Below are 288,358 nucleotides of genomic sequence, written 5' to 3'. Positions count from 1 at the left end.
GAGGAAGAAGACGTTCATCTTGCACAAAAGGACTGAGAGGTGAATTGGTTCAGAAGAATCCTCATGTGTGGACATAGACACCCGAGAGCTTAAGCTAAACAAGATCCTGGAGGAACGAAGGATATTACTGTAAAATATAATCTAATGTTGCTTTTTCTTGTTTCATTTTCTATTGGTAGGTTGTCATTTGGAGTTTAACGTTTTGATGTGTTAAACTTGGACTTAAATTTTCTTGTTTGAGCATCTCTCTCAAGTGTGATCTTGGGTGAAGTTAATAGGATTTTTGTTACTGTTGTCTGAGTCTAGACTTACCTTTAGATATATGCCATGACATACTTTAGAAGCTGGTCTAATTTTTCGGGGTGTTTCTGCTTAGAACATTCCAAGTCTCTTGCATGGGGTTAGGACACAGGTACCTGCATCTGCAAAGCAGAGCATGGGAAAGGAGGAGCTGATGTGTATCGCATGTGTGTTTTATGCTGACTTGCAACGCAGTTAAGTTGCGCATCCACATCAAGAATTGCAATGTACTCCTGGAAAGTGTAGAACAAAACCAATGTAGTTACACAGATTCATTGCCTCTGAAGTATGTATGTGTCCTAATGTGTGGTTGTAGGCCAGTGGAAATGAACGCAAACGATTATGAATTTAAGAATTTCACACTTACGAGAGGGTTAGAGAAGTGAGTGTCTTCAGAGCTGGAATTCCTCTGCACCTCTGCTCAGCCAGGTAAGTTAAGATGTGGGCTGAGCTCAGGATGGGTCTGCTGCTCCATGTATTCTTGCAGCTGGACTCACATTTTGGTGCTTCAGTCCAGGGTCAGGGTTAGGGAGACAAAGTTTTCTGAGCAGGATTTCCAGTGGAATCCTCCCCTGCCGGGAGAGCAGGGGATGGGGGCTTGGCTCAGGAGGATGCTGTAGGTCAAAACATATCTGGAGCTAGACGAGCACTGTGCTCTGCTTTGGGATAAGGTTGAGGACTTTCGGAGATGGAATTGCATTGGAGTCTTGCCCAGTCCAGAGACCTGATGGTGCATTGTGGAGTTTAAGGGCTGATATTGCTGAAAATCATGTCACAGGAAAAATGTTCCTGTATGCGAATGCCCTGCTGTAAGAGAATGAGCAAACAGTTCATGCTTCTGACAAGATCCAAATTCACACTTAGACAGTTATTGTTCGTTATTTTAAAGATATTTTCTTTTCGAATCTGCAAGATAAGATGAGTATTTTATGCAACTCTAGGATTTATTTTTTTTTGTCAGCTGTCAGCGTGTTGAGTGATAGACCTTTATCACCTACTTAAGCCTGAAATTCTGCACTTATTTTTCATGTTACTTATTTTGGAAAACATAGTGAAGTGCTCTTCTCTTACTAGTTTAAATAAAGGAGAACAAATTGGCATTTGTAATAATCAAACAGACTGACTTAGGGTGGAATAGCAATTCATTCAGCACAAGCCAAAACCAGGAGATTTTAAAAAAAAAAGAGTCAGCATTACCATGTAATGAGAGAAATTATGCCAATTCATGAATGCAAGTCTTTTAAAAGAAAATTCTGCAAAACTTGGCCTGTATCACGTATTAGCCCCTGGCTGGTTTAATTTGTCTGGCACATACTCAACTCTGACACTAGGTGATCATATTACTCAAAAAAAAAAAAAGGGGGGGGGGGTATGATCTTCTGCACTTGTTTTTTTATATACGTACCCCTTCTGTGTCATAGAACAATATGCTGACAGATGGTACTTAGTCACATGTTATGTCTGTTGATTATATGCTTTGATCTAAAATTTATTTTGCTGCTCTTGGCAGCTGAGCTGTTTCTTAATCCATTGATAAAACCTGCTTAATAAGCACTTATAAAGACATTGACATCACCAGAAACAGACCATGTTGGTGAAATCATGACGTGATGCCTGTAAACCCAAAAGAAGCCTTGTATTCAAGGCTTCAAGCAAAATGCTTTTTTAGAAAAATAAGTCACAAGCAGTTTTATTCTTGCTTTGCATACTTAAGTCTGATGGATGCTTGTATTTGTTTCAAATGTATCAATAAGGAGAGGACAGTTCAAATAGCTGCTTTCTTATGAGGTATTTGTATCTTGCCATGCTGGAAGCTTCCTTTTCTCTGTGTTAGGACTATTTGAAACATTATTTGATCTCCCTTAATTATGTGTGTAAACATAATTTTGTTGTCATGAAACAGCTTTGAGAGCCATTACCTTGTCTTAGGGTGGCTTGCTGTGACTAAACAGAGTTGACAGTTTGCCATGAGAAGTGTAGGTAGCTAAAACATGACAGGTTTTTTGTTGTTGGTTTTTGGGGGCTTTTTCTTGGGGTTTTGTTTGTGTTTTGTTAGGGTTTTCTGCAAAAGGTAAAGCTTTCTGAGTTTTTTTTTTTAGTTTGAGTGTCCTTTTACTTATTAAATTCCTTTGGTAATGGCAGTGTGACTGATAGGAACCAGTTACAGTAATCTTAATATATAAACCTTGGGGGGGGGGGGAGTTATGAATTCGTGATATCTTGAGGACTTCACTGCATTAGCATTTTAGCAAAATCAAGTCTTTTCTACTAAGCTGCATGACCATCTCTGGCCATCTCATACTGTCACCAAGCTTCCCTAAGAGGGTCACGCAGTAGAGTTTCACTTGCCATCAGTTGGCTGTCAAGTCCATTCAATTATTAAGGCATATTTTGTCAGTGTGTAAGCGGTGTCTTCTGCCAGCTTTGGGAGCTTTCCAGTCTCGGAGGCCTGCAAGGCTGCAGTGTAGGAAAACTGATTTTTGTTTAGCGTTCACTTTGCCTGGGCAGCTTGCTTGATGGCCTGTGAAGGAGCCCTGGAGAGAGCCTCAGTAATTAATTTATACTAGGTGGGTAAAACTAAGTGACATGATAACATAAGAGGTTGTCTCCTCTTCAATGATCCATCCTCAAACAAAATACTGAAGATTCCCTACAGGGAAATTATGTTTATTTTAATGCAAGAAATGCAAATTAATGGAAAAAATGATTATGGACAGAATTCTGGAATATTTAATTCTGAATCTGGCCATAATAACACATTGAGTGTTGCTGCTCAGATTCGTATTGAGTTGTGTTCAGAATAGCTCTTCTTTCTTTTAAACTAAAGTGACAAAGAAGGTAGTTGTTATTTTCCTTTATTGCCCCTGTGACTGTTCATTTGAAAATAGGAGCAAAGTATTTTTATAAATTTTGCCCTACATGATTACTTAAGAGAAGTACTTAAAAGTACCTAGCTTCCTGTAATAATTTTTCTTTGATAAAATGGAATCTATTAAAATTCCTGAGCAGCAGATGTTAAAAATATGAGTTCAAATTTTAAAATTTAAGAAAAAAATTTAAAATGTACCATTTTTTCTTTCTTTTTGGTTTGGCACGGGAAAGGCTGATTTTAAAATATAGACTAGAGGACTACTAGTTAAACTGTAAAATACTGAGAAGCATGTTAAGGCATGACACTGTTGCACAGTTAACGATCATTTTTCTTTGGCTTGTTGCCTCTAGAGACATACTGAAAAGGGGGGGGGGTGAAGCAAGCAATTTAGAGCTTATACTTAAATACAGATAGGTTTAAAAAAGAAAAGGAAAAAAACAACCAAAAAACCCCCGAAACACAACAAACACAACCTTCCAGAAACTTCCCAGCCCCTGGAAATCCATAATAAAAATATTCCCAAAACACAAAATGCTGTTCTTAATCTGATATTTTTGCCTGCCAGACTTGGGGACATGTAAACTGCCAGACACACCATCTGTCACGCAGCCATTTTGGGGTTTGGCACTGCCAGGAATCTTTGCGCAGCTCAGAGAGGGTATAGCAAGGGGTGGATGAATGCCAGCATGGAATAATGTTTACTTGAATCTTGTTTTTTCTGGGAGGAGAAAAAGGAATTTTTATGTATGTATTAAGGGAAAAGGTAGTATGTATTTTATCTTGGGAAGCTCTCAACTAAAGGAAGAGAATGGACTTTGGGGGGGTTTTTGCTTTCTTTTGGAAGATTTTGGGCTTCTGCATGAGTTGGTGTGATGAACATGAGAGGAAAAAGCCCCACAGTTTAAACATACTCTTCGGGTATTTTTAAAAACTAGTTGTTAGTTGTGATAAATGTTCATCCTCTCTGTAGTGAATACTGTAAATGTCCGCTAGTTTGAATATTAACAAATCCGATATCTAACTTCTGACTGATGAATATACACGTTTAAGGGGTATAAGAAAGCGAGTATCTTGTGGAAGCATTTAATAGTTTCATACAGTCTTTCTCCCCCCCCCCCCTTAATTATAAGAGTATCCCAAAAAACAATAGGCTAGAGGAAAAGAGATTTTCTCCCCTCCCTGTCTGACACTGCCTCTATCAACCTCCCAGCTCTTCTTTCCCACTTTTTCCTGTTAGGACCCTTCTCCCACTTCTACTGGGATGCCTTCCCCACCCACGTACATACTAGGATCTTCAGTCATGCCTGTCCTCGCTCTCGTATACAAGAAATGTTCAGTTACGACTTCCACCTCTTTTCTTTCCCACAGATCTCCAAAAGCCTGGTGAGAGTCACTTACTGTTTCACAACATTTCTCCGTTCGAGTGACACTGCCCGCGTCCACTCTGCTTCCAGTTGCTGGTGGTGCAACACTGAATATTGCCACCCCTAGTTTAGGTTACAAAATTAAACTTTGTTTATGTTAACACGAGTCAGTTCTAGATATAGCAGAACGCACCTCCTCTCAGCTTTGATATTGCTATAATTCAATGTCCATGAAGTTAACATCATTGTTTAAAAGACTCCCCAGTGAGCCAATCCTCAGTTCACAGGCAAGGAATTACAGATTTCAGGGCTTCAGATGAGGCCAACTATGCAGTAGTTTCATGTGAAGGATCTTAATGAGAAGATGCAGTGGTAAATAAAGCAATCAATGCAGTAATTCTAGATTATCTAAAAATGTTTTTCTTGATGATGGTCCCACATTTATGGAGTTTTAAATGTTTTGATTTTAATGTTTTGTAACTAATTAGTTGTCACGGTTGATGTTCTGGTGTCTAAAAAAGATGGAAAAATTTTGAGATCGTGGTATAAAGGAGATTATTAGCTAAATGTTATTGTGAGCATTTTTACCCTTTGACACTGAGGTTATCATCTTGGATTGCACCACTGGAAGTCCTCTCACGTGATTGAGCCAATTTACTTTTCCAGAGTGCCTGCAGACTTAAAAATAGAATATCTTGTCTAGTACCATCTTCTGATCAGAAAATACTGTTTTACAGCTGTGAAGAAAAAGATGTTTAAAATTCAGATTAGAAACACATGTTCAGCTGGAGAGACTACTAGGATAAATTCAACAGCTGTGGATTTGCCATATATTTAGGACTATGGCCATGAAAACTTGAAGTAGTATTCCTGGTTTGGTTTTTTGTTTGGCTTGTTGTTTTGGGGTGTTTTCTAATTTCTTGTAGGTAAACAGATTTTAATAAAAGCTTTTGTTTGTGGGGCTTTCTTTCTCTTTACAACAATGATGACAAACGTGACAAGCTAACAGGAAAACTGGTTACAATGCGCGTGCTGAAGAGGAAGGCCTAGGCCAGGAGTCAAACATTCCACATCAGTCTGCAAGATTAAAGTGTTTGTAGTTTAACATTTTACACAGTTTTTATTGGAGTCTATCCAGAAATTTGTATGCAAAGAATTATTGCTCAATGAGATATTGTGTTGATACAATCTAGTATGTCGGGAAATTTCTGCTCTAGTATGTTCATGTGCCAAGTATGATACCTTTTGGGAATAATAAAATAAATGACGTATTTGGGCCACAAAAGATAAGTGGACAGCAGCAGCAGTTTTCTATAATTTTGTAAACAACACAGTTTCTGTATCCCTAATCAGAGGCGATTCACATTTTTGCTAGTTTGTGCTAATGTTGTAATGCAAAAAGCTGAAACCATAAACCATCCTTCAGTGTCTGGAAAATAATCCTCCTCTTAAGAAGAGGGAGTCTCTTAATGTATGCATACTTGGGCTATCTATACTCCAAAATGTGATTCTGCAAATGTGGCACTAAGTAGCACTTTCTCCCTAAGCAGTTCAGGTACCACTGTGAAATTTGCTTTGTGGATGTTGTCTGCAAAATTGGGGTCTGGCTGCATGGCAAGTCCAGCGTAAAAGCTAAGGTCTGGATGGCTTCACCACATTCATCACCTGTAAATGCTGGAACCAGTTTCTTTTCAGAGCAGGGACTGCTTTTTTCCCTTAATGTTCAGGAACTACTGTGTGTACACTACTCAGCTGCAAACTGAGTAACTCCTGGTTTACACAGTATTTCCAAAAGTATTCTAGCACATTGTTGTAATGCTACTCAGAGCAGCACTAAATCAGAATAGTTTATCTGATAATTAACTAGAGCCAGCTTTAGTTGACAAGAGAAAATGATACCCGGTATACAGGAGCTAGTGTGCTCTGGTAGCTAACGCATTCCATTTTAAATCTGCTCTTCCCTGTATCTTGTATATTTTCTACTGTATAAATGGTGTTTTGGGGTTTGGTGGTGGACACTTGTTTCTCAGTCTCATTCACCTCCCAGAGCTCTTGCAGCAGAGCTCTGCTTCTCATCATGACAAAGCTATTGAGACTTTATGGTGACAGTAACCCACTCCTACGGTAAGTGCAGCGTGCCTGGTAGTACAGAGATTATTTCATAAATATAATATAAACATTTCCATGACACAAAAAGCTAGTTTTTAAGCTAAGAGAGGAGGGGTCTCACCTTTCAAATAAAGTTTTGAGGCTGCAAATTCAGTTTTCTTAAGTAGCTGGATATGTGATATCTGGTATTTCAGTATTAACTTCAATGGGGACCTTTCAGTTAATTTAATTCACTTGTACTCTTCATAAATGTTTTTTATTTGGCAGTAAAACAATTGTAGGAACAAGGATTAGTCTGTGTGTTTTGTGAAGGGATTACACTTACCATTTATTGCATCTCATGTTTATGTTGGAATACCACTGACATTATGAAGTAAGTTGAAAAGGCTTAACTTTTAAAATGACAGCTGAAGTCTTAACACTGAAAGCTCTTTGATGATTAGAAGAAATGTTTTGTCTTGAGGAACAGTGATATGGGAAAAGAAAAAAGTGCTAGTGGGATTCAGGTCTCTGTCAACATTTTAATTACACAGCTCACAGTTTTTAGTCACTGTACTTAAGTCTTGGTTTGTGCATAGCTTTCATTTACTTCCGTTACATTACTTTGTAGTTGTTACCTATTGGGCAATGTCACACTAATGTAGTAGATAATAATGTTAGTACTACTTAAAAAAAGCAGGGCTTGTGGGATTTATTTCGCTTTTGGTTTGGTTGGTTTTTTTGTGGGGTTTTGGGGGGTGAGGTTGTTTTTTTTCTTTAAACAGTGAAGGAAAAAGTTTTCAAGGTAAATTCTTAGTAGTTGGCAGTCATATGATTATAAATGTTCTATCAAGTCCTGTGTAAACTCCTACTTCACCTATTCTGTTCCTGTGTAATGAGTTTTATTTTGTGTACCAGGTTGGTGATAGCTCTGTGTGTCATTGGTCCAATGATTGCATTTGTTGACATAAAATATTGGCTCACGTGCCTTGTGAGGAAAAGATAAATGGATAAGTGTCTCTTGGTTTCAAGGAAGGGCTAGCTCTGTTTTTATGGAGCTGGTGATAACGCTTACTTTTAACCTATTCAACACCTTTCTTAAAACGACCTACCAGCATACAGGTAGATGCTGTATCCGGCATGAAGCCCTCCGGCTGTTTTAAGAATCCCAGAAACAATTAACTAATCTGTCCATCTCTTAGGACACTGTTTTTAAGCAGGGGTAATATATACAAATATATTTATACATATGTACTTGTCAATCCTGCCTGCTTCATACCTTACAGTACTGAAAGGCTGGAAATACCCACATTTAAAGTCAGTAAATACACTGCTATTGTAAGTAACAAATACAGTTTTAGTAGCTTACCAACAGTTCAATGTAGTTGATTTACATACTGAACTCCACAGAAAATTTTATCTATTTATAAACAGGGTGTAAAGGTGCTGTTGCAGAAATCTGAGAGTGATGGAAACTAGTCAAAATTTGGAAGAAAAGGAAAATAATGATGTTTTACTTTCTTTAGTAGCTTAGGGAAGTCAGTCAATTTTGTCATTGCGATGACATGGGCACATACAACTTTCATTTTCACAGACTAGCTAGGGTTGCTTGTAGCACAATGCATTTTCTAATTCCTACTGTCCTTTGAACTGTGCATTTGCTTTTTTTCTTTCTTCATTTTCATTTTGATTGCCTTTTTTCCTCTGTTGTTTCTTCATTTTTAATGTGTTTCCTCCAACTTCCAGCCCAATTCTTTCTCCCTCAACTCTTCTTTTCACTTGTCACTCCCCTTTTTCTAACTTCATGTACTAGAAGTGTTGCTAGAGTAATGTAGAATTCCCAGAAAATAAGGGCTGATTTCTATCAGAGGATCTATTTCCTGCAAAATAATAATATTAAAAGTTCTAAAATGTGCTTTAAGGGTATAGAGTATACCACTCAAGTCACAAGGACCAGAAGATCAGTTCAGGAGATGGGGACATCTCTAATCTAGTTTTCTTTTGTGATATCCTGATGTGTTTCTGATGTGGAAGAGCTTCCTCTGCTTAAGCAAAACAGCTGCATAGGGAAGGAAACCACTTTGCCATAGCACAAGCGTTGCGGTCCTGCTGCTTTGGCTGTGCCAGGGCCTTGGAAAGCTGGTTCCAGTGAGGAGGTCAGCATACAGGCAGAGGCAGCGCCACCCCAAAAGCCATGCTTGGTGCCCACCCCTTCCAATCCATGTACCTCTTCAGCTGCCTCATGGTTGCTCTCAATTCCCTTCCCTCTTCCCGTTCCTGCCGGGTCACCGGGCTGGCCCTGGTCCCATATTCTCATGCAGGCTTGCTTCTGCTGCACAGAAGCCCTGAGATGATTCTGTTTATGTGTTGGTTGCTCAGTGGTTTATGTGAAATGAGTTACTGACCTTTCTGCTTCCTTGGAGGCAGCGATTACTTCACAGCTGACATTACATGGTGTAAATAACATAGCTGAGAGCTGTAGGAACTGAATGATTGAGCAGGAGAACTGAGCGAGCTTTCAGTTCAGCCCAGGGTGACGCAGCCAGTGCATGGGAACAGTTCTTTTGCCTTTCCTTCTCTTCAGTGCCACACAGAGGGGTTCTGCTGTTGGGGTGAGCAGCCTCGTACCTCGTTCGCCAGAGCGTGCAGTCAATACCAGCATGATCAAATACAATGTACCACCTCCTTGGTCTATAGATGGCATCATACAGCACTGCCACCAGGAAGGATATCTCCACCTGATATTATTTCATAGGCTTTGTTGCAGGATATTTCAATAAGAGGGATAATAATTGGTTTGGGCTGACTGTTTTAATATCCATTTTTGTTACGGACCGAATGACCAGCTACAATTTCCTGTCATTGCCTGTAGTTTCCCTTGGACTTACGCAAGCTCTTCTCAATTAGCCTGCCTTCTGAAGACTTTTCAGGAAACAAATCTGTTTATATGCATCTATCTATAGACAAGGAAAAGAACAAGTCAGATCTGTGAGGAACTGAAAACCAAAAAATCCTCCACACTCTTACCATAAAACGGCACTAACCCAACGTTTTGTGTAGTGCAAAACACTGCTGCTGCCATTTGTTACTAAATATTACAGAAGGATGCTGGAGGGGGTACAAACCCCAGATTTGGTTATTTTTCAATAGTAGATCTCAATAGTGTTTTTCTTGGCAATCATACTCATCCTCCTCTTTCAGATCATCTTTTTTTTGTCTTTAGACAAATATCTTTGCTGCTTCAACATACGGTTACTTATTCAGTGGGGTCTTCAGTGGGGTAAGAGTTAGCATTTCTTGCTACAGAAGTTGGTAACACTATTAAAACTTCCCTCAGTTATTCACTCTTATGAAAAAATGTTGCTCTATTTTTTTCCTACTATGAGGTTTTTCAATGATTCATTTCTCTTTGGAAGTATTATTGGGTTTGATCTCATACTTAATTTGCTCTCATTTCTCATAAGCTCAGAGCATGCTGAGAGCTTGCTGGTTTCAGAAATGTGCCAGTGTTAGTTTTGCATTTGGATTGGTTGCCGTTTACAAGCCAAATGCTAACAGAGGTGGATACTAGAGCCTCACTGTCGTCTTTTTGCAAAGAATGTTAATTTTGATGGTGGTATTTATGGGTATAGCGATACCAGGCCTATTTGTGTGCACAGCAGAGGTTAAACAAGTGATATGGGACAAGACCTTGGTGGAGTTATAAGGCCTTTTGAGAAAGGCTTCCAGCTCCTTTCAGGTCTTGACAAAGTTGCTCACCTGTGAAAGCTTTACCAGTAGAAACTTGTTGGAAGGAAAGCAGATCCAGGTGGCTATTGTGTAAATGTGGGGAGACCTTGTCTGAAACGTTGTTAAAGGGAGAGAAAATTAGAAGAGGGAAAGTAGATGTTTTAGCTTGTCCTCAGTTCTGGGGCTGTTTATACGTATATGAGAGAGTTGTCTGTGAGAAATTGAATACTGAGATAATTTCACACTTGTGACTAAATGAATTTAATTAAAGTTATTTATTGCTCTTTCTCCCTGCTCCCACAAACACTTACTCAGTATCTTTATGTGGCTGTTAAAGGGTCATTAGAGTAGAAAATAAAGCATATGTTTTATTCCCTTGACTATTGGGGGAAAAAATGGCTAGAATTAATAAAAATGCCGTGTTTCAGATGTGCCCCAAACCACAGGGGACATGTAAGTGCACACTGATGGGGAAGTGACTTCAACTTGTAACTGTCTGTTGGCTAGAGTTGTTTTTCCGTTCATTTTTATCATACATGTCTTGAAGAAACTTTTCTTATTACTGCATCTTTTTAGGATTTGTTGGAGAGATGACATGTACTTTCTTGCAGATTTTTCTTTTAAAAAAAAAACTACTTAATTTCCTCCCCCAGTAAAATTATTTTCCACGTGGGTGATCTTGGTTTCATTTTGAGCAAAATATGGGTTGCTATTTTGACTTATTCAAGGAAGTGTCTGTGTGCCCATATCACATCCCACACAAATACCCACATCAGTCTTAAGGCAGAATATCAGGCCTTACTTTCCAGAATCTCAGAATTAGATGATGATACTCCTTCGGTCCTAGTCACAAAGCTGAAATGATTTCAGAATTTCCATTACATTTGTGTTGTTGACAATTATTTTTCTCCCTGCAACATGGAGAATTTGGATATGAAAAGCTTAATTTCTAAAAATACCTTTGAATTTTTTATTTATTTTTTATTTTTGAGGGAACAAAAATTTGTAAGTAAATGAAAAAGGTATAAGAAACAATTATTATGATAGTTTTGGGTTTTTTTGGAAGTATACATTCTGAAGGCAGAGTTCAGTCAATGTCTTTTAGTAGCAAAGTAGTTTGCCTTTTCTACAAGTACAAGTCCCTCTTCTTGATGAGTTGTGGAATTATCTTTAGACAGCCATGGACTGTAAATGCCAGGTTACCATTCTCTGATTCGAGTTAAAACAGTAGCTTCCTTTCATGGATCTAGTCTTACTTTTTGTTCCTGCTTATCTTGCATGTTTTGTAAAGGGCAGGTGGTTGAGGAAAAGGAGGAACAGGTTAAACTGTGCTCAGTATCTACTGAATTTAAAAAAAATTACCCTTATCATTTAGATGAGTACAATTAAAACATGTTACCCTGCTTAGATTTCAACTGGTTTGGGTTGAGCCACACAATGCGTAGCTGCAATTGTGCTGAACTGTAGATATAATGTTCCCTGAGAATTCTAGTTTCAGGTCAATAACCTTGCCTCTGTACAGTATTTAAGAATTTCAATGCATGCTATTTCATTAGTCCTTGGTAAGGTGAAATCAATATGGGTTCTTGCACTTTTAAGCAATATACTGTATAAGAAACCATGCAAGGCAATCTCTTGGGGGGTTTCTTTTTTGTTGTCACATGAACTATACGTAACAAGAACCACAGAAAAAAACCCAGCTCTTCAAAGAGCATATTCACTAAAGTGCTCAGTATGATTCAGCATTGCCTTGAAGGCCAGGGCAAAAAATATCTTAAAAGTACGGGGGGAAAGAGGGAGGTATACAGAAGCATGATTGTACCCAGTCATTTGAGACAAATGTCAACAGCTTCACGCTATGCAAGTCAGGTATTTATGTCATAATGCTTATGTTAGGGAAAAAGAAGTGTTTTCTTTCAGGGTGAGGATGTATACAAGGTATAGAAGGATTAAATCACTGGCTACATTTACTATTAAAAAATAAATATAACAAGTACAACAAAACGAAGTGCTACTTACCCTATCTTATTTTTTGTATCCCATGGACGACAGTACTTCTGTCTGATGTTAAGATGAACCATGTAATTTGATTTATAGAAGCAAAGTGATCATAAACAAAACCATCTGCTGTTCATTGAACACTTCCAAAACCTTGTGTTTTAAGGAGGTGAAAAGTAGTTAACAGCAAGTAGAAGAGTGCTCTTTTGTCTGATAATTCTATTTCAGCAAACTCGGACACTGTCACTTGAGCAGAGAGAGAGAAAGCAGTTTTTACAGCTCTGAAAGGGTGTTTTAGTATGGTAGTAACTACTACAACTTTTTTTTTTATGAGAGAGATTTTGAATTCATTTTTCTTGTAATCCCAGCTATATTCATGCTATGCCCTTTGGATGGTTATTCTCCAACAGACAAATGTATGGCTTGCGTGTCTGAAGCAACTGTGAATTTTTGGCAACAGAGCTGTTTTTCTTGCATCAAGTGAGATATATTCAAACCAATGGCATACATTTAAAGATAGGTGGTGTGAGGTAGTGCTCTATAACTTCACTTGCTTCTGAGTAACTGGTGACTTCCCAATGTATATGAGGTATGGAGTCATGGGAGAGCTGTCCCTGCAGACCCATTCTTATGCCCTGGGCCGTGTAGGTTTTGGGTGTCTTCAATGCAGTAATTTCAATAAATGTGCGTGCATTCTGATCGTGGATCTGGTGTTCCAAAAAAGTGATATGAAAAAAGCCTGCTCCCAATTTCTTTGCACTGGACTAAATATCAAAAGGGATTTAAAGCAAAAAGAAGGGAATGATAATGTGAGTCTACAGGTGCAACACTTCAGATTGCATCTGTGATTCCCTGTCTAAAGTCACTGTCCTCTTGCTGCAAGTCTTTTCTATTTATTAATCTTCTGAGAAAATGCTTTTCCAGAGTTAATGCATGAGATCAAATCTGGAATAGTCATTAAATTTTATTTCAGTCAGTAAAAAGTCACTTCATATTTCAAAACTTACTCAGAGAGTTTAGGGAATAAAAAAATTCATTTGAATTTGCAGATTTGTTTTTGTGAAATGTTGGGAGGCAATCTGTGGAAGCTGGTACTGTCCTGGTTGGAAGAGCTCCATGAGCTAGGGCTTTGGCTCGTTCCCAGAAATGTTTTTCTATTTCTTGTATATGGACATATTTTAATCTACTCTCTTTATGTATTTTTTAAGATTAGTGAACTAACGTTCACCATCGTCTTTTTCCCTGGAGGTCACAAATAGTCTAGGTAGTTTCTCACAAAAATATTTTAGTTCTTCTCAAATAGCAAATTATATCCATATTAACATTCAGATCATGCTTCTGGTGTTTGTCAGTGTGTGGGGAAAACATGGGATCCATAAACAGATAATTGAGAAAATTGTACCCCATCTTTGATTTTGGAAAGTGGAGAATGAATGACTTAATTTCCCTTGTGAAACTTGTCAGTTCTGTAATGTAACTACTTTCCCTAAGTTACTCATACTACTTTGAGAAGAAAGATCAAGTAGGGACTTGAAAGAAGATTCAAATAGGACTTCAGTGACAAAAGCACCTCCCATCAGTATAAACAAGCACAAACTTTTGGTAATAAGATAATCGATATGACAGTCAAATGCAATGAATTGCAAATACAATTGATTGTAAAGTATAAACTTAAGTCAATCATTTCTGTTCAGATTTATGAATAACTTATCAGAAAGTCTTTCCATGTTTTTTATATTTAGGTTATTTAATTTGTGAAAGTGAGATGTATGAATTACTAATGTGTTCTTTAAGAAAGATAATTTTTTTCTGTGATGATTCCCATATCAATGGTTTGAAAGCAATCAAGATTATTGTGTTGCTCACATCATACTCTTCCTCTATGTACTTTCCTGGTTTTAGAATCTCTCACTATTTTCTCTGTTTAGCATTTCTAAATATTAAGTGGTTTTCCCAAACTGACTGCTGTAATCAATCTGAAATATTATTGTCTATATTGGAATGATATAAAACACCTTATATGTGTATTCCAAGTGCCTTGCAATGAAATTGGTCCTTTCATTGTGCTTGGCAAACATCAGAATGACTTTTCCCTGCAGACAGTCTTGATCGCAGAAGCTATAAAATCATGAACTCTCATAGCAATCCATTTACTGTTAATATTCTTCTTCTGGACAGCTGTATTTTGAAAAAACTGTCCTAGTAGGTGATAATGGGGAAGAAACAACCAACAAGTTCAGAATCAGCTGAAGTGTATTTAGAGACAGGCCAATTTTTAGGGGGAAAAAAGGAAAAAAAAGGATAAATTTTGGACAGGTTGGAAAATTAAAGGCAATGTGTGTGCATGGTGCATCTTTTGGGTTTTTGTTTGGTGCTTTTTCCCCTCTTTCATCAGAGACTCTGGATCTGAGCATTAGTTATGTTTATCCTTTAATCCTACTGTCTGGGTTTGCTTATGTAAGATTTATTATATAGCAAGGTTGGGTAGTTAAATTAAAAACAAAACTGACCCTCAGTCATTGCAAGAATACCTAGGAAGAGATGACTTTAGACAAGTTAAATTTATTCTCAATTAATTTTGTAAGAGTTTGGGCTCCACGTTTCCTGAGTCAACATGACACGGAAATTACTGCCAGTTGTATCTGCCTTTTTGCACTTAGCTCTCTAATGTATGAGCAGTAAAACGAGGAGGAAGAGCAGCTGCGTGCTTTTTCCATAAGTATTACCTTAAGATAGAAACTCACTTAATGACCGTGTTTCATTGTTCAATTAATTAAAATGCCATTATAATTGACTGTACTTACTACTGGCTGTGTACAAATCTCACCCAGTAGGATTTTTGTTGCTCTCTGGTAACCTTTACTTTACAGAAAATAATGAATAGATACCAGAAGCATAGGGCTTGGGTGAATGAACATGAAAACCATAATGTTGTGAGTGCCTCCACCTTTTTTTGGACACAAACCCAGTTTTAATAGGTATAAATTATATTAGGGATTGAATGTATTTACCTTTAAAATAATTGCTGATGTTGCAGCTTGTTCTGTTAGGGCACTGTAGTTTGAAGCTGGGTTCCTGGTGATTTTTGGCTTGGATTTTTCCTTTATTTGACAAATGTGCTGAAGCAGACTGGAAATAACCAGTTTGCCTAGTTGTCTGGACAGTGACTGAAGTAACAGTTGTGGAAATCACAGATGCTTTCGCTCAGTGTGCATTTTGTATTCTGTACTCATAAGGCAAGTATAGAAAAATTGTGGTGGGCTTGTTCTGATGTGCTGCTAGGAACTACAGATTAAATTCATCCTGGTTTAAAAGACCTACATAAGGTTTATTCATTTTTAAAATCCCACTTAAATTCTGTTTTAATGTCTTAAGTAGGAGTTAAATGATGTCTAGTACAGGCCCTTTGTAGAGAGGGTTAAAAATGACCCTATAGGTTACCAGAAACATAGTATTTTGCAATTTCATCAAGCAATGTGTAATGTTAGTCTATCAGTGGCCCTGAACTCCTATTTTGTGCAATCCTAACTGTATATTCTCTGAGTAAATAGTTTCCACTTCATCAAAAAAACTGAAGAAACTCAAATGGTTAAGTGACCTAGCTTAGGGTCTTAAACAATGGATATTGCTGGCTCCATATGTCCTCTGACTATTCCCTATGGCTCCCTACACATTTATTTCATTTTAAAATGTTTTGTTTCATTTTAAAATAAGTTTGGAGGGCTTTTGTTCTCTGCTTTTTTTTTTTTTGATCACTGCTTGTGAAACACATATGCAAGCAAAAGGCAAAGTAAGTTAAAAAACACTGCGGGAGAAATGCTGAAATCAAGGTTGTACAAAGTAACTTGTGTAAAAAAAAAAAAAAAACAAAAAACAAAAAAACAAAAAACCCCCCAAAAACCAAAACCTGCTTCAGCTCACTTGCTTTGATGCCTCTATCACTGATTGCATATTCATATAGTTGATCATGAAAAATCTAGGTGGAAATGCCAGTTTTCAGTTATTACGTCTTTAACAGCGATGCAGAGAGGTTAAACATCCTAGTGATGACTCTAAATCTGAGAGCAAAAATTTAGTGGAGTTCTGCAGTTGTTCTGGGCTGTCATATTAGTTGTATAGAGGAGACATAAGATTATCCTGAAAAAATGTTTTTATTAAAGTCATGTTTCTTTGCTCTGAGTGCAGCAGGTTTATGGAGCGATGTGGGTGTGTGGTCCTGTGGTTAGAACAGGAGAATACAAGTAGGACAGGAACTCTGACTCTGCACCAGCTCTGCCATTAACTCTCTCCGTGCGATCTTGGGCAAACCACAAAACCTCTGCTGTTCATTTTGCCCATTCATACTGGATAAAATGCTGATTTCAGAATGGGCCAAGAACCTTAATTAGCAGACATTTGATTTGCTTGAGATTCTTGGAGAAGAGATGCTATGGAAATTAAAAAAATATACATAATTACTCACCTGGACTACAAAGTTTTGCTAATAGCACAGTTACGCAGTGAAAGATACTGCATTCTCTTGCAGTGTCAAGAGTAGGTGGTTTTGGCTTTCAAAGGCCAGAGTAGTGTTTAATTTGCAGTTTTAAAAAATGAAATAACAAGTCACATCTGTACAGTGTATATCATTATCAACTATATTTAGGATAATATTGAGTATTTTTTGTCAGTTCACGGTTGGTTTATTACAAAGTAAGTCTAAATCCAATTCAGTGCTGTTCACGAGCTTTTTGAGGTGTGGTATGGGTTTTACTTAATTTCCCTCAGGCAAAATATTTATGTTACTTAATTATGTGTAATAATTTTCTATCTTTTTGTTCATCTTGGGAGCACTAACAAAAAAATCAGGACATAGTTTGTCAGAAGCAGCATGGACTGACAGAAGAAGATGGCAGGGGGCATGCAGGAAATGTTCTTTTGAGGTTTTGTATTCAGAGAGATTTGAATTGGAATATTCACTTTCTGCATCTGAAACCATTGCTGAAGTGATGAATCAAACTTGAGGCATAATTTAAGGAAGGATAGTTAACGCAATGCAACAGGCCTACTAGGAAGATTAGGATTTGGGGATCTCCAAAATAAAATAATGTCAGAGTAGGTAGGCTATTTCTTTTTCTCCATGAACTATTCTGCTGAAGTGGAAAAAAATACATTTAACCAAATGCTTATTTAGACATTACTTTGGTCAAAGCATAAAATAAGAGGAAGGCAAAGTCATTACATCAGCAGAGAGTGGATGAAATGTATTTCGTCTTTGCTAAATACAAATGTTGCATGCATGGGGAAAGGGTTGCTGATACAGATTATTAAAACATGATTGTAGAACATGTATTCTCCATGATTGCTGCTGCTAGTTAATGAGAAAGGTGTGTTGCTGGTTGTCTTATAAAATTGGGCTCTAAATCATTAAAGTTTAAAATTCACAGGAAGTCTAGCTTCTGTATGGGCTACCATTTGTAATACCTGTGTTTGCACCATGTGTAGCAATTGAAAGCAACTTGGAGTTAGAAGGATTGCACTCTATTACCTGTGTGACAACAGGAACCTACAGCTTCAATTAGTGGTCAAGCCACCATAGGAGGCATAGTACATTATCGTGTGTTTACTTGCAATAGAGTGTACTATGTTTTGCCCTGGGGAACTTAAAACTGAAAGATGGACTGACAAACCATGGGCAAGATAAGGTGTTTCAGGCATAGGTTGATATAAAATGCAGATGTGTTTGCAAGAATAAATTTGTTTTATTTTCTGTTTTGCTTTATCTTTTCAAGGGCAGTCATTCTACTGATGTTCAGGAGTTCTGGACCAGGACAAGCGGAGGAAGATGAGAGCGGGGATGTCAGGAAAAGCAAGCGTTGAGAGAGGTGAGCGTTTCATGAGCTCTTGTTGCCTGACATAGATGGCAGGGTCTTTTGCATTGCCCTGTCTAAATTAGCTAGACCAGTATCAGTTCCTCAAAAGATCTGACAGCAGCCATAGGGTAAGAAGGAGATCTGTGATTATCCAGACAGACTTGTCCAACATGAATAATTTTAAACCAGCTTGACTTTCTCTGGGAAAATGTAGCAGGTGGCACGGATAACAGAGATCTGGGCAATACCATGTAAAGTTTTTCATACCACCTTGCATGCTTATCAAGCAGCATCTCATTTGTTTTATGGACTTGCTGAGACGATTCTGAAATGCATATACTAGTTGGCTGGTAAAACATATTCAAGAAATTGCTGTCAGTGATCCTCTATCAGATGAGAAAGCTGTTTTGATGGCATTTATGCAGGATTTACACTTTTGGATGGAGTACAATTTACATGTTTTCCTTGCTGATAGGGATGGTAAAATAGAAAGGGTACATATTGCATTGGCAGGTAACACTACGCTACAACTAATTTGAAAAATGGGAATAGCTTTGAAAATTATGTAGTAAAATAATATTGAGAAAGTATAAGAAAATGAAGAAAAAGTGTCAAATTATGCACTTAAAAATAGTTATATGGTCATTCTATAGGGAAAAAATGCATTAAAAATTGCTAGGATTTCTAGTGGATTGTGATGCAAATAGTGGTCAACATGATTTATTGTAAAAATGACAAATGGGATGTTTGAGTAGATGTATCATTTGTAGCAGATGTAAAGTAGTCTTCCACTCCATTAAATGCTCTTATAGTTTCATCTGAACTACTGTTTTCTGTTATTAGCCTTCAGTGGCTAAAACAGTAGCAGGTTAAACATTAGGAAAGGTTTTGTTACCTCTAACAGCAGTGTGGTACCAGAATGGTTGCTGGGTTGTGGAGCTTCCACGGGAGATCTTCGGGAACTTGTTAGATCTTCATTAATTAGGTGTGAGTTGGCTGCACCTGAAAAGAAGGGGGGGGGGGGGGCGGGGGGGGGGGGGCAGCCCAGTTGAAATCTTAAACCTCTTTCAGCCCTGTTTTCTGTGATTCTGTGTATCATTCATATACACATATGAAAACCCAGCTTTTGAGTTCTCTTTATTATCCATTGTGCATCCTTAGCCCAGAGATTTGTGATTTTAGTGGGACATAAAGTGGGAATTCTGCTTGTGCTGCCAGAAGGCAATGAAATTTTGATGCTTCCATTCAGTAACATAGGCTCTTTTGAAGAATGGAATAACTATATGCCTTGGACAACTTATAAAAGTACTGACTCTGTATTTTACAAGCTGGATGCATATAATACATGGCTCAGTTCATTATGGTACACCAAGTTCATTTGTAGGTTCTGTTACACCTATGAACTTGCTAAGGGGCTCCTCCATGGCTCCAGTTCATTAACAGTCACAGCTTTGCTAGGGCGTGATGTTTGTTTGGGAGAAGCTGGAAGTGAACCAAAATCAAATCTAAAGTTGGGATTTTCTTAGTACAGTGAAACATGTTCCAGATAACTAAGATTTACTACATTTCGAGTGGATAGTTTTGTGTCTAATTCCTGTGGAAAGGGAAAGGAATTTTTTCTGAGATCTCAAGTGTAAATTTCCAGGTATTTGAACAAATACATTCAAATAAGTAGTAGCTTTAAACTGTAATTTCATGCCTTCTGGATCATCTAGATCATCCTGGAAAAGGTATGTAATTCAAAGAGCTACTTAAACAGTGGGAAGCTTTTGAGATGTTTTCACATGCTATCTGTGAGTTCAAACCAAGAAACTCGAGCAAAGATCTTTGTAGAAAAAGAATACAAGGAAGGCCAAAATCTGAAAAACTGGATGGATGATGTTTTGTGCCAGTGAAAGGCAACTGCTAAGAAATTGTGTTTAACATGAAGCCAAAAATTTTTCTCTAGTTGTGTGTCAGGTTTCTAGGTGGAGTTACATGAACCAGTTTGTCATTGGGTCCCTACTGTATTCTCCCAAGCTTCTTTATAATCCAGGCTATGAATTATAGATTATTCTATAGCCATTGTTTCAAAGAACTGCTTATCCCGTAATAATTACCTGCAAGCATGCTGATACATATTGACTTCTTAAAAAAAAAAGTGCATGGATATGACTTGAAGAAAGCAGATCTTTGAACTGCTTTCATTCAGGTTACATAAGGTAATATTTTGTTGCCTTATGTCAATTGCTAGGAAGCTTAGGATGATGCCATTTCCTAGGATTTAAATGATTAATTAGAAGCTTGGGTTGAGATATAAAATGAAATACTTGTACGAATATGGTCAGCTTTAATTTTGCTAATTGAAACTGTAATGGACTGCTATGTAAGGCCAGAAGTTCCCACTTCTAGCAAAAGTGGAAATGCAACTGGTATGCAACTCTTCAGCAAGAGATAAAACAAAACTTAATTGCTTAAATCATGCTTAAGTTACATTTTCAAAATATTTTGAAACCAGTGGACTGTTTCCATTTTCATTTTCATCGCAAGATTTGAAGATTTTTGAGTGGGTTTTTTTGTTCCTCTTATCCCTTTACTTCTGTTATATCTAATATGTATTTTAAAAGTCGAATTTAATCTTCTTTGTTATCACCATTGAAACTTCAGTAGAACTGAGTAATATCTGCAGTTTATGGTCTCGTAACAGAAAGGAGCACTTGCGTGGGGCCAGAGATCTAGACCTGAGAATATTCTTGCTTGTGATTGAATTGGGTATGTTCTCCCTCTAGATTACAGGACGCTGTAAAGCTGTGTGGGGCCATGGCATCCTGTGGTTGCACTTGGTACGGTGCCATGGCAGCCTCAATTTCCAGTACGGAAAGCCAAAGAAAAGCCAAGCAGGGGAAAAAAATCAATGAAGAAACCTTGCATACTTTATTGAGGCCTATTAAAGGGTGCAAAACACAGGAGCCTTATGTCATTTCCTGTGTGGTTACTTTCTAATGGGGAAAAAAAAAAACCAAACCCAAAGTTGAAAGACATGATATTTGATTTACTTTTATCTTTTTTTTTCATTTGGCCAGCAAAAACTTCTAGATCAAGGAATGTAACTTTCAAAGCAAGTATTTTACTGACTTTATTTTATTCTGGGGGGGGGGTGGTGGTGGTGCAGGGGGTGTCGTTATATACAAAACGTGATGGTTCTGGTCACAGGTTTTAGAGATGACCTATTCAAGCAAAATTTTGGATGAGTGAATAAGCACATTTTATGAATATGTACATGGAGAGCAGCAGCAAGGAACTGGATAAAAGAAACACTTTTGAGAATAAGCAAGTCTGAAGCCACAAAAGTCATAGCTATGCTGGTGAAGTAATCGTTTACCCCCCTGAGGACATTACCTTACACTGAGAGAGGATTTTGTGCTGCTAATGACTGCTGTAAGAGGTAACATCCTTTACGAGAGGTGGGGCTTGGCAGAGCTCTGAAGCAAAATCTCTGAGGCTGGGATCTCTGTTATACCACTTGTTCTGCATCTCTGGTGGGCTTTCTCTTACCCTGCTTAGAGCCCTGACATTGGTAGTGTAATTTGGATGTTGTATGTCCCATCTCCTCTGTGCTTTTGATGGTTGGGGCATTAGAACAAAGTGGTTTTCCCCTACAAAAGTAGGCACTGGTGGTGGTGGGAAATATTCCAAAATAGTTTTCTGTGACACAAACAAAGCTCCCTTTCCCTGCCTAGTATTTTAAGTGAAACACAGCCCTAGATGGGGGTGGGCAGATATTCTTATCATACTGAGGAAGGACAGCATGACAGCTTGAAAAGCACCACCATTCAGTCCTCTTTTTTTTTTTTTCCTTCTTTCCCTCAGCAATGAAGGCACCTAGACAAAGTTGGTTTTTGTTTTTGTTTTTTTACAATTATTAGTATTTTTTCAGTGCTAAGAGCTAACTTGAGATTCCAGGCAGGTGTAATTCAAATACAATATTAAACCATGCTAGAATATCTGTTCCAGAGTGCACCACTGTGCAGTTTAAATAACCACTGAGGTAACACACCAGATAGTCTACACTGCAGAAATACTGGTCATTTTTCAACAATAGTAGTTAATTTGGCTGAATAGTTTTTACCAAACTGCCCCAGAGAAATTATCATTAACAATTAAAATAACAATACTTCATGCTAGCAAAGACATTTTCAAATATCAAGAAGTTACTTAACCATCAATTATGCTTCATTAAGTGATTCTCGATGAATTCATCAGCTAAATTAAGCTTCATTAAGTGATTCTTGCAGTATCATTCAGACATGTTATAATTATTTCTCTTTTAAATACAGGGAAACTGAGGTAGACAATTCAGGTGGTTTGCTAATGGCCATGTACAGCATTTACTCTATAACCAAAATTGAAGGCTAGGTTCCTAGGGCTTCTCTTCTGGTATTAAAACCACTAGCCCTGATTTGATACCTGTTTGAAAAAAAAAAAAACAACCAAACCCCACGCCACAACAGACAAAAACCAAACGCGCACCACCACCGCTCTTCCCCAAAACCCAACCCCAAAAACACATTCCATCTTGTTTACAAAATCTTCAATTTGACTGTACTGGCTACCCAAACAATGTCTGAAAATTATTCCATTTAAATAAATATATTTTAGAAAGGGCTTTGATACCTGATAGAAATTAAACCAAGAAACTTTTGGTTTTCAGACCAAGTCTTATTAGTCATGGTTTTACCATTTGTAGGCTCTAGGGTGTAAGTATGTCTTACTGTTTCTTAGGCTGGAAATGCAACATCTCTTCTGTCAGGAATATTTCTGTGAAGTATGCATTTTGACCTTTCACAACTCATCACAGTAATGCATCCAATTTATCTGAAGATTTTCAAAATCCCAGTGGCTAGATGAAAGCACCCACCACAGAACTCACCTCTGCTTTAGCTGAATGACCTGCAGAACTGATAGTATGAAATAGCATCCTAAATTTGATTTCCCCTACCACCCTTTTCAGATTTTCAACTCGCTGTAAAAAGTGGCAGGACTGAACTTGTGCAAACAGGCTGATGTCTTTCTGAGTGTGGCTGAGAAGCAGAGGGAAAAGGATGAATAAAGTGCTTCTCTAGCTCTTGCATAACTGCATCAGACCCATTGGTATGTGCTTCCCCCAGTCCCTGAGCAAACTGGGGCAGAGGAGCAAAGCTGTGACTCTCTCACGGCTCAGCTAACAGGGCTAGTATTGCCTTCTGTACGTGACTTCGTCTTCAAGCAGAAAGAAACGTACTCCTTGCTGAGGCTGTATTTAAAAGCATAATTTAACCCATAAATGAAGGCCGATTCTGTCCTTATCTAGTGATTCATATTGTTGTTCTCTGGAGCAGGGGGAGGAAGCAGCCTTTCAAAGCCGAGTCATTTAATCTCAAAACTTTATTAAAAGTGTATAGGAATCAGATTCTTACTGTCATCTAGTTACCATGTCTTAGAGGACACCACAAGCGCAAGCAAGCGATGCTAGCTCGTGATATGTTGGTGGGTTTCATTGCTGCTGTTTAGCTGGACTACGTGACAGGCTGCAGTGAGTGCCGAGAACAGGTACCTCAGTACATGTAACAAATTATTTTGCATACAGTTGTTATTTTATATATAAGACAAATACTGAATGCTGTTTAGAAAATAATAATCTATAAGATTATTTCGTGGCAGAGGGTGAGTGGATGAATGTGAAGGTTGGAGTTTCCTTTGCTTTTTGACTAAGCAATGACTGTGGTGGTGTTCTTGTTCAGCTAATACATAACCACGACAGTCGTGACTTCGTTTTGAAGAGCAGAAAAACGGTAGGTGATTGTTTACTTAAAGCAAACTTTCTTAAACTCTTAATCTATTGCACATCTGGTAATGTAACACATTGCACTAATTCTGCCCTTCTACAATACATGGATATGTTAGACGCTGTGATTATCTGTAGGCTGTGTCCCTTCCTTTCCTGAGATAACTAGAGTTCTCTTTTGATAGAGTAATGGCTTCCCCTCTAGCATGTCACAAGTTGGTTTTCTTTACAAGGATTCTGTCTCTGAGCGTTCTTGCACATGTATATTCCACTGCTTGCAGTAACGGGTTGTGTGCTGAATGTCTCTAAACCAGCGATTTTCAGGGAGCAGCCCTTGCAGGGGCAGCGTGTACAGCCCTGGCTCCTCGGCGTGGAGGGGCAGTTCTGCTCCACCCTGCCCTTTCTTCTCACAGCCAGTGCTGCCAGCTGAGTCTTCCCGTGTTGCCTGAAGCTGAAGTTGTTCTTGTTCCAATTGTTTACATGTAAATAACTTATACACTTTGTTAATTAATGGAGTTGGTGTTGGGGGGAGATGACAAAACTCATCTTCTTCTGAGTGGGAAGGAATTTTATTTTTCTTGCAGCCCTAGGGTGTTTTATTTGATAGTCTCCAGTGCTGACACCTCCAGATTTTGAACACTGCCCTTCTTGCCAGAATGTTTTGCTTCGGCACTGATGAAGGTAAAGTATATCTGGAGAAGTGTATCGCTTTGAAAAAAAAGCTATCTGAAAGAAAATGAAATATTTGCAGGCTTTGTAGGCAAATTGCTGGATTGGTGGAAAGTGTTGATTGCTGAGGCCCCTACTGCAAAACATATGCACCCTATTTGAAAGATTGGATTTTTATAAGGAGAATCTCATGCATGCTTACCCTGAGAAGAGGTGTGAATCTCCTTTCTAATAGGGTGTTTAGGAGCTACAGTACCTAACAGCCTAAGCAAGCTTTGAGTATGAAAGTTGGTAGTTCGTAAGACTGGGGGGCAGGGGTGGGAAATCCAAGAAATCAACCTACAAGCTCTACAATCAACCTACAGCTAAGCTTCACACAGCCCCCTCAACTGTTAGTAGCAGCAAGTCCTTCAGGTACAGCTCATGGTGGGGTCCCTGCTGTCACAGCAGGACAAGACTGTGGCCACCCCAATGTCTGTCTGCCCCCAAGCCGTGGTCCCTGCAGCCACCCCTCCAACCAGGCTGCCTCCTGTGTTTGGATCCCAGCAGGCACACATATTCCATTAAGTCGTGTGTCTTGAGTTTTTTTCATCTTTTGCTCATTCTGTGCCCAAACAGAATCGGTATGGATATAAGTTGAAGGACTTGGTTCCTAGGTCTAAGCATCTCTGTTAGGCTTGATGACTTCTGGTCCTAATACGTACCTGCTATGGTCCACAACAGAGATGCTTCTCACTAGCACGTCTTTGTCAGCACTTGTTTTCCATGAAGGGAAGGACAAGCTCAAGTACTACAGAAAAACACATAAATTACTAGTATCCTTCTGTGTGAAGATATTCCAGACTTAACACTTGTATATTAATATGCCCACTTTAAATCTTGTAAAAAGGCATTTAGCAGACCTCAGGTCCTCTGACTTGTGTAGCTAAGAATTAAAACAGAGAATACTAAAGATCTGAGGTATTTCCTCACATCTGATATCAAACTTTATTACTGCAGCAAGTAAAAAGCAAAGATGGATGCAACTTTCTGATTTGAAAGGTGCAAACTGTTTCCAGACACAAGGAGCAAGGCTTTACGCTTCCTTAAGGTTTCTGGGATAATGCATAATGTGCTCCTAGAAAGGCAATGTGAACTTCAGCAACAGAGCCATCAGGACCAAGCCAGGAATATTGAAATCTGTAAGGGATGTCAGAGTTTTCAAAAAAAAAAAAAAAAAAATCCACCCCCCAAAAAGCAAACTGCACAGTGCACTTGTTCAGTCACACCGCTGCTTCAGTTGTCTTAATATTTTGAAGTAGCCTGCAGAAATGCAGATTATTAATTTTCTGTATTTCTTTGTTCACTGTGCTTCCACAGCATCTGACACTTGATCTTCAAAGGCTGTTGGACAGTGCTCTGATGTTAAGTGAAATCATGCTGCTTTCATTTTTATATTTCCACCATATACAGGGATCCCTCTTACAAGACTGTATGGTTTAAATTACTTGAGTATGCTTCAACTAGAATCTGTGACAGATGTTTCATAAGCTTCAAGAAGAGGGTGCTTTGCCTCCAAGAGACAAAATAGGTTGGTTTGCTGACCTGTCCTTGTTATCAGAAACCGGACATCTGAATTTTAAAATGAAGTTTCAATTGGTTTCCCCAGCATCCTTTCCTTGAGTCAATGATGTATCAAATCGATGATGTTGAGCTGTATTGCTGTGAACAAATAAGCTGCTAGAGGACTGTGGAAAAAACTTGGCAGATGTCCTAGTTTCTTTCCATTCTCTTTCTATTTTAGAAGGAATTAAGCAGCTGGTGTTTTCCATCTGACTAAAACTAGGCTTTTACACATACCTTTGCAGTGTAATTTTGACTTTATGAAAAGGGAATGAATTATTGTTGGCATGATTCTGGTTTCTGCTGTTAAAGCCAGGCTTGCAGGACCAAACTGAATCAAAACAACTTTTCTTTTAAATAGCTGCTTGAAAGTCCAGATTATGAAGTGGTACGTGGTATCGTTTAAATGCCTCAGAAATACTTGGAGAATGTTGCAAGAGCTGATTCAGATGCCCTTAAGTCTGACGGGTTGAGTTGGCTCTGCTGGAGGCCTTGAAGAGCTGTCAGTCCTTTAAATCTGACTGGATTGACTTGGAAGGCTGTGAAGATCATCCTTAAAAGGAAAATAAACAAAAATCTATTGTGGTTGAACTCTAAGGATGAATTCCTTCAACATATCTAGTTACAAATGCAGGTTCCTTCTTCCTTCACTACTTTTGAAGACTGTAGGTCTAAGCAGTTGGAGGCTAAGAGCAAAGCCTGTATTTTTTCTCCTGAATGACTGTGGGCATTTTTTGTGGCCCAGGTATTACAGCTGAGCTGTATTTCTTAATGATTTGAGAGTAAGCTTGGAGCATGCCACCTGCACAGAACTGTAACTTACCTAGTCATCAATGCATGTTTTATGAATAGGAATTCTTTCAATGCTTTAATTCCTAAGGAGTAGCAAGTAGTAAAGGCAGAATAATAAATATGTCTGCTCAAAGTTTACTTTTAGTTGAATGTATATTGAAAGAAGTAAACTGAAGAGGGATTATCAAGTACCGACTTTTGTGGTCTTAAAACATGCTAAAAGCAGAAGTGTGTGTGACACTTTAAAACCCTGATTCAGAAGAACAGGAAAGCTTTGCAGCTGGTCACACAGTGGGGTGTTGCTCTGTGCCCTCCATTTAAGCATTAGATACCCCTTAGAAAACAATGTCACTTGGCTTCTGCCCCCGCAACTGTGCGGGCTTTGTTATCTTATTACGTGACTTTTAAGGAAACGAAAGGCAAAAGAATGTTTGAAAGCCTCCTCAGTGCATCCCTAATGTTCTTTTGTAGCTTCACAGCTTCCCAAGGACAGGCAAACAAAGGCGTCCGTCCCCTCCCGAAGTGGTGGCCGGTGGTCGGGCTGCTGCCATCCCAGAGAGACCTGAACTCCCAGTGGCCAAGGGGATGGAGAGGGAAAACGCCAGAAACGTCAGTCCAGAAAAACCAATTGCCATCTTTCCTGCAGATAGGTGTGCGCACGTATGGGTGTGTTGGACGCTAGGCTTTGGTACCATTGAAACTATTTTAATTAAGTTTTTAAAACAAAACAACCCACCCCAAACTATAAATATTATCTACATGTCTTTAAAACCATATTCTAGTCTTTAGAATTAAAGGTATTGTGCATATTTGTGGGTGGGTGTTCTTATCCCCCCCCTCCGGCCTTAATGTTGATAGTATTTTTCATAAGTTTCTAATAAAGGTAGAAAAGTTTTGGTGTCTGTAAAGTATCTCACAAAAGCTAGAACTTTGTACCTTTGGCCTAGTAGATGGGAGCAAATGAAAATGCTTGTCTCATTGTCTAAACTAAATGAAGTACAAAAGTAAGCAGTTAAGAGTATGGAAAATGGAGGGTCTTTTTAAGTCTTTTCATTTTGATAAACCCATGTTAATGATATCAGAAAATATTGAGATTTTTATTATACAGCTAAGGTTCTGATTTGATTCTATTCACAGAATAATGTGTTCTGAGTAAGAAAACTCAGAACATAATTTTCATCACCTGTTTGCTCCTGTGTCTTGGAAAGTAATTGCCATTAATTTCAGGAAAGAGTTACCAACTTCAGTTTGTTCTCTTTCTCATAGAAAAATAAATGTAAGGATCATTTTGTGGACTTGTGGAAAATATGTCTCTGGTCAGATCCTGCATTTCAAGCTCAAGATTTCAGAGGCACTTTTGTATGAGGACTGTAGAATTTTGATCAGTGTTCAAAGCATGGCTATTAAAAAAAAAAAAAAATCTCCTACTTGCATACAAAGCTTATGTGCATTGATTTGTTGTCTTTTCTCCAAGTAGTTCATCTGTTTAAGTATCTTTCCAGAAACCGAGGTCTTTGATATTAAATGTTATTTGTTATACTTCTCCAAGTGCAAATAATTTATTTATAGAACACTTTCATGCAAAAAGATAGAAATTAGTATTAGATAGGTAGTGATTATTTTGATTTAAGTGCTTGGAGTTAATTCTAGTGAAGATAATGTAATCATTTTGGGGATGTTTTTAAACTAAGAATGGAAGACCAGACCCTGGCCTTAGCTCTAAAGAGGAAGAAAACATGTATTCATGACTGCATTTAATGTGTATAGTTTACATGAACAGTAATTATGGAGTGTGTCTATGAAAACTCCATCTCTTTATACCTGAGTAGAGAAGTCCTCTCTGTACAAAGCATTCCCATTCTTCACCTCTTTGAATTAAGTTAAGAACAGAAATCCTTATGCTGTGATTCGTATTTGATTAGAGCGCTGATGTGTGACCTCTGTTACCACTTTGGATTTTTCTTAAAGTCACAGTGGAGAAAACAGTATGACCTGAAAAACTTCATGAATTAGACAATCTTTCTCTGTTGTAGTCAGATGAAATAAATTAATATATCCTTCACATTCTAAGAGGTATGAGTCAATTTTAACCTAGTTCACTTTTTTAAAACTCTATTTATTACTGTAATTTCAAATCTGCCCTAGTTTTAAAAAGGCTCCATAACTCACTGTAAAGCTTGGCTTGGGACTGTTGTTTATTGCCTGGCAGTACACGTGCAATGTAGCATCAAGACATCTTTGTTATCAGCAGAAATTGGTATAGTCATGGCAAACCAGGCAGGACCTAGCAAACAAATACACCTGCACTTCTTGTTTCTCCTTTATGGAAAGGTGCTGTGCTTGTTAGCTGAGTGGTGTTCGTTGTACTAGGAGTGTCAGATAGAGACTATGTATATCTTAAAAGCAATCTCTTCAAGTAGGTTGTTAGTTCGTCACCACCATGGTATTCGTGTACTGTTAGAATGATAAAAGCTAACCCATCCTCACTCCTACATACTGCCTTCAGAGTGTTTGTCGTGCAGTCGTTAGAAGTTATTGTAAGTACATGCATCTGAGGGGGAGGGGTCACCAAAGGAAACCCATTTTTGGTCTCTTCCAATTCTTTGGCTGGGTTTCAGGCCTTCTCGGGAGGTAAATGGGATCTGTTCCTTCTGGAGCATCTGCAGTCAGTGCAGCCTGAGATGTTGGGTAAAGGACTCTCAAGAATAATGCTAGGTACCTCCCTGTCCCACTGCTTCCAGCAACTAAAAGGGGAGGAAGTATCTGACACTGGCAGAATCTGCTGTGATGTTGTGCTGAGAGGAACGGAGAAGAATCATTAGTCATTATTTTAATGACCTTTGGGCAGGAATGCATTTGATGTTCACCTGTGAACAGAGGACCCAAGATGTACTGAGGAGTATCTTGGAGCAGTATACCCACGTGACGTTATGGATACTAACATACCATAATATATTCTGAAATCTCACAGCAGTACCATTGAGGTAACTATCATCCTCTAGATACGTGAGCGTGCAGAGGAATAAATCAGAAATTAACCCCCTTTCTTCCACCTGGCTGTGTGGTTGATGTCAGCTTTTTCTTCCATGCGGTAGGGGAGCAGATGATGCTGTATCTGCTGCTGTTCTTCCTCCACAAACAAGCACAGGTGGGGTGAGGTGGGGATTGCCTTCATAGGTTAGCAATGTTGGACAGAAGGCAGGTTGTGAGTAGATAGACTGGTGGGGGAAGTGCAGCTCTATTCTTTCCACTGTAAACCTCTGCTCCTCTGAAGCTCAGTTCATTTCCTTGGCGTTGCCTTCAGCGACAGGACTGTAGGCCCTCAGCTACTGTAGAGCTGTAAGCAGGAACATACTTACTTGCATAGCTGCTCTTTGCAGCGTTACCATGAAAACTCTCTAAAATACAAAAGGCTTAAAAGACCTGCATGGGGTTTTATCAGTTTATCTTCATTCTGATGTGTCATTCATAATGACTGGTTTTAACACTGGTATATTGGGCTTCAAACATTCTCTTCCGTAGGCTACACGAGGAAAACATAAGTACAATAGCACCTATTGGTTTATCTTGCTATTGGTTCATATTCTTTCTGTGTCTGTGATGTATTTGCAGCAGAGATTTTTTTTTAATCCCTTCCAATCCCCACTGATAAGTTATGAAGGCTACAGCCAGTAACCCTTTGTTGTAATTGAAAGTGTCTGTGCCAATTCATTATTGATCTGCATGCAAAGATGTGAAACAACTTCCCTTCAGTGCTTGATTCCCCAAATTATACAATGTGAAACTAACTCCCTAGTTACCTGCAGAGGTGAAATGACTGTGTTATTCAGCTACAGAAATGTTGATTAGTATCCGAAGCATGTTTTTTAAACTAATGTTTGCTTGCAGATGATCAGTTGTGACACATTGTGACCTTCCTTAGGTAGAGTCAACAAATACTTCATACTACTGTTTATTAAATCCTCACTGGTCTACAACAAATGTGCCATTCATTTTCTTCAGTTAGTCATGGCTGGCCTGACAGTGGAGGGCTTTCACTCCTGTTTGTGTGGCCATCCCTTGTATATGACTGCTAAACAATGGTGCGCCAACTGCAGTAAATGATGTGATCAACTCATAGTCTCAGAGCCACCAACAAATATATAAATTTTTGCAAATATGTTAACGAACTCTTAACCTGTTAGTGAAGTTGCTGCAAACACCAGACTTATCTCCTAGCTTCTCTTACTTATGTTAAAGAAGGTTCTTTAATATGTAAAAATAACTGTAGTTATTACTAAGGATGCATAGATTATACAGTTAATGTTGTTAGTGTCTAAAAATCAGTTTCCTGTTTCATACTGACCTTTTGATACATCTCTGTATTCATGTATGCTATTTAATGCTCTATTGAGCAATGTGAAAATACCAGAATCATCCAATAATACAAATCACTCAGCAGTAGCATCCAGATCCTATTCACAGTTCACTGAAACCAGGCATTTCCTGGCTTGTTTTTGTTAACAGTTGTATGTGATGCTTTCAACTGCTAGATTACACCTCTTGCCATTTGTATTCAAGTGATACCTAAGAGAACACCAGACTTGGCAAACGTGGAAGAAAGATTCCAGAGCAATAGTAATGAAAAAAGTCTGTCTTATTTCATTTTCAGTTCATGAGGTGTTAGCACATGTTTCCTGGTGTTCTTGCTTATTGCCTTTTTCTGTGCTCCTCCAGATTCATAGGGTTTATTTCATATAGAGCCAGTAAGATTCAAATATCAAAATCAGCCACTATTTCTGGTTTTATTATTATTTCTCAGGAGTTAAAGCTTTCATTTTTTTATTGATCCTCAATCTTCTCTACAGTTGTTGAAATTCAAAGAATACTCATATCTATAGAAAATATTCGTTCTTTGAGTATTTGAGCAAAATGCTTGGGACCAGTTTGTGAAAACATCTCACAGCAATTAAAATGAGTCATAACCTAATTAAATGATTTCCTACTTCATTTCACACAGTCATGACCCTCATGACATCTCCGACTGTGACATCTCCATCGCTATTTCCATTTAACCTCAGCCAAGAATTTGGGACATTTGTCATAACGGAATAGCTAAAGCAGACTTTATCTATGTGATTCTTGCGACCATCAAGTCCCCTAGTGTCATGTTCCTGGTATGCCTAGAGGCACTTGATGTAAAGTAGATCTTTTATAATAATTAGGACAGCAGAAGAACAATATATGTACTGTGGTCTTACAAAGACGCCTTTCATTGGACTGTAATGTTGTAAATTTCACTATGCCCAAAGGGTTAAAAGTAGCTGTTTTCTACCCCAATAATAAATAATAATTTTAACAAGAAATTTCTTATAGATACATTTTATTGTGGAAGTTCTTAAAAATAAAAAATAAAAAACCCCAACCAACCAACCAAAAAAAAAAAAAACCCAACCAAAAAACCCAAACACTTTGTCAAGCTGTTTTTTAAATAGAATATTTTTATCAGACTTGGCAAAATTAGCAGAATGAATGTTTCAGAATTTGCATTAATGCTTTGCATATAACAGGCTTTTTGTTTCTTGTGTGTAATCTGGCGTTCTCTCTCTTATTCATTACTTTTGTTTTTCCCAGTTTCCTTCATTAGTTACAGCTATTTGTCACGTGTTTATTTCCAGAATCTGCAGAAATTCTAGGCCAAAATGTTATCTATCACTTTTTTTTTCCTAATGTCCATGTATTGTACAAGCATTTATTCCTACATATCCATTTTTTCCTTTCTTCACTCAAGGTGAAAAGAAGTTTTTTGCTTTTTGCTGGATGCTGTAGAGTTACAATGCTTCAGTTGAAGGGTATAGTGTTGAGTGTTCTCCTGGTGCTCTGAGCATGCCTCGGGGGCAGACTGCAGTGCTGACGAATCAGTCTTGGAAGATTTTTGGACTCTTGAGCTAAAATTTGGGGATGCTTTTGGAGAATGTTTCCTTAGGTTCTGGTCAGCTGCCTTTTTCATTACTTCTTTTTGGGGGCTGACAAACAACACACCATAAGAGGTTTTTTTTATTGTTTTGTTTTGGGTTTTTTTGTCTGAAAGCATATAACGTGTCCAATGTTTTTCCTTAAATGATGAAACTTCTCTTCCCTCTCCCCATTTTAAATTGTTGGGGACTTGTTTGACTCTTTCCCTCCAGTCACACAGTTTGAACACCGTGATATTATACCAGACTATCAGCTTGCTTGCAGCATTTTTCTAGGAGAAACTATAAATTATACTAGTGAAGCTAACTTTCTGTTTGCAAGGATGTTTTTTTCTTAATCGGAGTGCTTTAATTGGGAGAACGTTGATTTCACATACCTGCTAGTGCTGCAGATGTAAACACCTAGAATACAGGTGGGGTTTTTTTTTAACTGGCCTAGAAATGTTTTTGTGGGAAGATATCCAGTTCCTGGGTGTGAAGGGGTTCATTCAGTACAAAGAAGAAATTTGTGGTGGTGGTGTTCTATGACCGTAGAAAGACTGAGTAATTAGAGGAAACCTATGGATCCAGTAAGGAATCTGGGACAGCCTGCTGGTCTTAAATTATCTTGGCAGACCCCCATCTCTGTTCTTCTTTCTGTTCTCCCTATTGACAGCTCCCTGCTCTTTCAAGAAACTATATTATGATTGGATTCTATTAATTTCTTGCATCCTTTACTTTTTACAAGGTTTGTCTTTTCCCTGCGAGCATCTTAAATAGATGAAAAACATGATTATAAGCAGGAGATATTGTTTGAAAGTGATCCGATGTGAATGCATTTAAAATACCGCACATCAGTGTGTTTGTGTCGATGACTTCTGAGGCGTTACAAATAAGCGTTTTTGTGACAATGATGTAAATGCAAATAAATACATCCCTTGGGTTCAGAGGAGAGCTTATATGTAGAATGCTTTGCTCTTGTCCCTTCAGGATATCCTGCACCTTTTCCCCTGACATTTTGGTTACTTGGTGTTTATATGGCAAGGCTTGCAAAAACAAGGAATGGTGCAACAAGGAGCACGGATGACTGTATGCACGCAGGCTGCAGTGCATCTGTACATGGATGCAAGCCCTTCTCCCCTTCTGAAAGGGAGCTTGGTGCTTAGGGCTGTTTTGAAACATTGGCTTTCTATTTTGGAAACCCTCACATACAATTTGCTGTGTTTTGGAAAAGTAGGTATGCTAAATCTGGATGTGTAATATCTAAAATGCTTTGTAATTAATGCCTAATGATATAATTAATCAAAGCAGTTTGACAGCAAGATAAAATCAAGCACACTATGACCAAATGTTGATTTCTAGATGAGAGAGTTATTTGATGCTCCTAGTTTCGTCAGCTTTTAAAATTGGGGGGGGGAGGGAGTTGGAGTTTTCTGTTAATGCTTCAGATCTCTTTTAGAAGTACTTTTTTCAAGCAGGCTTGAACTACTCTGCTTTTGAATGCTAACTACTGGAAGTTGATCTTCATTATACTGTGCCTTTATTATACAGATTGTTCTAGGACTTGAATGTCAACTTAGTGTCCTGTGCAAGACATTTCTGTGTCTCTGTACCTGGTTTATTGTAGTAGTTGAAAGGACGGTTCTCTGTTTAAAATCCTTTCCAGTCCTCCTCTATTCAGAATCATCTTGTCCTTCTGCCATGTCAGATGGTAAGATTACAGTTCCCGGCCATTATTAAATGAAAAGTATTCAGACAAGTTGCGGACAGTCACCAAACAGAGGAACAATGAAATATCTGTTCCCTGGGTGGGAGCAAAGCAATTAATCCCCTTTCTTTTGTCAACTGGTGGAACGCACTAAGCTCTTGCAATTCACGTTTTCTGTTTTCTCCTTTGTTGCTCATCTTTTAAGTATAGCAAGAAAGAAGCTTGCTAGAGTGTTCAGCTACTGACCGTGTCATTCTAAGAGTGACTAATAAATCTTTTGAGCCTGTTAACATGTTTGGGTTTGGACATTAAAAAAAAGGTACTAAAAAGTATAAAAAAAAACCCAAATCTTTCTATTTTCTAGAATACAAATCATTGAAAGGAAAAGCACTGAAGCTATTGCAAGAGATTTGGTTATACTGACAATGAGATTTATCTTATTCAAAATGTGATATATTTTTTTTGTATCTTTATGGGCCTGAACGTGTATTCAGTAAGAACAATGATATTTTTGCCATTGACTTCAGTGGGAACAGATTAGTACCAGTAACTATTAGAGCAGTTATGTAGACTTCACGGTGTTACTAAACTAAAAGAAGTTCAGTGAGTGAAATATATTTCTGAAGTTTTTGAAAGCTTAAATTAAAAAAAATAATAATATCTCAGAATACGTGTATTTTGTTATGGCTGTTAAGCAGAGCTAAAGAATAAGCACCGAGTCCATTAGCGGTACTTAATCCTTCACCAGAATTTTTCAAAACAAATGGGAGAAAAGAAACACAATATATCCAAACAAAAGCTTTTCTGTTTTAAGCAGAACACTTTCTTGTTCTGAGCAGTTTGTGGCCTTCCTCACTGTAGTCATATCACTTAAATAGATTATGGCTAATGCAACGCTGAACTTATACTAATTAGCTGTCTTAATTTTACATTCAGCAAAGCTTATTAGCACAGAGAATAATCAGCCTGTGCAACTCGGTGCCCTCAGAGGTGCTCCCAGCAACCTCTAAGTAACCCGAGAGATGCTTTTCTTTTCCCCCTACAGGACCTACATAAGACTTAATGCAATTAACTCTGTGGGCTCAGGGCCCTCTGGGGCTGGGAGCTCCAAGGCTGCTTTAGCATGTGGGCAAAGCTCTTCTGGCACCCCTGCTCAGAGCCAGGCCGTGCTTCAGCGCCGGCGTATGAGGCACCCGGACGCTACGTCTCTCCATCTACCGGTCTTAAAAACGCTGTCGGTTTTCATGCTCCGACAGCTTTCGGTTTTCAGGTATTTTATCTTCAGAAAACCTCCTTTAGTGAGGTGCTGTTTCCTTTCAACGGAGGGGAAGGGAGGCGCGAAGAAAGGGCCGACGGGGCGCGTTGCAGAACCCCGAGGGCAGCCCCTCGCGCGGAGTGTGTGAGGGGACGCGGAGCTGGGCGAAGGAAGCCACGGGCCCGTTGGTCGGCATGCTCGGCCCTCGAGAGAGCCATTGGGGAGCACCGCGCCAGGGGTGTGTGTAAAACCACACCTCAGGGCGTGTGAGTGGGAGACGAGGAGCAGTCCCAGCTTTGAAGTCTCATCCAGAAAGCAGGTTACCCAGGTTTAGGTCCCTCCTTTGCCCGAGGGGATCCAAACCCACTGCTCCCACCTCCTTGTGGAGCTCCTTAATCTTTGTGCTACCGGCCGCTCTTGGGTGGCAGTTATCTCCACCCTGCTGCTGAAGCCGTGCCCGCGCGAGGTCCTCCCAAAAGCATCCGGACCGTTCCCTCCTCTCGTACCTTCAGCCAGTACCAGAAGCTGCCCTGTGTAGCCGCTCCTTGCTGTAGCCGACCGCAGCCTGCTGTGATGGAGGTGGTGGGTAAAGCTGGCCTAGGCCAGCCGTGTGCCAGCCTGTGAGGAGATGGAGCGTGGCAGCTGGGCACATCCACGTTGGGGGGAAAACACTGTTCGGTAGCAGCACGATATTGGAGGTGGTCCTTCAAGCATCTTTTGTGGACCGAAAAAAAGATGTGAAACAAATGGAACTCCCCCTCCCCCCACAAGGTTTCAAAAGATTAAACGTTTGTTGGGAAGTATCTATGCAAAGTTTTTTGGCATATTTATACGTATACCGATGTGGTTTTGATTACTGTGCGTTCCTTCAATTTCAAGTGGAACCCTACAATCTAAAGCTAATTAATGCCAGTATGAGAACGAAAAGGCATCTAGGGCTTTGTTGTTCTGATCACAAAGTTAATGCAGGTCTTAATACTGAATGCTTTGGATGGGACACTGGATGAAAATTTATGCCAGTACAACTTGCTAAACCATGACATTTAACTCGGCATTTATACATAATGTATTGCAGCTGTTCTGACTGATATTATGCACTTATTAAGCTTTTCATCTGGTTATCTGAGTGCTATACAAACAGTAATTTATTTGAACTTTCCTATGTCCTGAGAAATTTCAAACTGCAGCTTTTTAAGAAATGAAAGTAATAAAGTAGATTTTTTTCTAGCAAGTAGTTTGGTCATCTAACCTTAATGATACCCTAGCAAAGTTCTATTTTTGTTCATATTGAAAGAATTAAATATACAAAGAAATACATAGTTAGGGAAAGGGCTTTTCTTCCTTCACAACCATCCTCTTAAAAATCAGAAGTTAGCAGTTAATTGTGGAATAGTCTGTCTGATTTGTATTGGCAAAGGCCACGTATTTTTTCATACAAATTGCATCTAATTCACTACTGGGCCTATGAACGTGAATCTCAGCCTTTTCCCCAAGGTCGTGGGCGTGCAGAGTTACACAATAAATTGCTTAATAAAAAGAGTTGTTATGCCTTCTTGAGCTCTTCTTGCTGTTACTTCTCTCAACTCCTAGAAACTACTGTATAAAACTCAGTGATGTTTTGCATAGTCCTGTAAGTACAGCCTGTTTTCATGACTAGAGCTCATATGCAGAGCATGGATGCAAATGTTCAAAATGAAAATATGTTTTGATCATAAGATCAAAGTGTGTCTGATGTAGAGCAACTAAAGTAGCTGGTATGCAAAGTTACTGTCACATCCATCTCACCTAATGGCCAAAGACTGATTCCCTGCGTATGGTCAGGGAGGGGGAAGGCAGGCCTTGTTTTTATAGAAAACTGTGTAGGGAAGGAAGAGGCTTTGCCACCTTACTTTTTCCTTAGAGCTGAGTTTGATACTCTCAAGTGTGAGAAAAGGCTGTAAAGGTTTCTTGAAATGAATTGCTAAAAATGTATTAGGCTAGACTGCTGTGAAAAGATTGTAACCAACACAACTGGCTTGCATGTCCACCTGGTTTTTTTCAGCTCTGTGCTTTTCATGGGTCGCAAAATAGTGCACCCCGAAGATGCCAGTTCAACCTGTATTAGGTGAAAGAAGGAAGCCAGTTCCAGAGCCCAGGATATATCCAGCCACTAGCCACTTTTGTTTAAGCTACATAAATATTTAATTTTAAGCTACTGTGCTGAAATCAAACCAAGTTACAATTATAGATTAGTTTTATGGACCATGAATTCTACCTTGGATATATCCTAGAAATTGATTGGGAGTAGTGCCAGAAACAGCACTTTGCTACTAAGTTCTTTTTCGGTGAATCTTTGTGATTGTTTTAAGAGCTGCCACCTTTGTATCGTGTTGTAGTAAGCCAGCATTGTTCATCATGTGAAAAAAAGGTTCATAATTTTACAGTGCAGGAGGAAAAAAAAAAAATGTTTTTGGCTAATACCATAATCTGAACATCTAGAATAATTAGAGGATTTAATAATTCTCCTAAGCCTTGCTTTTCCCAAGGTGGTGTATTTGAGAAATTCTCACCAAGACATAATATATCATCCTTGTAGTTTCCTGTGGTTTCTTTCTCAACCCTTGTAGGAATGAAGTTGTAAGACTAAGTTGCAGACAGCACTACTCCAGGTCTATAGCTCAATTAAGTGCCTGGTAAATCGTTCAGTTATGCAGTTCTGTTCCTGGTTTAACAGTAGCAAAGCGGAGCTAAAAAGCATCTGACTGAATAACTAACATACTCCCATAAACGTGGAATCTCCTAAGGGGAGAGTCTCTATTCAGAAGAAGAAATATTGTTATGGGGCTTGTACTGTGCTGTTCCAAGGCCTTGAATGCCTGAAGAAACCCGGTGTTTTGGTCAAAGGAGTTCCCCCTCCTACTGCTCGCCTTCCCCCAGGAGCTGGCTGCCTGCCTCCTTCCCCCCTGCTCCCAGTCCCCCGAGGTCACTGGCACCCACTGGAGTCTGAACAAAATGCTGAGGGGACTGATGCCTTGTACTGAGGTCTGAAAAAGCAGGGGCAAAGGGAGAAAGGGAATATGCGTAGCAAGGAGAGAGAATGCAGATGAACGTGATTGTGTAGAGAAGATGCAGCCACATGAAGACAGCAGATGTTATCGCTGCTGGCATGGATACTGGGTGAGCGGATTGAGTTGTTAAGTATAGATTATATCTTGTAGCAATTCTCACGATTCCTAAAACATGTCAAAATTGCCTGCAACACAGTGGATGATTTATATAAAAGATTAATATATTTTGTTTGCCTAATAAGGGCCCTTGCCAAGACACTGCAGCTCCTCTGTGTCTTGCTTTGGCTTCCCTACAGAAACAAGATGGGGACGAGGGTAACTGTCACTGTGACACGCTTGTGATGGAATGGTTGGCCTGTTCAGCTGCTCCATGCTGGGAAGGGAGGAGGCAAAGTCCTTGGGCAAGCTGTGTTGGACGCTATCTAGCAGCAGCTCTCTTTTGTCGGAAAAGCCAGGACTTTTTTCAAGCACTGGAACAATTAGCTGATGAGGTGCCTAATAAGGAAGGAATATTTTGAAACACGTTAGAACTGCTACTGCAAATCCCACTCTGTAGTGCTTCTTTTCCACATTTCTTTCCTTGAATGCTGTCGTGCAGTTGCATAGGATGAGAGCAGTAAATGCCACAGTCAGCTGTTGGCTACTTCTTGCTTTACTGCTATCCAAACCCATTTCTTCCCTCATGGCTTTTCTTCTGCTTGCTTCCCAGAAAAAAAGTCATTTCTACACTCAACCTCAGTTCTCCTCTCAGCCAGAGGGAATGAAACACAGTCTGGATTTGGGCATGTCTGCTGTATAGTTTCACCCTGAGTTAATTGTTTGCTGTTTAGAAAGGCTAGTCTGGACACTGCCTGAATGTTTGTTTTCAGGCTATAAGTATTTGCTGCCTATGCTGAAGATGAGGATGTATGAATTTTCTGTATATACAAAATTGACTAGACTTTTGTATACGAATATGTGGTGACATGGTCTTGCCTCTTTTAACTTGCTGACATAAATTTTTGGCAGTTTTTTCTTCTGTGAAATATTTACTGGGCTAAGAGGGGTTTTGTGTGTTGTTTTTTTTTTTTAATGTTTCTAACAATCAGTTTTGCTAGAACGCCAACAGTAATGACTAAGATTCTTTTATTCCCTTTGCCAAATGATAGAAGAAAGGAATATTTATATCAGTGCCTTACATTTGTGTATAAGTGGATTTCTCCCCTCTAGATTGCTTTACCAGTGTAAGATTAATGTTAAGGCTTTCTGTAAGCATCTGTTTTCATGCAATCTTGCTCCATAAACATCTCAAAACTATCAGTGTAGCACATTTTGGGGATCTGAATGTGCATCTCTCCTTCCTACTTTCATGCAGTGTAGTGAAAACAGGACAAGAATGATGACAGAGGAAAAAATGGCACACTACATGGCATGATTCTGCAAAGTCAGATTACTGTTCAAATTCACTCTTTGTGTGGATGCATCTTTTCTCACAGTCACGAATATTAAAGCCCTTGAAATCGATGGAGTTATGGGTTCTAGCTCTTTTGCTGGGTAGGCTTATAGCACAAAATAATAAATACATAATAATTATTCCCCCCCTTGGCCAATATTTGAAGTATGAACCTCAGATATGAATTTGGTCTAGTTTGTATTACAGTTACCGATGGATTATTTTTATTCAGTGAAACCATACCAGATTCGTTTCTGCCAGTAGAAAAAGACTGGGCTGGACAGCAGAACAAAGACCTGTATTAGCCTGTTGAATTGGTATTCTTGGGTCCTCTAGCAGTGGATCTGTGAGTTAGTGTCAGAAGCATATGAATTTGGGTGGTAGCCCTGGTTGCATGTTCTGCCCCCCTATCTGCCAGCAAAGTGGGGCTGTTGTGGGGCTCTGTTACAGATTTTTACTTGTTCAAGGTGGATGGATCTGCCTACGCTGGCTGAAGCAATTCTGTTATCAGCACTGGCATTCTGTAATGTTAATTACAGTAGGTCAAAACCCTTGCAATCCTGAATGCAAGATTGCAGTGCTGAGGTTTTTTTCCTTGATCAAAGGCATTGATAGGTTTCCAGAGCTAGGCAGCCAGGTGCATTCAGGTGCAGTGTTGTTTCTTCCAGCTACCTTTGGATATGTCTCATGTTCTTAGCATCCTGGTGGAATAGTAGAGCTAAGCTTGTGCCTTTAGTAGTGACAGCTCTTGACTTGTGTGCTGTTCTGTGAAAGTAATTGGATGTGGGAGCACTTCCTAGAAAGCGGTCAGGAGCTGTGACAATTGGGTATTTTTCCTGCCTGCAAATTTGACATGAGCTGAGCATCAGCTAGGTCAGGCAGTTGGATTTGTGGAAATCTAGGCTTTCACAATAAATGTTTGTGATTGTCTTGCTCAGTTACTCTGTGGACCTGCTCAGATCTAGCACTGAGATGTGTATGCTCAGCAAGGAGACTACTACAGTGTTATGAATGAGAGCTTTTAAAAAACAGTTCAGTGGGACAGTGCTGACTTAATTCACTTCCTTCCCATATATTACTATGACCTAGAAAAGTTTGGCTTAGGAAAGATCCTAAATGTTTTCATGTTTGTCCTCAGTCTGTATTTTAATAAGAACTGGACACAATTCTTCAGAATTGCAAGAAGGTCACCGGTGGTAACTCTAGACAGGTTTCAATGTATGAAATTGCAAAAAATGTCAATGTAAAAGTTTTTTCTCCTGGTCTAAACCAATATGCTTCCCTTCTTATTAGTTTGCAACTTTAAGCATCAAAGGCGTAATGTTTGAATTATGTAGCAGGTCTACAATTTTCAAAAAGAGTCTAAGTGATTTTTGGACTGTTTTCACATGTGATTTTTCAAAAGCAAAAACCTCTTGGAGGACAGGTCTCACTGGAAGTCAAAGACACTTAAACCTGTACCTCTTCAGAAAGCGGGACTTGGGTTCCTAAGTTGAGGGGTGGCTTTCGGTGTCTTATCCACGCCCTCTCTCCCCTCAGCAAACCTCACTAAGGAAGCTCCTGTGGGCATACTCTGGGGTGGAGATGATGTTTGATTTGAAGTCAGTGACTGTCAGTCCTGCCAGACTGGTTGGCTTGCGCTAATCCTTTTTCAGAAACAGGGCCAAGCTTAGGCATGATATTCCAAATGGCGTGATGTTTGCTTAGAATCAAGAAAGATGGTTGAACGCAGTCGCTTGGGGACTGCTGTTCTATTGTTTTTTGAAATGAGTAATTGCTTCAGAGTGGAGGGGTATAGAGGATAATGCTATTTGCCAAAAAGAAAATTAGGCATGGGTGTGCCCAAGTGACAAGTGAGCAACAGACTTCTCAAACAGCATCGGAGATCGTCTCATTGTAGGCTTACATTTGTTTATGGATAGACTGCACGCAGATGTGAATGTATGATACCGATGAATGTCATGGAAATTTCAACGTTTGTACCTTGAGCTGGAATTTGACCCTTATTACTCCAAGTGAAACAGGCAATGGATTGTTCAGGTGCATTTCATATCCTGAAGGATTTTTAAAAAAACCAAACAAAACAACAGCAACAACTCCCCCCCTCCCCCCCAACTAAAACCAAACCAAACAAAAAACCCCACACAGGCAAAAATACATTTTTGGCCAATGCTAATGTACTAGAAGTTCTTTATATTTGAATGCTGAATGTAGTTGGATCTTTCAGATTTGGCACTTGTACATGTTTAGACTTGATTTGTCAGTGAACGTAATAATAGATTATTTAATTAAGAGTTATTTAAACTGAAGACTGATTACACACTGCTTACAAACATTCCACACTGAAATTAACCTAATTTTTCTCCTTAGTAATTTGAATTTGTACTTGTCCTTCATTGACATACTTTTTATCTACTGATGTCTAAATGATATTCATACTTTAAATATGGGATCAGGAAGAAAAAATTAAATCAACCTTAGTCATCTTGTGTTTAACTGAGTAGCTTATGAAAATGAGTTCTGAATTTCTGCAAGCATTATGCTATTGGAAGAATTTGTTGGGAATTGTGAGGTACTTCTGGAGCCTCTTCAATTTGAACTGTATGTTAATATGCAAAGAATTTCTTTACTTCTAAAGAAGTCTTGACTACCTGTCAACTTCAAAGCAAAGGAAAGAAATAAGACTTTTTTTATTAAGTGATCTCATCTTCTCATGATTGAGCAGGATTTTAGTTATTTTGTTCAATAATTGACTGTATCATGATCAATATGTATAGTTATATTAATGAGCATGTTCAGTTAATCAACATTCAAATACATTTATTGTATTTGCAGTTAATTTTTAAGAAAGATTTTGCAAGACTAATCTGTTTTAACTAGTGTCTCTGCCATAAAAGGAGGCACAATCAGAAACACAAGGCAGTAGGAAAAGGACATATGCATGTCATATACTAAATATCCATAAAGCCATATGAAATGTTGAAAGCAAGTTCCAATTGCACCATTTTCCCATGCCTTCCATTATTTGCTTTTTTCCATCTAGTAAGTAACTATTCAGGGCCTGCTCTTATTAAAGCTCATAATTCAATATCTAAAATACTTGATGACTTAGACAATAGGTTTGGTACTTTCCATTCTTGTGTTTGATATTATTTTGTTCATCAGCAATTTGAATAAAAATGGAAATTTCTCAGGTTAATTATATACTATGTGTCATGGCTACCTTCCCACATGCAAGCTTTTGGTGAGGGTCCAAACTGTTTGTAACTTGTAAAGCACTATTCACAGTGGGTTCCTAGACAACAGAACCAGCCACAATGTTCACTTGTATTATATAATAACTAGGGCTTTCATCTAGACAGATCAAAAGATACACGATAAAACATTTGGAGTTATTCCTTTTGAGCCCTAGTGAAAGATGCAATCTTTCTTTGTATTGAATTTTGGTGTAATAAAGTCTTTTGTGGCAATACAAATCTCCAAAGCAGTGCCCTTCAGTAACTTAAAAATATTCCATTTATATGTTTGGGGTTTTTTTTAAGTAAAGATGAGAACCTCAGGACTGAGGTCAGTTCAAATGGCTGTACTGGCAATAGTCTGTCTGAAGGAAATAATTTTGTCTTAGGTGCCGCAGCCACTGATACTGATTCTGATATTCCTCTTCACCTGAAATTGCCAGGTATGGGTGATGGCAAAGGAGAAAATTTCCACTTGGCTGCCATGTCGCAGGCAGAACAGCAATAGCTAGAGAGCTCAACTGAGAGGAAGCTGGGCAGGCTTCAGAGTGATACCTGCCCACTGGGTGAACCACATTTGTCAGGGCTGGTCTTCACACAGTGTTGTGCTTTTGCTAGATTGGTAAATTAAAATAGAACAGCCTTGTCTCAACTTTCCCAACCAACTCTGTTCTCCACAGAACATTTAAAACTTAATTTGCTTTTCATTGAGGCATGTTTTAGTGCACTGACTTGGCTGTTTTGATGAACAATGCAAGTATCCCAGTTTCTGATATCCTGTGATAGGTATCTGGAACATTAGGCCAAACTCCTGTTTGTGTTTCCACGGAGCTACTGAACACTTGTTGGTGTCATTTGAACTAATGACAAAGGTTGGACTTCTGTGATCAACAAATTGGAAAAAACTCTTCAGACTCATGATTTTGAGTAGTGTATAATATAAATATGCAATGGTAGTACATAGAGAAAAAGACAAATGATGGAGCTGAGGCCTTAAGTGAAACAGAAGCATCATTTTTTTTCCTGAGTCCTAAAACTATAGATTTGCTAAGTATACATAGCTAACAATATTGAAAAAAATTAGTTGGAAAATTTTACTTGTGGACAGATCTTCACAGTATGTGTGGTTCTCCTTGTTGAGAAATACATACAGATATCCAAGAGATGGAGAATGAAACAATGTTTATAGAAATAGCAGGTATTTATGCCACTAACATGTAAATGAATCAAAAATCTTCCTCAAACCATAAATTCTTCGAGTATAAAATTGTAGGCTTGAGACTATTAAGAAACATGGTTATGAAATGTAGTAGTCTAGTACAATCCTTTCTTAATACTCTTTGACGTCCTGTATTTCTTCAATAGCTTGAATAAGTCTCCACACGTTACCTGGTTATACGGCTCCCGTGGCAGTAAGGGGTGGAGAGGACTTTATACCTCGTCTGCTGTCTGTACCACATCAGAGGCTAGAAGTGTGGGTCTAGCAGAGAGGAAAACAGATTGGGAATCGGGAGAGTTGTCTTCTGTTCCCGTCTTTGTTACTAACGTGCTGCACACCCAATTCAAGTCACTGCAGCTTCTGTGCCTGTCATCTCAGCTGATGTCTGGCTTGTCCGTCTGTACTGTGATCTCATCAGAGCAAGGGCTGCCTTGTCCAGTGTCTTTTAAAAATACAGAGTATAATAACTTCCTGTCTTGTGTGGTCCTATTGCTATACAAATCCTAATAAGAATGGTATTACTTAGCTCTAACTGAAAATGTATAAATTAATCATTGGGTTCACTGGGTACATCTTCAGGGTTTCTAACTTGTCTCCTTTTACAAGCAGATTCTGATATTCTGGGCAAAACAGCGGAGCTTGTGCCCTTGGCAGAAGCTGGTGGTTTGGTTACCCATCTTTGAAACAGGAAAACATCCATTCTTCAGTTTTATAAGTAAAAGAAATCCCAAAATACCGGTGTGAAAGCAACTCGTCTGGAACGACTATGACTTAGCAGTTATAAGCCTTGAGTTGAAAGTGTGTGGCAGATGACTTCTGAACAGGCAGATATCTCTCACCCTTGTTATTTGCAAAGATGAAGCCAATTGCTAATGACTGGAGGAAAAGAAAAAGGCTTGGAAATTCTGTGGGGAAAAATATTGGAGGGAGGGGCAATGAGAGAGAAGTTAATAACGAACTATATGTTCTATAAAGGTAAACTATTCCTTTAGGCATACTAAAGCCATAGGACTTGATAATTATGGAGGTGGTTATGAAGGTAAAATGCAGAAAGGAGTGTAAGTACGGGTCCAATTAATATTGTCAAAACATGGTAATTGTGTTCATTAACTAGATTAAGTGATCTACTTGTGAATCACTTCAGTGACACATGATGAGAGACTTTAAACAACTGAAATTTAAATCTGGCTCAGTTGGCTTGTTTTAAACAAACTAGTTTGCAAAACTTACTTAGAAATGCCATTGCACAGGCTTTGCAAGCTGGCTTGTGTAAACTGGAGTAATAGGTCTGGATTTGCTTTTACCTTAAGCTTGCCTATTAAATTGAGGTAAATACTGGGTTTACTTTGTGCCACTGGTTTTGGCAAATCATGTAGGTAAACACTTAGAGCAACATGACAACATCCCGGATCATAAAACAGCAGCAAAGGCTTAATGTTCTAGGAAAGGAATGTATTGTGGAGAAACTCTGATGATATAAACTATGTATCATCTAGGGAAACACTCATTCCTTCATATTTACCAAGTGTAAGTTAAAAGTGAAGGAAAAAAACAACTTGAGAGTGACATTTCATCCTCAAATTCTCAACACTCTAGCCTATTGCAAATTCTGCAGTTGCTGGCCTTCACAGCTGAGTTAACAAAACCTCAGGAAAATCACAAGATTTTCACTGACCTCTCCTTCCTCCTGTTCACCTGGTGACAGTGTTGATGCCCTGTGAAGACACTGCGGCATGGATTCCCATCCCTCCCAGGCTGCTCTTTGTTGGATGGGGTTGTAGTGAAACACCTTAAAGCACAAGATGCACGGTGGTTATCGCAGACTCCGTTTTCTCCCCTGTTACAATGCAGGAGTTGATTTGTGCTGCCTGCTACTTTCCTATTGTCCAGGCCTCTTGCTGGTTTTTGTCCTTTCTTGTTCATTCCCTTCAGCTACCTCCTCTCCAGTTTGTGTGCCTTGGGCTCGGTTCTGTTCTCTTCTGACACGGTTTCATTCTCCGCAGTCTTGTCCCTGTCCATCCCCAATTCCTTTAGGCAGTGCAGAGGCAGGGAAGTTTTCCTTTCCCACCAGAACAGAAAGTGGCAACATCCATGCTTGTTACTACCCTGACTGGCTGACAAATCTCTCTAAGCCAGAATGCTGTTTTCTTACCTAACTGTACACCTGACAGGTAGGGAACAGGGGATACTGTTTTTAAAAATCCACACCCTGAAGTCAGTAAATACGTAAAAATTAATTCAAAATAGTCAGATGATCAGGTTATTCTGTTTCACATTGGAATCACCTGCTGAAGATCATTAGTTACCCCATCAGGGCTAAGAATAAGTAATTTACAATATACTGGCTTCAAACCTGCCTCTTCCTGTATTAGTCTAGGAAAGACATTTCTAATCAGCTCATTTCTGTAGATGGTGCACAGCTGTATGTACCGTTCTCTGTGTTACAGATACAGGACACCTGGAGCTGTGTGTGCTGTATCTTCCTTTGAAGGATGGCAAAATTCAAGTGCCTGACCCTTTATTATCTGGTCGGGGTAGTATTTTTTGAGACCAAGCAGAGAAAGTAGGAGACACAGAAAATGTGCAGGGACAGGATTATAAAAAAGATGACAATCCTGGCTTTAAGCTTTTAACCTACTGGCAATTCGTGAGTCATCTGGTCACTCGGAAAAGGAAACCTGTGGTAGAATTATGGAGAGACCTGACTGTGAGACAGTGAAGAGCAACTGTGAAAGAAAGGGAAACATAAAAAAGCTAGAAGTTTGCAGCTGAAAGCAAATAATTTGCTTCTATGTTGGTGGTAGGAAGAATAAGCACCAATGTTTTCAAAAGGTGATCCATGCCTCTCAATTTCTAAAGTCACTTTTTGTCTGTTCTTAAGATACGTCTATCAAGTGGAGATTCAGTGGAAAGCAGGAAAAAAAATATATTAGGCTACACTGATATTTAAATGCATAAACTAATAGCCTGATTACATCTGGAAAAAAAAATACACTGTAAGAGATTAAAATAAGGGGATTACATTACATTGAAACAGGGATTAAATATTTTTCCTAAAGGCTTTTAACACATTTTCCAAAGACCTGCTTATGAGCACAATTTGACTGATGAAAAGTATTTCTTTTGGAGATAATAGGCTAAATAATCACATAATTAAGCCATGTGAAGTGTAGTGCTAGTAAGCTGATGATAGTATGTTTCAGATATGTAAGAGCTCTTTCTATGAGTCAGGTTTTTTGGTTTTGGGGTGGTTTGTTTTTTTTTTTGTCTAGTAAACTCTGTAAAATGCCAAGACTGACTTTGCAGGATTGTGTTCTGAGATCACTCTGCACTGGTTTCACTGAGTGATTAAATAGGAAAGATGATTTGAAACCATTCAGAAAAGGGAAGCACACACACTTCAATGTTAGGGGAACTGAGGCACAGAAGAGTGAAATTGTTTAACATTTTCATTATAATGGTACCTAGAAGGCCTTGAATAGATTAGGCCTCCTTCAGCCAGATGGTGTACAATCACACAGTAAATATCTTCACCAAAAGCTTACGCTCCAAGGGAAATAAGATACCACTCATTACTCAAGTTAGTCTTCAAACCCGGAATAGAAACTGTATCCCCGTACCCCAATGCTCCACAGTAACGTGCCCCCCAGAATATCATCTGAGGAGATGTGCTCCCTCCTCATGTGAGAAGTACTTGCCTCGAATTAGGAGAAGAGGAAAATTCAGAAGGTAACTTGGAAACTTGTTTAAAGAAAAAAAAAGAAAAGAAAAAAAAGGGGAGGGGGGACACAAGGGAGTTGAGCAACAGTGCCATGAAACAGCTGGAGGGAGTATGTCCTTAATCCATATGACATGTTATTACATAAAGAACTACAAAAATACTGCTGAGATTGCCATGTACTACACAAATAATGAGGTTTTGCCAAGATGTAGAAATAAACTTTCTTTCTTCAGGTTTCCTACCAAGTAGGATCCTAATACTGAATCCGTGGAGTCCCACCAATTTGAACGAGACTATTCATGAAATTCAGAGCAGATGCTGATGAGTAGGGGAGGAGCAGGTTGGCAGGAAGGAGGAAAAAAGTTATTGGGAGGGAAACTTTTTTCATGGAACATCAATGGGTTTCTGGAACATTTTCAAAACTGAGGGAAGGGGATTTTGATAAAACTTCCCAAATAAAGCCTAAAGTGTAAACAAACTGATATGTAGGTAGTGTGTAAAGCCTGCAGAAGTTTTATTTTCAGGGTATATTTTAATGCCCTGGTAGAGTTAGTACTGCACACTCTAAGAAATCAATGGCCAACTCAGTAGTGTTATTCAGCATGTGAAAGGGTGTGACAATCCACGCTGCATGGAAGGTTCTGCTCTGATGCATTTACACAAGTAATGTATTAAATTATGCAAGCAGCATTTTTTAAAATACTATTTGACAATTCTGCTTGAAGATGTTTGGCTAATTTGCATATAGAGCCAAATTTTGCTTTGAGTTTATTAAATTTTCCCTTTCTGTTAAGCTTCCAAGTTCATTTAACAATGTGAGTTTGTATAAAAGAAGTAACATCCGTGTAGACTCCCTGCACTTTGCGATGCTCATTTCTTTAAACTCTGTACGCCAGCTCAGGAGCAATAATATCAAGTGACTTCAAAGGACAACTGCTTCCAACAATCTGCAATGGCTTGTATTTCAACTCTGTAACCAGCATAGCTCACCAGACCTGTTATTTTATTTCAAGGCCTGTGCTGCTCTTTTCATGTATTGAGCTACAGTCCCGGCTCAGTGCAAATGAAAGGTGGAGGGAGGAAAAAGCCCAAAGTCGTGTAGAAGTTGGAAGGGGAAGGAGGTCTGTGTGCATGTGTCTCCAGACATAGGCAAACAGACTATTTTTAAGGTAAACTTGGAAAATAATTTTTACACAAGCAGTCAATAATAAAGCTCGATGACATGTTTTCCTTCTCTCACACCCACTTGCTTCCCTTCTTTGACTGTATCTTGTCTGAAACCAAGACTGTAGGTTCTTTGGAAAAGGATCTGTCACTGTAAATCAACCAGACTCTCATTTGGCTGGCTACATGCTGCTTTAGAATGAATGGCAATAATTAATAGGTCATTCATTTTGCATGTCAGTGATGTTCATTACAGTAAAAGTATTTGCCTCTCCTCTTCCCTCCCCATTTAAGGCATCAAATGATATCCCTACAAAGTGCTTATTCGAACTGGCAGATCTCTTACATGTGTTAAGGACTAGAAATGTACTGAATTTGACACAGTCTCTTCATTCTGATAATATTGCTTGATAGCGGGTTTCTGAAACAAGGTCAAGGCTAAAGCTGGGCTACTTGACTCATTTTGGGTTTAATATAGGTGAGTGTAATTGATGGCAGTGAAACTTCAGCTCCAGCCTTAGCCTTCCACCAGAAACCTTCTCTTTAGACTATGAGTGTGGGGATATTTACAGCCTGAACTAAGCTTTTGCCAACATGCAAGTCAGCATGAGACAGTGCCCATTGCTGAAAGAATCAGTTCCACCTTTCCAAGTGCCTTCAATTTCTCATTTTTACCACCGTACCTTGTCATTGGCAGAAGCATTTGTGTGACTGTACATTGAGCTGCATCAGGGAGTCACCTAAATCAAAGCTCAACAATTTTTTTTTTTCTGATCTGGTTCACTATCTGGCCTACAAACTCTTGTATAGGCACAAAAGAAAGTGCCATGTAGGGTCAGAAAAAATGTGGCCAAGAGCAGCAAACAGACTTGTGTAGTAGTGCTTGATAATGCTTGTTTAAAGGGTGCCTGAAACTAAGGCCTGATTCTGCCTGATTATGTCTCCTGGACAAAACTCCCTTTGATTTCTGTAGGTATTGTGTCCGAGAAAGGCCTGGTGACCTTGGTCCTTGAGGGTTCCTTTGAGAAGCAGATACGGTGTTGAATAAGTAGGGCAATGCGATACTATACACAGATTTATCTTAAATACTTCATACTGCTGTTAGTTTTTTATTTAATTCATGGCTACCTATGTCTGCTTGTCTGGTCTTAGGATGAGAGAAAGATTAGACTGGACTTGACTCTGGAAGACAGAAGAGAATGATATAAAAAAAAAAAAAAGGCAGGTGTTGGTTGGAGCTTTCACCTCTCTCTTGGTGGTGCCGGAAGGCAAACTTCTGTCATAATGTTGGTCGGGTTTTTTAGTGCTGCTCGCTCTCTCTTCCATTCTTTCAGAACTGGAAAGGAGATAAAAATCCTGCCCTTCTACCTGTGATTCTGAATTGGCTCTCCTAACCCTTGGCTATGTGCCCAGCAAAACCTCAGAGCCAAATTCCCTGTCAAAGCCAAGCATCCTGTGGCTTGTCTCTATTATCTAAGTGAGGATATACAGGTCCGGAAGAAGATGGGAAGGGAGAAGTACCTGGTCCAATGCAAACAGTGACTTCTTCTTGTATACTAATGTTTTAATAATGGTTTGAGAGAGGGATTTGTGAAAGATGTTCGAATTCAGCCTGTGTGCAAGAACAAAAAGTGAGCCTGTTGCAACTGCATTTGTAACTGTTTAAATATCATATAAATATACCCACTTTTACCTGCACAATATAGGAACATATTCAAGTATGTGCTTGTAGGAAGTCACTGCAGCTCCCACCAAAACCTTGAGACTACAGTGCCACCTGCAGTGTTCTCACCCTTGTCCTCACGGGACAGGGGCCAGCAGCTCACCAGGGTCATGATCTACCACATCATACCTGGGGTACCGAGAGGCTAAGAGCAAGCACTGCATGGTGCCCTACAAGCGTGTCCCTCAGCGACCCAGAGCAAAAGCGGTTTTGTCCTGGTTTTAAGGCTTTTCCTAGCTGAGGGTGAGTAGGCAGACTTTGCTTTGCAACTTTTGAATTTCCTGGCTTCCTTCACCTTGTGCTTCACAAAATACCTGACGCCTATATCAATAGCATAACGATGTACGGCCTGTTGCAGCTTATTTCTAGAATGTGCTTGCTTTTTATTTGCTTGGTGTGGCTAATGGGAGAACTTACGTAAAGCAATTTCAGGTTTATTGCTTACATCAGTCACTGGAGAACCTATCAACACATACTTGCATCACCCACCCATTACACCCGGACTGGTTAATATGATGTGGGGCAACAACACGACTCCCCCACCCCCCAACTTATTCTTCAGCTCTAGTTCCATATAAATATTTTTAATTGCAGAGCGGGGTGAAATGCCTCACTCTGGACACGTGCCAACACTTCTAAATGCCACTACACTACCCCTGCAGTGACTAAATCTGAGGAAAGCACACCCTGTTACCAGTATCTGAGGGAGCCCCTCGCGCCATCAGAAGATGAGGGGACGATGCTGCCGTGAGACAGACTGGAGAGGTCTGACTTGGTGTGTCTTTCTACTCGCTTTGCAAGAGGGTAAATGGCACCACAAGGTAACACAACAAAATCCCAGACCTGACATATATGTATTTTTAATCACATTCAATTGGGAACGCTTATTTAGTCTTATTAAGAGTTTTATTAGCTCTAAAAATAGGTTCTTAAATATTTTCCAAGGTTGACTAAAATATGAAAAACAATTATATAATCAGTGTCTAAAATAAACCACAGTTTGTTATAACTGAGACCCATTCAGCGGAGTAACGTTTATCAAGAATGACAGCATGTAGGGACTTGTACAGCCTCAACAAATCCACAGCCGGTGTTTCTCTGACTGCTTTCAAACTGACCAGTTGCAGAGTCTAGTTGTCTGTTGTCCAACAGAACTTCTACCAGCAAGAACACTGCAAAAGAGCAGAACCCTGTCTTTGGGTGAGGAAGCTGTGAAGTTTTTATCGAAAATAACGAACTGGTCTATTCGTGTACCCCTTTTTTATATTTTCTTATTGTTAAATGAAAACTTTCATAAATAGCCTTACATAAATAATAATCTCAGAAGTTTTAAAAAGTTCACACCACCGGTTGGACCTGACTTAACATTCTCTGGTGTCCCACTGCTTTAACTGTTTCTGCAATTATTCTGGAATACAAGAATCCTTAACATCTCTTATTGTAAGAGCAAATCATATACTTTCAGTAAGAGTTAAGCTGCAGAGGAAGATTTGGCAGTGAAGTGAAATGCATGTTACAGCTGATGCCGTTTTTGTTTTTTTTATTGGAATAACTGGAAACGTTAAGCTGTAGTGCAGGTAGGGTTTGAGTCATGCTTTTATCATTGTATCTCTTGGCCTGAGATGAACTATATTATTAAAAACAGTAGCTCAAGCTGATTCTGTACTTTGTTTATCTACAACCAAGCTCAGCCAAATATCAGCTAGCCTAGTGGAAAAAAATGTAGTTGAAGGCTGTGTACATACAGGCACTGCTAATTACTTTCAATGACTGTCAAATGAACGTTGATACTAATAGATTTCTTAGTATGCCTTTAAACAAAGCACTCTTATCTATGCATAAGGAAAAGCACTACGCAGAGCAGAGTTAATACAACACCTTAATCTGTATGTTGATTTAGTTTGGTGGGGGGTTTTTTTGTGGTTTTTTTTTTTTTTAAAAAAAAGTGATTTATCACCCCTTTTCGTTGCTGAAAGGAACTGCACTACCTTCCAGAAGCTTGTGCCCTGGAAGCTCCCAGTGTCAGTTTCAGTAGTATTGACACCTCTTTTCCTCCGTAGCCTTTAAATGACCGGCAGCTTCAGTCTCGGTGACTTTTTGCCTGGAAAGGAGCCGGGTGTATTTGTAAATGACAGCCAGTATAACCCACCCTCTGACTTTGCAATGCCGAGAAACTGCGAAGGAGCTAACCGATGGGCCCTGCGGAGCGTGCCTCCTGGCCTTTTCCTGGCCAAGAGATTAGCCGGAGTAGCGGCCGCTGCGCTGGGGAGAGCGGGGGGGACCCGCGGGCTTAAAAGGCCGGGCGGGAAAACCTTCGGGGGGAAGCGGGCGGCGGGATTTAAGGAGCGAGCACTCCCCGACGTGCACGGAACGCAAACACGCCGCGGGTTTCTCTTCCTCAGGTGGAAGTACCGGCGAGCCAGCCTAAACGCTGCCCGCGGACGGCTAGTTAGAACAAGTTTAAGCTCGGGAGCGAAAATTAACAGGCTTCCTCCGTGCGGCTGCCTCCCGCACGGGGCGCGTTCGCGGCCGCCCCCCCCGGCAGCCTCGCTCCGCCCGCCCGGCTCCCGCCGAGCCCCGCACCGGCGGCCGGCTCGTCCCGGGGGGCGGCGGGCGGAGAGCGGGGACCGCGCCGCCCGTCACCGCGCCCGGTTTCGCGGCGAGAGCCGGGCCGGAGCCCGTCCCCTTATCCCTGGCGCTGCGGGGCCCGGCCGGGCGGGCGGGCGCTAGACGAGGGACTCGCAGACGGGCACCGAGTCCGAGTCCTGGCTGTGCATGGAGCTCAGCCCCGTGTCCGAGTCCTCGTCGTTGTCGGCGCGGTCCTTGCGCAGCGCCCGCGCCTGCTCCACCCAGCCGGCCGCGCCGCTCCCCCCCGCCGCCGCCGGGGCCGGGGCCGGCCGCCCCCCGCCCGCCGCCCCGCGCGGCTCGGCCGGCGCCTCCGCCACGTCCAGGGTGCCCAGCGTCTCCAGCAGGCGCTGGAGCTCCCGCTCCTTGTCCTCCCACGCCCGCTGCGTGTAGTCCAGGTCGGTTTTGACGGCCTCCAGGTCCGTGCTCAGCTTGAGGCCGATGTAGAGGCTGGTGCTGAGCTGGGTCTTCACCCGCTCGTGCTCCAGGTGCAGCTCGCCCTCGCCGCCGCCGCTGAGCTCCGTGGTGTCGCAGTCCGTCTCGGCCAGGCCGGGCGCCGCCGCCAGCGCCAGCTCCAGCTCCTCCCGCCGCCGCTTCATCCAGCGCTCGTTGAGCTCCTCCTGGATCTCGGCGGCCAGGTGCTCCAGCAGCTCCTCCTGCTGCGCCCGCTGCTCCTGCAGCCGCAGCACCTCCTCGCACTTCCTGGCGTAGTCCTCCTCGGGGCGGCCGGCGGCCCCGCCCGGCTCCCGGCCCGGCTCGGGCTCCCGCTCCCCGGCGGCGGCCCCCACCAGGTAGGTGTCCTGCACGTAGTTGACGCCGTGGCGCTTCATGCGGTCCAGGTGGATCTTGGCCTCGTAGCGGTCGATCTCGCGGTCCAGCTCGCGGAGCCGCTGGATCTGCTGCCGGATGGTGTGGTCCTGCGAGAGCACCAGGTGCACCAGCGTCTCCATCCTCTCCGCCGACGAGGCCTCCCGCGCCAGCGGCTGCTGCCGCTTCTTGTTGATCTTGGCCAGCTTGCGGAAGGCTTTCCTCACCACCCGCCGCTGCCGCTCCTGCGTGAGCGCCAGGCTGGCGCGGGCCGCCCCCAGGCCGTGGCCGGGGCGCTCCTTGCTGAGCACCACCCGCGCCTCGGCGCTGCGCGGCCCCGCGTTGGGCAGCGAGGCCTCGCTGCGCACCAGCACGAAGCGCACGTTCTCCTGCTCGTCGCCCCACGCCACCCAGAGCCGCAGGATCTTCGTCTTGTTGGGCAGGATCCGCTCGAAGCCGCGCCACTTCTCCACGATGCAGTAGGAGTGCGGCGGCCCCGACAGCATCCCGCCGCCGGGCTCGGGCGGCGCCGGCCGCTGCCGCCGGTGGTGGCTGTCCTCCAGCAGCACCCGCACCACGTCCGAGCAGGTGGTCCGCCGGGAGAGCCCGGAGATCAGCTTCTCCTCCTGGCAGATCCACACCGAGATCTTCCGCTCCTCGGGCTCCATCGGGGGCGGCTGCGGGCGGGCGGCCGGGGCCGCCGGCTCAGGGCTGGCCGGGCAGCCGCTCCATGGGGAGCGCTCCGGGGAGGCGCGGCGCCGCCCGCCCGCCCGGCTTCAGCATGGCCGGGATGCCTCCCCGCCCGCAGCACCCCGCCCGTGCGCTCCGCCGGCCGCTCCACCCCTTCCTGCCCGGTGCGGCGCGGAGCCCGCCGCCCGCCCGCCGCCGCCCGCGCTCTGCCGGCTGCCGCCGCCGCCGCCGCCCGGTTTTCCTCTGCCACCACGTGGGCGCCCCCCGCGGCTCACGCCCCGGCCGCCGGCCCGCGGGCAGCGCCGCCCCGGCGCTCCGCGCCGAAGTCCGCCGGCGCGGAGGCTTCGAGGCGGGCCGCCGTCGGCTGCGCGCCTTCCTCGCTGCCCTGCCTCCGCCGCGGAGGAGCGGCGTCGGGGGATCTTCCAAAGTGCCGAGGGACAGGCGCGAATCCTGGAGCTTCAAAGCGAAAGCCAGAACTAGTGAGGAATTTCCAGTTTTAGTAACTCATCCGCCTGTAATTAGGAAACTCATGTTTGTAAAGCACTTCGCAGGTGAAATATGCAAAGGACGGGAACGTCTGGGTGTTATTAAAATACTAGCTGGGCCAGATTTTAATGGGAGCTTGCTGCGCGCTTTGATGGGAACGGGAGCCGGCTCTGAGTGCGGATTAAAATGAGGAGATGTAAAAAATGGTAATAAAACGCAGGGTTGTGGCGCTGATTTGCACAGTGCGATTGCATCGCAGGGTTCATGGACCTGTGCTTTTCTACGCGGCTAACAAGTGTTGTGGCGGGTAGAGGGGGGAAACTCTCTAAAACCTGAAGGCTGGTCTGTACCTTCTGGGGGATTTTTAGACCCAATAAAATCGGCGTGCCGTGTGGAGAGGATTTTTGCCTGAATAAGGTTTGCGTTCCAGTCAGTGGAACAAAACGGGGCTATGGTGTTGCAGCCTAACTGCTGTAATTCCGCTGTTTGAAACAGCGAAGTTGGGGCACATAAAATAGCGAGTTAACAATTATGCAGCCTGACGTCCTCTTTTCCCCTAAAGTACGTGGGCTCAGCGTGGGCAGCTGCTGCCCTATCTTCTCCCGTGTTTGTGTGGAAGGACTAGTCCTGGGGGAAGAAAGCCTGCCTTCTGCTCTGGCTGCGTAAGGCAGCTAATTACGATGGTGGTTTCTGCCATGCAGCCTCCTGTCCCGTGAGGAAGTGGGCTGAGGGACCACCAAATGCCAGCATTCCTGTAGCTGAAGATCACACGGATTGCGTGCCCGCTGCTAACGTCCTTTTCCTGTATTATCTGCTAACGTCCTTTTCCTGTATTATTGCAGGTTAAACGATTCCAAACCGAGGTGGCCACTGCATGTTGCAATAAGGGCACGCAATAGAGAGGTGTTGGTAACAGGGCTGAATTTTGCTTCCTGACCCCAGCTGCCTTACGTTAAAGTTGCATATCCCCATCCAATGGTAAAGTCTGTCACTGCTCAAGTCATTTTGCTCTCGTGATGTGTCAGAAGCGCTAGATCGCTATGCTTTCTTTGTATAGAAGGAAGTGTTTGCTGATGGAATGTTATTCCTGAGGTACACAGTCTTTTTGTTCAGCATGTCGATTGTGCCTAAAAGCATCATTCATGCCAGGGCAGAGGAAGGTGGACCCAGCAATGGCAGTCCTGGAAGAGAACAAAATGGCTGTGGCAAAGGGGGTCCTAAGCACTCTGGGACAAACCCAACAACTCAAGCTGCCCCAGAACGATGGGGTGTTGGATAGGAATGGGATGTGCGATTCAGCTTTGCCACTGAAAGGCCCAAGATGAAAAAACTCAGGGAGAATAGGAAAAGAAAAGCCTTGTTGCTTTCATCAGGCTGGCAGAAACTTGGAAATTCCTTGTTGTCTTCTGCAGAATCAGGTGCAGCAGAAGGGTTAATGAGGCAGTGAGAAATTGTCTGACTCCTTTACTGGTGGTTCCTTGCGTTTCCCATTTAGTTTTGATCTCATTTTACATGTATTTCCTATGGGAATGTCTGTACCTACTTTGTTCTGGCAAAGAACAATACAGGAAGAGCAGGGTGTGATGTGAAGAGACATCTTATGCTCCCCACAGGTCAAGCTGCTCCAACTTGTCTGACTGCCTGTATCTATCCAGCATCCAAGCCTGGCTTTGTGCGATGAAATTGGGAGGTGATCGTTCTATCTTTCCTTGACCACATCTCTGTGTATGGAAAACTGGCTCTGCCTCCCCAGTGGAGCCCCCAAGGCAACATTGCCAGACAGAGAATGAAGATGTTGGCCGTTTTGTTGGAGATTAAGGAGACAAACACTTGACTTCGGTAGGATAAGCCTATCACATGAGTATGTATTCTGTGGTTAAAAAGCTGGCATTAGAAATTTACATTGTTAGATCTCAAGTTTAGCCCTCAGGAATTTTGTTTCAGGCTGTCTGCAAGACTCAGGAAACTGCCACCAAACCTTCAAAAGTTTGAGCGCTTAAGCACATAAGCATCTATCTGAATCAAAGTTTGGGCCTTGCTGTGCTGAATCCCAAAAGGCAACTGAATGCATGCAGCCCTTTGCCTTTCCTCCAAGGATCTTAAAGCATCCTGCAGAGGAGGGTAGTGTTGTTATCTCATTTTTACAGATAAGAATGCTGTGGCATAAAGGAGTCAAGTGCCTCGCCTAAGGTTATATAGCAAGGCAGCAGCAATGTCACAAAGCAAATCAGGTTCCTTCACTCCAGTGCCATTAGTCACTGAACTTAACTGCCTACTGCTCTGCCTCCTTCCTCTCCTTCTTTTAATTATTCCATGAGAAAGGGAGATGAGGAAGTATGCATAAGTTCAACAACTACAGCTGGTGATAAAATGAAAGTGCAGACTCAGCAGACAATATATACTCTATCTCCAATGAGACAATAGGAGGCAGTGGCATTACAGCCTACTTCAGACATCTCCTGCGTGGTGAAGGCAAATCTCCTTCAGTTGACTGCCTGCAAACTGCGAGCCTCACCAGTGACATGCTGAGAGGCTGTGTCATTAAAATATCAAATTGGAGGGAAGGACAGTTGGTCCTCTCTTCACTCCCTTCCCCACTGAGCAGTGATATATGAGGTCGTCTATAATTTCTGAAACAAGCATATCGCACAATTTAAAGCTCAAAATGTCATAAACGTGATCTTCTGTAATCCAGAGGCTGTTTCTGTCCTGTTGTATCAATGCACAGATGTCAGCGGGCTCCGCTTCTGAAGCGCAGACTTCTTGACAGAATGCTATCCAGAACACCACTGCGTGGCATGTATTTCTTTGATTTGTTTTATTAATTGCAAAAATTCAAAGTTGGTGATACTTTTAACGGCCGCCTAACCTCCAAAAGGAGATTTATCAGCTTAACATTTTAGGCTGTACTGAAAAGTCCAAGCCCAGGTATAGACTAGTTTATTTTTACCTGATGCAGAAGAATTACAAGGCCAAGTGATGGGAAATCAGCTGTATTCTGGTATTTCACATGAAGTTCTTTCTCTTCCTTCCTTTTTGTTGAGGTATGCAAGTAAATTACCAAGTCTTTTGTGATAAGAACAGCATTTCCCATTATAGGGTTGGATACTGAGGTGTCTGTTTCTTTTTTTATTCTTTTTTTTTTTTCCTTGAGCTGAGCTACCAGAATGAAACTGCAGCCTTGATATTTTTGATAAATAAAATGATGCAAGACTTTATCTTAAATAGTTTGAATCTAAAACAAATAAATAAAAATGTGTTTCCTGCTTCCATAGTTCGTACAGCAGGAAAGTGGAGGAAGTCTTAGAAAACTGTATTTGAAACACAAAATTAATTTATTTCAAAAGCATTTGAATGGAAAAAGTGTAAGGATATGGATTCAGGCTGTTTTTCTTTTTTTCCACAGTGAAGTTGCTTTTACTTTTTAGATCACGCTCAGGACAATTTACTTATTTTTCCTGAGGTTACAGTTCAAAAGAATACAGTCTAAGTGAGATGAGTAAAGGCAGGCTGCAACTGGTAATCTATTGAGCCATCACTGTCTGGAGAAGTTATTCTTTGCTGTGATGCTGAACAGCAATGCTCCTTTCCCGGCTCCTCTTCCTGTGTTTCTGTTAATCTTGTTTCGTGAGGTTTAGCTGTTGGTCCCTTCTACTTGTTGCTATCTAACGTTTGCCTCAGCAAACAGTGATGAAGTCCTAGGACATAACTTGACTGTTAACATTACAGACTTCTGCAATGCTTGCTTACCTTTACAGATATATGAATAGTGGAAGGGGCTACCTGAGCTTACAGGTCACTCTCTCACGGATGCTTTTTTCTTTTGTACCTAGTTTTTCCTGAAAGTATAAAGCTGAATAACCAAATCATGTTGTGAATAACCAAATAATCCCTAGTTAGCACACACAGAATGAAGCACTTGAAAAACTACCTCTCTATTAGCAGAAATATTCAGACTTTAGTCAAAACAGTTTGTAGACTTAGACTTTCATTTGAAAGAAAGTTGTTCAGTTTGAATCTGAACAGCTGTAGACATGACATAAAGCTTCTTACTTTCAGGTTTTTTGTTGAAGCCACTGAAGGAACTGGCTCTTTTGATAAAGGTGACGTGTAAGAAGAGTAATAAACTCTTGATCCACTTCCTTCAGTTTCTTGTGTCTGATGTGTACTGTCTTGCTTCTGAATGCCCCCTGTGCAACCAGTACAGCTGACATATACAATCTGGAGTAATTCTTTGCTTCACATCACAGGTGATACGTGCTTATGTGATCCACTTGGGAAGACTGTGGTGTGGTCTGTTTGAATAATAGCTGCTGATGCTGGGTTATACTGCTTTGACTACTTTATCCAACTTTGTCTTTTTTCATGTGCACACACCCAAACTACAAACAGGTGTGTCAGGAGGAAACCGTCTTCCAGTGAAATCAGTGGGGGCTGCATGGGTAAATCTCTCTGCAGTGCTTTGAAAATGCAGGTATGTCTATAGACTACCATTAAAGAAAATTATGATGACGTATATTCATATTACAGTACAGCCTGGAAGTCTTGATGTTCTAGATGTAATGTAAATGCATGGGAAGAGACTATCCCTGCCTCGAAGGCTTAACCAATGTCATGCAGCGTGTTAGGGGCACAGCAAAGATCAGTGCTTAGAATACCAATTTCCAACTTCTCATCTTTGAACAGAGTCTTTAACAACTTCATTTTGTTTGTTTGTTGTGTGCCTACAACTCTTAGGATGGAAAAGAATCCCTCTTCCTTTACACCTTATGTTTCAGGTTTTCCTTCCTTACCAAATGCTTTTTAGCGTAAATGAAGAACAAAAATAATTGAACAGAGCAGAAAACTTTTTTCCTGATAATGTGCATAATAGATATACAAAGCTTTGATTCTAAGTCAGTGGAGATGCACTAGTATGCTTTGGGTGAAAATATGAGAAAGATCAGACTCAAATGACAGCTATAATCTTCCTTCTCCAAAAAACGTTAAATGTATTTGAAAGTGGTTTAATACTACTCTAATAGCTTACTCTTAGCTTGAATACTCAGTCTTCATTGATCAAAAAAGGAATCAAGAATTAGGTATAGTGACATTCCTTTCCTCAGCAGACATCCTCAGTGCAAATATGACAATTTTAATTACTTGGCACTTGTAGCTGCTTTGCTTTTACATTAAACAGTCCTCTTATCCCTTGAGAAAATGTCTGAGGCTCTCATGGTGATTGTTTCTTCCGTTTTGACCATTAAGCTCAAAACAGATGTACTAGATCATTCATTATCTTATTGAGATTTATAAGGAAGGCTTTTAACTACTTTAGAGCCAAAATATTCTTGCTGATTTTTTTTTCCCTACTAACTCGTGAATATCAATTAGAATATATATTCTCTTCTTCCTGAATAAGCAAGCACTGTGGCCTCAGTAACACAGGTGATGCAGAGTTTCCCATATAGGCACTCAGATGGCCTCTTTTGCAGGCCAATTTTGTATGTGTGGAAGGGGCTTGAGCTTTCTGGCCTTAATGGGGGTGATGGTTAGTGAAAAGTTCTTCTGTTGCTTTTTCTGCACAGGCCAGGTAGAGGAGCTGCTCTCTGTCTGCTGGGATCAATGACAAAACTCTTGACAGGTTTCACTGGGAGCTGGCCCTAGAGTGCTGATAGCTGGAAACGTTAGTTAGGCATGAAGGAAACATCTGTTTTCATGCTGGCAACATGAGTAACGTGGTTCCTCAACGTAACTGCCGTGAAGAAAGAGGCCCCAGATCAACCTTGGCGTTGCGTTTTGGCAAGCGTGTCCAACTCATGTGCTCACAGGTATGCTGTATGTACTACGTTTCTGTAAGGCAATTCTTGAAGGTACAAAGAGAGGGTTTGAATTTAATTACATATTGTTTGAGCTGGAGAACAGTTAGTGACGTACTTTCCTGTCTGTGACTATGAAGTGTGTATTCTCATTCTACCACCCTAAAAACACATTAACTCAGAAATTTGTAAGAATCAGAAGTTTTGTGTGCAAGCATAGGCATTGTCTAGATATTGTATATGGAACTCAAAACTGTTTAGATTTAGTCACATCCTTTTCTCCAGTGAAATACATTGCAGGGAGCTTTCTAAAAGTGTCAGAAAGCACCCTGAAATGAGAGATGATAATATCAGGATGTATTATTGCAGTAAGGTGTTTTGGCTGGTTAGAATGAGGACAACGGAATTCTCAGTGTTGGAATGAACAGAACGCTTAGTATTTCCAGTATTACCATGAAATTGTTTGAGTTTGAAGTCTGCCCTATAAAAGTACTTAACAGGCAATCCGTTTTACCTGTTCTATTTGTAGGATCAACAGTTGATTTCAGCTTTATAGCACAGACTTATATTCAGATAAGGGTTTAAATATGTAGCTGTGAATCCATATGTAAGAAGTGTAATTTACTTTTCAAGTATAATGAAATCCTTACTGAATTAAGACTGTGAGATTATTATATTCTCCAGCCTCATTCTGTCCAGTTGTGACCTTTCTAACTCTTTGCAGAAAACATTCCCAAAGCCTTACTTCTGAACTTCTGCATTATTACCTCAAGACATTTGTATCTTCGACCCCTTTCTAAACATTTTTCTTTTGTATTCTTGGTAGATCATCATAATACTAGCCTAACTTAAATCAAGCCTTTGTGAGTAGTTCAAGTGAGTAAATAAAATTCATAGATGAATAAATAAGGATGCTTTACAAATGATTTCAACAAAAGGTAATGCAAAAGGACTTAAAGAGAATATGAAGCTGGATATAGACTGTGTATATTCACGTGGCCTCCGACCCCATTCTGACATTAACAGTGGCAGCTGGATTAGGTCCAGAGGCCAGAAGTCTCTTTAGAAAGCAAGATGATTTCAATGATGCTGTTCTTTCCCTTGAGCAAACACGTCCTGGATGGGTTCCATGGACAGAAAATAAAATGACATGCAACTGAAGCTGGTGGAAAAATTTGAGTGGTAATAGGCAATGTGAGAAAGGAACCTAGGTTAAAGTGATGTGGAAAAAGCCCTGGAGTTGGGTGCATGTACTAGGGAAATAGGGTGTGTTACACTTTGAAGCATGGCTTTCCTGAGAGTCCCAGGAAGATGGTGTGATCTAAGGAAATGCTCAGTTTCCCTCAGGATGGCCCAGCACAGGCCTGAAAAATAACATTGTAGGAGATACCTGAAATGTTTAGCACTTGTTATGTTGCTATTAAAAAAAAAATATGTTTTTGCTTTATCCTTTTCCTCGGCTTAATAAAGTAGCATGATCCCTAGCTTAGCCGTAAGTTTTAAATTGTAAGAAAAGCAATGGAGAGATGACAGCAAGTGCAGTGCAAGGAAAATAAGAAAAGAAAAATTCGGGGGATGTCAAGAAAATCAGTCAGATCTGGCAGTTTCTAGAGTTTTGTTTTAAAGGAAGTGACAGCAACACTGATAAAAACAAGAATTGACACAGCACTGTAAAATATAGTGAATGATCCTGGCAGAAATGGGGACTGTATCTAGAGCCTCTGTCTGTGTAGTGGCAACCAAGTTTTTAGAAGGCCTAAATCCTCGCAAAACCACGCAGGTATTACACGCAACAAATGAAAAGGCTGATTATTAGTGTGTCTGCCCTTCTGTATAATGCTGTGCTTTTCGCACAAGAGATTTTTCAGGTTAGCTTACAAATTGAAAACTGTATGAAAAGTGAGATTGTATCTGCCTCATTTACTTGTCACTCAGGAAAGAATGATACTCCATCCATCATCAGCTCCCTGTCCTGCAGTGGGCCGCGGCATTGTAATCCTTATTGTAAAGAGCCTCCAGTCTTATCCTTTACTTTATAAACAATACTCAGGAAGTCTCATGGGGCTTCTGAGGTGGGTGTAGATTCTGCTGCAGCTGATGACTCTGGATGCCTTGCATGCATTTCTACTGAGTGCTTGTAAAGTCAGTTGTCAAAAGCTGACTATTCAGTGGGAAAAGTAACACCAGCAGGCCATGTTTACAGTGTTTCCTGTTGACTGGCCATTAATGACCGAAGAGTCATAATTTTTTAATGATTTAATATTTACCAACTGAAAAGGCTGCTATTGTAATGGAGCATATATATTTTACATCTAGTGAGGGCTTGAGACTTATGTATCACTAATTAGTACATATAATAATAAATAAAGTTAATTTAGGTGGTTTTTATATGCAGAAAACAAATTAGTCTCTTACTTCTACTAGGAATATTCATCATAAATCAGATTTTTAGTAGCTTAAAGTCAATTAACTTCTTAAAGCTATGATGACTTACGTCAGCCTAAGACTTGGTCCAGACAGCTTTTTGAAGCTGTATTACCTACAGTTTCTTGTTGTAATTCATAGCAACCTTTGAATCCTATGTACTTTGTTTTAGCAAGGAAACTTAACTTGATTTCATTTATCAAGATAAAATGCACTTTTAACTCTAAAACTTTGTCAGCTACTTGTTTTTAGGTAGAAAACACTGTAGAAACTGATACTATTTGAACTGAAAAAAAATTTAACTACATATTTCAAATCCCACATTGTTATGACAAGTCCTCTATTCTTTTCAGTATTTTATTCCTCCATTTCATTTCTGTCCTGCTTGTACCAGCATCAGTCACTGGTTTTGTCAGTGTTTCTCAACACAAATATGAGGAAGAAAAGACAATCTTTGAACATGAAAAGTTAAGTGACTTTTCTCCATGGACTTTCAGCACTCTTGACAGCTTGAGGTCTATTTTTCCTGAGCAGCTTGTCAGTATTTAGCATACTACTCATAGACACAGCCTCAGACTTGTCAAGTTGCTTACTGCTTATAGCTCCGTGTCTTGGGTATCCACTCTCCTAACATGCTTCTTGGCCACTGCTATGCATGATCTAGCTCCACTGAACCACTCCTACTCTGGACTATAAAAGCTGCTATATAAAAATAACAAAGCAAATCAATCAATTAAAAAAAAGGAAAACTGAACCCATCACCGTGTTTTTTTTTTTAAAAAAGAAAAAAAAGAGGAGAAGAAGACAAGGGAAGCCTCACATATTTGGCAGAAACCCTAAGATTAGTAGCATAGAAGCAGTGTCAGGAGTGAAAAATAGACCTTATTGAAAATCCCAGGAGAATTACCTTCTGAGTGAAGGCTTCATCCAGAGAGAGATCTTGGGTTGCTGCTGCAGGCTTCAAGGAAAGCTGGAGATGCTCAGAGCTGTATGGCACAATCTTTCAACGTTCATAGCCTAGGAAAAGTTCAGGTCTCATCTTTCCCTTGTTAGAATATATGCTTACTCATACTGCAGCCCAAGTTAGTGGTATGAAGCCTTTTGGCTAAAAGTTGAAAGGAAGCTGAGATCCTGTATCAGGGTGTTGATAGTGAGGTTCTTAAAATACACCAGACTAAATCCTGAGCAGTGGAGCCTACCTGCAGCTCAGTGCTCTCGTGTAACACAATGATCGGTGTGATAGAAATGTCTAGATATCCGCAAAATTCTCAGCATCTTTAATGAGAGTGGATTTGTACAAAAACTTCTAATCCAAGGATTGAAATGAAACCTGAGTGCAGAATTTGTTGAGGTAATTTCCCCAAACTTTCTCTTACATATAGTTTTCTTTATTCATAGGGCTAATGGTGGTTTCCAAATGGCAGGTTGGAGGCCTTCAGGTGAATAGAGCTCTGGAAAGGTCACAGCCAGGGCCAGGGTCCTGTCAGGCTGGTTAACTGCATAGGCACATAGTTAGAGATATATACCCTTGAGGAGTGGGACTAGCTAAAGTTATGCTGGGGGAAGAGAACAACTACACTTCTGTTTCACAGAGAGAGAACAAGGATGCAGAAATAGACCAGACAAGTTTGAAAATATACTAGCTCTGGATTTTGAAAGCCAGCTTTTCAGTCGTGGAGTTGCCTGAGTTTGGGGGGTGTTGAGCTGGCAGTCCCAGCCCAGGGCACAGGGGCTCGGCTTTGTGCCCTGAAGCCAGAGGTGCCATCTCCTGCCCTACTGCTGCCCTCACTGCACCACCACCAGCCATGAGAAGCTGGTGCAAGCCAAGTAATGATGAGGCAGTGACTCCCACAATTACTCCTTTGGGTCCGATTGCCCTTTAGTGCCCTATTTCCATGATGCTGTAGCATCTTCCATAGCTGATGCACCACGGTTGTCCAGCCTGCAGCCAGGTGTGGCTGGCTGTGTTTGAAATCTGAGTTTGTTTGATGCGTGGGGGGTGGTGTGAGCAGGATGCAGGATGAATATGGATGTGTAATGGAATTGACTTGAGTTCTCTCTAGCATTATTTGGCTCCTGCCTCTCTTTTCCTTTTCAATCAGTACAGTAGAAAATTCTTTTGAAGGGAGATAATTTTACAAAGTGCTGAGTTCTGTGTTCCAGAGCCTCTGGCATTCAGCAGGAGACTTGCAGGCTTTTAATCTGTCTTCTGTGTTCCTATATTAAAGGAAATGTTTTCAAAGTGATTTGAGCAAGTTACTTGTGTGAAACCTGTTAACAAATAATAGGATATACGCGTGTAACAGTTACTTCGCTTTCAAAGTTTGCCCTTAGGAGCAGAAAAGATTTCTCATTGCTAAAAAAACTTCATTTCTTTAAAAGAAAAGAAAAGAAAGGCTCTGGTATGTGATTTTTCATTCCTGTCTCTCTTCTGCTGGCTTTAATCATGCAAACCTCCCACCAAGGTCAAGGGGAGTTCTGGCTGATTTATAGACTACAGGGACTGGAAAGTTGATGCAGATTTAGGGACTGTCTTCATAGGACTGAGGGACGCAGTGGAGGCAAGAAGTAAATCTCAAAGCCAGGAACGTCCTCAATCATTTCCCCTTCATCAATGTTTCACTCCTTGAGAGAGAAGATCCCCACTATTTGAAGGGAGAATTCTTTAAGAGAGCCTGCCCACATGATTGCAGCATTTTCCTGTCAAAAGATCTGATCTTGTAACCGTGTATTTGGGCTGGTGAATGCTCCCATTTCCCAGTGGGTTGGAGAATGCTGAAGTAATTAAGTCCCACAGACAGTTTTGATGGGCTGTAGTCAAGGTGAAAAGTGTACCATAAGTATGCATGTAGGATGTTGCTTCTTACAATTTCAGTTTTGCTAAGAAATGAGATTTCTTCAACATTTTATATAAACTGAAAATAGACAAAATTGCAGCTATGACAAACTGTTAAGCTGTGCAATAGTTTCTATCCATGAGGTGTGTTGCGGCAAACCCAAGGTTGTACCTCTTTTGCTGAAAGGTTAGCCACCTCCTATTACTGAAGAGCAGCTGATAGGCACTGATTTGTTCCCATGCAAAGCAGCAGTTCACAGCCTTCATGGTCTGCAGTGTCCAAGACGACACTAGGACCGGCATTTCCAGGTGAGAATGCAGGGCATGAGTGGGCCAGGGTATTTGGGAAAGGAAAGAGCAAAACAGGCTGGGAGTAATGCGAGCAGTATGAATTTCGGGACGAAAGGATTCCTGGCTTGGAATATTAGGTGAAATGAGAAGCACAAGGATCTGGGTATGCAGCGTGAGGTAAATATTGAGAAAACATGGGAAGGTAGTGCACAGAGAGCTAAAGTTGTAAGTGGTGGAGAGTGGAGGATATGTGATGGGACAGTCATGAAGCAGCAGCCTTATTTGTATCCATAAAAAGTATGGCCCACTAGCAGACCACTGGGATAAAACATCTCATTATTTGGTTTCATTTATCGTTACTTCCCATCAGGAGTAATTGAGCAAAAATACCTTTTTTATGATGACTCTGCTGCTCTGCTCTGCAGTCTCAAGAGTCAGTGTCTTGAGCTGATATCCGTTGTAGACCAAATATCTCCAGCCTGGTATATGAAACCCTGGACTTCTGTACTCATTCAGTGCATTTTTGGGCATCAAGTGCCTGAGAACTTCTTAGGTAGTCACAGCTTTTAGCTAAGATTTTACTGATATTTGGTACTGTGCTGGTTTTGGCTGGGACAGAGTTAATTGTCTTCATAGCAGCTGGTATGGGGCTATGATTTGGATTTGTGGTGAAAACAGTGTTGATAACAGAAGGATGTTTTTGTTATTGCCGAGCAGTGCTTGCACAGAGCCAAGGCCTTTTCTGCCTCTCACCCCACCCCACCAGCGAGCAGGCTGGGGGGGCACAAGGAGTTGGGAGGGGACACAGCTGGACAGCTGACCCCGACTGACCCAAGGGATATTCCAGACCATAGGATGTCATGCTCAGCATATAAAGCTGGGGGAAGAAGGAGGAACAGGGGGATGTTTGGAGTGATGGCGTTTGCCCAAGTAACAGTTAGGTGTGATGGAGCCCTGCTTTCCTGGAGATGGCTGAACACCGGCCTGCCAATGGGAAGTGGTGAATGAATTCCTTATTTTGCTTTGCTTGTGCCCACAGCTTTTGCTTCGCCTATTAAACTGTCTTTATCTCAACCCACGAGTTTTCTCACTTTTACCCTTCTGATTCTCTCCCCCATCCCACTGGGGGGGAGCGAGCGAGCGAGCAGCTGTGTGGGGCTTAGTTGCCAGCTGGGGTTAAACCATGACAGGTACTTAGCAGTATCTCATTTGTTCTGTATAGTGTAAATCTGCAGGACTATGGCCAATCTTAAAGCACTGCAATTTTGAGTCCTCTTTAATTTCCTTAAGCTGGTGGAAACCTCTCTAGAGATACAGTAGCAGGGAGCAACCATGATCAAGTGGGGCGCAGAATGTGTTTGCTATTCTGCCTCGTTCTTCTGTTCTGAGAAACTCTCTCTGCTTCCCTTACCTGTCAGTACTTAGCAGCATGCTCCGCTCTGGTTTTGTCTCATGTTATAGCAGGAAAGGCTGAGGTCAGATATTTGGCTGTGTCAAGAGCAATGTGGCAGAGCTTAGAGGAGTTGTGTGTGTGAAAGAGATGGCCATTCAGGGAGCAAACAGTTTGCTGTCTGCTCAGTACAATGTGATGCTGTTTCTGTGATTTTGGTATTATTGTAAGAGAAAAGTGAAGGGCCCACAAAGAAAAAGAAAAAAAAAAAAACCTGGGCGAGAAAGGCATATTGCTAATAACATTACTCCTTGGGAATTCAGACTATGATCTTTTGCTAAGTGGGGTGTATGCTTTTGCATGACTTATTTGACCCTTCCAGTTGGATTTGCCCAATTACATCTCTAGCAATAAAATGTGGCAATGTAACTTACCACTCCTCCCTGCTGGAAAGAAAAGCCCACTGCTGATTTTCTTATTTCACATTCCATCAGTACCTCTGCAACCACCCCGTTTTCTGTAGAAGTCATCTTTCTGCAAGTATTTTTGATCATTAGAGCTCCTTCTAATTTGAACAGCTGCTCACACTGGTTGGGCTAGGATTTAGGCCCACAGTGAAGTAATAGGATCTCCTTCCTAACAGACACTGGAGGGAAGGATTTCCCCCTTCCTCCCTTCCACTCTGTTTGACCTGGCACCTGCATCCCCCTTACTCTGCTCTGCATTGTTCAGCTCCTCTTTGACTTCAAGTGTCAAAACAAGTTCACGCAGTGTTGGAGAAAATGATGTCGCTCCATGACTTCTAGATGACACTGACCTCCTGCTGAGCCTGCTCCAAAGCCCAGTGCCGTCACTGAGGGTCTGCTGGTGGCTGGGTCTGCTCGATAACCCTCCTGCCGCTACGGAATTAACACATAAATTCTGAGGTCTGCGTTTCAAAGTCTATGAAATGTTTTGAATTGTGTATCCCAGGCTGTACTGGAATGGTTCCAAATGTGCCTTACTCCCACGAATTTCCCAGTTGTCTCCCAGCTGGGCCTCGGGCGACCTCCTAGCACCACACCAGCGTGGGTGGCATCAGCACGTCTGCTCCCCGGGGCGGTGGGCACCGTCTCCGGTCGCTGCTGTTCTCCAGCCGCTGCCCTCCACCGCTCGCCAACCGGTACTTCTGACCTTCTACTCGGAGGGGACGGCGCCAACTTGGTGAAACGCATTCCGTGCAGAGCTGTATGGGAGCTGCCCTCCCGGGAGGTGCGGGCCGTGGTGCCCCACAAAGCTTTACCTCGGTCACCGTCCTTTTGATGCTACGGATCTCCTCAGCAGCTCGGCTCCCTCACCGCCTGCCGCGTCGCTCGCCCACCGCCTGGGGGCGGCTCCCGCCGCCTTCCCGCTCCTGCCAGCCTGCGGCCGGGGCCGGGGCCGGGGCCGGGGCCGTGCGTGGGGCAGCCCGCAAGCCGCGGCGGCGGGCCCCGGGCCGAGCGACCCGAAGGCGCTGCGGGCGCCCCGGCTCCTTGCCCCGGCGCTCGCCGGTCTCTGCCGCCCCCTGCCGGCGCGCGGCCGCGGCCGTTGGGGAGCCGTTGGGGAGCCGTTGGGGCGGGCGCGCGCCGGTCACCTCAGGGCTGGGCGCCGAGGGTCGCCGCCGGCCGGGCGGGCGGCGGGGCGGCCGCGGTCCGGGCTTGGCTTGCCCCGCGCTTGGCTTGCCCCCGGCTTTCCCGAAGGAATCGTGATGTGGCTGAAGCGGCCGGCGGGAGCGGTTTTGCCGGGATTCGGGCGGCAGCCGGGAAGGCCTCGGCGGCCCCAGCGCCAAGGTGCCTTGGTCCTCACCGCTGCTTCTGCGTGGCGCTCGCTCTCACTCGGGTAAAGAGCGGTCGATCTCCTCCTTAATGTCAGGGTGCGCCGTTTCAGACTGCCCGGCAGAAAAGCCTCCTGCCTATCTACACCCTTGCCCGGGATGCTATGGTTTACCTTAGTGTGCGTTTTGCCTACTTCTGCACGGCCAGAGCACAGGCTGCCGGCTTTGCGTGCAGCTGAGCCTGCGTAAATCTGAATCTTTACAGCAATTACAGGCTGTGCAAGAACAACAGGAAAAATGGTTTCCTGATGTGACATTTTCCCCGCAGAATGTTTTTTTCTAGCAGATTCCCCAAATCTTCTTGGGATGCTGAGTCCTTGACTTCATTTTCAGGTGCTGAGAAAGGCAGAGAATTTGGCCAATAACCAAGGAAAGAGAAGACTTGACGAGAACGGCTCCTGCTTGTGCTGTGAGGTTGTGGAAGAGTTCCAGAGCCAGTCACAGGGCCCCAACAGGGATCATGCTGGCTTGGGAGGCTCGCTCTTATGGTAGAGTTTTCCTCTGTAACCCAGCCTGGAAAAAGCTATGCTAGTCAAAAGCTACATTTTGTCTTCAGTGTATCTTCACTTTACTGAAAAGAAACCTTTAGTACAAACCACATCATTTTCTGGTGTCAGATAATAGTTTGGTAAGCTAGCACAAGAGTTAACTAAAAAAGCATAGTCTGCACATTTTGATCTGAACTCTTACCTCTTTACCAAAGATGTTGTGGTTTAACCCCAGCTGGCAACTAAGCCCCACACAGCTGCTCGCTCACTCACCCACTGGTGATGATGGGGGGACAGAATGGGAAGGGTAAAAGTGAGAAAACTTGTGGGTTGAGATAAAGACAGTTTAGTAGGTAAAGCAAAAGCCATGTGCACAAGCAAAGCAAAATAAGGAATTCATTCACCACTTCCCATCAGCAGGCCGGTGTTCAGCCATCTCCAGGAAAGCAGGGCTCCATCACACTTAACTGTTACTTGGGAAGACAAACGCCATCACTCCAAACATCCCCCTGTTCCTCCTTCTTCCCCCAGCTTTATATGCTGAGCATGACGTCCTATGGTCTGGAATATCCCTTGGGTCAGTCGGGGTCAGCTGTCCCAGCTGTGTCCCCTCCCAACTCCTTGTGCCCCCCCAGCCTCCTCACTAGTGGGGTGGGGTAAGAGGCAGAAAAGGCCTTGGCTCTGTGCAAGCACTGCTCGGCAATAACAAAAACATTCCTGTATTACCAACACTGTTGTCATGGTTTAACCCCAGCCAGCAGCTAAGCACCATGCAGCCGCTAGCTCACTCCCCCCCCAACCAGTGGGATGGGAGAGAGAATTGGGAAAAAAGAAGTAAAACTCGTGGGTTGAGATAAGAACAGTTTAATAAAACAGAAAGGAAGAAAATAACAATAATAAAATGACAATAATAGTAAAAAGGGTTGGAATACACAAAACAAAGGATGCACTATGCAGTTGCTCACCACTCGCTGACCGATGCCCAATTAGTTCCCGAGCAGTGATCGACCCAGGCCAACTCCCCCCAGTTTATATACTGGGCATGACATCACATGGTATGGAATATCCCTTTAGCCAGTTTGGGTCAGCAGTCCCGGCTGTGTCCCCTCCCAACTTCTTGTGCCCCTCCAGCCTTCTTGCTGGCTGGGCGTGAGAAGCTGAAAAATCCTTGACTTAGTTTAAACACTATTTGGCAACAACTGAAAACATCAGTGTGTTGTCAACATTCTTCTCATACTGAACCCAAAACATAGCACTATACCAGCTACTAGGAAGAAAATTAACTCTATCCCAGCTGAAACCAGAACTGTTTTCAGCACAAATCCAAACCATAGCCTCATACTAGCTACTGTGAAGAAAGTTAACACTCTCCCAGCCAAAAACAGCACAGAAGTTTATTCTGAGACCTTGTAAAGGTGGGTAACTGACTACAGGGCTGCATGTAACAAGGAAAGGTCATTACAGCACTGTAGCCCAGCTCTGCCAGATCTCAGCACCAGGGTCCAACCATACGCAGCAAATCAGCACATAGCACACACTGGCAGTAGATAGATTTGCACAAATTTTACTGGTAATGAAATTAAATTAAATTAAATGGAATGTAAAAAGGGGAAAACTAATTAAGTGTGGTAAATATGATTGCAAGAGAGAATTCATTCATGAAAGTAGTGAGGCAAATTTATTTCTCATTTACAGTAATTTACCTTGTGTTTTGTGAGGGTAAGTTCAGTTGCAGACTGCTTTGATGGTAAGCTGATTCTCGTTTAGCAAGGTGTCACCTTTAAATCAAAGTAGGCTCTTGAAATTAGTGAATTACATATTTAAATTAAGGATGTGATCAAATATTTTGACAGGAAGCCAATTTTTATAGTTTTCTGTTCAGCATCAGTGGGCATTTTCTATGTGTTGAAACTGAACTCTATGCTTCTTCTAGCTCATGATGGTCTAAGGAAGAGATTTTACTCTCCTAATCGAATCTCTTACTTCTGAAGGTGTTGTGATCATTTCCCTGCATTAGCCTTCAAACCCATTTGTGCCGGGAGCTGGATGATAAGAGTCATCTTGCAGTCAAAACTCAAGTTTTGGAAAGGAGGAGTGCCTAAAGAGGCATTTATATGGCATGGGCAAAGGGGTCATAAAGTGTCTTTCACGGTAATATCTGCACTTCGTGAGTTTTGCACAATCAGCCTCCAACTGTTTGGTTTTCTTCCCTCCATCTGCAGCTGGACCTCAAATACTGTGTTCAGTTTTGGGCCCCTCACTACAAGAAAGACATTGAGGGGCTAGAGTGTGTCCGAAGAAGAGCAACAAAGCTGATGAAGGGTCTAGAGCACAACTCTTACGAGGAGCAGCTGAGGGAACTGGGTTTGTTTAGTCTGAAGAAAAGGAGGCTGAGGGGAGACCTTATCCCTCTCTACAACTGCCTGAAAGGAGGTTGTAGCGAGGTAGGGGTTGGTGTCTTTTCCCAAGTAACAAGTGATAGGGTAAGAGGAAATGGCCTCAAGTTGCACCAGGGGAGGTTTAGATTGGATATTTGGAAAAATTTCTTCACTGAAAGGGTTATTAAGCATTGGAATAAGCTGCCCAGGGAAGTGGTTGAGTCACCATTCCTGGAGGAATTTAGAAGACCTGTAGATCTGGCACTTAGGGACATGGTTTAGTGATGGACTTGGCAGTGTGAGGTTAACGGTTGGACTCAATGATGTTAAAGGTCTTTTCCAACCTAAATGATTCTATGATTCCATTATTCTTAAAAATTGACCATAGTAACTTATTAAGGCCAGAGGTGGACTTTAGCTACAGTAGTAATCAACAGCTCTAACATCAGAATGTCAAAGAACGCTGTTATTCATACTTCTTAGCCTGTCTGATATCTATTATAGGGGCAATCATTTTTATGTAGCTCCAAGTTCAGTGTCCCTAAGGAGTCCTATATAATGGGATTCAAAAGAAGTTTTAAGATTTCTCCCTCATACAGTATACTTGTGTTAAAGCTGGGTGTAGCAAAGTGCTATTAGGATGCTTCTTAGAAGTATTTAATAGAGAAACATTAGAAAAATCTTTTTTTTGTTGTTACAGAGCAGGTAAGGTTTTCCACCATTCCTTACTCCTCCTTCAAATCAAATGCAACTTTCTAAATACCCCTATTTAGGGTCTTAGCTCAGAAAGCAACATGTATTGAAACCTGCAAAGATGTATGAAGTGGGTTACTGTCTGCAATCAATGACTTGTACTCTAATACCCCTCCCAAATACTGGAATTTTTCTCTCACATTCATTATAAATGGTGTAGATCATTTCCTTCAGGCACATTGACTTTCATCTACCTCCAAATCCATCTTATTTTGTGGCAGTATATAACAATTGCCAGTGGACTCAGTGTCAAATAAAATTTGCTTCTCATATTTCATATGTTGTTGTAGAGAAACACAGAACTGAGCAAATTTTGTGGTAACGATTTAGGTGTAGTACTCCACATGGTCAGGGAGCACCCCTTTCTTTAACTGGCCCTTTTACTGCCTTGTACTTCTGTTGATTTTATTTAGATTTTCTAAATAAATCAGGCACTAGCAGTCCCTGTGGCGCACCATCAGACTCTCTCACCTCCTCTAACACATTGCTGCTGATCATTATCCTTTGTTTATAGAGCTTCTGCCAATTTTCCATCCTGTGACTGCTTATGTCTGAGGCAGTTTGAACCAAGTACAACAGGGAGCTGCTGTAACAAATGCCTTAATAAAATCCCTAAAGCAAAACCCCATCGTACTCTTTGCATCTACTAATTTTGCAATCCAGTAGATGTGAAGTTTGTGCAACAAGATTTCTTTGCAAGCGCACATTGTTTATTGCTCAGATCTGCAGTCTTTGCTAGATGATTTGTAAATTTTGGCTCTAGGTATTGTTGATATTTTACAGGTGTCTGAAGTAATTGCGAGGACTAGTCGTGCTGTACTTGCTTTATTCCTCTGTGGCACATACTGCAGTGCCAGTAATTTCTTTAGTGAATATTCCGATGAGATTCACAGCAATGTACTTCAGGGCTGGTGGAGTTTTTAGGAACTGACGTTAACGTGAGGTCAGAATTTCATCCCCTGGTGCATAAGTATTTATTTCTCATATATTTTACAGTATATTTGACCTGAAAGAGCTTTGTATTTGAGGCAGAACTCCCACACTGTTGTGCCTACGGTCTTATCAGCAGTTCTGATTCACTGGTTTTGTTGGTTACTCTGTTGGGTGTTTTTTCGTTACTATTTTACAAATGGCCGGGTATAAGCAAAACAAACTTAATAGTGAGACACATAGGCAACAAAAATCCCTGCTGTTATTCCATGATCCCCCCCCACTCTGAGAGCTTCAATTATTTAATAGTATTTAGGCTTATGTACTGCTTTTCATCTTGAAGCACCTTATAAACTTTAACTAATTAATTCCTCTTACTGGTAAGCAATCTTTTTTTTTTTTCCCTCTTCCCAACCCCTGCTTCCCTCCACCCATCAAGACACACAGATCAATCTCTAGACCCTTCACTACAATTGGAGCTGGAGTGACTAAGCAGTCAAAATAATTGCATCGCAGGTTTACCAATCTGCTCTCCCAAAAAAGCCACCTGCCCTTTTCTTGGTATTCAAGGCACGAAGGTTACAAGACTGAGAAAAGTTGGCTTAGTGTCACTAGAGAAAAGTCTAATAAGCACAGACCCTGGGAGCTGGTTCTCTCTCTTTAATGACAAAGAAGCAAAAGATTTCAGCATGAGTTTTGGAAGTTCCAGCTGCCATTAAGAATATGTGTATTTTAAAATGTTGAAAAATGTATCAGTCAAGAACGTACATGGAGGCATCTTGTAAAAGACTGATCATCTTCTGTTAGATTGAATGATTTGGTTGATCAGGGTGTTTGTTTTGGGAAGACTTTGATACTTTATCCCCATATCAAATACACCTGTATGAAATACACACATGCGTTATCTCTTCAGTTCCCTGCATTAGGTATTACAAAGGCAGAGCTTCCCCCTTAGAAACAATCACATCTTTGCTTTCAATTCAGATAACAGTGAGTGGCAATATGACCAGCAGGAGGAGGATAACTGACTGATGGTGTGGCCTCCAGGTACCAGCTGGGTGTCTTTGGTGTCAGTATAGTGCTTGTTCACAGGCTCTCATTAAATACAGACATCACACTAGGTAAGAATACCAGCATATAGAACATAGCAGGATACTAAGAACTGAATAGTGCTACGCAGTGTATGTATTTTTATTATGCAACATGTATTTGATCACACTGAGTAAATTACACCATAGAAGGTAGAATTAGATTAAGCTTTATTTTACATAAAAAATCTTAATGCAGTGAAATGTTAACTTGAGAGACAAATTCCACCTTCATGCAGGCAATCATAATTCCATGCAAATGAATGGCTCAGGTTGTGTCTTAAGGCAGATGCAGCTTCATCGTGGCTGAATTGATACTGCTGCACATCAATGTAGAATTCCCTGTTCTGTTTTTTTTAAGTAGAAATTTGGCATTGCTAAATTAAACTTGCATAACAATAACTTCTCCTTTCTTTAAAAAAAAATAAATCAGTTTTGTCATAAAAGAGCTAACTATCCTAAAGGAAAAATATTTCCTATGTGTTTGTTCTGACATTTCACTTTATCAGAGCTGGAGCTGGGGATTCCTGTTTCCCACTCTTTCTGTAAGATGACATCAACAGCAGTATGTCGTAGCTAGGGATGCCTGTGATGCAACTGCTTCTGTGCATTTTGAGCAGGCACCTCGGCAGTGCAAGTTAGGGAAGAGAGTAGGAGCACCATTGCTATGAGATGTGATGGAAATGTTTCCTAATTGGAATATTTCAGAATTCTTTTTTGTTTTCTCACCAAGGTCAAACAAGCTAACTTTTTCACAGTGCCAACATTTGCCTTAAAATAAAACATTCTTAACCAGCTCTGCCTAAAAACCCTTTGAAGATCCCAATTTCAAGCCCAGTAGTGCAGTGATATTTTTGCGTGACACTTCCTGTATGTGAGGAAGCATTTGGGTGTTTAAAATGTGAGCAGCTGGCTGCTGTACTACGGTTATCACCTGTATTGTGCAAGGCCAGAGATAACTCAGTGTCAAGACTGAAATAAGACAGCCTCCTCCCTCACCTGCTGTGCAGTGCCAATATGTTAAGTAAATGTTTGACAGTAGGGTGATTTTATGTCATTTAAACCTTCAGGACAGCAGTGAGTGGTGGTTAACTGGTCTTCAGGTAATTCTTGTTGCAAAACCCAGCAGTGGCTGGGGTGTGACTTTTCCCACTAGAAAGGAGTCAAACACAGCAGTGGCAGTTGTGCTTTAGCTGTGTCCTACTGAGGGACAGCACTCAGCGTCCCCGTAACATCCAGAGCAAGGCTAAGGCAGAGAGCCCTCTAGAAGAGAAGGAGGAATTTCAGTTGTTCCTCCAGCAGTTTCCCATATGTAGGTGTGAAAAGCCATGAGGGACATGATCCTTTTATCCCTTCATTCAAAACTATCCAGCCAGCAAAAGATGCTGAAGAGGCTGTCCAGGTTTCAGCATCATCAGGACCCTTCAGAAGTAACTTAGGTAGCGACAGCAGCAGAAGTGGGCAGTTACTAAACCTGCTCTGGAGTTTGGAACTCTATTCATGTAGCTGCCTTCAAGGTATGGGTGGGGGCCCCAGAGTGAGGGCACACCTTTGCCCTTTGCATAAGCAGCCTCTGCTCCACTCTCCCACCAGCTGCCTCACCACCATTCAGCTTCTTACCAGATCTCTCTCTTTCCTGCCAGAATTTGCTGCTCAGCTGATAGGACATTCCAGTTTATCTGGGCAAATCACCTTTTTTTCCCCTTCTCTTGAGATACAGACAACCTGATAGAGACCTGATCTCCATGTAGTACAATCTTCTATCCTGTTGCAGTCCAAGTGAGAAATCAAACCAGTGGGATCGATCCAGCTGGGCAGTCCTGAGTAAATTAGGGAGGAGATTAGCTAACTGAGTTATTGAATGAGGCTGATGGGGGGATTAAAGCATACCCTCTCCAGAAGCGAGTACTAGGGTTTTTTTGTCAGAGATACTGCTAGTAATCTCTGCACTATTTTGAAATGTAATTTTCTTCCTTAGGAGGTGAATATTGGCAGAAATTAGTGGTTTGTGGAGTTTTTGTTTTCTGTCGGATTTTTTGAGAGGGGGGAGGTTAAGCAAAATCTCAATGGTTGCAGCTGCAAATTTGGACCTTCACTTTGTTCACATCTGAAAAACATAGCAGAATTAGGAAAGGAGGGTTCAAAACCAACCCAATTACAAAAAAGACTATGTTCATAGATCAGACCAGAAGAGACAATTCTAACCATAGATTTCAGCTTCCCATTTAAGCAGATCATGAGAGTTCAATATCTTAATTTATTTGAACAAAAGCATCTCTTTTAGAAAAGGAAACCAATTTTGAATTTAAAATTTGTAATAAGGAAAAGTCCATCATAAATCTTGGTATGCTTTTCCAAAGGTTTATACTTTCTTTTGAAAAATGTAACGTATTTCTAGTGTGAATATCATAGAGTTTTGGTTCTTATCATTAGATCTCTTTATATTTCTTGTTATCTTCATATGAGAAACTAAAGAATTTTTTCTCAGCCCTTTTAATCATTCTCACAGCTCTCCACTGTCTTTTCGTCAGTATATCTGCTGAATTTTCTTCACTTCTTAACACTGGAACTAGGTACCATACAGTTGCTGTAGTAATACCAAATGTAGTAGTAATATACTTCTAGGCAAGGTTCCTCCACCTCAACATCCAGGCATTGCATTCACTCTTTTGCCCCACTGTAACAGCTTGTATTTAACTAATTGTCCATTACACACCAAGCTATTTTCACTGCTTCTTAGAATGAAGTCTTCTGTCTTGGACTCAACCAGTAAAAGTCTTGGATAGTACAACCATGTTCCAACAGCTAATATTAAGTTAGATTTAACCGTGAGCCAAATTTTTCTCTGCAATACCTCAGGCATGCTGACTGTAAAGTATTTGGAAGCTCCGGGTGCAGTGCCTCTACAGTTCCAGGCCGGCAAATTGCTCATGAACAGGTCACCTGTGCAGAGCTGTACAGATGAGCCAAAAGCCCAAGACAGACATCATCTGACCAGTCTGTCTGTGCACTTTATCCTGGCATATGCGTGTTTGCAGTGGCCACTTTGCCAGGTACCGCAAGCCAGGAAACTAAGTATCTAGAAAAGCAGACGGTTGCTATGAAAATGAAAGAAGCATGTGTCCTGTTTGACATTTCAGGTCAGATTTAGGATTTCACAGTCAAGTAAGAAAATGCAATATCGTATGAGATGTCCAGCAAACCATACTATGGACCGACCATACAGTCATTTTAAACTGAGGGTCCAGCGTGTAGGAGCATGCATGCTGTGCTCACTGCTTTGTGCTATTGACTGTCATTGTCACTACCTCAGAAAAATATAGCACTGCATCACAGTCATTAAGCAAGAACTCTTTCTGACATGTCTTTTACTATTAATTCCAGGAACAGAGCAATGACTAGCTAATACATTCTTTCAACGCCCCCACTCGACAAGCAGGAATCATTTCCATTTTAGAAACAAAGACACTGAGGTAGATAGGCAGGCTGCAGCATGTCAAAGGATGTCGCCCACTGAAAACCTGCAGCATCTCAGGGTTAGAAACCAGGAACGTCCTTTTAACCGTTCTCTCTATGTGCTCCCCCCGACAATTTGCAGAGGGGACAGGGTATTTTACCATGAGGTCCAAATCTGAGGATTTAACTACACCTAAGCAGACATACGAAATGAGTATGCTGAAGTGTGTTGCTGGAGAGGTCTGAGTGGGCAGTAGCAGGAGTAGCCCCAGAGTTACACGGGACTGAACGCAGTGTTGCGTGGAGCTTTGATGGTGTTTTAGTAGGCTTTCTGTTCCCAACTTGATTGATTCCTGTATGCATAAACAGTGGGAGGACAGACCTCAGGCATTTGGAGAGTTTAATAAAGTAAATTCTTAACTGTTTGTTTGTTTGTTTTGAACATTAGGCATATCTGTGTGCGGGTGTTGGGAGCTTTTCATAACTTCTTAATGCCATTGAAGTTTTCTGTGTCAGTACATTTTGGCCAGCTCAGAGAACTTCCTGTCTTTCAGCACAGAGAAAAAGGTGGAAAACTTTTCTCTGAAAAAACATTAAAACACCATCTTGGGCCAGTGCCTTCATTGAGTCCTGAAGTAGCCACAGGGCTCAGCTGAGTTCCCCTCACTGTCCTTCCCTTTATGGTTCAAGGGTTTTCATGGCCTCTACTGTATCAGAAATGTTGCTGGAGGTGGGAGGGGAGAACTCTCAGCTCCAGCACTTCGACTGAAGAGCCTCCGAAAAGTTTTCAGAGGATGACAGCTAATAAGCCAAACTTTGAACCTAAATGCAGACGTTTACCACATGGCTCCTGCTGAGTACAGACTCTGGAATTTGGCATTGCTGCCTTGGGCTCTCCAGGATTTCAACAGATGTAGTGCATTGATTTAATGTTTAAAAGGGAACCCTGCTGTGGCTTCCACAGCTTGTTTCATCGCTTTAGAAATCAAGCAGTAACATACAAACAATACAAGCAATTTTGTGTTATAAACAACATCCAATGTTTAGGGAATTGGGATTAAAATAAAACGTCTTCAAGACTTTTGGCATTCCCCTGTCCTCCATCTGGAGATTATTTTCTTTTTCCAGACTCTTCCCATTTTTGTCTATTTCTGAATTTTCAGTATTTTCCTTGTAAGTTGGAAATATCTTCAATTTGCACTTTTTTTTAACCACACACTTACCTTGACAGGGCTTGTTGTTTGCCCCAGATAGTTCAGAGCTAATAAAAAGGCTAACTTCACACATATGACAGCACAGTGTTTGTGCAATGAGCACACCACAGTGCTCGGTGTATTGTACAATACTCATATGCAATAAGACACAGAGCCCACAATAAGATCATTCCTGTGTTAACATCCATGCTTTTGTTTATACATACTTGGGACCTGATGCTTATACTAGGCTCTCTCAGTTTGTATGTGGTATGGGGAGGAGGTCATCATGCTTCTGAAAACACTTCTAGAAACATAACAGAGCAGAGATTTGCTAGATCTTTTACCATTTGCTTTCAAGGATTTGCTTTCAGAAGCATTCAAAGGAATCTGCAGAAATAAATCCAGATTCCTTTACTTCTACTGCTGTGTCATTGACATGATTACACCTCCAAAGAAAAATAGTAGAGCTAGAAAAGAGAAGGGCAGATAGGGTAGTAAAAGATACGGACCACCTTCTGTGTTGAGCGTGACATGAAGTTTTGTTGAGCATTACATGAGGTTTTTAGCTTAGAAAAAGACAACTGAGTGCGGATGAGATAGAAAAGTATAAAAATCACGCATGGAGTAGAGAATGTGACTAGGAAAGAATAATTTACCATTTCTCATAGTTCAAAAAATAGGTGGCAAATCTGAAAGAAATTAAGAGATACTTCTCCAAACACAATGTAGGTACACTATAAGCCTTACTGCCAGAAGGTGTTGTTAATGCCAAAAGTTCACCTGGATTCAGGCTAGACCTGTTCACGGGAGTAAACCCCACCAAAAGCTATTAAACATAAAAGGTACCATCTCCGGTTCTGGAAATTATTACCCTGTGTATCTTTGAAAGCTGAAAGAGTTTGTCAGGGAAAAAGTGCTATACGCTTCTTCCATTCTCTTACTCTTCCATCTGCCATTCAGCACTGTGGAGACAGAATACTGGGCTGTATCCTGCTGTGAAGTTCAGCTATTGTTATGTTTCTAGTCTAAAACTTCGTTTCCTTCAACTTAGCTTCTTTTCTCTTTTGTTCCTGCAGTTTCTATCACTCTTCAGTTTTTCCATCTACCAAGCCATACTTTTTGCTGCCTTTACTACCTCTGCTATTTTCTACTTTAAGTCATCTTCAGAAATTAATTTGTTTGACCTCCAGCAGATCTTTTACCTTGAGACCTAGAAAAGAGTTTAGCAGCTTGACACCCATCTACATTTTCTAGTTATCAATGATCTGGGGGTCTAAGAATGAATTATCTCAAAGAGCACTTGGAGTATTCACTCCCTGAAAAAGAAGTTTTGTTTAAGGAGTCTCTATCCAATTACCAAAGAAGTGTAATATGCAAGAATTTGGTTGTTGCTACTATTTTACTTGTTCCAGTGCTTGTTAAATTTTTATGCCTTTAGGTGAGGGGTGATTTTTAAAAAGCGAGGTGTTGTGGCTGCAATATTGGGCACAGTGGGGATCATGAAAAATGCCAGATGGAACAAAATTATTCTGATTTTTGATCCACAAAGAGCCTAACTGTCAGTCATGCTGAGCATCCAGCAGCTCCCATTGAAATCAGTGGCCCCAGGCCAATCCTGCTAGAACTGCTTAGTTTAGTTCGCTGGATTGACATTACTGCTGAACCTGCCTTGCACCACATCTGAGCTTTAAGAATACAGAGAGAGATGATAGTGTCAATAAAATAAGGAGATGCAAAGAAACCTCGGGAAAAGGCGAGAGAAGGATGCCCCATTGTTCCTTCCTTTTTCTTTTGAAGCTCCTTTGCATTTTTCATTCAAGTGCTGAGTGTCTTTTCTGTTTACCACTGCTCTACTCTGTCAGCTGTATTTTGATTTAGTAGGACCTGGCAGGAAACATAACTGATTTGGAAATATAAATTTGCATCTCAGGTAGTAGCAGTCTAACGTCATACTTGCTGAATCCTTTGCCTGTTTTGTAGCACATTCTTATGTCAGATTATGGGGGAAAAAAATCATTGTGATCATACTTGGTTGTGGTACACTGGAGGGCATGGCTACAAGCAGCGGAGCAGTTCCTAAAAATACACTTAGGATTCACTCATTAAGTTTATTCAGGGGATTATTTAGTCTTCTATTTTGGTTTAGAGTATTTTTCAGGTGGCAGTTTGGTTTTATTTTGAAGTACATCAAAGCTCCAAATCAAAACACACCTGAAATTGAAATAGCAAACTTCAGACCCAAATGTAAGATTATTTGGATGTTTGTATCCATGTCTGGATTTAGCCCACTCTTGAGAACAGTGGAGCTGTGATGCAGATTCAAAGTCCAAAAAACCTAATCATTTTATTTCAGTGTATCTCTGTATTAAAATAGCAAAATAATTACTGATATGTTTAGAAGAATAAGCATAAATACTCTGTTGAAGGTGGTCTGTTGCTCTATCTGGATGAAGATAAACTGCAGAACAGAAAGATTCTTTCAAAAGGTTCACAAGCAATGGAGGATACATAAACTTCAAAGAATGAGGATGAGATAACAGAGAAGAAGGAAACAAGGAAAATAACAAGGGACCTGAAAACTTTGGTCACTGTGTCTTGTGGATATAATTCTTTTTCTATTTTTATGGATGGACTCCAAAGTATTAACAGGTTCAGCTGGCTATTAACAGAAATGTAATCATATGCTCACCTGTGAACAGAGGGACATAAGTCTGCAATTCACTTGAAGCATACCATGAACAGAATGCTTTCTTTGAAAACCGATCTTTTAGCATAAGCTGGTTTGAATTCTGCCATCTACATGGTAAGACCCTTACCTGAGATGATACCATAATTCCATGGAAATCTTGCAAAAGCATTAAAGTGGTGGATTATGCTTTCAGAATGTTAGATTGTGCCTTTCCATATTTAAATTGCTTACAAACATTCTGTTCAAGCTTCTAGCAACACCTTTCAGTCTGGCCTGCAATGCATTTAGGTTTGTGATGTATTAGTCTCCTATTTTGTGTTGCATAGAATGGTGATAGCTGGGAGAAAAGAAAAATGGTAGCAGGAATAGGAATGGGAAGCTGGAAGTGAGTGCTAGGAGCATTGCAGGTGTTTTCCCATGTGCAGTCTGTGGGAGAGGCTAAGGCTGTTAATAATGGCTGTGGATAGTTATTATTGTCAAAGATAAGCAATTAAGCCTGGACTGCCCAACATCTCGGCCCCATACATAAACCGTATGTGGAGGTCCAAGAAGTTTAATTGCTGCTTTGCACCATATCCACAAATGTCAGTTACATGCCTCCTGCCATATGGCAGAGCTGCATGGTAGTGCACTGTCTGAAGATTTACAAATGCGCTGCCAGCCCAGGTGCGTGTTTTCTGTGTGCTAGAGATGAGGCAGTTGTGTCAGGAGAAGGCTGGCCAGTAAAGCCAGCAGATGGGCTTGTCCTTGGAGTAAATCAAGCAATGAAGCCAGGTGGCTGAGAATCCCCAGCTGGCCACCTGTAGCTAGGGAAGGCCTGTCTGGAGGAGCCAAACTTGAAGCTTTATCCCTGAGTTTTCGGAGGTTTATATGTAGCTCCATGAGAGACAAAAGGGAAAACAAATGGGAATTAGCATGATAGCAGGCTAATATTTTGCCAGGCTGTTTGCTTTGCTTTTTGATGTCACATAACATCATGAACAATTTCTCCAGATGGTCAGGCCTCCTTCCAGCTGTCCTTTGAGGGTGGACTATAGGAGAACAGGATCTTCCGGCAAGTAATTGCAGCATAGGAAGCCTATACTGGAATCTCCTAACTGTCCATTTGCAGTTTTTAACTGCCAAACTTGAACAGACTACTCTGAGTTTGCTTGTACCAATTTGCAGCTTGGTGGCCAAGTTCAGCTTGGTCTTTAGCCAGTGATTACTCCAGGATAACCATTTGCCTTAGCTTTTTGTCAGCCTTCCTCTGTGGCCTGGAAAAGGTAGTCAGTGCAAACTGTTATTGTCACAAAGTTGTTAATGAGCTTTTACTCCAGTGGGAGGCACTAAAAAGGTGTGTTTTCACCTAACTTTAGTAAGTGCATCTACAGATGAAACGCAGATGAGAGGAGATCTGTGAGAGAATGAGTGGTTGCTTAAGCCAATTTACAATACTGATAGCTGGCAGATAAAGAGATGACTTGTTCAGGACTAGTCTTTGTGTTATATCAGTTTGGATTTTATTTTTCTACAGCAAACAAGCAATTTACACTACCAGGTAGTTTTTCCTTTTGTGGGAGACATGATGCAGCCTTTTCACTAGGTGGCCTGTGTTTTGAACATTCAGAACAATTACTTGGGGTTTTTTATGACTCTTAGCTAGCTAAATGTTTCTATATATAATAATCCATCCCTCCGGCCTCCAGGAGTGGCTGTTGCCAGTGCAAAGCCAGGCACAAATCCTGAAGAGAGGAAACAAAATAAGTTCTCTGTACTGTATGCATGTATGAACCCTGAACTTTGCAAGTATTGTGAACTCTTCACACGGTCAAGTAAATGTGCTGTCTCCTTTTAAATGCTCCAGCCATATTGGTTGCATTGACATACTATACTTTGACTATTGCTCTGGCTGATGCTTGCTCTTAGCGCTGAGTCTAGAGCTTGGAAGATGTACTCACCAATAAACTGGCTGCTGTCCAGTGAAGGGGGGTTATTTGTGTCTGCCTGCATGTGGTTATTTGTCTCTGTAAGTGTGCACTCTATTCGGTGCTGACAATTCCCACAGTTTTATGATAGGGCTCAATATTTAGCACTGGCCTAAGAGCCAGACCTGGGGCATTGTGTGAGATGTGTAGAGGTCTTATGATTATAAATATGAAAAGGGGTGTTTTCCATTCTCTTGAGTACAGTGGATTGGAAACACCAAAAGGTAAAAGCAAAATTCCTTGAAATTGTTCTTTTTAAAAATTCTCTCACATGATTTTTGGGTGCGTGACATGGTTTCTTGCTGCCTGAAGTTGACAATACTGCATTCATCTGTTTTCAGTGAAACCGTGGTCAAGTCAGCGTCTGCCTTGGCAATGCCTGCAGCTCTGAGCTCCATTACGTGCTGATGCATCACAGATTTAGCAGCACAATGTTACTTGATGGTGCTTTCTGCTCACTGGCTTGGGAAATGGCTTGCACTAACCTGATCATACATCAACTGCAGCTCATGCTCAACAAAAGTGATGCTACTGGATGCAGTGGCTTTTGGGGCAGAAAAGCACTAACGCAGGGAGATGCCTCCCGCCAGTTGACCTGGCTGATGAAGCACAACCGCACTTCCAGGGAGTTTGTTAACTGCCTCTCGTGGCAGTGTAATTTGTACCAGGTGCCAGGAGGACGAGAGCTGAGAAAGGTGGCCAGCGGGTATGGTGTCTTGTGTAATAAAGATAGCGAGCACTTAAAAACAGGTCTTTCAGCCACACAGGGAGGTTTTTACTCTCATGAGGGGAGATAGAGAAGCTATTAACCTGCCAGCAGATTCACAGGTTTGAGCCCTGAAGGATCCACAGGGATAATCTAATCTGATTTCCTGTATAATATAAACTGTGGAATTTCCCTGGCTTAATTCCTGCTTCGTGCTCACCCTGTACGTCAACGAGAACACGTTTATCAGAGAGGTGCCCGACTGCAATTTAAACGTCTCCAGCGACGGCAGCGCCCTCGCAGACCCCGACCCACGGCCGTCCGCCGAGGGGCAGGCGTGGGGCAGCGCCGAAGGAGGGAGCCGGGGGTGACCGGCCCTCTCGCCAAGCAGCCCCGCCGCAGGACCCCAGGGCTGTGCGTACCGGGCTTTGGTGCACGCCCGCCCCCGAAGCAGTGCGGGGAGCCGCCGGGCAGCCCCCGGCAGCCGCCGCCGGCCCGGGGCCGCGGGGGCCGCTGGGTGTCGCTGCGGGGCCGCGGAGCTGCGGGCGCCGGGCGGCTGCCTCCGCTCCGCTCCGCTCCGCTCCGCTCCCCTCCCCTCCCGCGGGGCGGTCGGCAGCCACGCCGAACCCCTCCGCCAGCCCACGGGGGCAGTACCTGTCGGGAGTGGGCGTTACGCGCCACAGGGAACTAATGCGAAGCGCTGCGCAGAGTTTGCGTGGTCCGGTTGGGGGGGGGGACACGCAGGTTCTGCTCTCCGTTTTAACAGGAAATTCAGAAACTACCTCTTTGTTTACCACCTTATCAGAAGCTTTTGATGTGACGTTTCTCCCAGTGACATAATTTTAAATTGAAAGTCCGACCGCTTTTCAGTCCGAATCACTGGGGTGGTAGTTATCCACCATCCCTATGATACTGGGCAGCATGAGACAAGCTAATAACCTGATGAGGATGGGGAGCACAGGCTTCCCAGGCTGACTGCATTCGTTCCCAGAAGGTTTTTCCAGATGAGAGTAGCAGTTAAACAAATGTTTGTCTAAAAAGACGTGCCGTGTCCTTGGTGGTGAAAATCGGGCTGCAGAGGGAGCTAGTCTCCTCCGTATGCCCTTTCCCTCTCAGTTGCTGTGATCCCTTCAGGTTGTTAATGCCACAGAGACAGGACTGCTGAAAATCCAGTTTCTCCTGAATATATCTTGTGTTGTTCCCCAACGTGACTGTTTTCCAGGCCAAGTTTGAGGATTGAGGCTGTTTGTCTGGGATTTCATTACAACAGAGTGGGTGAAACAGTAGTTTTGAGCGACGAGCCAGTCAGCCAGAGGTATTGGCTGAGCACTGCATATGTGTGCACCAACACCACAGTACAGGTCTAGAGGGTCTGATGCAGCGTAGGACGTATTGGACAGCTGCTGCACAGATGGTGAGTGCTTGCAGAGTAAATATGATGCAGTCAGAACTAGTCAGACTTACCGCACATGCTCATATTTCTGCACGGAAATACAGCAACTCAGGGATCCGCTGAGGACCACGGTGACAAATTAGTTTGAGGATCATAGAGCTAGTATAGCTCAGCCCTTTGGTCATCTCTGGGCAGCCCACGTACGGCAGAGATTTGCAGTTGTAAAGCCAGTTGTACTCAAAGTGCTCTCCGCACTCGTGGTTGTTGCTTCGCCTTTTGCTCCTGCAACATGGTAGTAGCAACTTAAGTCCCTTGACTTAGAGTATGGCTACTCCACAGCCCCAGTTTGAAGCAATGTGTTTTCTTCACTAGCTCTTAAAAAACAAAAGGAGCATAAAGCGAAGAAAACCGCTCTCAGCTGGGCAGCTCTCAAGCTGCTCTCTTACGGGAGGTGGTGGTGGCTGCCAACTCCATGTCCTAGTCTGGTTTTGCATCTCGTGGTCTGATCAAGCAGAAATCTGGGCAGGACAGAGTGTGTATCAACTCCCACCTCATGGCAGGAGGTAGCACTTAGTTTTCATCTGGCTTTGGTTGCTTGGCCCCTGACTGCGTGCCTGTATACAAAATGTTTTTAATCTATGTGGATTTGGATTCCTCTTCACCATGGAAACACATAAAATTTCAAGTGAGCAAAGACTGATAATGCCAGCAGTAGGGAATAAGATGCAAAGATTTTGACCCCCGTGTCCTCAGTTTGGTGGATGCTGTTACTGTTTGATGAGTTTTCTGTGGCCCATGTGAAATGATTCAGTGCTGTAAGGTTAGCTCCTACTTCATCTTCCACTCTGCAGCCAGCAGGCAGTTGCAAGGCAGTATGCTGGGATCGGTATCATCTCTTTATTTCTGGGGCATGTTGAGCAGAAGTGATTTGCCAGTGGTCACACAGATAGTCAGTGGCAGAGGCGAGAGTAGATCTCTGTATCTTAGCCCTAGTCTGGTGCTGTAGCTACCAGACTCTGCTCGTCTCATGGCTCTGCACAGGTAAGCACGGCTACAACCTGTGCCAGGATTTCAAAATCTTCCTCCATATTTTTCCTGCATAAGCAAGCTGATAGAACCTCTTTTCCATTTTGTCTCAGTCCCATGGCCAGGAAAACATAATTTTGCTTTGTCCTTTTTAACCCCCATTTAAACTTTTGCTTAACAGAGTTGAAAAAATAATCTATTTGTCACTATTTATCATAATCTAGTTATCTGTTTATGTCTATTATAACTATTGAAAGCAAAGGTTCTAATGAAAAAGTAAAAGTTTTAGAAATAGTTTGTTTCTGGCTGTGGTATTAAATATACGTGAATAGAAACCCAAATGCAAAGGGCACAAGGAGTTGAAATGGGAGTCCATCTCCATCATGTTTTTAAATTAAACATATTTCTCTGCATGCCCCAGGCTTTGGCTGATGGGTAGGGTTTCAGTAACAGAAAGTCTGCTCAGCACAGCTAGAAGCACTCACGGCACCAGGAATCCTCGGCGCCTGGAGGTGGGGGAGAGCGCTTCTGGCACCAGACTGCTCCCCAGCAAAGGGAGAATGCTGTACTGGATCTGCACCACGCACTGTACTGAAACAAAGCCTCTCAGCATCTGTGGCAGGAAAGTCACCAATTGCCATATGTCACTCTGCTGTGCATATGTTAAATGGGCCCAACCAATCGCATTTGCACATTCTCTGTGTGACTTGTTGTCCCACACAATGAGTGCCCTGTTGTCACCAGCGCTAATGCTATGCAATCTGCTTTGCCGTAGTGCAGCAGGCAGCTCGCCTTTTCCTATCGTAGCACATTTTGCCACATAAGCGTGGCCCTGGTATCGCCGGATGCTTTGCAATCTGTTGCTCTGCCGAGTGCAAGCCCTGCTGTCATGTTTGCTGCAGCCTGTTGGGCTACAAAGGAGCAGGCGGGCTGCGGGCAGGGACACGCTCTGCTCAGCTGCCGTCTCAGAGCTGTACAGCCCCTGTACGGTGTCTGGGCTACTTGGCAAGAATCAGTCACATAGCAGGAGTGACGGGTGCTGGTAACAAGCTTCTCAGCTCTATTGTCCATAACTAATCATTCCTGTCCCTTAATGATTTTTACTTGTATTTGCTTGGTGCATAACAAGCACATCCCAGACTGCAACTCAGTCTGACTTGCACAAAGGGAAGAAATGGGATACTTTCTTACGTTACTCGAAGCACTTCTTACACAAACAGCTGATACAGGCAAGGTAGAATAGTGGCCCAATGCTTTGCAAAGAAACAGAGCTCATTGCGAGAGTTTCTTCAGAAACTCTTTGTGTACCACCTTTGAATTCAAGTCTAGGAGACCTATAAGGCTTTCATGCTGTGAACTTCACTGAAACAAATCTTTCAGTGGCACAGCCTTGCTATGGATTGCAGGCTGAACTTTTGCTCAGAGGAGCCCCAGGAAAATAAATACATGCTTCTGAAGTATTCACATACCATAAAGGCCTTCTGCGGGATACAGTTAATGATGCTAGGCCACCTGTTGACCAGTGAAGGTGTGATAAAGTATTGAAAAGCTTGTGCTTTCAGATGTAGCACCAAACCCACTAGTATCCATTTGGAGATTGTACTCTGTAGAATAATGTGTATATATGTGGAACCTAAATTAAGGCTGGGAGGACAGTTTTAATTTAGGCATGCCCTAAGACTAGGTGCTTGGTTCCCAGACTGTAATTCCTTATTGTAGCTTTTCTCAATGCAAAGGAGTTGGCCCTCTTGCCTGTAGTGTCTTTTGACATACAACTTGTATAAAGTCAGAAAAAAGCCCTGATTTAGCAGTGTAATTTTATAACATTCACACATCTGTTTCCACCAAGGGCTTTGAAGCCCAGTAAAATGGATAAGATAGAAAAGGAAAAAAAGAGACAAAGAAAAAAAACCCGCCTGTAGAAATATGATTAATGCCCAGACCTGTCTGTACTTGTTAAAATGTGCTAGAATGACAATGTTAACAGCTTGGCCAAACATCAGAAAATCACTACTTCATCTGACGCTATTAGCTGAGTTATTCAGTAAAGGCAGAGCTAGAAAAAATAGTGATGCCTCCCTGGGCCTCAGGGTGGAGCGGCAGAGAGATCTCACACGCATGACTAAGAGATGTTAATGAGAGTCTGGCCCCTTACGCAAGCTGCCCCACGCTGCTGCCACCCTGTCTTGAGTGGCCTGGTACCACTGGGCCTGGAAAGCTTTCTGTATCTCACCAGTCAGTAATTTGGAAGGTGTGTAACAGGAGGGGGCCTTCCTGGGCAGCGCTTCAGAAAGAGACAAAATGCCACTTTATATTTCGCTTGTAAGACTATGTTCAGGCTGCACAAGAAATACCCAGGGTGAGTCGCCAGCCACCCCGAGAATGGCTGTGTGCCTGATAGTCGCTTTCAAATGTCCCACTTCCCTGAGGGTGGGATTTTTAAACAGGAACACAAATCCCCATCAGTTTTTGTGGTACAACTCGGACAGTTGTATTTCTACAGCATTGACACCAACAGCGGGATCTGTCTTTTTGGTGTTTATCTTTGCCTGTTCAAAGGCACGCCTTTGGGGTGTGAAAGAGTTGATATTTGGATTTGTGCCTCACAGTTCTAAAATACTGTGCACTGCCTTCGGATTACAGGCCCCATCATGTCTGCCTTCCAGTGAGGCACGACTCTCACCTGCCTGCCTGAGAGAGGGGGAGATCTGCTGGGTTGTGTCTGTGCTAAATCCTGTCTAGCCAAGTGTCCTACCCTGAGCAAAGAGTGACGCAGAAGAGGGAGTCTGTGATAAGGCCAGAGGTGCTTTATACTGCAGCTTCGCATTTCCTGGAAATGTCTCTAGAAATAAAGGACAGTGCTTTAAACAGCACTTGCCGTAGGCTTGTACTTCATTATGTTCTTCATGCAAGGACACATTGAAATTCAGTTCAAAGAGAGAAGGAAACCCATTTTGCAGTAACCAGAGATCAGATTATTTGGTAAGCACAAAAGCCTTTTGAGTAATAACTTTTCTATGGAGAGTCAGATGTTTTCTATATGCTTAGTAGTCTTAGTTTCCCTTGAACTGTGTAATTCAATTGAGGTGCCTCAGCTTTTAAACCATCTCATGCCAATGTATCACAGCACAGCTGTATTCCTGGACTGGCAAAGTCACCGAACATCTCTTGCAAGGCCAGTAGCTACCACATTTGGCCTTGATCTTCTTCGGAGGGATACAAGGATAGTCTGACTGACTAAAATCCAATTCGGTCTCCTCCAGTGACCTATGTTCAACAGTAGCTGGAAGCAAGGCTGGAAGTAAATTGGTGCTTTAAATTTCCATTTGTACTACTCTAGAAGTACATAGAGGTCTCCAGGATAGACAGGGGGCTCTGTTATTTTATGTGTCCTGTGATATAGGATATCATATAGGCCAGGCGATAGAGAATTCAGATCCAAGCCAAGAGAATATATGGCTTACTCTATTGGCAGTGATGCAAAGAAGTACAGAGAAATAAGCAATTGACCTGAAATAGAACTAAAAATTAGAGGGGTTTTTTTTAAATGTTAACTTTGCTGTCTCAGCAGAAGCCAAGAAGCCAATATGTTATGGTAACGGGTACAGTTTTCTTTCTTTTCAGCAGAGCTGAATGTTTAGTTGCTTTAGCAACTGAAAGTGACAGGTAGGATGCTGCTGGTACAGGGAGAGCTTTGGAAGAGAATGGAAAAGACAATGCATTACAGTTGCTTATATTTTAGTAGTTCCCTAAAAATACATATAGACTGAGGTAGTAGATACAAGCTATTCCCAAGTACCGAACTGTGCTGCTGAACCAGACCATAGAGAGAAAGGGGAGGAGGATGAAGATGTATTTTTTTGTGGTAGTTGTTGAGGTGGGTCAAATCTTTCCAACCTTGGTGCCTAATTTATGTTGATGAATAATTTTCTACATTATGCATTCAGACTGTGTGCTAGAGAAGACTGAGAAAACCAAATATCTTACCAAATCCTGCTCACCTTGTGCTGAGGGTCCCACTCGATATTCTGTTAATTAGGCAGGAAGGGATCAGCACATCTCCAAAGGAGACTCAGAAGGAGTTGCTGTTCATAGTTATTCATGATGAATGCTGCAGCTGTTCTTTTTGAACACAGATCCAGAAAGTAGAAGGGAGACAACCTTCAAGATTTACAGCAGATCAGAGGAAGGTCAGTGGCTGGCAGGAATATGGGAGGGGGGAAGAAAGGTGAGAAGTTTCTGTTAAAAAACAACAGTGACCCCCTCTGCCTGCAGGTCACCAGCATCTTTAAATTGGTAGTTCTTTTCTCTTGTGCTAATTAGTAGGGGCTACAGTGGAAGTGCATATTCTGTCAGCTTAAATTCAGTTAGTCAAGAAGGTAGACTGTGCCTTTTAGGTATTCTTTTAGGGTAAACTCTTCTCATTAGGCACAATATATTATCTAGGGATCCATCCTTCACTCACTTGAGATAGTGGAAAATTTCCTGTGTCCCAGCTGGGATCACAAGTGCATCCAGAAAGATGAAGAACAGAGGCCTGTGGCTTTCCAGGATATCCTAGCATTGAGTGCACACATAAACAGAGCACACTGGACAGATGGGTCATGATTTGTTTGCACTACCTATATGTCCTATATATCTCTATGTTTCTTATTTATCTTTATATATATTTATTAATTCAAAGACCATTTACAATGATTCCCTTTATTTAAACATCCTTTAGATTCTATCTGGTTGTTTGTGCCTCCAGGAAAATCAATCTGTGTAGGGTACAGAGCACAACTGTAATAAAGGAGAAAGAAATAAAATAGACAGTGAAATATGACATGGTCTCTCCAGAAGGGAAAGTAGAAGCCTCAAGCCAAAGTCCAAAGGTTACGTACTGTGGTAATGGTCTTATCTAACCTGGTTATACCTAGTACTTGCAGGTAAACAGATTGAGACATGCTGCAGTCATGAAATGACAACAGCAAAGCCTGATGAGTCTCACTGCCACCCCATGCTCTACATTAGATTGCATTGCAGCAGCAAGCACCAGAATCCTTCAAGGTCTAGTTGTTGTCTTAGGGCCGTATCCTTCTCTTGGGCATGCCCAAAGATTTGGGCCACTTCAGCGGAGGGTCTGAGGGGAAAATCTGGAATATGCGTGAGCCTCCTGGGCTCCTGGCTGAGGGACTTTTTCAGATGTTCAGATCACAAAGTGATACTTCATATAAGCACAAACCCCAACTCTGTTATCATATGGAGGCTCAAATCCAGTTATTGTAGGGATTGATAAAATCTTGAAATGAGAAGGAGTAAGAATGAATGTTTGTTTTAAAGACATTTGGGGTTGTATCTTGGGCTGTATCTTGGTCAGACTTTCAAGCTTTTTTGTTCACTTGCTGGCAGAGAAGTTTCTACTCTTTTGCCTCTTACCATGGCTTCTCTGTATGACTGGCATTTCCTATACGATGTGGGGCTGTGCACACTCTCAGTACTGAGGCTGTTTCCTAGTTGTCAGCAGAGCTGAGCAGCACATACTCTGAGCCCAGAGTCCCAGCTTCTCATCAGGTACTTTTCTAATGGCTGAACAGTATCTTTGTGTTTAACCTTTGAATAGGATGTTTAAATATTATACATAATTCCTCTTTTTCTGTTTGTTAAAGAAACTGGACACACCACCTCCCCCCCCCCCCCCCCCCCCCTTACATGATTACATGCCTGTTGTCTGGGGACTACAAGGGTAACAAACCATCCACACTGCACAAATCTCTAAATTATATTGTGCAGGTATCAGTGTCCATAGATCTCCTTTGTAATCGTGACCATCTCTTACGCATAAATACTTGTCTGTCTTGTTAACAGGCAGCCGAAAATGAGCTCCAGATGACGAGTTGTTTTTTCAGCCATGAGCGTGTGTTTGGAGAGCTGTTAGTCTTACCACTTCCCTGTTCCCTCTGTTTTGCAGACACAAGCACACCACACTGCCTCCTACCACCACACACTCTTCTAGCAAGGAAGAGCTGGTTGCTGGAGCTGACAGACCACTTCACAGGTCCATACTGTGCAGCTCTATCTCCATAGCTTTTATCTCCTTGCTCCCCTCGACGTCCCATCTGCCTCCCTCGCAGGGAACCGGTGGGCAGCCCTGATCCTGAACTCTCCACCTCCTCCCAGATCTTTCTTATCTGTAAATCTGTCTACTGCTGCATCCACAGCTTTCCCATGCATTTCACAGGCACACCCGAGAAAGCCTAATTTGTGCAGTAACTTCTGAAGTTGGCAATGCTCACTCGCAACTACCCACCAATTGAATATGCAGAGCTCTGCACCTGTTCTTTCAGTATTTCAGGGACTGTCTGATGTTATTCTCCCCTTCCACCACTCAGTGGTTTCCTACCAGGTTATTGGCCATATTCTTATTAATTCATATCAATGAGCATGCTGTATGCTTTCCTCAGTCTGGTTCTCTGGGTTCATTTCTCTTTCCTTTTATACTTTTCCAGCTGCCTCCAGTTGATTAACACTGACTTTTGTCTCTGCTCTTTTAAGTATCTGACCAGAGGTGGTGGAAAAGCCTTCTCCTCTGCAGTTTCTGAAGTGATCTTTAACCTATCTCCTGCTTCATCAGCTGCATCTTCAAATCGTGGCTAATGCTTCCTTTCCGTTAGTATTCAGGTACCTTCAAACTAACTTTCTCCACTGTGCTTGTACCTATTCCCTTGGTGCTACAGTTTGCAGGGGTAGACAGTTCTCTTCCCACCTCCTCCTGAGCTGAGAAACCACACTGGCCTAGAGCAGGGCACATGGAGAGAGCCTGCCTGACCGCCCGTGGCCACCCTGTTTGTCTCCTCTCAGTGGCTCTTGAGCCCTTAGACTTGCTCTCTTGGAGTGGCCGTTACCTTTGTATCACTTCCAGCACTGATGTTCTTAATGGGAAGATGTTTTGTTTGCGTGGAAAAAAATGCTAAGCTGATGCCATAGTTGTGTCTGAGTGCTCTGCATGCCCTGCAGTGCCTCACCCACAGTAAAGAGGAATTGTGAGCCTGGTGATCCTAGTCTCAAGTAATAGCCTTTCAGAGAAGGGAGCAGTTGCAGAAAAATTCTGCAAAAATGGGGGGTCTCAGATCTCGAGACCCCCTGTTCATGTGTTAGTTCACTGCCCACATGACATTGCGTCCTTTTGTTGGCTGGGAGATGGGTGAAAGAGGGCAGGAAAGCCAAAAGGTTTGGAGTTTGCTTGTTACTGCACTACATCTACCTGCTCCTTCACGCTTATCCAGAGCCTATCACTGGAGAGTCTTGGGGCACCTCCCAAACATTACTCACCACCACCTCCCTCAAAAGAGGAGATCATTGGAGGAGATAGGGGAGCATGAACCCTGCTGAGACTAGTGTTCTGTCTCCCACATTATTGCTGTAAACTCTGGAGGTGAACTGCACTGTTGAGTTTCCACCCATCATGATGTTCTGATGATAAAGCTTAGACTAAACCCTATTAAAAATACAATACAGTAATAGTAAAACCAATACTTATATTAAGCCATAAAATTTTCTGTGCTGTGGAATGGTGTAATATGTGTGCAATGTGGTTGAATCTAGTACTTCATTGCCTGAGTTTGTCATATGTGGGTTCAGTTTAAAACTAATGGAAAGGCCAAACATCATGAAGACACAGGTATTCCCCACCTCCATCCCCTTCATTTAATGCAGAGCTGCATCAAAAAGGAAGTGTTCTCATAGTGTACTGAAGGGAACAGTTATAACCTGAATGCTGTTCTTGTACATTTTGCCAAGTATGATGCTCACTAGGAAGTTCAACATCACAGGTGAAAGGATAAGAAACGGCAAGTATCTTGGAAAAAAAAATTCTCTGATAACACTGTAGAGAGCATATGATCTTAGCAGAAAGGATTTTTTAGAAGTCTGGAAAAAAACCTTATTCTTTGGGCTCTGCCAACGAAAAAAACTGAGAAGGATCTTTAAATATGGCTAATAAACTTACATGCTTGGGGCAGGAAAAAAAAATCAGTTTGTAGTTTGTTAATCCACTGGCAAAGTCAGTTGCACATACAGGTCAGTGCTCTGTTCAAACAGAGAGTAAGTCTGAAAGCTGCTGCCATATTCTGTCTTTGCTGAGGGTCCAGAAAGCAAAGTATTAAGGTGCATTGCAAGGTAAGCATGAGTAGTGAACTAATCCCCTCTTTGAACTCTGTAAGTAAGAGAAATGAAAAGGGTCATGTACATATTAATCATGGCTCCTGTACCATTTGCTCTGATGGCCCCAACCACCATCCTTAGTGGGATGTTGACTTTACGAGAATTAGGGAAATCTATAATGCCTAAGGCTCCAAAACTGCTCCGTGCGTGTGGACATCTCTAACAGCTGATAAAGATATTTGGAAGCAGACCTGAAAAAAATTTTTTTTTTTTTTTTGGCTTTCTGCTCCAATTTAATAACATCAAGGTTACCTGTTTATGCTCTCGCCTCTAGGATAGAGTGAGGGGCATGGAAAGCAACATTTTTGAAATTCATCAGCCTAAACCTATAGTGGACTCTGTGCACGCACCCAAACCCACACATATGTGGAAGGAAGCTACCAGTGTTGCATAAATTGAGACCAGTCACTTGCACTCAAGTGTCTGCTCAGCTGATTGTTTCAGATACTCTTCTGGCTGTTGCTCATGCTCACTCCCTCTTGCTTGCTTTCTCTTTTCCAACCAAAACCAAGCTGACAGCTCTTCATCTATCAGGGAGACTACAGGGTGCCTTGGTGCTGAGATTTTGGGGCTTTATCGATTCTCCACAGTGAGGCACACAAGAATGGAGGTCTGCAGCAGCCCTTTCCCTTAAGCTTTAAGAGGATCTGTCCCAAAACTGGAAAGGGCCACTAAGAAGCAATACAGGAGGGGAAAGAAAAAAAAAAACAACAAAGGAGCCAATTCTATTCACTGACCTAGAAGGTGCTATTTGTCTGTTTTGTTTGTTTTGTTGTAGCCTTTTTCTTAGTCTTAGTTCTCCCTCCTTCTTCTGATGGACTTTGTTCTTGTTGGTCTTCAAATGTTCCTTTTCCTTTCTTTCTATTTTCTCCTGTCCTCAGCTTTTCATTTTCTTTGAAAAGCAATACCCTGCTACTCATTTTTTGACAGTCACTTGCACTCTGGGTTTCTACGATTTTCCTTTTCCCTCCACTCCTAGCACAGTCTCTCTACCAACTCCCTTTTGCCCTTCCCACCTTCACCAGGTTTCTAGTGTCTCCAGCACAGCTCTAGCTCTCACAAAACAACAGCAATCATATAACAATTTACAGCCATTAACCAATTAAGTGTCACACGTCTCTACAAGGTAGGTAATTATTTATGAACATTGCTAAGCTACTGCTGTTTGGTGTAACAGATTGTTCAGCTCTTTCTGCTCAAAGGGTTCGAGACAACAATAGTAAGGCTGCAAAAGGTCATGGTTGGGATGAACAGCTAGAGCTGTGTGGGGGAACTACAGACATCTGCTAACATACCACTTAGCTCTGAACCCTCCTTTTACCCTTGGGTTTCTGAGCATTAAATATGTTCTGTATTTGTAGTGTCAAATAGGCTGCATCTTAAAAAAAAAAAAAAAAATCCACAGAAAAGTCCATGGCCCACTTAGAGCTCACCATTCTACGCTTCATAAAATGGCACGGAGTAACTGGTCTGTCTTCTTTGTTCCCTGCCCATGCTGCCGTGTTCGCATAAACCAGACTGTGCTTAGTCAGGGAGAGGCCATTGCTTCTGCTGAAGGCAGCTCGGTAATAAACTAATGGTGTGACATTACATGGGGACTCCCAACCTGAAATGCTGCATGACGTTTTTCCCAAAGGTGGAAGATTTATGGGTTTTAACTTAAATTAATTAAGCAGCAGAACCTTAATTAAGAAGCAGGTTGCTTCTGAAACAGCTAACCCACTTCAAAGGGCTGAAGCTGTATACTTAATGGGGAACAAAGAAGAGAAAACAGGGTCAAAACAGACCATATCTGTGCGTTGTTCTCAACCCATTCATCTTGCACATGGGGGGTGCTCTGCTGGCATTTTAAAAATGGCAGTGGAACATCTGCCACCCAAAAGGAGAACTGGGGTGTGTGGGAGGGGCATGTGGTTTATTCAAAAGCCACTGCTCCCCTTTTGAAGCAGAAGATGAGCCAGATGTATTTTTTTTTCTCTGCCAAGTCCTGCTCCTGTTCCCATTGATTTCAGTTGATCCCAGATATCCCTCTTATTCTTTTTCTTCTTTTTTTCCCTAGCTAGGTGGTTTCACTTTATGAATGCAGCAGGCAAGTTGTTCCTGTTTCATTCTCTCATCGTACCAGATATAGCTGCTAGCTGAGGGGCAAGTGGTTTAAGAAAAACAAGAAATCAGTCTCTTGAAAAATGTCACATTTTTAGGACCTCAGTTCCCACAGAGCTCAGTGTCCTGGAAGAAACACCTCAACCTCAGATAACTACTGTGTTCCTCAGTCAGTTCTAGTTACCAAGTAAGTCATGTATTTGATACCAATTATTATGTAAGATTTTGAATTGTTCATCCCTGCTTCTGGAATAAAGGGGGTTGGGTAGCTTTCCCAATTAAAACAGTGTGGTTTAAATGATATTTCAAAAAAATCCATCACTGTTTCTTAGGAAGACACACAAGCTAGAGGTAGTCACCTTTCTTGCAGATAAAATGCCAGAACGCATATGGACTTGTTGTTGAACACGGGTTCCAGATGTGCCAGCCTTGAGTGCCATCCCTACAGGTTTTTGTAAATCCTGCTGGATGTCCATTGCACGTTTAAGTAGGTACACAGATATTGCTGCAAATCGGGCCTTGTGCTACTTTGGAAACCACTTTTGAAAGTTGCAGTCAACATTAAAAAGAGATTGATGTAAGAGATTAAGATAAATGCACAAAACACTTTCATTTTCTTTATTTTCAATCGATACTGTATGAATACAAAGTTTCTAGAAAGCTACAAAAATTCTACCACTTTATCAAGAAGGCATCAAAATGTGTCACTTTGCAAAGACATGAAAACACCTGCAGTAACCGACACAAAAATAGCATTTTTAGAGTGATGAAATAATTGCACTTAACTGTCATGGATATTAAAGTTATCACACATATGTACCGCGAAAGCTAGAATACATTTTTTTTCTTTACAAAGCACTTTATAAAAAAATTCTCTGCACACAAAACCTATAATTTTCATATTACTATCATACTAAAGATAAATTCACTTTAAAGCCAACACTTAAAACATTTTAAACAAAAAAAGGTACCAGTACCTACACACAGACAATAACAAATACAAGAATACTGTACTGCCAAGAGGTTTGACTGAAACTCCTTTTGAAAGCTTCTGCAAATATGTTAAGAAAACATTGGAGAACATTCACTTTTTTTCAAAGAGCCTTCCCTCACTGTCTAACCTAGAGGTACTTTATCATCAAAAGGTAAGTTCTACATCAAAAGTTACCAGCAGCAGTACAATATTAAAGTAACCACTGACCATATATGAATATGCTTAAGTCACAAACCCATTTTATACACATTACACAAATAAACATAAAGTGAGAATTCCATTAAGTCATTTACAAATGTGAACAAATGCACATGGCAAAAAAACCCCAAAACAAAACAAAAACCCAACCTGTTTTACATAAAATGTACTGAAGAATTAAAGGCTATTCAGGTTTTCAATGTTATAAAATTCTTTTGTCTTTTTTTTTTTCAGGCACATATTGTATTTTTTGTCTGCAGTCATGAGCCTGAATCAGAGGCCCATAAAACAAAACAAAAACAAAAACACGTATTCTGTAAGGAGGTAACAGGGATCCATCTCCTTTTAGTCAACCGAGTGCATTTAAGATTTAATTTACACACTAATACTAATTACATGATCTTGGCAAGAATGACCTGAAAAGTTAAAAGATAAAGATGTCCAAAGTGTTTCTTGTACTTTGACTTATCCAGCCTCAATCTTTATAGGGGGCTAAATATCTCGTTATGAAAGATAAGAGGGGGAAAAGAGATCATCCTGAGAAAAGTACAAAACCAGACTCTATTATACACATCTGCTGTGTGACCGGGTACGTGTATCAGTATGGGTCAAGTAAAGAGTAGACAAAAGGTTTCAGCATGACTGATTGAGTGATTCAGGAAAACTATACGGGGAACTGCTTCAGAAAGCAAGTATGCCCTAGGACTTGCAGTGGAAAAATAAATAGATATGGATTAGTACGTCAAATGTTGTATCTGCCTTGAACTGGCCAGTTACATTCAACATTAATGTACACCCTTCATTATTTCCAATAGCCTATACGGTGGAGGTTTCCATGGAAGAAGCTACTGCCAAACTTAATGAGCTGTAGCTGTGGTAGAAAGGTAAAGTGAGAAACAGGCATTATATCTGCAATTCCTTCAAAATAGTGGTGCAGTACCTAAATAAAATCGTTTTGGAATTCAAGTAAGTAAAACTACATTTGTTAGCAGTAATTTTTAACAGCCCCAAATGGTACCGTTATGCTTATTTTAATATTTTTAATGAGACAGAAGTGTAGTTTGTCACAAATATTGGCTAGTACAGCTGAAACGTTTGGTAATAACTGAAAATATATGCTCTACTTGTGGGGCGAAAGTGTCTTTGCCCTACCTCAGTCTCATTGAGTTCAACAGGATTACTTGTCTTATAGAGGTAAGTGAGATTTAGACCTTGAAGGAATAACAAAAATAATATTTTAGAGACAGGGAACTTGAATTATCACAATATTTACCACACAGTGTCACAATATTTCTATATATAAAAAGTTAATCTTAGTTTTCATCAAATACTTTAAAAATCAAGTTAAAATTGTATACACAACTATATAATCCCTCTGACAGCTTTTGGTTTTGCTGATATTTGTTCTTTCTAACATAATTTTCTTAAAGTCTTGCTCCTCTTCCCATCAATTGTAGTTGTAGTGTACAGTATGGCCCCCGTTCACAGAAGGTATCAAATAAAGACACTTTAGTAAGAGGAGCTAATTTTTTTTTCCAAGACATCATGCGGGAGAAAAACAAAACAAAACAACCCTGTGTTTTGAATAGTGCTGGCCAGAGTTTCTCTAACAGCACCTTCATCCACAACGCTCACACTCAACATTTCAATGCTTAAAAACACACAATTGCATTTACCCTAGCTATTCTCCGTTCTCTGTTTTCATCTTTTTTTATGCATCAGACTTTCAGCATGCACAACTTTGTAAACAAAATCTTCTGTCTAAACAAAAAATCTTCACAGATACCGAAATATTATTAGGAGAACAATAAAGTCACATTTGTCCACTGTCTGAAATTCTGCAGTATATGGATCTCTCATTATGCAGATGCACGACTGGATGAAGAGAATATAAATGCAAATCATTTTCATTTTTATATCACAGACAAATCAGTTGCTGGTTTGCAATGCTGTCAGAAATGGCAAACAGTAGATTATTCTTCAGCAGGTTGATCATTAGCAAAATTACTTTGCTATAAATGGTGCTCTTTTGTGAATGGAGGCCTGTAGATTCAACTTATTCCAATAAACCAAAGGCATTACGGTGATAACTAAATATTTTTGGTCTCTCTACAAATTGTCATTATGGCAGCACTTTTCTAAGCTGGAATTTCAAACCAAAGGCACTTTCATGCTAGAGTGCAGAAGAGTCACAATTAATTATTTGGTCATGAAATTTAAAAAGGCAGCATTTATTAATACAATTCACTTTTCACGGAGAACTAAGAATCTGTAACCTTTCCTTTTGGTATAGGCGTTTAACTGCGTAGTAATGGGACTGACTTGTACAGAAGGTTGGTTTAGACCAAGCAGTGAAAGAGCGTTTCTGTGGGAAAAAATACAGATATTCTTAAAAATGGAACCAATTAATAAAACAACATATAAAATTTATGTTAAGAGGCTAAAGGTACTTCTAATATAATGCTAAGGCACTGCATATTGTAATGCTTTGGCAGCTCTCAATTAAAAGGTTCCTACAAAAAATAACAGTAACAAGATAAGTACTTCCAGCTTACAAAAGAGCTCACAGTTTACAGGCAGCCTGTTAGACTACACACCCCACACTGAACAGTTGAAAGATTAAGGCTTTTAAGAATTAACATATACAGGGTATGGATCATTTACAGAAGTGTAAAGAAAAGACGATGGAAGTAGTTTCCCTAATATTACGTATGTGAACACCAATAAACATTGTGACTTTTTATACCCTATAGTTATGGCATATGTAGTGTGCCAGATTCTATTAAAAAACTGTACCTGGTTTTGCAAATTGACTTACATACTTTATATGCCTCAAAGAATTTGCTTGTTATTAAAAAAAAAAAAAAATCACCAAAACCACAATTCAAACCCTAAATAAAAAACAACTTTAGAACAAAATAAAACAAAAAAGTAGTTTTTGACTTGTAACACCAAGTGCTTAGAATAAAGGGCTACCATTAGGCTGTTACAATGCAGTGCTTTTTCTGATGTGATTGTTAGTGTTAAAAATGAGTGTTAAAAGAGACCTTACCATGGACACGTTTCTCTGTTCAGTTCACGGAATATAAACCGAAAGATCATCAGCCCTAATATCCACAAGCAGGGAACAGCTAGACATCACAGCAATCATCCACCCACTAGAGTTAGATCAGAGGCAGGCTAAGGAATTTATGCAGTTGCCCTTTCCCTCGGTAATGTTCGTATCATCCTCTAACCTGAGTCCTCACCAGTGTTAAGTATGAAGATGGTCTGACGCAGGCGTACAGCAACCCGCTACCTCGTCTAGGCTATATTCTGGTTTAGGTAATTAAACAATGGGCAATTCTAACAGCAAGTACTATGCAGAAATATAATATTAAAAAAATAAGACTGGCTTTTTTGAAGACTACAGCACTGTGCCTGGGAGTAAAGTCTAGACTTAAATTGTGCATGGGTGCATATTGATAAAGGGCAGGGAGAAGGGACCTGACGTGTGTTAACTTCTTTGATTCAGGATTGCAGAAGACCTTCCCAAGAACACTCTTTGCCGATACCTCATGACTGATCTTTAAGGTGGCTTGTGCTTGGCTGGGCAGCCCTCAGCCTTTCAGACAAAGGTTTCACGTGAGAACCCACTACTGGCCCAGCACCTGCTGAAACAACTGCTGCTCGGGCGACTGAGGGGCAGTGCTGGCTGTGCAGCAGAAGAAAAGAAACCGAGCAACACTCTCTGGTTTGGCCAGGAGGAATGAGACTACTTCTCTCACAAGTGTGTACCTCAGACAATCGCACCCACATCCATGGTTCGAACCCTTATAGTATTAAAATATCTCCAGCTGTACTTCACTTCCTGGAGTCTTCCCTGAATATATCAGAAGGATGAATACTACCACATCCAGATGCAAAAGGACATCGGACCCCACGTGGTATGTATGCATTTGTTCCATATAGGGTCTTCGCCAGTCGGAACTGGAGAGACAACTGGGAGAGGTGTAAGAGCACCATGATAAAGAGGAAAAGGAGAAAAAAAAAATCTCCAGTTTCCAGTCTTCTTTGCCTGATGTTGGTTGTGATTTTCTAGCATCTCATAGATATTAAAGCTGTTGATCCTTTCAAAGATGTACGTATTCTTCTTTCAAACACATTAGTCTTTTGCTCTCAGTTTACGAATTACTCGATGCTGTTGCAATGTCAGTTGTTTCCATTCATCTGTTAATTTCAGAGTTGTAAGTTTTTCGCTCAACTTATTAGAAAACATAGTTGTCCATATAAAATATAACTGCACACACAAGACTACATATAATGCAAGTCTAAATCTTCAGTATTTACCTACTTATTGCAAAATGAGCCATCTTTTTCATTAAATAATCAAATTTTCATATTAGTACAATACAACTTTATACTCTTAAAATACACTAGATATGTTAGGGATAAGGGATGATGTTTTCTTTCTCTGCAATACCTGTTTGAAAGTTTAATGGATTAGAAGATTAGTTTTAGCGTTGAGAAAAAAATACAAAATTTGCCTAATTTTAGGACCTCTCTGTTTCTATCAGGCATTTCTTAAGGCTATATTTTTCATTTGGTTTCAAACAGAAAAATGTTTCATTTTAAAAAATAATTTAGTGAATTACATTCGTCCATATCTTCCACCCTAATTAGTTACAAAGATAATTCTATAAAGATTATTAACTTTGTGTACTCATTTACAGTTATAGCTAAAGATTCATTTCAATTTCACTTGCATTGTAAAACAAGTATTTCATGTTGGAAAAAAACCCAAAATAAATTCTTATAAATGCTGTCAGTTTTTCCCCATGGCAAATGCTCTGTCATACATTTTTCTATCAGAATTAAAAATAGGCCTCCACAGACAGAGGCGTTAGGTTCTTAAATACAGTCTTGCCAAAGAACTGCGGTTTACAAATTTGAAGAACACTTAGTTTTAGAAATAATTTTTACAACTGTACCAGAATTTCACAGCTACAATTATATATGAACACATTAAAAATGACTTCACTAAAACAGGATTTAGAAAAATGTGGGTGAAAGTTGGGCCAGAGGCACTGCCACTTAGTGTTGAGGTTTACAGTCTGTGTTTTGATAAAGAAGTGAAATGAAGTGTATATATAAATAACTGCTCAGTCCTTTACAAGCCTGTAGATATGATGCTGTGCTCCATGTTCGCTGTTCGACACTTCAAATACACAAGCCATGCAGAGCAGGGTTTCTTGTGTATCCCTGTTTGTTACAACCTGTTTGAGGGGAAGGAAGAGGTAGACAATATATTACAAACTAGGAAACACTCGAGCCGAGACAAGAAATGACTGGCTTAATTTAGACAATCTTTAGATGTGACTGTTTGAAACGTGTGTCCTCTTGCTCTCTCTTTGGCAATTTAAACTGAGCTCTGTGACTATGCTCACACACTGTGCTCTGGGGCTGTAGCTCCTGGCAGATGGCACTGAGATTCATCCCACCCTGGCTGCTTGACCATGAGCCGCCATCATGTGGTCTTGGCTTAGCTTTCCTCAACCTGAGTCCCGCGTCAGCCAAGGGAAACGGGCGCACCCTTGTCACCTTGTGTTCACTTGCCAAAAGGCAGCTGAACGGGGAGCACGTGGCTCTGTGCTCGCAGGCTTACCTCTTCCCTGTACCGCCAGCCCTTGGTCGTGCCCGAATCCTACGGTAGCAGCAGCAGTGTGTGGCTCTAAATGCTTGGCTGAGATGCCACTGCAAGGGCACGGTGAAAGCGAGCTGGGTAACTGGGTGAAACTGGCTTCAAGGCCACTTTGTGGCCCATTCTTCGTGCTTTAGGTCACCTGTTGGGTGTACCCATTACTGCATGCTTTCCTGGCCCAAGAACTAATTAACACCACTGACATTTGCAGTATTATAACTGACATCTCAGTAAGAACACATTAGATTAATGGGATGGTTCAAAGTTACTGCCTCAGGCTCCTACAAACACCAAATAGAGACTTGTACAAAAAAAAGAAGCAAGCTGAATTTTTGGAAGGTAACAAAGACGTTTGTTCATGTTCTCAGCCAGCTTAGCCTTTTCATCCTTAGCGTCTATAGTGCACAATTCAAAGAGCATTACTCTGAAGTCAGTGGGATGATTTGTTTAGTAAGCAACATGACTAAGGGATTCGGAAACTGGTTCTAAATATTACAAGTTAAGCAAGCCACACAAAGCCTGAGAGTATTTTAGAAATGGAAAAAATAAAAAGTGAGTCCATACCAATAAAATTGTAAAATTTTCCAACACACTGTTCATCATGTATTTCTCTGGTAAATGCTTCAGCTTGTGTATGAAGTTGATCATATATTCACACATTGGAGAGCGATTTATTCTGTACACAAATCGGCCATTCTCAAACCTTGCATATTCAGTCTAAAAAAAAAAAAGAGAGCATTTAGAATAAAATAATTCAGAAACAGCAAAAAAATGAATACTAAATCTGTTTTTTTTCTTTCTTTGTGTAGACAGAAAAAAGAGAAAATGGCTCTTGGACACACACACGCCTACTTGCTAACTCCCTGCCTGAGCTATACAGTGCCTTGCTAAAAATTCGAGGGCCCTTAATTATTAAAAGTTGTAATATCACTACTTGTTCTCTAACCTGTGAATTAAAAGACTGAACAGATGATGATTACACAAAGGTAAGTCCAAGTCAAGTAAAAATGAATTAAGCAGAAAACTTTGTGGTAAGATGATTTTACAGTAGTTTCAAGGCAACTGTCTGCAAAGGGAACAGCAAAAACAACCTTATATATTTATGCATAAATATACACATATAAACATACCTATATATTTGCATGATTTAATATGCAAAGACTATTGTCTTGTGCAAAAGAAAGACACAAGACTACAGTCAGAAGAAAACCAGACTGATTTAGATTGCAGGAGCTAATGAGGGGCTGAAGGAGGGTAAGGCTGTGACTCTTGGACTCCTGCTACCCAGCTACCAATTGCTCGAATGAGCTACTCAGCGGCTCATGGGGTTTTTTGGCTTTCTCTAAGCTTGGAATAATGGAAATGATGGAAAACTTTTTTATGGTTGCCATGCACAGAAAACATATTTAGTATAAGAAGGACATGAAGTGACCAGGATATCTATAAATGCTCAACCTGCAGCTCTCGGCTAAAAGTCTCGTACAAAACCTGTATTGCAGATAACAGATGTGGGTGTGGGGCTTAGTACACAGAAGACAAGTTAAATAGCTGCAGTACCATTGTACAATAAATCAACTAGCTACCTGACCACGCCATAGAGTTCTGTGCTTAGAAAAGAAAGGGTAAAAAATAAATAAAGGTCCTTGCATATTAAGAAAACATGCAACTTTGTATTCAAAAGCTGCTGGTGACCAGGGAAGGCATGCCTTTCTGCGTGTAATACAAGATAAAATAAGCACGGGTATAGACGAAACATAGGACACCATCATTGGCTTGAAAATGTTTTAAAAAATCGAGATGCTAGAGGGTAGCTTGTCACTGTAGTATGGTTCCAAACAGGCTACGTGGCTGGCCGAGTGTTTGGAAATGGGAGCACAAGCATTTTGCTTCAGCTCTTTTCTTTTTCTGCCAGGTGATGGAGGAGGCAGCACTGACGTCAGCTGCAGGTTCCCCACGGAAGGGTGCCACAGGCAGGGGGAAGGAGGGTCTCCAAAGCAACAGGCGACTGACTGTAGTGTCACCAGTCACATGGTGATTTAAAATGAACCCAAACACTGCTGGGAAGAAAAATACTCCTTCAGAAAGGATTACAGGAAGGAAGGAAAAGCCAGACAAGAGCAAAGTGAAGACAAGAGAGCGAAAGCCTAAGAAAATGAAAGACAACCAAAGAATCATCCCACATATACCATCACAACACCCACCTCTACTTTTTCTACTACTTGCTTTCCAAACGAGCAGACTTTGGTGGAACAGGTGATTGTCATGTTTTCTGAGCTCTCGTACTGACTAGTGACTCCGTAAAATGCTCCTGTATCATCTTGAATGTTGCAGTTTAAGTCAGCCTGTTGGGAAAAAGTAATAGATGTTGAAGATCTTATTTTTCATTTGACAATGTCAGTAGCATAAGCTGTAATTAGCTCACCATTCTTTTCAGAAATAAGGGAGAGCAGGGGGAGTTTTATAGTGACAACAGTGACAGTGGAAAAAGTCTGTCAGGAAGTACCTGCCTAATTAATTGTTGCAGTAAAAACATTAGGGAAGCAGCAATTTCTTCAAATTTTAAACAACAAAAGACAGCCCAGTATTTTTCTGGGCTACAGGTGATGTTCTTGTCTGGCAGACAGCTGATGCAGTCTCTGGAGCAAAGGGAATGATCACCTGCAAGGAGCCTGGCTCCAGAGCTCATTCCTCGAGAGGAAACCTGCCCTGCAGCCTCGAATTCAACCAAGCCATCCTGCTCCTGAGGGGCCATGGTTCACTTTCTCCTTCTCCTTTCTGAAAGCAATGAAATCCTCACGGCAAAGGGAGACAGCTGCACAACACGGGAATCGATATCTGATAAGAGTCTGTCAAGCCATATGGCCCTGATTCAGCAAAATACTTGACTGCACGGAGCTATATGGCACAACTCACAGGCTTCACGTGAGCTGTGTGCGCACTGAGCTGTGCCTACAGCACCAATAAAATATTCCTGGAAGTATTTGATTTCTTTTGGTATTTCTGTGCAACCTGAATAACTATCCGGCTGCCTTTGATATCTAGCAACAGAGATTGAGACTTGCAGGATCAAATGAGGAACAGTGCTACCTTTAATTATTTATATCCAAATCCAAGTCCTGTGCACAGCATGATTAATTTGGCTACAAAGCAAGAGCACAGGTCACATGCTGAATCCAGCCTCCCCAGGCCTGCAGCAGCACTGAAGCTGTTCTGCCACTGTGCTCTTTGTCATCATGAATCCATTTTCAAAAGCCCTCAACTTAAAAGAGCACTAATATGGATACAGGCAGAGTCTAGGGATATCCACAGCTGGATTTGTTGATTCAGGCATTAGCTCTGCTAACATCTTTGGTGCCCAGAGTGGGCAGGGTTTTCTTTTTATGTGGAAATAGCTGATCAGCTACTGCAGCGTAACATCTAAGAATCGCTTGAATTTTTAACTTACTGTGAGACAAGCATTTTAGCAGGGAAATGCACTTTTGAAGCTGTTTCACTTGCAAGTCTAGCTCTGCTTGTTTTTATTGCTAATATAGAAGTGTAACACAAAAATTTTGACATATACCTTTGTGTCTACCTTGAGACTTTTTAAAAACCCAGTTTACAGGTATGTTTATTTACTAGTTAGTGTGGAACATTTATAATCCTGCCTTCACTATAGTTCAGGCCATTTGTAACTGCTATTTAATTTTTAACTAGGCAACACCTCATTAATTCTACTCAGTGTCTACAGTCCTTATTTGTGGTACAACATTCTGAGGCAATATGCTGATAATAGCACATACTGAGCTAGCTTGTGGTACGGAGAAGACATAGGTCTGAGATTACTTCAGGCTGGCTTTGGTAAATTAATCAGTGGAGAAGTCTCCCGAGGTTTACACACAGTAACACAAACAGCCCTATAGTCACGTATTTTGCATAACAGAAAGAAATCCTATCGCTATTACACCTTGTTTCTTGCACATGTTTTGCATGAGGTCAGCAGTTAATGTTTAATGTACATCTAAAGCAGTGTGTTCACAGTGAGCTTTAAGAAACTGTTCTGAGCTAATAGTAAATAAGCAATTTGCCATCACAGCTGGCTTGCAATTGAAACATGAACAAACATCTAAACATGACAAACTGTAGCAGCCATCAGCCATGCCACAGCTGCTCCATCGGAATTTCTGAAGAATAGGGATTTCTGAGAAAACAATTGCATTGTTGTTAATAATGTTAATAACAATGTTGCTAGTAATAACGTTGTTAATAATAATAACAACAACAATAACAATAATAGCAATCTCTTAAAAAGTGGTTATTCCTGCTGCTACCACAATTACAATTTTACTATCAAAACATTTTCTTTTTTCTTTTTCTTTTCAGATATGGGCAAAATATTTAAGAAATCTTAACTAAAATGCTCCTCACCATTTCATGTTGTCAAAAGAGTCAACCATATAGACCTTACATTTCAAGCTGCAATAACAACTGTTTATAGTTAAAAGAAAGAATAACTTTTTATCTGCTGCCTTCTGATTCTGAAGCCCACTGAAGAAAATACTAATTGTTGTATTTACATGCTGACATTTAACCTGGAAAAGTAACACATGTGGCCATCTGGCACCCTGTTGATCACTCCCACAGCTCTTCCAGCTCTTGCTGAAATCACCACGAGTCCTGTGTACACAAAAAATACAGGCTGGGGACCTGATGTTTGAATGAGGAACACTTGAAATTATCACTCAAATGTCATGATTTACTCTTATGCAATCACAACATTGTTGCAAAAGTCCTGTGATGATAATATAGACATGAATTATCTTTATTTGCTCTTTGATTTTTTTGAGTCTAGCACACAATAAAGGTGTTTTCAAGGAAGGACAGAATTTTCCTTTTAAACAACAGTTTTCATGTTCAACTAATTACAGACTGCTGAGAACTGAACCTTTAAGACTTCTCCAAAAAGTGTAACACCAACATAAAAAACCCAAGAGTTGGCAATGGCAGATACTCTTAAATGAAGGCTTCACCAAAGCCTCTTCTAATACTGAAAGAATTTTGTCTGTTCTTGCATACTAAAACAAGTCCTTCCCCTCAATCTGGGTTCAAACTTTTTCATTAGAAGCTGAGTACATGAACACTAGGGAGGAGTGCATATCATTGCGAAGAGGGGATTGTCACATCAAGGAAGTATTCTGAACCAGGTATTGAAAGTTTTGTTCCATGCTGAATATCTTTAGAAAAGAAGGAAGGACTATCACTGCTGGTAAAATACAAATCTTTGGTTCAAAAATGATGGTGAAGGACTTGGTAATTATATTGTTATGGCTTACATAGTAAGGGGTTTGTCTAAACACATACACCTGAAAGCAAAATTCTATTTCTTGAACTGATGAAAGTGGGTCACAATTAAAATTCAGGGTTGGGTTGTTTTTGTTGGGTTTTTTTTCCTCAAAAAGGTTATAAGGCTACAAAAAAAAAAAAAAAAGGCTGTGCTAAAAATGGGCACTGATCTGGCTATAAGAGTTGTAGCTGTAGCTTTGAGCAGGAATAAGGTGATGTGTTACCCCGGTATTCAGTTTTAGCAGGCTCCTTACTACAGTATTGATTCCAGGTTTTGTGTCTACATTTTAGAAAGGATGTTGGAAAACTGGAAAGTGTTCAGAAAAGAGTTACAAGAATGATTTCAGGTCTGGAAAACATCCTTTGTAGTGAATGACTAATGAAACTCCATCTACTTACTTTTTCCAAGGGAAGTTTTTCCACGACTTTGTCATAGCCTACAAGTTGCTACATGGGGAAGCGTCTTCTGATTGATAGATTAAATCTTGCAGAAAAGGACATTAAAAGTCAGAAAGCTAAAGCTAAAGCTATGCAAAAGCTAAATGAGAAAGAAGGCAGAGGCTGGTAACCTTGATGGCAATGAAATGCTGGCATAATTTTCAAATGTGGTGGAATCACCATTACTTGGGGTAATGTAAGTATCTAACTAACAAACAGTGATGCTCTAGTTCAAGTAGGCTTATTGTGCAGAGGCAGACATTACTTAGTGAGGTTCACTGCCTATATTACAGAAGAGGCAAGACTAGCTAAATCTAATAATAGCAAAATTGAAATATAGGAATTTATCTTATTAACCTCAATTAACCCTCTCCTTATAATTTCCTTTTTCAATGATCCCTGTGAAAAACATGACACCAGTCAAGCTTCTGGAGCGCTGTGCTTGCAGCCTCTCATGCTGCAACCAGCTCGGTCTCATTATTTCCTTGGTACTCTGTCGGTAGCTGTTCTCTTGCATTTCAGACTCAGATTGCAAGTCTTTCTGGGCTATAAATCAGCTTTCCCTTCTGTACAGCTTCTCATGCAACTATGCTCTGACCCATGGCTCCAGGAATTAGGGTTGATAAGCACTGTTGTAGCATATACAGATAAATAACCTTTTGAATGGTAATTTCAAATATATTGGCTTGATTTCAAATATTATGGTGTTTCAAATATTATGGTATGACCACACGTGATGAACAGGAATCCATTTACTCATTGAGTTTTAAAATACAAGATCAATACAATTTAGGAAAAAAAAACCCCAACAACTTAAAAACACAAATGGAGTTTGTTTTTTTTTTCCTTTCCAGAGTAAAACTCTAATTTTGATTTATTGCTAAGACCTGAGATTTATATTAGCTGAATGCATTTGGAGGCGGGAGAGGCACTCAGTTTTCTGGCACCATATCTACAGCGGTTGTGTAAGAGCATGATTAATTCATTAATAAAGCATAGCTTGTCAATGGGTAGCACCGAAAATATTACGTATTAAGAGCACCAAGTGTTCGACATGCTGCACAGAGAACCCTCTGCCAGTGTGCCAGAGCAAGCACCAAACCAGAGCTGGCTGCAACCAAAATAAAGAATAAAAATAAATTTAAAAAAAAAATCTTCACATTCACTTCAGAAGAGCTCTCAGGGTCTGTGTTAAAGGTGGGGGACAGAGGGTAAAGTGCTTGTGTAATAATAACAGCTTTGGCTAACAAAAAAGCAACTCCAGCAAAAAGTGCTGAGAAGTGTCTAAATCCTTCCTGCTGAGTAGAAGGAAAACAGCACCTACTGGAAACAGTGGGATTTGGGGAGGGCCAGACCAATTTACACTGGCATTCGGTAGTTAACATTAAGCACATAAGGTCACTTATTAACAACATATAGGTTTTAACAACTGCTGACTGCAGGGAGGTGTGTTACTCATATGACCGCATCATGCCTCCCCTCCTCCTCTCCAAAGAGTGATCAAAGAGCAGAGATTCCAAATTGTGAAGCAATTTTTTCCAACGGGAGCATCTGGGTTGCTGGCATGTTTCACCGCGCGTTACACTGCAGCTCAGGAATCGCGTCCAGGTCTGCCACATGGTTGGGCTTGTGACGGACAGGCCAAGCTGCTCCGGCTTCCCAGCTGCTCGGCCCCTTCCACTCATTATCCAGCCTCAAGCGCTAATGCCCTCGCATCAATTTGTGAAGGGGTCCTCCACAAGCGCCACGGGAGCCCCCTGCGCCGAGAGGGTTGCGATGGGGAAAAGAAAATGGATGTCTGCTTTCTTCCATATCTAATTTGTTTTGCATACATTTGCATGCTGGCCATAGACCCATTCACATTACGGATCCCATTTGTGAGTTGCAGATCATTTGCCAGTCAAAGCTGGCGAGTGTGCATGTGTGTCTGTGTGTGTGGAGGGAAATCCAAGATTCTAGATTATGCCATATAAATTACATGTAAAAATAGAAAAAAAAAAAAAAAAAAGGCAGTAGCCACAATTGTGTGTGCGTGAATGAAGGGCACAAAGAATCTCTGCACCTTTTAAGACGGCTGGAGGCACATGGGGATAAATTCAGGAGGGGGTGGGAGGAGACCACAGGCGCAAGCCATTTCTGAACACTGATTACATGCGTAAATTGTTTTGTTTCAGTGTATCACAAAGAGAAGGAGCATTATTTTTCATGCCACAGCTGTTTTGAATAAGAATAGGAATAAACTTAACTATCCTCCTCATGTTACTTACCACTAATTATGGCATATATTTACATTTATAAAACAGTGAAATTTTGGGGGACATAATTTAATGCCCCTTTATTGTGTAGATTCCTTTATTTCCATCCCACATTTGAATTTCAAAAATGTTTAGAACTTCAAAGCATCTTTAAAAGCTTGCCCTAATTATAATATGCATTACTTTCTAAAACTCCTAGTTTGCATTGCAGATTCCTGCAAATAGAGGCATTCATTTTAAACATCAATTAATATCATCCGTGCATCTTCAGATGAGTTTGGGTCTTTATTTCAGAGTTGCACTGAGCTCTGACTAAGCTTTCCTCAGTTTGAAGAATAGTTCAAGCTACTGCAAACATTTAAAATTAAGCCAGTGATCAGATCAGTAGAAAGCCCGACAGCCCAATATTAATTTCTATCAGCTGTTTTTTCCCCGTGGCACTAGTGAGAAAACATCCCTCCTCCTTTCAGATGTATTTGCTTCCCATATCTGTTGCTGTAGCTGCAGAAGTCAGAGATCAGGTTGGCACAGAGCGTTTGGCAGTGTCAGAAACACAGAATCCACGGCCGCATTATTGCAAGGTGTGCTTACACCAGCACTAAGGATCCCAGCGGAGGCATGGACCCGCTGCACGATACTGTAGGTTACTTGGAAAAAAGTCAAACAAAAAGAGAATCCCTGCCTCAGCATTTGCAATCGGGCGTTGAGGCAAAATATGAGAGAGGAATAACTACCTAAACCTGAAGAATTTAACCTGGGCTGCAGTGGACAGATATGCACTGCTGAATTAACGTTAAAAGTGCTCCTAGTAGTGAAAAGTGTTTGCAGGATGAACTAGCGCTAGACAGGGGCAAGTCACAGAGCTAGCAGGGGCGTAAGGGGGGACACAGAGTTGTGCCTTCCTAGAGCAATTCCCTTGCCGGAGTCAACGGAGATGCATGGGATCATAACAGCAGAGTCCAAATGAAGGTGTTACTTGGGAGACGTGGCTGGGAGAGGCTGGATACAAAAGGGAGGTGGTGTGAGGGGGGCAGATGTACCACCAGCCTCCTGCAGGAGAAAGCAGAGAGCCAGGGGAGGCAGAGCACTGGGCAATCAGCACTGCGGGCCAAGAAGGCTAGGCCAGCGATAATGTTTTAGGCAGACATTTTGGGGTAAAGCTGGAGGTGCAATCTATCATTTAGTTTGAACTCTTTCAGGAGGCCTAAGTGTGTTATTTAGTATTAGATAATTTAAGAATAGTAGTGAGCGATCAGTGGGGATAACATTAGATATCAATATGAGTGGAACGTCAACCAACAAAAGAAACCAATAGAGGCAACGTGTGTTCGCTTTGCTTTTAGATAGGCTAATCAGAACTTCAAAGACCAGAAAACTTCAGGGCTTTTCTCAAGTCACAAAAACAGTTTAAGTACAAACTAACCAACCCGCATGTTGACCTTACTGAGATTAAGATTAGATGGCATGAATCATACCTGATTGTTTTACATAGATTGGGTTTATTTTGCTAGTGACTAAGGCAACAGAAGCAGGACGGTGCACTCAACCTGCACCCAGGGAAAGGTTTCATTTGCAGATATTCTGCAGCCTTGTCTGAATTCCGCGTCAGTATTCTAGGAAATAACTTTTACCTTTATTTAAGAGCATTTATTTTTGTTTTCATTTTATATCCCTGTAATCTCCGGTTTCATATCACTGTCACACAAATTTCCTGTGCCATATTGTTAGCATGTTGGTCCTTATTTACTCATTGTACTGAGTGCACAACATACCAAGTAAAGCTCTTTCTATCTATTACTGTAAAAGCCTGTCTCTGGGGTGACTTCCCTGAACTCTCTGGTTCCCAGTGACTACCTGGGATAAACAGAAGAAAAGAGTCACTGCATTCAAGGTGCAAGACACGGACCAGGAAATTGCTTTGCAGGGCTGCAAGGTTCGTTGGTTGAGGTGGTGTAAAAGGAGAAGTCTCTTCCTTTTATACCTCCTGCACTGTTAGGTAGGAAGAGGCCCAAAAGTGTGACGTCCAGGTGTGTCACCAGGACTGAGGCCAGAAGCTCATCCATTCCCAGCATCAGGCTGTATTTCACAGGAGATACCATCTATATGAACCAATAAATCTCTGCAAAGCAAAGCAACACTATGCTTTGTACTCCATACCTGTGATGCTTTGCAAAGTCAACTCCACAATTGCCAAATGTCTTCTTGCAAGATCTCAGACCTTCCCCTCCCACTTTTTTGTAATCAAACCTTATTATCACAGGGAAAACCATGCTGCTGGAAGCCTCAAGCAGAACTAAATGGTAAAGAGCAAGAGGAGTAATCTTTCTGGTTACCAGAGCTAAGCCACTTTCTGCCTTAGTCATCCTCAATGCAAGTGCTCGTCTCTGGTCTTCCTGTTTCCCATCTTTCCTTTCCACACTAGACCTAATGTCTAAACAAAATACCCTTTAGGCTGCCTCCAGCAATGTGCCGACGTCTCTTTAAATCCATTTACAGGCTCACCATCCCTTCTGGCATCAAATCCTCACCTTCACTTTCAAGCTTCCACATGCCATGACACCTGCCTGCTTTCCTTCTCTGGTTTCCCTTGACTTCTTTCACTCATAGTCCCTGGTTTTCTTTTGTTGATTCTCCTTACAGCGCTTTTTCACCTGTACTTATTTGCCCAACATAAATTCATATTCCTCTTTTACTCACGTTACAATCAAATTCCAACAAAACGTGGACTGCCACTAGACACTGATGCTAGGATGCACTAGCTTACAGCGCTGAGCAAACTGTCAATGGTTAAATGATAATGAAGAGAGAAGACAACAAAAGGATGGGAAGGGGGAAATGGTTAAATAAAGGGTGAGAGAGAGTATTGTGAGTAAGCAATAACTACGCAACATGAACAGAACCTGGGAGAAGTTGTACTTTCAGGGTAGAAGGAGGTAGCGGATGATAAGGAGAGAGTGGATACTGATTCAGAAGTGGATACTTTTAATTTAAAAGAAAAGAACAAGAATACAGGAATTAATCTGTTTTCATCTTAATAAACTTGAAGTTACTAATAGGGTCAAAAGGATTGTCAGCAACCTTTGCCAGCTTTACAATGGTAATGTATGGCTGTTTAGAACAGTTTCTCAACACTCCCCATGAAAATGGGAACAGCATCCTTTTTTTCTGAAGAAATGTCCTGTTGGGGGAAAAGAAATTACGACAGTGAGCTGACAGTTTAGGATCTAATTCTCATGACTAATTACACATCCACCTTCTGTTTTTCCCATACATATTTCTAGATGGGGAGCAGTGGTGTGAAGTTTTTTCCTAGAAGGGCATTCATCGTGACTCTCGCTGCACCCAAACACTGTTCCTGGCACCTTCCCTCTGCCTCACTCACTCGATTAGAGAGAAAATCCACTGGCCTATTTTAAGGTCATGTCTTAGGAAGGCATTCTCACCACATTTTTAACGTATAATTCAGAAGGATGTTAGCACTGCATGTTTTTTAATCTCTAAGTTCATACAACACAAAATTGTATTAAAAGACCATTATGTTGGAAGGCACAGTAAGGTTAGGAAATGTTGGATTGAAGTTGCCTGCACGTCCTGACTGCTGAACTGAATCATGATACAGTCTTTAGCTACACGACTGCACACTCGCCCTCTGAGCAACTATACAATCTTTCTTTGTCTTCACTATTCAGTGTGGCCCGGTCCCTATTTCCTGCACACTACTCAAAACCTGTGCTGAACAGTTATTAGTTTTATAAAGGTTTTCTTCATGGCATTATCTTGATGCTTTATAAAGAGCCATGAGTTTGATTTCTCAGTGACCATCTGAGGTGAAGGGATGGTATCACCCCCACATTACAGATGGGGAACTGAGGCAAGAGTGTTAAAGGTGTGCAGTGCTTGTAGGAGATCAAGCAAAGAAGGCTGGCACTTGAATTTTCAAAGTCGTGAGTACAACACAGACCTTAGTGATCCAAAGAAGATCTCTACTGGCTTTAGATATGTCTTTGAGCATTCAGCACACCTGAAAATTGGTTTCCACATTAAGAAAAAGCAGAACATACAATACATCAATGACTGTATCACAAATTTCTGCTGCTTTCATGTCTAATATAAAGTCTGAGGCTTGTCATTCTCTATGGAAACTGAGAACAGGCAAGTGAGGTGACCTTCATTTTTGCCAGTGGGTTTCACAAGTATTTATTATGCAAAGTGGATTGGTGAGATGATGGTCCTCAGTTCAAGCCCAAGTTTTGCAAGGAAATGTATTTAGTGGTCACAGACCCTTAACCTCCAAGTTCTATTCCTCTGCAGCCAGATTTCTTCTGCCCTGACACTTGTCCTGTTCCCACCTCTCACATACCTATTTCTGCTGTATGCCTTCATCCCTATGTTTCCTCACAGGCTCCTTATTTCAAATGCTCCCTCTTCCCACTGCCTCCCTCTTTTTGACCCTACATTTTCACCTGCCTTTTCCAGGCTCCTGGTGGCTGCTGTGTTTCAGCTCCCAGTTCTCTGCTGCCTCCTGTTCCTGGCCTCTTTGCTCAGCCAGCCCTCAAATGCTTGGTCTACAGCTCCCATTCCCTGTTTTAAGCACCATGAATTTCTCAATGGATTTCTTCTGCAGTCCAGCATAGCTCCTGCTCAGTGGTTTATCCCTTCTACACCCAGATTTGAGAAAAGAGTCTCCCTCATTCCCAGTTTCCAGTTCCAAATGTGGTGCTACAGAAAGTCTTGGCAAGATAGGAAGTCTGGGGTAGGTACAAGGTGGAGAGTATTTCAGGTCACATCATAGATAAACTTTAACTGAAAGCAATAAACACCAGGAAATCTGATCATAAGCAGTGATTCCAGATCAACCTTTTCTGCTTTCAGCCTCAACCTGTCCACCCTGTAATTAAACCCTGAATATGCCCCTTTCACTGAGGTTCTAAAAGACAAATTTAAAATGTTTAGATGATAACTGTTGCTATGAAAAGAAGTATACCACAAAAAACACCCCAACAAAGTAATGAGTAGAAAAAGCTTTAGTATAAGCATAAGGTCCAGCCTGGAGATTTGATGATCCTTTTGTATGAACCTTTAGCACTACTAACATGAGATTTTGTAAATACAATAAGAAAAATCTGATGTATCAATTAAATTTCTCACAACTAGATCAGTATACCACATCTCAGCCTCCCATTCAAATTCTTTTTTCACTCTTGCTCACAACTGATATGAACAGATACAACTTTTGGAGCAGAGTCCCATGGCTGACTAACAAAAAGGCAAGAGGAAAGCAGATGTGCTCGAGGAACCAAAAAAATGTTTAAGAAAAAGCCTGGAACCCTCCCAGGCTCACAGTTGTCCTGCCGCACACTCGGTTCAAATCCTACTTGGTCCTATCTGCATAAGTGCGGATCAATCGGATCAGTCCCGATTGCGGGACTGAGACTTGTACTATTTGCATTTGGCAAAAGTTCAGCATTTTAAACACTTAAAAAGCAGTCTCCATTTCTGCCGCTTCCCCATTTTTCCTGGGACCACTAGATGGCAGTTCCCCATTTACAAACGAGGCCTCTCGTTACCTGTTTGCTCCTGCCCAGCAGCTGTGCCAAGCACAGTTGAGGCACGCATCTGCCTCTGCGTGTCATCTGCAACACAGACTTCTGGTGGAGCTGTCAGCTAGAGGGGCTCTGGGCCAACGTCCTACCTGAAGGATATACAGCTTTGCACTTTTAAATGAGGACAGGAGAAATTTCCACAAGCACCCCAAAGGGTGCTAAACACTAAACACAGGCCTTATCGACAAGAGAGTTCTTCACGTCGTGTCTTACTCACCCAGAATTTTACGAGGAAGAAAGCGTTTTGGGGCCCCTTCCCAAACAGTTCCTTTAGACCGCCCTTCTTTTCAGGGAATTTGTCATAAATCTGACGAATGTCCACCGATTCAAGCAATGGGTCACTGTAAGAATGGTTAGCGTGTCCAATGTGTACGAAGAGGTGTTTATTGTACTGCAAGAAAGAAACAGGAAAATCAGTGCTGTACAAAAAGAACAGAGGTTCCTTATGGCACGGGTCTGCATGTGTTCCTGCGGAGGGTAGCGCGCTTTGATGGATTAAATGACTCGCACATTACTCCTGGGACTATGATTTTCTGCAGTATGATTTCCATGAACAACTTTAGTGATTGTGTCATAGCCTCTTGTGAACAAGGGTCAACATCAAAAAACCTGTGTCCCTGCTGCAAACCACAAAACATGGTCATCTTCAAGGGAGTAATTTACACTGAAAGAACCAGCGGCAGCACAGTAATAAAAGAGACCTTAGCAGAGCATAATAAGATGAACATGATCATGAGGAAAGCCCATTTCTGCTTCTTTAAACCATGCCTTTTAATGTCCCATATCCTCAGAGACTGAATTTCTGCTAGTGCCACTGAGCCCACACATATACACCTCCTGTTTGTCTATTTAAAAAATCCCAAACCTCTATCTATAGCATATGCTAATGCCACTTAACTAAAAGAGATGGAAGGGATTTTCTTTTAACTAACTCCCAAATGACAATAATGAGAAGGCCAGTTACTCTGTGTTGCTGTTACTATAGAACTGGTGCTCACTGTATGTCCTCCAGTATTTTGACCCATGTAATATTAAAGAGCCAAACTTTTACCACTTCCTTTGGGAGCTAGCTCTATAGATGACCATCTCTGCCAAAACACATTCAGCTTTAATTTCCTATTGCTTAACTTCATCCCATCGCACCTCATTATAATCACGGGAATCACCTCAGCAACCCCTTTCCTGCCTGGGGGAAATCCTTGGCCCAGTGAAGTCCACAGCAGCCCCCTACTGAGTCCAACACGGTCTTTTAGGGGCTGCCATTTCTCCAAGACGAGAGCACCTTTCAGCACCTGAAATAAAAGCGGAAGGACGAGCCCCCAGGACGCTCTGCCAGTCAATCAGCAGCTCATAGTGTCATGTGAGCAGAGTGAAGGAGCTCAAGAGTTGCAGGATTAAACACTGGGGGTTTTAACCATGCAGATCACAAAACATTTTGCTAACTCAATTAAAGGAGAGCTGATATGCAGTCAACAAACACTAGAAAACCCTGTCGTATTGAACAGATGCTGTATATAAGGGGCAATTCCCAAAAGCTAAGCACAAATAAAATATTTAAAACCCCAAAGCAGACTTCATTTAAGCTATTTTGTTTACTATATACCTGCCGAATGAACAAATTGAAATGACAAATCTAAATTAATTGGACATCCACTCAGAGCCTTCCTTTGGTGTATGCAGTGTCTTCCCCAGCAGATGTCCAAAACTCTGGGGAAAAGGAAATGGACTGGCTAGATTTCTGCACTTACGAAATAACATTGAAATCTATTTAAAAATCATCTAGCACAGTGAAATCTGAATTTAGAATCAAAGAACACTCATCTGTGTATGGGGCCAAAAATGAGATATGGTCCATGCTTTTTACAGGGTTGTATTTCTGTCATAATTTTGTGGAAGGAAAAAGGAAAGCGTAACACTTTATTAAGGTATTTGCACAAGCAAGTCCCAGTCTGAGAGCACCGGTTATATGGATTTTCCTTGCAGCCCTCTTTCAAAATAATGCCATCCCAGCTTCTTCTGTGCACAAGTGGAGAACTTACCCAGCCTTTAGCTAGTGCATGTGGAGCCCAAAAGGGGCACAGCTGATCCAGAGAAGCTGTTTCTACCCTGAAGAAGAAAACAAGCATGGCAGAGAAATAAACGGGCGGTGGGGAGCTGAATGCATGCATACAGGAGTGAGTGTGCCCACAAACGTGTGCCAGCTAGCCCTCACCCAGCACTGGTTTAGCTTGCACACTGATCACTTACACACGATACAGGAAATCACTGTACTGGTTAGCAACTATGAGTGCCTACCATAACAGGGTCCATGGTAAGATTTAGCGTGTTTCTTTACCCAGTAGTGGTAAAAGTGGACTAAGGAGGCATTTTAACATGCCAAAACAAACAAAACAAACAAATGCAAATATGAGAAAGCACCATGGCTCCAACTTTTGGGTTTTTGACACTGTTGTCACTTATTTAGTTCGCAGTACTGTGAGTAAATAACTAAAAGTCACGCTGAACATTTCTTACGTATCTTGCTGCCTACTGAAAAACTTAGATCTCAGTAAAATGTATCAGTGCCCCATATACCTGGGAACTGCCAGGAATGCAAGAAAGGGAATCCAGAAACCTGCTCCTGTTGCTTTCCTAAGCTACCAGGGGTGAAGTACAGGAGGACAGAGCATGGGCTGGGTCACGGAACGTGGCTATTGACGGAAGCTTGTCTGCTATCAGGCAAACATCTCCATTTCTCAAGGAGAACGATGAGAATTCTCCAGTAGAGGTAAGCACTTCAGCCTTCTCTGAAAAATTAAACAAAAACATTTCCCTTCCCCCAGCACCCCTGTAGCCTGCTTAGGACTGCCCAGCAGTTGTGCTCTCCCTGGAGATGTGAGGAGCCCCAAAGCATCTCTCTGCTCTCACTCCTGCAGCGTAAGGGCTTGAAAAACCATCCCCATCATTAGTGACCAGGTTATTATTTATTTTGGGATTGTTTCCTCTCAGTCTCCTCTGCTGGAGTTGTTCCAGGTTGTACAAATAACCACATTTTTATAGGAACAGAACTGAGGGTTCAGGTTCTCCTGTGCCCAGGAAAGTGTCCTCCCTAAGAGTGTCTCTCTCCTAGGCCCAAAGGTGGCTGTGGAGTGAAGGAGGAGGGGAAAGCTGTATTTTACAGTTTGGCAACTGCAAATTCCCAAGACAATTCACACACTGTACCTTATTCTGCAAACCAGGAAAACATACAAATTGCTCAGTATCCAACTTCAGTAAAAGCAAACACATTTATAGGAACATGGAGCATGAAGTCTTAATACTGTTTAAATATAAAAGCAAAGTTAAAGGCAGCTGTAAAGCTACCACAGTTGTCTGTGGAGCTCGCCAAAGTACCAGATGCTGCTGCAGCAAAATTTCCGAGTGGGTACAGTAGGACAGATGGTATGACATCACCTGACAACATTCTTAGGACAGAAATGTTTATTTTGATATTGCAATGTGTGATTATTTTCTCCTTATGTTGCTGCAATTCCTATGCTAAGTACAATCATTACTAACCTAATTAGATATGGCATATTTCTATGAACTAACAAATGATAATATAATATTCGGAGCAGGGTAAGTGGATACTGAAATGATCCCTATCGTTTTTATACAAACATACTCCATGACAGGAATTTATGCACAGATAAAAGCAAAGAAGCTAAGTTTTATGCCTATATTTTTGAACCCATTAGTGTCTGAAAAGCTTAAAAACATCCTCGTTATACTGAGAATTCACAGTTATTTTAGACTGAGTATTCCAGAGTCATTGAAGTACATTAGGTGCTGAGGAATTTACTCATGCTACAGCATTTGAAGGATTTGCATCTGACATTGGGGTACTAACGTGCTTCAGATGCTGTAAACTATCATAGGGCAAATCCTGTATTTTGAGACGATAAAAGCTACATAAAAATACAAAGAACAATTTCAGCTACGTCTTCAGCGTCTGCATTACACAACATGCCCTGGAGATGGCCGCCTCTTACTGAGCTCCTTTCCTTAAAAAAATTCTAACTATCCAAAGAATGCAGTAAAGCCATGAAATATGACTGTTGTCAAATAATACCACGAGAAAAATTATAATCCACTTAGGAATTTAAAAGAACCAAGACAAATTGCCAATGGCAGGGGATGCAAGCATTTAAGCTGGTGCAGAACAAAGACAAACCACCTACATTTGTTTTATCAGCCAGCATATATATTTGTCACAGCTCCTCACCAATTTTGCACTTATATTCTAAGGCAACAGTCTTCCCAATCCATGAAATGCAGGTTTGCTCTCTCTGCCACATCTCTGTGTTCCACACACCTGTGGAGCTAACGCCAAGCCTTGGCAAGCCCGTATAGGACAAAGTTTTTTATTAAACAGTGGCGGCCAAGACGCAGATGGCAGTGAAGCCAACCCTCTCACGCTCCTGGCACAGGCGAGCTGGCCGTGCCGAGCTGCGGGGGTACCCGCTGCATCGCTGCTCCTGTCCGTCGGGGCTGCAAGGCCCTACATAACCCTAGTGAGAGGAACGCGGGGGCTGAGTGGGTCCCCGGGCCCTGCCGAGGCTGGGTGACATGGACGCGGAGCGAGCTGGAAGGCAGGTGGGCTGAGAGAGGGCCCGCAGCAGCTCCTTCTGCAGGGATGACCTGCACAGCCATGATTTAACAGTCCCCCCACGTCCCCCCCGGATCTGCAAACACCCCTGGCCCCACAGTGGACCTCGCGCACTCGTGGGACGGTTGAGCAGGACGGGGAGGGGGCAGCACCCCGCCGCCTCGTCTGCCCTGCATGGCCTAATAACAGCACCTTGCTAGCTGGGCTGCTTCAGGAGATCTGTAGGTTCCTGCAATTTTCAAGCGCAACAACCACAAGGGTGAGGCCATCGATATTGCTACCTGCAGCGACAAATCCTTACGATAAAATACCATGGGGAGAGGCTGGCAACTCGGACGAATTGTCGTCTTGCGTGCTGCAGGTCTTCTCTCCCCCTGACACAGAGGGACAGCCTCTTGGCTCTCTTTGGACTGAATATATTCTGTACTGGAGGTCACAAGGACTACCGCCGCAGCTCAGAGGGACAGGTGAGTGGAGGCAGGTGGGACAGCCTGAGCTTTCGCTGAAATGAGAGAAAAAAGCACTGCTCCAGTGCCTGGCACCGTGCAGTGATTCCCTCTGTACCTCCACAGACCAGTCCAACCCATCTTTTAAAAATGTACCGCTGCCTGTGCAGCAACTGCCCTTTTGGAGGAAAAAGGAGCCAGCTGGGGTGGACTGATTAAAAACCAATCACTAGTATATCAGCAGTCTGCATGCAGCTCTAACCTGTACCCTACCCAGCCTCAGCTCTGCTGTCTCTCTGTATCTTGTAAATCTGACACTCTTTAATTTCCTGCTGATGTAAGAAAATCACTTGGTCTGCCAACAATTTTTCTTATTTTTACCAAAACACTAGTAACTGCACATTTCATTCCTGTTGCTGTTGTCCTCCACTGAAGCAGATTGGGAGTTATATTTATAGCATTTTAATGCTATAACTGGAGTCTGTACCGACTCCTGTTACTAAGGTTTTTAACACTTCCATGTGAAATGTTAATCGAACTTTCTGTGTTTGTATGCTACGATACAACTGCCTGGTCAACCTAGTCTTTCAAGGACCTCCACCCATTTCAGACTCCTGCCTGGGTCTGCTGAGGGACTGAATCAGGCAGGAATGCGAAGCAGAAGGAGATCTTTGGCTACTTTTTGGTTGCAGAAATGGGGAGGTAGGTGACAAGCGAGGGCAGTTCCCAGCCCTGACACGTTAATGTTGCCCAGCACTTCCCAGCTACTGCCACAGGAGTCCCAGTGTGAAACTGGGACTTGCTGGTTGGGCAAGGTGCTCACACAATTTCAGTGGCTTTCCTGCAACAGTGAAGATGCGTCCTTCAGTTCTGGCCTGTCTGATTTGAGACCCTGCAGTCCCAATTCCAGAAGTGCTGAGTGCTCAGATGGGAAAATTGTGCCTGAATATAGGAAGCTCTCAATAATGCTAAGTACTCTGCAAAATCAGGCTCATGACAAATCAAAGGGGACCCTCAAAATCAGCGGCCCATTCATTCTTTTGCACCTGAAGTTCTTGGTTTGTCAGATGTGAGTAATAATCCTCCTTCATCTAAAAAATGACTGCACCAATACATCTGCGAAATGCAAATGGGAAGAATTAGTAATTCTGTTTGGAAGAGAGGTTAGACAGTGCACAGCGAGCAGGGCACGGGGCCACGTGTTTCAGCAACAGAAGAAAACAAACTACTGAATAGTTACTGATCGAAGAAAGGCCATCTCCATCTACACTGAACGACGCAGGAACAAACACGTAAGCACGTAATTAACCGCTGCACTGTAGAGCAGACGCACGAGGACGTTTCCCAACTTCTGAGAGCTTGACTTTGCAGCCCAGCTAAACAATTTTGGGGTGGGTGTAGGGCGGGGGAAGCTGCAGCGGAACGAGACGGGAAAATGGGGGGCAGAGGCGCGGCCAGGAGCACGGCCCCTCGGGGCCAGGGCGAGGGTTCGGCGGGCAGGCAGGGCAGGCGGTGCGGGGGAGACCCACCGCGCTGCTGGTGCCAGCCCAACCCACGCGTCGCCCCGCTCCTCCTCCTCCTCCTCCTCCTCCTCCCCATGGGAACAGCACTGCGCTGGGCAAGGCCGTGGGAGGCAGAGGGCCCCCCACTGTGATGACAGACCCCCCCCGCCCCAGTTTTATGGCTCTCCCGGGCTCATCGCAGGGGCTGGGTGTCCGGGCTCTGCTCCAGCTACCCCACAACCTCACCCACTCGCTCCTTCCCTCCTCCGCGGTGCCGCGTTTCCCTGGTCAGGCCCGGTGCCCTGGTGAACGTCGGGTAGCTACCCCTACCCTGGGGGTCTTCTGGGGGTCTTCAGCGCCGGGGCTTCGTGACACGGCAGGCCTGGGGCACCGGCCGCGGCGCAGGGCCTGGCAGAGGGAGCTGCCATCGCTGCCAGCGGCCCCCTTCGGTTATGCAAAACCAGCACTTTTAATTTCGCTGGGAAATTCCCAGCAGCAGCGGTGGGGTTTGGGAAAAGGGAGAGAGCGTGCGGGAAGGCAGCAGCGAGGGCACAGTCAGGCCCCGCAGCCTTTCCACCCATCCTCGGCGCTTAACTTCGAGGAACAAACTGCGCTCAGTCTCTCTTACCCACTCCACGGCGTTTTCACCCCGGGGCCCTCTCTTGCAGAGCCCGTGTCCTGACCCTGCGACGGGGCTGGGGGAGCAGGCCCAGGCCCCCTGCCACATCGCCATGGGGTCCCCTGGGAACGCTGCCAGCCGGGGGGTCTGCTGTGAGGCCACGCTTTCAGGATTGGAGCCCGTGTCAATACTGGACCCCCTTGAAGTGGTTTCTTGGCACTTTGAACTACGGACACCTGAATACGAACGTTTTACAGAGTACGACATTCGCTTCCCAGCGCCAGCGCAGAGCTCTCCAGCACTGCAAAATAAACGGCCCTGGCAATTAGTTAAACTTTGTCCAATTTCAGATTAAAACGACCTCAAATGCTGAGTCTGCCACTCCAAGACACTCATCCCAATGTGGGTTTGCTTCCTCGTCCTTTCCCATGACAAAGACCCTAAACCAAGGACTTCCTTAGACTGAAATGCCGAACTGCTCGTTACACTGTTTACAGCGAACACGGAAAGGGTAAGCAATGCTTGTAACAATGGATATTGTTCAAAGATGGAGGGCTTCTTTTGAAAAGATCTCATTTATTTTTCATCACTTAGGTGGTTTGATTAACTTTGGTGAATTTTACTGCATTTGGCTAATGATAGCAGGCTGTTTTTATGGCCCTTGAGCAATTGCTTTCACTTTCTGGTTCTCAGGCACAATTCTCCCTGGGCTCACAAAGCCCTTTTACAACAACAATAAAATCTGAATTAAAACATAAAGAATATTTTATTTCTTTACCACTCTTTAAAATACATTTTGAAATTTGGACCTAACACAATCTGACAGTTTGGTTAGTTGGATTAATACTGAAAATGCCGATCAGTCATGTTCTTTATAGCCCTATATAGATATTTTAGATGTAAAGCTGTCTGAAGAGCTCACAGTAGAAATGAACGTGGCAGCAAGAGTGAGAAAACTCGAAGAGGAAAAGAAGAAAGGGCTTTTTTTTTTGTTGGGTGGTGGCAGGGTTTTTTTCCTGATTGGAAAGCTAGCTTGAATATATATATTAGAAAAAATAAAATACTTGGAATTATTATCATTTCAGTGTTACAGTCTTTGTATTTTATAGCTACTTGTGTAACAGTCAATTGCTTAGATCCCTTCTAATCTGCTTGCATACTCAGTTTATATCTGTTAGGGAACTTGGGATTACTTCGTTTAAGCATTTGTCCTGAGCTTTCACAGAACCACTACAGTAAAAATGGAAAGCCCCCATTAAGGAAAACCTGTCTGAAAGCAACAGATGGGTACATAAACTTGTTAATCTGTTGAGAATATAGTTATATATGGTAGGCAATAATTAAAGGTAACTAAAATGCTGGTGCTTGGACCTACACGGGCAGCTTCTATGCACCATTTAGGAATTGTACTTGAGCACAAAATGCCACAAAAGGAAAATACAGCTTGACATTTGTAAACTGAATTGATTTTCATGTAAAAGGAGAAGCAATTTTACCCATCCTTAACTGCAGAGTCAGTATTCCAAGATTTTGCAACTGTGCCATCTTACATCTCCCAGACTATCTTCTGCCATGCAGAGTTACAGTGAGGGTTGCTTATTGTTTCCTTTCTATATTTTTTCTTTAGTTAATGGAACAATTTTGTGGCTAGGCAAGGGAAAAAAAGTCAACAGCCCTCCACAAGTGACAGGACTCTAAGGAGCACATTTTCGACCCACCAGAATGCCCACTCTAAATTAACATAACTGCCTGACATTGAGGGGCTTTTGTACTTTTAAACACCAATTGCCATTGGAAGAACCCCAGAAATGTTTAAGGCCCCACTCCTACAATGAATTCCCTGTGGGTGGACCTTTATGCCCATGCACAGCCCCATTGAAGTCGCTGGAAGTCGCCATGGGCAGGCAGACCTCAATTTCTAATTGCTGTACAGGAATATAGACTGCAAGGGGCCTCCCAAGATCATCAAGTCCCAGGCCCAGGTGCCATGTCAAATAAGCCTTTTTCAATAAACTTCCAGGTTACATTTTAAGGTGGAATTGGTCTATTTGCCCCCACTACTATGAGGCTTTCTGACCTGGTTTTGGGTTGGGGGGGAGAGGGAGGAAGGGACATCTTTTTTTTAATAAAATGTTGGAAACACATTTGATCAAAATAATACTTCATGTCATTTTCTGTAAATAGTCAGAAGTGTAATGAACATATAACTATCTTTTTTCAGAAGATACATGAGAACTCTTACATGGCTCTCATGTACCAGTGTATACATATATTCATCTCTGAGGTCAGCAAAGGCACAAAGGCATACAGGAGATGCTGCAACCACAGCACATGCCTACACGACTTCATATGCAAATTGTGCAAAACACACATCTTCCCTGGCTTGCTGATTTTGTTATTTAAAAAGTAATAAAACCCCATCTTTTCTATGCTGCTCAAACCATATCTGCAATAAAATATTGCAGTAACACAAAGAAAGATGTACAAAACCACAGGTAGAATTCACATTTTCTTCAACAGCACTAAATGAGGCTGGGGGCTGGCTCCCATCTCCAGGGAGGACTTTTGGTGCTTGCTGGAAAAGTCTGTGCACCGGAGACAGGGAAGGCTGGCAGGAGGCAGGGCCCCTCAGAGTTGTCCCTGCAGACAGGCATGCACCAGTGCCTCACCAGCAAACATCCTTCTGCGTTTGCCCTGGGAACTGGTCGCACTGCCTTGGGGTTTTTTCCTACGCCCTTGTTTAAGATCCAAATAATCAAATTTACTTAATCTGATCTAAACAATGCCTCCCCTTCTCCTGACTCCCTTTTGCTGGGCAGGGGTGGTGACATCCTTGCCCATGGGGGCTCATTCCTCGGCTCCCCACAGCGCCTGCCCAGCTGGTCCAGGCTGTCCCCACGCAGCCCTTGCACAGTGCTGCCCCACTGCGCTTGCAGCGTGGGTGTAAGGAATGATCTAAATTGGGATTAATGCATGACTGGGAATTGACTTTTCTTCGTGTCTCATTTCTGCAATGTTACAGCACGCGAGTAATTGGTTTTTTTTAAAACCAGTCTGGGTAGTTTGATGCTCTTGCTTCTCTAGTAAACCTCCTGCATAAATGCTCTGCATTTATAAGGTGGGTTTCTCAGCAGTATGCTCACAAGCTGGGACAAGTTCCGGTGGGCCGTGCTGCACCCTCAGGAATTCCAAATAATACTAGTTTACTCCAAAAAAGGCTTTACAGTATTTACGGGGCTATCCTGGGTAACCGTGTTTCTATTCAGGCCTCCACTCTCTCTCTGCAATGCAAGTGGATGTGTTGCATTCCCCGGAGCCTGCACCTGCCTGAAAAATGAGAGCCCCAACACGTCCCCATGCCACCGGCCCACACAACGTGTGTGAGCACAACTGGCTCCGAGCTGTGCCACCATGGCAGAGTGGGACCCGCAGCTCTTTCCCCTGCCAAAGCAGCATCTTCTCATTTTTGGTCTGTCAGTCGTGTTGCAAATATATTCAGGTCACTCAGCTGGTTTCATGTCACAGACACCAGTAGTGTGACGGGCAACCACATGTTATCTGTTAAGAGCGTACTTGGTTCGAGGGAGATTTTTCTTAGAGGGAAAGACGTAAGAGTTACTTAGTTGCTGAAATCTCATTCACTCTCTTTTACATAAAGCCATGCAGATACACCAAAGCTCTATACCATATAAGCCCATGGGTTTTGCAAATAGTTTTGCGTTATAAAAATCTATGGAAAAAGGATAATTAGGTGGTATACTAGCAAAACAGTAAATCAAAGCACACTGAAATGCCATTTCATTCACATACAGCACAGTAACGCTGAGCGTTACATGGCCACATCCTGTTTTCCTGATAACCTCGAGGCACACACATAACATCCTGGTGCGCAGCAATCTGGATATGGCAGAGCCCATAAATCAGCAGGATATGTTACATGGGGTCAGCGAGCCAAGGACTCTGAAAGCTGCGTATTGATAAGGCTGCCTGATGAGAAAACCTGGATGTTGTGTTTCTGCATCGGAAATACAAACCGCCGTCTGGATGAACCCGGGGCTGGGGATGGAGAAGGCGTTCCAGCTGTGGATTAGTCTGGAGGACACTAAGATGAAGCTTTAGCCCACCAGAGCCAGGACTGCTGGGGGAGCGTGGGAATCAGGGCCATGGGAAGGCAGAGGGATTCCAGGGAAACCATGCAGTACCTAACAGTCAGGTAAGTGCTGAGATAACCGTACCTGCTGCCAAACATTTCCTCCCTCAAAGTTAATTCAACCTGGCAAAACATGACATTTAGCAAACCAACACACTGCCACATATTTAGTATATGAATAGCTGAGATATGGTATATTTTCATTGCAATGTTTCTCCGCCAGGAGCATTCCTCTGTTGTAAGGTTTCTGGGCTATGTCTCCAATCTCCATCACGCAGGGTAAACACTCCCTGGATAACACCCCTGGCCAGAGCCCATAAATGCTATGGTTTCCATTGCTGAATTATAAAGAGCAAGTGATAGCTTCTCTCTGTTCCAAGCTACTGTATTTTACCAGGAATCTGAACAAGAATGGCCCATCTATATCAACCATTCATGACAGTATTTGCTTTTCAGAAATTATCTCAGTAAAAATTCTCAGGTTCAAGCTGAAAGAAGCTCTTTTGATTTATTTGCGATGCAGTAGAAACAGTGCTAGGCTACTAACAAATGTTCTTGGTAAATATATGATGATTAATATCAAGGTTCAAGGCTTACTGGAGTAAATGAAACATTACAGCCAACTTCATAGACTACCCTTGCAGGTATAATATGCAGACTAAAAATCAAAACAAAACAAAAAGCTTCCTGGGGGAAAAAAAAAAAAAAAAAAAAGAAAAATCCAAACCTCAGATTGGACCATAGACACAATGAAAGATCAAGGAAGACTGAATGATTGGACATTCAGATAGGTAACCTCAATTAAAAAGAAAAAAAAAAAAAGTGATACAGTTAAACAGTACATGCTTGGCAGGCTGGAACCAAAAGAGACAATCCTGATGCTCAGATGCTCTCCCAAATGTCAGATATTTAAGATAATATGCATAGTTTCTATGCAAGTCCTTAATTTTGTTTCTGTTAGGAAATAGATTAGGCTTTAACTTTAAGTACTGAATTATTGCCAAAAACACGACGCAATTTGGTACAACTGCTAAACTAGGTCAACAGTGAGACAGGCGCCATAGTGAACCACGCCTGCTTTTAGAGAGGCCTCTCACTTCTGCAAATGGGGAAAAAGAGGGCAAGAAAGAAAAATATAGTACTACAGTGAAAGGAATATTACACTGAGCAGTAACGAATACAGAAACACCAAGTGTATTCCATCAGGTTTAACCCTAGAAAGCATCCTCAAAGGGTGGGGAGCAATGGAGAAAAGTGGAAGATTAGCGGGCTCGAGGGCAACACTTACTGATTCGGGATCCCTCTGCTGTTCAAGGAAAGCCGAAAACTCCACCAGCCTGAGCTTGGTCGTACCAATCGATCGGCCCTGCCACGCAGGGACTGAGGGAGCTGGAGCTGACGTAGGCTCAAAGCCTAAAAGAAAGGAACCGTTTTCATGAAGAAGTTGACAATTTCTCAGTTTATGTTTTCTGAATTAAATATAATCAGGAATTATGCATGTAGCCATTGGATGTTTATATTAATTTCAGCAAATAATGAATTCAGAATGAATTTGAAAAACACAGAACAATATGTAGCAAAAGAGGTCCCAACCCAGCAAGCTAATAATGGTGCAAATAAAAGATCTACTTCTTTGCTTCCTTGGGGCTGTAACTCACTGTAGAATTTTTGTTTAAATTATATACTAGATTATAGAGATTTATAAAGACTTCACGTAGACTTACAGCTGACCCTTCATTGGAAACTGGCAGCAAGACGCAGGAGGTATTACTGCCTTGGGAGTCAAGAGAACTGGCCTCCATTTCTGGTTCCTAATGTGCCACATGTTACAAGTAAATCACCTCTCTTTTTGCCTTTTTCTTCTGCCACTCTCAATTCCCCTCTCCTATTTAGTGTATAAGGTTTCCAAGGCAGGGACTGTCTCTTACTATGTATTTGTACATCGGGTCTTTGACTTCTTTTGGAGCTTTTAGGCAGCATTATATTACAGATAATAATAAATAATTACTGTAGAGGGCTGAATCATACCCTAAAAAGAAAAAGAAGGTTTTAAATTGGTAATAAAGAGGGAATGACATGATCTAGAGAGAGAAGGGATGTTAACCACCATCTCTAACTCACCTCAAGAGAAGGAACAAACGCTATCTCTTGCTCCTCATCATGGAAAATTAGATGAGAAGGAAACAAAACAGTAAAGGAAGAAGGGAAAGGCAGCAGCTCGAAGACAAAACTGATCTTCGGAAAGATGCAGGTGCAAGGAAGGCAGAGGAGAGGCACCAAAGGTTAGACAACAAAGATAATCCTGAACTAGGCTGAGAATCAGGAAGAGGTCACAGGTAGCATGTGTCCATATCCCATAATGGGAGTACGGTACCTGACTCCAGCCCTCAAAGTTAGGCAATGAAGGTGTGAGGCTTGTATGAAATAGGGAATTACAAACATGACTGGTTAGACATGAACAGGAATTCTAATGAAGTTGTCCTGGTTTCAGCTGGGATAGAGTTAATTTTCTTCCTAGTAGCTGGTATAGTGCTATGTTTTGAGTTAGGTATGAGAAGAATGTTGATAACACACTGATGTTTTCTGTTGTTGCTAAGTAATATTTAGTCTAAAGTCAAGGATTTTTCAGCTTCTCATGCCCAGCCAGCAAGAAGGCTGGCGGGGCACAAGAAGTTGGGAGGGGACACAGCCAGGACAGCTGACCCAAACTGGCCAAAGGGGAATTCCAGACCATGTGATGTCATGCCCAGTATATAAACTGGGGGGAGTAGGGCTGGGGGCATCGCTGCTCAGGGAGTAACTGGGCGTTGGTCGGTGGGTGGTGAGCAATTGCATTGTGCATCACTTGCATATTCCAAACCTTTTATTACTACTATTGTAATTTTATTAGTGTTACCATTATCATTATTAGTTTCTTCTTTTCTGTTCTATTAAACTGTTCTTATCTCAACCCCGAGTTTTACTTCTTTTTTCCAGTTCTCTCCCCCATCCCACTGCCGGGGCGGGGGGGGGAGTGAGTGAGCAGCTGCATGGTGTTTAGTTGCTGCTGGGGTTAAACCACACCAGAATTAAAAACTCATGCATGAGTTTTGACTGATTTAGAAATACCAATAATCCCACTCTGAAAGAAAACATGGAAGAATAAAAGAAGACAATTCAAAATGCCTACCTTAGAAAACAATGTTAAAAATTAGGAATATCAGGGAAAAGGAAATAATCAGAGATGCAGAAGGATAACCTTAGTTTTAAGCATTAAATAGCAGCAAGTTAGAAAAATCATAAAAAACTGGGTAAGAGTCAGAAAAATGCAGTTCAAACAGAGTCAGAAGCATGGTGTCTTTCGGCAAGGGAGACGTAAAATTAGTTACCATCTGCAAAGAAATAATGATCTTTCCTGAAATTAGCCATGAAACCAACTTGGGGAAAGGAGTAGGGAAGTAGCCATGGGAAAGGCTTGATCAGTTTGAGCAATAGCAGTCAGAATAAACTTTAGGTACTTATCAAAGTGGTATCAGCCAGAGCAGGATCTTCAGGAGGGGGAAGAGTTATCAACAACCAGATACACAGAGATGTTCTATACTTAAGGCTAAACATATATGGTTTTGGAAGAGTTTTTAGCCTCAGTTTAAAATAAATTAAGCCTTATTCTCATTACAGATGGAAGCAAGATTTAGCTGTTAAAAAAGAAATATGCATCCTGTTACTCATTTTTTACAAAGCATTTTCCTACAATATCAAATGCTGACTGGAGATCACATATCACAACTGCTTGCATATGTATTAGTGTTTCCTACCTAAAATGTGAAACAATCCCCCCAAAACCCCAAACCCAATGATTTGCCCTCATATATAATCAGTTAATAGGACATTGGGACTGGTGTTTGGTTTGGCTACAGGGAGTGTTAGATATGGAGTAGTGGCTCTGTCCATCTCGGGAATTAATATGTTACATGCAGTACACAATTCAAGTGTTTTTAAAGGACAGTATAAATGGAAGAATTACCTGAAATGGGAGCTGTGACCGATGGCTGTATAGGATAGGCCTGCTGAACGAATGGCTTTACACTGGAATAAAGAATTACACAAAAATCATACACCATGCCATCCACAGTAAATTCCAGTCACATAGTATAAGAAAATACATGGCTAATGACCTTTACCCACAAACATATCTCTTCCTTGCATAGAATATTTAACAGACAGACAGTAAAGAGGTAATAGAGAGAGAGAGGGTTGAGAATTACACCCAACATCTTAAAGAGAGGAGCTCATCCACACTCAGTCACAGAGCAGGAAACCTGACCTGCCTGTTGCAAGTGTCGCAGCAGACATGGATGGTGATTGCTTTGACTCCCAGTAAATCCAGAGGAAGCTGAACTACAGGAGCACAAAGACTCCCATGGACTTCAAGGGAATAAGGTGGGAAGAAGCTGAAGAATAAGGCTGGGAAACATTGCTCCAGAGACCACTGCAGGGCTGAAAATGTAACACCTGACAGAGGGGCAAAGGCTTCCTTCTCTGGATGGTGCTGCTGCTACCATGGTGCCAAAGGGCAGTAACCCTACTGACCACCAATGGGCCTCATGCAGTCATCTCCTGCTCTGCAGGAAAATATGTCCCCCTTGCCTCCAGTATTGCTTATATAGTTAAAAGAGGATGGGAGTATTCGTGCTGGAAACTTATTCACAGGCAAAACCTTACCAGCTGCTTCCCTGGCATTATCATTGCATCTCACCACACAATGGGAGAATAAGGAGTGTGCCTATTAGGTATTCAGCCTCAGCTTTGAGGTCTGGAATCCCTTATAACTTTTCGAATGTGAGTTCATATCACTATAAAGGCTCTTCCTTTCTCTACAACTATTTTTTCCTCCTTTTTAGAAAAAATTTCAAGTTCGTGCCTCATTGATACCCTCTGGCAGCAAAGTGCACAAGCCATCCCCACACTGCATATAGAAGCCTATTTTAATTTTCAGACTTACTCTTGTGAGGATCCAGGCTGCCCCGTTTGAATCATGCCCGGCCAAAACTGAAAGAAGGAAAACAAACAAACAGACCCACAATTGTTTTCTCTGTTGAAAGGTTTTGGATATTTCTGAACAAGCATGATTCCTTTTGCAAACACGAGTGAAAGCATTAATCCATTCATTCAGCCTTAGTTTTCTACTGAACATTGTTAGAGAATACAGGGATTTTTTTGGGACTCGGCTAACAACTTACCCCAGGTGCCCCAGGAAATGTAGGACGGGGAATTCCTGGCAGGCCCAGCTTGTTGTGAATAGCAGTAGCTGAGACTATCTGAGCTGATGACATTGCTGCCATGTGCTGGAGTGCTTTGTCCTTTGCTGTCTGATCCTTTAATATGACAATTACATGGAGTCTTAAAACATTTGGCACAACAAATGATGTTAAATAACTGCAGCTACAAGCACATAACTAAAAACTTAAAAAGCCACACAGAAAATGCAAAAATAGCAAACCATGCAGGAAAAAAAAAATACAGCACGGAGGCTAACACTCAAACTACCTCAAGGCAAAACCTCCTCTCAGACATGCATGGTAGACCTGAATTCTCACAGTCTGCTCTGCCAAGACGCAGGAAGCTCTGGGAGAGCAAACTACTGCCCACTTGTTTATCTGGGCAAATTCTGCTGATTTTAAGTCAGGCTGGACTAAACACGGTCTGCTGCTAAGGCTCTGCCTGCAGGACAGGGAGCACTGAGATTTGAGCTCTATCATTTAGATCTAAGAGAAGTTTGCCTTTCGTATTGCACTGTAAAATGAGAACACAGAACTGCGACTGACTTGCAAACAATGACAGATTTTTCTTCATGCTTACAGGTTTAGAAAATTTTGGGTTCTCTTTTACGACAAGTATTTTAAAAGTTACATCACAAAAATGTAAATAACATTTTAAACTTCCAATTGTGGTATTTTACAGATTTACAGTGTTCCCAAAGAAAACAATCAGCTATAAAATTTCTGCTGTTTTCAAGCATACAGGAACAAGTTTAGGAAAGGATGGGTTGTTATTGATTACTTGTATTAGAGCAGCGCTTGGAGTCCTAGTCACTGCCAATCACGTATGATCACAGAATAGAAACGGAAAGCCTCTTAATGCAACAGAGTTAATTAAGTGGATACCTTAGATCAGGTAAAATAGGTAAACAACAGACCATTACTATCTGGTAAAGTGGGGTTCCTCATCCAGAAGTACTGTATTAATAAGTGCTGATATTTAGGTACGTGACTTAGAATGAAGGAACACAAGCAGTATTAGGCAAGGATTTGGGGGGCTTTTCTCTGGTTTATTTTACAAGCAAAGTAGCAAGCATGCTGGCAAGAGATGCATGCTCTTATACATGATATATGACTTTGCACATATGCTCCCTCTAAAGCTTGTATGTAGTAGTACTATAGGTGAGCAGTTTCTTCCTTTGAATAGCTCCTTTAGAAACAGCACAGGCTGAAAGTACAGGAAAAGCTAGCCAAAAATTCTGCCAAGCACAGCTAAGGTACATAATACTTGGTTTAGTTAAAATACTTACCATGCTTGTTACCTGGATACAACAACAAACAGTTTATTAAAATGCTTGTGTAGAATAGCAGATTCTTAGCAAAATACGAACAAAATAGTAAGAGACAAAGGAAGAGCAGTTTGCTCAACATTAAATATCAGCTTTAAACAAATGCATTATTTTCACCTAGGGACTGATTCATTAAAAGGGGAAAAAAAAAAAGGATAAAAACCTAACACCAAAACACTGGGGGGAAATAACCCCCACCTCCCTGTGTGAAAGCTGCAGATACTGAAAGAAGGGGATTGTTGCTGAGCTTGTTTCCCTGAGCTGCGCACAGAGCCCCTGCGGGTGCCTCTGCGGGATGCAGCGCAGGAGAGCGGCAGGTGGAGCAGGGGAGTAGCTGCTCCGGCAGCGTCCCCCCTTCTGCACCTTGCAGGATGCGAGTCCGAAGCGCAGCCTGCTGCGGTGCTGCCTGCAGCAGCATTAACACCTGCGCGCTCACCTGCCCTGCCTCCCGCACAGCAGCACTGGACGCTGCTCTCTGACCTGTCTAAGCCTCGGGACTGCCTTGCGGTGCACCTACAGAGCAGGTTCTGTCCCGTTGCTGCGCGGTGGGCGGGAGGCGGGGGACGTGGTATCTCCATCAGCGTGTGAACAAAACTTGGTCGTTTCTCCAATTTTTAGCTTTCCCATATAACCACAACCAATTCACTGGGTAAGAGCTGGAAGTCAGCTCTGGCTTTCCCGGCTGCTGGCACTCACCTCTGCCTGCCCCAGAGTAGGAGGGTGTGCACCGGAGGTTTGTGCATGGCATGTTTTGCTGGCTGCCTTTGGATGTCTGCAGACCACTGGGCTAAAAAATGCTTTGGTGGGTGTTAGGAGGTGGCAGTATTCTGAGATTCATGCAGCTCTCCAGAAAGCCGACCCCTCTACCATCCTGTACAGTAAGAAGGACCCTCCATCACGAAAACATGACGATGAGATGTCTTTAAGCAATATGGAGATGCTAGCACCACCACACTTTTCTGTTTCTTTTCCCCTCATTTTTTGTTAGCTGAGCTGGCTTGGAAATGCCAAACCATGCAAGTCTCACATGCAGTCTGCTGAATCATAACAAAAACAAACATACAGGGGATTGATATCCTGTGTGTGAAATGCCTGATTCAAGAGACGTGTGTGCCTCTGGGTCCTAGTAACCTTCAAAACTACGCAAGTGCTGCCTTTGTGACTACCTCGCTATTCTCCAGAACTGCTGCGGCAGCACTACAGCCTCCTCTCCTGCACTGCCTCCTGGCTGCAACCAGCCGTGCCAGTGCCACCACGTGAAGGTGCAGCCAGTGCCTGTGCTCCTGCCAAGTTCCCAAACTCATACTGTTCTTCTGCTATAATGGCCTTACTGTTAGGTGGATCTAAACCAAGGGAGACTTTAAAAGTAAAAGCTTTGTTAGGGATATGAAAGTCCATACCTGGGAGTTGCATGAGCCCGCGGTAAATTATATATCTATGACATAGTTCATCTTGCCTCACTTTAGCCATCTAAAGTCTCCAGTCTAAGGCAGCTGGCTAACCCCCTGCTACTGTTAGTGCAGTAAGCACCTACAGGAGACAATGTATTTCTCCCTTACCAGGCATCAAAACCAGCTGGAGCTCCCCACTTTCTGTAATGTTATTGCTGTCCAAGGACTAGAATAGGAACCTGGACACCCAACTTCTACATAGCAACAGTTATGGCAGGTAAATCCCACCACAACAGATGAACTAAAAAAAAATTTTTGAAGATTTACACTTCCTTCAAGACCTTCTGTTCACAGAAGGAGGGATATCTCGATTGTCCTGTAGTGCTCTTAGCCACCGTTAGCCGTGAGTCTGATGATCCTGAATTTTAGAAACAGTGACAGGGATTTTTGGAGGGAGAAAGCATCTTTTGTTTCGTGACATGAGAAGGGATGTGCCTTCCTTCTTGCCAATTGCTGCTTTTTACCCTCGAATGTTCTGCATTTTGTGGTGGCCATTCATCTTATCCTCTTTGACCAATTACATTTTCAGGAGGATAGAGAGAAAGCAAAAATGTTTTGGACAACAGCTCAGAAATACAGCACTTGCAATAGGGCTAGTCTTGAGGAGTTTCAACAACTCCTACAAAATTTCCCAATGGCAACAAATCTGCCAGCTTCACTGGACATCAACAGACTCAGGCCAACACACATCAATGGGAAGTTTCACCTGTTGTAGGCATAGGAACCTCTGCATAACTGGAAGATCAGTTCCTCTCGAAGTAACTAACTTCACATTCAAACATGAAAGAAATCAATTTCAAAATCAAATACAAATACATAAGAGGTCCTGACTTCCACTGGCAAAAGAGCACCTTCAGCTCCAGGAACGTTTTGGAGAGCTGAAAGTGGTGGCCTATGCTTCTATAAGCAGGCAGACTCTATAGTCTCCAAAAACAAGTCGGAAAAGCACATTTTAAAGCTATTTATTTAAATTGAAATATTAGCTTGCCTGCAACTTAAAAAAACCAAGTATCTGTTGGGGTGTTTTTCCATCGTAATGGAGAGCGCTCGTAACCAGGAGGGAATGAGTCTTTCTACCTATCACTGCAACGCAGCCACTTCTGGGATGAAACTTGGTAACTGATTAATAACACACAATGGTATTACATCACAGTTTAGGCAGCAAGAGAAGTAATATATCCAATTAAAACGGCAGGGGTAATTTAAACAGGCAGATTACAGTAATTACCCAGGTTGGAATTTGGCCAGGACAAATGGGTTAACACCCCTACTCTAAACAGGAACGTTGTGGTATTTTTAATGACTGCAAATAGTTAAGACTTTGATTTCCTATCTTATCCAAGAGAGAAAGGGTTTGGTTTTGCTCTCACTTGTGCTGCCGCGTAAAACTAGAAGAAATCCTTTTGGGTCAATGAGGTTTACGCTGATGTACGTAAAGTAAAAGTTTGTCCCAGTGTGCTGCAGTCCCGTGCTGAGGTTCGGCAGAGGCTTGGGGGGACAGTATCTCCTACTGAATCATTAAATCCTGCTGGAGCTTAAGGTATTTGTTGGTTAGGTCCCATCTGGCCTTGACCTGGCTTGACCCTACTTAATTTATGAGCTCTGATGGGATTGCTGCTGCCCAGGAATGACACTGTAGTAAGTAACAGACTGCACTCTTACGACTGCTGCCTTCCCCTCCCTTTATAAAAGTCTTCTCTGCTGTGGTACGTAATTAATAATGAATGTTACCAAGGTGGATTTAGAGTACAATCAGGGGAAATTTGGTCTAGTTCCACTAAACCCCTAAAATATCATCACTGATGATGGAGATGGTAATGGAGATCAGGATCTACCTCATGGTTTAGCTGACTGCTTCTGGCTGCAGTTGCAAACACTTTGGTTTTGGAAGGTGTAAGCACTAAGAATCTAATGCAAGGAGACTATATAACTTTTAATGAATCAGGCCCTTGAGGTTTACTTTTCACCCATTAGTTTTGGAATGCAAAATACATAGTTAAATTAGATAATAATAATTCCCCAGTATCATCCAATTATAAAACTTAATATCTATAAAAGCCCCACATGAAACAGGATTTCAACATGACAAGCACAAAAGGATTTGTGCTTGACTTTCTTTTAATCCAACATAAACAGAAGAATAATTCAATCAATCAGTTCAAACAAGTTCTACAGCAAAAAATAAAAACTGTTATCCTAGAATGATAAATGGGCCTTTGAATACCATGTTATCTATGACTTTGGGAGAAAAAAATCTAAGACAGTATGAGGAAAAGTAAGCACAACAGAACACAGTATTAATTCAAGAAGCCCTATACCTGTACCAATATTTTAAAATACAAAACTTTTCTTGTAAGGGGAAAAAAAAATGACATAAGAGAAGAAACAACAATTTGCTGACAAAATGGATATGACAGTAACACTAACATAAAATAGATCCCTAATAAGCAATTTTGCAGATGTTATTTCTGTTCAGATCTTGTATTGATTCAAATAACCTTTGCAATAATTAGCTGTAGCTCAAAAAAGATAAACAAATCATGAAAATATACAATTGTTCTGGACAAAAGATAGAGAGCACTTCACTGTTTCTAGCCCTGATCTCCAATTTGCTTATTATTAGAGAAGACAGGAGTAAATACAAAAGCTGGCTATTTCAGCCAGGCAATAGCTAATGCCAAGAAGAGAATGCGCATTCAAAGCTGTCCCAACTTGCTGCCTAATGAGTAGCAATTAATCCATCTTATTGTATTTCAAAATGCTGAAGACTCCATTCACATCAAAGGAAATTTTTCAAGGCTTTTATCATTGTTCATTTAAAAAGTATAGAGCTATCTTTAGCATTTTATAATTGACAACAATATTTTCTTTTTATCCCTCAATGCGGAATGTAGAATAATGGATTTTAAAACATGTAATACATGTGAACTGTAGGCATTTTAATGTTTCTTTTTGTCTCTGTCTAATTAATCTTGCACTATGAAAAAATATCTGAAATGAAAGTCTAAGATAGATGTATATCCTGCTGTGAAGACCTTTACTCTCTATTTATGCAAAACTTCCAATCCATCTTTTCTCCTGAATGGACAGAAGTGACTTTGGCTCCCTGTCAGTGCAAAGGTGGGAAATGCTGCAACCTAACACTATGGACTGGTGTATTTGACACAGAAATACAACATTAGAGCGTAAAAATTCTGCTTTGCCTCCTCCAGTCTCTGCCTGAGAGGAAACGTCGTGAAGAGCAGGCGCCTTTCAGATCTGTCTCCAAGAACAGCTTTAGCTCAGCCTCTCTTTCCATTTTCATGAGATGAAATTTCTCTAACTTCAGGAAGATTTTCATAACCTCAGAAAATTAAGATTAAAATCTCTAAAATAGGAGTATTTTCCTGCTGTAACAAGAATTAAAATGTACAACATCCCTGGAAGGGCTGATGAGACATTGTCTACTGGTGGTCTTGAAATGCAGCAATAGCATTTGTGGGCAAAACTTCTCTTTCTTGCTGGCTAAGGACCCATCCGTCCAGAGCGACTGTAGGCACTTATCATCAAAGAAAAGGGACTTCGCTGGACCAGGCAGACTTTATGGCACACAGGTGAGATTTCAGTCTATTAGGTAAGCTTCAGTAATACTCTGTCCAATGCCATGGGTGCAGATAGCTCTGAAATCCTTCCATCCGTTTGGATTTTTGCAGAAGACAAACACAAGAAGATTCACCCAAGTCCTCTCCTCACCATGAGCAGGATTCAGACCAAGGTGAGACAGAAAGATCTCTTGGTATAAAACAAACTCAGCAGGTACTTAGGGAACAAGAGTTACTTGTTATACCCTTCGTCAAAGTAAGAGACCAGGAACTGAGGTCAACAGGACTGATCGGCCACATCCCAAAAGATTGATAAGAAAAGGCGCTACAAAGAAAACCGCTAGCAATGAATGTCAGCTGGGGGACAAGAGTCTCCGCGCCATGCCCCTGCAATCTTCAAGAGCCTGCCTGTGATTATTTCAGCTAAAGCAGCACTGGCACACAGGGAAAGATCAGCTTCTCTGCAATACCCTGCCCCGTGTACACGTGGGAGGCAGGCAGAGAGGATGTCTGGTGGCAAAGAGAAAGAAACACGGGAGATGGAGATGGCCTTGGGTCAGAGCTGACTGAACTTGTAGCTGCGGACTGGCATGAGGGATCTCTGCATTAATCCACAGAGTGCTTTCCCCTCATGCTGTAGATAGGAAACTTGACATCAGATGCATGTGGGTTTTTTAAGTAGTAACTGCTCCCCTGGATACCACCAATCACAGGTTTTACAGAGCAATTGAAAGTGCTAGCTCATTTGTTAAAAGGGTGAGATTGTCCCAGGGTGGAAGCAGTGCCTCCCTTGGCCGTCATCTTCTTCGTGGTCACCCCTTCACCAGGAAACACGGGCAGCACCCGCTCCAGGAGAACAACGGCCCGAGGAGGCTGATGGGGCAGTCCAGGCTGCTGCCAAAATAGCCCCTGTTGAAACAACGGGCACGCGTAGATGCCAAAATGTATTCGCCTTTTCTTCCTTTCACATCAGTGATGTCCTTTTCAGGCAGTTTTCAAAGGACACTAGACCGTACAGATGGTTCAGCACAGGAATAAGAAAAACGAGCAGTAGCACTAACAAAATGTCTGGAGGAGCAAGTTTCCATCTTGGGTCCAAAACCAGTGGCTTCTCTCACTTCCAGGGAGCAATTGCAGCTCCCCAGCAGGAAAAGCGAGGACGCTCTTTCTCATACAGGCTGCTCCCTTTCGGCACCTTCTTGCATCAAAGTTTCATCTCTTCCGTGTGGGGAGAAAAAGGTCTGTGGGAGGCTGCAAGTTCTCCAGAAGGGGCCTGTGCAAGGGGGCAGATGTCGTGCCATGGCACCTCGCTCGCTGACGCCAAGAATGGCAAGAAAAAGGGGAGGGAGATGGGGAGAGCCCGGCTCCTCCGCCCTTCCTGGGCACCCCTCAGGCCGGGGCCCAGCCACCGGGGCAGTGTCGGGGCTCCTGGGGGAGCTAATCCTGGGGGCAGGAGGAGCAGACTGGGACCCGCTGGCCAGCAGGACCCGCTGGGGAAGGGCTGGGGCGGCTCCTGCTGTCAGTGGTGCCTGGAGGGCAGCAAGGCCAGGGGCCTTGTCACCTCTGTCACCAGCGTGCACTCTGTCCTCGCCACGGAGCTGTAGAGAGTCGAAGAAAATGTCCCTGCGGAGTGTTGGGGGCATGGAGGTGGGAGACTCTTCCTGAAGCGATCAATTCCTTGCACCGAAATGGCAGGTCCCCCACCTTCTACTTGGCTCTGGGGGAGCTGCAACCCACTGACAGGTGGGAAGGGGCAGCAAGGCCTGAAGCCCTTACAAAATATTTTGTTGCCCTAATAGATCTTTCCTCCTTCCGACAACTCCTTAAAATGAAAAATCCCTCTGGATCTCTATTTACTGCAAATGGCATCTAGGCTAGAGGTCTCAGATATTATTAGGGTTTAGCTAGCTTCTTTTTTCTTTGGAAAGCTTCAGTAAAAATCAGACAGCAGGTGCAGTACTTAAAAATATTTTTTGCTCTGTAAGTATCTTCATAATTTTAAGCTAATTTGGGCATTTGGAAAGGGAAATATTTTAGAACAGTAAATCCAATATTTTTGTTAGGCTTCTAGGCCTGTGTTTTGGTGTCTAAGTGGGCTTCCAGGTTTTTGTAGCCCTGAGTGTTCACCAGTCCTATAAACCTCCGAGAGCTGCTGGTGCTGAGCACCTCTGAAAGTAAGGCCACCTATTTACATACTTAATTTTAGGCATCAAGGATCGACAATTTAAGCTTAAAATGCTACATATCTCTGTATTATTGCACCCTCGGTTAAAAAGCAGTATGTTTAAGTTGTCTTAGTTGTTCTCTATGAACCCCAACTGCTCAGCCAGTGCAGCTAAAAAGCCAGCCACCAACAGCCATACAAGCTTGCCAGCATGCTGCCCACTGCGGACGAAAAACCCAGTGCTTCTGTCAAGGAGGCCTGTTACAAAGCCAGGCTGTTATTTATACGCTGCAGTTCCAGGATCGTGGTAAGCATCCGCAGTGCTCACCGCTTAGTATTGTGAAATTACTTTCTGAAACAATTTGCTTTTCAGCTAGAACAAAAACGTGATTTGTTCTCATCTGGAAAAAAAAAAGAAATCGACAAAAAGAAAAAAGGAGGGAAGTAGAAGATTTACAAGTTCCTTCGCGTTTTATTAAAAAGAAAAAAATCAACAGCAAAAACTGCAAAACCCCCTCTTCCACTTTTAAGTAATGTGAAAACAAAACAAAAAGGGTCCCAAGATCTCTGCTGGAAAACTTGAAAAAACAAGCAATCCAAGAAACCCCTATTAAGCATTTCCAAGAGTTTCTTTTTAGCCTTAGAATATATTTTATGGAAAGCAGGGAAAACAGGGACATGTACAATTCATCACGTCAGATTAAGCAAACATACTTAATATTCCCTGAACAGGACTCTGACTGACGCTCTCCAAAGATTAAATGTCAATATTTTACTTTAAAAAATAAAATTTCAGGGAATCTTGTAAATAGTACGTAACTTGAGGTGATACTAGACTGTACTCTAGAAACACCTTATAGTTAAATAATCTTGATAAGCTGTGCTCTCTGCACTTGGAATAAATGATCTGTTTTAAGTATTCTTGATAGCATTTCAAAAGCACAGACAAAAAACATTTGGGAATGGAAAACAATCACCCCAATTACCCCTCTGGAAAAAGCAAAAAAGAAAAAGCATCTACACAACTGCACAAAAACCCAGTGTATTTAAATACACTCCTAGCACTCAAACGTTAAAAAAAAATAATAATAAAATAGACTAACGGGTTAAAAATCAGGTTTAGGTGCCGAGCTGTTACAAAGAGTAGTTCACTTTGCATTTGGACAGTGTTAAAACGATGTTTTTAATGTGGATGCTAGTGCAGAAACCGGAGATTAAACACAAAGAGACGCAGACAGCTACCACATGCAGGAAAACGAGGTTACAGGCACGGCAGCACCAGGCGCTCGCCCATCACCGCGGGGAGGAGGAAGGGACAGGCATAGCAACCACAAGCCCAAAAGCAGAAAAGCGCATACCTTCAGCTTGGAATGAAAATCACGAGATTTCCTTCTGGCAAGAACCTGAATGTGACTAGACACCTGCAGGGTAGGGGAAGGGAGGAAACAAAGGAAAAGCCTGTAACCATGGAGATGAAAAGCCCCCTACAACTGGGCAAGCCAAACGTACCTTAATGGCGGCTTGAATTTCTCGAACTTTCTTTCTTGCTAAGACCTGTATGTGACTAGACACCTACATTGTTCAGGTTTATAGGGAAAAAAAAAACAACAAACAAAAGAAAAACAAAAAGCAAATCAAATTTAAAATGTCTATTTTTTTCTTAAAAAAAAAAAACAAAAAACTTTTCTGAGGGGAGGAAGTTATTTGCATCTTCAGTAAGCTCTGCTGTTAAAGTTACCACATTCCCAGCCAGATACCAAGCTCTTAGCACTGAGGCTTAACAATACAGGTCATCACTGCAGTGACTTGATTAAGGAAAAAAAAAAGAAAAAAAGAAGTGTAACCCACCAGGTTGTACATTCAGCTACAAGATAGAAGACACAGTTCGCAGTTGGATGCAGCCCACGTGCTTTGGTACAATCCCATCTGTGGCCAGGCCCTGTGCTCTTGCCCAGGGACCCGACAGGATTTCTACCCCATCTGCTGGGGAGGCAGATGCCCACTCTGACCATTTGCCACTAGGCTCGAGACATAACTTGGCACCGAGAAGTTTTATCCATTATTTATTGTGTTCTGCAGCTCCAATGAGGAGCCTCATGCTGCGTTTTGACCCCACTGAAATGCTTTAAATTCTGGCACAAACAATAAAATACTGGCACAACACAGGTCCCTGAACCTGTGCTGACTTCTTCAGTAATCTCAGCTTCAAGTCTGCCCACAAAATATTCATGTAAGTGGGGACCAGTAACTTGACATCAGCTTGAGTCATGTCCAGGTTTGGCCCATCGTGATTACATTTTGGTTAGAAATTTGTGTAAATCCAGTCCTGCACTAGACCAGTTATTGGTCAGAAGTTGTTGCCTGTGCAGTGAAGGGTCTGGGCCCAGATTCACATTGCTGTTTACTCAGGCACATGCTTAAATCCATGCTATTGATGATGAGGGTTTAATGATGCTGCCCAGCATCGCTCGGTAGTGCTCAGCATCCTATAGGCCTCTGTGTGAAGGTTGCAAACCTGCAGCAATGGTAAAAACTGCTAAAGAGAAATGTCTTATTCTTGTTTGGCCCAGGGCATACCATATCAGGTGTTGTATATTTTTCCTAAGTTAGTTACAATTAACAAAGCTTGATTTCCTCCCTCTATAAGATTGTTTCATGACAATAGTACCAAAAAGCCTGTATTTTTAGTAGGGAGGCAAACAGTAATGCATAAATGAGCACAGCCCCTGAAAGCCACCTTCAGAGACTTCCTCAGACTGCAGCTCAGGAACCAGTTTGCAGTAATTGAGAGTTATACTATTGCTTACTAAGCAATTTTGTAGTCAAACACGTAGACCAAGTTTTCACATGTGTTCATTTGTTTTGCTTTCAGTGGGATATTAGTGGTGTTAAAGGTTATACAAGAAGCGCAATCGTAATGTTTAATTGCTCCAGCTGAAACTCAAAAGTAACGACAATCAAACTTTTCTAAACACAAGGTCTAAAGTGATTTATGAATCGCTATAGAGGGGTGTACAAGTATGGAGGCAGAACACTGCCATATGTAAGCCATCACAGCCCTCTTGGTTTCACCACAACTCTACCAGCACATGCTGGCCAAGGATCTAGCCCCAAGGTCTGCATTTTGAATCCTGATGCAATTTTAAGATCCCAGCATTACCCATGATTCTTGGAGCTTGCATGGGCATAGCAGGGCAGAACTTGGGACTTTGTCTTTTGTTTCAGATTTCTTTGCCAATCTTTTGTTTGTTCCTTCTCCATGTGCTGCAGTTTCTCTCCTTTCTCATGTCTTTTTTCATCCCTCGTACATATGTTTTCTTCTTAACTGACAAAGGACACAACCCAGCGCAAAATATCACCCAGTTCAGGCCATCTTTGTGTGTGCCGACTCAGTGTCACCTTTCCCAGCACTACAAAACATGCGTAGCATGCAAGTGTACGAGTCTCTGCCTTCCCCTTTGTCACGCACGTAGATGGGGAGAAGGGGAATCACGCACTTGATGTTAGAGAAAGTGAGGGCACTCTGCGATTTGCAAAGCATTTTGAAAAAGTGCAAGGGTTTAGTAACCACTGCATAAACTATACAGAGCGTGTGCCTTCTGTGAGGCTGCTCATCACCGTGGATATTCTAAATTAAAGGATTTAGTCATATAAGATAAGTTAATGGTTATGTGATAATCATCTGAAAAAGACTTAAGACTGGTTAGAGGTTTATTCTGACCCTTTGATGAATGAAATCTTACCATGGCCACAGACCAGGAGCCTGAAGGCTCTTAGGGGAATTTTTTTATTATTTTTTCATCCTGTAGCAAGTACTGCCCGTGAGCTGAGAGCATGATTACAATCAGTCATGCTAGATAGTTTTTATTTATTTACCTCTCATATCCAATGATCATAACCTCTATTACATAGGCAAATTAGCTGGACTTTTAGAAGTTCCATTATTCATCATATCAAAATAATCATTATATTCTGTAATTGTCCTTATAGAGAAATAAGGCACAATACTTTATGCTTCTGCTTCAACTTTTGGAATTATTTTTTCTCCAAATACGGAGGATAACAGCTTCATGTACACATAGGTTAACAAAAAATACATCCTCAAACCACCACTGAAATGATGCACAGCATAAAAAAACGGAGTTTTAAATATTTTCTAAACAGCTTGTATTTAATCTGAACAGTGAAGTCAATACATCATCTCATCAGAGCTGAAGCACAGACAGCCACTGCAGCCAAAATGCCATGTTTTGTCATTCACTGACATGCATACTTCCCCACTGGGTTATTTTACCTGCTTCCTGGTCCGTGTCTTCCCTGTTCTAAGTTTGATGTATCTGGCTATCAATTCATTCCTACCTGAAACAAAGAAAAAATCATCATAAGGGACAAGCAGCACCACATCCATAAACACCATCAAAATACCACATTTAAACATATGAGCTCCATGCGTATGAGGCTTATGTTTTCTTACACCTACTCCACTTTTCCTTTGCAAACTATTTATCTGTATTTCTCATTGTTCATCGGTATTTCTCTTCCCTCTCTTTAACAGACATCGTATGTGCCACACGAACTATGCAGAGGGCTACGGGTTCAGTGTTTTCCCACTGAAGTCCTGGAGCTGTTTGCAGGCAGAGAGGCACCTCCTTGGTCAGTGGCGGTGCCCAGGGTGATCTCTCCCTGGAGAACACTGGCGGCTGACACAAGGTCTGGGCTCCTCCAGCTTTGCTTCTGACTGCGCCGGGTGGTGTTTGCCCCCCCTGCCCCCCCTGGACCCCTCCTGGGAGAAGCAGCTGCTCTTGAGAAGGTCGTGTGCCACTCGAGCCGAAGTGCCAGTGACCCAGATGTTATGGTTTCGCATCAGCTTTTCTCCAAGTTTTAACTCTACGAGGAGGACAGCAAAATCTATCCTTCCTGCCAGGAAGCACTCTGCCTCCTCCACTGATGGAAATCACTGTCTCAGTTCAGCAGGTTATCAATCATACCCCTAACTCTACGCACAAGAGTGGTCACCCTGCGCTGCCTAAGTTCCTGCTGCAGTGGGACCGATCAACACGGTGGTTTGTTATTCAGAGCTCTATTTCTCTTGGAAATGTATAGTATTTCCAAGTTTCTAAAATGGCTATTTGACTCTTCTTCAGTCACACATTATGCTACCTAATACAAACTAACATTTTCTTTCCATATAATTTCCTTCCTAAATATTGCTGACATGGAAGATAACACAGTTTTATGTGGTGCCCTGTTTATTTTCACTGCATATTATGTTACTTCTCCATGAGTTGTAATAACTTAAATATACTTGTTCAACAAGTCCTAAGTTATGGAGTCATTTGCATTCAGCACAGGGGATAAGCAGCCTGTGTGTAGAAAATGAGAAAACTGATTTAGCATCAAGCTGAAAATGGGGAGGTTAAGAAAATAACTTGTCACCCACCAAGTTATTTTAAAGTGGATGAGCACATATCTGGGGAGTGCAGAAAGTTGTATCAGCCAGGGACTCAAAGTCTTTCAGTTTGACGTTGTGGGGGAGAGACGGGGAAGTTTTGAAGTAGCCTGCCTATGTCTGAAGGGCATTTGGTGACTGGAAGATTGAACACAGTTAGTCAAACTAGACCTTCCTTTTCCTTTTTTCTTCTGTCTCCCCCTCTGAGCCTTATTTTACACCCTTTGCATCAAATGTCTCATGGTTCCTGTCTCTTCCATGGATTGTTTGCTAAATGGGTGCTAGAATATGAAATATCAATGTACTTCAATGTAGAGCTGTGTTTTCTCTGATTCCCTTTTTGTTTTGGTCTGGACTGTGCACCAGGTTTCCCACAACGTGCCGCTGTAATGGCAACGTGAGGTTTGTAACTCTTCAGCAGGTCTCTTCAGGACAAACTTTTCTGCAAATATTTCTGCACACAAATGAGGGATTTCCGTATGCAAACAGAGCAGCTAGTTACCTAATTTCATGCAAAGACCTTGTCTTTTGGCTGGACAGAAGTTCTGCAGCCTGTTGTGCCCACAAGGTACTTGCCATTTGCAGTGAACAAGAGCCTTTGTGTTCATGGGGTGAACCAGGGAATGCTCAGACTTTGTATCTCTCTATTCTCATGTTCTTTCTCATAATCCAAACAGTTCACTTCAAAAATGGAGAATTAGTTTTCGTAGCGGTGGCTGTCCCCCTATGTCCTTATGCTGTAACAGCAGCTACCTCATAGTGATAGGACTGCAAATTCACTTGCAGGTGTTGGGCATGGACATAAATGGAGCTGCTCTGCTCTTCATTAATATTAGATGGAAAAGTTCTACAGTGGAAAAGTATCATACAGTTTGGGAAAAGGAACCGACAGAGAGGTTGAGAGCCTGAGGCCATGGCAATGAGAAGGGAGAGGAAAAGGTATACAACAATGGCACATCATACTAAATGTGCTTTGGACAAGAGTTGTCCAAAACCTTCTTGCTTGGTACTTTTCATGCCTCTGTAGTGTCCCTTTAATGAGTACTGGGTAGCAGACAGTAGAGAGGTTCACAAAAATTAAAAGCAAACCAGGAAGATGCATTTCAGCACCTGCCACTGGGGAGCCCAAAGGGGTGGTGGCCTGCAAGAGCAGCCCTCTGCAATCCGGTGAGAATCAGAGAGCACCATATTCCTGCAATCACTGGTATGACAGGTGGTATGAACATTTTCATATTTCTAAATGCACATTTTGATTTAATTGGGGAATGTCCCCCCTCCAGAAAGTACCTTCTTTGCATATCTTTAAGCATGTGCATACATTAAGCACCCAGAATAGTTTTTTGGTGCAAAAAGCATTGTCTTTATCAGCAGGCGGTGAGTCTGAATGGTCAACGACTCTGTAAGGTGATGTGAAGGATGCGTTGCCATCTCTTGTCCCTCTGTCTGTACTGAAGGTGTTTCCGATACACGGTCACAGGGCCGGCCACTCCAGCCATCCCTTGCCCATTAAGGCAGTCCTATGCAACCCTCTGCCGTAGCTGAGGAAGGAAGAGTTAAACCTTCTTACGGTTTCACAGTTTTCTTCCCAGTCAAGAGAGCTAAAAAACTATTTTTAAAGGAAAGCTCAGATTCTCAGGCAGCCACTTGACAGGAAAAGAAGCTTTATAAAAAACACCAAGCACTGAAAGTCTAGACTGTATTGTTCAAAATACCCGTCAAGTGCTGTCTCCAGTTGAGCCCCAGTCCACCCATGAAGTGCTTTAGCTTGAATCAAGGTGGGGTTTCTCTAGCTGCTATCTAGCCTGGCAGGGGTACGACTAACAAGATTGTGGGTTTGCAAAGTGATTGCTTCCCCTTAAGGTGACGTCTAGCTGGAGCCTAGCTTGAGAAGAGTCAACAGGGTGGAATAATTTGACTTAACTTACAGGGAGGAAGAACTCTACAAAGAGCCATGCAACGAGTCTGAGGCAACAGCCTTAGGTTTTCCTTAGGGCCACATTTTCAACACAGCAAAGAAACATGCATCGGGTTTAGCCAGAGCAGGAGATACTGTAGCCTCATGAGGCTCACTAAATACCTTCTGTCCAGCCACAGTGATCTGAAAAGACATAAATTCTTTTCTTGGACTACCAAAAAGCCGTAAACAGAAACATATGCACTGCTTGACATATACAAGATAGACATCCCCAATTAAAATTTTACAGCCTTTATGTTATCTACCAAACATTGGTGCTCTTCTTTACCAACTCTGACAGAACTACCAGAAAAGATCTTATCTCCCAATCAGCTAAGGCCCAGAGAGGATTTTAAAGAAAGGAAGTCTTAATAATCCTAAAAACACCTTTTCCCGTTCTTGGGAATGGGAAGAGTCTGAAACAAAAGGAGGCTCAAGGAACTTCTTTAACTGGCCATTAGAAACCTTAGGGTGAAAAATGGTCATTAATAAATAGATCTGTTTTTTCTCTAAGAAGAGCTCAGCTGTGGAAATACTTTCCATACACACCCTCCTTCTCTCTCCCTGTCATATATATCTGGGAAATTGCCTGCCAGAAGAGAAGAGGTCAGGTTTATGAACTGTAAATGTTCAGCTCCTTCTTCTTGTCATCCGTTATGACAGTCTCCTACTTCGAATATTTTGGTTCAGGTATCAAAGAGAGATGTGGGGAGGTGCCCGGTCAGATAAAACATCTTCACAGCACAGGAATCTTTTCCAAGGATCTTGAAAATATCAGGAGAGGACCACAACAAATATTTTATATAGGCTTCTCTTGTTGTTTTTTTTTCCCTTTTATGTTCAGGCTTTATCTGTCATGCCCTTCTGTACCGTCAGTGCAATTGCAAACTATAAGTCTCCCTGGACTGATGCTGAGGAAGAGGCACTTTACACAACAGAACATCTTTTTTAATCGTGGCAGAAAGTAAAAAGGGGGTTCAGCTAGAAAACAGTACAGATGCTAGAAAACCTGTGAGGCTTCGTGGGGTGCCAAAACCTCACTGTGACCCCTCCGGGGGAATGGCTGGGCCCCCAGGGCAGCCCTGCTCCTGCCAACCAGTGGGACACAAGGTCCCTCCACCTTCCCAAACTACTGCCCCATCCCTGAGGAGCGTCAGCCTAAACAAAGGAGTGTGCGGTGATCCCGGACACCTCACAGCCAGCACGTAGGACTGACGTTTCTGCTCTTCTTGTTCAAAATAAGTAGAAGCAGCTGCAAAGTGGGGAGGCTCCCACCCGCCTCTCCCCAGGGGAGGCAGTTGTTGCTCTAACAGAGGGCCCTTGTGCGGGGAAGCCTCCCCCACTAAAGTTATTTCCAAAACCAGCTTAAAGCGGCCGACCGTCAGCCCCCGCAAAGGTCTCCACAGGGCTCCCGGGTGCCACCCTTGGTGCTGAGGGTGGGTTTGGCCCCACTCACCCAGCATAGGCACTCACCCGAAGGTGAAAGTCACCCCTTGGATGAGGAGGGCATAACCGGCAACCCCTTCGTGGGCCAAAAACGGCACCACCACCTCTGCACAGGAGCCACCAGGCCTCCACAGGCAGCTCTACCGGGACCCACGTGGCTGTGGACAAGCCCCCAGCCACGACAGGTCCCTTTCCCCGGGTCCCAGCCACAGGCATCGCTGCTCAAACCCAGTCCCCGCCAGGAAAGGGGCAGTGAGCTGGTGCATCATGTCCCTGGTGAGCCGCTGCGTGGCGGGCGGGCGTCTTTATTTAGAACATTAATGACACAAATTAACCCTCCGCCCTCCAAGCTCCCAGTAATAGGCACCATCCGAATGTGATAAAAATAGGCAAGTGTGGGAAATCAAGCTGGTTAACAATTTGAAAATGAACAGCTAATTTTAAAGTTTTCATACTCAGCAAAATAATTCAAGTAATGACCAAGTAGAAAAGCCTATTCTTTTCAGATAATGGCGTATTATGAATTTCTCCAAATTCTGCGAGACTGCGGCTCAAAAGAGGTATTCCACATCCTGAGTGCAAAGTCTGGGGACCGACTGCACAACCATTTTATCTCCAAAGTTATGCTCACGGCCATATTTTCACCATGGCAAAGCTTTTCAGCTGGTTTTGGTAAACTCTATTTCTGGTCGCCTCTGCTTGAAGCCGCTATGACGGCCTGGTGATTGCAAAGTGCTGGCCCAGGAGCCAAATTTGGAGAGCCAGCTGGAATTTTGCTTGATGAGGAGCCTGCTGACGAGCTCACCGTACCTCAAGGCGAGCGCTCTCCTGGGACAGCCCCTGTGAACGGCACTGAGCCCTTTGTCTCGCCGCAGAGTACGGGCCGGATCCGGATCCCACCCGCCGTCATGGGGGTCTGTGCGTGGACATCGTCAGCAGGGACAGGCTGGTTTGAACGCTTTCCTCCACCAGAAGGTGGCCGTGGGGCCCTTGGGCGGCCGGGCTTGCAGCCCGTGGAGGAAGAGCCGCTCCACCGTGGCGCTCGGCCCCGGCGGTTTTCTGCTCCGTTTTGCCGGCAGAATATCCGGCGTTGGGAGAGCTCGCCTAAAATTTGCTGGTGCCGCTTTCTGAAGACGCTTTAAAGCTAAATTGGCTAACAAAAAGCCTCTTGTAGATAAAAGAGCTCTGCAAGTCAACAACTGGCTAAGCAGTTTAAACCCCTAAGTAAGGCATCCTCTATTTAAACGTTATAGGCAAATCTAATTTAAGCTTTTAAAAATATTATGGGCAGGTGTTTAAGTCGTCCGCACACTGGGTTTTGCGAGAGCTTCGGAGGGGGCTGGGCGGTGCTTCCCAGGCGGGCAGCATTTTGTTCAGACAAGCTTTCTGCAGAAGGCCACGTGACATAGGCCAAATAAACAGCATCTGGGGATTTTCAATTACAGACCTTCACCCAGCATGCCTGCACTGTAATCTCTACCAGATGAGGCTCAGGCCTCACTATTTTCAATAATTCACACACTGTGTACACATAACATGACAATAAGGGCATTCATGCAACCGCCTGATTCGCACATCAAAGCTCCCAAATGGCCAGCTGTAAGCATGCTTACTGCTGAATAATTCATTCTTTTCACAGGCTTGAAAAAACGCTCAGCGGGAGTTGGCAAGCTTGTGTTCTTTCCTGTGTGGTATGCTAAACTCAAATTTTGAAAGAGGTACAGCCCCACTAAAAAGAGTCAGAGATCCAACTATTTAAATGTGCATTTGCGAGCTTTCGGATGGCTGCTCACAAAAAAAAAAAAAAAAAAAAAAAGAAGCGATACATTTCCAAGTGGGTAGTGGAGATAAGATGAAATAGCCTACATGATTTCTGAGGCAGGTGTTTAATAGAAATAAAATGATAAAACTGTTTTCCAGATGGTAAAATATTTTTTACACATATTATTCCTCGCTATATATCTCAGATATACCAGAGGCATAATAGTTAACAAGTTCAGCAAACTTGAAATTTCCACATACTTAGCATAAATTTTCTACTGTATGGCAAAGAGGGTTTTAGTTAAGATTAACACATATGAAAAAGGCAAACACAGAAACACCAGAGTTAATTTTGTAACTCCTATTTACTGTTCTCACAGATATGGGTAGAATACTAATTTCTAGATGATATTTTAACAACTCCAAATTTGCAGCTGTGTCTCTGAACATTTAGCTTGCAACTGGTGAGTGTTCCAGATTTTGAAAATACTTTGGCTTTACACAACAGAAGCATAATTTCTTTAAGGAAAAAAAAAGGGGGGCGGAGAGAGGGAAAAGAAGGGGCTGCTTCATAATATCAAGTTTTCTTGACTGTCAATCAATGCCAGAACCAGCAGGATCAACTAGTCGTGACCTCTCCTTATAGCAAACACATGCTGCTTACCAGCTGTGGACTGTGTTTTTTACACCCTTTTCTCTATCATTCAGAATGGCTTCCTCCTAATCACAATAATCCCAAAAGTGCTAAAACATATCAATCGTCCTTTAAGCCCTGCCTACAAAAGGCCAGCCGTCCGGCCTTTATGGGCTTGTCCAACAGCAGCTGATACTTCATTCAACTACAAATCCAATTTAGCAGTTACAAGAGGTTTAGCATCACTGGAAAAATATTGGTGTTGATCCTGCACTCTTAAGTCAGCAAATATTCCTTTGCCATATTGTTTAGCTTTTTCTGCCATATTTACACTTCTGCTGGATTTCCCTGAATGACTTCAACAACAGCATTTAACCTCTGAACTGGTAATATTTACAGTTGATCAAACAGTGATTTTTATAATATGTTTACAACAATTACAGAAACAGAAGCCTATTTGTATTCCAACTGTTACGATTCTGAAAAAAACCCCAACCAACAACCCTAAAAACAAACACAGTCATTTCATTCAAAACCATAGAGCACACTTTATGTATTAGTTATGCAGGATGTTATTTATTATAGCCCTTTGGGCAAGTTCATGGCAATTCTTTCACTTATGTATTTTTAATTGCCAAGTGAGCCAATGCAAATACTCCCTTGATCCCCCTCCACTTTTCTTTTCTTTTCTTTTCTTTTCTTTTCTTTTCTTTTCTTTTCTTTTCTTTTCTTTTCTTTTCTTTTCTTTTCTTTTCTTTTCTTTTCTTTTCTTTTTCTTTTTTTCCTCTTTAAACAGCAGTATATGTAATGCCTTAAAGTAAAGAGGGGAGACCCTATCTAGGGAATTTACTATTCCCTAGCCCAAATCTGCAGATCTGTGGGACCGCTCAGTTTAGTCAGCCTTTAATAATGGAAGATAAGGCAGGAGATAGCTTCTCCGGCCCTGTGGAAGAGAATGGGAGCTGCTTTTCACTTGCTTTGTAGCGAAAATAATCAGCATAACCTGCATCAAGCACAGGATTTCCATCTCCCTGCATGGGCACTTGTCGGAGGGCCGGGGCCACCCAGCTCACCCACAGCCAAGGATGGACGCAGGTCCCCACAGTCTCCCAGGGAATGGGGTGCGGGCAAAAAAAAAAAAATCGAGTGTCTTAGACCTGCTGGACCTTGATGCTTAACTCTGCACCAAGTCCTTCAAGAGCCAAGGCTCTGGGTCTGTATTTAGGTAGGGGCCATGCACAAAAGTGGCCATCCCGGACAGGACCAGGAGGAGACAAAGACCTCAGGGCTGCTAAAATGGGTTATAAAGGCTGCCCGAGTGGGGTGTGTGTGTATGCAGACACACACACGCAAGATTACAATAAGCCACTTAAGTATTATTATACACAAATTAACTGCTTGCAAAGTGTACTGTAACTGGGTTGCCCAAGAGGACAGGGAAAAGAAAAGATCCAGGAAACAAAATAACCAAAATAATCCCTTCAGATGCTAATGAGCGAACAATTACAATGACTCATTGAAGTTATATCATAATGATACTTCTAAAGAAAAGAACTTTTTGTGTATTGTATTAAAAACAACAACAATAAAATGATCCCAGATTGAAGCAATACCACAATTTAATTTATACAGCAAAAGGGAAGTGACCTAATAGTAGCACGGAAAGACATTCTCCTCATGTCAAGTCTTAACATATTGGGTTTTTATCCCAGCTTCAGTTTTAAAGAAAACAATGAAAAAGATCCATAGACACATCTGGTTCAAAAGTCTTCATTGACACTAATGTAATGCATTAGATTCTGTTTGGCAGGTCTTCATACTGGAAAATACTCCACATAAGCAATGTTTATTAATTTTCTTCTTCTGAGTTTTTAAAAACACAGACAGAACATATTTCAAAGAGAGAGGAATGATCCAGAGATCTCTCTGAATATTCATTAATTAATATTTTGTCAGTGTCAGTTGTCTCAACAAAAGAAGGTTTTACAATTTACTCTAAGCCGCATTTAATTAAAATTTATGTAACAAAAATACATGGAATTTTTTTGCTCCCTTGTAATTACATTATTTTCTACTTACTATAAACTGTATTTTACTGCAACCAAAAAAGCATTTGAAAACAAACAGCAATTTTTAGGCTTCAGAATATACAAAGAAATCCCCATAGGACAAAAATCCCCAAACTTGACCTTTGCCATCTCTCTGGATCAGCTACAGATGTTTAGTAGATTATACAAAAACCTAGATGTCCTTAATCTGACATTCTTTTTTTTTTTCCCTGCTATGATAGGAACTCTTAGTAACCTATCTGCGAAGACGCCGTGCAGCTTCCACGTGTGTATGTAATTGCTGTGTTGTTTTCCAAGGTAGTTGCAATTTTTCAGCGACATGAGCAGTTCAGAAAGAAGACTCTCACCCAGCACTACTGACAGAAAGTCTGATTTGGACAGGAATCCTTCAAATACACAGACAATGGGCTGGCTGACCTGTCATGCATGATGGATGAGTTAAGGGGATTAAAACCACTATTTGCATTAGAATACATAAAAATTAGCAAAATAGAATTTCTCAGTAGGTGGCTTCAGTTCTGTTTGTTCTCTTAGGCAAAATGAAGTTCATTTTTAAAGGAATTGTCATTGTTTAAGTAATGCTCAATTGCAGAGGAGAAATTTTGGATGCCGGCTTGCTTTCTATTGTTTATTCTTTAAGAAATCCACTTTATCACTACAACAGTATCCTTTTTCCCCCATGTTTAATTTTAAAACATTACACAACAACTACAATGTTCTAACTGCTTTAAACTGTATGTATGTCTAATGCGTACATGTTTCTGAGCTGCATATACCCCAAAAAGTGCTTTGAGTTCAGAAAGAGATGATCAAAAAGACCAAAAAATTACTTTAAATTGTGTATTGATGCTTCACTAAGGTTCTGAGTATGAGCCTGTGACTCAAAAACTGTAAGAGGCAGATGCTTGAAATACTGCATGTTTCTTTTGACTAGATTCATATTGCATACAGTGATGGTACTTAAAAGACTCAGCTGCACAAAGTAACATAACGAAAGACTTGCCTTACGGAATAGCATTATATAGTTTATACAGTATAACTTTGAAAGAAATCTGTATGAACAAGTCATGCACACAAGTAGGCAAACAGATGTAGAAACTCCAGAAACATCCATGGACCACCTCCCCTTGCTCCTGCAGAGAGCAACCGAGATTTGTCTGTCAAACAAGAGTTGTAAAAGTAATGGAGGTCCCCCTCTTTGCAAGGCTCACATGTCCAATTTGCAGACAGCAAGCAGCCTGCAGAAAATCCAGCACATTTTAGAAAAACATGTCTGTGTACTGTCAAATATGTTTTTGAAATCCTTGCCCGTTTTAATGGTGGACTGCTGTCAGACTGGTGATATATTTCACTGTGCCCCATAGCAGCATTAACAGAAAGCAAAGCTGAGGCATTAAGGAGGTAAATTTCTTCCACTGATGACATTACAAACGGGAAAAGCTGTGACATGATTTCTCAACTCAGCATTTACTATAATGAGATTTTAAGAGAGCAGGTCACTTCTCTCGCTCAGTGATGGGGGTTCTGGCCAGACCCCGAGGCTGTCTAAAACAAGTGAATGGCAGAGCCTGCAGCCGGGGATGGGGTCCCACCATACGGCTCCCGGGGAGGGGGCGTTCATCTGCAGGCGAGGGAGGACCCCATGAGCTGCCTTCATTTTCAGCTCCACAGACCCTGCACTGGCATTCATGCAGCTCTTTGCAAAAACTGTTTATTTAGCTTATGAATTATTTGGTGTCTGTGTCCCATGCAGTTAAGATGCTTTATTTTCACAGCAGGTGCAAAGAGGTATTTAAATTTGCATTATGTCCAGGGTATTTGGACTCAGTTTGTGTTAGATGACAGCTTCTGACAGCAGATGGGCCAAGTGGAGAAACGTTTGACCGGCATATGAAAGAGCCTGGGATACATCCAACACTAACCTTGGTTTCCAAGTTATTTCACAAGCACAAAGTAACATTTTGTGGAGATTTTATAGCTAACAATGTCATTCTAGCTACAGTACAATAAATATTTTGCTCCAATTATGAACCCACAAGAGAGACCCACAACATACTTGAGCTACAGGGTAAGTCATTTCTTACAAACCCAGTCTCAAAACACGCTTAAAATTGGGGCTCCTTTAACTCTTTTTTTAGCCTAAAGAAAGACCTGTCCGTGCTTCCAGATGTGATACGAACCTGTCCAGATCAGTTGCCCAGTCCTGCCTCTCTGCTGATCCCACCTGGGTCACTGACGTTTGAGCTAAAGCGGAGGAGAACAATATCCCTGCAGTTTTGAAGGATCCCCAGGACACCAGCCCGAGGGGAAAAAAAGAAAACTTAATGTCATCCTGAAGTCAGGTATGAGAACACAACAGGCTGTTAAAGAATGGAAGGTAGCGCTACTTATTCTGAAGCTCAGCTACAAGAGACAGCAATTAAGAGCTGAGTAATTAAATAATACTGTACCATAATGTATTTTGTTTAAATTTGGAAGTGTTCCTCATAACCTACTCATTCATCAAAGTGAAAAATGCCTGCCTGACTCTTCCTGTCCCTCTGCCCCAGACTCCACGGCCTCCAGCAGCTCCAGCAGCCACAGTACATCCCAAGCAGTGTAAATACCATGTTGCTGATTTCATTATCACTGAAAACATCCATCTGTGCCTTTCAAAGTCTGCAGGATTATCTTGGAGAATCATAAGAAAATTCTGTTTCATGCATCCACCAAATGCATTAGAGTCCTAACATTTGTAATTTTCGTTATAAATTATTTCACTTAAAGTGGTTGCTTTTGATGATGGGAGGGCTCCTTTAAAAATAATTTTTAAGGGGTAGGACATGCCAGAGAATCAAAAGAAAATTACAGTTATTTATAATCTTTTTACCATGTATTTGTTTCTATAGTAAATCACTACTTTCTCTTGCTTCCCAGCTCATGCCTTTATTTTACATAACATTTATCCAAAAAGCATACATTTGGAAACCTTTTCTTTGTTTGTTTTGGATAAATGAGTAATGGAGTACAGACACGGTTTCATGCATAATTCTTAATCCCACTTTCTTTAGGCCTGATGCAGTAGGAGAGAAGCTTTACAGTCAGGTTGTTTTGTGGCTGAGTACTGTTGACGTGGGACTGGGAGAGAAGACCAGGCTTCCAGCCGCAGCTCTGCGGTGTTTTGTTGTTGAGTCCCTATGCTCTCTTCACAGTTTTTGCCTGTTATAGAGGTTAGTTCTCTAAAAATCATGGTGAAAAAGGTGTCTGAAAGATCAATCCCACTTTCTACCTGATGCGCCTCCCCTCTACCCACGTCCATGCCAGCACATTTATCATACTGAACAGCCTCAGCTGCCAGTGGCTTCTAGTCCTGACAGCAACAACGGACACTTCACAAGGAGCAGAAGGACTTTGCTTCTCAGGTCCAACATGCCTCACTGGGGGCTGCGGGCCCAGCGCTGGCATTAGGACAAGGATGGGGGGGGACGACATGTCCCAGCGCAGTCCCCACCACTAACATCACTAGACCCACGAGGGGTGCACTGGCAGGAGCTGTGAGCGTGGCAGCCTCATGCAGCAAAGAAGGAAAGTTTAAATACACACAGATGTGGAATTGCATTCAACATTTATTAATGTCACTTAGAGATTTCTACCCCTACCAAGCTCGCAGTTTGCTCATGTGACTTTATCATCTGTTTAGTCTAACCTGCTGATATGGTAATCTGTTGTCTCCGGCGCATAAAATTATTTCATTTTTCTTTTGAACGATGGCTCTTTATGCACTTTTCTCTCCTCTCTTTCAATGTGCGTGCTCTCTCCCTCTCCCCTCTCGCCCCCGCCAACAGTAAGGACAAGTAATACCAATCCTTCCCCTTCCTCAGTTGTTTCCAGGATAATCCTCCATCCCATATTGGTTCAGCTTTAAAGATCACTGCCCTTCTGCCCAGCCCATACCATACAGACTCAACCCTAATGAACACACACACTATCACAATCCACGGGAGGTTATTTTGCAGGCGTTACTTTCTAATGGGCAAAGCCCTGAACGAGACTCCTGCATCTTACTTCTACCTTGGCCAGTGGCTGGAGGGATGCATCTTGACACAGGGAGAACTGCGGTATCGAGTGAGGGAGTGGTCCTGAGCTTCACCGGTGCGCAGCTGAGACCAACAAATGAAAAAGGGTTTTAAAGTGTTAAATACTGTATAGTTGGTTTCAACCTTCTGATACTGGCATGTATTCAGATGAGTCCCTTGGTAAAAGGTTATTTCAGATCAGTGGCAATGCGATCAGTGTCCCCCTTCTTGATTCACAAGTTTCTGTCTATGCAAGCACAGAAACAGTCGTCTGCTGCTTTGCTAAAACACAGGCAGTATACAGAGTACTATACTGTACCTAAACTTCTGCCAAGTCCACCTGGCAGCAAATTTCTTAGTTTTACAAACCTCCAAGCACTCTACTATATTTTGATCTTTTTATAGTATATGTATTGGTCATGAAGGCATTTTCACTGAGGCAACTGGCAAATCCACCCTGAACCTGGCAATCACACCAGTATCAACATTTTAGCACACACTACGTTTTTGCTATTAAAAGCCATAAAGAAATGGTCATTGGGTCAGCCAAAGAAATTCTAAGGCATAACTATAACATATGCACGAAGAGATTAAATTAGTGCTGCAGAGACTTACCAAGAGTGCTCGCAAGAGGGACGTCCCTTTTATCTTTCATGAGATGCATATGAATATATCAGTACTCACCCCTCCAGACAATAAATTGAGCAATGCTGATTTTCTATAAGGACTGGTGAACTTGGTAGTGTTAGGCTAATAGTTGGATTTGATGATCTTAAGGATCTTTTCCAACCTAAATGATTCCATGATTCTATGACATAAGAACAAGAAGTAAAAATATACTTACCTCAGAGGCTAACAAATGTTTATATGAAGCTACTAAAAAGCTGAGATTTAAAACAACACATTCATTTAAAAGAAAATGAAAGGTTGTTTCGGGTATGGCTGATGCAGTTACATGTTTTCTGTTGGGGGAAATTTATAGCCACATTATTGCTGTCAAGGAGGGTAGTGAGCCACAAGGATTTCCAGATGCCATGTGTGAAGTTTCTCATTTCCCCTACTATACTAAAGTACATTATCACCCAAATGCAAACAAGCTTTAAAAAAGTATCTGTCATTAAAACATGTGTGGCCCCCTTGCTTGGACTTAAGAGATTTGGTTTTTTTCTTTTCCTTTCCTTTCTTTTTAAGCCAGATGGGAGACTGTGCTGCAGCACTCCCCAAGGGCCTAATACTGATCATACTGCTGTCGACAGTAATACTTCGGGCTGCATCCCCACTGCACACTGCACCCTGTCAGTGAGAAAACATGGCTCTGCCAAACAGTAACATTTCATTGTAGAAAGTCAGTCAAAGGAGTGGAAGAATCGCTGCCATGGCATTTCTCGGAACAGCTATGAAAGTGAAATCAGAGATTTCAAAGAAACACAGAAGATAAAAGGAAAAACATGTTCAAGTTTCTCCTGTACCTGTAAACACAACTTGTGGCACCAGCAGCCAGCTGAGGGACCTGTCCCGCTGTATGGACACCAGTGAGCAGCAGGGACAGTTTCCTGCAGAGGAGATCACCCTCACATCTGGCAGTGTGTTCGCGGAGATGGCAACCCCATGCCATAAGGGCATTCAAAGGCAAAGACCACTGCCAGGACAGCTTCTGCAAGCCTGAAGCAGAACGATCTCTCTTATGAATGTCTGGGATTGCTGTACGCTCAGGCGCGAGGCTTTCAAGTGGGAATGGGTGCAAAAGAATGCTTTGCAATTAACTACCTTTCCAGGTCTTACTAGAAGAATGGTAGGAGAATTAAAGCTAGAAAATCTTATAAGCAAACTTTTGTTCCCAACTGGGTTTGTTTTAAAAAAAAGGAAACACGGAATTTATGCAAAGGTCCAGCACAATAGTGCTGAAAAGATGATAGACATGGAACCACCAGAAGGCTGATGCTGTATAGTCCCCACTGATTTTTTTATTTACAGTGAAAGCCACAGTCTGAAAGCAGGAGTTTTGTTAAACGTTGTTAACTTGAATCTTTTGCTGAAGATGAAAACTAAATGGGAGATGTTGAGTCCAAAGCAGAGCTGTCCCTTCTGTCTCACATCTGGAAGCACACCAGCAACAAGATCTTGAGTGGGAGCAAGAAAAACAGTTTTGCTCAAAACCCAGAATGAAACAGAAAGTCTATTAAAGACACAGGGACATGCCAGCACCCCGCACTCCAGTTGGAGAACTTCCCCACTTCTACAGGGCCACGGGCACAGTGGCACCCGTTTCTGAGGTACGCTTAGCAGAATGAAGGCTGACGAGAGTACCATGCCAATGCCAACCAAAATGACTGTATACCAGTTTTATCACATAAGCTTTTGTCCATTATCTCAAGAAACAGTTTCCATGTCTTCAAATCTTTCTTATGGTCCTTCCAAAATTGGGTATATACAACATAAGCCTCAGATGTCAAAAAGACAGTCTTTGAAGCACTAAAGCAAATCTCTGAAACTATGTTTTCTTAATCACATCAGACACTTGGCTTGCGGTTATGCTATAGCATTTTCTGAAAGAAACATAGATCTGAGTAACAAAAATGGTCCCTCAGAAACTCTCATGCTCCACATTAATACTTCAGAAGAGAACAACTGAATCTCTGCTACGGCAACCATGGCAAATAACTGAAGACTCAAGTGCAGAGCGTGCACGCTTGATGAAACAGGAAACAACCAACACAATTATTTCCATAAACTTAAGACCGGTCAATAAGGACAAACCCCTTTTCAAATCTATAAAGGGCAAATCATTGCCTTGCTGTAGGATCATGACTGAAGATGAACTGCCTGAGTCTTCATGGCACACACTTCTAGCTAAAGAAACACATCCAGAGTGCCTACCACACCTGTCAGTGCTTGATACTCCAGTCTTGCTAAAAACCCAAGTTAATACATTGAAAACAAAAGTGTCATTACAGTGCTTTTAAAATGATCACTCTGGCTTCTCCTTCATCTTTTCATTTCTGCTAGATTAATTAAAGGCTTCAATTAAAACACAAGCCAATTTATAAAAGTTTTTAAAATTCAGTAACTCAGATCTTTCCATCGTAGTACTTATTTTCTATTGTAACATCTGCCGTTACAGCAGGCTTTTGTTTGCATCTTTTCCCATTCTTACCTGGACAAAGGGCTCTTTTTTATTCTCCAGATAAAAAAAAAAAAGTGAAGATGTCAGTCATTTCTATGTGCATAAGTAAGGTCTTTCAAGGGTGAATATGAACTAAGCAGCCTCAGCAGCTCTAAAAATTAGTTCACAAATTTTTATGCCTGAATTATTTGCTGATTCTCTGAGCACAGGAAATACTTTGACTTGTGTGTCTGAGAAAGTGAATATCCACAGAAATCAGATCTCAGTCTGTCTTCTTTCTGTACCTTCCCAGGCAAGAACCCCAAGGGCTTCTGCCTCCCTGTCAAGAGAGAGGTGTAAATATCCAGGTATTTGCATAAGAGAGAATGCAGTCAGACTCATCTACATCTACCAGGCAGGCACTTGGTGATGTACGTACACATGCTGTGGCAGGATCAAGGTCTCCCACTTGAAAATGCCTTAAAGAATCTTTGTCTCTGCCTTTGCTGAAGAGCTGCTGACTGTTATTCTCTGCCCATAGTCCATCCTGCCAGCTTAGCTCTTAAATTAAGAGTTGTCCTTCCGTTGCTGCCAACAGTAGGTTTGAACAAGTACTTCTGCGAGCAACAGAACCAAGGAGGCCTCGTTTCCTATGGCTCTGGGTCCCGACAATGAGCTTTTGCAAGGATCCTGTTGCCTCGCCTGCCAAGGGCTACACTCAGCCTTTCCCCAGCAAGATGCTCATAGGGTATCTCTCCCATCTACCCATTTTCCTGTTTTCAAGGAGCTTCTAAAGACGTTTCCTAAAGAGCATCACCTCTCTAGTTTGGTTAACATTGAGCAAACAATTTGCAAATGTGACTGGGGAGAATTGAGAGGCAGATATTTGTGGACTGCTTTGGAGCTGTGGAAAAAAGAAAAGTTCAAGAGAGAGAGTCCTGTTTCACTGTTGTATTCAAATTTGAATTTAAAGCTCAGATGCTTATGACATTTGAACATGATAGCAAACTGGGTGGAGAAAACTCATCTTGGCCATCTAGATCTTCTATCCTTGTAGTAAGTGGTAAAGATCACAGGAAAAGAACAACAGAGACCAAAGTGGATCAAGAAGTTTTCCTCTTCAAATACATTTTCTCTTCTAAACTTGTAGTTTCATGGCTGTGCGTGAGGACAGAAGGTAACAGAAACCTGGGATAAAGCTCTTTATGCCGGAGACATTAGTGGACAAAAATAACAAGTTCAGTCCCAGTTCCTACATCTGGTCTTTTATATAGCTGATGGTTCACATACTCAATACATACCTCTTACTAAAGTTGGATTTAAAATAGTTTAGGATTAAGCAGAAATTATTAATATTTTACAATGCCAAGATGTTTATGGGTGAAGAGATTGAGATAGTAAAACCGTTGACCTTATAACGTTAAATAAATGTTTACCTGGTTTTAGGAATGAGTAAATCGCACTGTTATATTAATTGTTGTAATTTATTCTAATTTGAGAAGCTTAAAACCAGTGTAAATTACATAAATTAGGCAAACTTAATCCCTGTGCTTAAGCACCCTTAAAGTCAGTCATGTTCCTTGGAATTTGAAAGGTTTAATTGAAGTTGTTGTCAGTGGCATCTTAAAGTGTGTATATAATGAAAACCTTGATTTTAAATACAGGGGTTTTTTAATTGCTGGCATAAAATAAAATACGCTTTAAAAAAAAATCCTGTTTTCTTTCATATAAATGCCTTTTCTTTTTCCTAAAATGCACGAAATAAAACCATCTAGCATTCAATACTGGGGTCAGTAGAAATCATTGGCAGGAAAGTTCAGCATTGCTTTCTACAACATGAAATCCAATATATCCAATAACAGATTACATTAAATTTGACCTAACCAGTGGGCAGAGTTCTTAGCAATAACAACCCTTTGCACAAAATCAGTATTTTGAAGGATCATAATCTTAAAGTGACCTATGGAAATATAACGCCTCTTGTATTCCCAAGAAGATTACACTAGACCAAAGGATGGTATATGCTTACATCCAATAAGGCAGAAATACCTATTGAGCCATGTAGGAACAGGCCTCAAGCATAAACACCCAACACTTTTTTTCAGGAACAAAGAAACTACACCACTTCATCTAAGAACAGTCTCATCCAAACGTAGTTCAGTCTGTAAGAACAGAGAAATGGACCCATTTCACAAGAAATGGACCCATTTCCAGAAGGCTTTCTTTGGTTAAGATTTTCCCATTTTTCCATTATCAACCCACTCAACCTACAACACAAATGCAGGTTTCAGTTCCAAAAAAAATACCAGCACGCTGAAGGCATCTGGGAGAGCAGTAAATTACTAGTAGATTGGAAAGATTGATTTGTGAAGAAGTTACAACAAAGTGGAGACATTGCAATCAGCATGTACATGGTGTAAAGGCCGAGTCTCCCAGCAATCTCTGAATGCCCTCAATTCCCACTAGCAGGCTGAAATCAGTGGGAGCTCAGGACATTCAACAATTCATAAAAATTAAAGCAGGGCAACAACTGGTTTTATTGTTTGTTCTTGGCAGTACCCTGTCAGAGCTAGACGCTGAAGGAATGCATGATCTACGTTGTGACAACTTTGCAATTTAGAAAGACTTAAGCAAAGGGAGAGGGTAGTGAAAAGGGGTGTAACAAGTGAATAAAGTGATCAAAACTGATGATGGCTGGCATTCTCTGTTAATACAGCAATCTCTGTATTACGGGTAGAGACTACTCCCAAAGCAGCTCAACCTACCTGTTATTGACATACTCATTTCCTACAAATCACAGTAAAAGTGCTTCTCGCGTGCTTCAGAAGGCCATAATCTAGAGGGCTGTGGGCATTGTACATGGAGAGGTTTGCGAGCCAGCTCCGGCACTACCCTACACTCAGGAGGGGAGCGCCCAGCAGGACGTACCCACTGCAGGTGGGAGTGGAAGGGGCTGATAAGTGCGAGGTGGGGAGAGCAGCACGGGGGGCCAGGGGCTGCTTTGTGGGCACAGACAAGCAGCGTGAAGGAGGACATCCGAGCTGCATAAAGACAGAAAAGAAGCAGAAAGAGATTTTTTGTTGACCTGATATGCGAGAACGTACACAGATGGATGATCTTAACAAAGCATAGTTTAAATATTAAGCGAGAAAATACCTTCCAGATTTAAAACAAGTGCCAAAGAATGTCCAATGTTGAGGCACTAAAAACTAAATTGGGCAATGCATTAGAAAATATACCAAGAGGAGGAACCTTCCACCAAGTCTTTTTTTTTTCCAGTGGATGTATATTTAATATTTTCTTCCTCTATAACCTAAAAATCTACACCTATAACAGAGCCCTAGGTGATAGGCCCACCATAACCATGCAATAGGCCTGCAACACAAATATTCCCAAACCAGCCCAAACTCAAACTCCTTACGGTACCAGTACTGTCATTTACTTCAAATCATACAGTTTAGTTTTATGTAGTCCTGCAATGAGCAGGGAGTTGGACTTGATGATCCTTATGGGTCCCTTCAAACTACAGATATCCTATGATTCTATGACTCTTTACAGTTACATCCCTCTAAACCTGAGAGTTTAATAGCCACACCCAGAAGGCACTCCTTGCTTATCTTTCTGGTTTTCTTACACAAAACAGAGAGTAAGAAAAGTAAGTGATAAATCACTGTATGATTCTTCTTCAAGAACAGCTGCAGCAAGTTAGTATTGTATTGACGTCACTTTTCTTGTTTATCTCACTTTTTCTAACAAAACACACTTTTTATTTAAGCACAGACTCTGCATTTCTTATACACCCGGAATATGCCAAAATACTTTCACTCCTTTTCTTTGAGGGAAAAATAAAATAATATAAGGACCTACTGCAAATACAAGAGGCTGTCCCACCTTTAACTTCCTTCTAACACTGAACACCAGGCTTAAAATTGTACCATATAAACACACAGAAGCTAAAACACCACGGGCAGCCCTTCCATCTACTTTGCTTTACACATTAAACCACGATTCAAACAGAGTCCATTAAGGCATCTAAATGTGACTTACCACGTGTGTTAATTGGGTGGGGGAAAAAAAAAGAAAACACAACCCTCGAATGTGGACATTTATGTATTCCCATTATTCAGACCCTCTTGATGCCACAATCTCCCACTTCTATAGTTTATAAATGTTTGATTTAAAATATAGCCATTTTATCATTTGTACCACATTTACCTCATCTTACCACTGTTCCGACTGGATGAGAAGCTAATGTAGCCTACACTGTCTGGTCAATTATTGCATGGACACCAGGGACCAATTAATGCCATCCATAAAAGCCTGAATCATTCTGTCAATTAACTAGAACTAACTATGTCATCAGATATATTACTGGTGAGCAAGTCTATTTGGTTGCAATACGTCTTGAAGGAGAGCAGTATCAAATGAATCACAATTGACTTGGACAACTGCTAGCATAATTTCAGAAGATGAAAAGACAAATGTGGTAGTTATTAGTGGTCCCCTGAGGAATTACGGCCAAGCAATTGTAATGTGCTAAGACTGTACTAGCAGGTGCCCACAGCACAAATCAGGCAGAGGGTTAAATCAATATTTTCAATTTCTTAGGATCAATCCAGTGTTTGAACAAGATGGAAACTTGTTAGTAATTGGCAGAATGTGTAAATGAAAAGTCAAACTTCTTATTATTTGTTAAAAAGGAATCAGTGCTCTGCATCATGCCCTTGGCACAAGGTAATGCTTTCATGATCCAGTTGCTTGGGCATTCACTAAAAATCTAGTAGTTCTTAAATTTTAATAGAGTGCAAAAGGTTACTTTAATACATGTTGAACGTTCAAGATCTTTAAAAATGATTGAAGTGTCAATAGGAAAGTTTTTGAGCTGTGACAACAGCATAGTTATTAATGATTAGTGCAAGAACCAGAAGAAACCTTGATTGCTTTGGAAAGTCTCACCAGGAATGCAGGTTGACATCTTTGGTACAACTTCACGTTTATTCTGTTTCATACAGAAGAACCTTAGGATCATTAAGTGATCCTTCACCAATTAAACAAGAAAGAAAAAAGTGACCTTACAAATTGATTTCATTTATCACTGCTGGAGTTAAAGATGCCTATAGCAAGACCTAAAGCATTGGCATCATATTCTTTGGTTTTAACACAAAGGTATCAAATGTACTCTTACATAATAGTATTGTTTTACAAAAAGAAGTCTCTAGCAACCCTGACAATCAGGGTTTGGATAATGCACTTAAATCTGAGTTAGGGAAACATACGCTTAAAATGACACCTTAGACAGGACACAGCCAAATCTCTGTGATTTGGAAGCAGAAAACTGGCAAGTAAGATTATTGTACCTGAAAAAAAACAGGTGATGACAGGGAAAGCTATTTCCATGATGCACACCCAACTCTTTAAGACCATTATTTCAAACAGATCAAAAACATGAATCATTTTTCGTGTTATAAAACTGAAGCTATTTTTATTAGGAAAACAAAAAGAAAGCCCTAAAGGTTAATTAAAAAGAGGAAACACACCAAAACACAGTTTTGAAACACATGTGCCTGAAGAAAGCACCTATGCTTCAAACATGAATACATTTCTCTATATGTTTGGCTGGTATAGGAATTCTTTGTATTGTCTTCAGTGTATGGACTTCAACTCATGGGCACAGACAAGCAAAGAGGTAGGTGAAGCTCCTTTCACAACTGCCAGGGATAAAAATATTGTTTTTAATGTTCTTTGTTGGCTGTTCTTCAATTGTGAAGATAACAATAATTACAATATTGGAAAAATGGTTCATCTGACTGGAGTGCCTTTCATGCAAAGGATCTCAGAGCACACTCAGCGCCAGAGCAAATGATCACTCAGCATATGGTCAACCTGTGAATTCACTGCTATAGAAAGTTACTAGCAGCACCTCTCTAGCTGCTATTTTTAAGTAATAGTTGCAGCCTTCACCAATACAGGCCAAAATAATAAAGGGCACTTGAACCTCAAGAAACTGAAAACCCTTTTAAAGCTTTACATTAAATGCTGCAGATGGAAGTAGGAGATATTTCTTCTTCTCAGCCTTTCCACTGGAAAACAAGGGTGCTGAGCCAAATGAAATTTAAAAAAGAAGAAATCATCAAAGTGGATTTCCCTGTTTCAGGGTTGGCCCAGCTAATCTATTATCAATGTCTAACTCACTGCCGCTTTGTCTGATTGCACAATAGGTTTGCCAAGAAGACCTTTTTCTTGATGTACATTTAACACAATATGGAGGGCGCTCCACACCACAGAGCATCGGGTCCAAAGTACATAGATATGCTATCAGTGTAAGACAAGTACGATGAAACTATGGGAATGCAAAACATTGCAGTACTTCCTACTAAATTGGCTGCTATTAATTACAAAAAAAATAAGAGAAAGAACTCATTATAGTAATGATATAGTTATTCTTTGAAGAATAATGCAGGGAAGATAAGCCCTTTAATCCAAGATACACAGGCAACAGACATTTTTCTTGCCTAACCCCTCTATCTATCGTGTGTTTTTGGCTCCCTGTACGCACCCTCAGGTGAAAACGATTAGCTGGCTTTGTGGAGGATACAGCGTACACGTACTTCCTTCTGTTGGACTGGGGGAGCTCAACGAACCTACAGCTTTAAGAAGCACAGCGAACAAGCACAATCATTTGAAACCAAGGTTCAGCAAACAGGAGACAATAAAATACGGAGTAACTTGAAACCAGCCCACGCACTGCCCAAGAGAAATCTCCAGCTTGTCTCACTCTCAGACACACCCTTGCAGCTCTTCTGGAAAGCCGTGCCCTGTTCACAAGACAAGGAGCTAATTGATTCAATCGTCTTCTGTATGCACAACTATAAAATAAAGTGCATAAAGAACAGTGCGGACATACAGCTCAGCTGACTGCATTAAAAGACTCTGCTGTCTAACAACGTGCTGATCACAGAACAAGCGCCGCAATTGTTCCAGCCAGACGCCACGGGACCAAGAATGCATAATTTCAGTACTTGTGTGTCCACCAGTAGGATATATTGGCAGCAGAATAGCAAACCAGCTTTAAGTTCAGCTATTGTTAACATTTGTCTCTACCATCTATGGTGTTACCGAGACAGTATAGAAGCGGGGCTGGTCCATCCTCCGCCACCAGCTCACGCACCTGCCAGAACACCTCCTCTCCTGGCACACAGCAACAGATTTTTGTCTTCAAAAAGTGGCATTTTTGTTCCATCTAGAAATTATATTAACTTCCTCTGCAACAGCCTTTGAATTAGGGTTTCCACAGTTGGACAGAAACTGGAGAAAACAAAGTCGATCTTTTCAGACTGAAGCTGGTGTACCACTCAGTACCTCCATTTGATTTCTTTCACAGCATGATTTATTTCACAGACTTTCTGGTTCTGACCCAGTAAAACTGACCAGGCTGGAGGGAAACTCTGACACTGGTTATATATGAAAGTTCCTGGCGGTGTGAGAGGAGGGTCGTCTGCCACAGAAACGTAAGGAGAATACCTCTGCTGTACTTGGCCCAAGGTAACGGATGTAAGGGCTCTACCATTTCAGTTCTTCTGAACTATATGCTTAAAAGCAAAACGGCATGAGGTACATTTCAAGCAGAGCAAGAAACGTGCTATCTTTGTATTCATGTGGCAATCTTTCTGCTAAGCAAAGGCATCAATCAATTCCACTAATGATGAAAGGGAGAAATTTTATGTCAGAGTCCATTCTGCAAACTCTGAATTCAAACACTATGCTTGGATTTCAAACATAACAGAACAAGCTATTAATTAAGAACGAGCTATATAAAATAAGTCTAAAACCACAAGGCTCATGACATCTTTGAAATGTTATTTTTTGATAATGATATGAAAAAATATTTAGAATATATACTTATTTTCTGTATCAAAAACTGTACTGAAAACTCTGAAAATCTAGGAAAAAAAATACAGCAGGAAATAATTCTAAGCCACTTTCCACACAGTCATTGTTATTCTGGTTTAAATATAGAGTAATTTGACCAAACAGGGCAACAAACTCAAACTGATGTAAAAATGGGGTCTGTCTGAGGAGAATCAGCTCTAAAGTATTTATCAGATTCCACAGATTTTAGACACATAACTTACAATGCCCACAAACGCAAGTTTGTGGGGAACCAGCAGTTCTCTACCAGAGGAGCTATGATTTCGGTCAAGCTAGAAATTGATTTCCAGGTCTTGGCTAAGTAAACTCAGCAAATCAGAAAGATGGTAACAAACTAGCAAGCCCACAAACGTCATGCCCTCTGCTTTCTGACAAAACCAACCAGAAGCAGTAATCTGGCCAGGTGTCCCCATGGACTTCATGACAGGGTTTCACCTCAGGGTCTCAGTTGTCCCTGCCCCACAAATGAGTGACTTCTCAAGTTGCCAGCAATGTCATGATTCAATTCAGTCAAATTCTTGCACATGATTAAATTCAGAAGAATTCTTTCTGGAATAAAGGCAGGGTTTGAGGATCACATCACAGGAGGAAATATTTACACACTGCATCTGATCTCACATTGGTTTAAGTTCACTGAATTCAAAGGACTACACTAACAGAAGATAATGACCCATATAGTCAGCCATACACTTGGTACAAGAACTTGAATCTGATCTGCTATTAATGCTCTTGGCCTTAACTTGTATTTAATATTCACTGATCTTTAACATACCTGAGGTCTGACTCTCCTCCCATCCCCCAATTTATGACTCTGTGACTTTGCGATGACTCAGAACACCCGTAACGAGACTGCTCCTTCCTTGCCAACCAGCCTTACAGATCAACTTCTTCTCAGCTCCTCTGATACCAACATGATACAGGAAAATCATTGCAACTAAATAACAATATGAAACTAAACACCATCGCTTTGTGATCAATTTTATGTCATACATTTAATCAGAATAGTCATAAAAATGTATCTGATTATTTACAATTCAAATCTAGCATGCCAGGTCAGAATGGAACCTAGTGGATCCTAAACTCTGCTTAAAGAAGGAAAAGGAGACCTCTGTAGTTTTAAAATCAGTTGAGAAGTTACTCATGCTCCTGCATAATTGATTCTGAGTTTTGTTCAAGCAGATACACTGAACAAAGACACTCAGTATACAAATGCTGGTTAATACTTATTTTATTCACAAAGCAGTGTCAGATTTAAAAAAATTGTTGCAAATTATTCCATGATGTTAATGAAGATGTTGAATTGCTGCATCATGTTGATGATGTTCTGTGAGACAGATGCATATAGCCTGCATGACTTAGGCTTAGTGTAATAAACACTATATTTTTATGTTAGATCACAGTAAAGCAGTGAACTCTATTCTAAGTCTATCTAAGGCAATGAAGTTGTCTCCCTAGTCTTATTCACAGAAATATGTCCAATCACTTTTGGACTCATGCAGATTTTATGTTTATACAGAAAAGGTGACTTCTTGCTTAAACTGAACTTTGCATAAGTTAAATCCCTGGGGGGAAAAAATCCATAATTATAGGTGCAACATCATTCGCTGAAGAACACAGCTTTTCAAATTTAATTATAAACCCTAAACATACTTAGCTAATCGGATCAATTGCAAGTCACAGCAAAGCACTTTCTAATTTTCAAGACAGATGAAATTTTGCCACCTCTCAGCTGCTGTGAGAGCCAACGTCAGGTGAAGAGTAAGATAAACCAGACAAGCATGTTTTCCAAGCACTACATTACAGCAAATTTTATGACTGTGTTTGCAGAGATGTTCCCTGCAGATCTTTGATTTGCTAAGGCTGGTTTTATCTTGCTGAGCCTCTGCTGAGCAGCAACCACCCTTTTGAGGAGGCAACAATACCTTTTTTGACATCATCCTTTCTATCCCCAGGAATGCAGCAGGCCACTTCTCAAAAGGCTATTTATGAATTTAGGGGGCAAAACTGAACTTCTACATATAGAAACATAGGTGAAATCTCAAAATAGCTTCTAAGAGATCCTGCTCCAGACCACAATTGCTGTGCTTACTCTAATAGACCTGCAGCAGAGACTGAAGTAAAGCCTTTCTTCAGGCATTTGCTCCAGCAACATGACTTTGCCACTGTTCTCCTTCAGCTGCTGAGCTGGGGAGGCTGTAGTGTCAGTCCAGCTCCGCGGGATCTCCACTGAACAACCCGCCCCTCACAACAGGAAAGCAGCTGATGTGTTGTGACTCTGGATCATCAAACCTTTCTGGCTTCCTTTATCTTTTCTGTAATATCAACCCATTCTCTTTTCTGCAATGGTGAGTTCTTTCAGATGGAGACCACCTCCTCCTTGTGACTGTGCGGTAGTTAGCATAATGAAAAATAAAGCTTAGAGTACTGCAAGACAATCATGTTTTCAGTGCTTCAGCTAGGTTAACAAGCCGTCAGACCATGCGATATATGGCATCTCTCTTTACAGGCCTCTGTTAATTCTGCTTCAGGTTGCACATACTGTCATTCATACGAATGGTCTTGAGGGTACTCTGGGCAAGAAAGGCAAAACTGAGCCCAAAACAAATGGTTTGCAAATGCTAAGATCAATACTGCAGTCAGTCTACTGTAAATAGAAGGCAAAAATTAGCATATACAATAATTGCCAGGTTTTTTCATGGTTGTGTTTCCTTTTATTGTAAACATCGTCTTAAAAGCTCCTGATGACACAGCAGTCGCAAAATGAGCTGCTCTAATCACAGCACACTCTCAGGTTGACACAAAGGCACTCTTAAAAGGAATTAGTATTGCATTATAATTACATAGCTATAATATTATTTATTATTTGCAATATTGGCAGTTACTTTGAGGTCTTGATTCCATGGTACTGGCTGTTTAAAAGCACAGTTTCTCAAAGAGCTTGCTTAGCACAGAAAATCAGAGACAACAGGTAGATGTAATGGGCAGGTGAAAGGCACAGCAGAGAGGCAAGAATAGCCTGACAGCTGTGCCAGATAAAGTAACCAGTATTTTCCTCTTTTTAAATAAGTTTTGGCACACGTAGGGGCAGGCAAATCAAAGCAATTCAAACGCTGCCAGAGCCCTATTGACATCTATACAGTGTGCTGCTTCTCTATGAAAAAACGAATTTCTTCTAAAACACTCCACAACCTCCAAGGACAGGGAACGTGCCCCAGCATCACCCTCTCCAATCTCTAACAAACAGAGAAAGCCTGGGCTGGAAGAAAAGCACTGAGAAGCACAAGGATCCCAAGGAAAGACAAAACAGGTGGATGATCAGGAGCAGAACAGCAAGGAGACCACCAGTTGTACAAGAAAAAACACAGAAGAGCAATATGGTCCCAGATGTGTGAGATGGGGTGCTGGGCCTGGCCGAAGCCTGGTGAGGCCAGCGTCAAACCCCTGAGTAAAGGAGGGCGAATGTGGGGACAGCTCAAGAGAGTTCACCCGAATTCAAATAACTTACAGCTCAACAGTGTCCTGAGCCAGAAGCAGTGGCCGGATTAACATGGGATTTCTCTCCTGTCAGTTTGCTTTCTAACCCTACGTAAGCATTTATCTTCCACTGTATCTTCCAAAGATTTTCATAGCTGAACTAGATCTTGTATTGAGAGTTACCACCTTTTGTTTGTTTTGACCCTCTCACCTAAACTTTAAGTTGCTGCAGAAGAGGCAGCGAGCAGCTGCTCCTCATTCACCTTCTCTGTGCAACTCGATTTTACAGACTTTGACCCTATCCCCCCTCAAGTCACCTCTTCTGGACTGAAGAGCTGCAGTCCACTGAGTCTCTGCTTGTGCTGAAGCTGTTCATACAGAAATTCTTTGATCCTTCTTGTTACCCTCTTTGAACCTTATCCGGGTCTGCTGCTTTCCTTTTTTCAGAGGAGGAACTGAAGTGCACAGAGTATGCAAGGCTGCCCTGGCTTCCAGACACAGCAACCTTCTCCAATCCTGCAGCACCAAGGAAAAGCCAGACTTCTCGAAAAAAATCCTGGAGCGCTTTGTGCAGTGCTGCCACAAAGATTCTCACTTCTATTACCTAATAAAAATTTGAGGCTAAAAATCAAATAATCACTTGCCACTTTTATTTTCTCGCTTTTTTGTTGCTTACTTGCAAGTATGGGAACGTTAGCAGAGACTGGATTGTTTCAGTTTTTGAAATGTGTAGTCCTCTCGCAACATCTTTTGATGTTTTATGGACCTCCAGACATCCACAGACCACATGCTGAGTAACACCGCTGTTCAGTGCTTTAACAAACAGCCAAACGGGAGTTAAGGGGACAAAACAAGTTTGACTCAAACTGCCCTCTACGGTACGACTAACTGCTCAGGAATTTTCTGTATGTATTCAAAACCACTTACACATAATCTGATGTTCATTTCCCATGCTATAAATTCACACGTGTATGCTCGAGTGTGGTTCACTGTTTTGGACCTGAGGCATGAGAGAGATTAACGCTTGCTTGCGAGGATGAGTCTTAATATGGAGGTAAACCCAAGAACCACGGGGTTCATAGCTGAACTAGCCATGAACCCCCAGACACAGCACGAAGAATATGGCCAAAACCCTGTGAGAGACATCGTGCATGCGTTTTTAGGGCAAATACTAACAAACATCAACTATTTTCTCACAGTAGCTGACCTATGTGCAATTTTTTATGACTCATTGAAAACTTGGAACAGCTGTAAGAAATGGTCAGTAAATTTAAGCAAGACCAGAGTGGATCAGCAATTATACTGAAACAAAACGCTACAAACCTGAGAGATAAATTGCATGAGATGCCCCTAACGTAAGGCTTGAGGCTGCTGTTGCAAAGGACACATGAAGACAGAATCACTGGACAAGAGACAAAGTCAATATATTCCTATGGATTTAACCATTTTATTGCTTCTAACTAGCCCAGCCTAACTTTGTAGATCATAAACTGGAAAAATTCTGATTGAAAGAATGAAAATTTCACATTTGCTTGAATTTATTACTAACTGACATCACAATTCTAGCAATTCATAAATTTCCACACTGGTCCAGCAAACTGTGACCTACAGGGAAAATGTTATGCTGACCTCACTGCAACAGCAACACTAAAACCTAGAAGACACAGAGTTATCAGTATTTTAGCAATAGTGTTTAGATGGATCCAACTAGTTGAAAAGCTAGTATGATACTCAAAGGTTGGAGTTGTGGAAAATAAATTTATTGAGTCCATATGTTGTGGAAAAATACATGGGATAACAGCTCCTTGGGAGAAAGGCTGCAGAGACTAAATATGGTACTTACAATCTACATATCTAAAGATTATAAATATTTATTTTATGTTATTTAGACTTGTCAGTAGATCTAAGGAAGCCTCAAAGAAGAGATTTATACTGAGAGAAAGTCTGGTGAAACAAAACAATCCAAACAAAATCCCCAAAGCTCTACAATGGAGGAATATGGCAACATTTTTTAGCATTTGGTATCACGTAGTCCCTTGGAAACATAAGAACCCCTATTCTGCCTCAATCAGTAGCTCACCTAGTTTAATACCCTGTTTCTGTCAGTTACGAGCTTTAGATGTTCCAGATAAGGTTCAAAAACGTGACAGAATAACTTGCCCACAGCTTGTTCCCAGTTTGTAACATGAAGAATATGTTTATATTCCTTACAAAATGTTTTACTTCCTCTAACATAGTTGCATGTTCTTACTATCCGCATAAATATCTGATCTTCCCTTGTATCTCACATGCTACAGTCATAGTACTGAAGAAGGAGCTGCATTTTCCAGGATTACCACTGGATCCTTTTTAAAGAAAATCTGCTTCCTTCCAGCTCTACAGTTCAGCAGCTACGTTTGAAAGGTTCTCCCAAAAATACTTATGTGCGCATGTGACTCGTTTTCATTAATGACCCAGGTATTCCATTCTGCAGTTCCGTTTTGCACCTATAGATCCAAACTTGGTGGCAATTAAAACGAATTCCTGCTCTTTTTATCCCCCCCCCACTTTACTTAACTTCAGACATTAAATTCAATGGAATTACTCCTATGGAGCTATTCTGTTCCGTCTGTCCCAGAGGCACAAGAAAAGAAAATGGGTGAAGGTGCTCAGTCATGCCTGAACACCCTTTAGTCCATCTCCAGAGCGCTGCAGGGAGCGGGAAGGAGACTATCAAGACTTCCCACCCCAGGGAGCCACACAGCATCGCCACTGCAGGTGCTTTATAGCACACTGACAACCATCAAGCCATAAATAGGGATCAAATCAATGAGAACACAGACACACCCAGTAACAAAGTAGCCATCCCAAATGACAATTAATTAAACGCCACCATCAGAATTGTCGTTGGGGTCTGGGGGACTGAACCATCCTCCGAGCTCCTGGACGTACACAGAGGTGGGTGAGAAGGGAACCGTGGCCCCCATGCTCCCAGCGAGCCAAATCCGGAGGTGCAGAGAGCAGGAGCAGCCAGCCCATGCTCCAGTAGTGCTGTGAGCCTCCACCAGCACACCAGAGCCCAGCCTTCACTGCAGGGCTGAGCACCCCACTCCCCTTTCAGGAAGGTTCGTGCATGTTTAATCATAGGCATGTGCCCAGAGAGAGCTCAGCATTGAGTCTCCCCCTTTCTTGCCTTGTTATATTTGCAATACTTAATGTTCCATAATTGATTACACGCAATCTGCACCAGCTGTAGCTACAAGGTACTGCAGTTTCACTTTGGATGTAGAGGCAGTAAAATTAGAAACACTCAGGCCACCAGTGCAATTCAGTGAATACATTCAGCAAGACAGGAACAAAGAATTAGTGCACTGGAGACTAACCTTTCAGGAACAAGACAGGTTTACTCTGAGCATTAATTCTGAAAGGAATGAGGTTGTGGTTTCAGTTCAGTCTTTAATAGTCTTCATCATAAAAGCACTACAGATAATATCCCATAATAAGTGATTTCTGATCGGGAGAGTCCAATAAGCAATCTTCCAGCACATACTAGAACTAAGCTACTGCTGTAATTTGAAAAAACAAATAAAACAATGTTCCAGTCTACATATATCAACAGCAAACACAGGCAAAACAATTTAAATATTTTGCGTCTCGAGACATTTGAGGGTCTATTCCATTAAAACTAGCAACCAAAAACTCCAGTTCTGCTTTGGAGCACTCACATTCAGAGTTTTCCTAGTGTGTACAAAACATCATCTTTTATTGTTGCTTAGCAGTGGTGACTCCCCCACTACCAGTCTTGGTCCAGAAAAGTAAAAGTATTCCAATTTAATGCAAATTAGTTTTTTATCTGTCTTGCTGGAAAAAAACATTGGAAAAAACAGTTTTAATTAAAATCAGTTCAGCAGGAAAGTTCAATTTTACATCCCCTCTTTAAAATTAGTGTATATGGTTATTATTAATTTCTGAATCACACCATGTGCTCTTTCCTACAGTAATTGCTAACTGAAGTCAACAGCAGTACTGTCATCCATTTTAATGGGCTGGGATCATGCCACAAGACACAAAATAAAGACACTTCTTGTTTCAAAATGCTTAGGATCAAAACAAGAAAAATACAAGAGACACACTGGGAAACCCAGAGGGATGAATGACTAGGAATTTAATTTCTCATTTATTGCTAATATTATTGTTGACTTGCTTGTTAATGTAACGTAGCACTTACATTAAGGGATCTGTGTCAGAGTGACCCACTAATGATGATTTGTATCTGCTGCCAGGATAGGCAGACATAGAAGAGACTATTTTGGTGGTGTTCAGGGGCTATTTCCCTGTCATTTAGGGGATTTAAAGCTCTTAAGCAGTTACAGGCTTGTTTATTTTTTAATAATTAGAGCTGGCTGAATTGTAAGTCAAAGACGACAGAGGCAGGATAAGGGGCCTCTGCTATCTATAGTGCGATCGCAGCACAAAGGAGAAAGCAGGAGCTATAGGGCTGTTCTTCCTCCCCTCCTCACCAGGTGGGGAGGGTGCAAGAGCCTCCTAATTTTCTTGCCCAGCCAACACAGCTCTGTGCCTCTGCAGGTAAAGGCAGCTTCTCATCACCGAAGCAAAAGGGACAGGATTTCCTAAGCCACAGCTCTCTCTCAGTGTGTGTGACCGGTGTTTATTCCTCACTCAGGACTGACCAGACCTCCGTGCTGCACTTTTTCTGTACAGCTGCGTCAGGCACCATCACTAGCTGTGTGCTTGGTCTCGTGCTCACAAAGCAACCGAAACAGTCTGCTGGAACTGAGCTGCCACAGGAGCACGCCCTGGAGCAAGGAGCTCCCTGCTTATAAATATTACATTTTTTGTGCCATGCTGACACATCATCTTGGCTTCCAGGTTAGCGTGGCCAGCACTGTGAAGCCCTGGCAGCAGTTCAAGGGCGGCTGGGGAAGGGGCTGGGGGGGGGTACAGGAGGGAGAAACCTTGACTTTGCATAATTAAACTGGACCCAAAATTGGATCTAGTGAAGCCATAACTGTCCAGCAAAAAAGCCCTACAGCGGATACATCTTGTCTAAAGAACAAGCATCAGGCCGTGGCAAATGCCCTCTTTTGCTAGAACAACCTGCATTCCCTGTGGAGGGCTCATCAGCACAGCTGTACCAGCAAACCTCTCCTAGCATACACAGGCCTAAGAGAGACACAGGGATACACCTCCAGCCCAAGCTTTTCAAAACGCCTTCCACCAAATTTGTTCTTTATTAGGGGTCACTGATCATGCTTGCATAACTAACAGCACAAGGGGAATACGTACTTAGAAATGTCAATTTGTAAGACAAGGAAAAAACAGCTGCTTGTAATGGCAGGCGTGGACAGATGCACAGGGAAGACTGCCCTTATACCAGTTTGGTTTTGCCCAGTTGCTTTTCAAAACAGTATACTTACTATTCCACCTAGGAAACTGGTGTCACTTACTCATGAGATTTGTAAACCTTTACTACAGTGAGCATTCATGGACTCAAGCGTCCAAGCAGAATAGGCTGATTAAAATAGGCAGAACACAATTAAAAATATCTGAGTGGCAACTAAACAACTGCTGCTTTTAATCATGGGTGATGTTTATATCTGTGCAAGTGGGTGTAAAATTCTTCTGTTATTAAGGCAAAGCAGTGGGGAACCAAGCCTGTGGTTCACAGTGCAACGGCAATCACGTTATCCTGCCTCCCATCCTCGGCCTCCACCATGTCTATGAGAGCAACACCAGCAATAAATCAATAACTCTCTACTCTTCACACCTGGGTATTTGTTTTTAAATCAGGATCATACAGAAGCCTTCACATATCTGTAGTGAACACTGGAAGGAGAACCAGGCAACAGATCCTATCCAGGCTGTTGCAAAGCAAAGGCAAACCAACAGTGTTTCTAGCAGTTCTTTCCTTAACTGGGCTGGTGCTTTATCCACTCCATCTACGACTATTTAGACTGCAGGCTCTTCAGGCCAGGGACCACCTACTGCGTGCATGTTTCTACAGTCTCTGGAACAAGGCTTCCATTTTTGCTGATTCTCCCTAGGCTAGACCATAATAAATACGATTATTTTAACAATAACACTCATTAATAATTGTTAATGCATCACTTGAATTTTCCTTTGAAATGCAATCCATGCTCTCCTTCCTCTCAGCAGTTTAATCGCTGGATGAACTTTTCTCAGTTAACTGAAAGTGCCATAGGTAAGATTTTTTCCATTATCAGCACTTTCAATCTTTGAGTAATTTAAAGCAAATACATCTTTCTCTGTGATTGTAAATGAGCCCAACTGTTGGGGGTTTTCTCTGTGGTTTTTTTGGTTTTGTTTGTGATTTTTTTTTTTTTTACTTTTCTGAACTTTTAAGTTATTTTCTAACAGCAACCTCTCCTGGCAGCAGTAGCGCAGACATGACATAATGCTGGCTGTTAATGGCTACCTAACCCTGTCAGTCAGCTCTGCCCGTTGCGATGAGCGCTCTCAGACCCTCTCTGTGCCCCCCAGCTGGGCCAAAGTCCCAGCTCTGTGTAGGACAACCAGCCCCTCGCGAAGCCCATGTCTTCCTGGAGCCAGAAAAGGGGCTCTACCTCGTTTAAGCGCACCAGGCCGGCTGCTCTTTCATAGGCATGTTCAAGTTCCTGGGGCTGTGGGAGGCCACACCGTTCTCAGCTTTCCGGCACGTTGCCGCAGGAGCAGGTCCACGCCGGCAGCGCTGAAAAGCGTGCGGGGGCGTTGGGGGGAACAGCTGCCTGGTGCCGGGCGATCACCTTTCTGGGCGGGCGTCCGCCGGCCAGAAAAATCTGCATAAATGTTATGAACTTCGCTGGCACGCTGCGGAAAGGAGGGTCAACCAACGCCACCCTGGCCCTGAAAATAACCCCGCTCCCAGGGCTGCTGGTTGGCGTCCGGCTGCTGCGTGCCTGCGAAAGAGCGCGGCGGTGTCGTGTCGCGGGGCTGTGTCTGTCCACGCTCTGCCGCAGGGGCTGCGCTCGCAGCGCGCGGGGCTCTGCCCTGCCCGGCTGGACGCTCTAAGGAGGAAAGTCCAGTCCCCTCAAGGGGAAAAAAAATCCAGCGTTTCAGCTGGCCGTTTATCTTTTAAAGAACCATCTTCCTCACACAAAGAATTCTTCTCATCTTACTGCACATCAAACGCAATTATTTATAGGAGTGGTATGGTATGTATGACAGAGGGACCGAGGGGCCCCATCGCGGACCAAAACCCCACTGTGCTAAGCGCTGTACAAATACAGAGCAAAGAGATGATCCTTACCCCAAAGAGCTTACATCTAAGCATAAAATGGAAAAATCTCATTATTGACAGATTAATGACAATCTGTCAGAGCAACCATTCCTATTAGGAGTCTTTTGTGCAGAAAAGTAGTACAGGACCCTTACAATTAGCTCAGGATAACTAATCTGATGTGAAAACTGAACAGTTAAAATTAAGGACTCACCTACATGGTAATATTACATTAAAAACGGTGAGTGTGATATGAGTACACAGAAACATTTTAAACATAACATGCAGATGGGTAACTCCCAGGAGAGAGGCCACTGGATGGATTTCTATCATGAACTTCATAAAAACATGCAACTTATAGGTCCTTAGAACCAGGGTTTTTAAATAACATCTGTGGATTTTCCTCTTTCAGCCCAGTTTACTGAGCTAGTTTTAATACTGATGCTACAAAAGTAAATAAATCACTGACTGGTTATGGGTTGGGTTTTTTTGCATATTAGTGCTACATTACACATATTTGTGAAAAGAACACTTTCCTCAAATCAGTGCTTCTTTTCCTTGATCATCTATAATTCAGTTATTAAATATTGGCCAAACACAGTGCTAAACTTCCTGAGTCACATAGCTTTCATAATTACAAGAAGTTAGTACAGAAAAGGTCGTAAGTGTTTCTTCTGCATGTACAAATTGCATCCACACACAGGGCTCGCAAGAGCCTGAGGACAATTTCACACTACTCTTGTTCAGTCTCACAGTTGCCATCTGAGATGGAGAAGCCTTTTGATATTCAATACAATATTTGACAGTGTCGGCACTTAGATGATATCTAAGTATATGTCAAGAAACACAACTAGAAGGAGCTTGAGAAAAAAAGATCTTACATCCTCATGTGGTGTAAACAAGCACGCACTCATGCATGCCAGTGAAAATCATGCTGATTTACATGATGTGAGCATCTGGCTCTTTTCCAAGGGTAAGGACTTACCGCCCAAGGGCAAGAAAAAGCCCATGACGTTATTTCACGTTGGCACATGATTTTCCCTGCATTATGACTGGGTAACTCCCACGTGGCTTCTCCCACCCTCAGGAAGGAAAGATTCTGACCTCGACTTCAAATAAAATTACTCAGACTGAAACTACCTTGGCCGTAAAATGTTCAGGCCCCCAGCTAGGGGCCAAAGCACTACTGTTGTACCATCAATGTCTAACTTGAGTTAGGACTTCTGAATTTTCACACATTTATTGTGACCAGTCTTGCTATTTACTCCTGTTACACGATCACCAGGATACACAGTGTTTAGGTCTAATCCTGCAGCCCTGACATTAAAAAAACACCCCAGCCACCCAAAATTCAGTTTCAATACTGCATTAAGCCCTTCACTGCAGACTTGTAAAAGGTGTCTAAAACCAAACATCACAGCAGCAAGCAAACTCTTGTGTACTGAAATGCAAAATATACGCATTTTCAGTAGTTTAATAAAAACAAGGCAATTGTTCCAAAGTGCTTGCTGATCAATAGGTTGAAATGAGTATGCTAAATATGACAAGAACGAGCTTGTAATTAACTGAAAGCATATGACAGAACACAAACGGGGCAATTCTACTTCTCTAAAAATTAAGATTTGTCAAATTTTGAGATGACAGCCATTGGTACTTAAAGAAATCTATTTATTATTTATGCACTACTTTAAGAAACTTCCAAAGATGGAAAAACTGTTCCAGATTTCATACAGTTAAAGTATTATACCAGAAAATGCCTATTTTTTATGTTTTTCATTGACACACACTAATATACATTATGCCATTTGAAAAAATGGCAGCTTTGTCTGTACTTAACTACAAGGCGTGGGTAAGAAACAGCTAAAGCATAAAACCCTAAGGACAAGGCTTCATTGTGAGCATTAAATAATTATTACAATGCAAAATTAGTCAGAGTAATATCTCTGGTTTACTTCAAGTGATGTGAGATCTGATCCAGAGCTGAATTTCCTGTCAACTCTAGTTACGATGGCATTTCACACTGTATTTTTTGTTTATAATTAAAGGGGCAAAATCCATTTTATTTTTTAACCAACTAGTTTCATTTATTGAATCCAGTTTCTGTTAATAACTAGGTTTAGACTTTAAAGTTGCCCTAGTTTTATTTGTAAGTGTATCTGAATTTGTTTCTTCTTATGTAAAAAGCTCTTTACTATAAGAAATTGACTACGCAGACAGTGGGGTTTCTCTCGGTGTTCCCCTAAAAGTGACAAATAGATATTATTAGGAATTTTGAAATTAATAATTTTGAGAGGAAAATAATGTTCTTCTAACCACATTGTAATTTTTACACAATAGTAGACGCAACATAAGGTCTTGTAGCTGGCACTATACTTTCAAATAATGTCTATATTTAAATTCAGTCAGTTTCTATATTTGCCAAAAGAAACCTGGTACAAAAATTCTCCTTGGTAGAGAAGCTGTGGAAACGATTCATAAAAAATGCTGCATTAAACTGAATGTTATCATTAAGAAACCTGTTGCATACCCATCTGATTATTATTTATATTGAGTAGCACCCTCCATTTCAAATGCAAGAGCAGAGCCTCACTGTGCTAGATAAAATAATGAATAAATAAACAAATAAATACACTGCAGCAGGTCCAATTGGCAGGGCCAGCAGGGCTAATTGCCTCCTACTTCTGCCACGGCTGTAGAACAAAAAAGCCCGCACCTGAAAACAAGGCAGGAAAATCCTGTCAGGGTCTGTCCTGGGTGGCCTGCCACCCAAAGCCTGTACTGAAGGGTCTTCCCCTCCCGCAACACAGGTCTTTTCCTTGAGGAGAGGAAACACTTTTTCTTCCTGGAGTGTATGCAGATCCAAACTGATGACAGCTGAAATATATGTCATTCTAATGGGTTCTGTCATAACTGGGCAAAACACAGCAATGCTAGAAAGCATTTATCAAAGATATGACAGGGCTTTCAAATTATGCTGCCTTTCAACCCACTGCTTAATAAAAATGTGCGAAGTGATAGAACACTTTACCTCGTCAACATCACTAGCAGCAGTAGACTTATTTTCTTTGGGACCAGCTATTCAAAAGTAACTTGACTAAACTTCAGAGTCATAATTATAGAAACTACAGTTGAGGGATTTAAAAAGAACAAAACAAAACAAACACCTGTGTGACAAAGTAATTACATAAACCTATTATCTTTAAAACAAACAGTTCAGCTCTAATAAAGTTGCTTGCTTTCTTTTCCCAAGATGAGCAAAAATTCCCTTGTTCCTGTCAGTCCTTCTGCAGCTCCCATGAAAGGGGAGTCTGGCCCGAGCAAGGGCTGCAGCATGGGCTCCTGACGCCTCCGCTGCACTGATGCCATTTAAAAAACCATTCAGCTTAATAGACTTGGATGGTAAACTCTCTCGAGCTTTCCACTCTACTTGGTATTTCTTACATGCTACCTTAATACAAATAAGAGTGAAGAATACATTACTGTAAGTTTTCAAAAGCTTGCTATGAGGACCACCCCTTACACCCTCAGAAGTCAAGGGAAGTTTTTGCATTGATTCAAGTGGAGGAGCCGGAGAAGCTCACGTCCCACTGAAGACACTGAGGAGTTTCCACTAGTCTCAGCTGCAAAACCAAGACCCCATCTTGTGTCACGCTTCAAGCACACACCAAACGTCGCTCAGTTTTTACACGTACACAAGAAACTGCCTTCAAAGTCCACAGATTTCAATGAAACCAGGAGCTTACCAACAGTGTTTAATTTTGATAGATTGCAGTTCAGCAAAGTATGCAAGAACATGTCTAGCATCAGTTGCCTGGAAGTTTTCTGGCTGGCTTTTGGGATGTGAAGTGTGCTCAGCTACAACCCTATACATAGCAGTTATTTGTAAAGCTCTAGTTACTGAGGTGGCACAGCAACTTGCTGTAAGCATCTCTGCCAGGCAGGTCCTTTTCAGTTCTTGCCTGTTTATGGATTTAGAGGTCTAGATTTAAGCAATCAGTTTTGTATATTTTGCCTTTTGGGTCTGAATCTGGCTGTCATCACAAATATTCACTGTGACTTAAAGCGTTAAGAAATACAGCGCATAAAAACATCTGTTTATATCTTAGTTTTTATACATGAAGGACTCCACTGTTTACAAATACGCTTATGTTTCCTTACCTAGTAACTTTGTGCGTTATGGTCATCTTTCCCTCTGTCTGTTTAGTACCAACCTAGAGTCAAGAACCCTAGCACCAAATTTCCATTGCTTAAGCTCCAAATGCTTTACATTTCTCTTATGGCCATTTCACTCCCTGTCTCCTACTTACAGCACAGAAACAGAGCCAAAATCCAAATCCACCTCAGTTTCTGAAATTTCCTCCTCCAGTCCCCCATTTCTTTATTTCTACAGTGGATTATGTGACCCGTCAGCTGTCGCAGGGCTTTCTGCAGGCACCTGTGTTACCTTGCTGCAGGAGCTGATGTTCCAAGCTGCCCCCTGTGGGTGTCCCGCCATTGAAAGAGGTGACCTCCCTGCTGTCATGGGTACGCCAGGAAGCTGAAGAGGACAATGTTGTTCTGAAGGGGCAAAATCTTCCCTTTGAAGACCCTTTCGGAAAACTGTCACGAAGCTAAAATCTCACTGATGACCCAGAAATCTGTGAAGCTGCACATGCCGTGGAGAACTCGGGTACTTAAACAGATACCAGTATTACAAGTTTTAGCTGGACTTGTACTAAATGATACACAGCCTTGCTCTGTTTCTACACATTGGCTTGCATTTCCATCTAAGTAAAGCATCAGTGCAGAAAACCTAGGCACAAAAACTACGTCTCTCCTTGGGCTTTCATTTCTCCCCCTGGGTACCAGCCCCTCCTGTCGCAGGCTCATCATGCTCACAGACCTGAGGATTCACTTTTTGTCTCACCAAACCACCACACTTCAGCCTCCACCATAGTCTTGGTATCTTAGATTATGAATCAAGAAGGCAATGCTGTAAAATAAACTTGTCAGCCACATGCCTCTTCCTTGCTGATTTCTCCAGAGCTCCTACTAACCCCATTGTGTTAAAACACACACAAAGTGGTCAGGCGCATACAGGCACACACGCGCACACCCTCTCATTTATTAGGCATAGTTGCTCTATATTTAAGGTAGTATATCAGAGCCCTGAACAGAATTTTTAACTCGTATATTAAACAATTATTCCTTTGGCAAGAAATTAATTTGAGCCTCCATTTTCAACAAGTTACTGATTCTGTATGGGTTCTCCAGGGGTATTCAGCCTAAACCATGCATGGCACAGGTGTTCAGCCCCAGCTGCCTGGCGGGACCTCCGGCAGCGCAGCAGCTACCCAGACAACGGGATCACTGGGCAAATTGTGCAGAGAGGGCTGGGTTTCTCATGCAGGCAGCACCCTCATATCCACCACCCTAATTTCGAGGGACTGTCATTAAAAATAACCCATGGCCCCAGTTCAACCTTCCACGGCCACACAGTTTCGCCAAGAGTAGTCTTTTACTTACATTCCATATGCAAAATACAATAACCACCCTGCCAATTTTCAGTACAACATGAAATCCTGGCTTGTGACATCGCAAAACGGAACAGTAAGAATATATGCAAAAAAATCCTTGTCAGCACTCTCCTAACTGTGGTGGCTATGGGCCAGATTTTTCATGATGCAGTTTCCCAGGGCAGCTGGTTTTCAGGCCAGAATCTCACCTCATCTGTGCTGAAGGAACTCCAGTGGAGCTGCACAGGTGAATCTGGCTTTTTATGCGTAATGTGCTATCACATTTTTGTCCAGAGAATTTTGTTCTGTATTTTAGCATCATTCTTCTTAACAACCTGCAAGACAATTTTCTTCAAAGAAAGCTCTTATTAGGCTTTATATCTATGACCTTAGGTTATCTTTTATAGTTTAATCTACACAAGCTTAGAAATCAAGTTTTGCCTGTGGTAGCCAGCCCATCAATTCATTCGATTGGCCAGTACAACTTCCAATTCTCACAAGCAATTTGACAATTGCGAGTATTTCGCACTGCATGTTATGAAGTCTAGTGCTGCAAAAATAATGAGACCTGGAATTACACACAGCATTGCAAAGTCTACTCATTTATCCATGAATTTTCAGGTAATTTAGATGTTTCGATAACAGGCATACTATAGGCTAACCTGTCATATTAGTCTTAACACAAAAATGTCATGTGCCTGTCTCCTAGCTTGCACACATGCCGACTTTCAGACTCTCATTGAATCTTCCCTAATTCACAGGATATATAAGCAAAATGCTTTGGTTTTAATGGATGGTTTCATAAATGGGAGAGCCCTCTAGCCACTAAATAGTGCTCTCAAGTCATTTACTAAGGTTTGTAATTTATTAATAGGGGTTATAAGAATCTTCCTTGATGGGTGTCCTGGTTTCAGCTGGGATAGAGTTAATTGTCTTCCTAGTAGCTGGTACAGAGCTATCTTTTTGAGCTAGGTATGAGAAGAATGTTGATAACACACTGATGTTTTCTGTTGTTGCTAAGTAATGTTTAGTCTAAAGTCAAGGATTTTTCAGCTTCTATGCCTAGCCAGCAAGAAGGCTGGAGGGGCACAAAGAGTTGGGAGGGGACACAGCCAGGGCAGCTGACCCAAACTGGCCAAAGGGATATTCCATACCATGTGATGTCATGTCCAGTATATAAACTGGGGGGAGTGGGGGCAGGGAGGATCGCTGCTCAGGGAGTAACTGGGCATCGGTCGGCGGGTGGTGAGCGACTGCCTTGTGCATCACTTGCATATTTCAATCCTTTTATTATTACTATTGTCATTTTATTAATGTTACCATTATCATTATTAGTTTCTACTTTTCTGTTCTATTAAACCGTTCTTATCTCAACCCACGAGTCTTACTTCTTTTCCCGATTCTCTGCCCCACCCCACTGGGTTTGGGGAGGGGGGAAGTGAGTGCTTAGTTGCTGGCTGGGGTTAAACCACGACAATGGGAAAGACAGAAGAAACCTGGGTCAACTTGGCCTGCTAGAGCTGGACTCTGCTCCTGGTGACTTCTGTCACGAGCAGGTGAGGAGAGGAGTGTCCTGCCTTTCCCCCTCAGTCCTGCATGAGAAAGGCCCCTTGCTTGGCTATCCTGGAGTCAAATGCCAGCGCAGGCTGGAAAGCTACCACCTGCGGCCGCCCACTCCAACCCTTTGCTGGGGGTTAGGACACTTGTCACCAGCTCCCAATGAGTGGACTGGCCACAGCACGTCTTGAGCACGTCCGCTGCTGAGAAAATAACTTGCCGAGGGCAAAGGTGGTCCACGAGGCGGGAGGGGGCAGCGATTGCAGGAATGGCTGGAGCATGAGTCACCATGGCAGGGCAGGGAGGCTCTGCTCCTGCCAGGAACTGGGGACGAGGCACCTCACTTCAGCTGCTGGGACAGGGTGCCCAGGTGCCCCTGGTAGGACCAGGGCTCCTGGCAGCAATGATGCTGCAGGTGGCAGCATCATAAATAACATAATTCATAACAGATCATAAATCACATGATTTATGGAATGTGGAGAATTTTTCATATGTCATGTGATCATATGAGAACATAAAATAAATCATAAATAAATATAAAAAATTAAAGAAGTAGCCACCCAGCTCTAGCAGACCAGAGAGTGGTCTGGCCTGGCCGCACCCATGCGGTGATGGCTGGCTGTCCTGTCTCACCAGACACAATTTCTCTCCCACTTTCTCCTCCTTCACCTACTGGCTAAATCACTGCATGCCCCAGTGGGTGGGCGCAGAGACAGCCTGCCCGAGCATAGCACAGCGCCTGCCCTAGAAATGTGACTTCACAACTGTTTGCATGGCCCAAGTTTAGCAACCTGTAACAATATCTCAAATCCCTCTTACTGCTGTATTTAAAGTTAGCTTTACTTCTTACTTTTATTTCTGCAGTTAATCAGCAGCTTGGAGCCAGTGAACTCTGAAGCCTTACAACATGCTATAGTATGGGGTTAACCTGTAGTATCTTCTTAAATTACACAGATGGTTTAATTCAGAGAAAAATGAGCAGGTACAGAAAAGCCAGTCTGAAAACAGTTTGTAAACACTGCATTGCTTTCAGCAAGTTCAATTCACTTCCAATTCTGATCCGATATTTTTCTAGATTTAATGAGTCTGTCAGGTTGATACCATGCAACGGGATAAGTGAGCAGTCAGCTTTGTTGTTCAGGCTTTGTTTTCATGTTTCCAATTAAAAACAAAAAACCCAAGCAATTAATGGGAAACATTAAAATGTAAGAATGCAACAGCTTTTAAACATACGGGAGCTTTCATCTGAGCAAGAATTTTCCCTGGAAAAGATTGAGGTGAGCTTACAACTTTCAATCAAAGATTTCTCTATCTCTAAAGAACTTGGTTGAGGTTAGTTAAGGTTATCACATAATAGGTGAATTTACACAACTTTAGAGACTAGCTTTACTAGAATGAATTATTGATGTCTTACTTTCATAAGTGAATGACTTGCAAAAACCAGCATAGAGTATATTTCACTGCTGCAAATTGCAGACTTAATGCAGCTCTAGGGAAGCAAGCAGAATTCTTTCACTGAATTGCACGTCAATGAAAACAAGACTATAAAGGATAGTTACTTTGGAAACTGATCAGTCTTTCGAATGTTAAAACAATTTCTGTACCTGAACCCCACTGATAATTTATGTGGCCTTATAACTGTTTTTCCTGTTTTCAGAAGTTTTTCTCTTCCCCACTAATTGACAGAAGCTGAACATCTTTTTCAGTGGAGGTCTGCCAGTTCATACAAGCGGAGGATGTGGCCCATATTTTTAAAAAGGGAGGTCCTTTCCACTGTTTTGCCATCTGCCAAGCTCTAGTTTAAGCTAATTAAATAATGTCAAGTTCTAGCAGGCGTTTTCAGGCCATTAGAGTTTTCCATTTCTGGACCCTTAAAGGTACCTAGCAAGTCTGGCTTCAGGAGAACTGAGCCATAGATTTAAAAGTGTTGACAATGCTGAACACCTTTTAAAAAGTCAGAAAATATCCTGACAGTTTGGACACTCTCTGTGGTTTCGATCCAAAGTGAGTTTTTGTAGTATCTGTGAATGTGAGCAAACAATCTTACACACTTGGAGTTACTGGGGTATTGCCTTCAAGGTCCGGTTGTTTCAACTGCATCAGTCGCTAAGTTGGATAGCATGGGAAACAAACCTGTGGTAGACTGAAGGGTACAGACAGCTTGCTCCTGATAAACAGTGAGGCTATTTATCACGTTGAATTGTTCCCCCCTTCTGCGGTCCTCACGTTGCCAAACTTGCCGACCCTTTGGTCCAGCACCTCCACAAGTTGCTCTACCCAGTGCCTCTTCCCACCCCACAGCACCCTATAGCCGCGACGCTGGCTGTGGAGATGGGCAGAAAGAAAAGCATTTTGTATACCTTCTACTCTTCAGTTACAAATGCAACAAGCATCGAAAGTCTCAAGAGATACCTATGTGAACAGTTATTCCATGTAACCATGGATTTCCTATCATTTGTAGCATTTTCTTTCCCTGTCTGCTATTCATATGATAAACCCACTTAGGCTACTGGTCTTAAAACAGACTGTAAACAGCCAGAGCAGAGATTGTCTCATCTTGCGTGCACAAGACCTACTACAATGGAGCCTTTATCCTGCCTGCAGACTTTCAGCACTGCTATAATTCAAATACTACTAATAATGATAGTGAATGTGGAATAGTATGAGCGAGACATTAACATGAACAGAGAATAACCCTCTATCAACCAGAAGCTCTATAGGAATAATGGAGTACACCAGCAATACTGGCAGGGTTTGCATGCATCCTGCTTTTTATCCTGAAAGAGCCAAAACCACCTTCCCAAATCTATGGAAAGACTGTTTCAAACACATCATATTCATTCTGAATGAAGCCTTTTTATCAAGATGCAGCAGCCCCACATGCCATTTGGGGCTAAAAAGGAGAATGACCTTTGCCAGCTGAAACTGTCACTGGGAAAGGGAAGGGATGCCACTGCGTACCGGCATGGCTCAACGACAAGTTCTGGCCTCTGGTCCGCCTAGGATAAAATGAGAATTACCTCAGTCTAAATCAGCCTCTCACCCATTGTACTGCCCGTTAAGAAGAAAAACCAAACCAAAACAAAACCCCAGCAAACCAAGCATTAATAAGGAAAATGTCCAGCAAACAAGAAAATGGTACTTCTCACATAGCCTCTCATGCCGGGAGCATCCTGGTTTCAGGCCAGACATAAATGCCAGATCAAGACACCAGTAAGATTTCACTGTCAGTTCAATGATACACTCACACCTTCAAGTAAGCCCCTATGGAGGTGTGTGCGTATGTGGACACACCTCTGTATAAACTTCAAACATGATTTAAGTATGTCATCCTAAACCAACAAAGTCGTACTAGCACAAATCCATGCCTACTGTAACTGAGTCATATGAGCACATGGCAGATATTTTAACACCACTTTAATGGCTAATATAAATAAGCCTAAATCTCCAGCATACTTTGATTTATGTGACCACAATAGCTCTCCTCCTTCCCTTCCTAATTAATTTATCACATATGGAACCAACACTCACAGATTTCCCTTGAAATGATGTTAATGTAAAGGAAAACAAATAGGACTACAATGTTCAACACAGCTGACTAGTGTACAGAGATGTCTTCTTAATGAACAAGCTGGAGCTGCCTGAAATGGCCCAGGTTTGGAGGGAGGCAAGTTTCCTCAAAGACCTGGACAAAGGTCTGTGCCTGCAAGGCTCACGGGCTTGAGAGTGTGTTACAGGCAAGGGAACACTGCGTGGGGCAGGCTGCGAGACGCTGTAAAATAAGGCCCAGAAGCAAAGCAGTATTTTAAAATGCACAGTATTCCTAGCAAGTCACATGCTTTAAAACTGGATGTAAATCATTACAAACTTCAACTTTTGTTTCCACAGAACTTTTTTTAGCGTTTTTGCTTTCACACGCAGGGCCCTGTTCAGCATCTTGCTGCCATGGTGTTTTTCTATCTTGACAATTCACTTCCGTGAGCAGGCATGCAGCCAACTCAAATGAGACTCAACGCAGTGAAAAGCCCTTCAGGTAAACAGTGTGATAAGCTAAACTGCAAAAACGAGACAATGTTTTTGGACTATGAGGCAGTTGCTATGGAGACGGTTGCTAATTAACTGCATTCAGCCAAGAGAACAAAGGGTTTAAGGGCAGACAGGACTCTGTATCTTAGAGTGAGCAATGCATAACGTCTTATGCAATCTGCACATCTATCATATCTGGAATACCTGAGCCTTTGCTTAGGTTGCAAAATACCTCATAAAATGACAACAGGGGGCTTTATTCCTTTAAATTTGAACTAAATTTTAGGTAATTAATGATCCATCAGTATTTAAAAAACAAACAAAATCCTTACTTAGAAGTCACGGGTATCATGACTTAATGCATCAAGTCAGGACTTTGATGTATTAAACATCAAAATTATTTACGTTCATTCAGAGTTACTGCTTTCACAATGTATTGGGTTTGCATGGCAAGGTGTTGGTAGCAGAGGTGCTGCAGGGGTGGCTTCTGTGAGAAGCTGCTAGAAGCTTCCCCCGTGTCCAACAGAGTCAATGCCAGCCAGCTCCAAGATGGACCCGCCACTGGCCAAGGCCGAGCCCATCAGCGACGGTGGTAGTGCCGCTGGGAGAACGTATCTAAGAAGGGCGGCGGGGGGGAGGGGGGGGGAACAAATGCACAACTTCAGACAGACAGAGGAGTGAGAATATGTGAGAGAAAGAACCCTGCAGAGCCCCAGGTCAGTGCAGAAGGAGGGCAGGAGGTGCTCCAGGTGCCGGAGCAGAGATTCCCCTGCAGCCCCTGGGGAAGACCACGGTGAGGCAGGCTGTCCCCCTGCAGCCCAGGGAGGTCCACGGGGGAGCAGATCTCCACCTGCAGCCCGGGGAGGACCCTATGCCGGAGCAGGGGGATGCCCGAAGGAGGCTGCGACCCCATGGGAAGCCTGTGCTGGAGCAGGCTCCTGGCAGGACCTGTTGCCCCATGGAGAGAGGAGCCCAGGCTGGAGCAGGTTTTCTGGCAGGACTTGTGACCGCATGGGGCACCCACGCTGGAGCAGGCTGTGCCTGAAGGACTGCAGCCTGTGGGAGGGACCCCACGCTGGAGCAGGGGAAGAGTGTGAGGAGTCCTGCCCCTGAGGAGGAAGGTGCAGCAGAGACAACATGTGAGGAACTGACCCCAACCCCCATTCCCTGTCCCCCTGTGCCGCTACTGGGGAGGAGGTAGAGAATTCAGGAGTGAAGTTGAGCCTGAGAAGAAGAGAGGGGTGGGGGAAGGTGTTTTAAGATTTGGGTTTCTTTCTCATTATCCTAGTCTGATTTGATTGGTAATAAATTAAACCAATTTCCCCAAGTCGAGTCTGTTTTGCCCATGACAGTAATTGGTGAGTGATCTCTCCCTGTCCTTATCTCAACCCCCAAGCCCTTGGTTATATTTTCTTTCCCCTGTCCATCTGAGGAGGGGAGTGATAGAGCAGCTTTGGTGGGTACCTGGCATCCAGCCAGGGTCAACCCCTCCGCACACAGCTAATAAAAATGCCATCGAAAAATCACTTTTAAGACAATATAATGTACCTAATCTATTATTCTCTCTTGCACCTCAACAACTATTAGCTTACAATGCTTGGAAAGCTTAGAATAATTAATTCTTCAATTCCTTCCTAAACAAAGTTCTTAGAAATACACCTTGGACCTAAATCCTGTATTTACATTAAAATAGGCTATTTTGAATGGACATTGAACTACATTATTTTAAAGAGCTTATATTCTGGGATAGCTATGTATTATGACTGTTTACTATTTCTATAATGCACTGTAGGCCTACAGTACTCTAGAAAAAACATGAATTTTTCAGAAGTGGCATAAATCCCAGAGCAGCATAGTTCCAGCTTATGGTGTCCCCATGTGTTACTGGGGAAACTGCCTGGACACACAGCAGTCCCCTGCAAACCCATGGGCCAGGGCATTCGCCGAGAATTGATGAGCCTTGCCAGTGGGCAAAAGCCGCACAGGCTGTGCTCGGGCCAGACCAGGCACCTCCGTACTGTATGCGGGCAGATCCTAACTCACTTTTGAGATGAAGACTTCAAAAGTTGACCTCTTTTCCTAAGTGAAAGCTGAGAAAACCAATAAAGAGCCAGTTAGCCTTATGAGAAAGCCCCTTCCATTAGAGATGAAAAGCCAATGGATAAAATACATCTGTGCTAACACAAGAATACTTTAGGTCTGGGTAAACAAGGCAACATTTTTCCTTTTTAACTCATTAAATATGTGATTTAAATAAAAACTAAACAGGGATTATTTTTTTTAAATGACTTAGATACTGTTAGGATTTAAAGGGTCACAATCAATTTTGAAGTTAAGTCCTTACTAAGGGGAATGGGATGAGTTCACACCTCATATGAGGGTATTACTTCAGCAAAGCTTGCTGCACACTGAACAAGCAGTATATTAATTTACTACAAGAAGGCCTAAGGTTTGGGGTTTTTTTGACATTTTAAATTATGAGGCATCTGCAAACAGATCCTAAATCTGAATTGCACATGGATTTTCCACACCAGCTAATTCAGATTGCCCCTAGACATCCCCTCCAGCATTAATCACTCACCCACACTACTGTAGTTCATATTTCTTTTACAGAAACAGAGGTCTGCAAGATTCTTAAACTCTTGCCTAGAAAATAGAAATTATTACTTACGTGGCAAACTAAGTTTTAAACATAAGGGACCCAATTCTGCCTTCAGTTACACTGCCATAAATCTTTAACAACTCCATTAGATTTATAACAATGTAACTGAGGAGGAAATTGAACCCAAGATATTTTCTAAATCAGGAATTAAATAGCAGAATTTTAGCTTGGCACAGAGTAAAGACCTCTTAGATTATGTCTTTGGATAAGTTTACATACTTTTTTGTTCCTTGAATAATGATGTTATGAACAAATTAAATCATCTTATTTTCACCAGCCTCTATATTACTTTGGGGAAGGACCACATCATCTCATGGAGCATCAACATGGGAGTAAATATTGCCTCACTTTCCCACCCACTTTCTCTCTCTTCTCCATATAAATGTTAGACTCTTTATAGCTGTCCATTATTTGTACACAGTATATAGCACCTTAAGGACCTTTTCTTGTTTGGTTTCAAGGAACTACCATATTAAACAAATGTCTGATAATAATAAAATGGCATTTAGCCAACTCCCTTATTAGAGGTGCAAGGCATCCTATGGTCACATTATGCAGAGACTGTACTTTTCAGAAGATGCAGAGACTGTACTTTTCAGAAGATGCAGCTTGCTCTCCCAGCACACAGGATGTGGTGCAGGAAACATGGTTTTGCCACAGTAGCCCTAAGCTCCCCAAGGGTCACTGGATAAACTGTGAAAGGGGCCCCTTCAGCACTAAAACATAGATGGCACTGGGGGGAAGAGGGCTCAATTACGAGCTCTGCTATAAAACTCTTGATGGCATCAGATAAGTTATTTAATCTCTCTAGACTTCTTTTTCTTCATTGGGTAAAGGCAGCTTGCAAAACTTCCTGTCTTGTAATTTTAATAGAAATGTTTTTTTCATGGCTATTTCACCTCATTTTTATCTTTGCTTAGTATTTCCAGTTCTAATGCATCTTTCCTATTATTTCCCACTTTGCTAACCTCATATGCAGAGTCCATGCCGTGCCTACCAGCTCTGTGCGTGTCACACTCGTAGAGGTCAGTGGGAGGCTGTAACCTGGGACAACTGCTACCAAATGGGGGCTGGGAGACATCAATAGCCTTTGAGGTGGCCAGGCCAAGCCAAAGGGTTTTCTGAATTGTCCCACCTGCTAATGACACTCCTCTGGCAAGCCAGCTATATAGATCCAATAGTCTTTCTTCACTGCCTCGCAGGATGGAAAATTCTGTGGGTGGCTCCTCCATACGCTATCCCTTACAGTAATTCTCTTCGGCACTTTCACAGCCTCTGGTGATTAGACTTCCTATAGCTAAAAATACACCATGCAGTCTAAATATGTAACAGACAATATATGCCTGCATACCTCACCTGTCTAAATATATGCCTACATATCTAATAACTACTACAAATATGAATCATAATATTTCTTTACAGATAGCTCTCACATTAGGTTGCTTTCCATTGCCAAAGCAAAGAAGGAAGCTTCCAGCCAAGAGGTAGCCAATTCGTTGTGTGTAGACCTCCTTGTTGAGGTCTCTTAAATACATTTTAATTGGCTGGAAAGGAACACATATTCACACACATACACATATTTGCATATATATGTGTGTGCATATATGTAAGCACTTATTTCAGCATTAATTGTACTAAAAGGTTTATTGCTCACAGTCTATCCAATGAAGAACTAAATAAATGAAAATGCAAATCTTGTTCAAAGAATTAAATGCTGAAGTTACCAGATCACATGAAGGCATCTGTTAATATGATTCAAAGACTACTTTCACTATGGAAAATTATTTTACTACTTATCTACAGTTGTCAACAATACCCATAAACAACAGTAAGCCTGCTGTCCCTGACCACCTGGAATTTGAACCATTTGGTTTAACATTTTCTTTTTCCCAGTTTCTAAGACAGTAGTGTTACCTGTTAGTTTAGGGGTAAAACTGATGCTGAATCTAAGTGGCTGAAGATGCTTTTTTCATCTGTGTTCCCTACTCACTTGCATTGCTAGCATGACACAAGAGGCAATTTAAACTATGATTTCCATTTAAGTAATGCTTTTCTTTTCCATGCTAAACAAACACCAGTTGATGTTAAGGTACAAGTAAGCAAAAGTGAAGCAGCTTCAGGCAAATAAGCTTGAAATGTTTTAGTTTTGCGGCAATGATTAGACATGCTGAAAAAGCATTTCGTTCCTTATCTGCAAATGTAGTATAATCCACCTCATGTACTTCCACACAGATTACAGGAATATGCTCCCCAGCACCCTCAGGCATGTATTCTGTGCTGCTGTCCCCAAAATTATCAGACATCAAGTCTGATACTATGGCCTACAGACAAACCAAGATTCAGTCCAAGCCAAATCCATCACTGCTTGTTGGGTCCCCTGTCTATCCCCTCCAAGGAGGGCAACGAAACAAGGAATTGGGTTGATGATCTGATCTTTTTTTGTGGCTCATACGCATGGTAACCTCTGGCAAGCTTACTGCCCCCTTGCAAAGGCAGGCCAGATTTTTTTGCTAAGTTTAATTCTGTGCCAAGTTCCTAAATTCTATCAGATTTTGTGGGTGCAAAACAGCCCCATCTCTGGATTTCTCTTTTTTTTTTTTTCCTTTAAACAAGACAGAAAGGAGATCTCAGTAAAAGCATGAAATCTGCCTACATCCAGGAAAATCCTCAGGAGGCTTGACCTAGTTGGAGATGGCTGCTGTAGGAAAGCTATAATTAAGCAGTTGCGATAGTGACACTGAATTCTCACACCAGAGAATGTGTGTGTTGACCACAGTTTCTATTAACAGTGCTTATTTGAGTCCTCTGTAGGTAAAATTGTAATAGTGTTTGACTGACATCCCAGCAACTCCCATGGTGTGCAATGCTTTCTCAGGGTTTCAATTTCCTTGTGAATTTAGGATGCATTGTTGTCCCTTTTACAATAGGTCTAACAAGCCATGCTACTTCCCTATGTTTAAAAAAGCATTCATGAGATGGAATTAGCACATTTATGTTCATCTCTCTCCTCCTCCCCCAGTTTGTATTATTTTTGCTTACAAAAACGTGTCCTTTAATCATCCAACATAAAAATTTTAGTATGCCTAGAACAAAACCAGAAAAGCTTCAGAAGAGCCTTTTTCTATTAGCTAAACCATTACTTCTACTGAAAGTCTGTAAACCGTTAATCCATTAGTGTCCAATTCCTTCAACTATACGGTCAGACTAAAATCATCTGGAAACTCAGACTCTGAAGTGTTTCTCTCTGATGTTCCAGACCAAGTGTCCCATCCTAAATTGTTTGTAGGATAGGAAAATATTCATACAATCGTATGACTACAACTTCTCAAGGGCATCACAAAAAAAAATGCTGAATGCATCTGTGAGGAAATCCCTGTAAGACACAGTTAAGATACATATTAATTTTGAATAGCATGGACCTCAGGGAATTGTGTAAGACTCATGTCACAACAACCACAGCATTTACTCTCCAACAGTTAGCCTGGGCTCACGCCTCTGAGGTGTGGGATGGGATATAAGCCTACTTCTCAGGAGGCTGCATGTCCCCATGTCATGGTTTAACTCTAGCCAGCAACTAAACACCACGCAGCCGCTCACTCACTGCCCCCCCGCCCAGTGGGATGGAGGGAGAGAATCGGGAAAAGAAGTAAGACTCGTGGGTTGAGATAAGAACGGTTTAATAGAACAGAAAAGTAGAAACTAATAATGATAATGGTAACATTAATAAAATGACAATAGTAATAATAAAAGGATTGGAATGTGCAAGTGATGCACAAGGCAACTGCTCACCACCCGCCAACCGATGCCCAGTTACTCCCTGAGCAGCGATCCTCCCTGCCCCCACTCCCCCCAGTTTATATACTGGGCATGACATCACATGGTCTGGAATTCCCCTTTGGCCAGTTTGGGTCAGCTGTCCTGGTTGTGTCCCCTCCCAACTTCTTGAGCCCCTCCAACCTTCTTGCTGGCTGGGCATGAGAAGCTGAAAAATCCTTGACTTTAGACTAAACATTACTTAGCAACAACAGAAAACATCAGTGTGTTATCAACATTATTCTCATACCTAGCTCAAAAACATAGCTCTGTACCAGCTACTAGGAAGAAAATTAACTCTATCCCAGCTGAAACCAGGACACCCCAGAAAACCAAAGATGCTGTAAAAAGTTGTTTGTGCTGCCACTGTTCTTTGTTCCCTGTAGTGTTTTGTGATCGCACCCACACTGCGCAAATCCACTAGGGGAGAGGGGGAACATTAGGATGAAGTTTCCCTCCCAACATGGTTCAGATGCCTGGCTTTCACCACTCATCTCACTGGCCCCAGCTCTGCCTGGCTTGAACAGCCGGCTAGGAGTCTCCGATTCCAGCAGCTCTTAGATGCTGGTGCAAGCCATGGTGATGGTGGTGGTGCTGCTGGTGGTTAAGGGGTCAACTTTTGATCAATTTTTTTTTCTGTTACTGGTCATGTAAGATGCTCTCTGCACTGTCCAAGTCTCTCTCTTTATAAAACTACAGGTTCTATTTTTTCTTAACCTCTTCTGCTTCCCTAAGGATGCCCAGAACAGGGGTGTCTAACATGAATATAACTCACCTTCCACATCCCCCCATAAGCACTTTACTGGGGATGTGGGTCAATGGGCTGTTGCTATGATTGTGTGAGATAATTCAGCTGGTATTTGAAGCTGGTAACAAAGGAGACACTTCTACCATAATCTCATACCAGTCCCATGAAGAGGAATCCAAACCTGACAGCCCATCATAACCCCCAAGAACATGTGGGCCTTAGTTGTCTAACTCAAGTTGTCCCCAGGCTGCCTGAACCAGAAGGTGTTCACCTAACATGCTCCTAGGATGGATCCCAGTTCTGCAAGGAATGAGATCAAATAAATGAGAAAATTTTCTTTTTTTGCTATCTACCTGTAGGATTTTCAATTATCTTGAGCTCTCAGCACTATGCAACAAACTAACACTACATCAGCCCGATCAAGGCTGTTTTAACTTCCTCCTAGCATGACAACCCTGTTTCTTAAGGCTGCAAAACTATGCCTTCTGCAATTACAGGATCACAAGTTCATCTTGTGAAATCAGTGCTGCAAGAAAATTGAGTTAATATAAATCATACTAGACAATAACCTAAACCTATCCTGGATGTTATTCTAGTGAGGTTGCATCACTTCAGTGCTCTCATTTTAACGTGCGTCATTTCTAAACAAGGGTTTTACTAAAGGAACAATGTCATAAAGGCAAAACATCCTCTTACTCTGTTTAGTATTGCCATTTGAATAGGACTAGCCATTAAATGACTCTTAAGTAGTCAAATGCCTGATCTGAACCTGCCGTTGTAGCTTCCACCTAGTTCCAGGCAAGAACTAATATTGCTAGTAACTCCTCTATACAAGGGTACCTACTAAACACTAGAGGACTTGGGCAGCAGCCATACAGTTTACTTGACATTGTTTCCCCATAAACAGGCTACTAACAACTGTCTGTGAGTTCTTCTTTATATGGATGACTGAAGAGAACATACTTAGTGAAGACAGGACAAAAACCAAAGTGCTAAAAAGCACTTCCAAAAGATGTCCTGCTCTTTTTGATGCATAATTTTTCAGCAAAATTTTCTAGTATAACTTCCCATTTCATTTAGAATACATCATCCTCCTGACCCAACACAGCCAAATGAAGTACTTGATTGCTGTGCCATGTATGACCTTGCACAACATTACTCACACTTCCACATGTGGTGCTTCCCACAGCCTGCTCTCTTCTGCCTGCTCCCCAGGTAGGAGCTGATACCCTTATCATACACAACTCTTACAGTCCCACTTAGATTTTTTCTTGAGGACGGCAGCTTACAGCCGGGGGGGGGTAGATTTTCTATCTTGTGAAGAGTCTGCCACTTTATCCCAAACCATTGAAAATTTACTCTTGAAAACCCAAATAGAAAGATTAAACCCTGTTCCCCCACATTTCAGAAATCCTCGACAACTGCTCAGCTCACAAAACCAGATTGCCTTCTTGCAAGCACAGCATGCTGATGTTGCAAGAACATCACCAGATTGCAAAAACGTTTATGGGCAGATTTGTTCATAATCTGAGTAATTTACGTAGTAACTTTTCAAACAGACACTGTATCTTTGGACCTTCGTTCTCTTCACTTTTAACTGATCGCTCAGCACAGGCTTGCAGCTTGCCTTCATGCATGCACTCTGCCATGACGTAATACAGTCAGCAATCACAGGATTGCAAGACTGTTTCTAGACAGATTTGTTTACAATCTAAGAAACCCAAATAGTAACTTTCATAATAGGAGTCCTATCTCCAGTGCATATTGTGTATGTTGCTGTGAGACCAGAAAGAAAAAAAAAAAAATACAAAACCATACCTTTGTACAATGATTGCAATAACAGATGAATAAACATGCAACCTGATACTTCACATCTGGTATTTCATCACTCCAAATACCTTATTCGCATTCAAATATATTTAATACTGTGGAAACTTTATAAGGTAGTGATGTCTTTATAGAGGCAGTAACTTGCATGGAACTTTTAAAATTAAAAGCAATAGTAAAAATAATTTGTAACATGTTACTGTATTCTTCATAAAGCTAGTTGCCTTGCAGTTTCCTAATAGAAACCCAGAAAGACACCTAATAATAGCAGTTAGCTACAGAATCACACAAACCTACAGAATAGGATTTCTTTTGCCGATGTACTAGTTCAAAGTTCAATTTTAATATTCAATTTATACAAGGTGCTTTGGAAATGAAGACTACTATTACTCATTGTGCAAAAATTCTATCATCTGAGCAGAAATTTTTATGGAAGTATCATTTTCCCTTTACTGTCATGGTAATGCAGGCCAAGAGATTTTATGCATGACCTAATAAACATATACAACAGTTTTGAAAGGCTGCTATGCACCTTCTCATGTTAATTAGTACTCATTCTTCTCTGTAAAACAACTAAGCACACTACAAAACTTCCTTTTTAAATAATCATTAATACACTCTTAAGTAGTTTTGTTGCAGAGATGAATACCTCCAATGTAAACCACAATGACTAATTTAATTTGTAATTGAAGAGCTGTTTATAGGTCTCAAAAATTAAGATTAAACTATTTTCTTGTCTTAAAGGCAAAAGCCACCTTTGCTACCTGGAGGCTAAGTTAGCAATGCCGATAACAACATGCCTGCAGGCGTTACTACACTTGCTAGCAACTTATGTTACTTTGGCATTGTCCCTAAAGCTGCACTAAAGCTACGTCTTGCTATAGCTAAATTTAAAAAAAAAGATGAAAACACGCACACAGGGCCAAATCCATTCCCGTGGTAACTCCAGTGACTTCAGTGTTACACCAGGGATAAAAGTAGGGCTGCGTTTCACAGCAGCTTTCATTCTTGCAATCTTTTCCAAAACACTCTCCCAGGACCAAAGACAAGCACAGGCAAATATCCTGCCAGTAAGTGAGTTCACAGGAACTGCTACAAGTAACTAAACTGTCAGCAGTAAAAGACCAACAATTGGAACACAGTACGAATACAGGACAGCCAATGCCCTCTAATGGGCTAGAGTTTTACTATGTGCTGGATAAACAAGGACACAGAAATTCATTGGAATTACTCTCTGAGAGGGAAGGCAAATTATAGGGTGTCCCACTTCGTACTAGTGGATGATATTTGTGTTTTATCAATACTTCTTTTGAATCGGTACAGATGAAAAAAATTCTTACCAATACCTTGTAAGACAAATGAAAATGGCTCTGAGTCGAGTCTTTCCTCCATGGGCTACACTCAACTGCTTCCACAAAGAGTGTGAGCATCAACTTATAGATGTGTTCCTCTATCCTTCTTCAAGCTTTCATATTTATTCCCTCCTCACCTTTTTTCTATTTTATTTACTACTAGTCAATACCATAGTAGGAGCAAAACCAGAACTGTAAGACCATCACAACCACACAAGCGCACACACACAGGAAGGGGGAAAAGGAGTGACAGATAGTGCTTTACTGCAGAAACCTTATCACTGGTCCCTTGGCCTTACAGCACACTCCCTTTCTCTCAAGAATTTCCAAACTACGGTTCCTGGAATTTACCCCTCTGAACCAAAACAAGCGTCTTTGCTTCTTACCCAATCTCATTTCCTATAAATTTTAAAACAAGTCTCCTTAAGTATTTATTTTGTTTTCTGAGGGTTTCTTCAAGGAGCCATAACCCTGTGCTGGTGGCAGGGTCAGCAGCAGCCCGAACTGCTCCTGGTCTCGCACAGGTCTCAACTTTGTCCTTACAGCCGGAGGATGCCCCAGGGCCAAAAAAAAAAAGTCAAGATAACCCCTTCCCCCTCCCCAGCCACTGGGCCCTGCAACCCTCTTCTGCGGGGGTAGGATCAAAAGTCTTTTGTTCTCCTCATCCTCTGGTGCAGCAAGTTACTTTTTTGGGAAGGCAAGGGGAGAGGAAAACGCCTTCCCCTTCCCTTCCCTCCTCCATCCAAGATCACAGCTGTAGAGGAACAGCTGAAGCGATTCAGGCTGCCCGGAGAGGTCACAGATGTCCCTCGGTACCACTGGGGTGGCTCTGCCAGTGCGAGCCACGCTGCTGCTGCCCAGATGGCACCGCGGGCAGGCACCCCTCGGCCACCCAGCCCCCGCCACCCCACCGCCCCCCAACCCCCGGATTTCAAGCCCCCCAGTCCTGCTCGAGCAATCCTCCAGGTCCCCCCCAGCTGACCGACCAGGAACCTGTACAGGGCGCTCTTAGAAACGCCACTTTTAAGGATGATTTTAGACCACCACAACGAACAGTGAAGAAACTGGCTTCTGCTTACGCGAATGTCGCAAAGCTCTCGTTAAATCAAAGGCAGAGACCTAAAATCTTTCTTCAAGCAAAATCTCTGCTCTTCTCAAAGACTTTCTGCAAAGATAAAAAACTACAATTGCTTAACTTAATCCACACAGATGATCATTATATTTGCCTCCGTAAAGATCATATTTGTTCTAGTGCCTATATCTAAAGGTAATTTCAGTTAGAAAATGAAATGGTGCTCTCTTGACCTTTTGCCTTACATGGTTCATGAATTACTGACACATTACAATATCCCCCAACACTATGGAAGCTTAGAGATATTGCAATGTCTCTCTTGTAAGTGAAATAAACTTGGTATGCCACTAAAAGGCATTAAATTATTTTCATTATGCCACACAGAATCTAAAACACTTACACTGTTTTGATTTCAAAATCCTTGGAGAACAATTATGCTCTCAGGGCCATAAGACTCTATTAGAAAGTCCTCAGAAACCTAGCATGGTTTCAATAAATCCTCAAACACTACAAAGCAGTTACTCAGCTTGAAGAATGAAAACATGAGTTCATCCACTGCAAAGACAGGATGTAAATTCTGCTCATACAGTACTCTGCACTTCCTAGCACATTTTTTTCTTCTCAATCTGGGCAACGCTTTAAGTCAAGTTTTCAGCATCAAACGTGCATACCTCCTTTTTTGACTGAAAATAAAAATTATTTGATTTGGGATGAGCATAAATAGATGAGATGTGCATATATGCTTACGGTATTACTAGTTAGCAGTATTAATCAGCAATTAGATACGCATAAATAGTTTATACGTATATAATTTAACAAACGTTAACATTCAGGATTATAGAACCATTAAATTAAATCAGTGATTGTTAAAACGAATAAGTATGTTAATTTCTTTCATTTACACGACGGCACAAAGAATGCTTCAAAACACGAAAAATCAGATTTCAGGGGTGATTGCTGTGGTTGTAGGGATCCCGATTTAAACAAACGCAGCCCCCCTGGTTTTGGCCGATGAGGCTGTTCAAGCCTACGTAGAGCTTTTGAGCATAACTACACAATAAGCTTGTTCGTATATACGTGCTTACGTCCTCCTAGAGAGAGCGCAACCTTCTAACTAAGCAAATCGCCTCCCCTTTCCGAAGGAAAAATACCGCCAACGAAACGCAGCCGAAACAGGCGAAACGGGCGCGAAGGAGAGGCCGGGAGAAATGATATTCCCCCGTGCAGGGGGAGAAGGGGCGGGGGGAAGAGAGAGAAAAAAGCAAACACCCAAGCAGGAAGCCGGGGCCCGCAACTTTCTGCCAAGGGCAGCTGAGATGCTTCATCGCGACTCTCTTGTTTCCAGACGCGCCGTTTCGGGCGGCCGCCCGGGTTCCCGAGGCAGCTGCGAAGGGAGGCCGGGGGGGGGGGCGGCTCCTGCCCGCCCCGCCGGCAGCGGCAGCGGGGTCCCTCCTTCCCTGACCCCGGGCGGGGAGGGGGGGGCACAGCTGGTGGCAGCTGCGGCACCATCTGCTCGGGGCTGCGCCCCCCGGCCCGGCCGCCCCCCTCCTCCTCCTCCCCTGGCCCCCGGGCCGGCCCGGCCAGGTAGGGGCAAGGTCGCCGGGCAGCGCGCTCCCCCCGCCGGGCGCAGCCACCGGCCGCGACCGGGAGTTTGCGAAAGAGAAAAGGAAAAAGCGGCGGCGAGAGAGAGAGAGAGAGAGAGAGAGAGAGCTGGGGCGGGCGGGCCGAAAGCTGCAGAGCCCCGGACGGGGCGTGCGGAGGCCGGCATCCCTCCGCCGAGCGTGGATTTGCGGAAGGCTGTCAGTACATCATCTGATTTATTGGCGTTTGTACGGAGGGAAGGGGAACGGGGGAAAAAAAAAAAAAAAAAAAAGAAAAGAAAGGCACAAAAGCACCCCGAACTCGCCTCTCCCATCGAGGGGCTTCTGAACGCAAAAAGAACTTTACCGCTTTGCAATATAATATTGCACGTTCTGCCGTCCGAGCGTGCAGACTGTATTTCCCATTTCCCTTTCTTCACCATTTATTGAAAAATAAAGAAAAATGCTTACTTTTTTTAATGCTTAAGGAGTGACACGTTTAAAAGGTTCTTTTAAACGTTCCCATTCTGCCCCAGCATAGCATTCATTAAAGACACAGTTCTGCACCAATATTGCTTCCTAGTGCCAGTGGTGAAGGGGCGGGTTCCGACAGTCCTGAGCAACGCCGCAGCCCAGCTGAGCGCTCTCAGCTTCACACATTTCTTCAAGATTTACTCCAAAAGTAAATGGAAGGCAGAGCCAGGGATTTTGTGTAAAAACAAGCTGGGCTTTACAGTTCTCATTAGGACAATTATTTCCAAAGGCTAAATGTGTACCACTTACCATACATTTTGCCTTCATCTGATAAGATGATTTTCCTCCTCCCACATGGTGGATAGATAGCTAGAGCCTCCTGAAAGCTCTGTTCAATATCAGGGCTCCAGACACCTTCTGCATCATTGTCAATAGGTTTATCTGCAGAATCACTCATTCTTTCAATATCTTCGGCAGGACTCTCGCTGCCGCTCCAGCTGCTGGGCTCAATGGTGATGGCTGGGGTCTCCAAGCCTAAGCCTGGAGTCTTAAAGGAAATAAACCTACAAAACAAACAAACAAACAACCCCAAAAGGCATTAAAGACATGGAACTTCAGGCAAGCGTTTCTTTCTACTTCTGATACTAAGTTAACAGCAGCTGAGCAGTAATGGCAATAACACTAAAATGGGAAGCACCCAGGAAAAGTAAAAAATTAATAGCCGTTCTACCTCACATCAGCAGAGGTGGAGCGATAAGGTTGTCAGAAGGGGAACTCTTTACCACATTTTCTGTGTGCAACTACATAAAGGCACAGAGCATCAGGTTATTTTTCACAGATAGTCAAAGTTCGGGGAAACTCTGCAGCACACGACACATTTCATCTGGCTGAAGATTGGCACCCTTAAAATAATGAGCCAGATCCTCAGACGGGGGTAAATCAGTATACTTCCACTGGTTGGAAGGGAGGCACACCAATTTACGCCACAGCAACCACCAGAGCCTAAAACCACTTGAACCTAAAAACAAAAGCAAAAACTATTGTTCGCATTCATCCAAATGTCAGTGGAGTAAATGGAATTACACTAGTGATGACACAGCTCAACGTGATTAACTGGAAAAGGCTGTAATTTTCAGATCTTACCCAAATAAATAATACAATCAGAACCTGGGCTGCATACAAACAGAAATCTTTAAAATGATAACACTAGAGAAAGGAATTACAAGAAAAGATATATACTTTGCCTGTTTTAAAAGGTCTCTGTCAGAGAACCATAGCAGAACAAAAATTACAAGCTTCAAGTTGCTGAATCAATTTAATAAGAAATAATTTAATATAGCTGCACCTGCTCACACCACCAGAGCTGCAGATCTGTCAGTGTTCCTTTTATATTTTTGAGAGAAATACAACTCTGCTATAAAGACTTGCTCCAGGCAAAAAAGCTGCTCTACCAGACCAAATTCACCTCTGGTGTAATTCTTCGGGAAGTCAGTGAAATAACACCAGGAACAGATTTGGCTCAACATGTCTAGGCATAATGCAGTTTTATTTTGAAAAACGAAGAAGTTTGGTGACTCTAACTGATCTAAGTAGATGGGAGTGTTCGAACATGCAAGCATGAGCTGCACACGCACTTAAAAATCCAGTTAGTTGGCTAAACACTCAAAAAACCCTCAACTATACCATTTTTATTCTTCTGGGGGAGATGAAAGCAGGCCCTTTCCACATGCAGAAGAGAGGGGCTTCCCCTTCTGCACACCTCCATCCTCACGCTGATACGTCTCTCCTCTCAGTGGGGGCTCAGTACATTGTAAAATAACAGGTGAAAAGTGGCAGCACAGCATTCACCCACGGAGAAAGAAGGGGAGGCTGTACCTCGGAGGCTGTGACAGCTCTGACGAAACACCTTTGGACTGGAGAACTCCCTGAAAGAAGAAATATTTACAGCAGCACTCACCCAAACTAACCAATCACTAGAGATAACCAAAACCTGATAGTCCAGTCCCTTGGAGGCTATGGCGCCTTGCAAAAAAACAGAGCTGAAACTGGGGAAACGGGGAGTAGTCTCAGTCTCGCTAACCAACGTTACCAGTTTGACATCCAAAGTATGGGGTATTTCCACTTCTCCAGGCTCTAACAGGAGCTCGGAGGGATCAGTACATGCAAAATGGACTCCTGAGAACTTTATTTTCCTTACTTGCATGTCTGTCTTTACAGAGAGGCATTTCTTAACTTCATATCAGTTTGAACATTGCAGCACAGCTTTTGAAAATGTTAGTGCCTACCCACTGGTAATCTCAAGGCTAATCAGTGCCTCAAATTCCTTTTAATAACTGATAACGAGGGAGCAGATGGATTCACAGGGAACCACACACAAATGATAAGTGGGTGGGAAGTCTGGCTAAATACAGCACACATTGCCTGGAAAATCCAAAATGTACAAAATTTTTAAAGTCTCATCACAAAAAGGGAGATGGCAACCTTTCTAAAAGAGTGAAACACCATCCTTCATAATTCTCAGAAGGCTGAAGCATTGATTTCAACCCTTGCAAGATTTGAACCTTGTAGCAAGATTTAGCCAAAACGTAAACACAGCGATACTGGGAAAGAACTAACAAAAACAACCATGTCCACTTAAGCCTTCAAATACAGGGGGAATTTTAGGTAAACGAGAGGTAATTGAATGTTGACTGGGATAATTAGGGGGGCTGCAGTTTTACTGCCACAGTGCAGGGAAAAATGGCTACTGGAGATTTTATTGGCCTCACGTGATCGAGACCACGGTTTAGCATTTCACTAGAAGACAGCACCGAGTGGGGCTGTTTACTGGGTCAGTTCTTCAAAGGTGACTCAGGGAGGAAATCCTTCCCCTCCCCAATACCTGGCATGACAGCACGCAACGCACAGCACAGCCATGGGCATCTTTCGCTCAGCCCAACCACCCTCTGCTTACAAAATCTGCCACAGTCATAGCCTCAAGTCTTATTATCATCTTATAAAACAGCCCTTGTTATTACATTACGCTGAAATAATAATTAAAAAGCACACAAGGAAAACAGCGAGGCTCTAAAGTAATTAATGGTACTTGATATTCATGTTAGATCTTGCATTGTGTTTACTGGTGAATTTTCACTAATGTACTATCTCCCTTCACATTCCTTTTTACCTACTTGGATATCATCTTGAGGCATTAGTAGCTACTATTCCAGCCTGTAAAATGTAAGACAACCAAGTGTTTCTTCCAGAACATCTGTACAATAGGGGCGGGGAGCAACCTGCTGGAAAAAAAACCCCACTCGTACTAAAGGTTGCTTTTAGTGATTTCCATTTTGGTGAATGCTGACGCTGCAGATCAAGCTAGAGGACTAAGGAGCAAAAAACCTTGTATTAGAACCACTAAATGGCTCCCTCTTATTTCAGGAAAATAACGAGCTACTCAGTTAATCACTTCCAGCTCAGCTCTACGTATCAAAAGGCAATTCCACCTCCTTCGTAGCTTGAATTCTAAGGACCCAACTGTGATGAAAAATTTCAGACCTGTTATGCTGGAGTTCAACATGATTATCGAAAATAATACAAGCTGTCAATAGATGAGCTTTGTTGCACGTTTCTAATGTGCTATAAATCTCATGTGAAAAATGCGGATTTATAGTCCAATTTAAATTTATTAAAAAAAATCAAAAGTAAAAAAAAGCAAGCCTTCCTTCTATCAGCAAACTCCAAATCTTACAATACCAACTTTCAGTGCAGGAAGAGTTAATCTCCTAGAGGCAATTAACCCCACCCCCCACCCTCCCCAAAAGCAGAGCTTGCACACAGGACAGATCAAGTTGAAGAGTTCTGTATTTGCTTTTTATCATGTTAACTTTTAGAGAAGCAATTTCGTGCTTGTACTTTCTGTTAACAAAATTAAAACACCTCAACACTACTCACAAAACCAACAACAAAAAAAGCCCAACCCCAAAACCAAAACCAAAAGCAGATTTTGGCTAACCTTTTGGTATTTTCTAAGATTGCTTAAAGCACACTGCTGCAGTTTAGGAGGTCTCTCTTCAGAGTTTCCCTTTTAACACCAGTCTCTCTCTCTTACACATTTCAAGACAGATTCCCCTGTGCATAAAGCTCTCTTAGTTGCAGCCGCTTTCTATTCTCTCCAGTTAAGTAAATTCTAAGTATATCTGGTTTTCTCACCTAGTTATTTGACACTTTTGCTACACATGATGGAGGTATGTTCCCCCCTCAAACAACTCAATGTTACATTTAGCAATGGAGAAACTATTAGGGACAATACTGGATTTTATACATAGATTTTATAGCCAATCCAGTCCATACAGCTTCATGAGGTACAAGTTATGACTTATTTTCATTATGTTCACTCAGCAGAGTAACTTGAAAAGTTATTTTAAAAACTCAGAGAAACAAGGATAGCTATTGTCAGAGCTGATCAAACCAATGAATTTAACTAAAACCAAATGATAGTCTGCAACATCTTATCAAGGGAATGATTTCTTTGCTTGCATAAAACACTCTCTTATGCCTTCACTTTACGAGCAATGCAAACCTGGACTTGCCCAGAAAATTGCTGCTCACAGACCAACAACTGAGATCAATAGCTCTTCACAGGAGTGTAGGACAAGTGCAGATTTAAGGCCTTGATATGTTTCATATCCTTCAATACTTGCACAATGAACTAATACGGAAACATTGTCTTTCAAAAGTCATCAGAGCCGAATCTTATTTTACAACATCTTACAAAAGTTAAACCATTTTCTCTGTTTGTCCAATTAATTTACTTTCTTGAATTTCAGTGTACAGGTGCTGAATGGTGCCTTTACTGAGGTATCACATAACCACTGGAAGAGGATTAATACTCTGCAGGTTTTGGTGCAGGAACATGAGAAAGACTAAAAACATGTCTTGATTCTGAGAGATGTCTGAGAAAAAATGATTACAACTCCCCAGTCTTCTAAATTGTGTCTGCTTGATGGGGATCAAGTGCAGATATTTTTTATATAATCTGCAATGGCACCTGCAAGAATTTGCAGGTGAGAAAGCACCAGTGCCGCTATCCACACTGATCTTCTGGCTATGAACGGCTGCAGAAGGCTACCAAATAATTTTTACAACCAGCCCAATATTTCTAAAACAGATTTTTTAGAAAAATCTTAATTCTAAAGGTAAATATTTTGAGTGTTGAAGTGGTAAATTACACTTTTAAGAATATACTTTATTTTTAGTTCATGAATAACTTCATCTTAGCTTCAGTTATATAAAAACAATGGGACCAGGGAATCCAATAAGCTTTTTATAAACATCAAGACAATAATGAGCAGATGAGTAAAAACCAGCTAATTCTAAATTTGCAGACAGCAAATTTTCTCTCAAGGCTTGAAAACTTACAGGCCCATGGGATTTTCCTTCTGCTTTGTTCAGCAGTACAAATCCACAGCTGGAGCACTAAGGCTCTGGAGAGAATCCAGAGGAAGAAAGTTATCAGATCTAGAAAACATGACCTACCAGGAAAGGAATTAGGTTTGTTTAAATTTAGAGAAGACTGATGTGAGAAGATAACCACTTTCAAATATGGAAAAGGTAACAGCAAAGCAGAGAAGCAGCTCTTGGCCGTTGCTACCAAGGATAAGACAAGAAGCAAAGACCTTAAGTTGCAGCAAGAAACCGGTAGGCTGGGCATTTGGAAGACAGTTCTGACCCTACCAACAGTCACACATCAGAAGCCATCAGTCTGGGGTGCTGGGGAACTGCTGGGGGCAGAGAGGTTGTTAAGAACAGGTGACACAAACATTTCTGAGGAACGATGCAGCTACGCGTAGCCCTGACTGAGGTAAAGGAACGAACTAGGTGATGCCATGAGACTCAGCTGCCAAGACAGAATGTAAAATGCCCCAAGCAGAGGGAAATCTGCCGTGGGAGCACATCCTTGACCAGGCATGGGGCAACCCGGATGCCCAAGAGACTTCACAGATGTCCTGTGACCAGATAGCTTTGTCAGCTGCAGGGCAGAAATCCAGGGGAAACCCGGCATCCTACCACTGATGCCTGCGGAGCTACATGCTCCTTCGCTCTGCGTGGATTCCTTGCACAGCTGCTGGGCAGTCTGCTGCAGGAACATCGCTGACAAAAGCCACCTGTGAAGTAGCTCATCGAGATCGGCAGGATGGGGAGGGAACGCAAAACCCCAGGCTGAGGAGAAGAGGGCTCCTTCTCCCACCAGTGCTCTCTGTGGGAGTTGTGGGAGATGAGGCCACCTCATCTTCCTTCCAGATATGTGCTGAACAGCCCAGCCCCCCCCATATCACATACAGATTTCTCAAGCTCTTTCTGCACTGATTAAAGTAAATACGGAATTGGTGGAAAGCTTGAATTTTGCTAGGATTTTATGTTTCTACTTTGCCAGTAAAAGTATCTTTGCAGTGTTTATACAAGTCAAGTGATATGCTCAAGCCTTAAAAAAAAAAAATTACTTTTTATTTAAAAGCAAATTCATATTCTGGATTTTGTAGCTGTGTTGTGTAAGTGTGTATGGATTTTTCTGATTCTTTGAGGCGCTTAAATGGCGTTACTTTCAGGAAAACTATATATATATTCATGCCATTTTTTATATAATTTAGTTTTATGAGGAAAGGATATAAAACAGTACAAATAATAAAAATTTAAATCATTTACAGAGCATCCAATTGCAAAATCATTAGCTTAAAATTACTTTATATCGTATTTTTGTTACAAGGTCTACTTATCAGTAATTATTCCCTCTAAGAAGAAAGAGCACCAGGAGAGAGAAGCAGCCCATATCTAGGATAAAGTATTCCTTTAAAACTCAGCCAGACTAATTCAGCCATTCACTTTTGCCATTGAAATGAAATAAAAAGAGTTTTTCTCCGACTGCATGAACACTTCAGGGAGAAATTCTGATGCTGTGCTTTTTTGGCAATCAAATAGTTGCATGTAATGTTGCTTCCATGTACTTCCTATAATTCATATAAACTAGTTCTGTTCTCCTAGGATTGAAGTTACCATTTCTCACTTGGGAAGCAACCTATTTACTAACTGCAAGCTACCTACTTCAGATTTGTCTTTGGGATCTGTGGAGGAATAACATGATCAGTTCATCTACAGCTACAGAGCACCTGTGAAAAGCAGCATGCTCTTTTTTCTGAAGCGAGTGCATTATGCAGTGAGTGAATCCAGGCATTGTTTTCCTGCCCTCAACTACCGCACTCAGGGTATGCATAAAAGTAGCAGGAAGACAGACAGTGCCATGCCAGTGTGTAAAATACCAAAACCATGTAACTTAACATGAGTAAAGTGATGGTTTCCTTCGAATATAACTCCGTACCTCGCTCATCTGAGAAGATTTACATGTGTATTTTCACAAACTGTGAGGAAACTTACCAAACAAAGAATTACTTAGATCTGCAAGAGTAGGCAGCATATAGGCCTAAATGTGAATTTAGGATTATATGAACTATTTCTAAAAAGAAACAATGCATTCTCCTTGAATTGCTCATTTTTTGCTTATAGAAACAGATTACTCAGCAAAGAGTGGGCTGATGTTAATACATGGGAATTCTTCTCTTTGCAAACAGCTTTCGTCTGTCTGCACTCTTTATGCAACTGAAGAGTATTTCGTACCACTCTGAGGGCCTAATTTATTTTTTTTTCCAAAAGCTGCTTTTGTTGATGTATAATTATTGTTGTAAGGGTGCTGAGTCATTGACTCCAACCCAATTTTCTTTTCCATTAGTTTTAATTTCATACAATTAATAAAATGGTTCATCTTCTCAGTGGGGAAACAACTGGATTCTGACTGTGACTGCACCACACTCACGGGCTCTGTTGGCTTTGTGGTGGCTCACCAAGATGCCTTCCGCAAGCAGCTACAGCTTCAAACCATCCACATCTAGCTAGTGCCCAGCAATCCAGCGTGCAAAGTGCTTTGTAAGGGGCTACACATTACTCGTGGTCCATGGTCTGCACGGATTACCAGGTTATCACCATGCAGGTGAATCTTAACATACCCGTTGTGAAAGCCTATCTCATTACGATCACAGCTGTTTCAGAAACAATTCCTTCCTCATGTGATACTGAAGCAGTCACATTCATCCTAGGTGCTAGCACTCATTTATGCCCAGCTGGTTTCAATTATAAGGGTGTTCCTGGGATTTAACCCAGCTCAAATACTGCATTGTGGTGGTAACCAACAAAGATTATTCTAAATATGACTTGGCACTCAGCGGAATGAAGAATAGCAAGCATCGTGTCTGACTTGTTTTTGCTAATTACCAACATGAAGCAAAGGAAAGGATAAAATATTTACCAGCTCTCAGAAGGAAAAGCCATTCTTCCTGCAACTGCAGGAGGCGACTGTGCAACAACCGAGCTGCTGTGCTCTGCAGCGGGAGCTGATCATGCACCTACTGTCACCCAACAGGGATGGCTTGTGAATGGCAACGGCAACATCTATTACGTGTGTTACACCGTGGCATGCTTACCGCAGCTGTATTCCAGCTGTGACTTTTCTATGGCAAGAGCTGCTATATTGTGAAGTGGGGATTATTAATACTTCACCCATTTGCCAATTATTCAGCTTTTAGGAGAATGCTCTGTGACCGAGTCGGGTCTGCCCATACCTGGGGGGCCTCTGCTCCTAAGGCAAGTGAAATGGCTTGGGCTGGCCGGAGGAGAATTCTTTGGCACTGAAAATACCAGTCCCCAAACTACTGCACTGCAGCTCTGTAAGAAACACTCCCCAGCCCTGAGACCTGTAAGTAGAGGCCATAGTGTAGTCCCTTAGGGTAAGGCCTGCAGCCACTGCTTTGCTTAGGGTGTGTTTATGGAGCATTGTGTTTGGCAGTTCACTATAATTCATTCTGCTGCCAACACATGTAAACAGAAAATAAAAACTAGTATATGTAGCTATCAGGACAATGGGCTTTTTTTACATACAAGACTGGAAAAAGGAACCAAAAATAGCTGCAGTTCTTACTTACATGCAACATGTGTCTGTTCCCTGAATGCCTTAAGTTCAGTCACCCAGCGGAGGCCGAAGCAGGGGTTCAGTCTGCACAGAGGCTCTGTGCCTTCCCAGTGACTCCACAAATTATGAATTATAGTATAAAAGCCCAAAGAAAACAGACGCTGGCCCTCCTTCAGCTCCAGTGGTGTTCATCTCTCCCTATCCCTCCATACACATAACTTTGGCATCTGGACCTGGATACAGACACAAACACCCTGAATACCTTCGGAGCTAGGCATCCTGTGCATCTAATAGTGGTTTTGCCACTGTTTCAGTCCCATCTACCTGGGAGTATGTGAATGATGTAAACACACTCAATGGTTTTCATATGTGCAAACAGACTATCTCTTCTTTGTAGTTTGTTGTAACTACCTTCCCACAGCATCACTGAGCATGACCAGTTATTTTGTACCCCAAAAGCCAAAATGGAACTATTAATACCACGTACTAAGTATTATAAATATTAGAATTAGGTCCATCCTTTATCTCTGGTGTGTTACTAGCTTCCTGCTGGGACCACATATGATCTATTGCTCATACGTATGATGGACCTGGCAGCAAGTCATTCTGTCTAGACGTAGCCCTGAAACTGTTTGTTCCCCTGATTCCTTAAGCCTCCCCAATTTTATTGGGGTTCCCATGTCACACGGGCATTTGCAAAACCAGATCCAATCCTTCACATTCATAACTCTCTTATTCTATTCCTGGCATATGACTAACTAGTTTTCTACTCCAATATTAGATTTTTCTCTCTCTCTTTTTTTTAAGAACTTGTTTTCAGGATGAAAGGTTTTTTTCCACAATGGCTGCAAAAACATGAGTGTTCACTCTAACAGCTCTCAGTGAGGTGGGAAAAGGGACAGAAAACCACCTGCTTGAACAACTTTATATAAGTTTGGTCAGGAAAGGGAAAACCAATGCTATTTGAAGGGTGGTCCAATGTCTGACTGGTTCATATGTAACATAAAACTTTCGTCTATATAAAAAATATTTTATATAATGATTTAAGTATTCTGTTAAAAAGGTACAAAAAAGGCACAGTAAAGTAAAAGGTTCATTCATTTACTCAGGTGCATTTGTTTAAACAAGAAATGGCCACAAGATTAACCCTTTCCCTATTACAAGCTGAAGAGGGACCCTTCTTTTATGAAGCAGAAGAAAAGCAAGTTTTGGACTAACAACTGCAACATCCAATTGGCCAAAGCCACCCCTGGAATCCAGCGCTGGCACCTTTTATCCCTCAAGTCCACTTGTTCTCTGCTTTGCAGATTTTATACAAACACTCCTTTGCATAAGTGCAAACACACACACACACTTTCTCAAACATTTGTTGAAAGAGCTAAATTTTCACTAAAATTCATTTTACAAGTTAAGAAACTCTGCCAAACACCATATATAAGCTCTATCACTCTAAAGCTGCTACAGAAGGTTGTGAATGCCTCGTGCTCACCTGAATGTGCTGATTTCGTACCAGGCAAAACCAGGAGAAAATAGTTTTATTCTGCTTTGGCGTTACTACTTGAGCTACCGCCGCGGGCTCTGATTCTGCCAACACAGAGCCATTTTATACATATGAATAATCACTCCAAGTTTAATGAAGCTCCTCACATCTCCATTAGCAATTGTTTTGGCTGGAAAAAGGCCCTGCCTATCAGCCCTGGAGGAGCCTGGAAACAGAGGAGTGATAATACTAGGAGGCTCACTTTGGGAAAGGCTGTGGTTTTCTGGTGATAGGACACAGAATCGCATGACAAAAAAAAAAGGAAGGGGTGAAACCACAGCACCACGGCCTTCAGCAGGGCTGGGATTTAATCCCAGGTTTCTGGCCTTGTTCTCACTGACTCTAAACAGAAAAAGACTTCAGAAACCAGCACGTGAGATCAGATAGGACTTGGGGTCCATGTCGACTAGTCACAACATGTCTAGTGGCTTGTCTTCATAGCAAGCCAACACTGGAAACCCCACCTTGTGTTTTTGTGTATAGAGAAAAATCAAAGCAACAATTTTGTTTGCAAGTGCAGTAGCTGTCAAATAAAAATATTTTAACTTATTTTGTTTTCCAACTGCTAACAGTAGTGTTATGAGCAAATTACCTGCCAAATTAAATTTTAAGTCTGACTTGTTTATGTAGTACAAAGGAAGCCTCCTATGTAAGGAAATGAGCATTACTAATACAGCACTTCTACACTCCAACTTGTTTCTTCCATCTCACACTTGCCTCCAACACCTGTCCTTCCACAGGTGGTGAATGCATTGGCATCAGCTTTACTTTTTCAGTCATACTGTCTTCTCATATAGATAAAGACAGATCTATAGTTTGCGTTTTGTCCATAACGGAAAATTTATTTCTGACATCTCAAATAAGATTCTCCTGAGAAGTAAGGATGCTTTTATGCAGCAGGAGTTACATCTTCTACAAGGGAGTAGAAAGCACTCTCCTGCTGAGATACTGAAACAATCCCAAACTGTGGCAATCTTTAATTGCTAAACATAAGTAAAACCTACAATGACTAGCTACAGCATTTTCAAAACTCAATATAATAGTTATGTAGTTATTCTGCACTTCTCTTGTAGTTATCACCTGTTGAGGAAGCAATTTCTGTCTTAAGCTCTGACTTATGTTTCCAGTCTACTTCAACTCCTTCACTGCAGTTTAATCCTGCTTCATGAAGTATCAATTTTCCACAAAAATAACTTTGCTGGCAACCATTAGAATTGTGAATTCACTGGACGCTGGCGGAGTTAAGAAGAGATTGCATGGTCTAGGCAGCAGAAAACAGAACATATATAAAAACCCAAACAAAAAGTACAAGCCTAGAAACTAATCGTCATAATTCTGCTGGACTTGAAAATCTTGAATTTAACAGAAATACCAATTTCACAGCACACTGTCATTTCTGCCACAGCACCCCTTCCTCCCCTCCACTCACCATTCACAGCTTCACAGGCGATCATCACCTGCCTCTCACTCTGCCTGAAGAATGGCTCGTCTGTCCAAGACCTTGCTTCTTATTTCCAGCTCCGTCAGTAGGCCCAAGTGCCTCCGACGAGCCACCCTGATGAAGGTGTGCATGCCTCCTGGCCAGGCAGAGACCGTAACACCGGGATCTCCCTGAGCTGGCTGGGTGTGCGGGAGCAGGTCCATGCCTAGGCTTAGCAGACCCCCGCCATTTTCCCCCACCTGAGTCACCCTTCTGCTGCACTGCAGCTGGAGCCGTCTCTTGGAAATGGAGTGTCGGGCTCATCCAACCCCACACAGAGGCCTGTGCTGGGGATTTTCACTGCTGTTTGCTCGCTCATGCCTGGGACTAACATCTGTCCCTGCCACATGTGGGAGACGGAGGTGGGAAACGAGCATGAACAGAAAGCCTTGCGGAAAGGAGCCTGTCCAAAGCAATGAGAGAAACCCACAGAGACTATTAAAGAAACAGAAGGGAAACGCAGGGACATGCGCTGCCCCTTACTGCTTTTCACTCGGGACCTTCCAGCTCCTCCCTGCCTGTCAGTCGTCCTCCGTTGGCGGGAGGGACGCGAAAGGGGACCGTACCCTTGCGAGGCTCATTTTATTTCTCTCTGCATGGGCAACCGCCCCAACAGTTGGGTCACGTTTTCTCCTTTTTCCAGGGCCGGGCCTGCCGCCGGGCCCTCAGACATCTGTGTACTGCAGGCCCAGGGCTGCTCTGTCACCCGTGAAGGCCACGTGCCCAGTCAGGCTCCTGCGGCCTGAGCGCACCCGGCTCCCTCAGCACCGGCTCCTGTGTGGAGAGGCAGCCACCAGCCGAGGTGCTGGCCGAGGATCCACGGGCACATCTAAGCAGGGTGACATAAACTGCCTACTGTAATTAAATTTTGCTGTCCGTTTTCTCCATAAGGCTTCGATCGGGTTCAAGAAGACCTGAAGCGGTTGTGCTGGCCACGCATTGCACGTGCTGCTCCTGAAATGGCGCAAGTGCTGCGGCGTCCGGCTCGGTTCTCTGACCAACGTGGGCAGAAATACCTTCCCAGGACAATGCTGTTATTTACACTGCAAGGTCTCTGGAGGAGATGGAAGGTGGTTTCTCAATGTTTTTGATATAGTTTTACCATCCTAATTGGGGTCTTCAGGAGATAGTTTTGTAGTAGCAGGAAAATATGTTAAATTCTACAGATCCCCCAGAGGAAGGCGAGTATGCAATAAAATGCCAACAATGTCTTCAATGACAAAAGAAAAGCATCTCTGCCCAGAGTGGTCAAAATTACCTCGCTAAAACCAGCTGATAGCTGCACTGTCTGGTATAAATACAATGCCTCTAACACAAGCATTCTTTAGTATCTGAAGGTTAGACAGTATCAACATCTGTTTATGAAGAACAGTTAATGCTCATGCATGCAGAGTCCTAAACCAAAATATTTTGTCAAGCTCAGAAAAAGGCAAATAGACTCAATTATTTATACTTTTAAACTACGTTAAATCACATTTGCTCTTCAAAATCACCTCTGTTTTTCATAATGTTGTCTATACACAAAAGCTCCTTTAACTCAATGGATGCTTTTGTTGTAGGGAAAACTGAACACTTGTAGCATGGCTTCTCCAATATGTTTCAAATTAGAGGCTGAGTGGTTTCATGTCGATAGAGGAGACTTCAAATTTCACAATTTCATTCACCACCACAAAACACCATTAAAACCCTGCACTTTTTTCTTTTTAAATTCAAGGTTGCAGGCTTTCCAGTCTTTGAAGGGTATACCTCTCTTTAAGCTAGAACCATTTCTGGACTTGCACAGTAAGCAAATGTCAAAATGGCAAGTCTCTGGGAGATCTGACTATCAATCTTGAACTATCTAGTGGTGTTTCTAGTGAATCTAACACTTCAAGAAAAGGATTAGAGTGTCCTTGATTCTTCTCCTACTTAGCCATCAACCTGCTATATGATTCTATAAACCTTCCTATGCTTTACCATTTGCCAGATCCTCTTTGCTGAGAAGCTCAGTCAGGCTGTGATACAGTGCCTTCAAAACGAAGCAGGCCTTTTTCTACTTACTGCCAGTTAATTCCTTGGAAATCCTGGGCAAATGTGTTTCATTTGAGTATTTTTTGTTATTATTATTAAATGAATATGAAGAAGAAGGAGAGAGTGGCCCAGGCAAAAAAGAATGACCCAGAAAGGGAATGAGCCAGGAAATGACCCTGAGAAAAAGAAAGTATTTTGGCTTTCTTCCTCAGACTAGCAGTTTCCTCAAATTAAATTTTTTAAATTTTATTTGAAAGTATTAAAAAAAAAATGCTGACGAACATTACAATAGAAGTAAGCTTGGCTCTTGTCAGAGAAATATTATGACTTAGAGCCAAGGACATTTATTCTTCACATTTGAATTATTTTTTTAACAGCATTTCCTGGCTCAATGTCACTGCATCACAGATAGATATGATAGCAGATAAGTGTATGAGATTTTAGATCAACAGGAGTGTTACTTTTACAATGAATACATTTGTAGTCAGATCTCAAAAGGGATTTTATTTCTGCTATGCATGGAAGATGTTGTATTACATGCTGGTTTACTAAGACACTTTTCTCTTTAAAACGGAATGTAATTCAAATTTTCTGACACTGCAGCTGCAATTCAATAGTTGGATTTACTAACCATGTGGGTTTACAGTAACAAACTCTTCAATTTTCTTTCCCTCTCTAGCTCACCTTTCTGCCACCTTGATTTATTTCTGTTTCACAGCTGCACCTACTAAATGATTCTTACTCTCACTGCATACTTTTCTACCTCTTCCTGCAGCTGATCCAAACTAAAACACAATTTTTCTGGGAATGTGAAATTAAAGAACTCTCACAGCAAGAATACAATGCCCAGAACTGAAGGGAACAATTTACCTGGGGGTAAGGGGGAATGCAAACCTGAAGGCCAGAGGTTCAAATTTAGCAAGTTAAAAAATTCTCAGTTTAGATTCCACCATCAGCAGTCACTACAGCACACCAATAACTGTCCCACAGATTCTATGGAATTTATCCACCTCTGGCATTTACAGCACTAACCACCATAAGCAGTAATTGCTTGAGTTACATAAATACAGTCACAAGCCCCAAATATCCCTCTCTCAAAATCAGTATTGCTGCTCTTAAAACTGGCACCAGAAAACCTTAGTAGCACAAATATGATCCAAAATACAAACCAATCCAAATAAATAATGAAAACCAGATCAAAACAAAGCAGAGAACAAGCGAACACGGAGGATCGACAAAATGAAATTAATAGGTAAAATAATGGAGAAAAGCGAGGGAGCTTGCTCTCAGCTCCTTCCCCTGTAAGACCTCTCCACAGCGGTACAGATGTAAAGGACACCTGGGTGCAGGCATAGGGCATGCTTGAACTCTGCGGGCTTGTTCAGCCCTGTGCCCCATCCAGCAGGGAGCTTCCTCTCCATAGTGTTACACAGGGATTGAAAAAGGCAGAGCCCAGGATGAAATTGTAGCCTCGTGTTTACGTATTAATTACCGAAAAGTTACTTAACCTTGAGCCATATCCTAATGTAATGAGCTTGGACATTCTTAAGTCTCTCGGAAAGGGAGCTGAAGGCAAACCAACTGGCTTGTCTATACTTCCGAGTAGCCCTGCCCCTGGGTCTGTCTTTATAGGTACACTCTAGACACTACCCGTCAAGGGCAAGCTCTGACAGACCAGTAAAATGTGCAAATTTCAATTACAGGGACTCTGCACTTCCAGTGCAGCGCAGCTGCCAACCACGCAGAGATTTGCAGCGATAACAATTATACTTAAAAGCGTCACTACACGTTTGAATGCATTTACACATTCTCCTTTTACTCTCTATTTATTATTAATGGCAACTCAACTAATATCAAGACCCCGGTGTGTTTGGCACTGTAGGTGTACAGAAGGACAGCAAGTTCTTGCTCTGAGGAGTTTACAGTCTAATTATAAATGACAGCAGATGGAGGGTAAACATTATGAGCTGTTCTGCTTTTCATCAGGAAATTTAACACAGGTAACAATTCTTAACCAGATAGAAAAAATTACACATTAAATCATGTACCATGGGCTAGGCTGTAGGCATATCCTAGTCAATTTTACACACTGTGGTGACTGTGGCCAATTCCAAGACAGATAACCAGGTCCCAGAAGATTCAGGGCTTTGCAGGTGACCACCTGTATGGAGATTTTGCAGGAAGCAAATGGGAAATTTAGCTTTGTTCAAGTAAGTCACACTCACAATTACATGTAAGCATCTATTTAAATCCATGTCTATTCACAAAAGGACTTAAAGCCCAGCACGAGCATCTGATGGCATTTTGCACTTCCTCACATTTTTAGGTGTCATTCCTAAGTCCACCATAAATTAGCTGCCTATGCAACTTCATAATTAATCTACCTGGGTGGTCATAAAAATCACAGGTGACTGTTACAGATCTCCACAAAAAAGGATTTTGGAGCCATAAGTGATAAAGTTTGTCCACCTAAGGACTATACTGGCTATTCACCAGGAAACTGTGGCCTCATCTGTTTTACACACATTAAAACTTTGCACCCATCCTTGCTGTAGTGGCACAGTCTGCAGACCCATACAAGAGGCACCGGGCTCTGTGCAGCTGGGTATGAACTGCACACTGCCATCTGAGGAGCCCCTCAACAGCCATCAGGTAGGAAAGCACTGGGGGCTGAGCTGGAGATAACAACAGTATGTGGGGGAACAGATCCTATGGAAAGCCCGAACATTAGGGAATAGGCTCCTACAATACAGATTTGCCCTTGCAGCTCTAGCTTCAGAAGTGGGCCCAAGTGAGCAAGGACACTTGTATCTCCTAGACTGCAGCTGAACCTTGCTTCCTAGGTGGCAAACACAGCTCTCGCCTCATTGAGATGACTGGAGCAGGGTGTCTGCATTCAGCCCTCTTGGAGGCCCCACCTCGGCACTGAAGAGCACCAGAGACTTACGAGCTGTGCTTTAGATATAAAAGATTAATGTCATGCTGCGACTTCATCTGCTGCATTTCCTACTGCTTTACGAGAAAATTTGGTCTTTGACTCTGCAGACTGTCCTGTAGGACCAGAGGCTTGCTGAGCCCTTCCCAGGGCCCTCGGAGGGCCTCCTGCGCAGAGCCTTGTGCTCGCCCTTGGTCGCAAACAACAACCAACCCGCAAGTGCAGGAGGTGCCAAGCGCCACATGTTCCACTGAAGCCAACTAGTATCATGGGGGACTCGCCACCCCTCAAGGACAAGAACTGAATTTGCCAATGAGGTACAGAATCACAGGTGCCACTTCCCAGATTTGACAGAAAAGGAGTATGTAAAGTTCAGGTTTCCAGAAGTACACACAGCTGTTTTGGGAAGCCAGAAGTACCTAGCAAGCTACTGACTACCAGCCATGTCCATGTAGATGAAGGGTTACTTATTGCACCACACCGTGGGAACGACTGCATCAGCTAAGAGTCCTGGGCTTAAGATACATTTTGTTCCCACTAGTAAATTCACAAACTCATAGAACAGGAGCAAAGGTCTTTATGGGTCCATCATTTCCAAGGCCTCCCCAGGCTACCTTCGCCCACTTTCCACAGCTAAGACACCTAAGGCTACTCTGACCCTTCCCTATGACGAGAGCACTATATGTCACGTGTTGCCAGGAGAGGTCTCTTTCTCCAGGAGAAGTATAGCTACAACACATCTATGCCAGCTATGGATACTGTAAGGACCAAATTCTTTCGGATTTTCACACTCTAACGCTCTCAAATACGTGAAGGTTCGCAGGGGAAGATGTGCAGATCGCTCCCGAAGTCCCTGCCTACGTGTGTCCCATTTCCCACGCTGCAGACACAGGCGGAGGGGAGGCCAGTGTTCTTGCAGACTGAATCACTCCGGCTTCCTGCGCTCGGCCTGCCGTGTGCAGGGAGGGTTGGCTCTCACGCTCAGGTTTGTAGTCGTGAAGTCCAGACAGGGAGTCGAGCTGTTGTTCTGGAGTAATAGTACAAATAGGGGGTACAATTCACAGCACAAAAGGGTCAGAAAACCATTTTGCTACTGAAAAAAATAAAAAACTGACTTACGGCACAATTGGACAATTAATCTTTTAGGATTCAGTCTAGCCAAAAATAGCCTCTGTGTCTGATAGACATTCTGCAACCTTCTTTACTCCATAGCCAAAAAAAATGATAACTCAGGGAAGAACACATCTTATTTCAAACTTGCCCTTCCTCAAAAGCAAAGTCCTTGATAGAAAAGATTTTGTCCCAACCCGACTCACAAGAATGATGTACAGGGACTGCAGAAACTCTGCATGTCTCTGAGTATCCTGATGATCCTCCCTCAGAGAAACCACCATGGAGCAGCTACAGAAGAAATTTGAGGAGACAGCTGAATGTCCCGATTACACTCCTCCTTAGATACTATGCAAAGAAAAGTTGTTTATACCCTTGGAAGACAGAATAATAATTTGAATTATAGGTCCCTCCTCCCAGGCAATATCAGGGTTGGACAACTGATGGTAGAAAATAGAAGCGTGAGGCCTTATTACAGTAAGTTCATGGTAAATTTTGAAAAATCCTCAAGCCATCCTTGAATCTTCTATTCCTTGCTTCCAATTATTCCAGGTATTCTAGCAAGCCAAGGGAGGGGGCAGTGAATACATGGGCGTTGGTGACACCAAAGAGTTGGCTGCACACCAAATCAGCACCAGAAACAGAGGGTGAAATCTCAAAGATAAGAAGGGTGTTTTCTATCTCCTGCATTGTCATTGTATTTGTGAACTAGGTTTTCTGAGAGGCTTCTGCCTCTGCTGTAACACACAAACCAGCTTATGGCAGTCCACTCATCACCAGGACTGACCCGGAGGCAGTGTAACTTCACTTTAGCAGGCTGTGAGCTGGGATTTCTCACCAAAACCATAAAGCAGAGCTGCACAGTGGGACCTGGTGATGCAGACTAAGGAAGCCACAAGCGGCTTCTTGTTGCCCTGCACCCTCCACTACATCAGTTAGGAGCTGGCAAAAAAACTTCCCCTCTGGCTTTCTCAGGCTTTCAGCATACTCCAAGTAGGGGAAGGGCACCTTGGTTTGCAGTATCGCACGCCTGGCCTCCTCTCTCTTCTCACTCAGGTAACGAAGCTTCTAAAGGACTATCAGCAGCGAGTCAGGGCTAACAGCATAAACTGTATAACAGTGGAAGAATTTGGATGTGAGATATCTGTCGCCAGGCATTGTAGGTCAGGGAGAGTTGATCCCGAATGATCCCTACCAGTTTCGGTGTGAATTCAACAGATGATACAACACTTTTGAAAAGCAGGCCAAGACACCCACAATACCCATATGAATGGCCTTAGTATGGGACACACCACACCTACACTTAACCCAGGAAATAGCTATTGAGGCACACGGCATTGGCAATGCATAAGGGTTTTCCTTAATATGTGGACTGATTTCACAGGAATATTAAGGAACAAAGGAAAAACAAATACATACACACATTCATGCACAGCTGGAAAATATGAGTTTAATCCTGCAAAGTGAAGAAAGTGTCAGATCTTGTCAGTGACTTCATACTCACTGTGGAGCACAGAATATTTGATTTCTACATCCTATTCCAACAAAGTTGCTCTGATTTTCAGGGAGTTTGGCTTTTACAATTGGATGGATGTGATTATGAATGATTTGCATGAGGGACTTTCCCAGGCATGCTTTATAAGCTCACTAAGACTTCTGAAACTGTGTCAGTCTTTTCTGTCTCACAGTAAAACTTTAAGATTTTTTTCCCAGGGACTTGGAACTGTGTGCACAGTATTTTGCTATTAAGTGAAAACCTTTTCTGTAAAAAACATGCCAAAATCAGAGGATCTGTATCCCTCTATCTTCTCCTTTCTCATCTTTCTAGTGTCTTTCTCCCACAATTTTAATGTCGTAAGTTCTGCAAACAACTATTCTTTGGGCAAAAATTAGGAAATGTTCTTTCCAGGCATTTAGCACTGAATCTTTATCTGTGCCTATGAGCCCACTGAGAATTTCACATAAATTCCAATTGCTTTTCCACTCCACTCTTTTTCCATTCTTGAAGATGGCTGTTTCATAAAGGACTGTAGGGTTCTTTTTTTTTTTCTTTTTTTTTTTTTTTCTACTATATAATTTATCTATTTCTATCTGGTACTCTTCTCCTTTCAATGATTTACTTTCCTGTGAAGGAGGGGGAAGGAAAAAGCAAGTTTCAAATATGCAAGTAGATACCTAGATAACTGCAGGAACAGTCCAGTAACTACACACCACAAGATGGAAATCACAAATAAAAAGAACAGTGTGCAGATAATAAAAACTGTCTCTTGTTAGACACATTAGAAGGCTCTTGTGACCTCAGACCTATAGTCACAGAAGCCAAAATCAGTTAAAACCTGCAGAGAACATTGCAGATTCTATTTAAGATTTGCACTGAGACCCCCACATTAGAAACTCTGCTATTATTTTCATTCTTGATTGATGTTTGAATGTTTGACTCAATTTTGGCTTTTGCTTTTTTTTTTTAAATGAACACTAAGTCATGGTTTCATTACAGTCTTAAGGATGGTTTTGTTTCATGTGCAAAGCAAACATTTAGTGAAGGGTTCGATTAAAGCCAAACAAGTAAATGTTTTACAGAGATAGCTTAGAAACTACAGCACAACAAAACAAGTGATTATTTAAATGCTGAAAATCTAACCTGCATGCATAGATGCCTGTCTTGACTCCCCCATCTTCTATTTTTTTGTTCTATTCTTTTGCTTGCAATTTTATTCAAAACCACAGAGAAATACATTGGGAGCAAAGCAATGTTTTCAGCCCCAAAACAAGTTCTGGTGCTCAGTTTTTCAAGAGGATGTTGCTAGTAGCAAGCAGGCTAAACATAGTTTACTCAAACTGCCTTCGGCTGGTACAGCAGAGTGTAAAAAAGGGGTAAGGGGAAAAATCTCTATCTTAGACTCTTAGCAACTGCTGAAACAGCAGAGCATACTTTTACCTCAAGTGTTTACCCAATAATTCACCAGGAAGTAAATAGAAATTATGACCTCTCAAATGGACATTTATGCCGAGACATCAAGCTATCAGAGGGAGGAAAGTCTTCTAATCCACTTTGTGGAGAAGAGTATGCGGTTATTGTCCAAGGTGCGAAGCCACAGAGCTAAAATAGGGAGAGATGAAGCAGACCTGGACTCTTCTCTGGCTATTTCGGTCTGCCCCAAAGCCGGGGACATTCTGCCAGCACAGCACATCCCACAGCACGGGGTACACCTCCAGAGCCTGGCACTCAACCCCAGGGAGGTGGTGAGGGGCTGGCAGGGTTTTGCAGGGGGAACGCTCCCGGCACCAGGTGGTGGCTGAGTGTGGGCCAGGTACCAAGCCCGAGCCGAGCCATCTGTGCGGTGAAGATATGCCCATTGTACAGAAGCAGCGACCCAGGCGTGATCTTTCTCTGTAGAAAAACTACCCTCAAGATAAAAGGGTGGCTTTCTGCTAAACAGGGAAAGTAATAATTGGGAGCAAAACCGTACAAAGCTATTTACTGCGCTTTTAAATCTAGGGGGTTTTCCTCTCCCTTCAAAAAAGTTTCCAAAAAATCCTCGCTGTTCCTATCTGTAAGTGATAGTTTATGGAGAAGAGGGAAAACACAGGACAGGCAGTAAATCAGCCTACTAACTGATCCAGAGTCCATTACCAAATGTTTTTCATTACAAGTATGGCTTCACTAATTTCTGCAATGCACTGTAGGCTATTTCTGGAAGCTTTAAAAATGCATGAAGTTTCTGCATTTTAATACTTAACAGTATAGTTATTTCAGTTTATTAAACAAAAAAGGGGGGAATCTGCTTAACTGCAACTGGCTTTCATGTCACAAAAGGACTAAGCCAGTGCAAAAGCAGCCAAGCAGGAACCCTATTTAAGTCCAGCATGAAGAAAACCTTTCCAACCTCTTACACCAATTAGGATAATCTGGGTCTTTTGATGTTAAAATCCCTAAGAATCATATGGAAATCATAAAAAGCACAGTATTTAAAACAGATTCAGAATGCAGATAAAATCATTTTTCCTTCTTAACATTTCCACCAGAGCTGGGGGCACCATCAGCTAACAAATTCTTTGTAAAGCTTATTCGCTTGTACTGTAGTGTTTGCTTTTGGCCAGGGGAGATGAGGGAGGCCGTCTCTAAAAGTAGCTGCTCGTAAAACAACGGAGCACCTGGGAGGCAAAGCTGGGATGCACGCTGGAGCTGGGCTGGGCAGGGACCAGGACGAGCGGCAAGGCCAGCCTCAGGCTCTGTACGCAAGCTGCTCCCAACCAGGGGAAAGGAGACCGAACAACTACGCAACACGATCCACTGGCCAACTTCTGGAGTCTCAGCCCTTGGACACTTTGGTGGGCTTTGTACAGACTTCCCTAAATGAATGGCATCCTTCACGAACATAAACAGAAGCTACAGGCATTGAAATAACATGCTTGAGTCTGTGCAGTGAGTTATCTTTAGGTGAAAAGCACATAAGCCTTGCATTTCTTCTTTATATTGGACTATTTCTGAAGCACCCAAATTTCTCTAAGTGTCCTGCTTCCAAGGAAACTCAGGGCAAGAATTCTGTTTGCCTTGACGATTCAAAAAAAGACCATGGGCAGGAAAGCGAGGGATGTTTTGCTGGACGCAGAATTGCAGAGCTGGAGGGACGTTTCATTTTCTTTAAATAAAATTCTGATCAACAGTATTTTGCTGTGAAATCTGACACAGCAACAAACCTTTGCCAAAACCATATACATAGAGAGAGAGAGAGAGACAGAGAAAGTAATTTTACAATGTTCTTCCAGACCGTACGTAGTATTTTCTGTAATGGGAGAGGTTAAACACACCTTCTTGTGCAATACAAAGCATCAATATAGCCTCCCTATGGAACTAGTTACACACTCCTACTACATGTGTGTAAGATGTTGTACAACACGGTTCCCTAGAGGCAAGGCAACAAAGAGGTGAAAAGACTGGGGCAGGGTGGGGGGACACGCACACAGCTCAAGGACCGTACATTGGCATTTGAATAAATTGAAAAGTAAGCAAAACTGTTCATGTTTATACAAGCAACTTGACTGTATGCTAACAGAGGACAAGGGTATGAAACTATGTCCTTATAAAGTAACGCTCATCTTTTACTTATCTAACAAAAAGAAACACAGGAGAGGGTCAGAGGCTGCTGAAGGAAAAATACCCGAGTGTTAAGGCTAGAGAAATGGAAAGCAAAGTTTAACAAAGATGGGAGTAATTGCAGCTAGAGCACACAAAAAACCTTAAACACTGCTTATTTTTCTATAAAAATAAACATTGAATATTGTTGTCAGTGGTACGCACACCTCTGCGAGAATGTGATATTTAAATTGTCAGTTTGAGAACCAATAAAAATGATATTAAATAAAGACTAGCATCACAGTTCTAGTACAGTGATAAAAATAAAATTGGTAGTAGTGTTACATATGAATGTGAAATCAGCCTTTCTAACTAATCATCCTAATTTTCAGTTATGTGTTATGAAATTCTCATACAGATTTTGAATTTTCTTTTATGTCTTACGGTAATACTAGAACTATAATTAATATTAATTACAACTTCCATAATTTCACAGCGCCTGAATTGCTTGCTATTCCTCGTATTTGTAGGAAACAAGCCATGCAGTTCCTGACACAAATATTATTCCTTATTAGTTTTGCAGCTGAATAATATTCAGCCTGTAACAGAATCCTCCTAGGACCGAAAAGTACTCTTGTGCACACGGATACACGCACAAAAACAACAACTAAAAGCTAAAAGCAAACTTGCCGAGAACTTCTGGGTCAGCTTTTGACATCACCCATAGGAATGAAATCAGACACCAACCAATCAGGCACCATGAGGCTGGCAGTACAAAATAAACAAAAGCTGGGCCCAGGGCTCTACAATGAGGGAGGGAAGTGGAAGAGACTATTGTTCCAAAAGCTTTTAAATGATGTTGCTTTATTTATTTCTTTTGACAATGCTTGAACTGAATCTTTAAAAAGGGAAAGGACCCTCCCCCCCAGGATCTGTTAAAACAGAGTTGAGGGGGGTTTCTTTTCCCTGTTGCTATTTGTTCTCTCTAACAATGTTTTGCTAGCCCTGTAAAGCGAACAGCACTATCCCGGCGCGGCGTGTGGGAAGGCAGTGTTCTTCCCAGCATCTCCACAGAGGCTCAGCACCGACACTTGGTGCCAGATTTTCTGAAAAGCTGGGCAGGCTGGGTGCTAAGCTCTTTTCAAAATCTGACCCTTATTTAGGTGCCTTCCAGGAAGCCGAGGTCTTTAGAAATCTGGCAACAAGCGTAGATACTGGGCATTTTGGGAAGTTGGGGCAAGAACTGTGCAATGAAACCACCTATCTGCGTGCTCTCCCCAGAAGAAAATCGTCAGCTCTTTTGGTCTTTTTGCACTGCGCGTTGCTGAACCTGCCCAAGTCGAAACTCTTGCGTGAGACTGACCGAACTTATTCACACGAGCAGGCTGCGGAGGACAATGCCCCGTGCAGCGTCATAGATGCGGCTAGCGTACAGCTGATGATTCACTTCTTGGACACTCTAACCTGTCACTGAACTCAAAAGATTTAGGATTAGGCCCAGAGTTCACTAAAAGCACACATGGTGTGTTTTTTCAAAGTTCAGCTCAGCTGAACAAAGCTAGCTGAATGACTTCAATCATCTCAGTGCTTCCCCAAGGAAAAAAAAAAGCAACATATGTCTACAGTTTGGACTGGACTTGCTGCCCCTTTCCCATTTCTAACCATGCCGCATAGTCAAGTGTATAGGGACAAGTAAATGCATTCCAGAGGTAAAAGATAAACTCATGGATCCTGGAGTTGTACAGGTAAAGAATATCAGTCATTCTTACATCTTTAATAAAACAGAACTTTTTCTACTCTTGCCAAGAAAATTAGTCCTAAGGTGCACACAAATAATTACATATTGTGGAACAGTAAATTATTACAAATGCCATAGAATTCAAGCAGCCCCAAGTCTGGGCCAGATTTTCAAATGTTTTGCAGATGTTTATGGTTTGCTGCAAAACTTTTGTCAAGTTACCCACACAACACAGCATTTACTGAACGATTTTGGCACATGGTAATTCATTTTCTTTGCGCAGGTGTTGCATTCCAGAAATATTCTGTCTTCTTATAGAAGACTGCTGGAATTCTACTTAAAAAAATCATCATGAAAGAAACCAGATCCTCTCATCTGGGAGAGCAAAAAAACGCCCCCCAAACTCAGTTCATTCGCCTTTTCTTTCTTTTCAGGTAAAAGAAAACCCCCTTACAGGTAAAAATCTGTTCCAAATATGTTACAGATGTCTTTCTGCAGGTACTTCTGCAAAACTCACAAACTGGAAACCACAGTCGGCTACAGGGTAAAGCCCCAGGCTGCTTCTGATAAAGATACTGGGCTATCAAGTCCCAGGCAATGTTTCAGTGGCTAATTTTACTTACTGGAAGCTCACGGGCGGTGGGACCGCTAAGGCCTAACCCTTGACCGCAGTAGAGTCACGGAGGAGACTTTGTCCAGCAAGCCCCAGGCAGAGCCACAGTGGGGACCTTGCCGGCGCGCGGGCAGAGCTGGGGTAGGCGGCGTCAGCATCCCCACGTGCATCTGTCGCCGTCCCCCTCAACCTCGCCACAAAGGCACCACATGCACCCGCAACGCTCCCTTTTGTCGAGAGCTTTTATTCCACGCTGCGTGGGGCAGGAAGCAAAACACAAAACGAGGTTGTGTAGCACTTTGGACCTTCCTTGACTGATAAGTTGCCTGGAGGCGAAGTGAAATGAAACCCTTGGGATTTAACAACTTTCCCTTTTAAGCATATGGAAATTAAACATTAAGCCTAAAAAATTTTCCAGGAGCAGATATGAATCCAGATATAATACCACTTTGTAGATATGGAAAAATACAACCAGCTATCTTCGACTTCCTAGACATGCAAGCCACTAAGTTTTCCTTCAGGGTAGGAAAGGAAAGATGAAAATGCCAAAGGACTGTTAACCTTTAGAGACACATTTTGAGAGATAACATGACTGAACCCAGAAAAATCTGAATTAAATTTAATCAACCTCCCACTCCCTAGCTACACTATCAAAGGAGAAAAATCTACAATTAGGAATGAAACAGAAGGAAATTCAGACATCTTAAGCTGAGCAAGCTCCCATCTCTGCTGTGCAACTTCCCTGATGATACTAAATACTGCAGTTCCCACATGCAGTAATACAGACGCTGTCTTAACAGTCCTTTTACGAGTAATCACTGGAAGAAAACATTTAAATAATGTTTTGGAGTGCATATTCTCTAGATCTGGCTCTTGTTCTCTCATTTAGAGCAAAATGAATCTAAATTTACAATTTAAATACTTTGCATCAAATCCTTAAATCACCCTTCTTATTCCGTGAATGGAGGTGTTAACGTCTATGTGGTAGCTATGACCCACTAATTCATGTGCTCCAACATAGTGGCTAAGAATATATAATCCTTTAATCTTTTGTTCTGTGACTCCACCTACAACTCGCTGGCACTGATTTAAGAATACAGACAACAATGCTTCTAATGAGCAAAACGTTAAAGTAAGATTGACTCTCAGAGTCAGCAGTCTGTTGCCAAAAGTGCCATGAAAGTTAGATAGGTGTGAAGGTATGTACAACAGGAATCTTAATTTTTAAGTGACAGATGAGGAGTGTTTCAGCATGAATATAAAAGCTTATATTAAAAAGAAGTTTAAATGTATACTATTAAGATACAGATTCTTCTACTGAGTGCATTTTTTGTCTTTCTAAATAAAACCATTAAGTTATGATAATCTATATTATATTTTATCTTATTCTAAACTTTTTTAAAATGTTCACATGATTTTATGTTACATTAAAGCTGTATGTGTGTCACTATTCAATCTGATAATTTTTCTGGAGAAAGCTAAACCATTGAATGGATAGCTTTTACTGCCTAGGCATCTAAAACAGTTTGTTGAAGCTTTACCCTGGTGTTTTTCCAACAGTATTTTTTTCTGCAAGTTACAGCAACAGTTTTCTTCATTTTCAGCTAGTTCAGTTTATAATTATTTCATTATAAATTAGGACAACAATTAGGAATTCAGCAAGCAGGAAAGTTTGTTTTCCTCTTTCCATTCACGAATAAAATTGAGATGTGCAATGATAGACTACTTAAGCAGTTCAAAAAACTTGAAGTACTTGGTGTCCCAAAACAATCAGCACAACACACTAGCTGTAGATAGTAGTTTTGTGTAACAGATCAGTTTTAAAAGCACAACATGTTCCAATATAAATTTTTGCCATGTATGCCGGAACATCAAACATAGTTAAACCACTAAAGCAGTCTTGAAATGTCACTTTTGTGTATTTTAATTGAATTCAAACTACAACATTTTGCTACACATGAATCACATGAGATTAAAAAGGTCTATTATTTCATTAAGAAACGTGATTCACTATTTTCTAGCATAAGAAGAATGTAAAAATTTAGAACATGAGTAAATGTATCTAAGCAGTACACATGTATTTAGAGAAACCCAATTACGTACAACAAACAGCTCTGGTTAGCAAATGATATTGACCAATAAAACTTAGCCTTTGTTTAGGAAAGTAACTGGAAAGCAAAAATGCAAAACAAGATTACACTTAATTATTTAAATCAAAGTGCTCTGCTTCTTGACTTAAATTGTGATTAAAATCAGGGATTTAAATTAATCCAGTCCAGATTGCATAAACATCACCTTAGTAAGATGGAGCAGTAGCTTCATCACCCAAGAAGTCATTCAGGAAAAGCATTGTGATGGAGCACAAAGAAGGACTGAGGAAGTTCATTAATGGATAACCCTCTGCTGCCCAAACTCTCCAGTTTCTCCCACAGAGAGAGAAAGCAAAGGCATGAGTGGGAGGAAGCGTTTACAGGAGTGTGCATGCATAAAAACATGCACAGGTACTAGGAGGTAAAATAATGCTGATAATTTTTCATTAAAAGCAGGAGTTCTCTCCTCAAAGCTAAATAAAGTAGACTACTCACGCATTCCAGTTATTCTTACTTAGTTTATTTCTAGTGTCCCTAGAATAGTTCATGTTCATACTTTTCCCCCATTAGCAGGTACATGGAGCACACTCCCTGTTTACCTGATAGTGGCATTAACTAATGTGTCATTTAAACAGAAAGCATTCTAAATATTATACTGAAATGGATTTAGCTCTGCACTCAGATACTCGCACCCAACTCAGCTTCTACCAAATCCTGGACTCTACATCTCTTCCTAGGTAGCAGGGATGTGAATAGCACAAACCAAACAGTACAACTTACTCTTGAAGGAGACCTACTCCAACTTAGCTAAAAGTCCAATGCATCGCCAAGGTGATCAAAATACCAGTATAATGACAATGGAGCATAAACTAAGGTACCTGACAATGCAACCTACAGCATATTTACTCCAAGGGCGCTTTAATACCTTATACGAGAACATCCTCTCAAATAATATGATTTATTTTTCAGCAGAGGTCCAATTACAATTAAAATAAACAAAAGCAGGTAAGCCTTTCTTCCTTCTGCTTCGCAGCTTGATTGTGAAGGACAAACCACTCTGGTTGAGCCCACTTCTAATAGGAAATACTCTTCTTTTTTGATTTTAAAAGAAAGTGTTTTACGATCCAGGGAGGATGAGTCATCAGAAAATCCTTGTCTAGTTGCCAAAAACCTGCCCCTCTTCATTATGAACATAAAGATAAAAGCTCTTACAGTACATTAGCTGGCATACGCCTACACAGACAGTACAAATAAATTAATTGTGCCTAGCCTCAAACATCCAAAGAGGTGTAGTAGGAGCTCAGTCCATCTTGTTTCATTAACAAATTAAACTGTAATAGAGCATCAACAGTTCTCTTATGTACATAAGCTTGGCTGTTGTACAGAAAGGTTTTGCAGGCATCACGCTTTCTTACATACATATTGTGATTCTTCTAATATTTACATTAGTTTGCATGCACTACATAAATACCAACAAAAATGGTATATGCTAGAAAAAAAAATTATAAATGTTGGAATAAGCCCATTGGTCATCCTACAAAGCTATTCAGAAACCGCGTAGGTTTTCGGAACCCAAGACTGGGGTAGTGATGTTTACTGAAAAGGCAATTTGGGGTATGACACTTTTTCACACGTACAAAGTTTACAAATTGTTTTGCATCTGACAAGAAAGGCAAGTATATTTGGAAGTATGAGTGGACGGCGTCTGGTCTGGTATATTCAGGTTCATTTGAAAACTGCATTACTTGCAAACATCAAGGCTATTTCATAAAAATATATACACACGTGTATTTTACAACTCAGCCAATGAGAATACAGATCAAAAGAAAAGCCACTGTATAAAGGACTGTACATGGACCAGGGGCCAGAATTACTGGAAATAATCAACATTTACCATCAAACCCCTGCTACAGATGAACTGTTTTCCTTCTGGAATGCTCACAATCTTTAGCATGAGAAAGTTATACACAACCAACTTGAAAAACAAGTTTAACTCTACTTAGCCACAAGCTAAGATTACACCCTCAAACACACCTTTCTAAGATTTCTTATGAGAGGTTTGTTTGTGCAATCCAGTTAAGGGCAATTTGTTAAAATTGCTCTGTGATTTTCTTTATCCTTTAACTGCATAATTTAAGCAACCTGCATTTTATAAGTTCAAAGAATTTTTTTTGTAATTACATATTTGTCTGTTTTTACCTCGTGAAAAATGAAAAATTGTAGAGAAAGAAGACAGAAAAAAAGAATGCAAGTGAGAGATTGAGCTCAGTCTATCACAGAAAGCAACTTCTTAATTAATGAGAACAGAGATTGATTTAACATAAAACACAAGGGTTCAAAATTACGCGCAGACTGCGTTACTGCTGCTCTACCATTTTGGCCTCTAACCCCGGGGCTGGGAAAAGCCAGAGAGAAAAGCGAGGCACTGACTCCTCTGGAAGCTGAGTACCGCTGATCCCCAAAGGCCAGCAGCTCCCACCTGTCCGAAGCCTCCGTGATCCCTGCACAGAGAATTTTGCCCTCGGTGTTTTGGTCAGGCAGTTGTTAAAATCCCTCCCCAGGTGCAGCAGGGCATTACCATGGCTGCGATATTCTGGCCAGCTCTCAGCCAGGGCTTCCTTCCAGCTCCGTCGCTCCTTAAGTTGCACTTTGCATCTTCAACCAGAGACAGTATTTTTCTTCTCTTCCTACCTCAGGAAAGCACACTGCTGCTATCTGATGTTAGTTGCTGTTACGTGGTACTACACACGCGGACACAGCCCCAGCAGCTCCCAAACAAGCTCCAAACTCCGTTTGTAGAGGCCAGCGTTTCTCCCGAGGGGTAGAGCGGCGTGATCAAAGAGGCGGATGTGCACCTTACAGCAGACTGTGGCTCAATACTCCCATTGCACATGTATTTTCTTTTCCAGAGATCGGTTTTGACAGGCACCAAGGCCAGTGCAGACACACTGGCCCGGACTCGTGACATCACCTGATTAATAAATCCAAGGAAGGTTTGGCAGCTCTGGCTACGGGCAGCCAGCCCGCGGGAGAACGGCAGCCACGCATCAGATACTGCAATGCTAACTCACTGCTCTATACGGTGCTTCAGTCCATACACAACTTTCTGGCAGGCCCGCTGTACTAACCGTCACTCTGTACGGCCCCTTCCGTAAGCCCCAGAGCCCCCGGCCGAAGCACGGACCGAACCGCGCCGGCCACCGCGGGAGCGTCAGAGCTCCCGCTGCTGCCCCCCCAGCCGGAGGGTCGGCGACGAGGACGTGATCCTCGCGGTGACCGAGAGCCCGGGGTCCGCCACTTCGCGCTCGCGGGACGGAACGGGGGCCGCGCTCTGCCTCGCTCCGCAGCGAAACGCCGAGGAGCCTCGCGGAGCCCCCTCCGCCCCGCCAGGCTCACGGCCTTCAGAAATGAGGCCGCGATAGGTCCTTTTTTTTTTCCCTTCCTTTACGAACGGCGCCTCGTTATTGCAGAACGATGCGAGCGCTTAATTAGCGCTATGGGTTAATCGCTCTGCCTGAAGAGTTTCCCTCTCTTTCATGAATAAAGGCAGCCAGCCCAGCTTCCCGTTATCCAGCTACCAGCATCAGCTCTAATAAAGCACCAGCTTCGGCCAAAGTCAACCACAGCCATCACACAGATGCGTAACGTCTGATGTGTAACTGCAGATATCCTTTCTTTTATGGGGTTAATACTTGCCCTTGGGGATAATTGTGCAGGACTCTAGATGAGAGATTTCCATAAAAGGCAGTAAGAGTCACCCAGCTAAAACCACACATAACTCAAGCTAGTTTACCCCGTTGCATTATTTAAATGTCTCCCTTTAATGTGAATGCATCAATTTAAAGGCACAGTGCTGCCAGTGCTCCGAGCAGGCAGCTCTTCTCTGGCGACCGAATGTGTCTCTTCGGAATTTAAATTCGCATGCGTTTCCAAAATGTGCCTATTCCTAGGCTTCCCGGCTGTCAGAAAACAAAGGCGTAAGTCTGCCTTTCCCATTGCTGTGGGGGAACTCGCGGTGTCCGGTTTACTGCAGCGCTTTACCCAGCTGTCAGGCAGGTAGGGGGCTGTGCCCACTCTCTGCACCAGATGTGGATACCGAAATCCAACGCACCCGCCTCTCAAACTGTTGACTGCTGGTGATTCTCCTAACTCCAAATCAGCACGGGGCCACTTTGTGAGTGGACCCAGAGAAGGAGGAGGAACCACTGGCTGCTCCAGCCCTTCCACTCTGCTTCCCTCTTCCCAGAGTACTGACTCTGGCTCATGCCTTCCTTGCAAGCGCTTCTGCTAAACCAAAATTTACGCCAGCACATGCAGGTAACTAGAGACTTTTCCAAATCACTTACAGCTTGGCCTTCCATTTTAAGATTACAATTTTTTTTTTTTCTCCAGGTTTATTTCTAGTCTATATTTATAGAAAGAACACCAGCAAGGTTCAAGTTTCAGCAATTAATGAAATTTAACTACATTAATAGGCAGACAGCCTTTTTTAAAACAATTTTGGTTTTAATGTTAAAAAAATGCAAACAGTAATAATAGTGAGGTAGAACTATATTCATTTGATTGCATGTTTCTCTGACTACATGTATAAACTTGTTTCCTGGTCAAGGGGAATTTTTGTGGGTAGGAAAAAAAAATTCTGCCATCCACTCAGTCCCTGAGTATCTTGTTTTTATAAGGCACAAAGGTTTTGTCAGTCAGGTTACCTAGGAGTGAAAGTTATGTCTCATAATCCGTAATTCTGTTGCCCATTACACACCATCTGGTGACACAGTCACAGATAATCTGATTTTTGTCTTTTAAAAACATCACATAGCTGTATCATATGGCAGTATGATAAATTACTTATTTAAATGTCATGCTTCTGTATAGTTTACAAATCCATGGTCACTCTCAGTTAACCTGAAAGCAGTTTTGAGCAGAGGTTTTTTTATTTGTTATTTCAAATATTTGAGTCCCTAGCTGAGGTTTTTATCTATTTACAGTTACACCTAAAAGTGAATGATTAAACAGCTAACATCTAATCTAACCAATCTTTAAGAAGCTGTTATTGGGATTCAAAGCTTTGCATCTACAGTGGAACAAATATCATGACAAAGCTATTTCATGTCCCAAAAGCAGCAATGTCTTATCGCAGTGTCTTTACTAGGAAGAGCCTGATATAATTTAATAATACACTACTTGTTCAGTGTGATGCAGGAGTTCTCAAGTATTTCATGTAGATTCTGGAAGTCTACCCACAAAGAGTTCCTTGCAAGATAACGGTCCATCAATACATCTGCACCTTTGCAGCAGATTTGCTTTTGTCACTTTATTTTCAGTCTCCAAAAGTAATCAAAATAGTTAGTGGGTTGCCAAAAGTTGTATCCTCACAAAATAAATCAAAAAAGAGAATCAATCATGCTAGGCAAAAGAAAGCTCTTACACAATTAACCTGGTGAAGAGAAATAGGCCGTTTGCTGTTGCTCAACTCCTTTGACAAACTATTTCAGTGGTCCTTACATTCTCCAAGGCCAAACCTTCAAACAATCTCATCCCCTTCTGATGAGCAAGACACACCCAAAACATTTTCAAGCGGGGTGGAAAGTAGTAAAAGAAGATTTCTGTGATTTGCAGTCAGGTTCTTCTGGGAAGATTACATATTTCTAAGAGACTATAATGTACACGCACATCTGTACCTCTGATACAATCACATAATCAACATTCAAATCTAGATAGCTATTTTTCCATGCAGATTTTTATTACTTTCTCTTCCTGGAATAATTAACCACTTTGGGGATTTTTTTAACTTAAGAAGTAAAGACTTAATTTTCACCTGACTCTCCGATTACATTTCTGAAAAATTCCCATTTTTCTTGCAGGCCAGCTTTAAATCAGCCTATCAGGCTGCTGTGTCCTTTTGCAATGGCAGGTTTTGTTCCCACCAGAGCCTCTAGGCGAGCCAAAGCCAAAGCACATCCCTAAAATAATCTCATTTAGTGATACACCTCCATCACTCACCAGAAGTTTCCACGGTCTGAGGCTTCGTTTGGGGAGAGGGAGCCAGTAGTGCTCCGATGACAGACAATTCCTCGCAGAGTTTCATGTTGGGCAATGGCTCGCCAGCAGTCCAGCTGCTAGGATGCCAGACCACGCACCATGGGGAAGCAGGGAACATTTCCGAAACCTGGCAAGCACAGAGATGGCACACAAGCCCCAGGTGCAAGGTCACAGGTGTTCCATTATGCTGCTCCTCTCTCACATGCACCTGCTGAGCCCTAAAAGCACCAGACCTCATCCACAAAGGGTGGAAGGTTTGTCCTACTCTTGCTCCCTCTGACCAGGCTGTCCAGCTGCCTATGCCTATCAGGTATGTTCTACTACTAGAAGGGATTTGAATAAAGCATTTAAGTATCTGGCAAGCATGTTCTTCAATGAAGACATGCTATGAACTAAGCAATCATATTTTCAACTGTGCTGCCTGCCAGAAAAGTGCACAAACTTCCAATAGCAAAGAAATGAGGTCATTTTGGTCAACTGCCAAAATCAGCACATTTCCTCTTTTGGTTCTGGATGCTGCACCTCCACACTCCACAATGTGTGACAAGTTGTGAGAGGGAGGTGCAGTCTCTCAGAAAAGGAAATAAAAATTAAACCGGTGGATGTTATTACAAACAAAGCTGGGCGGGGGGTGGAAAAGTGGGAAAAAAAAGAAAAAATCATGAAGCATCCTGATGCCCCACGACCTCCTCCTGAAGATCTATTTAATTGGAGTCCAATTTAACGTTCCTAAGAAGATGTCAATACCTTATCTTGATATTGCAGAAGTGTAAAGCCTCATCCCGTTAGAGGAATTCAAAAGGCTTACATGAGGCCTGCAGCTTTTGGTTAGAAGGCTGGACTGGAATTTAGCAGATCAGGATTAAACCCTGGTCTTGCCACAGGTTCCTGTGGGGCTTGAGCAAGACTCCTAACTTCCCTTGCCTGAGACCCTCTCTTGTGCCTGGTCTTGTGCATTTAAAAACTAAGTTTTCCTGAGCTGGGAATATGTCTTTACAGTGGAGTCGAGTCTGGAACAGTGGATTTTGGATGCTCATTTGGGCCTCTTAATGCTAATGCAGCACAAACCAAAATGACAGTAGTAGTAGTAATAAGAATAATAATAGTAATTATCTCTCAGTCTTTATTTTCAAGTTAATGTCTGCCAAAAAGTGTTAGAGAAGTTTCTCATTGTGGCAACTACTGTATTTATGTGTGTAATTTACAAGCGGCTCATCTGAATAATTTGAATTTTTTATTAAGATTATTTTCTCATTTTCCATTGAGAAGCCTTCTTAGATACTGACTCACATTCAGCCTTGTAGGGAAAAGTGCCAAGCATTTGTTTTTCTTATGTCTCCAGTAGTTATTTGACTCCTGCATTAAACTCAGCAAAGCCAAAACTGAATAGGAACAATCTTAATTTAATTATTAAATATATTTCAAACTTCACTGTGATTTTAAAAAGATCTTTCATGTGGGGTAGTGGAAATGTGCCAGGGAAATCTAAAAAACTATATGTAATCCTCTCTCCCTAGCCCTTCTTTCTTTCAGCCTCTCTCAAAAGGAGGTTAGGTAAACTCAAATCTAGCCGAGCTAGGGTGAGCTAGTTTCACTTCAGGTTCGCTAGAAAAAAAGTTACCAGGGCATCATGCCAAGCCTGCCACTTTTGAGATAAATATGACTTTCTTTCAGGGCAGTTTTATGAGGGGCACAGCAAGAGGCTCATATACTATGGCAATTCAATTGCAGATTTAGCTATGCAGCAGCTGCCACTGCTTCATTATAAAGAACAGTTAGCTCTGAAGTTCTCTTAAGAAGTTTACAAAAGGGACAGTGTATTTTTCTGACGTCTGTTACGGTGGTGTGGAGATACACAGATGGCCTTTGACTCTCACCTTCTGCATTGCACAGAGCCAAACCCAGTTCTACAGAAAGGGTTAGTCCTTAAATTTGCCTGCTCTTTTCCTGATGACACTCCCCTCATCTATTTGACTATCAGAGCCAGCTTACTTTCCTTGGGAGGGTCAGATTGGCAGATGAACTATAGTGAGGAGAGGAAACATGTTAAGTATGAAAACATTCTCATAAGCTTTCACAGGAAAAGGATGTAGCTAACAATAAAAGAGAACACTGCATTTCTCTGCCAAACTTTATCATACAAGATTATGTATTTCCAAAACTTACGTTTATACCAGTTAAATATCGGTAGTGCTACATCTACAGGAGGCATATGCCAAAATACCCTTCCTATATTCCCCATAGTAAGTCAGTTCTGGAGGTTCCTTTCTGAGGTCAGCAGTAGGCAAATGTATCACCACCTCACTTAACTCGGGATGCTACCAGAGTGCCAGGAGTTACAAAGTGAACCGCTTCACCACTGTCCGAGCAGTCCCGTGAGTGACCTGTCAGGGAACACCTCCAAGGGCCACCCAGAAAAGGCTGTCAGACTGCTCGAAGCAGGCTTCATTCACCAGATCCTCACCCATGGTACTGATGGCCTTGCCCCCTGCTAGGCACAAATACTGTTTGCTGCACAGTTGGAAGGCTAATTACTTAAGGTTCGTTCTTCCTCCTCTGGGGTTGTTCCCTGCACTTCTTCAGTTTCGCAAAGCTGGTACAGTAAAGCCAAAGAGCTGATAAAAGTATGGTCTGGACATGGCTTTGAACTGCTTGCCTTTGCTTGGCTTAGCGGCCATATCATTTGCGGTTTCACTGAAAAGCTTCAGCTCTGACTGTTCTGGCCGAGTTTCATGGCTTTCAGTACCTTTCCAGGGAGCAATCAGAATGAGCTTCTTGATGGCCCATCCCTAGTCCAAGCATTATTCCCAGAAACACACCAGCCAGCAGAGACCTATTGGCCTTTACTTGCTGTCCTCAGTGCCATCAGGGCAGCTGTTTTTGACTCATTCCTTATCTTGTTCACCTGTGGACACATCTGCCAAACAGGCAGCACAGGTGATTTTTCCTCCATGCAGGCTGCTGGACAGACATTCGCAGGCAGCTCTTGGTTTACATTCGGCGTCTACTCAGTGGAGTGAATGCCCAGGTCAACACTTGTACTCAATTTTACAAATGCAAAAGAAGAAAGAAAAGCTGCTGGCAGGTCATTCTCAGAAAGGGTTACGGGGGGCTCTGTTCATGGATCTGGAATTGCTGCACGCGATGAAAGCGGTCTATTAACAGTTCATCATAAAACATGCTCAGAGATTTTATGTCCTAAATTATGTATATGATTGGTTTGCCTGTTTGGTGTCTGTTAGTGTAGTGGGAAGTCTAAATTACTGTTATTACACCTCTAACTAAGGATTTTTTAACTATTATTTAAATTAAAAAGAAAAAAAAAAGACAAGACCTCAACAAGAATATTTCTAAAACCTCTGATCATTCTGTGAGCAGCCTTAAATACTGACTTGATACTTCTTCTGGTCCTGGGATACACCAGTTTCAGCATGTTACTTCAGAGGATAATCAGCTTTTCTGCAAGGACTGAGACCTATGCATCAGTTTCACTGCTTAAAAATGGTTCTTTACATACATTTTCATAATAAAGCACTTTATAACTATTACCCAATTATTGCTTACAGCATTAAGTAACAAGGTATTATTACTCCAATTTTACAGAAGGGAACAAATCATGAAATCTGAAATACTTATTCTGTTTTTGCGTAGGCTTTCTCATATTAATTAATTATGAGACTTAATTACACTCAATCTCACCACTCCAAGCCAATTACGGAAAATTGTGTAAAGCAAAGAAGTAGGGAAATCTCTATCTCAGAGACAATCACTTACACTGACAGCACTTTCCAAATAGGTATATAAAAGGACTTAGCAAATATTAACTCACACACCCAATGCAACAGGATGGATTTTTCTCTGATTTTTCTCCAACAGCCCCTACACTAGTCATCTGAGCAATGAACACTTCTCCCAGCTTCCTCACTCAACTCTGCCCCAGAAACCAAATGCAAATCTCTGCCCCCTGACTCGTGCCTTAATCACATGATCACCTTTCTTCCCAGAAGCAGTAAAAGAATCACCAGGCATGTTAAAATTGCCAGATTAGAAGAGCTCTAATCCAATGACTTTAAACATGGGTTGGTAAGAATTGGTATATGCTATATATATATGTTGCAAAATATTTTTAAACTTTCTATTTATTTTGAATCTACAGCAATTTTATGTACCAAAGTTTAACCTGCAAGGGGAATGGTAAATCCTCTAAAACATCACTTAAAAAGTTTTTGTTCCACTGAAGTATACATGAACACTTCCACACCCTATGTTGAAACGTTAATTCATGATTTCCCACAGCACTTAGCCACAGGGATTCACAACATGTTTCAATGCCTTCAACAGCAGCAGCGTTCCATGGGGAACCATTCTCCTGTTTCCAAGACATGGCTCTTACGAAGATGGACTAAGCCAAGGCAAACTGGCCTTTTTATATTAATACCAACTGATCCTCCCATAAAACGTGCAAGGAGAGAAACAAGAGCAATGATCATCTTTGGCAGTTTGTCTAAAGACAGCTCTGAGTTCAAATAAATCTACTTAATTAAAATTGGGGAGAGACATTGAACTGACAAATACTAATTTGAATTTTCCTTGATTTCTTTGCTCTGTTTGCCAGTAAGTGAAGGTTGCTCTAAAAGACTCTTCGTGTAAATGTAAGTGGAGGAGACTCCATTCATTTATGACTTTGACTTCTTCGGAGCCAAGATTTTCCCCCAGTCTTCACAGTTATGACATTTTGTGTTCAGTCTGGCCTATTCCAGCAGAATATTCAGTCTGTGCTCCTCGCAATTATGCCTTGTTTGCATCACACCATAACAAGTGTGCTACAAGAGTTTCACGGACCAGAATCTACCACACAGTATATTTTAAATGCTCTCCAGTCATCTAAGTCAGCCTCATGGCATGGCAGCAGAATTAAATACAATGGAATCTGGCAGGCTGCATTCACAGGACTGCATTGTAAAAAGGGGAAAAATAAACACTAACATTTTGACTGTTTCTTACAATTTTTCTAAATACTCTTAAGTAAAACAGAAATACCTTGCTGACTGAAAAAAACAAAAAGTTTGCAGATACCATTAAATCAGGCACCTTTCAAATACACATTCTTCCTTATTCTGCAAAGTTTTCCCTTCTTCTCTGCCCAATGATCCTTCCATATTTCTGTTAGGGCAGGAAAGGGCAGCTTCAGCATAAAACGGGCAGAGATAACCTAGGCATTCAAAAGAGTGAGATGCTCAAATCCACATCTAATAACAGCTTTACCCCCACCCAAGTAAACTCCTACTTCTCCCTATTCAGATGAGGGAGATACCATCCACCTCAATTTAGGCACAGAGGGTGGATGACCAGGATCTCCCTCTGGAAGCCTTCCTCTGAATATACAAAGAACTAGAAACTTTCTTTAGTAAGATTGGCTTACCAAGCACCAAAATTTTAGCAACAAATTAAGTACCCGGTCCTCTTAATTTGGACCCCATCCTCCAAGCTTCAGAACAGACACTTTCCTTGAAGATGCAAACTGTAAATTGCAAGCGTAACATCAAGGCATGAACCTCCATCTACCACAGCATTGTTAAAACAAATATCAGCACAAATTCTGTGTTAATGACAGAGTCATGTATTTTCCATGCTTTTAATACCAACCCCTGAGCTTAATTATTATATTTAGTGTCTAGGGCAGCAACACTTCCTACCCAGCACCCATCATCAGTCCAGCAATTAATTGCATACCACTGACCTTCATAGAACACCATGGAAATGTTATTACTGTACAACTCAATTGCATTTCGCACAACACTGCCCCATAACTATGTCTTATTATAAAAAAATCATGTGCTTACAAAAGGGATAGTTGAGCCAACTGAACTATTTATAATTTGCAAGAATAAAAAACATTTCAGAAGGTTTGCAACATACATACAAAAAACTTTGCAGCCTTAATACACAACAAATGTTACTAAGATTCACATTATAGACAAATGCAGAATGGAAAATATTCCCTGAAGTCATAATGGCAAGGTTATGCAGTATGCTATTTAAAAGCTATTCACCAATGTCCTTTTCCTTTTAGCCAGAACTCTATGGTAGAAATTCAACTGAAGAAGGTCAATTAATTGAAATTGTGGTTCTACAGCTGAAGAATTGGATGTGTAAGATGAAGCAGCTGAAGGAAAGGACTACACTTCCATATACTATTCAGTCCTAGAAGAGAGGGCTAGCAGTCATGGCCTATGTTTTCTACATTGGAGTTACCTTTCTGCAAGTTTGCCACTTTGTGGGTGCTACATCCTGCTTATGTCCTGCCTTACTCTCTTCTCTCGTTTTTAAGAAAATGCTACCGCTCAGCACATTTCTTCTAAGTTCAAGAGTCTCCTTGCTCCTTTCCAAACCAAAGGTTCACAAAATAAATAATTATTGCATGACTACTCTAATTCAAATTGGCATGCTAATATAAGAGCTAATGTAAGTCAGGGCAAGAAGACTTTCTCCCTAGATTCAAGGGCTGCGTCCAGGATGAAATAACTTGTCACGCCCAGGATTTCACTGCTAGTTTCCAAGTTCCCAGACTTCAGTGATCCAGCCGGACACAGCCACAAACCTCCACACCAACACATCTGCACCAGCCACAGACTCAGAGAAGGAAAGGGACTAGTGCAGCAGGTGGCACAGGCTTTTTGGAAGATGTACCCGTGCACTGAGGACCCCCAAAAGCTGCTGTTTTGGTAGTTTGCACTGTCCTTGTGCACTTCTGAGTTGTCCTCCAAATTTCTTACTGGAGCCATTACTAGGCAGCAGGCTGGCAAAATGCCCACATGCATGGTGAGGTGAATCACCCTTCCTCCAAAGTGAAAACCCAAAGAATATAATGAGATAACTATGGAGTAAACTGAAGGTCACCACCAAGCTTTCTTGCAAATCAAATGAGTAAGGTATTATTACACTTTAAAATACTACATCTCCCAAACACCTTGTTAAATTTTTCCACAAGCAATGAAAAAGCTTTCTACCATGGCAAATTCCACACATATCGGGCACACATTTAATTTCACCAAAACCCAGTTACGATTGGATTTACCACATCAATCCAGTTTCAAACCTTTTTTGGTTAAAGATTTGTAACCTATACTGCCAATGACAGTAAGATTATCTAACAAACAAAACTCATCAACAACACTTTGCTTTGAAGAATTGCCTACACATTGAATGGATGAAGTCTCTGAGGCAATTCAGAGCTATATGATAGTAGTGGGTTTGTTTTGACTTTCTTTTTTTTTAAGAAAGTCATTAAAATTTTTCAGTTGATATCAACAATTTATTACTGCCTGTTCTCATAGGTACTTCTATTTCTACAATACAGCAGAGGAAACGTGAAGTGAAACTAGCTTCATTGTAATGAAAAAGGGATCTCATAATTTAATTCACTTTGCTCTCTAATCACAAATGCACAGAGAGCACGAACTAGGGAAGAAATACGTAAAGCGATGCTACAACATAGCATTCACAATTTAAAATCTCGTTTCCTGTAGAAGCGTGGGTTACAGATCAGAATGGAGAGTACACACGTTACTGAGATTACTGAAAAGTTGCGGGCAAGGCTATGATTTGGAGGCAACAACCCTGCTCTGTGTGAAACTAAATTCAAAATTCCCATTGATTTTGCTGACACCTTGGCTTAGATATTCTTGAGGCCTGATCACAGAGCATAATAATATATATATATAGATGCCTGGAATGACTTGCTATACATCTTGATGTAAAAAGAAGTTACAAAACAAATGCAAAGATGACAGATGAGCCTTCCCTCTCCCAGGCAGGAAAGCTTTTATTGCCATCTCTTCAACACTTTCACTTCTGCCAGAACTCCCCTCTGCCCGCGTGGCCCCTCCAGCTGTCCAAAGTGTCTCCTCCAGACAGTACTGCTGAGCAGGCGGAGCATGGATTAAACAGTATTAGATGTTCTTTCTGTCATTTTGTTTTCAGTAATTTAGAAAATTATTTTTCTTGTTGTGGATATTTTTAAATGGGGTGAGGGAGATGTTACAGAAAAAATAAAAATCCCCAAGACCGGGATATATCAGAATCTCCACAATGCTTAACATGTCTCTGTGACCATGTGCACAAAAACACATGCACATGCATGCACACACACACTAAGATTAAAGTCAAGTCTTTTGGAGGAGGCTTACAAAAAAAAATAAAAAAACATGTTCAACAGGAAGAGTCTGTTTAATGTAGGATTTAAGCAAGGCTCTTTCATTTGCATAGATCACTTACAGCAACAGCAATTCATTAAATTCTCCCATAAAAATCGTGTTATATTTTGTCTAAAGCGACACATTCCTTGCAGATCACAGTGCCTTTCTCATGCTGTTAATAAGATAATCTGTTACATGAGGCTTACAAATCCATTTAAATTGATTTTAATTAATGAATCAATCACTAGCCACTGATGACTTGGTCTACAGACAGCAAGCAATTCAAAGCCCCAGGCCTCTAATCCCAAATCAAAATCCACATTAGAGCAACAGGACATCTCTCTGATCGATAGTAACACAGAGATGTTCAGTTCATACACATTTAAAGTGTATGAACTTGATCAAAATGTATCTCCAGATCTTATGCATTACAATTCCCATATTCAGGACTGTTCAACTAGGAAAACAATATTAAATCATTTACATTTCTTTGCAAGTGAAAGAAATGAAATCAAGCACAACTATAACGTGCTTCTAAACCTTCAAATGGAATAAGCATCTAAAAGTTTTTTTCTTTGCTCTTAAACAATCAGCTGCTTAACATTAATTAATAGAAAATTGCACTTCATATGGTCACAAACACGAACAATGCCTTCTACATATGCTTTGATCCTGTGACAATTCACTGTTATTCTCCACTGCTAAAGTGCTTAAATTTTCCCTTAAACAGAAAACAAGAAGAAAGATTTCTGTCCCAAAAGCAGCATGCAGAAGCAGCGTGAAGAACATCCTTGTTATTTCAGTAAGTTAATTATTATAATTATTGTTATTACAAGAAGTTAATTACAATGCAGTAAGTTAAATCCACAATAGGTGGTGTGATGTTGAACACTGCAATCCCTAAAGCATCAGCATCTGGCTCCCTGTAGCAGAGGGGACACACCTGAGTGAGGCTTCTTCTCCTACGTACACAAACAGCTGGTCCTCTAGCACAGCATCTGTGAATAAAGCACCACTTCAGCTAGCCAAGAGAAAGGAAGAAATGATGCACGCCTCCCCAGGACCCTCCTTCCTGGACGTAAGCATCTAGCCCTTCTTTCAAAGGCCGCTCCTTTTTCTTAAAACGTGAGAGGGAAGGAAGGGTGAGACAAGCCAGCTTGCCTCCAAAACAGTCTAGCTGTTTATAGAGCTACACTGTGCTAAGCCCAAGCCACTCTGCTCACATGGTGCTCTGCACTGCACAAGCTTGATGGTACAGACCTCTGCTTGTCTGGGACATGACTCTGCACTGAGCTCCCCCACCTGATACAGACTTGCCTCCAGAAGCTGAGCAGCAGGTACTCGGAGAAATTTAGTACCAAAACCTGAGATGTCTACAAACCTCCTGTACCAGAGAAGTTGGTGCTGTGAGAATTGCAGTTATGGACCGGTTACCCTGTTTACATTTTTTTTAAATGCCATCTGCACCTTCATGGTTCAATAGCATCCAATTAAATATTCTAAGAGAAATCCCGATCCCCCCCCAGCTGACAAAGCAGCTTGCTTGGGTGCTTGCTGCCCCACTGGAAGTCCCAGCACCCCACCTCAGGCACAGTTCCATCACGACAAAACACATTCAGTGGCCTGTCCCTGGATGGACGCTACCAGCCCTACGGTGGGGAAAAAGAGCAGTTGGCATGGGCCATCGGAAACGTGCCCATGAAAACCGTGCTGATGCCAACCTGTCAATCAAGAGAGAAGAGTCTCTTCCTCTCCCTCAAGGGCAACCTCACCCATAACTCCAAACAGTCCCTTAAAGGCTCCAACGTCACTGTCTGCGCAAGGGATTGACCCTCTCCGGGTCTTTCCCACGGGCGCGAAGTTGCACAGACCGAGGGAGGAGGTGGGAAAAGTCTCTGTTACGGATATGGGTCTCCACATAGAAAGCATCTCAGCACTCAGCTGCCTTCAAGGTGGTCTGCACTCCCTCCTTTCTCCCCAGCCCAATCCTCTTCAACACAAGAGTCAAGAAGCACCGCACTGGCCATCAGTATGGGATCACCTGTGTCAACCGTTTGGCTCCAAAACTCTGTAAGTGGCCGTTACACGGAGGTCAATTTACCAACACTGAACTGCACCGGCTAAGAAAGAATCCAACTTGTAGTTTGCTTTTTTAAAGGAATTTCACATATTATCTAATACAAAAGATGTTGTTGCCTAACAGGCAGTAACCATTCTGCCTGTTTAAATGAAGAGCTCTGTATTTATTTTTAATCAATACTGCATATACAGTTTAACCAATGCTGTCAAAAGTAGCTTTTTAATGCAGCGTCTCACTAATTTATTGCTCTCAATACTTGTGTTCTTCCCAGTTTGTTATGAACAAATGATTTTTGGAGGGAGGAACAAAAAAATTAATTAAAGAAGGTAGGTTTGGCTTTTATGTGCTGCTAATTAATTAGAGAGGTAAATTAACCAAATAATAAGTACAAGATACCAAACCGTCTTTCATAATATTTAAGAAAAACATAAAGGGTTGAATACTTTCCAGGTGTAAACACATTAAGATCAACATTGTACCAAAGCTGAATCTGGCCCAGTTAGCTCAAAAAGGTAAATAGTGCATCCTCTTGCACAGATGTCGTAGTGTACAAGCACTCCACATTTAAAGAGACAGATTCTGCAGCCAACAATGCTCCACTGACATAAAGACAATCAATGTGTCCTTGATTATGAGGAGGCAAACAGTTTTCACTACAAAAAAGGAGACTGAAAAACAAATCATGTGTTTTTATTTTACAAGTTCCAAGTTTGGGTTGGGTTTTTTTCAAGCCCTTTTGGAGCACTGAAACAGAATAAAAATAGTTTGTTGCACAAGCATAAAACAAAGTAACTGCTAAATAAACATTTTTAAATTTACTCCTATGTGTTCAGTTCTCGTTCCCATTACTCTTCAGGAGTTGGATGATATCACTAAAATATCTTTCCGTTTTCTGGTAAACTGATTAGATGGGTTTTGTCCAAGAATTGTGCCATAATGTGTTCCCTTTATTTCATATTCTGAATATCACTGCTGGAAAATGTACTGTAGCACAGAATGTAGTATATGCCAATATATCCTGACATTCAAATCAAGACCACAAATTATAAACAGTTTCAGCAAATTGACTTGAGTGCCTTTGTTCCTCAGACATACATCTTCCTATTGCTTACAAAAGCAGCATATACTAACCACTAACGCTGCTATAGCCAGTACTGGGAAAGGAAGTTATTGAAGCCTGGATTTCCTGCTTTCAGTCGTAGCCAAGAACTGTGAGGCTTGTAGTGGTTTCAGGAACTGACTCATCTAATGATTCATGGATAAGATACTGGTTTTAATATATTTCTGATCATAAGACTCAAACTTCAAAACCAGTGATGCTTAATTTTTATTTTAAAGTTTAAAAAAGTACATAAATCAAGTAAACAAATATTGTCATGGGACACACTGGCTAATAATTATAAATGTGTTTTACAGTGCACTCAGTTTTAAAAAATAGTGTGTTTAACTTCCTGGAAATTCATTTCAAGAGAAAGTTGACAATGAATTCAAAATCCACTGTCAAAAAACAGAGTACTTTTGTTGCAATCCTGATACAGCTGAAATTCAAGTGGAGGACAGGTGGGATATCAATTGCATTTTTTAGATATACCTTTGGTACACATATATCCACTGCTACATATTAATCAATGAATCCTAGATCTGCTATTGTTTGCACGTGGTTTCTTTAACTGTGTATAAAAAGTATTATCAAACGATCGGCTAGTAACAATACATTTGGGTGCTTGAAACAACAGGAAAGTTTTTTTTCAGGAGTGACTGGAGCTGCAGAGGTCAGTCTTAAAGCAATGACTAACACTGGATCCTAAGCGCTCACAAACACATGCATCTTGTGCTAATTCAGAATTCAAAACCAGCCATTTTTACAGGTTTAGTTCTTCCAGAGGGAAGCATGCCCTCCAGTGCATCAAAATGCTTTTTGCCCACAACACAAACCTCATCAGTATGCTGTAACTTGAACTGCCAGGCTCTTGCACCTAAAAAATAGCTTGTGATGGAAGCTTAATTCTGCTAGGCTCATGTATGGAAAAGTACTGGTTTACTTTTTAATTTTTGAACTGCAAGCTGCAGCTACTCACACGCTATGTACAGTGTTGCGGGGAGGGAGGGGGATGTTAGCATTTCTATATTTCACCATGTGCACAACTAGCACAAAAAAAAGAAAACAAAATGCATGTTGCTTGGAGGGGAAAAAAAAAAAACACAGCAGTTAAAACAGTTGACAAGAAAAGGCCAAAGTGCGCTCAGTGGCTGGCAGTCATTTTATGGCTATAGTCCTACAGCAGATTTACTTAGATGACGTCAGTGGCTCCAATCCAGCTTTTCTTTGGTAGCATTTACCACTTGCCTCTTGAAGCCTCCACTATGCTACAGAGCAGTAGACCATAATCAAAATTCCCTTTGTGAAATAGAGTTTACCTCAGGGCACAGAGGCATTGCTAGCTGAATTGCAGGCTCTTCACCCTGTACTGCATGCCCAGAAATAAATAACCTACAATACTGTACTTTCCTTAATACAGAAGAACCATTAAAAGCAGCCTGCTACCTAAAAAAGGGTTCTTTAATTTGTTTCCAAAATCTCAGAGGCCAGAATATTAATTTTCCAAGCAACCAAGAACTATGATAATTCTACTACCGTTTGGACTTCTTTGTATTGTTTTTAGAGATTTTGGAAGATAAAGTTATTTATGGGTCATTGTTTCACCAACAAAAAATATTACTAATGCTAGAGGCTAAAGGGAATTTGTATAGGAAGCTGCATATTTTAAAATTGTATTTTAAATGTGCCCCTTCAACTGGTCAGTAAGCATATAGTAAATATGCCAAGAAACAGAGAAAGAAATTACAATGCATAAATAATGGTAAATTTAAAGAGCAAAATGCACATTATTTGGAGCTATGGATTTCCTATCACAAAACAATGACTGGAACCAATGAAACACTAGTAAAGCCAAGTCAAGCAGATACCAAATCAACTAAAACTTCACAGGCTCTGAAGTTTAACAAAAAAAAAAAAAAAAAAAAAAAACCAAAAAAAACACACACCCCACCCAAACCCCACAACCATGTGAAAGATGCATCCGATTGTACTAAATAAACATAGATTTGTTATGTTTTAATGGACCCATCAGTCCAAAGACAACCATAATCATGATGGGTGACAACTAGATACATTAGTGGAGTGAAAATTGCTTCTCACAGTTAAGTACTTAGAAATTACTTATAGGGAAGATGCACACATGCCTCACAGAGAACTGGAAGTCTCAATACCTCTCCTTTCCCAGCCTCTTCGCTTACCTTCCCCCCCAACCACACCCGAATGAGAGATCACAGGTCTAACCTGCAATGAGCCAGAAGACAAAAAATGCTATTATCATCCAACTGCGTAAGACACAACATGGACCTGAACTATAAATCTGAATTTAAAGCAGATTTAAAATTTGAGGTGACTCCAAACAAGCTCTAAGTGGACAGATGCTAGCATATCACGTCCCTGCAGAGAAAATAAAAGCCTCTTATTAGCAGCCTTAGATGCCAAGCCAAGGGCACGAAACCTTTCTCATTTTCTGCAGGTGTCCATGTCAACTCGGGCACAGCAGTGAGGTTGGAGCATCACCTCTCACTTCACTGCCCGCCTTGCCGGCCTCTAGGTGCTCTGCCAGCTCCTGCATTTTTCCATGCAGTTCATCCGGGTGGACTTTAGTGGGGCATTAAAGAATGGCCACTGTTCCAGACTGTCATATTACTCTGTTCCAAAGGGACAGGAGAAGAATTTTCTTCTCTTTGACCTCCTTTCATTAGTAAAAAAGTGGTGTCAGCAAACAGATTTAGAAGATGATTGTAAATTTCTTTGAGAGAGGGAATCAGGTCCTTTTACTGGCCATTAAGGATCCTGGACATGAAAGGCATTGTACGAGCACAAGCCGTCCTTTCTTTCCAACAGCCAGGGCAAGGAAGGAGTGGAAGCAGCACAGCGACGGGGATGGGCAAAGAGACCCAACAGCGCAACCACATCTGTGAGAAGCAGCAGAAGCGATAGGGTAAGGAGGACCTGGCAAGACGGAGAGCAAAAGGAGGGAAACAAAAAGCCACCGTGATCCAAAGGAAGGAGAGCCTAATCAAGCACTGCCCAAGAACAAGTTCATACCCGACAAAGAGGAGGGTCCAGGCAAACAGAGACAGATGCGGTGCCCTGTAAGGAACAGCAAGACAGAGCCTGTAGGGCAGAAGACACAGAGGAATGTGCTGCAAGGTCAGAGAGCAACGCGGACAGATCCAACCCTAAGGACATCACTGCAGCATTGAATGGAAGACTGTATTTATGGTTTGAGATTTTTCCTGCAACAAAATAATTATGGCCAAAGAAAGGCAGGGGTAGGGGGAAGATGAAGGAACTTCCATTGAGTCTTCAAGTTTCCACATGGCTTTCAGCTGATTGTGGAAAAGCAGAAATAAAAAAAAATAAAAATCTTCAAAGATCAGCTGATAGCAGATATAGGGACACAATTGTTTTTAAAGATTAATTTTTTTGAAAGAATAAGGGTAAAATCAGGGATATGGGAAGTGAAACTGTTTACAGAGTTTTGCCTTTTATTTTAAACTGCAAACCAGCTTTAGGACAAAAAGTGTGTACGCATGGTGGTGGTAAATTAAATATGAATAAATTTCCTTTCTCCCATTAATTAATGTTTCCAAACACTATTTTTTTTAATTGATACACATAACAGAGGCTTTAATCCACTAAACCTCTATGAATTTACCTTTTCTTCCAAAATCTTTTCTGACATTTTCTCCCCTCAAAACCGAAATGTCATTCCTGAATTATAATCTCCCAACAGAAAGACAACCATGTAAAAAAACATGCCAGCTAATTCCAAAAATAAGCACCATTGTTCACAGCACCATGAGGTGAATGAATGGCGAGAGATTCCACCAAGGGAATAACTGTGATGTCTATAATGTTAAGGAATAATCTGGCACCAAAAATACCCAAGGCCATACTGGTTGGTGATTCAAACATGAAGCATATCAAAACGCTACTGATAAGCTAAATTAACAGATAGCTTATCTGAAGCATATACTAGCCATATGGTGCCACAACTTCTGTTGCCTGTTGCTGGCATAACAATAGGCTACTGCAGTCTTAGACTGGAAGCACTATTTGACAAACTGTCAACAGCATTATTATTTTTTTGCAGAGCTCTAGGGCAATGGCGCACTCGCCTGTTTGCATTTTTTTTTTAAACAGGTGAACAAAGAGTAAACCAGATGTCAACTTTAGAAATCGAGCTGTCTGGATCAGGAGATTTAACAGAGGCAGGCATACTGCTACAGCTCAAATCTAGACAATGAGCTTTTCTAAAAACACTCTGGCCTAGGGGAGTGGCTATTTAAAACACTTGGCTTCTTTTATTTCAGCACTATGGGAAGTGAATTCTGCTCTTAAGTGCCAGCTCAAATGAAGTCATTTTGTTTCACTGGGGCTTTCTTTGCATTTTAGAAATGTAGCATGTACTGTAGAGTAAAGGAAAAGACAAGTATGAAAAAAAAAAAATCTGATTCTTTTTCAGCTAGAAGCTGGGTAAAAGGCAAGGGCGGGGGGGGGGGGAAGGGGTGTTTGGAAATTAGCAATTTGATCACATACCAAAAAAAACTCAAATAAAAAAATCTGTGAAAGGCTAATCTGAGCGCAAGTTAAAAGAAATTTATTTTCCCCTCATTAAAAAAAAAAACACAAACAAATAAACAAACAAAAAAACCACCAAAACACTTTTGAAAGCTTTAGGAAGACCTGGTATTTACAACACCCTCAACCTCCACAAGGCAAGGTGTGAATACTGACCGATAAGGAAGATTTACAATGGGACTTTAATATCTTACAGAAGCACAATCTGTTAATACCAAAAAAATCATGAAAGTCATCTTCTTGCTTTATTTAAGACATACTATTTGAGGAAAAAATCTTTTAATAACACAGTAATCCACTCAATCGTTTAAAAAATTGACAAAACAAAACCTACTGTCAATCAACACATAGTAGATCTGTCTATGGCATTCAATTATGAAAATGTGCTTTTAGTTGTGTTCTGTAGGGGTGTGAAAGACATAATGAGGAAAATAGATAACTTTCTGTTCTAATAATCTGTTCTGCTTTGATAAGCAGTTATGGGAACATATTTATTTTCTGACTTATACCCAGCTAAGTATGTAGCATTTTTTAGATTATCTTTTCAAATTGTTCTTGAACATTCTCAGTTTAAAAAAAAAAAAAAAAACCTCCTTTCATGTTAAGTTGAGATTGCACTTGAACTCTTTCCAAAAGCCAGAGCTGTACTGAATTATGATAATTAGAAAGCTGTGCGCATAAAAGGCAGCACAGTTGATGCATTTAAAAAAGTTCATGCCAGAGAATATAAGTTCAATATGTTCTCACATAATTAACATTTCCCATCATTAGCAGCAGTTTTCAGTTCATGTATCTGTAAAAACAACAGCACTCGTCATTGTTTTAGATTCCCAGTCAATAGCATTTTAATAGTTTTACACATAATCCTAAACTTTCCTTCCCTTCCCCCTCCCGGCACACTGAGATTTCACATTCTACCTTCTGACCTGCTAGCAAGTAAACTCGTATTTTGTGCTCATGTGATTCTGCTGCTGCACAGACTATCTCCGATTTGAAAGTTTAGTGAAGAGATAATAAGAACTAGAAATCTAAGAAGGCCATTTGGAAAGGCACAACAGGATGCAGAGGGAATAATCACGTTGTTCCAGTAAACAATGACTAGAAGACAAAGAACAAAAAGTTGTAGGTGATACCTTTGACTGGACAGGAGCCAAACTAAAACGGGCTGCCTCTGACAAACCCAGACACAGGCTGGAGGGACTCGGAAATGCGGTTGCAGCCCTGCACCAACCAGGCAAGCATCTATAACCTCTTTACACACTCTGTGGATTTTCATCGCGTTCTTGATGTAGGTACAAAAACTCATCAAACAAATAAGGGCATGCAGCACATGACAGGCTGCTCTTTGACATTCATAGACTTCCCGTGTAGAATATCTCAAATTAGTTGTTAGCTACCAGATTTTGACACAGGCTTGTTGCCTTCTTTCTCTTCTCTCCACTTCTTCAATGCCTGTATTTTAAAATTAATATAATTCTGGTAGAGCTTTAATAACCTGACACAGTATAAAAGTTGCTGAATCTGCATCAACACAGAGAGAAATTTTGGGTTTACCAATAACCAGTTAAAACTCACAGTGACTGCAGTGGGATCAGGATTTCATACAAAACCAGGAGAGGTTCAGGGTATTAAATTAGAAAACTCCTAGCTGAATTTTATGCGACAAATCTGAGGAGCAGATTTGAAGCTGGTGCCTCAATGGATTGAAGTCTGCAACTTTTCACTCTCTTATGTTTTGGAAATGAGCAATCATTAAAACCAAACACAAAATTATTCCAGGAAATATTATTCCATCCTTGTTCCACTTGCAAAAGTCAAAAGGAGTTTTGTGCAAGAACACAGAGCAAGATATGGTCATAAAGTGGGAAATTATTGCAGCGATTTTTCTTCTAAAAATGTGTCTTCAGCGTGGCTGAGTCGGTTGGCTTTACAATAAATAATGCCATTAATCTGTTCATATATCACAGGATACAATTTGAATTATACAGTACTTGCATAAACTGCCACCAAACCTCTAACAGCCGTTTTCTTTCAGGGAGATGATTTACCTCTTGCAGGTTCTAAAATTTTGTTGCGACTCACTTAGATTTTTTTTTTTTTTTAATAGTAAATGACTGTAGTTTAGGAATATAAAACATTCCTGCTTGAGGCAAGCACTAATGGCAAAGTGTAGCATGGTGACAAACCAGTAATTATATCTCAAGTCCCAGAAATAAGTAACTACTATTTCTCTCGTGCATAAGTAGGTCCCTCTGATCAACTGAGGATTTCAAAACCGTTTTTAAAGGGCCCATTTGCACCCTCATTACAGCCAACATAATACAGCAACAGGCCATATGAAGTCAAAGGAATTAACCTGAATTTAGACCAGATTTTTGAAAAGTCAGCCCTCACCTCATGTTTGCACACGCTATGAATAAGAGCACAAATGGAATGAGCGACCAACTCTTAATAGAAATTTGCCTGCAAGTTTTAGGCAGATTGCAAGCAAAGCAGAACATAAGCCCCGTACAGAAATTTGAAAAAGCATGTGTGTCAAATCTGATAGTCTTTTTAATCAAAGATACAGAATAGCACCCATGTCCTTCTTTAGACATCAAATACCATACTAACCATGTACATAAAGCATATGCTGTAAATATCTTAGTATTTGATCCAGGGAATGTTTATTCCTATGAGTCATCCCAATCACTTTAGCCCGAGTAGGGACTGGATCTAGCAAACCTTTTCTTCTTAAATAAATGGAATCGCTTCAGAAAGACAGTTTTTAAACCATCTCCGGAAAGATATAGCATTAATATTAACATCACGAAGAAACACCAGACAAAAAGCGTGATGTATGCGTGTGTACATACAGTCAGAAACCACGCGTACAAAACGTAATGTGTGAAGGGAACCTTCTTCCAAACACACACATTCAGAGCCGTACACAAAATCTTCATGTTTTGGAAACAGTCTTAGGCACCTTCCAATAAATCAGATTACTTCTAGTGAAATCGTTCCAACAGTGTAACCATCCTACTTTATAGACTGAAACCTGACAGCTATATCATAATACACAATTACATATTTTTACCTTTCACTTTTTTCTAAGTGAAAGACACCAGAATTTCTCTGTAGCTCCAGAAGTCTTTATTACACTTTTGCCTGTACTATATCTTGAAAGTTTGCTTACAATATGATCTACAAATGTAGCTTAAAAAGAAAGGAAGAAATCCTTTTTCCCCTGCATGTGACTTAACTGTGCTTAACTTTTTCAGGCATGGACAAACAAAGCCTAAAAACCACTTTAATGATATCCAAAACCACTACACCGTCCAGCAACAACAACAGCAAAAAACGCTAGTTACAAATTATACCAAACACGTTACACACATGCTCACACATCTCCACACATCACAGTATGCTATCATTTCTCAGCTGGAAACTCATGGCGGGTCTAGTTCATAATAAAGTTTCTGTTGTTCTTTTTTTAGCTGTTTAGTTAAAACTCCTTTAAGCAGAGGCTGTCTTTACTATGACTCCTGTCAAATCGAAATTTTTCCTCTGCTTCACTGTACTGCTCACGTACATGCCACCCAGCACTAAGAAACTGTACAGAATATAAAACTGTAATTTGAATCTCAAGAGCTGTTGTTACACTCTCCTGGGTGCAAAGGCTAATAATATTTACTTCACCAAAGCAGCATATGTAAAAACTGATGCTCAAAATACACCTAACGTTTAGCGATCAAGTACTTTCCAAAGGTATTTGTAGACTACTAAGAAAAAAAAAATGAATTAAATCCTTTGCATCCAAAATTTCTGCTTGCTCAGCTCATAAAAACCTGCAGCAGGCAAAATGCAGAATTATCCCTATTGGTATAGAAAATGCCTTATGACCTAATTAAAAACCAGTGCAGTGTGAAAAGACACGTTTTACCGTGAAGGTGAAAAATAAATGCACCTCAAGAAAGTTTACCTTTACTGAAAATCATTTCCAAAAGTTGATTTTAAAAACTTGCAAGTTCAAAATGTGACCCAAATACAAAATCTTTAATTCTGTGTTTTAAAAACATTTGCTGCATTAGTCCTTGTATTTCTATTCCCAAATAAAGTATGCATATGCGTGCGAGTATATAAATATATATACACACAAACATGCAAGCTTCCCTCCTGCCCCCAGAAGTAATTTAATATACAGGTCTGTGTCATTTTTGATAGCACCATCTTACCATCAGTACAATCTAATATCCCTGTAATGGTATTCCCCAACTATTTATAGAGACAGAATACATCATACATTACAGACAGGCATTCTCAATCTAGGGTTATAAGAAGAATCCCACATAATTTTAAATTAAGTCCTAATGTAATTACAATCATTTTTGTTTTCATATTCAATTGCAGGTAGCACTTAGTTATTTACATGAATTTTCCTGTAAGAGGCATTCCCACAGAGATTTCCATATTAGATGAACTGCATAATAACTGAACATGCAGCTAGAGAAAACAGTTTTTTTATCCATACAGCTCCAAACTTTGCCATTACCTAAGTTAGATATCTCTGTAAAACCGCTAACTGGCAATACTGTGTTTCTAAACTTCATCAGCACTAAGGGAAAGCAAATATGCTTCTGTTAGACAGGAATGCAGCTGTATAGGTACTTTTTTCCCCTGAGGCTCTGCCATTTCAGCTTATGTTTCTTATATATAGTATTTTACGTCAGAAAACGCCAGTACAATCTGATGTTCCTTGGCCTTTCTTTCCCAGATGGTGTTCAACAATGAACGGTTAAAAAATACTGGGAGCCATTTACATTCAGAAAGCGTAGAAGAGAACTGCTCCCTAACTTTCCAGCACTTCTGGAGGTCACTTTTCATTTCTTCATATCAAAGGCAGGCACTTGTTTCTAATAAGTTAACAACTCTCCTGAGAAACGTGGGTGGCTGGTATTTCATTGTTTCATAAATATTTTTATACTGTAACACCGTTCAACTTAAAACAGATTTCAAGAGGAGGAAAAAAAAAATCACGACTAGGATTCTGTTCAACTGAGGTAAGAGCGCAAACTTTTTGACTTGGTCGAAGGAGAGATGTTCCCCCACCCCCGCCCCCCACCCCGCTTTATTTGTCCCGGTCGGGTTTGCTCGGTTGTTTGGAGGGGGCCGCTTTGTTTTAATTTTGCTCCAGAAGCCGGACTGTATAAGTTTTTCCCTCCCCCTCAGAAGTGTACTTCCTTTGAAAACGCTCTTTCTCTGAACAAAGGCTGCCACCGGCCCTCCGCATCAGCACTGTGGACATCTGTGGAATACGGCTCTCGAGAACGGTACGGATAAATAAAATCCCCTACGGTTCCTACCGAAAGGAAGTTTTCCAGGGACAATCTCCTCCGTGTTGTTGTAACTGCGACTTTGTCTTTTTTGGATACAATGTTTCTGCTGACTCCCGAAAATTTTCCACTTGAATGTGCAATTAACCAGCAGCAGCGGCAGCAGCGGCAGCAGCTCTGGAGAAGGAGAAGAAGCAGCGAAAAAGGACATTCCTTCTTTCATCTTTTAGAGGAAAAGAGAAGGGGGGGAAGGAAAGCAAAACTCGGGGCAGCGCACCCAGCAGAGCTCCGAGCCAGGCCGGGCCGCACCGCCGGGGGCGGGGGGGGGATCGCTCCTGAGGGCTGCGAGCGTCTGCGGCGAGCCCGGGGCTGCTCCCAACTTCTTGCTTCCCCGTGGAAAAAAAAAAAAAAAAAAAAAAAAAAAAAAAAAAAAAAAAGCGAAAAACGCCAAGGACCGGTGCGCGCGTGTGTGAGGGAGAGAGAGAGGGAGTGAGTGTGTGTGTGCGCGCGCGTGTGTGCGCGCCCGGCTGCAGAGCAGTGACTCAGGCAACTAAGTGCGAGCGGCGGCGGCCAGGGGGAGCGGAGCGGAGCGGCGCGGCGCGGCGCGGGCAGCAGCCGCCTGTTGCAGCTCCGGCCGCGGCCCCGCAGCGGCAGAAACTCCGCGGGAAACAACTTCTCCCCCTGCCGCGGCCCCTCTCCCGCCTTGCCCCGGCACCTGCGGGGGCGCCGCCCCCCCCCCCCTCACCTCACCCCCCCGGGCCGAGCCGGGCCGGGGCCGACACCCCCCCCCCCCCCCGCCCCGCCGCACAAAGCGCCGTCGGCGCGGCCGCGGCCCCCTCTTACCTCCGCGCCGCGGCCCCCCCTCCGCGCACCGCCAGCGCGCCGCGCTCCGACGGCAAACTTCGCCCGCCGCCCCCGGGCCGCCCCGGCTATTTATGGCCCCGCGCCTATTTTTAATCCGCCGCTCGGCTATTTATACCGCGGCGGTAGGTTTTGCCGCGGGCCGGCGGACGGAGCCCTCGGAGGATGAGTTGCTGCCCGGCCGGCGGCGGGGCGGGCCGGGCTCCCGGCCGGGCTGCGCGGCGCCAGCGATGCGAGGAATGCGCGGAATGAGGGGAGGAATGAAATGAACGCGGGAGCGGGGCGGCCGCGGGGCGGAGCGCGGCCCGCCGCCCCCTGCGGCCGCGGGCGGGCGGGCGGGCGGGGCGGCGGGCGGGGCCTCCGCGCCGCGCTGACCTCATAGGGGAGCCCGCGGGAGGGGCGGGGGGGCCCGGCGGGAGAGGAAGGGGAGCCCGGGGCACCGCGGCGGCCCCGCGCGGGGGGCGACACCGCCACCGCCGTGCCGTGCCGTGCCGTGCCGTGCCGAGCCGTGCCACGCCACGGGGTCCGCGGCGCTCCGCTCCGCTCCGCTCGAGGGCCGGCGGCGGTGCTCCGCGACGGGCTTGCAGCGCTTTTGCGACCGAGTTGCGAAGTACGGGCTTGCGACGGGGGTCTGCCGGGAGGGTCCGCTGTGCTTCGCAACGGGCCGCGGGAGCCGGCTGCGCCCCGGATCCCGGACCCCGCCGCCTGGGGTGGCTTCCCCTGGGGAAGCCCAGTTTACCCGCACACGCGTCCCACCCCTGGGGGCACCGCGGAGCCCTGCGCGAACAAACCGCCGCCAGTCCCGAGGAAACGCAGGCCTGCCCCCGGGAGGCCACCGGCAGCACCCCGGGGCCCAGGAGAGCCCCGGAGCAGGGCGGGGAGCGGGGAGGCTTTGGACGCATCGCGCCCCAAAGCGACGTGGACGTGGCCCGGCCCAGGGGTCCGCGGTCTTCGCCCCGGACCCGGGTCAGGACTTCTCTCGCAAAACCGGCCCCGGCTTCGGATTTCCCAATGCAAGTTTTGCACCGCTCGAGTTGGGAGCCCAAGTGCCGCCAAGACTCCCTTTACCCTTTCCGCACTGGCGCAACCCATCCCCCAGAAACGCTCCCCACGCATTATCGGAAGGCACGTCCCCTTCGGTTAACAATCCGCTACCTTATGGAAATCATGACAGGGCAGGCACAGCTGTTGTGCTTGTGAAAATTATGCAAATACGGCATAAGCGAAATGGGTAACTGGACACCTCGGTGCCTGTTTGTGAAATAAATTGCCTATTTTGATGTGCAAACATACATTTCTATCCACCTTTGAAAGTTTGCCCAGCAGGGCCACCACTTTTGGAGATGTCAGGAAAATCACATTACAACCTCAGTAGAACCACATGTTGGTGTCATCAGACAGCATTAACATGCTCACATCACATATGACTTCATGGCATGCTGGGGGGATTCACAATAAACGCCCTGTATATTACTTTTGTGTGATATTAAGAAAAGATGTTGAACGTGTCTCTCTCTACATACCAGAAACGTGCTCGTCCTGGTGCTTTCCCACTACCAATCTTGTAAGACAGCCATGCTGATAACAGCCACCATTTTAGCCTGTGACCGACCCAGGAGCCTCTTGAAAATGAGCCACTTAAAGCTCACGTTGCAGTTCACACAGGGGCTGCAAATGTCTTTCACCTTTGTGGACCAGGCACAGAGTGTGTATGATAGGCAGTGCAAGCAAAAGTTGTAAAGTTCCCACTGATCACACGAGTGGTACTGACTGAAATCTACTGAAACCCAACCCTACAGAAATGGCATGCAACAAGTAACAATTCCAAATGAAGCCAAAGTTTGAGCAGGTCAAAGTATAGGGAGAAGGCAAAAATGAACAAAATTTAGGATATTTTTTCCCCACACCATTCCACACTGGCTGAAAAATTTCTTCCCCAAAGTAGGCTATGAGGAACAACCTCACACACAGAGAGAATTTCCTTTCTCTTCCCCTCCTCCTTTCCAAATAACTCTAGTAATATTGTCTAATAACTAAGTGCCTGCACAATTTGTAAAATTCAGTCACTCTGCAGAGGTCTATATGAAAGCCATAGTCTCTTGAATGTACCCAAAGTTTACCAACTCTTTTCCAAAGCCAGAACAGAAAAATGGGAAAAAACATTGCCCCCTAACACCTATACCATAGATTTTTTGGTCTCTAGACTTAAACTCACTCCATTATGTTCACTGTATCCACAGAAATGTGAAGTGTCTTTAAATGAACGTGATTTTTTTTTTTCTTTTCTATAAGGCTTGCAGAGAAAGTACCAAGAATACTGACTCTAACTTCTATGCCTGAGCAGGGCCCAAAAGGTATCGTAGCTCTGTACACATGGAGGGACAATAGCAAATTTTCGGACAATGGATAAACCAAGTTTGAAAACTTCTTACCCATAGCAGTTCTCACAAATGAAAGTGATGAAAAATTTGCAGGACTATGCTCTCCTAGTGGAAAAGAAAAAAAAAGGGAGGTTGTTTCTACGCCAGTGGTTGTGGATGAACACAAATCAAACTCAAACCAGGTTGTAGCTGTTTGACTGCTTCTGCAGACAGACAGTTCAGTAGCTCTTTTGCCATTCAGAACTCTTTCAAGAAGAACAATTAAATTTACCTGATACCTGCCCATCTTGCTGTTACCTGCAAGCAGCAGGGAAAGCTCACAAAATTCTGATTATTTCCCAGGTTCTGAAACTTTGCATGTTAGTGTTCTTCACGGGCAGTTAGCTCTCAAAAACAAATGCTTGGGGAAGACTTGAGGTCTTCCGTTAGCACAATGTAAAAGTTCATCCACAATCCACAGTTTCCAACTCAAAGCGGAGTCCTGACAATAAATTGCTCACAGACAACTATACCAATTAACTACCAAAACTGAGGCCAAGATGAACAGCAAACTAGTATGGTGACTAAATCATGGCTCTTGCTGAGCATAGGTCTGTGGGCCAGTGAGCTCCTGATAAAACCAATAGCCTCTGAACACTGAGGTAGGGAAACTCTGTCAAGTATTGATCTTTTTTGCCTCTCGGCTCACATATCCTGTAGGTTGTCATGTCATGCCATGTCACAGCATACCATATTGGCAGTCACTTCAAAAAATACATACCTGGAATCCCAATGAATTTCTGACAGAAAAAAAATCTGTACTGGGGGGAGAGAGGTCTGTGTGTTTTGACAGAAGGTGAGGATGAGGAAAGACAACATCAGTAACATCCAGCCTGTTGGTCCAGCCACTGCCTTCCTGCAGGGTAGGCTTCTTTGGAGGCCCTGTGGATGAAGAAGGAAGGTACATTTGAAGGCACATTCATACACAGAAAACTTTCTCTAATGAACTGCTGGCCCTGTGTTTATTGATGAATGGCTTCTTCAGGCACACAGGTGTGCTAAGAGTTACAAAAGCTGAAGAAAACAAAGGGACATTGGGACAAGCCCAGACAGGGGCATTTCCTGGGGACAAATGCTTATCTCAGCTAGAAAGGAGACATACAAGTGGGGAATACGGGAAAATATATTAAGAAAGAGAAAGAATGAGACTCAGGAGACAGACACCAATAAAAAGACTTCAGGAAGAGAGGCTGGGGAAAGAGAAGAGACACAGAAAAGTGGAGAGAAGGGAAAGTGAGAAATATTTGTGACTACAGAAGGAAGGCAGGAAGAATAAAATAAAAAGAGAGTTTAAAAAGGGGGATAAAAATGGAGAAAGGGAAACCTGAAGATGAAAAGGAATCGATCGGGGCAGAAAGAACAGCTCAAGGGAAATCAGCTGGGAGAGCAAGGGAGATTGTAGTTTATGAGAAGAAAAATAAGAAGTAGTAGAAACAGGAAAGCTTAACATTAAAAGGACTAAGGTAAGGAAGGCTAGAAAGAACAAGCAAAAGAATATACGATTAGAGAATAAAGATCTACAGTACTATCAAGTCTTGCATTTGTCAGTGAAATATTATTTTGAGTGCAAGTCCTATTGAGACTGGGGTGGAGGCAAGTGTGAACATACTTAAAGATAAGATGGAAGCTGGATTGTAGTTTACATATAGGAACCACTTTTGTCTTCATTAATGAGACCACTGATAGTAGGGGGCATCAGGGAGCCTAACAGAAGAATTGTAGTTCTCTTTCCCTTTGCCGTTAGCTATGCCAGGTACAGGGCACATAACTTCGATGTTTCATCCCAACACCCAAAAACAGATGACGCTTTTAAGTCTCCAAGAGATGAAACAGTACCCAACGATACAGGGTTAGCAGAATTCCTAGTTTACTCCAGGAATAAGTAAATTCTCATCTGCCTAGAGAGTACTGTCAGACGAAAACAAGATGGACTCTGCAAATTCTAGATCGAGAGCCCATTTTGGACTTAGAATGAACCTAAAAGCTCAACCATGCTTGGATACAGCATTTTGGTTACAAATACTGAAAGGATTTTAAAACTTTGTAATTGGATTGCAGTTCAGATTAGGAAAACCACTAATCTCAGGAAATGTTTAAAAGCAGTATCTAGATTAGGATTAATCTATAGCGTGCAAAGAATTAAATACCCAAATCAACGTGTTGTTGAACATGCCAACAAAAATACTACAGGGAAGCTGTAATGTAATGGAACAGAGCTCTCCATATTATAAATCTAGCTGCTGAGCTTTGTAAAGCGGCAGACAGCATAAAGAATGAAAACAAATAACAGTTTAATAATGAATTACAATAATTGAGTCAAGAAGAAGCCAGGACATGAACCATGGCCTCAGAGCCCAACTGAGTTAAAATAGTACAGAGAGTGGGTATATATAATTTCAGACAATTCTGGTTGCTTATTTCTAAAGGTGAACTGAGAGCTTTTTAAAATTACACGACCAGAGTCCAGGGCTGTGTATTTCTCCCATTGATGAAATCACTTACGTCAAAATGGTGTGGCTCTTATCCTGCTTTAAAGCAAACAATGTAAGCACAGCAGCCTATTCCTTCTACTGATAGCAATAATTCTTAGCACCACTGATTGAAACAAATTGCTGTGAAAACCACTTGGGTGGTTGGGGTTTTAAGAAATATTTTGCACTACATATTTTGTTGTGTTATCATCATTTTCTGCTGGAGGAAAAAAAGGAGAAAAAAATTTCCTATTCAAATTCCCAAAGAATCTCTTTTCTTTGATTCATCAAAGTTTCAGGTTTCTGAGCACTTCTCAGCTTGCTTAATACACAAATGGCATATTTTGTTCCCTCCCTTCACTTTGGCCCACATTTCTAATGGTATGTAGATGCTTGAAGTTAGGTGTAGGTATTTTTAATCCTCTTCAGTCCCTAAGTGCCTAATTTCTTTTGATTTCAATGGTTTTTAGGTGGGTACCTATTCTGGAAGTCTCAATACTTGTCTAGACACCTGAATAATAATAATAATAATAATAATAATAATAATAGCAGCAATAAAAATAAGAATAAGAATAAAAGACACTTTAATGTTTATCTTAACCACTTAAGTACCGTTAAAGGCTTCCTTTAGATCATGCTCAAAATTTACATCCAAGGAATATTTCAAAGCACTTAAAAGCACCACCTGCTGTGAGATCTGTTGTACAAGGTCATTCGCAAGCATTCATTTATCTCACCAAAATGACTCCACAGCTGACTTCTACGGGGAGAGACAGGGGCCAGACTTTCTTCTTTCCAAGATGAATTATTTCTAAGTAGGCCTTTTCCAGTCACCAAGAAGGACAGGCAAACACCGTTCCTGGTGTCAGTTTGTCCCAGCACACCCCTGCGGCAGCCCGGCCAGCTCTCTACCCTCTGTCTCTGCCTTGGAGGCTGCAGTGTGTCCTTTCACGGGCAGGCCTTGCCTTTGTCCCCTGTAAAGCTGCTACTTCCAAATTAGCCTGTGGCCACCTTGCCACCACCATAAAGGCAGGGGGTCCCACTCGCCCGGCTCCCCGCTAGGCCTGTCCTGGGCATCCGTCCGCACCGTTTGTATGGAAAGAAGTATGTTGTGGGATGGTAAAGTCATTAACCAACCACATTTCAAAGAGCAGCAGCAAACACAGGAGTTGGTATACCATCTTAACACTTTCTTGTGGAAGACATTTCACTAGAGAAAGTGCCAGGCAGCTTCACCAGAGATAGCGACTCCTTCTGCGATACGACAAATTCCACTTTCACAATCGACTTTGCTGAGACTGCAAAAGGTGTAAATCAGTGCAGCATTTGGACCTATCTTTATAAACAACTTTGGGCATAAGCAGGTACTTGGGTGACATGGAGCTGCTGGCAAAAAGCTGAGCTGCGTTTCCTGCTGAGGCTCCTCAGCCTCAGGTCGGGAGTGCAAAGGCTGCTTCCCCTGTCACGCCACGGGCAGTACACATAGGGGCTCCCTTGGCTGCTGCTTCATCTAATCCCTGGAAAGCCATGTGCTAAGGGAGAATTTGCCAGATACTGGGAAAGGCTACCAAAACCAGTGAACCACAAGTGACAGTGTCTAAAGTGAAAACAAACTCTCCCAAACAAGGAAGAATTGTTTAGTGCTCCTTATCCATACAGGGTCCAAAGTATCATTGGAAGTTCTGATAAATACAAAACCAAACTTCACCTGAAGTGGAAGGGATACCCAGTATATGATCAAGGCAGGTAGGACAGACTGCACACTTAAGGTGCAACTAGAATATAGTTACCCTTATTTTACACTGATTTTTCCATTTCTCCACTCATAATGCAGGTAGAATCACACATGGTAAATAAAACTGGGAGAAAACCAAAGTGAGAAAGTCTGAGCTGTGCAGAGGTGTTAAGGGTGATCTTGCTGAGAAAGGAAAAACTCAGAAGACATACGTCCTCACGCTCTCTTCTGCGTCATCTGCATAATGAGACCTGCAAAAAGTACCTGAGTTCCTCTTGCCTCATTATTTTCTCAGTGCATATTCTTCTGGTATAATGTAGAAACTTGTTCCAGCCACCTGGAAAGCTCAGGGTTTGTTCAGGACAGAACCGGAGAGCTGAGAGAGCACGGCTCTCTTTCTGAGGTGATTCAAACCCAGCAGGATTCAGTCTTTCTACTTTCGAAGGTGGGAAGTGGGAGAGCAGAGGCAAAGGAAAGGGATTCTTAAAAGAATATGCTGCTATTTCCTGTTAAACTTGACTATTTGGATGTTCAAATGAGTATAAAAGGAAATCTAAAGAGAGGTAATGCACTCCTTACTGCAGCTAATCCTTGAAGGCCAGGCTTACATGGCTTTTTGGTAGGAAAATTACAAAGAGTAATTTGCAGTTGGTTGGGTAATGAAAGAAGAAAAAATTACCTAAAGCTGCTGGGAAATCATAATGGGGTATGGGTATGTAGTTAGATGGACTCAGTTCATGGGGATGAGAACTACAAGCTTCTGGAATGGCCATTACAGAATTTGTAGTAGTAAATATCACCATGTAAATCCCGACCTTTCCTCATCCTTCCCAGCGGAAACCACAAATACTTCTCCTCTAGCCTGTATTTAGGAAGACAGTTTTGGAAACAGGAAAAAGGAAAGTCATCTGAAGATGTAGGAGCCACTGAGGCTAGCTGGTGCTGTAGTCTATCAGAATAGGATCCCCACCTTTAATTTTTAATATGGGACTGCCTCTTCTCTCACTGCTTTTTCTCTGTCATGTTCCAGTAATGACAAACGGTAACCAAACTGATGGTGTTACTTACTAGAAATTAAAACAGCTGCTTAATGCTCTTAAAATTCAGAGTTTTGTAGCTTTGCAAGCTGCAGTTGATGGACTGGCTGCCATGAAGCTTAATCCTGATTGCAAATGCTCTCTTTGTTTCTGCTTTTCTGCTCATACGCTCATGATGTGTTACATCCCATAGAGAGCCAGTCAGGATACATTGCCGGTGTTTGAAATGGTCCATGGAAGTGGAGGACCACCTCAAACAGGTATCCTGCAGGAAAAGCAATGCCTCCCGAAGGTGGGGGAATAGCTGTACGGTCTTAATGAACAGGTTTTGGCAGAAGGAAGATGGGGGTGACCACAAGTCATGCTAGTTTGCAAGTGTTCACCACTCAGGGCCATGTGCCACACAGCACACAGGGCAAAGTGCTCTGCCCACAGTGGGTGTCACAGGTAAGTGGGACACATAAGGAACTGTGAATCACAGGTCCTGTAAATGGTCATTAAATAGTTGGGTAGAAGTGTGTCAAACAATGAGATGATGTAATGGACAAATGCTTATCATAAACATAGAGAAACCTGACCTCATTTCACATATGATTTCATCTTAGGTGACCTCACAAGTCCAGTTACTCTACCACCTGCACAGCCTTGTATGTTTTATGTGCTTCTTTTACCCTCTAGATCCTGAAGAAATTAGTTAATTTGTTGTTTTTCACAATCAGTCCCAGATGGATGATGTCTGTCAGCATTTCCTGATTTACATAACATTTATCATTTTCAAAGCACTTTATAAACACCAAGCAGTTGATCCTCACACCACCCCTGTGCCCTAAGCATTAGTACTTCCTTTCTACCAACTGGAAATTGTTATGGAAAGTCAAAGCAATCCTCACAGTAGCTAAGGTAACAGCAGAACTCAGTACCATCCAATTTTTTAACTGCTCTTTCTGCCTCTAGCATGTCACACTTTCCTAATGCAAACACATCTACCACACTGCCCTCCAGTCGTTCTTTTTTCTTTCCTATTTACATATAAAAATCTTCTCCCCAGCTCTGTTAGTTCTTCCAACTTTTTGGTCTCTGGTATAGTTGAAGAGCCAAGCTCCCAACTTGTCTACAAGTCAACTTCCAAAATACTCTAAAAACAAATGAGTACAACTTTTGTGCCTTAAGGTATTGTATCCCAAATGTCTGTCAGGTACAATTAATAGTTTTAAAAAGTCATCTTTTTAATTTATTCACTTAATATGAGGTCACAGAGTCATCTAAGTTCCTTGTGGGTACAGAATTGAGGTTCACTGAAAATCAGGCCCCAGCTGAGCTTTGGTAAATTTTTAAAGAAGTAAGCAATTAAATGGCTTGTAAAATAGAGGTATTTCAGAACTGACATCAGTAACTGTTGGAAAGAACTGAAACTCAGAACGGCTGCATTCTTAGCTGCAGTAGAGCATTCAGCAATGTTAAACTCCTTCCAAGTACATACAAAGGAAATTAGTTTGATTTATTAATAATAATGGCTTTACATACATAGTTATAGGCAGGTGAAGGCTTTCGAGTCACTTCTAACTGCTGAAGGCAAGTAAAGAAGAAACACTGGGTAGTAGCTAGACAAAATTAGAAGCCTGTAACCCCTTCTTTGGGCAGTGTTTCTTCATCTAATCTTGTCTATACTAGCAAAGAGTAGTGGTGCATGGCTGAACTCTGCTAGTACACCACCACCTGACAGCCCCACAGCACAAAAAGGCTCTATAAGCTCTCCACACATTTGAGTCATACCATTCACACAAAAAATTACCTGAACAAAAACACAGCACAAGAACTTTTGTTCATGATATTGCCTTTTCCTTCCTTCCTTCCTTTTTAAAATGTTTTCCCCACATGGGTATAGGTGACCCCAGACCTGATGCTCTTAAGGATAAACTTCCCTAACATTCAGTGTTGCAATTCATGACTTATGGGTTTGCTTCCATGTTAGATGCAATGGACAATGCTTGGGAAGAGCCAGATGCCTGAGAATAAGATTCAACACAGGTAAGTTAGAGGTACCTAGACCTAGCTAAAAGGGAAATTCTTAGGAAAGCAGTTAGAGGTCTGCCCTCTGTCAGCATAATGACACCTTGTTTGGCATAACGGGAGGTGTTCTCCTCTTGCAGTTCAGACCCTAGTTGCCTCTGCTGAGGGTGGGTGTCTCTGCTCTTGCTTTTCAAACTGGCAGCTGGCCTCCATGCTTTACAGCCATGAGAGGAAGAAGGTGACATTGCCATTCACTGTCCTTCTCTGGTTGCAAAGTAGATAAGCTTCAGTCCACTCAGGACTGAAGGAAACTTAAATTTGATGTCCTTCTCCACCTGAAAGAAATAGATTCCTCCAAGCCCCATGGAGAAAGCACTGTCTAGCAGGAGGCAGATCTGTTGCAGAACGGTAGGTTCTCTTTCAGAGCTATTAATTGCATTTTACAGTGCTCCCTAGAGAAGCAAGCAGTGGGTCTGTCCCAGCTTTTCTGGGCAAGCCATTAGTGGATGTAGCCCTCCAAAATGGGAACTGAAATGGCACATAATCTCTCCGTTCCACAAGACCAGGAGCATGGCCACCAGTATACCTTCTCAAACAGGTAGGTGGGCTTCATCAATTTTGTGGTCTTGGTGTAGCCTGGGCAAAATTTACTTTCTGGCTGCATCTGGACTGGAATCAGGCATTAGGGTATCCCTGCATTATAACTCCTGCTCACTCTGCTCCCTTTTGCAATAAAAGAATTAAAGGTTGAAAATGGGCCAGAGGGAAAAGGAAATCTAAAGCCAGTTGGAAGGGCCAACTGCTCAGAGGGAACATTCATTGACTTTACATTTTATATCAGTAGGCTAGCCATGCATGCTCCTTCTGACCATGCATTATAGCAAAACAATGGGGAAAATAAACTTGCGTGGGATCTAGTTGCTTTAGTAACATATCAATATCAACATCCTATATGTATAAAACATTGTCCATACCTTTTTGTTCTATTTTCTCTAGGTGACTGTTGTCTAACCTATAGGTGTCTCATGAGTTCAGGCCAGTGGAAAACAGTAAGTAAAACCTGTTTGTTTGAGACATGGGTTTGTTCTGCTGCCCAGGTTTGAAGGGGGTAAGATATTTACCTACATTTTATTCCAGCATAGGCTCAGACACACAAGCCAGTTACAATGGCTCAGCAAGGCAATGCATATCAGCTGAACTACGGCTGCTCAGTTACATCAGAGCTCTTCATGGCATATATGTGAATCCTACATACAGAATACAAAGTAGGCATCCAGCATTGGGAAGGGACTTTTACTCCTGCCTACATAGTTTTTAATCTCCAAAACCATGAAAGGAACTACTACAGTGTGACAAAGGAATGACTGGGTAACACATGTTGTGCTTCTGTGGCACCACTATTAATAACTGATGGTTTATGTTATTGGTGAGGAGGAGAGTTAAACTATTAAAAACTTAATTTACGTCTCTCTCTTCACTGTGTGACTCAAACCAGTTTTGCAATCTGTTACAGGTTAACTAGCCAGGGTTAGGCAGGGTGGGGCCTGTAGCAGATTGCAAAACTGGTTTATTCAATTCACAGAGCGAGAAAACATCCTTAAAAATAGGCAATCTAGAAGAAGACCAGATACCTTGCTGTCAGTTATGGCACATCATGCAACAAAACAGATTTTCAGGCCCCTCAGCTTTTGCTGCTGCATTGAGTGAGACACTGCATGCAAGTCACGTGCAAGCAGAGGCCACCCAGTATTGTGCTGCAGCTGAAGAGTGTGCCTTTCTTTCAGCTTGGAGCTAAGCTCAGAGGCACACCCTCACCTGCAGCCTCTCTCCTCTCCTCCATAACTCTGTGTGCCAAGTGCAGCTGGTTAATAGATCACAGATCAGACCGACCAGCTGCTTCCAGTGTATGGGGTCATGGAGAAGGGGAAGCTGCAGGGCTGCTCTGCAAATGTGTGAGATGCAGGTCTGGAGCTGTCTGGAGATCAACAGGTGATTTCAAGTAGGGAAAGAAATGGAAAAGAGCTGTACTGTTTTCAGCAAAAGAGAGAGGGAATGCAATCTGTTGTCTCCTGCAGAGTTTTGCTCTTTTTGAGAGGGTAGGCAGAAATGCAGATGATGAGAGTTGCAGGCTTACCTTGTGGGGTATCTTGTACAGCTTCATCTGGACGTGGGATGTACCACACAAGGCGGTGACATAGGTGTATCTGAAAGCTCTCCTTTGATGTTAAGCTGAGGAAGATGGAATACACAAAGGATGGGAAAAAACCCTATTAAATTATATCAAAAGTCTATTGTATACATGTTAAAATATGTGGCAGATGATAGTTTCAGAATCTTGCACCCTCTCTTGTTATCAATGCAGTTCTTTTTATTGCTTCCTGACAATTCAAATTTTGGCACTGTACAACACTGTCAGAGAAGAGATGCAGTATATGATCTACCTTTCTTTATGCAGCCAATACCATCATTGTCCTAGGGAGTATTCCTAGGCTACAGCCATAGAAAGATCATCAGAAACTGAGAGCCTCACTTTCACTTACATTAGTGGGCCCTTCATATCGCTCTGGCAATATAAAAAGGTCATAAAGTTTAAGTTAAACCTAATGTAAAACTCACTTTAGCGATCCTTTACATTGCCATGGCAGTGCAAATTTGTCCCTACCATAAACATAACACAGCCATGTTCTGAATCTCTCTTATGTTGCATTATAACGGTGAGACACCACAACAGACCAACTGGGGAGCTAGAGGAGCTTCCTTCACAGGAAGTTTTTGAGAAGTTAGGATGTGCATGTGCCAGGGTGATCTGAGAGTATTTGTTCCTGCCTCAGTGCAGGGCTAGACTGATTTTTCTGAAATCCCTCACAGTTCTGCAGTTCTGAATGTTTATGTTTTCTAAAGAGACAATTTCTTTGTGTCAGTCAGTGTGGTCTGGTCTTAAATGTTACTCTGTATTTTTGCAAAGGCTATCAGTTTACCCACCGTAGTAGTGAAAATTAAAAACTACATTCTTGAAATTGGCCTGTTTCCTAACAACATACCAAAGAAAAGCAAACAGAAAAGGTATCACACATAATTTAGTTAAGATTGCTTCTTTTGTATTTGCTACAATGTAAACATATATTCCCTTCTTGCTTCCCCACAATGTGCAGTCCAGCTGAATTGTGAACTGTGATTCTAAGGACATCCAACTTCTGAGCTTTTTAAAAACGTAATTAAAACTTCCCCCTTTCACCTATAAATTGCCCAAAACTGCTTCAGGTCCTGCTCTATCTAGATGGAATACTGTTTTTTTTCTCAAAACATGTCAATTTTTAAATGAGGCTGTTACCTTTGTTTCTAATCACAGTAGCCCCTATTTGTTTCACAGCAGCAACTGTTGGGAGGGGACTTTCATGATGACTCTCAGTGAAACTCCAGATTTAACAGCTATAACATCTAGAACCAAAATCAATGTTCATGTCAAGTGTTAATCCACAGCTCTCCTGTCACTTCTCCATGAACGTAGCCAATTTCAAACCTAAGCTGTTCAAATTTCCTCATGCTGCCCCACAAAAGAGGCATGGGAATGCCCTCACTGCAACCTACAGTGCAGCAGAGAGAGACAGGTGAGCAATCTGGCTTGGGTAACAAGAATCGCTTCACTGTCATCTCACAAAGCTGCTTTGCAGGGTAACTAGCCCACACGGTGTTTTGGGTTGCTGTGGCTGGGCTACCTGTGGTACTCAGACAAGCTCTGCCACCCCCTGCAATATCAGGTACCTCTACAGTGCCAGTGTAGCCCTTCTCCCAAGTTTCGATGATGAAGAAGAAACTTCAGGCTGCATATACGTTAGTGTCAGCCTTTTGTAGTGTCACATTCGTGCTAGAGACAACAGTCCCAAAGGAATTGGACTAGTGCTAGCATTTCCCTTCCCTGGAGTCAATGAAGCAGCCCTTGGTTAGAGCTGAGGTCTGGGTGACTGGAGTAACGAGGTTCTGCAGTCCATAATTTTACACTGTGCATTTCCTCCCTAAGGAGTCGCACGGCTGGTTTATTGAAATCACACACAAATAGGTCTTACTGCATTTCTTAGCAATTGATATTAGAAAAAACTCAGATAGCCTAATTGTGAAATATGCTGGTGGAACCTGCAGAAATGCAGGCTTTATTCCTGGCTTTGTGATCAGTTGGAGGGCTGACTTCAAACAAATCTTTTAACCCCTTTGTGTTTCTCAGTGGTAGAAGAGGGATGCTCACCCCCTCTATGCTACTGCCATGTGCTGGCTTGGGCTGAGCACATTCTGGGAGCAAGGCTGGGCAAGCCTGTCCTACTGCTGACCTCCAACACCTGTTCCCTGGATAGCTGGAGAGCTTCAGCTCCAATGGCAGCCAATACAAGACCTTTACCAGCACTCTATTCACTAAACAAACGTGTCTTTGTATTGTTGTTATGATTGCAGTTGGTTGACAAAAATCCCACAAAACTTGATGTTGTAAAAAATAATAAAAACATTTAATGTTACAAAAAAGTTACTTTGATACTAAGCGCCAAGTTGGCATGACTAAGAGTGTAGCGTCACACACAGCAAAAGTACTAATGCTCCTTCCACTCATTGAGAGGCTTTGGCCACTGTGGCCAGGCCCCTTGGGTCCCTAGACCCCCTTACCACACACCTTCCAGGAGAAATCCTCAGTGGACCCTTCTTCCACTCTCAACTGAAGCTACTTCAGTAGCTTTAAAAGTGGCTCTGGGCTGTACTGCTCAACTCCAGTTCAGAAATTGCGCTTGATGAAGCACAAGACACTTTACTCTGCCACGACTTCATGCCCTGGACCACGAGAAAACCTAGCAGTGAGGTGGCTGTTCCCATCCTCTGTCCATGTAGTGGCCATATCTGATCATTTGGTGTAAGCCATTTTTTAAGCCGAGATCCTAATTTTTAAAACGCTGCTCTGCAGGTCAGTCATTAGATTCGTTCTGCAGTTATTTCTTATCTTGGGATGATCTTTTATAGCATGTGAAGTATTATGAAAGTTAGCATTTTTCCAGGGCAATAAAGTTTGCATTTCAGAAAGTTTTGAATAAATATTTAAGAAAAAATATAAATATGTTAGTTAAAGTTTAGTTTATTTTAAATTTTATGACTCCTCTGGATGGCAGAACAGCTGTATTGGCTGCATAACATATTTTTTAGAGTTAGAAATATATAGCCATCTGTTCAGCTCGTAACATGTGTTAATAGGTATCTCAAATTTCAATTCAAGAAATAGCCATCTTAATAAATAACGTAATAGCAGGAAACTTGGGTTAACTAATGGAGACCTAGCTGTAGTAGTACTACATTTGTTTAAGTTAGTCATTACAGAAATATTCAGGTAAGCAGTACTTGTCTTAAATGGCACCTTTAGCTAAAAAGCTTTAGAAAACTGCATTTCCTGGAATTTTGAGACTGAGACTAAGAAAAAGACCTAGCCAAAAGCTTTCCAGCTTTATGTTGAGATTTGGATACATTTTACAGAGATCAGAGATCTTTACTAACAATATACCCACCCAAGCTTCATAAATTTCTCCTGTGGACTTGGTGTGCCAGAGATTACCCTTTAGATAACTTCAGTACCCTATACTTGCATGGGTATACATGAAGCAAGACAAAGTAGAAAATAAAGTAAAAGTATGTTCCTTTTTTCTCTTTTTTTTTCTCCTTTTTTTCTGCTCCAGAAGGCTCTTTTTGCTGCACAGTAACAGGCAGTGTAAAGGGCTGTAATTCTAGGTCTTTGGTTGCCAAGATGAAGAAAATGTCACTCTCAAGCAGATGGTACTGCTCATGCAGAAGGTCATAGACTTGGAAATTCATTTAAACAACCCAAAACAAAAGCAAGGGAATGGTAGGGATAGTCCGTTATTATCTTTGAATATTGAAAAGAGGGTTGAGGAAGCACAACAAAAAAGGAAGGCCAGTTTATCCTTGGATTAGCTATAGAAAATTCATTTGATTTCCTTAACAGGAACTAGAGGGAAACATAAGCCATCAAAAGAAATCATGGTCAGATCCTTGGACCTCTACAGATGAGGATCTTATCTGAGTATGGGGAACCAGAGAGGACAGTGTCACCATAATTAATGGTCCCTATGCCATTTTCCACTGCAAGGGTGCATTCCATTCCCCCACCAACCAACTGGATGCTGGAGGGGCCTAAGCACCCTAGTTGATGCTGTTCCTGGTTCTGCCCTTAATTTTAGGACTGAGAAGCACAGAAAGCAGTTGACATCTTCCTCTCCCATCTCCAGTCATCTTCCAACTATAGCTCAGCAGACTGGTGAATTCTAGTCCTTTGTGGCTAGCATGGGGCAGATGTCATACTGGAGAAGTTACAAGAATATGACTTTATGATTTCAGAAAGTACCTTCACAGGAACTAATTAGGGGGCAACTTATTAACGGAGAAACCACCAAGTTATGAATGAACTGTCAGTTGCTGTGCCAAGTAACTTGCATCAGCAATTACAGTCATAAACATTCTGGGTAAAAGCACACTTAATAGGACCCTTTCATGGGCTGTGCAGTCTCTGTCACAGGAACAATGTAGTGATTCCTTTGTTTGTCCCAGCTAAAGAAGGGCCTGGAAGATCTGTGATCTCTATTCAACTTCTGTGACATGAATTTGCACCCATCTTTGCTATTCATTAACCACTTCCCTCCCCTCCCCCAACTCTTTAGATCTTATGGCTGTGGAGAAAATGTGATTCAAACGTATTTTTGAAACAGCAAGATCTTCCTGAGTCTGTGCCTGAGTCTGAACTGCCCTATTCATATTAATCAGTAGCTTCATTGCTCTTGCAGCCATGGAACTGGTAATTTTTCAACAATATACTAAAACTGAATTTTTCATGTGGGCTTTGCCACAGACAGGACATTTCACTTTGTTTCTACACTCTGCTGGAACCTCTCAGCATCCATTTCTATCTTAGTGCTCTTCCTACAAGCAGAAAATCTGTGGGATTGTGGTACATCACTCCTGCTCTCTCCATTCAGTTAGGCAGCTGTATAACTCACCTCTGGCTCAGCCCCTGGTAGTGTGGCCACACTGAAGTGACACCAGTAACCTGGAATCCACACCAAAGTTACATCTCCTGGCACCCACATCATGCCTCTGTATCTTTAAGCTTGCCTATAAATTGGTATTATCACATGACAGATTGCCAACCCACCTACCTATAAGAGGCAAAATCAACCAGTATGTTGTATTTTTTCATGCTCTTCTCATCATTAGGACAATTTGTAAACATCTGAGCAGCTTTAAACAGTTGCACACTAGAGCATACAAATCTGACAAGCTTTCAAAAATGCACAGCCCCAAACACAGAAATACTTCCCACACAAACAGCCTTCCATAGCTCAGCAGACGACATAGAGTTTGAAAACTTTTGCAGACGGAAAGAGACGTGGCATCTGACTGAAAAAGACAGCTTTCTATCTTAAATTTAAAATTGAGTAAAAAAACATTTTTATCTTCCATTCTTGAGTTTTTCTCCCAGATTGCATTTTGTATCTGTCCCTTGTTAAGAATCACATCAAAAAAGAAACACCTTAAAGTTTCCTAAGCAGCTAGCTGTTGGTACAATATTTCCTATGTGTTAGTATTCAATGACTTCCAGAATATGATTAAAATATTATGAGCTGCTTTTATGAGAGCTGAAGTCATGTAAGGAGATTTATATAGGCCATTGCAACCTTCCTATCAACTGTAACTTTGCTTAAGGCTACTGTTTATGCTTTCAGAAAATACTGGAGATATCTAAGGTCTAAGGCACCAGAAAAAAGGAAAGGGAGACAAGCATCTGTCATAGTACATGGAAAATGAATCCTTCTGGCAACTCCTGCCCAGCCCTAGATTAATATGGATTTACAATTAACATCATCAGTGAATCAAGCAGCGTCGTAATTGTTTCTGCAGCTATTCCAAAACTTTCTTCTGCACAGACATAACCTAATTCTAACTTAGTAAGACAGAACAGCTTGACACATTTGTTATCTAAAGACCACTTCAGCCAAAGAACATAATGAAAAAGCATGGGAACTTGACTCAGGAGCAAAGGCTCTTCTTTAATATTTGTTCCAAAAATAAAGCAGCCTCTCCCCCCTACATCTCTCATTATTTCTTATTCTTGTAGCTCTAATTTTGCCCCAAGGACTGCTTCAAAAATACATTCTCTTTGATAGGATTGCTTAATACTGCTCAGTCAAGTGGGATTAGAGCCTTCTGAGGGAAAGAACATATTCATTTTCTTGACTAATTAGTAAAAATTAATTTGGGAAACCTTCCTTGTAGAAGTATCACTCACCTCTTCTTCACAGTGGGGATTAATAACCAGCGCGCGCTGTTGCTCGACACCCGAGTGCAGTTGGCAGGCACTTCTGCCACACCAGCCCCAGAGCCTTGTGGAGAAAGGCACTGCGGCTGCAGTCTTCACGCAGCGACTCAGGTCTCTGAAAACCTGTTATTCCTTCTCACAGGCACACGCTTAATGATTTCATCACTACAGTATCTAAGGGCTGCTACAAAGGGGAACTAACCAAGCGTAGCCCTGCTCTGGAGTCATTCCTCCAACTAGTCTGTAGGGAGAACTAAGTGAATGCTCTGCTTATGCACCAGTCGAAGGTAGGGAATATACCTGTGCCCCAATTTCTGGAAGTAAAGTGACAGGAAGATGAGCTGGAAAGGACCAGACATGATGACGGAATCAGTTTCATGTCCTTCATTCTCCATGCTATAGTCAGACATAGCCAGTCTTCGCTGAGAATTAATTGGCTAAATATTCCTCCAAAAGCCTGTAAGTTTTTTTCCTTAAACTGAAACAATTTGTGAAGACACACATAGTAGATAAACAGAACATGCCTGAATCATGCAAAGATTGAAAGTTTACTTCCATAGTTTGTTCAGCTATGAAGTTTAAGAAGAAAACAAGGATTATCACTATGTGTGGTACTATGTTTTCACTGTGTATTCCACCATCAATACACTAAGGTATTGACACTTGAAACCATTTCCAGTAAGGCTGAGAGAAGACAAAATCAAACCCAGGGATCTGAATCTACAGTCCTCACTAAATCAAAAGCAGGATTGTTGTTGACATGTATACAAAGTAATGACTCAGACCTTAAAAATCCATGATGTTGACTTACGTTTGTGATTATTTTTTGATACACAAGACTGTATTTAGAGTTCTTTACAAAAGGTCCAAGAATATGGCCGAGGCATTGCATTTCCTACAGTTGATTTGCTGGAGTGGTTTTGTAGTCTGGTACATAAAACTGTCAGGGTGTGATGCAGAAAAACAGGCTTTATGAAACAGCACGAGACCAAATTGAAATTAACTTCTCAGCAAAGGGAGAAAGGGGTTTTTCTTGTTCCTCAGCACCACTGCCCACCGGCCGAGCTCGGCTGGAACAGCCACACTACAAACAGCCACCTCAGAGGTTTGGTTGAGCCATAAGATCACAGAAGGTCTCCTGACTTCCTTGGAAAGCTGTAGCTCTAAGTATTTCTCTCTGGCTTTCTCTGCTAACTGTGGATGTCAGAGCAATGCTCAGAGTTAAGAAGAGAACACAGATCCCTGCAAGAAATGTTAATCTTTTTGCTGAGAGAGAAAAGTATTCTAGAACAAAAGAACCATGCTTTGAGGCACATCTTCCATGCTGCAGTTGCTGAAGAAAGAAGGCTTTCTTCCTTTGCCTTAGTGTCCAGTCATTAGTAACACACTGAGAAGTGGTCTCCAGAACCATATGCACCAATCTAGGAAATGCCAGGGTAACATGGTGGGAACTGTCATTTCCTCGTGCCCAACCGGCATTTTTGCTTGCCGTCGCAAGTCAATAGATGCAAAAAATAAAATTAAATAAAACAAGAACAAAAAGAACCGAACACATCATTCTTAAAGCACTGCCAGAGCTTCCACTCAGACAAGAGCAGTTGGGCCTACTGAAGCAGGTAATGAAATCCACTTCTCTGTGACAAAATGGGGCCTGATCATAAGATATCTTATTGCTTATTTCCCTTTCCTGAAGAAGTCCTCAAAAATTGTCTCTGAGCTTGACAATATTAATATTGATTCTGCTTGACAATATTTCAGGACTTTTGCAAAGACCGCTCGGCTAGAGCTGAGCTGTAAAAAAATCCTATTTTTTTAAAAATGTAGCAGAATATGATGTTTTGCCATGTCCAACAACTGTGAACATGACTTTTCATCAGCTATAAGGATTGATTTAATACAGCTGTAACCATGAGGCTTCTGAAAGGCACAATGGGACCTCTGGGACTCTGCAAGCCGCCCTGACACTTCAAGAGAGGCACTCCATATCCAGATTTCTCTCTTAGGACTAAAATCACCACACCAGGCAAAAAGGAATCTGCGACAGCTTCAGAGCAATTCTGTTCCTGAACAGAAGTGCTGGGCTCTGGGAAGGTGAGAGTGGGAACCACAGAGAAGAAGGGGCCAGGAATTACTCCCTTTCTTCAACAGTGCACAGCAGTGACGACATCTGCAGAGCAAGCACAGGGTGGAGTGCCGGGCATAGATTCTGTGCATATCCCACACGCCCAACAGAAGAGTCACTTCACCTTCATCTTGCTTCACCAGTGCTTTGGAACAGCCGTGGGGAGATAAAGACTGAGCCTATGGGAGAGGTGGCTTTAGGGATATTTCTGGGCAGGCCTTCAAAGCTTGTTTCTTAGCCATATTTCCATGGGTGTCCATGAAGACTACAAGGAATAGTCAGTCATCTTGATCCTTCCCCAAGTCAACGCAACAGATCCCAGGGAGAAGGGACTCAGTTCCAGATTCTTTTTAGAGCTAATGGTATCTCTTGGTTGTTTCATTCCTCACACCTTGGCAGCATGTGCTAGGGCAACATATGACACTGAGGGTCTCTCTCGCTCTCCATCTCATGACAAGCCTGAAGAGATCAAGAGTCAGTCAGTCTGGGGTAGGAGTCAGTTAACAGTGATTCTAGGAGATGGCCTACCTGCTTCTCTGTATAGGGCATAAGGAAAGGGAATAAGGACAGCCCACAAAGCTAACTGTCGATTATGGAGTGACTCTTTTGCTTCTGGTGGGTACAGTAGCTACCCACCTGTAGCTTGCCTGGCCCAGCAAACTAATTCTGAGCACGCTGGGGATGGAAGAACCAGGATCTTACAGACTGCACAACTCTGAGAGATACAGGCATGTGTGCAGTCCACTATCTGTGCTAGCTTCAAGTCTGAAAGATTCCAATGCAGCATTTTATCCTCCCCCAAAATATCAGAGCCAGTCTGAAGAGGCTGCTACATAACCCCTTTGCTAATATACCTGCACAGAGCAAAAGAACATCCATCAAAGCCAATATTAGAAACATCACACCACAGAGCTATCCCTGGAGGAGCCAGCACCTGTGGAAATGTGGCATGTTTTGCCCTGTTTGGTTGCACACTCACCATGGATCATATGAATGGCTCTGACTTTACTGCTGTGGGAGCACAACCGGCATTTCTGAAGCTTGCTGCTGAACTCTCTATTGAGGAAGAGGACAGGCCCTTTTCTTGACAGATAACCTGTTGTCATGAGGCTGCTGTGGTGCAGGCTAGCTGTGCTGTCTTGTGGGCTGTTGGCAACCCGTGGCTCTCCACGTGTGTATCAGCTAGACTAACATGGGTGCACAGGACAAATGTTCTACACTGATAAGCATTTGTGATCACATAAAAAAATTTTCCTTAAATCAAGACACTTTAATACCCACATATTCTCTATCTAGCCACTGGGAAGCAGGTCCTGTGGGGTCAGGTATACCACTCTGGGCTATTTCATAGCAAAACAGTTAATCCATATCACAACAATCTGTCACATTTTACAAAAAAGTAGTTCTACCGTGGTGCGTTCTGAATTACAGACAGGCCTCAAATGGTCTCCAGAGATGCCAACTCACCAGTAGCCTGATTCAGATATCCCATCTGTCTGAATGTCTATTGCATTTCTTCAGATCTTTGCGTATGCTAAAAAAAGTATTTTTTGCTACCTCTCTTCCCCCTCTCATCCTCCTCCTCCAACATCACCTCCTTTAGGATGTAATGCCTCCAACTGGCTTTGGGTCAGCTTTTACAAAGAAGTTCCATTTTGGATGCTGTTCTGACTCACCACAGAAAGAACAGTCTTCTCCCCTCCTCACACAGAAGTGTGAACTCTTAATTTTGTAATGCAAAAGCCCTGAACCAAATCCATCCCTAATGTAACTCTACTGAAGTCAGTGAAATGACTCCACGAATTGGTTTGTCTCTTGGTTTTAATACCAGAAAAGTGCCTCATCCAGCATAAAAGTAGAAAATACACACTTCAGTGTGTTAGACAGCCTCGTCGTCACAGCACTGTATTTGCTTCAGAATAGGCTTATTATCCATATCTGTGTTACTTCTAAATCTGGATATTGCATTTGTCATGCAAAGAAAGAAAATTAGTTTTACTACTTGAGATAGGGACTGCTGAAACAGCTGAGTTTCAGCATATGTTAATGGTACAACTGTCCTCATTTACAGAGATATCCAAACCTCTAATAAAATTTTCGGTTTTAAAGATTTCCTCCACTAAAGTAAACGTAACTACCATGTACCATTGCCATCTAGTGGAAAGGTAAGTAAGAACACAGGTTTCCTTCACTTTAATAGCTACCCATGATGACCAATGATGATTATTTTAGCTAATTTGGAAAATGTCTAGAAAGCATACTGTAAAGTCCACACATCTCTCAATGCCTGTCCTGCTCTCAGGGAAATTGATAGCTTCCTGTTTAATTTACCTTTTGGTATGGTAAAAAGAATTGTTTGAGTGCTGTTAGCAATCTTACTGATAAAGAGTTTTTTATTCTGAAACAGAGGAAACTTAGCTTGTTTCCTTATCTTTGATTAAATATAACATTTGCTAACTTAATTGAAATACAGCATGTTAGTGGATACGCATGGTCAATAAGGATGTATTTCAGAGATAACTGCTGTGAGAGGGGAGGTGGGGGTACAGCAGAAATAGAAATAATGCTATAGAAACGCAGCTTCTCCTTGGCTTGTCTAAAAGAATGAAATTAACACAGCTTTTTGCAATTAAAAGCATATGCAAGTTTCAGGCAGCTGGCAGATTAAGCATTAAATTGAGGAGCTTCGACACAAAAACTCTGGTCAGGCTAAAAGACTTATTTCTTGTAGTCATTTGTTTAATGAGTTTACATCTGCTGTAACATTCAAAGAAGTCAGTAGAGCTCAAGTGTTTGACAGCTGCTCTTAAAAAACCCAAGGAGGATGCACTTTGCTCATCTTCCTCACAGACTTTAGATAAGGATGAGAAATGTTACAGAGATCCACTGGAAAGCCTCAAAGGCAAAATACACGATATCTAGTTTTACTAGATTCTTGATCATTTACAGTTCACCCTAAAACTCCCACACATTTGTTTCTTAATGTCCCTCACGCTCCGTTAAACCTCACTGCAGCAATGTTCCCATAGGAATGTGGCCACTTGCCAGACTCTCTCATGAACATTTCATTAATCTTCTTGGCTCTCATACAAACTACAAAACATTATTTGTTAGCAATTTAACTGTTTTGCTCCCAAATGTGCCAGAAATGTGATCTTTGCTATGCTTTCATTCAAGAATACATGAGGATAATTATATAGTAAATGAAATGAGGGGTTTTTTACATTTAGCAAGATACAGCGCCAAGAAAGGTAAACTGATTATATCTTGTTTCTGGAATTAATTCTTATGCTATCCTAAAATCCAAACCATTCTCAAATGTCAAGATCTAACTTATACTTAGCAAAATACATCTTGAGATACAGTTTTATTTTAGTACATTACACAATGATCTCTGACTTCTCTAATAATTCAGACCATACCATATAATCTACCTACTTCAGAGGATAATGTAACAGGAAATACTGACTATTTCTCTTTTCTGGAAGTCTGGCCTGACCCACGTCCAATGATGTTGAGAAAAGACTATCACTGGCTTTGCAGTAAATATGAAGAGTCTGTTAGCATGCAAAGCTTTGAAAGCACACATGACTTGCTAGAGAGAAGGAAAATGATTTAGAGAAAAGCAACTTCAGCCTCCGCAGAGCAGGGAGGACTTAATCCTAGATATACAGATATACAACTTTTATTTCATAAAATGGGAAGCTTCACAGTTGTATCTGTGGTTAAAGCTGTCCTCAGGTGCATATAACACTAATAGTATAGAAGCAGGTTTTATCACTCAGTTTCATCTGGGCTTAAGAAACCAACAGTATCACATAAAGAGATAGCACATGCAACTCAACTTCATGTGACATGTGTCAACCTCTGCATTTTCTAACTTTGCAGTATTGCAAGTAATAACCTTCAAGTGTGTCAACTCCATGGGTTTTTTTGTAACTAATCCATAAGAAGTTCAGTTAATTCCTCAGATCCCATTTTCACTTTGCAACAATGTGACTGTTTTCAACAATTTGATTCCATGGCACCGTA

The 288,358-nt window shown here is 42.0% G+C and overlaps 2 protein-coding genes across 5 annotated transcripts; both read right to left on the bottom strand.

The window, feature by feature from the left end:
* Positions 1-54,230: 54,230 nt before the first annotated feature.
* Positions 54,231-55,622, bottom strand: RASSF10 (Ras association domain family member 10). The gene has a single exon (XM_075047071.1). The coding sequence runs from the start codon at positions 55,602-55,604 to the stop codon at positions 54,231-54,233; it is 1,374 nt and encodes a 457-aa protein (XP_074903172.1). The 5' UTR covers positions 55,605-55,622.
* Positions 55,623-99,681: 44,059 nt separating this feature from the next.
* On the bottom strand, positions 99,682-264,493 carry TEAD1 (TEA domain transcription factor 1). Of its 4 annotated transcripts, XM_075048121.1 has the most exons (14): positions 264,158-264,493; positions 263,345-263,491; positions 208,721-208,974; positions 148,989-149,053; positions 146,204-146,266; positions 146,053-146,115; positions 136,132-136,266; positions 135,894-135,940; positions 134,916-134,977; positions 132,201-132,325; positions 119,786-119,959; positions 108,152-108,292; positions 106,515-106,667; positions 99,682-105,525 (listed from the first exon to the last, which is right to left on the bottom strand). In XM_075048121.1, exons 3-14 carry the CDS (start codon positions 208,866-208,868, stop codon positions 105,412-105,414), a joined length of 1,290 nt encoding a protein of 429 aa, XP_074904222.1. In that variant the 5' UTR covers positions 208,869-208,974; positions 263,345-263,491; positions 264,158-264,493; the 3' UTR covers positions 99,682-105,411. The 4 variants fall into 4 exon arrangements, with proteins under 4 accessions (XP_074904222.1, XP_074904223.1, XP_074904224.1 ...); XM_075048122.1 differs by lacking the exon at positions 146,053-146,115; XM_075048123.1 differs by lacking the exon at positions 146,204-146,266.
* Between the last annotated feature and the right edge of the window lie 23,865 nt (positions 264,494-288,358).

This window comes from Buteo buteo, chromosome 16 (assembly GCF_964188355.1).
Source record: "Buteo buteo chromosome 16, bButBut1.hap1.1, whole genome shotgun sequence".
Taxonomy (NCBI): Eukaryota; Metazoa; Chordata; class Aves; order Accipitriformes; family Accipitridae; genus Buteo; species Buteo buteo.
The sequence above is the reverse complement of the archived record's forward strand: the minus strand, read 5'-3'. Positions and strand labels throughout refer to the sequence as shown.

Coding starts and splice junctions, on each gene's coding strand:
- RASSF10 (XM_075047071.1), bottom strand. CDS start 55,604: ATGGAGCCCGAGGAGCGGAAGATCTCGGTGTGGATCTGCCAGGAGGAG.
- TEAD1 (XM_075048121.1), bottom strand. CDS start 208,868: ATGAGTGATTCTGCAGATAAACCTATTGACAATGATGCAGAAGGTGTC. Junction 146,267..148,988: donor AGACACGGACCAGGAAGCAG/GTAAAATAACCC, acceptor TGAACAATGTAG/GTGTCTAGTCACATACAGGT. Junction 105,526..106,514: donor AAAATTTTACAATTTTATTG/GTATGGACTCAC, acceptor CCCCTCAAACAG/GTTGTAACAAACAGGGATAC.